At 46.6% G+C, this 288,358-nt stretch overlaps 7 protein-coding genes across 14 annotated transcripts; 4 read left to right on the forward strand and 3 right to left on the reverse strand.

Annotated features, from left to right (window-relative positions):
* Positions 1–110,435: 110,435 nt before the first annotated feature.
* Positions 110,436–122,860, forward strand: WDR73 (WD repeat domain 73). Its single transcript, XM_032971875.2, has 8 exons — positions 110,436–110,550; positions 114,674–114,741; positions 116,018–116,106; positions 116,907–116,995; positions 117,485–117,552; positions 118,969–119,139; positions 120,068–120,472; positions 121,841–122,860. Exons 1-8 carry the CDS (start codon positions 110,438–110,440, stop codon positions 122,056–122,058), a joined length of 1,221 nt encoding a protein of 406 aa, XP_032827766.2. The 5' UTR covers positions 110,436–110,437; the 3' UTR covers positions 122,059–122,860.
* LOC116952503 (sialidase-3-like) lies at positions 121,437–131,064 on the reverse strand. The gene is given in 4 exon segments (XM_076074275.1): positions 121,437–125,550; positions 125,552–125,626; positions 126,596–126,811; positions 130,703–131,064. Coding segments are annotated over 3 exon segments (1,185 nt in total). The 5' UTR covers positions 126,809–126,811; positions 130,703–131,064; the 3' UTR covers positions 121,437–124,653.
* Positions 131,065–135,532: 4,468 nt separating this feature from the next.
* Positions 135,533–155,951, reverse strand: LOC116952583 (sialidase-3). Of its 5 annotated transcripts, none has more exons than XM_076074329.1 (3): positions 155,841–155,951; positions 138,371–138,580; positions 135,533–137,126 (listed from the first exon to the last, which is right to left on the reverse strand). In XM_076074329.1, the coding sequence occupies exons 2-3, from the start codon at positions 138,578–138,580 to the stop codon at positions 136,131–136,133; spliced, it is 1,206 nt and encodes a 401-aa protein (XP_075930444.1). In that variant the 5' UTR covers positions 155,841–155,951; the 3' UTR covers positions 135,533–136,130. The 5 variants fall into 5 exon arrangements, with proteins under 5 accessions (XP_075930444.1, XP_032827957.1, XP_032827958.1 ...); XM_032972066.2 differs by lacking the exon at positions 155,841–155,951 and adding an exon at positions 141,642–141,959 and having other exon boundaries at positions 138,371–138,609; XM_032972067.2 differs by lacking the exon at positions 155,841–155,951 and adding an exon at positions 141,637–141,958.
* LOC116952502 (arf-GAP domain and FG repeat-containing protein 1-like) lies at positions 145,266–186,686 on the reverse strand. 3 transcript variants are annotated; one of them, XM_076074327.1, is made up of 12 exons: positions 186,458–186,686; positions 183,269–183,362; positions 176,453–176,568; positions 173,959–174,127; positions 170,675–170,855; positions 168,225–168,338; positions 164,408–164,596; positions 162,659–162,802; positions 161,057–161,119; positions 159,727–160,086; positions 159,429–159,529; positions 145,266–156,433 (listed from the first exon to the last, which is right to left on the reverse strand). In XM_076074327.1, the coding sequence occupies exons 1-12, from the start codon at positions 186,622–186,624 to the stop codon at positions 156,374–156,376; spliced, it is 1,758 nt and encodes a 585-aa protein (XP_075930442.1). In that variant the 5' UTR covers positions 186,625–186,686; the 3' UTR covers positions 145,266–156,373. The 3 variants fall into 3 exon arrangements, with proteins under 3 accessions (XP_075930442.1, XP_075930441.1, XP_075930443.1); XM_076074326.1 differs by having other exon boundaries at positions 186,336–186,593; XM_076074328.1 differs by lacking the exon at positions 183,269–183,362 and having other exon boundaries at positions 186,336–186,471.
* A 244-nt stretch (positions 186,687–186,930) lies between these two features.
* Positions 186,931–203,372, forward strand: GPR161 (G protein-coupled receptor 161). Of its 2 annotated transcripts, none has more exons than XM_032972134.2 (8): positions 186,931–187,500; positions 190,031–190,154; positions 191,064–191,368; positions 192,083–192,287; positions 192,682–193,261; positions 195,787–195,891; positions 196,330–196,434; positions 198,756–203,372. In XM_032972134.2, exons 2-8 carry the CDS (start codon positions 190,092–190,094, stop codon positions 199,262–199,264), a joined length of 1,872 nt encoding a protein of 623 aa, XP_032828025.1. In that variant the 5' UTR covers positions 186,931–187,500; positions 190,031–190,091; the 3' UTR covers positions 199,265–203,372. The 2 variants fall into 2 exon arrangements, with proteins under 2 accessions (XP_032828025.1, XP_032828026.1); XM_032972135.2 differs by lacking the exon at positions 186,931–187,500 and adding an exon at positions 187,518–187,712.
* A 3,871-nt stretch (positions 203,373–207,243) lies between these two features.
* LOC116952588 (nucleotide-binding oligomerization domain-containing protein 2-like) lies at positions 207,244–235,023 on the forward strand. The gene is made up of 13 exons (XM_076074324.1): positions 207,244–207,518; positions 209,573–209,813; positions 210,441–210,843; positions 211,151–211,262; positions 213,090–214,971; positions 215,449–215,532; positions 217,621–217,704; positions 220,418–220,501; positions 228,772–228,855; positions 230,202–230,285; positions 230,910–230,993; positions 233,413–233,496; positions 234,441–235,023. The coding sequence occupies exons 2-13, from the start codon at positions 209,644–209,646 to the stop codon at positions 234,508–234,510; spliced, it is 3,225 nt and encodes a 1,074-aa protein (XP_075930439.1). The 5' UTR covers positions 207,244–207,518; positions 209,573–209,643; the 3' UTR covers positions 234,511–235,023.
* Positions 235,024–239,157: 4,134 nt separating this feature from the next.
* On the forward strand, positions 239,158–272,992 carry IPO5 (importin 5). The gene is made up of 26 exons (XM_032972062.2): positions 239,158–239,393; positions 246,878–246,958; positions 249,193–249,388; positions 249,866–249,968; positions 250,649–250,745; positions 252,967–253,068; positions 253,832–253,957; positions 254,693–254,813; positions 255,281–255,368; positions 256,442–256,548; positions 257,726–257,850; positions 258,491–258,580; positions 259,325–259,498; positions 259,694–259,912; positions 260,547–260,630; positions 261,585–261,717; positions 263,213–263,331; positions 264,827–264,923; positions 265,502–265,674; positions 266,136–266,247; positions 266,606–266,661; positions 267,864–267,986; positions 268,479–268,698; positions 270,222–270,450; positions 271,432–271,573; positions 271,934–272,992. Exons 1-26 carry the CDS (start codon positions 239,313–239,315, stop codon positions 272,018–272,020), a joined length of 3,285 nt encoding a protein of 1,094 aa, XP_032827953.1. The 5' UTR covers positions 239,158–239,312; the 3' UTR covers positions 272,021–272,992.
* The last annotated feature ends 15,366 nt before the right edge of the window (positions 272,993–288,358 follow it).

The following is a 288,358-nucleotide window of genomic DNA, read 5'->3' on the forward strand; positions in this document are numbered from 1 at the left end:
CCACTGCCGACGGCCTTGGGCTGAGGTCTGAGTCTCCATGTAACTCTATGGATCTCTATGTAACTCTATGGGTCTCTGTGTAACTCTATGGGTCTCTGTGTAACTTTATGTATCTCTATGTAACACTATGGATCTCCATGTAACTCTATGTATCTCTGTGTAAATCTATGTATCTCTATGTAACTCTATGGATCTCTATGTAACTCTATGTATCTCTATGTAACTCTATGGATCTCTGTGTAACTCTATGTATCTCTATGTAACTCTATGGATCTCTATGTAACTATGTATCGCTATGTAAATCTATGGATCTCTGTGTAACTCTATGTATATCTATGTAACTCTATGGATCTCTATGTAACTCCATGTATCTCTATGTAACTCTATGGATCTCTGTGTAACTCTATGGATTTCTATGTAACTCTATGGATCTCTATGTAACTCTATGTATCTCTATGTAACTCTATGGATCTCTGTGTAACTCTATGTATCTCTATGTAACTCTATGGATCTCTATGTAACTCTATGTATCTCTATGTAACTCTATGGATCTCTTTGTATCTCTATGTATCTCTATGTAACTCTATGTATCTCTATGTAAATCTATGGATCTCTATGTAACTCTATGTATCTCTATGTAACTCTATGGATCTATATGTAACTTTATGTATTTCTATGTAACTCTATGGATCTCTGTGTAACTCTATGTATCTCTATGTAACTCTATGGATCTCTATGTAACTCCATGTATCTCTATGTAACTCTATGGATCTCTGTTTAACTCTATGGATTTATACGTAACTCTATGTGATCTCTATGGTACTCTATGGATCTCTATGTAACTCTATGGATCTCTGTGTCACTCTATGTATCTCTATGTAACTCTATGGATCTCTATGTAACTCTATGGATCTCTATGTAACTCTATGAGTCTCTATGTAACTCTATGGATCTCTATGTAACTCTATGGATCTCAATGTAACTCTATGGATCTCTATGTAACTCTATGGATCTCTATGTAACTCTATGGATCTCTATGTCACTCTATGTAACTCTATGGATCTCTATGTAACTCTATGGATCTCTATGTAACTCTATGAGTCTCTATGTAACTCTATGGATCTCTATGTAACTCTATGGATCTCAATGTAACTCTATGTATCTCTATGTAACACTATGGATCTCCATGTAACTCTATGTATCTCTGTGTAACTCTATGTATCTCTATGTATCTCTATGGATCTCTGTGTAACTCTATGTATCTCTATGTAACTCTATGGATCTCTATGTAACTCTATGTATCTCTATGTAACTCTATGGATCTCTATGTAACTCTATGTATCTCTATGTAACTCTATGGATCTCTATGTAACTCTATGTATCTCTATGTAACTCTATGGATATCTTTGTATCTCTATGTATCTCTATGTAACTCTATGTATCTCTATGTAACTCTATGGATCTCTATGTAACTCAATGTATCTCTGTGTAACTCTATGGATCTCTATGTAACTTTATGTATCTCTATGTAACTCTATGGATATCTGTGTAACTCTATGTATCTCTATGTAACTCTATGGATCTCTATGTAACTCCATGTATCTCTATGTAACTCTATGGATCTCTGTTTAACTCTATGGATTTCTACGTAACTCTATGTGATCTCTATGGTACTCTATGGATCTCTATGTAACTCTATGGATCTCTGTGTCACTCTATGTATCTCTATGTAACTCTATGGATCTATATGTAACTCTATGGATCTCTATGTAACTCTATGAGTCTGTATGTAACTCTATGGATCTCTATGTAACTCTATGGATCTCAATGTAACTCTATGGATCTCTATGTCACTCTGTGTAACTCTATGGATCTCTGTGTCACTCTGTGCAACTCTATGGGTCTCTATGTAACTCTATGAATCTCTGTGTCACTCTATGTAACTCTATGGATCTCTATGTCACTCTATGGATCTCTATGTCACTCTATGGATCTCTGTGTCACTCTATGTAACTCTATTGATCTCTGTAACTCTATGGATGTCTATGTCACTCTATGGATCTCTGTGTCACTCTATGAGTCTCTATGTAACTCTATGGATCTCTATGTAACCCTATGGATGTCAATGCAACTCTATGTATCTCTTTGTAACTCTATGTCACTCTAAGGATCTCTGTGTCACTCTATGTAATTCTATGGATCTCTATGTAACTCTATGGATCTCTATGTAACTCTATGAGTCTCTATGTAACTCTATGGATCTCTATGTAACCCTATGGATGTCAATGCAACTCTATGGATCTCTATGTCACTCTATGGATCTCTGTGTCACTCTTTGTAACTCAATGGATCTCTATATCACTCTATGTAAATCTATGGGTCTCTATGTAACTCTATGGATCTCTGTGTCACTCTAAATGTAACTCTATGGATCTCTATGTCACTCTATGGATCTCTATGTAACTCGATGGCTATCTATATAACTCTATGGATCTCTATGTAACTATGGATATCTATGTAACTCTATGGGTCTCTATGTAACTCTATGGGTCTCTATGTCACTCGATAGCTATGTAACTCTATGGATCTCTATGTAACTCTATGGATCTCTGTGTCACTCTATGTAACTCTATGGATCTCCATGTCACTCTATGGGTCTCTATGCAACTCTATGTAACTCTATGGATCTCTATGTCACTCTATGGGTCTCTATGAAACTCTATGGATCTCTGTCTCACTCTATGTAACTCTATGGATCTCTTTGTAACTCGATGGCTATCTATGTAACTCTATGGATCTCTATGTAACTCTATGGGTCTCAATGTCACTCTATGGATCTCTATGTAACCCTATGGATGTCAATGCAACTCTATGGATCTCTATGTCACTCTATGGATCTCTGTGTCACTCTTTGTAACTCTATGGATCTCTATATCACTCTATGTAAATCTATGGGTCTCTATGTAACTCTATGGATCTCTGTGTCACTCTAAATGTAACTCTATGGATCTCTATGTCACTCTATGGATCTCTATGTAACTCGATGGCTATCTATTTAACTCTATGGATCTCTATGTAACTATGGATATCTATGTAACTCTATGGGTCTCTATGTAACTCTATGGGTCTCTATGTCACTCGATAGCTATGTAACTCTATGGATCTCTATGTAACTCTATGGATCTCTGTGTAACTCTATGAATCTCTATGTAACTCTATGGATCTCTATGTAACTCCATGTATCTCTATGTAACTCTATGGATCTCTGTTTAACTCTATGGATTTCTACAAAACTCTATGTGATCTCTATGTAACTCTATGGATCTCTATGTAACACTATGGATCTCTGTGTCACTCTATGTATCTCTATGTAACTCTATGGATCTCTGTGTCACTCTATGTAACTCTATGGATCTCTATGTCACTCTATGCAACTCTATGGGTCTCTATGTAACGCTATGAATCTCTGTGTCACTCTATGTAACTCTATGGATCTCTATGTCACTCTATGGATCTCTGTGTCACTCTATGTAACTATTGATCTCTGTAACTCTATGGATCTCTATGTCACTCTATGGATCTCTATGTCACTCTATGCATCTCTATGTAACTCGATGGCTATCTATGTAACTCTATGGATCTCTATGGATCTCTGTGTCACTCTATGTGTCTCCATGTAACTCTATGGATCTCTATGTAACTCCATGGATCTCTATGTAACTCTATGAGTCTCTATGTAACTCTATGGATCTCTATGTAACCCTATGGATCTCAATGTAACTCTATGGATCACTATGTCACTCTATGGATCTCTGTGTCACTCTGTGTAACTCTATGGATCTCTGTATCACTCTATGTAACTCTATGGGTCTCTATGTAACTCTATGGATCTCTGTATCACTCTATGTAACTCTGTGGATCTCTATTCCACTCTATGGATCTCTATGTCATTCTATGGATCTCTGTGTCACTCTATGTAACTCTATGGATCTCTATGTCATTCTATGGATCTCTATGTAACTCGATGGCTATCTATGTAACTCTATGGAACTCTATGTAACTCTATGGATCTCTATGTAACTCTATGGGTCTCTATGTAACTCTATGGATCTCTATGTCACTCGATAGCTATGTAACTCTATGGATCTCTATGTAACTCTGTGGATCTGTGTCACTCTATGTAACTCTATGGATCTCTATGTCACTCTATGGGTCTGTATGCAACTCTATGGATCTCTATGTCACTCTATGTAACTCTATGGATCTCTATGTCACTCTAAGGGTCTCTATGTAACTCTATGGATCTCTATGTAACTCTATGGATCTCTGTTTAACTCTATGGATTTCTACGTAACTCTATGTGATCTCTATGTAACTCTATGGATCTCTATGTAACTCTATGGATCTCTGTGTCACTCTATGTATCTCTATGTAACTCTATGGATCTCTATGTAACTCTATGGATCTCTTTGTAACTCTTTGTCACTCTAAGGATGTCTGTGTCACTCTATGTAACTCTATGGATCTCAATGTAACTCTATGGATCTCTATGTCACTCTGTGTAAATCTATGGATATCTGTGTCACTCTATGCAACTCTATGGGTCTCTATGTAAGTCTATGGATCTCTGTGTCACTCTATGTAACTCTATGGGTCTCTATGTAACTCTATGGATCTCTATGTAACTCGATGGCTATCTATGTAACTCTATTCATCTCTATGTAACTCGATGGCTATCTATGTAACTCTATGGATCTCTATGTAACTCTATGGATCTCTATGTAACTCTATGGATCTCTATGTCACTCGATTGCTATCTACGTAACTCTATAGATTTCTATGTAACGCGATGGCTATCTATGTCACTCTATGGATCTCTATGTAACTCTATGGATCTCTGTGTCACTCTATGTAACTCTATGGATCTCTTTGTCACTCCATGTAACTCTATGTAACTCTATGGATCTCTGTGTCACTCTATGTAACTCTATGGATCTCTGTGTCACTCTATATAACTCTATGGATCTCTGTGTAACTCTATAAATCTCTGAGTCACTCTATGTAACTCTGTGGATCTCTATGTCACTCGATAGCTATGTAACTCTATGGATCTCTATGTAACTCTGTGGATCTGTGTCACTCTATGTAACTCTATGGATCTCTATGTCACTCTATGGGTCTGTATGCAACTCTATGGATCTCTATGTCACTCTATGTAACTCTATGGATCTCTATGTCACTCTAAGGGTCTCTATGTAACTCTATGGATCTCTATGTAACTCTATGGCTCTCTGTTTAACTCTATGGATTTCTACGTAACTCTATGTGATCTCTATGCAACTCTATGGATCTCTATGTAACTCTATGGATCTCTGTGTCACTCTATGTATCTCTATGTAACTCTATGGATCTCTATGTAACTCTATGGATCTCTTTGTAACTCTATGTCACTCTAAGGATGTCTGTGTCACTCTATGTAACTCTATGGATCTCAATGTAACTCTATGGATCTCTATGTCACTCTGTGTAAATCTATGGATATCTGTGTCACTCTATGCAACTCTATGGATCTCTATGTAAGTCTATGGATCTCTGTGTCACTCTATGTAACTCTATGGGTCTCTATGTAACTCTATGGATCTCTATGTAACTCGATGGCTATCTATGTAACTCTATTCATCTCTATGTAACTCGATGGCTATCTATGTAACTCTATGGATCTCTATGTAACTCTATGGATCTCTATGTAACTCTATGGATCTCTATGTCACTCGATTGCTATCTACGTAACTCTATAGATTTCTATGTAACGCGATGGCTATCTATGTCACTCTATGGATCTCTATGTAACTCTATGGATCTCTGTGTCACTCTATGTAACTCTATGGATCTCTTTGTCACTCCATGTAACTCTATGTAACTCTATGGATCTCTGTGTCACTCTATGTAACTCTATGGATCTCTGTGTCACTCTATATAACTCTATGGATCTCTGTGTAACTCTATAAATCTCTGAGTCACTCTATGTAACTCTGTGGATCTCTATGTAACTCTATTGGTCTCTATGTAACTCTGTGGATCTCTATGTAACTCGATGGCTATCTATGTAACTCTGTGGATCACTATGTAACTCTATGGATCTCTGGGTCACTCTATGTAATTCTATGGATCTCTGTGTCACTCTATATAACTCTATGGATCTCTGTGTAACTCTATGGATCTCTGTGTCACTCTATGTAACTCTGTGGATCTCTATGTAACTCTATGGGTCTCTATGTAACTCTGTGGATCTCTATGTAACTCGATGGCTATCTATGTAACTCTGTGGATCACTATGTAACTCTATGGATCTCTGTGTCACTCTATGGATCTCTGTGTCACTCTATGTATCTCTATGTAACTCTATGGATCTCTATGTAACTCTATGGATCTCTTTGTAACTCTATGTCACTCTAAGGATGTCTGTGTCACTCTATGTAACTCTATGGATCTCAATGTAACTCTATGGATCTCTATGTCACTCTGTGTAAATCTATGGATATCTGTGTCACTCTATGCAACTCTATGGGTCTCTATGTAAGTCTATGGATCTCTGTGTCACTCTATGTAACTCTATGGGTCTCTATGTAACTCTATGGATCTCTATGTAACTCGATGGCTATCTATGTAACTCTATTCATCTCTATGTAACTCGATGGCTATCTATGTAACTCTATGGATCTCTATGTAACTCTATGGATCTCTATGTAACTCTATGGATCTCTATGTCACTCGATTGCTATCTACGTAACTCTATAGATTTCTATGTAACGCGATGGCTATCTATGTCACTCTATGGATCTCTATGTAACTCTATGGATCTCTGTGTCACTCTATGTAACTCTATGGATCTCTTTGTCACTCCATGTAACTCTATGTAACTCTATGGATCTCTGTGTCACTCTATGTAACTCTATGGATCTCTGTGTCACTCTATATAACTCTATGGATCTCTGTGTAACTCTATAAATCTCTGAGTCACTCTATGTAACTCTGTGGATCTCTATGTCACTCGATAGCTATGTAACTCTATGGATCTCTATGTAACTCTGTGGATCTGTGTCACTCTATGTAACTCTATGGATCTCTATGTCACTCTATGGGTCTGTATGCAACTCTATGGATCTCTATGTCACTCTATGTAACTCTATGGATCTCTATGTCACTCTAAGGGTCTCTATGTAACTCTATGGATCTCTATGTAACTCTATGGCTCTCTGTTTAACTCTATGGATTTCTACGTAACTCTATGTGATCTCTATGCAACTCTATGGATCTCTATGTAACTCTATGGATCTCTGTGTCACTCTATGTATCTCTATGTAACTCTATGGATCTCTATGTAACTCTATGGATCTCTTTGTAACTCTATGTCACTCTAAGGATGTCTGTGTCACTCTATGTAACTCTATGGATCTCAATGTAACTCTATGGATCTCTATGTCACTCTGTGTAAATCTATGGATATCTGTGTCACTCTATGCAACTCTATGGATCTCTATGTAAGTCTATGGATCTCTGTGTCACTCTATGTAACTCTATGGGTCTCTATGTAACTCTATGGATCTCTATGTAACTCGATGGCTATCTATGTAACTCTATTCATCTCTATGTAACTCGATGGCTATCTATGTAACTCTATGGATCTCTATGTAACTCTATGGATCTCTATGTAACTCTATGGATCTCTATGTCACTCGATTGCTATCTACGTAACTCTATAGATTTCTATGTAACGCGATGGCTATCTATATCACTCTATGGATCTCTATGTAACTCTATGGATCTCTGTGTCACTCTATGTAACTCTATGGATCTCTTTGTCACTCCATGTAACTCTATGTAACTCTATGGATCTCTGTGTCACTCTATGTAACTCTATGGATCTCTGTGTCACTCTATATAACTCTATGGATCTCTGTGTAACTCTATAAATCTCTGAGTCACTCTATGTAACTCTGTGGATCTCTATGTAACTCTATTGGTCTCTATGTAACTCTGTGGATCTCTATGTAACTCTGTGGCTATCTATGTAACTCTGTGGATCACTATGTAACTCTATGGATCTCTGGGTCACTCTATGTAATTCTATGGATCTCTGTGTCACTCTAAATAACTCTATGGATCTCTGTGTAACTCTATCGATCTCTGTGTCACTCTATGTAACTCTGTGGATCTCTATGTAACTCTATGGGTCTCTATGTAACTCTGTGGATCTCTATGTAACTCGATGGCTATCTATGTAACTCTGTGGATCACTATGTAACTCTATGGATCTCTGTGTCACTCTATGTAACTCTATGGATCTCTGTGTCACTCCATGTAACTCTATGTAACTCTATGGATCTCTGTGTCACTGTATGTAACTCTATGGATCTCTGTGTCACTCTATACAACTCTATGGATCTCTGTGTAACTCTATGGATCTCTGTGTCACTCTATGTAACTCTGTGGATCTCTATGTAACTCTATGGGTCTCTATGTAACTCTGTGGATCTCTATGTAACTCGATGGCTATCTAAGTAACTCTGTGGATCACTATGTAACTCTATGGATCTCTGGTTCACTCTATGTAATTCTATGGATCTCTGTGTCACTCTATATAACTCTATGGATCTCTGTGTAACTCTATGGATCTCTGTGTCACTCTATGTAACTCTGTGGATCTCTATGTAACTCTATGGATCTCTGTTTAACTCTATGGATTTCTACAAAACCCTATGTGATCTCTATGTAACTCTATGGATCTCTATGTAACTCTATGGATCTCTGTGTCACTCTATGTATCTCTATGTAACTCTATGGATCTCTATGTAACTCTATGGATCTCTATGTAACTCTATGTCACTCTATGGATCTCTGTGTCACTCTATGTAACTCTTTGGATCTCAATGTAACTCAATGGATCTCTGTGTCACTCTATGTAACTCTATGGATCTCTATGTCACTCTATGCAACTCTATGGGTCTCTATGTAACGCTATGAATCTCTGTGTCCCTCTATGTAACTCTATGGATCTCTATGTCACTCTATGGATCTCTATGTCACTCTATGGATCTCTATGTCACTCTATGCATCTCTATGTAACTCGATGGCTATCTTTGTAACTCTATGGATCTCTATGGATCTCTGTGTCACTCTATGTGTCTCCATGTAACTCTATGGATCTCTATGTAACTCCATGGATCTCTATGTAACTCTATGAGTCTCTATGTAACTCTATGGATCTCTATGTAACCCTATGGATCTCAATGTAACTCTATGGATCACTATGTCACTCTATGGATCTCTGTGTCACTCTGTGTAACTCTATGGATCTCTGTATCACTCCATGTAACTCTATGGGTCTCTATGTAACTCTATGGATCTCTGTATCACTCTATGTAACTCTGTGGATCTCTATGCCACTCTATGGATCTCTATGTCACTCTATGGATCTCTGTGTCACTCTATGTAACTCTATGGATCTCTATTTCACTCTATGGATCTCTATGTAACTCGATGGCTATCTATGTAACTCTATGGAACTCTATGTAACTCTATGGATCTCTATGTAACTCTATGGGTCTCTATGTAACTCTATGGATCTCTATGTCACTCGATAGCTATGTAACTCTATGGATCTCTATGTAACTCTGTGGATCTGTGTCACTCTATGTAACTCTATGGATCTCTATGTCACTCTATGGGTCTGTATGCAACTCTATGGATCTCTATGTCACTCTATGTAACTCTATGGATCTCTATGTCACTCTAAGGGTCTCTATGTAACTCTATGGATCTCTATGTCACTCTATGGATCTCTGTTTAACTCTATGGATTTCTACGTAACTCTATGTGATCTCTATGTAACTCTATGGATCTCTATGTAACTCTATGGATCTCTGTGTCACTCTATGTATCTCTATGTAACTCTATGGATCTCTATGTAACTCTATGGATCTCTTTGTAACTCTATGTCACTCTAAGGATGTCTGTGTCACTCTATGTAACTCTATGGATCTCAATGTAACTCTATGGATCTCTATGTCACAGTGTAAATCTATGGATATCTGTGTCACTCTATGCAACTCTATGGGTCTCTATGCAAGTCTATGGATCTCTGTGTCACTCTATGTAACTCTATGGGTCTCTATGTAACTCTATCGATCTCTGCGTCACTCTATGTAACTCTATGGATCTCTATGTCACTCTATGAATCTCTATGTCACTCTATGGATCTCTGTGTCACTCTATGTAATATTGATCTCTGTAACTCTAAGGATCTCTATGTCACTCTATGGATCTCTATGTCACTCTATGAATCTCTGTTTCACTGTATGTAACTCTATGGACCTCTATGCAACTCTATGGAGCTCCGTGTCACTCTATGTAACTCTATGAATCTCTGTCACTCTATGGATCTCTATGTCACTCTATGGATCTCTATGTAACTCGATGGCTATCTATGTAACTCTATGGATCTCTATGTAACTCTATGGATCTCTATGTAACTCTATGGATCTCTATGTCACTCGATTGCTACCTACGTAACTCTATAGATTTCTATGTAACTCGATGGCTATCTATGTCACTCTATGGATCTCTATGTAACTCTATGGATCTCTGTGTCACTCCATGTAACTCTATGCAACTCTATGGATCTCTGTGTCACTCTATGTAACTCTATGGATCTCTGTGTCACTGTATATAACTCTATGGATCTCTGTGTAACTCTATAAATCTCTGAGTCCCTCTATGTAACTCTGTGGATCTCTATGAAACTCTATGGGTCTCTATGTAACTCTGTGGATCTCTATGTAACTCGATGGCTATCTATGTAACTCTGTGGATCACTATGTAACTCTATGGATCTCTGGGTCACTCTATGTAATTCTATGGATCTCTGTGTCACTCTATACAACTCTATGGATCTCTGTGTAACTCTATGGATCTCTGTGTCACTCTATGTAACTCTGTGGATCTCTATGTAACTCTATGGGTCTCTATGTAACTCTGTGGATCTCTATGTAACTCGATGGCTATCTATGTAACTCTGTGGATCACTATGTAACTCTATGGATCTCTGTGTCACTCTATGTAACTCTATGTATCTCTATGTCACTCTATGGATCTCTGTGTAACTCTATGAATCTCTATGTAACTCTATGGATCTCTATGTAACTCCATGTATCTCTATGTATCTCTATGGATCTCTGTTTAACTCTATGGATTTCAACATAACTCTATGTGATCTCTATGTAACTCTATGGATCTCTATGTAACTCTATGGATCGCTGTGTCACTTTATGTATCTCTATGTAACTCTATGGATCTCTATGTAACTCTATGGATCTCTATGTAACTCTGTGTAACTCTATGGATCTCTGTGTCACTCTATGTAACTCTGTGGATCTCTATGTAACTCTATGGATCTCTGTTTAACTCTATGGATTTCTACAAAACCCTATGTGATCTCTATGTAACTCTATGGATCTCTATGTAACTCTATGGATCTCTGTGTCACTCTATGTATCTCTATGCAACTCTATGGATCTCTATGTAACTCTATGGATCTCTATGTAACTCTATGTCACTCTATGGATCTCTGTATCACTCTATGTAACTCTTTGGATCTCAATGTAACTCAATGGATCTCTGTGTCACTCTATGTAACTCTATGGATCTCTATGTCACTCTATGCAACTCTATGGGTCTCTATGTAACGCTATGAATCTCTGTGTCCCTCTATGTAACTCTATGGATCTCTATGTCACTCTATGGATCTCTATGTCACTCTATGGATCTCTGTGTCACTCTATGTAACTATTGATCTCTGTAACTCTATGGATCTCTATGTCACTCTATGGATCTCTATGTCACTCTATGCATCTCTATGTAACTCGATGGCTATCTTTGTAACTCTATGGATCTCTATGGATCTCTGTGTCACTCTATGTGTCTCCATGTAACTCTATGGATCTCTATGTAACTCCATGGATCTCTATGTAACTCTATGAGTCTCTATGTAACTCTATGGATCTCTATGTAACCCTATGGATCTCAATGTAACTCTATGGATCACTATGTCACTCTATGGATCTCTGTGTCACTCTGTGTAACTCTATGGATCTCTGTATCACTCCATGTAACTCTATGGGTCTCTATGTAACTCTATGGATCTCTGTATCACTCTATGTAACTCTGTGGATCTCTATGCCACTCTATGGATCTCTATGTCACTCTATGGATCTCTGTGTCACTCTATGTAACTCTATGGATCTCTATTTCACTCTATGGATCTCTATGTAACTCGATGGCTATCTATGTAACTCTATGGAACTCTATGTAACTCTATGGATCTTTATGTAACTCTATGGGTCTCTATGTAACTCTATGGATCTCTATGTCACTCGATAGCTATGTAACTCTATGGATCTCTATGTAACTCTGTGGATCTGTGTCACTCTATGTAACTCTATGGATCTCTATGTCACTCTATGGGTCTGTATGCAACTCTATGGATCTCTATGTCACTCTATGTAACTCTATGGATCTCTATGTCACTCTAAGGGTCTCTATGTAACTCTATGGATCTCTATGTCAATCTATGGATCTCTGTTTAACTCTATGGATTTCTACGTAACTCTATGTGATCTCTATGTAACTCTATGGATCTCTATGTAACTCTATGGATCTCTGTGTCACTCTATGTATCTCTATGTAACTCTATGGATCTCTATGTAACTCTATGGATCTCTTTGTAACTCTATGTCACTCTAAGGATGTCTGTGTCACTCTATGTAACTCTATGGATCTCAATGTAACTCTATGGATCTCTACGTCACTGTGTAAATCTATGGATATCTGTGTCACTCTATGCAACTCTATGGGTCTCTATGCAAGTCTATGGATCTCTGTGTCACTCTATGTAACTCTATGGGTCTCTATGTAACTCTATGGATCTCTATGTCACTCTATGGATCTCTATGGATCTCTATGTCACTCTATGAATCTCTATGTCACTCTATGGATCTCTGTGTCACTCTATGTAACTATTGATCTCGGTAACTCTAAGGATCTCTATGTCACTCTATGGATCTCTATGTCACTCTATGAATCTCTGTTTCACTGTATGTAACTCTATGGACCTCTATGCAACTCTATGGAGCTCCGTGTCACTCTATGTAACTCTATGAATCTCTGTCACTCTATGGATCTCTATGTCACTCTATGGATCTCTATGTAACTCTATGGATCTCTATGTCACTCGATTGCTACCTACGTAACTCTATAGATTTCTATGTAACTCGATGGCTATCTATGTCACTCTATGGATCTCTATGTAACTCTATGGATCTCTGTGTCATTCTATGTAACTCTATGGATCTCTGTGTCACTCCATGTAACTCTATGCAACTCTATGGATCTCTGTGTCACTCTATGCAACTCTATGGATCTCTGTGTCACTCTATATAACTCTATGGATCTCTGTGTAACTCTATAAATCTCTGAGTCCCTCTATGTAACTCTGTGGATCTCTATGAAACTCTATGGGTCTCTATGTAACTCTGTGGATCTCTATGTAACTCGATGGCTATCTATGTAACTCTGTGGATCACTATGTAACTCTATGGATCTCTGGGTCACTCTATGTAATTCTATGGATCTCTGTGTCACTCTATACAACTCTATGGATCTCTGTGTAACTCTATGGATCTCTGTGTCACTCTATGTAACTCTGTGGATCTCTATGTAACTCTATGGGTCTCTATGTAACTCTGTGGATCTCTATGTAACTCGATGGCTATCTATGTAACTCTGTGGATCACTATGTAACTCTATGGATCTCTGTGTCACTCTATGTAACTCTATGTATCTCTATGTCACTCTATGGATCTCTGTGTAACTCTATGAATCTCTATGTAACTCTATGGATCTCTATGTAACTCCATGTATCTCTATGTAACTCTATGGATCTCTGTTTAACTCTATGGATTTCAACATAACTCTATGTGATCTCTATGTAACTCTATGGATCTCTATGTAACTCTATGGATCGCTGTGTCACTCTATGTATCTCTATGTAACTCTATGGATCTCTATGTAACTCTATGGATCTCTATGTAACTCTATGTCACTCTATGGATCTCTGTGTCACTCTATGTAACTCTATGGATCTCAATGTAACCCTATGGATCTCTGTGTCACTCTATGTAACTCTATGGATCTCTATGTCACTCTATGCAACTCTATGGGTCTCTATGTAACGCTATGAATCTCTGTGTCATTCTAGGTAACTCTATGGATCTCTATGTCACTCTATGGATCTCTATGTCACTCTATGGATCTCTGTGTCACTCTATGTAACTATTGATCTCTGTAACTCTATGGATCTCTATGTCACTCTATGGATCTCTATGTCACTCTATGCATCTCTATGTAACTCGATGGCTGTCTATGTAACTCTATGGATCTCTATGGATCTCTGTGTCACTCTATGTGTCTCCATGTAACTCTATGGATCTCTATGTAACTCCATGGATCTCTATGTAACTCTATGACTCTCTATGTAACTCTATGGATCTCTATGTAACCCTAAGGATCTCAATGTAACTCTATGGATCACTATGTCACTCTATGGATCTCTGTGTCACTCTGTGTAACTCTATGGATCTCTGTATCACTCTATGTAACTCTATGGGTCTCTATGTAACTCTATGGATCTCTGTATCACTCTATGTAACTCTATGGATCTCTATGCCACTCTATGGATCTCTATGTCACTCTATGGATCTCTGTGTCACTCTATGTAACTCTATGGATCTCTATGTCACTCTATGGATCTCTATGTAACTCGATGGCTATCTATGTAACTCTATGGATCTCTATGTAACTCTGTGGATCTGTGTCACTCTATGTAACTCTATGGATCTCTATGTAACTCTATGGGTCTGTATGCAACATAATGGATCTCTATGTCACTCTATGTAACTCTATGGATCTCTATGTCACTCTAAGGGTCTCTATGTAACTCTATGGATCTCTATGTCACTCTATGGATCTCTGTTTAACTCTATGGATTTCTACGTAACTCTATGTGATCTCTATGTAACTCTATGGGTCTCTATGTAACTCTATGGATGTCTGTGTCACTCTATGTATCTCTATGTAACTCTATGGATCTCTATGTAACTCTATGGATCTCTTTGTAACTCTATGTCACTCTAAGGATCTCTGTGTCACTCTATGTAACTCTATGGGTCTCTATGTAAGTCTATGGATCTCTGTGTCACTCTATGTAACTCTATGGGTCTCTATGTAACTCTATGGATCTCTGTGTCACTCAATGTAACTCTATGGATCTCTATGTCACTCTATGGATCTCTATGTCACTCTATGGATTTCTATGTCACTCTATGGATCTCTATGTAACTCGATGGCTATCTATGTAACTCTATGGATCTCTATGTAACTCCATGGATTTCTGTGTCACTCTATGTATCTCTATGTAACTCTATGGATCTCTATGTAACTCTGTGGATCTCTATATAACTCTATGAGTCTCTATGTAACTCTATGGGTCTCTATGTAACCATATGGATCTCAATGTAACTCGATGGATCTCTATGTCACTCTATGGATCTCTGTCACTCTATGTATCTCTATGTAACTCTATGGATCTCTATGTAACTCTATGGATCTCTATGTAACTCTATGAGTCTCTATGTAACTCTATGGATCTATATGTAACCCTATGGATCTCAATGTAACTCTGTGGATCTCTATGTCACTCTATGGATCTCTATGTCACTCTATGGATCTCTGTGTCACTCTATGTAACTCTATGGATCTCTATGTCACTCTATGGATCTCTATGTAACTCGATGGCTATCTATGTAACTCTATTCATCTCTATGTAACTCTATGGATCTCTATGTAACTCTATGGGTCTCTATGTAACTCTATGAATCTCTATGTCACTCGATAACTATGTAACTCTATGGATCTCTATGTATCTCTATGGATCTTTGTGCCACTCTATGTAACTCTATGGATCTCTATCTCACTCTGGGCCTCTATGCAACTCTATGGATCGCTATGTCACTGTATGTAACTCTATGGATCTCTATGCCACTTTATGGGTCTCTATGAAACTCTATGGATCTCTGTGTCACTCTATGTAACTCTATGGATCTCTTTGTAACTCGATGGCTATCTATGTAACTCTATGGATCTCTATGTAACTCTATGGATCTCTATGTCACTCTATGGATCTCTGTGTCACTCTATGGAACTCTATGGGTCTCTATGTAACTCTATGGTTCTCTATGTCACTCTATGGATCTCTGTGTCACTCTATGTAACTCTATAGATCTCTATGTAACTCTATGGATCTCTGTGTCACTCTATGTAACTCTATGAATCTCTGTCACTCTATGGATCTCTATGTCACTCTCTGGATCTCTATGTAACTCGATGGCTATCTATGTAACTCTATGGATCTCTATGTAACTCTATGGATCTCTATGTAACTCTATGGATCTCTATGTCACTCTATGTATCTCTATGTATCTCTATGGATCTCTGTGTCACTCTATGTAACTCTATGGATCTCTGTGTCACTCCATGTAACTCTATGGATCTCTATGTCACTCTATGGATCTCTATGTAACTCTATGGATCTCTGTGTCACTCTATGTAACTCTAAGGATCTCTGTGTTACTCCATGTAACTCTATGGATCTCTATGTAACTCTATGGAACTCTGTGTAACTCTATGGATCTCTGTGTAACGCTATGTAACTATGGATTTCTATGTAACTCAATGGATCTCTATGTAACTCTATGGGTCTCTGTGTCACTCTATGTAACTCTATGGATCTCTGTGTCATTCTATGTAACTCTATGGATCTCTGTGTCACTCTATGTAACTCTTTGGATCTCTATGTAACTCTATGGGCCTCTATGTAACTCTATCGATCTCTATTTAACTCGATGGCTATCTATGTAACTCTGTGGATCTCTATGTAACTCTATGGATCTCTGTGTCACTCTATGGATCTCTGTGTAGCTCTATGAATCTCTATGTAACTCTATGGGTCTCTATGTAACTCCATGTATCTCTATGTAATTCTATGGATCTCTGTTTAACTCTATGGATTTCTACTTAACTCTATGTGATCTCTATATAACTCTATGGATTTCTATGTAACTCTATGGATCTCTGTGTCACTCTGTGTATCTCTATGTAACTCTATGGATCTCTATGTAACTCTATGGATCTCTATGTAACTCCATGTCACTCTATGGATCTCTGTGTCACTCTATGCAACTCTATGGATCTCAATGTAACTCTATGGATCTCTATGTCACTCTGTGTAAATCTATGGATCTCTGTGTCACTCTTTGCAACTCTATGGGTCTCTATGTAAGTCTATGGATCTCTGTGTCACTCTATGTAACTCTATGGATCTCTATGTCAATCTATGGATCTCTATGTCACTCTATGGATCTCTCTGTCACTCTATGTAACTCTATTGATCTCTGTAACTCTATGGATCTCTATGTCACTCTATGGATCTGTATGTAACTCGATGGCTATCTATGTAACTCTATGGCTCTCTATGTAACTCTATGGATCTCTGTGTCACTCTATGTATCTCTATGTAACTCTATGGATCTCTATGTAACTCTAAGGATCTCTGCGTAAGTCTGTGGATGTCTATGTAACTCTATGAGTCTCTATGTAACTCTATGGATCTCTATGTCACTCTATGGATCTCTGTTTCACTCTGTGTAACTCTATGGATCTCTATGTAACTCTATGGATCTCTGTGTCACTCTATGTTACTCTATGGATCTCTATGTCACTCTATGGATCTCGATGTCACTCTATGGATCTCTGTGTCACACTATGTAACTCTATGTATCTCTATGTCACTCTATGGATCTCTATTTAACTCGATGGCTATCTATGTAACTCTATGGATCTCTATGTAACTCTATGAATCTCTATGTAACTCTATGGGTCTCTATGTTTTTCTATGGATCTCTATGTCACTCGATAGCTATGTAACTCTATGGATCTCTATGTAACTCTATGGATCTCTGTGTCACTCTATGTACCTCTATGGGTCTCTATGTAACTCTATGGATCTCTATGTCACTCTTTGGATCTCTGTGTCACTCTATGTAACTCTATGGATCTCTATGTAACTCTATGGATCTCTGTGTCACTCTACGTAACTCTATGAATCTCTGTCACTCTATGGATCTCTATGTAACTCTATGGATCTCTATGTAACTATATGGATCTCTATGTAACTCTATGGATCTCTATGTCACTCGAATGCTATCTACGTAACTCTATGGATTTCTATGTAACTCTATGTATCTCTCTGTCACTCCATGTAACTCTATGGATCTCTATGTAACGCTATGGATATCTGTGTCACTCCATGTAACTCTATGGATCTTTATGTAACTCTATGGATCCTATGTAACTCTATGGATCTCTATGTAACTCTATGGATCTCTATGTCACTCTATGGATCTCTATGTAACTTTATGGATCTCTGTGTCACTCTATGTAACTCTATGGAACTCTGTGTCACTCCATGTAACTCTATGGATCTCTATGTCACTCTATGGATCTCTATGTAACTCTATGGATCTCTGTGTCACTCTATGTAACTCTATGGATCTCTGTGTTACTCCATGTAACTCTATGGATCTCTATGTAACTCTATGGAACTCTGTGTAACTCTATGGATCTCTGTGTAACGCTATGTAACTATGGATCTCTATGTAACTCAATGGATCTCTATGTAACTCTATGGGTCTCTGTGTCACTCTATGTAACTCTATGGATCTCTGTGTCACTCTATGTAACTCTAAGGATCTCTGTGTCACTCTATTTAACTCTTTGGATCTCTATGTAACTCTATGGGCCTCTATGTAACTCTATCGATCTCTATTTAACTCGATGGCTATCTATGTAACTCTGTGGATCTCTATGTAACTCTATGGATCTCTGTGTCACTCTATGGATCTCTGTGTAGCTCTATGAATCTCTATGTAACTCTATGGGTCTCTATGCAACTCCATGTATCTCTATGTAACTCTATGGATCTCTGTTTAACTCTATGGATTTCTACGTAACTCTATGTGATCTCTATGTAACTCTATGGATCTCTATGTAACTCTATGGATCTCTGTGTCACTCTGTGTATCTCTATGTAACTCTATGGATCTCTATGTAACTCTATGGATCTCTAGGTAACTCCATGTCACTCTATGGATCTCTGTGTCACTCTATGTAACTCTATGGATCTCAATGTAACTCTATGGATCTCTATGTCACTCTGTGTAAATCTATGGATCTCTATGTCACTCTATGCAACTCTATGGGTCTCTATGTAAGTCTATGGATCTCTGTGTCACTCTTTCTAACTCTATGGATCTCTATGTCAATCTATGGATCTCTATGTCACTCTATGGATCTCTCTGTCACTCTATGTAACTCTATTGATCGCTGTAACTCTATGGATCTCTCTGTCACTCTATGGATCTCTATGTCACTCTATGGATCTGAATGTAACTCGATGGCTATGTATGTAACTCTATGGCTCTCTATGTAACTCTATGGATCTCTATGTAACTCTATGGATCTCTGTGTAACTCTGTGGATCTCTATGTAACTCTATGAGTCTCTATGTAACTCTATGGATCTCTATGTCACTCTATGGATCTCTGTTTCACTCTGTGTAACTCTATGGATCTCTATGTAACTCTATGGATCTCTGTGTCACTCTATGTTACTCTATGGATCTCTATGTCACTCTATGGATCTCTATGTCACTCTATGGATCTCTGTGTCACACTATGTTACTCTATGTATCTCTATGTCACTCTATGGATCTCTATGTAACTCGATGGCTATCTATGTAACTCTATGGATCTCTATGTAACTCTATGGATCTCTGTGTCACTCTATGGATCTCTGTGTAGCTCTATGAATCTCTATGTAACTCTATGGGTCTCTATGTAACTCCATGTATCTCTATGTAACTCTATGGATCTCTGTTTAACTCTATGGATTTCTACGTAACTCTATGTGATCTCTATGTAACTCTATGGATCTCTATGTAACTCTATGGATCTCTGTGTCACTCTGTGTATCTCTATGTAACTCTATGGATCTCTATGTAACTCTATGGATCTCTATGTAACTCCATGTCACTCTATGGATCTCTGTGTCACACTATGTAACTCTATGGATCTCAATGTAACTCTATGGATCTCTATGTCACTCTGTGTAAATCTATGGATCTCTGTGTCACTCTATGCAACTCTATGGGTCTCTATGTAAGTCTATGGATCTCTGTGTCACTCTATGCAACTCTATGGATCTCTATGTCACTCTATGGATCTCTGTGTCACACTATGTAACTCTATGTATCTCTATGTCACTCTATGGATCTCTATGTAACTCGATGGCTATCTATGTAACTCTATGGATCTCTATGTAACTCTATGAATCTCTATGTAACTCTATGGGTCTCTATGTAATTCTATGGATCTCTATGTCACTCGATAGCTATGTAACTCTATGGATCTCTATGTAACTCTATGGATCTCTGTGTCACTCTATGTACCTCTATGGGTCTCTATGTAACTCTATGGATCTCTATGTCACTCTATGGATCTCTGTGTCACTCTATGTAACTCTATGGATCTCTATGTAACTCTATGGATCTCTGTGTCACTCTTTGTAACTCTATGAATCTCTGTCACTCTATGGATCTCTATGTAACTCTATGGATCTCTATGTAACTCTATGGATCTCTATGTAACTCTATGGATCTCTATGTCACTCGAATGCTATCTACGTAACTCTATGGATTTCTATGTAACTCTATGTATCTCTGTGTCACTCCATGTAACTCTATGGATCTCTATGTAACTCTATGGATCTCTGTGTCACTCCATGTAACTCTATGGATCTTTATGTAACTCTATGGATCTCTGTGTAACTCTATGGATCTCTGTATAACTCTATGGATCTCTGTATCACTCTATGTAACTCAATGGATCTCTATGTAACTCTATGGATCTCTGTGTCACTCTATGTAACTCTATGGATCTCTGTGTCACTCTATATAACTCTATGGATCTCTGTGTCACTCTATGTAACTCTATGGATCTCTGTATCACTCTATGTAACTCTATGGATCTCTATGTAACTCTATGGGTCTCTATGTAAATCTGTGGATCTCTATGTAACTCGATGGCTATCTATGTAACTCTGTGGATCTATATGTAACTCTATGGATCTCTGTGTCACTCTATGTAACTCTATGGATCTCTATGTAACCCTATGGATCTCAATGTAACTCTATGGATCTCTATGTCACTCTATGGATCTCTGTGTCACTCTGTGTAACTCTATGGATCTCTGTATCACTCTATTTAGCACTATGGGTCTCTATGTAACTCTATGGATCTGTGTCACTCTATGTAACTCTATGTCACTCTATGGATATCTATGTCTCTCTATGGATCTCTGTGTCACTCTATGTAGCTCTATGGGTCTCTATGCAACTCTATGGATCTCTATGTCACTCGATAGCTAAGTAAATCTATGGATCTCTATATCACTCTATGCAACTCTATGGATCTCTATGCCACTCTATGGGTCTCTATGCAACTCTATGGATCTCTGTGTCACTCTATGTAACTCGATGGATCTCTATGTCACTCTATGGGTCTCTATGAAACTCTATAGATCTCTGTGTCACTCTATGTAACTCTATGGATCTCTTTGTAACTCGATGGCTATCTATGTAACTCTATGGATCTCTATATAACTCTATGGATCTCTATGTCAATCTATGGATCTCAATGTCACTCTATGGATCTGTGTCACTCTATGTAACTCTATAGATCTCTATGTAACTCTATGGATTTCTATGTCACTCTATGTAACTCTATGAATCTCTGTCACTCTATGGATCTCTATGTCACTCTATGGATCTCTATGTAACTTGATGGCTATCTATGTAACTCTATGGATCTCTATGTAAATCTATGGATCTCTATGTAACTCTATGGATTTCTATGTAACTCGATGGCTATCTATGTCACTCTATGTATCTCTATGTAACTCTATGGATCTCTGCTTCACTATATGTAACTCTATGGATCTCTATGTCACTCTATGGATCTCTGTGTCACTCTATGTAACTCTATGGATCTCTGTGTCACTCTATATAACTCTATGGATATCTGTGTCACTCTATGTAACTCTATGGATCTCTGTGTCACTCTATGTAACTCTATTGATCTCAATGTAACTCTATGGGTCTCTATGTAACTCTGTGGATCTCTATGTAACTCGATGGCTATCTATGTAACTCTGTGGATCTCTATGTAACTCTATGGATCTCTGTGCCACTCTATGTAACTCTATGGATCTCTATGTCACTCTATGGATCTCTGTGTAACTCTATGGATCTCTGTGTCACTCTATGTAACTCGATGGATCTCTATGTAACTCTATGGATCTCTATGTACCTCTATCGATCTCTGTGTCACTCTATGTAACTCTATGGATCTCTATGTAACTCTATGGATCTCTATGTAACTCTATGGATCTCTGTGTCACTCTATGTAACTCTATGGATCTCTATGTCACTCTATGGATCTCTATGTCACTCTATGGATCTTTGTGTCACTCTATGGATCTCTATGTCACTCTATGTTACTCTATGGATCTCTATGTCACTCTATAGATCTCTGTGTCACTCTATGTAACTCTATGGATCTCTATGTAACTCTATGGATCTCTATGTAACTCTACGGATCTCTGTGTAACTCTATGGATCTCTGTTTCACGCGATGTAACTCTATGGATCTCTATGTAACTCTATGGATCTCTGTGTTACTCTATGTAACTCTATGGATCTCTATGTCACTCTATATAACTCTATGGATCTCTGTGTCACTCTATGTAACTCAATGGATCTCTGTGTCACTCTATGTAACTCTTTGGATCTCTATGTAACTCGATGGCTATCTATGTAACTCTGTGGATCTCTATGTAACTCTATGGATCTCTGTGCCACTCTATGTAACTCTACGGATCTCTATGTCAGTCTATGGATCTCTGTGTAACTCTATGGATCTCTGTGTCACTCTATGTAACTCTATGGATCTCTTTGTAACTCTATGGATCTCTATGTACCTCTATGGATCTCTGTGTCACTCTATGTAACTCTATGGATCTCTATATAACTCTATGGATCTCTATGTAACTCTATGGATCTCTATGTCACTCTATGCAACTATATGGATCTCTTTGTCACTCTATGGATCTCTATGTCACTCTATGGATCTTTGTGTCACTCTATGGATCTCTATGTCACTCTATGTTACTGTATGGATCTCTGTGTCACTCTATGTAACTCTATGGATCTCTATGTCACTCTATGTAACTCTATGGATCTCTGTGTCACTCTATGTAACTCTATGGATCTCTGTGTCAATCTATGTAACTCTATGGATCTCTGTGTCACACTATGTAACTCTATGGATCTCTGTGTCACTCTATGTAACTATATGTAACTCTATGTAACTCTGTCACTCTATGTAACTCTTTGGAACTCTATGTAACTCTATTGATCTCTGTGTCACTCTATGGATCTCTGTGTCACTCTATGTTACTCTATGGATCTCTGTGTCACTCTATGGATCTCTGTGTCACTCTATGTAACTCTATGGATCTCTGTGTCACTCTATGTAACTCTATGTAACTCTATGTCACTCTATGTAACTCTATGGATCTCTATAATAATCTATGGATCTCTGTGTCACTCTTTGTAACTCTATGGATCTCTGTGTCACTCTATGTAACTCTATGGATCTCTATGTAACTCTATGGATCTCTATGTAACTCTATGGATCTCTATGTAACTCTATGTAACTCTGTGTCACTCTATGTAACTCTATGGATCTCTATGTAACTCTATGGATCTCTATGTAACTCTATGTAACTCTGTGTCACTCTATGTAACGCTATGGATCTCTATGTAACTCTATGGATCTCTATGTAACTCTATGTAACTCTGTGTCACTCTATGTAACTTCATGGATATGTATGTAACTCTATGGATCTCTATGTAACTCTATGGATCTCTGTGTCACTCTATGTAACTCTGTCACTCTATGTAACTCTATAAATCTCTATGTAACTCTATGGATATCTATGTAACTCTATGGATCTCTGTGTCACTTTATGTAACTCTATGGATCTCTATGTCACTCTATGGATCTCTATGTAACTCTATGGATCTCTATGTAACTCTATGGATCTCTAGGGATCTCTGTGTCACTCTATGTAACTCTATGGATCTCTATGTAACTCTATGGATCTCTATGTAACTCTGTGGATCTCTGTGTCACTCTATGTAACTCTATGGATCTCTATGTAACTCTGTCACTCTATATAACTCTATGGATCTCTATGTAACTCTATATCACTCTATGTAACTCTATGCATCTCTATGTAACTCTATGATTCTCTATGTAACTCTATGGATCTCTATGTAACTCTATGGATCTCTGTGTCACTCTATGTAACTATACGGTTCTCTATGTAACTCTATGGATCTCTATGTCACTCTATGGATCTGTGTGTCACTCTGTGTAACTCTATGGATCTCTATGTAACTCTATGGATCTCTTTGTAACTCTATGGATCTCTATGTAACTCTGTGGATCTCTGTGTCACTCTATGTAACTCTATGGATCTCTATGTAACTCTGTCACTCTATATAACTCTATGGATCTCTATGTAACTCTATATCACTCTATGTAACTCTATGCATCTCTATGTAACTCTATGGATCTCTATGTAACTCTATGTCACTCTATGTAACTCTATGGATCTCTATGTCACTCTATGTAACTCTATGAATCTCTATGTAACTCTATGTCACTCTATGTAACTCTATGGATCTCTATGTCACTCTATGGATCTCTATGTAACTCTATGGATCTCTATGTAACTCTATGGATCTCTATGTAACTCTATGGATCTCTATGTAACTCTATGGATCTCTATGTAACTCTGTGGATATCTGTGTCACTCTATGTAACTCTATGGATCTCTATGTAACTCTGTCACTCTATATAACTCTATGAATCTCTATGTAACTCTATATCACTCTATGTAACTCTATGCATCTTTATGTAACTCTATGGATCTCTATGCAACTCTATGGATCTCTATGTAACTCTATGGATCTCTGTGTCACTCTATGTAACTCTATGGATCTCTATGTAACTCTATGGATCTCTATGTCACTCTATGGATCTCTGTGTCACTCTGTGTAACTCTATGGATCTCTATGTAACTCTATGGATGTCTATGTCACTCTATGGGACTCTGTGTCACTCTGTGTAACTCTATGGATCTCTATGTAACTCTATGTAACTCTATGGATCTCTATGTAACTCTATGGATCTCTGTGTCACTCTATGTAACTATACGGTTCTCTATGTAACTCTATGGATCTCTATGTCACTCTATGGATCTGTGTGTCACTCTGTGTAACTCTATGGATCTCTATGTAACTCTATGGATATCTATGTCACTCTATGGATCTCTATTTAACTCTATGGATCTCTATGTAACTCTATGGATCTCTATGCAACTCTATGGATCTCTATGTAACTCTGTGGATCTCTGTGTTACTCTATGTAACTCTATGGATCTCTATGCAACTCTGTCACTCTATATAACTCTATGGATCTCTATGTAACTCTATATCACTCTATGTAACTCTATGCATCTCTATGTAACTCTATGGATCTCTATGTAACTCTATGGATCTCTATGTCACTCTATGGATCTTTGTGTCACTCTGGGTAACTCTATGGATCTCTATGTAACTCTATGTCACTCTATGTAACTCTATGGATCTCTATGTCACTCTATGTAACTCTATGGATCTCTATGTAACTCTATGTCACTCTATGTAACTCTATGGATCTCTATGTCACTCTATGGATCTCTATGTAACTCTATGGATCTCTATGTAACTCTATGGATCTCTATGTAACTCTATGGATCTCTATGTAACTCTATGGATCTCTATGTAACTCTGTGGATATCTGTATCACTCTATGTAACTCTATGGATCTCTATGTAACTCTGTCACTCTATATAACTCTATGAATCTCTATGTAACTCTATATCACTCTATGTAACTCTATGCATCTTTATGTAACTCTATGGATCTCTATGTAACTCTATGGATCTCTATGTAACTCTATGGATCTCTGTGTCACTCTATGTAACTCTATGGATCTCTATGTAACTCTATGAATCTCTATGTCACTCTATGGATCTCTGTGTCACTCTGTGTAACTCTATGGATCTCTATGTAACTCTATGGATGTATATGTCACTCTATGGGACTCTGTGTCACTCTGTGTAACTCTATGGATCTCTATGTAACTCTATGTAACTCTATGGATCTCTATGTAACTCTATGGATCTCTATGTAACTCTATGGATCTCTATGTAACTCTATGGATCTCTATGTAACTCTGTGGATCTCTGTGTCACTCTATGTAACTCTATGGATCTCTATGTAACTCTGTCACTCTATATAACTCTATGGATCTCTATGCAACTCTATAACACTCTATGTAACTCTATGCATCTCTATGTAACTCTATGGATCTCTATGTAACTCTATGGATCTCTATGTAACTCTGTGGATCTCTGTGTCAATCTATGTAACTCTATGGATCTCTATGTAACTCTATGGATCTCTATGTCACTCTATGGATCTCTGTGTCACTCTGTGGATCTCTATGTAACTCTATGGATCTCTATGTAACTCTATGTAACTCTATGTAACTCTATGTAACTGTGTCACTCTATGTAACTCTATGGATCTCTGTGTCAGTCTATGTAACGCTATGGATCTCTATGTAACTCTATGGATCTCTGTGTCACTTTATGTAACTCTATGGATCTCTATGTCACTCTATGGATCTCTATGTAACTCTATGGATCTCTATGTAACTCTATGGATCTCTATGTAACTCTATGGATCTCTATGTAACTCTATGGATCTCTATGTAACTCTGTGGATCTCTGTGTCACTCTATGTAACTCTATGGATCTCTGTGTAACTCTGTCACTCTATATAACTCTATGGTTCTCTATGTAACTCTATGGATCTCTATGTCACTCTATGGATCTCTGTGTCACTCTGTGTAACTCTATGGATCTCTATGTAACTCTATGGATATCTATGTCACTCTATGGATCTCTATGTCACTCTATGGATCTCTATGTAACTCTATGGATCTCTATGTAACTCTTTCACTCTATATAACTCTATGGATCTCTATGTAACTCTATATCCCTCTATGTAACTCTATGCATCTCTATGTAACTCTATGGATCTCTATGTAACTCTATGGATCTCTATGTCACTCTATGGATCTCTGTGTCACTCTGTGTAACTCTATGGATCTATATGTAACTCTATGTCACTCTATGTAACTCTATGGATCTCTATGTCACTCTATGTCACTCTATGTAACTCTATGGATCTCTATGTAACTCTATGTCACTCTATGTAACTCTATGGATCTCTATGTCACTCTATGGATCTCTATGTAACTCTATGGATCTCTATGTAACTCTATCACTCTATATAACTCTATGGATCTCTATGTAACTCTGTCACTCTATATAACTCTATGGATCTCTATGCAACTCTATATCACTCTATGTAACTCTATGCATCTCTATGTAACTCTATGGATCTCTATGTAACTCTATGGATCTCTATGTAACTCTATGGATCTCTGTGTCACTCTATGTAACTCTATGGATCTCTATGTAACTCTATGGATCTCTATGTCACTCTATGGATCTCTGTGTAACTCTATGTAACTCTATGTAACTCTATGGATCTCTATGTCACTCTATGGATCTTTGTGTCACTCTGTGTAACTCTATGTAACTCTATGCATCTTTATGTAACTCTATGGATCTCTATGTAACTCTATGGATCTCTATGTAACTCTATGAATCTCTGTGTCACTCTATGTAACACTATGGATCTCTATGTAACTCTATGGATCTCTATGCCACTCTATGGATCTCTGTGTCACTCTGTCTAACTCTATGGATCTCTATGTAACTCTATGTCACTCTATGTAACTCTATGGATCTCTATGTAACTCTATGGATCTCTATGTAACTCTATGGATCTCTATGTAACTCTATGGATCTCTATTTAACTCTGTGGATCTCTGTGTCACTCTATGTAACTCTATGGATCTCTATGTAACTCTGTCACTCTATATAACTCTATGGATCTCTATGGAACTCTATAACACTCTATGTAACTCTATGCATCTCTATGTAACTCTATGGATCTCTATGTAACTCTATGGATCTCTATGTAACTCTATGGATCTCTGTGTCACTCTATGTAACTCTATGGATCTCTATGTAACTCTATGGATCTCTATCTCACTCTATGGATCTCTGTGTCACTCTGTGGATCTCTATGTAACTCTATGGATCTCTATGTAACTCTATGTAACTCTATGTAACTCTATGTAACTGTGTCACTCTATGTAACTCTATGGATCTCTGTGTCAGTCTATGTAACGCTATGGATCTCTATGTAACTCTATGGATCTCTATGTAACTCTATGTAACTCTGTGTCACTCTATGTAACTTTATGGATCTCTATGTAACTCTATAGATCTCTATGTAACGCTATAAATCTCTATGTAACTCTATGGATCTCTATGTAACTCTATGGATCTCTGTGTCACTTTATGTAACTCTATGAATCTCTATGTCACTCTATGGATCTCTATGTAACTCTATGGATCTCTATGTAACTCTATGGATCTCTATGTAACTCTATGGATCTCTATGTAACTCTATGGATCTCTATGTAACTCTGTCACTCTATATAACTCTATGGATCTCTATGTAACTCTAGATCACTCTATGTAAATCTATGCATCTCTATGTAACTCTATGGATCTCTATGTAACTCTATGGATCTCTATGTCACTCTATGGATCTCTGTGTCACTCTGTGTAACTCTATGGATCTATATGTAACTCTATGTCACTCTATATAACTCTATGGATCTCTATGTCACTCTATGTCACTCTATGTAACTCTATGGATCTCTATGTAACTCTGTCACTCTATGTAACTCTATCGATCTCTATGTCACTCTATGGATCTCTATGTAACTCTATGGATCTCTATGTAACTCTATGGATCTCTATGTAACTCTATGGATCTCTATGTAACTATATGGATCTCTATGTAACTCTGTGGATATCTGTGTCACTCTATGTAACTCTATGGATCTCTATGTAACTCTGTCACTCTATATAACTCTATGGATCTCTATGTAACTCTATATCACTCTATGTAACTCTATGCATCTTTATGTAACTCTATGGATCTCTATGTAACTCTATGTATCTCTATGTAACTCTATGGATCTCTGTGTCACTCTATGTAACTCTATGGATCTCTATGTAACTCTATGGAGCTCTATGTCACTCTATGGATCTCTGTGTCACTCTGTGTAACTCTATGGATCTCTATGTAACTCTGTCACTCTATATAACTCTATGGATCTCTATGGAACTCTATAACACTCTATGTAACTCTATGCATCTCTATGTAACTCTATGGATCTCTATGTAACTCTATGGATCTCTATGTAACTCTATGGATCTCTGTGTCACTCTATGTAACTCTATGGATCTCTATGTAACTCTATGGATCTCTATGTCACTCTATGGATCTCTGTGTCACTCTGTGGATCTCTATGTAACTCTATGGATCTCTATGTAACTCTATGTAACTCTATGTAACTCTATGTAACTGTGTCACTCTATGTAACTCTATGGATCTCTGTGTCAGTCTATGTAACGCTATGGATCTCTATGTAACTCTATGGATCTCTATGTAACTCTATGTAACTCTGTGTCACTCTATGTAACTTTATGGATCTCTATGTAACTCTATGGATCTCTATGTAACGCTATAAATCTCTATGTAACTCTATGGATCTCTATGTAACTCTATGGATCTCTGTGTCACTTTATGTAACTCTATGGATCTCTATGTCACTCTATGGATCTCTATGTAACTATATGGATCTCTATGTAACTCTATGGATCTCTATGTAACTCTATGGATCTCTATGTAACTCTATGGATCTCTATGTAACTCTGTCACTCTATATAACTCTATGGATCTCTATGTAACTCTAGATCACTCTATGTAAATCTATGCATCTCTATGTAACTCTATGGATCTCTATGTAACTCTATGGATCTCTATGTCACTCTATGGATCTCTGTGTCACTCTGTGTAACTCTATGGATCTATATGTAACTCTATGTCACTCTATATAACTCTATGGATCTCTATGTCACTCTATGTCACTCTATGTAACTCTATGGATCTCTATGTAACTCTGTCACTCTATGTAACTCTATCGATCTCTATGTCACTCTATGGATCTCTATGTAACTCTATGGATCTCTATGTAACTCTATGGATCTCTATGTAACTCTATGGATCTCTATGTAACTATATGGATCTCTATGTAACTCTGTGGATATCTGTGTCACTCTATGTAACTCTATGGATCTCTATGTAACTCTGTCACTCTATATAACTCTATGGATCTCTATGTAGCTCTATATCACTCTATGTAACTCTATGCATCTTTATGTAACTCTATGGATCTCTATGTAACTCTATGTATCTCTATGTAACTCTATGGATCTCTGTGTCACTCTATGTAACTCTATGGATCTCTATGTAACTCTATGGAGCCCTACGTCACTCTATGGATCTCTGTGTCACTCTGTGTAACTCTATGGATCTCTATGTAACTCTATGGATCTCTATGCCACTCTATGGATCTCTGTGTCACTCTGTGTAACTCTATGGATCTCTATGTAACTCTATGTCACTCTATGTAACTCTATGGATCTCTATGTAACTCTATGGATCTCTATGTAACTCTATATCACTCTATGTAACTCTATGCATCTCTATGTAACTCTATGGATCTCTATGTAACTCTATGGATCTCTATGTAACTCTGTGGATCTCTGTGTCACTCTATGTAACTCTATGGATCTCTATGTAACTCTGTCACTCTATATAACTCTATGGATCTCTATGCAACTCTATATCACTCTATGTAACTCTATGCATCTCTATGTAACTCTATGGATCTCTATGTAACTCTATGGATCTCTATGTAACTCTATGGATCTCTGTGTCACTCTATGTAACTCTATGGATCTCTATGTAACTCTATGGATCTCTATGTCACTCTATGGATCTCTGTGTAACTCTATGTAACTCTATGTAACTCTATGGATCTCTATGTCACTCTATGGATCTTTGTGTCACTCTGTGTAACTCTATGGATCTCTATGTAACTCTATGTAACTCTATGGATCTCTATGTCACTCTGTGTAACTCTATGGCTCTCTATGTAACTCTATGTAACTCTATGTAACTCTATGGATCTCCATGTCACTCTATGTAATTGCGATGCCTTGGTAGCTGCCATCACTGCCGAGGGATCTGGACTGTGACCGCCCTCCTGACAGAGTTGCTGAGCTCTATGGGGAGTCAAATTCGAGTCTGACGTCTCTTTATTTCTCACAGGAATCGTATGCTATCCCGAATGTTACGTCACTCTTATCATCATCATCATCATAATAAATAATGTTTTAGTTTCAGTCGTACGTGCAAAGATTGCATCTCACAGCGGGCCAGGCGGCCAGCCGGCACTGCCAAAACATCGCCCAAGCTCTGCAATCCTCAATATATTAAGGTGGTGCTGGCCAATGAATGAGTGTTCATACACGTGGTAGGAAATCGCAACACCCGGAGCAAACCCACGCGCGCAAGGGGGCAACGCTCGATCCCCGTGCAGATGGAAACTGATGGCGATGAGTCCACAACTCTTCCGTTGTTGGCGAGTCAGGGTCTGGCACCTCTTCGACGGCCACGGGAAGGGAGCCTACCAACATTCGTGCGGTGATTCACCAACCCTCCGTAGAGAATCAAGCATGTGTATCTGTAGATCACGGTAGTGGTGAATGTCCCGACTTGTAGTTCCTTTGGAATCGCTCGCTGTTGTAATTCCGCCGCTTCAATGACATGACGTGCTGTGATTTCTGACGGCGTTGTTTCCCCTAAAACTCCTCCTTTCAAGTGTGGACGATAAGAATATGTTCACAATAAACGTTTTTTTTGGGTTAGATCGCGTTATTTATAAATGTGTCGTAAGCATCCACCACCCGACACGGCCAATCAGTAAAAAAAAATCAGTGTCACGTTGACAAAAGACAAATGGTTCACTACTTTAGAATATATGCTTACCCGTTCTGGCATTGAAACAGGGGTTGTGTTAAGATGTTCAAACGCCGAATAGAAACATTTAGCAAGGAATCAAGTACTGCATTAACTACGCACATTACTTGTGGCGAACATGCATACACAAAATGCACTGAATATATTTTTATTGCTAGAAAGGATAAAACCTATTCTTAGTTTCCATCCATCCTCCTTTCTACTCTGCCCTCCCACCTCTTATCCTCCTTATACCCCCCCGCCCCCCTTTGCCAGAGGTCACCATAATATAAATAACTCGTGAACAAATATAAACAATAAGAGGGGTTTTTTTTGGGGTTCGATCGCGTAAACTGAATATAAATGATGTTCATAATCAATGTTTTTTTGGGTTAGATCGCGTTTATTTATAAATGTGTCGTAACCCTCCACCACCCGACACGGCCAATCAGCAAAAAAAGGTGTCACGTTGACAAAAGACAAATAGTTCACTACTTTAGCCCACCGGTGTGTTGAAGAGTGAATCCACAACATTTACAGTTTGTGTAGTTCGACGTTTCGCTGGTAAATACATCCAGCATCATCGGGAAATTCGCCAGAATGGTAAAGCCCTCGCTTGCTCCCGGTTTTTATATAGAGCAGCAGGGTGACGTCATCACTTAACTCATATCAGGTGCAGTGATAAGAGGCGGAGGGGGGGTATTGTAATTATATAATCGATTAGTAATCAGTCATTGGTCGCGAAAGCCTACGTGTTAAACTGAATATAAATGATGTGTCCTTCAACCCGCAACGGCCGACACGGTATTCGATATGGTGGACGTCGTGGATTCACTCTCCCACACACCGATGTGCTGTGCCAGGAACGAATTGGCACCACGTTTTGTTTACGTGACGAACTTTAACTAATTGGCTGTGTCGGATGGTGGCGGCTTTAACGGACACGTTTACATATTTAGGCGATCTAACTCAAAACGCCTCTATTACGGACCGAGACCCCCCCCCCCCCCCTCGCCGTGTATAGCCTCAACAGAGTGTAGGGGCAAGTGCCGTTAGCGAGCACCTATGAAGGCCGGGAACGGCACACGAGGGGGTGGGTGACCAACACGGCGATTTTTACACACTACACTAGGTACTCATTTGAGGCTGAGTCGACCTAGGGGAAGGCTCTGGACCGGTTCAAACAATCATCACTGGTGTTGGCCGTGAGCGGGACTCGAACTCGGGTTGCCGGGTTCGCAGCCCAGCGCGTTAACCACTACACCACCGCTCCCCCACGATGCATACAAACGCGCACGCAAATCCCTCGCGCGACTTGATAGACACGCGTGTTACAAAGGCCGTTACGATTCCACCTCGAGGAACAAAGGAGGCCCTCAGGTGCGAACACAATCTGTACCCCCCCCCTGCCCCCCACGGAGCACACGATAGAGGAAACACAAGGCAGCACACGTGTCAATATGTTTAGCCCACGTGTCATAAGCGCGTCGACGTGTCGTAATGACGCCACGTGACAAGCGCGCCAACGCGTCGTAATGATGTCACGTGTCATAAGCGAGCCAACGCGTCGAAATGACGTCACGTGTCATAAGCGAGCCAACGCGTCGTAATGACGTCACGTGTCATAAGCGAGCCAACGCGTCGTAATGACGTCACGTGTCATAAGCGAGCCAACGTGTCGTAATGACGCCACGTGTCATGAGCGCGCCAACGTGTCGTAATGACGTCACGTGTCAAAAGCGCGTCAACGTGTCGTAATGACGTCACGTGTCATGAGCGCATCAACGTGTCGAAATGACGCCACGTGACATAAGCGCGCCAACGTGTCGAAATGACGCCACGTGTCATGAGCGCGCCAACGTTTCGTAATGACGCCACGTGTCATAAGCGCGTCAACGTGTCGTAATGACGTCACGTGTCATGAGCGCATCAACGTGTCGTAATGACGCCACGTGACATAAGCGCATCAACGTGTCATAATGATGCCACGTGACATAAGCGCATCAACGTGTCATAATGTCACGTGTCATAAGCGCTTCAACGTGTCGTAATGACGCCACGTGACATAAGCGCTTTAACGTGTCGTAATGACGTCACGTCTCATAAGCGCTTCAACGTGTCATAATGACGCCACGTGACATAAGCGCATCAACGTGTCGTAATGACGCCACGTGACATAGGCGCTTCCACGTGTCGTAATGACGTCACGTCTCATAAGCGCTTCAACGTGTCGTAATGACGCCACGTGTCATGAGCGCGTCAACGTGTCGTAATGACGTCACGTGTCATGAACGCGTCAGCATGTCGTAATGACGTCACGTGTCATGAGCGCATCAACGTGTCGTAATGACGCCACGTGTCATAAGCGCATCAACGTGTCGTAATAACGTCACGTGACATAAGCGCATCAACGTGTCGTAATAACGTCACGTGACATAAGCGCGTCAACGTGTCGTAATGACGCCACGTGTCATTAACGCGCCAGCATGTCGTAATGACGCCACGTGACATGAGCGCGTCAACGTGTCGTAATAACGTCACGTGTCATGAGCACCGTGGGCTCCGCGTGAGCACGAGGCCAGTGCCGGGACAGACAGCTGACCTGACCGACTCGGTCGTGCCGTTAGGATGAGCAAGAAAGAAGGTGGGTTTAGAGGAAGGGGGAACAAGAATGCAACTTAAAATAATTCTGGAGACAAAAAAAAAACCCGCCACAGAGGCGGAAATTTGAGTTAGCAGCAGCAGCAGCGGCGTCGGCGTCGGCGGCGGCGTAGTCAAAACAAGGTAACTCGAAAAGCTTCAAGCGTTTGCGGATTATCGTAATCGCTTGTGTTCTCTCGACCGATAGCCACGCGGTGGGGGAGGGAGGGAGGCGGGGTGGTGAGCCCGGACCAAGAGTCGCTTTCAAGCCGGCAAGGACGGCCTCGTTCGCGCCACGTCTCCGCGACCTTCGGCTCGGCGAAAAGTCTGCAAGAGCGGCGCTCGCGAGGACACGCGGCAGCTAACCTTGGACATGAAGGGCTCGGGAAATGGAAGCACCACCCCCCCACCACCACCCCCTTCCTTTCCTTTGAAGTTTAATTGTTTTACGATAAAATAAACAATTCGTGTAGCAGCAGCAGCCACGGCAAAAAATAAATAAATAAAATCTTACGTGGCTCGCGACAAATAATTACACGGAGCAAGCAGACCTCACAAGGGGGTTGTTATCATTATTATTTGTATTTATTCCAACGGATTAATAAGTAGAACTATAACGGATTGCCAAGAAACGCATTTATATTTAGCACCAGCAGAAAATGAAACGCGACAACAACAAAAACATCGTTAAAAGGGCTTCCCAAACCTTGCTAACGAGCGCGTTAATTGGCGCTCGGCGAGCCTCGTGAACGAATCAAAGTCGCAACGGGCTTCCTGCTCAAATGAGCATCGGGGCACTCTGCTGCTGGTTTGCTCACAGCTCCGAGGCAGTGGTGTTAAAGCTCCACGTTGCCGTGGCGGGGGAGAGTTCATCCCCCGCGAAGTGGTTGGAGACTTTATCGACCCCCGATGAATAGTGGGCCCGCGTCAACCACCTCCATCCACCCTTCCCCCTGCAGCCACCCTAACCGGGAGTTGGAACTCGCGAACCTACTGGGTGCAAGCCGCCACGCTCAGCCGCTGACCCACGTGACCGATCTAACAATGGGGATGCGTATTCTTAGTTTTTTTTCGGTAAAGTCACCACGTTGAAGGGAAACAACAAAATAATAAAATATATATAAAACAATACAAAAAATTCTCACGACGTTTCGACCATAACTCAAACGGTCGTCTTCAGGTGTGTTGGTTTGCACGACGTTTCGACCATACACACCTGAAGATGACCGTTTGAGTTATGGTCGAAACGTCGTGAGAAATGTTTTTTATTGTTTTATATATTTTATTATTTTGTTGTTTCCCTTCAACGTGACTTTACCGAAAAAACTAAGCATATGAATTACTGCAGTCACGAAAGCTTTAAATCAAAATTTAATGTGGATGCGGTGAAGGGCGGGTCGGGTATTGTAGGGGGAGGTGGTGATTATTTGACTCGATCTCTCTGCATTCGTGTGTACGGAACGTAAGCAACTTGTTGACTTTTTGCGCGCGCGTGCGTGTGGTGTGGTGCTTTTTTTTTTGATAAAAAAAATAAATATAAAACGATTAAATATATAAAATGATAAACGCACTCAGCGACATGAATTTATGCCGCGTGACACGGGGGTCATCTCTCCAGGCTTGCATTAACATACTCATTAATCCACCTCCACCTGACACAGATGGTACGGGGGGGGGGGAGTGGGAGGGAGGGCTGCCACACGGCTCTGGGAGGCATTAGCACGTAATTGATTTCCTAATGTAATTAATTTAACCTTCTAGCAGCCCGCTTCGCCGAGACACGAACGCAAGCGCACAGGGCCAAGCCCTACCCGTGCCGCGGCGTCTTGCCCAGACGAACACGTTGCACTCCAGCGCCGTGCAGGAGTTTCGCTCGCTCTGCGGTAGATGCGTTCCACAAAAAAATGGGAGGAGGAGGAGGAGGGGGGGGGAGATGAGATTTTCTTCTATTCCTTTCATTCATGGGTCTATCGGTATCTGTGTGAGTCTGTGGGGCTTTGTGTGAGTCTGTGGGGCTTTGTGTGAGTCTGTGGGTATCTGTGTGAGTCTGTGGGGCTTTGTGTGAGTCTGTGGGGCTTTGTGTGAGTCTGTGGGGCTTTGTGTGAGTCTGTGGGGCTTTGTGTGAGTCTGTGGGGCTTTGTGTGAGTCTGTGGGGCTTTGTGTGAGTCTGTGGGGCTTTGTGTGAGTCTGTGGATTCTCTGTGTGAGTCTGTGGGTCTCCGTGTGAGGCCGTGGGTATGTGTGAGTCTGTGGGTTTTCTGTGTGAGTCTGTGGGTATCTGTGTGAGGCCGTGGGTCTCCGTGTGAGTCTGTGGGGCTTTGTGTGAGGCCGTGGGTCTCCGTGTGAGTCTGTGGGGCTTTGTGTGAGTCTGGGTTCTCCGTGTGAGTCTGTGGGTTCTCCGTGTGAGTCTGTGGGGCTTTGTGTGAGTCTGTGGGTTCTCCGTGTGAGTCTGTGGGGCTTTGTGTGAGGCCGTGGGTATCTGTGTTGAGTCTGTGGGTTCTCTGTGTGAGTCTGTGGGTCTCCGTGTGAGTCTGTGGGGCTTTGTGTGAGTCTGTGGGTCTCCGTGTGAGTCTGTGGGTCTCCGTGTGAGTCTGTGGGTTCTCTGTGTGAGTCTGTGGGGCTTTGTGTGAGTCTGTGGGTCTTTGTGTGAGTCTGTGGGTTCTCCGTGTGAGTCTGTGGGTTCTCCGTGTGAGTCTGTGGGTCTCCGTGTGAGTCGGTGGGTATCTGTGTGAGTCTGTGGGTCTCCGTGTGAGTCTGTGGGGCTTTGTGTGAGTCTGTGGGTATGTGTGAGTCTGTGGGTTCTCCGTGTGAGTCTGTGGGTCTTTGTGTGAGTCTGTGGGTATGTGTGAGTCTGTGGGTCTCCGTGTGAGTCTGTGGGTTCTCCGTGTGAGTCGGTGGGTTCTCCGTGTGAGGCCGTGGGTATCTGTGTGAGTCTGTGGGTTCTCCGTGTGAGTCTGTGGGGCTTTGTGTGAGTCTGTGGGGCTTTGTGTGAGTCTGTGGGTTCTCTGTGTGAGTCTGTGGGGCTTTGTGTGAGTCTGTGGGTCTTTGTGTGAGTCTGTGGGTCTTTGTGTGAGTCTGTGGGTTCTCCGTGTGAGTCTGTGGGTCTTTGTGTGAGTCTGTGGGTATGTGTGAGTCTGTGGGTCTCCGTGTGAGTCTGTGGGTTCTCCGTGTGAGTCGGTGGGTTCTCCGTGTGAGGCCGTGGGTATCTGTGTGAGTCTGTGGGTTCTCCGTGTGAGTCTGTGGGGCTTTGTGTGAGTCTGTGGGGCTTTGTGTGAGTCTGTGGGTTCTCTGTGTGAGTCTGTGGGGCTTTGTGTGAGTCTGTGGGTCTTTGTGTGAGTCTGTGGGTCTTTGTGTGAGTCTGTGGGTTCTCCGTGTGAGTCTGTGGGTTCTCCGTGTGAGTCTGTGGGTCTCCGTGTGAGTCTGTGAGTCTTTGTGTGAGTCTGTGGGTTCTCCGTGTGAGTCTGTGGGTCTCCGTGTGAGTCTGTGGGGCTTTGTGTGAGTCTGTGGGTCTCCGTGTGAGTCTGTGGGGCTTTGTGTGAGGCCGTGGGTATCTGTGTGAGTCTGTGGGTTCTCTGTGTGAGTCTGTGGGTCTTTGTGTGAGTCTGTGGGTTCTCTGTGTGAGGCCGTGGGTATCTGTGTGAGTCTGTGGGTTCTCTGTGTGAGTCTGTGGGTCTCCGTGTGAGTCTGTGGGGCTTTGTGTGAGGCCGTGGGTATCTGTGTGAGTCTGTGGGTTCTCTGTGTGAGTCTGTGGGTTCTCTGTGTGAGTCTGTGGGTCTTTGTGTGAGTCTGTGGGTTCTCTGTGTGAGGCCGTGGGTATCTGTGTGAGTCTGTGGGTTCTCTGTGTGAGTCTGTGGGTTCTCTGTGTGAGTCTGTGGGTCTTTGTGTGAGTCTGTGGGTTCTCTGTGTGAGGCCGTGGGTATCTGTGTGAGTCTGTGGGTTCTCTGTGTGAGTCTGTGGGTCTCCGTGTGAGTCTGTGGGTCTTTGTGTGAGTCTGTGGGTTCTCTGTGTGAGTCTGTGGGTCTCTGTGTGAGGCCGTGGGTATCTGTGTGAGTCTGTGGGTTCTCTGTGTGAGTCTGTGGGTCTCCGTGTGAGTCTGTGGGTTCTTTGTGTGAGGCCGTGGGTATCTGTGTGAGTCTGTGGGCTCTCTGTGTGAGTCTGTGGGTCTCCGTGTGAGTCTGTGGGTCTTTGTGTGAGTCTGTGGGTTCTTTGTGTGAGGCCGTGGGTATCTGTGTGAGTCTGTGGGTTCTCTGTGTGAGTCTGTGGGTCTCCCTGTGAGTCTGTGGGCCTCCGTGTGAGTCTGTGGGTCAGCAGCCAGCCAGAAAGACTCCAACCGTAGATAAGTTATAATAATATGAGTCTTATCATGATGCACTATTCATGTTGAACTTATTCTGCACTGTACGCAGCTCATCACAGGGCGAGGGAGGAAGGTCAACAAACGGCACAACACAACACAAGCAGTTCTGAGGACATTCGTTTTAAATCTCTACGCTGTAAAGGTGCACAACTTCAGCGGCGTCCTAATACCGGGAGGAAGATGCGTTCCAGACGGCCGCAGAAGCGCGGTAATTATTCACAGTAATAATTATTCACAAGAATAAGCATTCACGGTAATAGGTATTAAAAGTAATAAGTATTCACAGTAACAAGTATTCACAGCAATAAGTATTTACAGTAACACATTCACAATAACAAGTATCTACAGTAACAAGTATTCACAATAACAAGTATCTACAGTAACAAGTATTCACAATAACAAGTATTCACAATAACAAGTATTCACAATAACAAATATCTACAGTAACACATAGTCACAGTAACAAGTAATAACAATAACAAGTATTCACAATAACAAGTATTCACAATAACAAGTATTCACAATAACAAGTATTCACAATAACAAGTATCTACAATAACACATTCACAATAACAAGTATCTACAATAACACATTCACAGTAACAAGTATTCACAATAACAAGTATCTACAATAACAAGTATCTACAATAACACATTCACAATAACACGTATCTACAATAACACATTCACAATAACAAGTATCTACAATAACACATTCACAATAACAAGTATTCACAATAACAAGTATTCACAATAACAAGTATTCACAATAACACATTCACAATAACAAGTATCTACAATAACACATTCACAATAACAAGTATCTACAATAACACATTCACAATAACAAGTATCTACAATAACAAGTATCTACAATAACACGTATTCACAATAACAAGTATCTACAATAACACATTCACAATAACAACTATCTACAATAACACATTCACAATAACAAGTATCTACAATAACACATTCACAATAACAAGTATCTACAATAACACATTCACAATAACAAGTATCTACAATAACACATTCACAATAACAACTATCTACAATAACACATTCACAATAACAACTATCTACAATAACACATTCACAATAACAAGTATCTACAATAACACATTCACAATAACAAGTATCTACAATAACACATTCACAATAACAAGTATTCACAATAACAAGTATTCACAATAACAAGTATTCACAATAACACATTCACAATAACAAGTATCTACAATAACACATTCACAATAACAAGTATCTACAATAACACATTCACAATAACAAGTATCTACAATAACAAGTATCTACAATAACACGTATTCACAATAACAAGTATCTACAATAACACATTCACAATAACAACTATCTACAATAACACATTCACAATAACAAGTATCTACAATAACACATTCACAATAACAAGTATCTACAATAACACATTCACAATAACAAGTATCTACAATAACACATTCACAATAACAAGTATCTACAATAACACATTCACAATAACAAGTATCTACAATAACACATTCACAATAACAAGTATCTACAATAACACATTCACAATAACAAGTATCTACAATAACACATTCACAATAACAAGTATCTACAATAACACATTCACAATAACAAGTATCTACAATAACACATTCACAATAACAAGTATCTACAATAACACATTCACAATAACAACTATCTACAATAACACATTCACAATAACAACTATCTACAATAACACATTCACAATAACAAGTATCTACAATAACACATTCACAATAACAAGTATCTACAATAACACATTCACAATAACAAGTATTCACAATAACAAGTATTCACAATAACAAGTATTCACAATAACACATTCACAATAACAAGTATCTACAATAACACATTCACAATAACAAGTATCTACAATAACACATTCACAATAACAAGTATCTACAATAACAAGTATCTACAATAACACGTATTCACAATAACAAGTATCTACAATAACACATTCACAATAACAACTATCTACAATAACACATTCACAATAACAAGTATCTACAATAACACATTCACAATAACAAGTATCTACAATAACACATTCACAAGAACAAGTATCTACAATAACACATTCACAATAACAAGTATCTACAATAACACATTCACAATAACAACTATCTACAATAACACATTCACAATAACAACTATCTACAATAACACATTCACAATAACAAGTATCTACAATAACACATTCACAATAACAAGTATCTACAATAACACATTCACAATAACAAGTATCTACAATAACACATTCACAATAACAAGTTTCTACAATAACACATTCACAATAACAAGTATCTACAATAACACATTCACAATAACAAGTATCTACAATAACACATTCACAATAACAAGTATCTACAATAACACATTCACAATAACAAGTATTCACAATAACAAGTATCTACAATAACACATTCACAATAACAAGTATCTACAATAACACATTCACAATAACAAGTATCTACAATAACAAGTATCTACAATAACACATTCACAATAACAAGTATCTACAATAACACATTCACAATAACAAGTATCTACAATAACAAGTATCTACAATAACACATTCACAATAACACATTCACAATAACAAGTATCTACAATAACACATTCACAATAACAAGTATCTACAATAACAAGTATCTACAATAACACATTCACAATAACAAGTATCTACAATAACACATTCACAATAACAAGTATCTACAATAACAAGTATCTACAATAACACATTCACAATAACAAGTATCTACAATAACAAGTATCTACAATAACACATTCACAATAACAAGTATCTACAATAACACATTCACAATAACAAGTATCTACAATAACACATTCACAATAACAAGTATCTACAATAACACATTCACAATAACAAGTATCTACAATAACAAGTATCTACAATAACACATTCACAATAACACATTCACAATAACAAGTATTCACTGCTGTACGAATGCCTCCCAGCTGTGAGTTTGTCTTGAGTTCCCCCCCCCCCCCCCACTACTACTGAGGATTTTTCTGTTTCCACAAAGTCACTTTAAGATGTTTTTCCTGCTCATGTTTTTGGTTTGTTTGCGGTTGCACCCGATTCAAGAGCCGCACGGCTCACAGGGGGTCCGTACCAACAACAAATGAAACCGGAATGTAACTGTAAAGCACTTCAGCAGACACCGCTTCGCATTCGTCTGGCGGCGTGGCGAGACGGCGATGCAGCCATCGTTGAGCAAGCGGTGCGCCCCGGACTGCCGTGCTGAGCGCGCGTCTCTCGCGACGGGCCAGTCTGGGTTAAGACAAACGCCTTTGTGTTGCCGCTGCCGCTGCTGCTGCGGCAGAGGCAGCAGAGGCGGCGGAGGCGGCGGAGGCGGCGGAGGCGGCGGAGGCGGCGGCGGCGGCGGCGGCTGCTCTGCCCGGCGGCGTGATTAAGTGGCAGGGGCACGCAGCCGCTATTGTTTGGCCTACCGAGTCCACAGGGGGGGGGGGGGGGGGGGAGAGTTGGTGAGGAAGAGTCTCCTAGCAGATGCCAACCTTAACCCCTTGCCAGCCAGCACGCCAGCCCGTACGATCTCGCTGGCGGCGACGCCGATTTCCCGCTGCCGCTTTTTTTGCGCCACGGGTGGAGAAGAAGGCGAACGCGCTAGGGGGGGGGGGGTCAGGCTCGTGGTTTTTTTTTTTCGGGGGGCAGGGGGAGTGGGGGGGGGCTTCAATGAACACATATGGGGAGCGCTTAGAGTGGATGTGACGGTAGATGTCGCTCGCTCGCTCGCCCGCTCGCCGCTGCGGTAGTGCGCCTACGTCCTAACGTGACGTCTCACGGTGTTTTATGATCTCGAAGGGGACCCCCCACCCCCCCTTAACGGCAGCTGTCCCTGTGTGGCACGAGGTTAACGCAGCACCGGCTTGCACGTGAACATTAGTCCGCCAGTGGCGGGGGTTGAATAATTTGCGGATATTTTTGGCTGATTAGTGACTTGGGCACACGATGGCCTACTCTTTTCAGCTGACGCCACGCGGATTTTTAAAAAATCCCATTGTGAAGCGGACGGTCGGCCGTAGCTTGCGCCTGTCGCTGCCGTCGCTATTCAAGCTCACCCGGCAGTATTTACCGGGGAGGCCGCTGCAAGCGCGAGCCGCGGACTTCCTCGACGAGCGGCGACAGGCGCTGCCCGCTGGGCCCCCGGCGGCGGTCCGCCTGGGTCAAGGGCAAAAGAGGCCTACCTGGGCCATTGCCGCCACCACCGCTGCCACCACCGCTACCACCACCGCCACCACCACCGCCGCTCATCGCTGTTGCTTCACAGCGTTCCGCACCGAGCCACCGCTCGTGCGAGTGGCACCAAACCGACGATCCGCCATGCGTGCGACCTGTTACGCTCGCGTATGATTTAGGGCGAAGAGCCGAAGTGATTCCCGGCCCAAAAATTGAGCTTCGGTGCATGCATTGCCGCTCATGTTTTGTAATTCGCAGTTCTGAGCCGGTGGTGGAGAGTGTCACCTTCCTCTGGACGGGAGCGACGTCGCCCAAAGAACGACGACCCTGGGCTTACACCACAAAGTGTTGCCGATTTCGTCAACCCCCGGAGGGATGACGGGCTGAGTCAACGCACCGGGGCCAGGATGTGAACCTCCAAATCCTTCGGATTGCGTGCCGCTCGCTCGAACGCTGAGCCCTCTGGCCGAATGGTTTCGCGCGAATGGAGACAGCGACCATGGGAAATGACACAAACAACACAAAAAATGAGATGGGGAAAAATGAGCCCATGGCCTAGCAATGGGCCCACACCTGATATTGTACTTGTTGGTCCCACCTGATGGGACAAACTGCGGTGACATCAATGGTCTTCATATGACCGATACGTTCATTATATTCAAGGGACGGGTGGAGCGGTGGTACAGTGGTTAGCGCACTGCGCTATGAACCCTGCCACCCAAGTTCGATTCGGGGCCATGGCTGGCAAAGATTGGTAAAGTACACCCAGAGACGCTCACACCACCACACGGACACTCACTCGAATATACACTCATAGACAGATACAAACATATACACGCCGATGTTTACACACGGAATCAAGTACTCATTTAAGGCTGAGTCGACCTAGGGGAGGCCACAGGACCGATTTACACATTCGCGCAGCGCACTAAACGCTCACACACACCAATACTCACAAATAGACATTCACACACCAACACTCACAAATAGACATTCACACTCCGACACTCACAAATAGACATTCACACACCAACACTCACAAATAGACATTCACACACCAACACTCACAAATAGACATTCACACTCACCAACACTCACAAATAGACATTCACACACCAACACTCACAAATAGACATTCACACTCCGACACTCACAAATAGACATTCACACACCAACACTCACAAATAGACATTCACACACCAATACTCACAAATAGACATTCACACACCAACACTCACAAATAGACATTCACACTCCGACACTCACAAATAGACATTCACACACCAACACTCACAAATAGACATTCACACACCAACACTCACAAATAGACATTCACACTCACCAACACTCACAAATAGACATTCACACACCAACACTCACAAATAGACATTCACACTCCGACACTCACAAATAGACATTCACACACCAACACTCACAAATAGACATTCACACACCAATACTCACAAATAGACATTAACACACCAATACTCACAAATAGACATTCACACACCAACACTCACACATAGACATTCACACACCAACATTCACAAATAGACATTCACACACCAACACTCACACATAGACATTCACACTCACCAAAACTCACAAATAGACATTCACACACCAACACTCACAAATAGACATTCACACACCAACACTCACAAATAGACATTCACACACCAATACTCACAAATAGACATTCACACAACAACACTCACAAATCGACATTCACACCAACACTCACAAATAGACATTCACACACCAACACTCACAAATAGACATTCACACTCCAACACTCACAAATCGACATTCACACCAACACTCACACATAGACATTCACACTCCAACACTCACCAATAGACATTCACACACCAACACTCACAAATAGACATTCACACACCAACACTCACAAATAGACATTCACACACCAACACTCACACATAGACATTCACACTCACCAACACTCACAAATAGACATTCACACACCAACACTCGCACATAGACATTCACACACCAATACTCACAAATAGACATTCACACACCAATACTCACAAATAGACATTCACACACCAACACTCGCACATAGACATTCACACACCAACACTCACACATAGACATTCACACACCAACACTCACAAATAGACATTCACACACCAACACTCACAAATAGACATTCACACACCAACACTCACAAATAGACATTCACACACCAACACTCGCACATAGACATTCACACACCAATACTCACAAATAGACATTCACACTCACCAACACTCACAAATAGACATTCACACACCAACACTCACAAATAGACATTCACACACCAACACTCACAAATAGACATTCACACTCACCAACACTCACAAATAGACATTCACACACCAATACTCACAAATAGACATTCATACACCAACACTCACAAATAGACATTCACACACCAATACTCACAAATAGACATTCACACACCAACACTCACAAATAGACATTCACACACCAACACTCACAAATAGACATTCACACTCCAACACTCACAAATAGACATTCACACACCAATACTCACAAATAGACATTCACACACCAATACTCACAAATAGACATTCACACACCAACACTCACAAATAGACATTCACACTCCAACACTCACAAATAGACATTCACACAACACTCACAAATAGACATTCACACACAAACACTCACAAATAGACATTCACACACCAATACTCACAAGTAGACATTCACACACCAACACTCACAAATAGACATTCACACACAAACACTCACAAATAGACATTCACACACCAACACTCACAAATAGACATTCACACACCAATACTCACAAGTAGACATTCACACACCAACACTCACAAATAGACATTCACACACCAACACTCACACATAGACATTCACACACCAACACTCACAAATAGACATTCACACCAACACTCACAAATAGACATTCACACACCAACACTCACAAATAGACATTCACACACCAATACTCACAAATAGACATTCACACACTAACACTCACAAATAGACATTCACACACCAATACTCACAAATAGACATTCACACACCAACACTCACAAATAGACATTCACACTCACCAACACTCACAAGTAGACATTCACACACCAATACTCACAAGTAGACATTCACACACCAACACTCACAAATAGACATTCACACTCACCAACACTCACACATAGACATTCACACCAACATTCACAAATAGACATTCACACTCCAACACTCACAAATAGACATTCACACTCCAACACTCACAAATAGACATTCACACACCAATACTCACAAATAGACATTCACACACCAACACTCACAAATAGACATTCACACACCAACACTCACAAATAGACATTCACACACAACACTCACAAATAGACATTCACACTCCAACACTCACAAATAGACATTCACACTCACCAACACTCACAAATAGACATTCACACTCCAACACTCACAAATAGACATTCACACACCAACACTCACACATAGACATTCACACTCACCAACACTCACAAATAGACATTCACACACCAACACTCCCAAATAGACATTCACACACACCAACACTCACAAATAGACATTCACACACTAACACTCACAAATAGACATTCACACACCAACACTCACAAATAGACATTCACACTCACCAACACTCACAAATAGACATTCACACACTAACACTCACAAATAGACATTCACACACCAACATTCACAAATAGACATTCACACTCCAAGACTCACAAATAGACATTCACACACCAACACTCACAAATAGACATTCACACACCAACACTCACAAATAGACATTCACACTCCAACACTCACAAATAGACATTCACTCACCAACACTCACAAATAGACATTCACACACCAACACTCACAAATAGACATTCACACTCCGACACTCACAAATAGACATTCACACACCAACACTCACAAATAGACATTCACACACCAATACTCACAAATAGACATTCACACACCAATACTCACAAATAGACATTCACACACCAACACTCACACATAGACATTCACACACCAACATTCACAAATAGACATTCACACACCAACACTCACACATAGACATTCACACTCACCAAAACTCACAAATAGACATTCACACACCAACACTCACAAATAGACATTCACACACCAACACTCACAAATAGACATTCACACACCAATACTCACAAATAGACATTCACACAACAACACTCACAAATCGACATTCACACCAACACTCACAAATAGACATTCACACACCAACACTCACAAATAGACATTCACACTCCAACACTCACAAATCGACATTCACACCAACACTCGCACATAGACATTCACACTCCAACACTCACCAATAGACATTCACACACCAACACTCACAAATAGACATTCACACACCAACACTCACAAATAGACATTCACACACCAACACTCACACATAGACATTCACACTCACCAACACTCACAAATAGACATTCACACACCAACACTCGCACATAGACATTCACACACCAATACTCACAAATAGACATTCACACACCAATACTCACAAATAGACATTCACACACCAACACTCGCACATAGACATTCACACACCAACACTCACACATAGACATTCACACACCAACACTCACAAATAGACATTCACACACCAACACTCACAAATAGACATTCACACACCAACACTCACAAATAGACATTCACACACCAACACTCGCACATAGACATTCACACACCAATACTCACAAATAGACATTCACACTAACCAACACTCACAAATAGACATTCACACACCAACACTCACAAATAGACATTCACACACCAACACTCACAAATAGACATTCACACTCACCAACACTCACAAATAGACATTCACACACCAATACTCACAAATAGACATTCATACACCAACACTCACAAATAGACATTCACACACCAATACTCACAAATAGACATTCACACACCAACACTCACAAATAGACATTCACACACCAACACTCACAAATAGACATTCACACTCCAACACTCACAAATAGACATTCACACACCAATACTCACAAATAGACATTCACACACCAACACTCACAAATAGACATTCACACTCCAACACTCACAAATAGACATTCACACAACACTCACAAATAGACATTCACACACAAACACTCACAAATAGACATTCACACACCAATACTCACAAGTAGACATTCACACACCAACACTCACAAATAGACATTCACACACAAACACTCACAAATAGACATTCACACACCAACACTCACAAATAGACATTCACACACCAATACTCACAAGTAGACATTCACACACCAACACTCACAAATAGACATTCACACACCAACACTCACACATAGACATTCACACACCAACACTCACAAATAGACATTCACACCAACACTCACAAATAGACATTCACACACCAACACTCACAAATAGACATTCACACACCAATACTCACAAATAGACATTCACACACCAATACTCACAAATAGACATTCACACACCAACACTCACACATAGACATTCACACACCAACATTCACAAATAGACATTCACACACCAACACTCACACATAGACATTCACACTCACCAAAACTCACAAATAGACATTCACACACCAACACTCACAAATAGACATTCACACACCAACACTCACAAATAGACATTCACACACCAATACTCACAAGTAGACATTCACACAACAACACTCACAAATCGACATTCACACCAACACTCACAAATAGACATTCACACACCAACACTCACAAATAGACATTCACACTCCAACACTCACAAATCGACATTCACACCAACACTCACACATAGACATTCACACTCCAACACTCACCAATAGACATTCACACACCAACACTCACAAATAGACATTCACACACCAACACTCACAAATAGACATTCACACACCAACACTCACACATAGACATTCACACTCACCAACACTCACAAATAGACATTCACACACCAACACTCGCACATAGACATTCACACACCAATACTCACAAATAGACATTCACACACCAATACTCACAAATAGACATTCACACACCAACACTCGCACATAGACATTCACACACCAACACTCACACATAGACATTCACACACCAACACTCACAAATAGACATTCACACACCAACACTCACAAATAGACATTCACACACCAACACTCACAAATAGACATTCACACACCAACACTCGCACATAGACATTCACACACCAATACTCACAAATAGACATTCACACTCACCAACACTCACAAATAGACATTCACACACCAACACTCACAAATAGACATTCACACACCAACACTCACAAATAGACATTCACACTCACCAACACTCACAAATAGACATTCACACACCAATACTCACAAATAGACATTCATACACCAACACTCACAAATAGACATTCACACACCAATACTCACAAATAGACATTCACACACCAACACTCACAAATAGACATTCACACACCAACACTCACAAATAGACATTCACACTCCAACACTCACAAATAGACATTCACACACCAATACTCACAAATAGACATTCACACACCAATACTCACAAATAGACATTCACACACCAACACTCACAAATAGACATTCACACTCCAACACTCACAAATAGACATTCACACAACACTCACAAATAGACATTCACACACAAACACTCACAAATAGACATTCACACACCAATACTCACAAGTAGACATTCACACTCCAACACTCACAAGTAGACATTCACACTCCAACACTCACCAATAGACATTCACACACCAACACTCACAAATAGACATTCACACACCAACACTCACAAATAGACATTCACACACCAACACTCACACATAGACATTCACACTCACCAACACTCACAAATAGACATTCACACACCAACACTCGCACATAGACATTCACACACCAATACTCACAAATAGACATTCACACACCAATACTCACAAATAGACATTCACACACCAACACTCGCACATAGACATTCACACACCAACACTCACACATAGACATTCACACACCAACACTCACAAATAGACATTCACACACCAACACTCACAAATAGACATTCACACACCAACACTCACAAATAGACATTCACACACCAACACTCGCACATAGACATTCACACACCAATACTCACAAATAGACATTCACACTCACCAACACTCACAAATAGACATTCACACACCAACACTCACAAATAGACATTCACACACCAACACTCACACATAGACATTCACACACCTACACTCACAAATAGACATTCACACCAACACTCACAAATAGACATTCACACACCAACACTCACAAATAGACATTCACACACCAATACTCACAAATAGACATTCACACACTAACACTCACAAATAGACATTCACACACCAATACTCACAAATAGACATTCACACACCAACACTCACAAATAGACATTCACACTCACCAACACTCACACATAGACATTCACACCAACATTCACAAATAGACATTCACACTCCAACACTCACAAATAGACATTCACACTCCAACACTCACAAATAGACATTCACACACCAATACTCACAAATAGACATTCACACACCAACACTCGCACATAGACATTCACACACCAATACTCACAAATAGACATTCACACACCAATACTCACAAATAGACATTCACACACCAACACTCGCACATAGACATTCACACACCAACACTCACACATAGACATTCACACACCAACACTCACAAATAGACATTCACACACCAACACTCACACATAGACATTCACACACCAACACTCACAAATAGACATTCACACCAACACTCACAAATAGACATTCACACACCAACACTCACAAATAGACATTCACACACCAATACTCACAAATAGACATTCACACACTAACACTCACAAATAGACATTCACACACCAATACTCACAAATAGACATTCACACACCAACACTCACAAATAGACATTCACACTCACCAACACTCACAAGTAGACATTCACACACCAATACTCACAAGTAGACATTCACACACCAACACTCACAAATAGACATTCACACTCACCAACACTCACACATAGACATTCACACCAACATTCACAAATAGACATTCACACTCCAACACTCACAAATAGACATTCACACTCCAACACTCACAAATAGACATTCACACACCAATACTCACAAATAGACATTCACACACCAACACTCACAAATAGACATTCACACACCAACACTCACAAATAGACATTCACACACAACACTCACAAATAGACATTCACACTCCAACACTCACAAATAGACATTCACACTCACCAACACTCACAAATAGACATTCACACTCCAACACTCACAAATAGACATTCACACACCAACACTCACACATAGACATTCACACTCACCAACACTCACAAATAGACATTCACACACCAACACTCCCAAATAGACATTCACACACACCAACACTCACAAATAGACATTCACACACTAACACTCACAAATAGACATTCACACACCAACACTCACAAATAGACATTCACACTCACCAACACTCACAAGTAGACATTCACACACCAATACTCACAAGTAGACATTCACACACCAACACTCACAAATAGACATTCACACTCACCAACACTCACACATAGACATTCACACCAACATTCACAAATAGACATTCACACTCCAACACTCACAAATAGACATTCACACTCCAACACTCACAAATAGACATTCACACACCAATACTCACAAATAGACATTCACACACCAACACTCACAAATAGACATTCACACACCAACACTCACAAATAGACATTCACACACAACACTCACAAATAGACATTCACACTCCAACACTCACAAATAGACATTCACACTCACCAACACTCACAAATAGACATTCACACTCCAACACTCACAAATAGACATTCACACACCAACACTCACACATAGACATTCACACTCACCAACACTCACAAATAGACATTCACACACCAACACTCCCAAATAGACATTCACACACACCAACACTCACAAATAGACATTCACACACTAACACTCACAAATAGACATTCACACACCAACACTCACAAATAGACATTCACACTCACCAACACTCACAAATAGACATTCACACACCAACACTCACAAATAGACATTCACACACTAACACTCACAAATAGACATTCACACACCAACATTCACAAATAGACATTCACACTCCAAGACTCACAAATAGACATTCACACACCAACACTCACAAATAGACATTCACACACCAACACTCACAAATAGACATTCACACTCCAACACTCAGTCAGTGGCAGGCTAAGCTAGTGCGGGCCTCTAAATTAACAAAAACATAAATATTAAAACACATTTTTGTTATTTGCACAATAAAGTAATTGTATTTTTTCACTTGCTATACAGCCTGATAATACTACAAATCGCTAAGATTAAACACCCAGTCGTTCATAAAAGTTGAAGGCGGTATAGTACTATAGTAATAGAGCAAAGTGCAGTCACTGAACCGGAATTGATAACTTGAAAGCATTTAGCGCGGGGCCCTTGAAAGTGCGGGGCCCGTAGCTACTACACATGTAGTAGATGCACATGTAGTAGCTACTATACATGTAGTAGCTACTACATGTATAGTAGCTACTACATATGTAGCAGCTACAACACATGTAGCTACAACACATGTAGTAGTAGCTATTACATGTGTTGCAGCTACTATACATGTTGTAGCTACTACACGTGCAGTAGCTACTACATATGTAGTAGCTACAACATGTGTAGTAGATGCACATGTAGTTGCTACTACACATGTAGTACATATGTAGTAGCTACTACACGTGCAGTAGCTACTACATTTGTAGTAGCTACTACACATGTAGTAGATGCACATGTAGTAGCTACTACACATGTTGTAGCTACAACATGTGTAGTAGATGCACATGTAGTTGCTACTACACATGTAGTACATATGTAGTAGCTACTACACGTGCAGTAGCTACTACATTTGTAGTAGCTACTACACATGTAGTAGATGCACATGTAGTAGCTACTACACATGTTGTAGCTACAACATGTGTAGTAGATGCACATGTAGTTGCTACTACACATGTAGTACATATGTAGTAGCTACTACACGTGCAGTAGCTACTACATTTGTAGTAGCTACTACACATGTAGTAGATGCACATGTAGTAGCTACTACACATGTTGTAGCTACAACATGTGTAGTAGATGCACATGTAGTTGCTACTACACATGTAGTACATATGTAGTAGCTACTACACGTGCAGTAGCTACTACATTTGTAGTAGCTACTGCACGTGTAGTAGCTACTACACATGTAGTAGATGCACATGTAGTAGCTACTACACATGTAGTAGCTACTACACATGTAGTAGATGCACATGTAGTAGTAGATGCACATGTAGTAGCTACTACACGTGTAGCTACTTTTGCTCCGACGGTAATCCGGCACTGCACTCGGGCTCACAGACTCACAGCCTGCAGACGAACCCTCGCCTAGACGCTCAGGCAGCCTCACACGCAGAGCGAGGCGCGGCCGGCAAGGGCAGTCGTGCAAGGCATGGAACTGAATCTCCCTCCTCTTCAATTCGCTCCCTCCTATTAGTCCCCCGGCACCTGCCAGCCCCCACCCCCGCCCCTATAGGCCGGGGTGGGGCCCCCGGCGCAGCTGCATCGCCTGCGCGCCTCGAAGGCTCCCGCCACTGGGTCGCATCCTGCCGGCGGACAGCGCTCACTCGGACGCGCCAGATGCCGCGACTCGTGCTCGGGAGCAAGGATTTGTTTGGTCCGGTTTCTCCATAGCACGACCTATGACCTCCCCACCACCACACCCCTCCACCCCCTCCACCCCTCCACCCCCTCCACCCCCACACCCCCTCCACCCCCCACCCCTCCACCCCCATACCCCCCACCCCCTCCACCCCCCACCCCTCCACCCCCATACCCCCCACCCCCTCCACCCCCCACCCCTCCACCCCCATACCTCCCCACCACCACACCCCTCCATCCCCCCACACCCCCCACACCGCCCCACCACCACACCCCTTCCACCCGCACACCCCCCCACACCGCCCACCCACTACCCCCCCCCCCACCCACCAGCCCCCCCCACCCCCCCTCACACCCCCCCCACCCCCGGGACCGGAAGTGACGTGAGAGTGGAGTGAGTGAGTCGCCCGTAAATAAATAAACAAAGGAGGTGCCACGCGCACCTTCGAATTGATGTCCTGAGACGCGTGCGGTTGTGGAGCGGAATAATGGGAAGGAGGCGATTCCACGGCGCGCGAGCAACCAAGATCATTACAATAGCTCCATATGTAATGGGGTTAACGCCGTGATTGCCAAGACTGTAAATATTCCTGTTGGGTGGGAGGGTGCTCATTAAATTGTCTATTTTTTTCTGAGCCACATTTGCATAATTTCCCAAAGCCCGTTTCTGCTTAAAAGGCACCGGGTCCTTCTCTTGCTGGTCCAGAGATCATAATTTGGCCAGCGATTCTTGTTTCAAGAAGAAAAAATAAAATCAAAACACAAATCCCCTACAAACTGCACGGAATTTACGGAGAGTCTCTTAACAGCACAAAACAACAACAACAACAACAAACAACAACAAACCCACGACAATCCGCTGCAGGATGGTGCCATGCGATGTCGCTAACCATCCCCCCCCCCCCCTTGCTCGCCTCCCGTGCGCAGCGTCGAGCTCAAGCGACGCGGTGCTCAAGCAAAGGGCGAGCCAAGTGCGCCAACTAAAAGTGAATGGAAAAACGAAAATCAGCGAACCGAGCCACGGCGGCGCGGCTCTGGCTGGCCATGCAAACCCAAAAAAAAACTACGGACCGCGCAGTGAACCCGCTGTGGTGGTCCGCGCTCCTCCATCAACGGAGGAGGGAGGAGGGAGATGGGAGGGGGAGAGAGGAGGGAGGAGGAGGGAAGGGGAGGGAGGGAGGAGGAGGGGAGAGTGAGGGAGGGAGGAGGAGGGAGGGACGCGAACTCTCCCTCCCTCCCCCTCTCTCTCTCTGCTGACGCCCTCTCGTCGTGGCGAGCTGCAGTGCCCAACAATCGCATCGAGCTCCTGAACATCACGCCCGTCAGCGTTGTGCCTCTGAAGAATATGTATAAGATGGGCGACGATTCGGGCAATGGCCCTTTCTTCAGGGCACCTGTTCTATGACCATACACAGCAGGCGATGTTCAGGGTGGTATCCCTTATGCGTGCTTATGCGTCCTATATAAAGAAACGTCGCGTATTTTAAGGCAGTGTTGTTGGCGAATGTGTGGAGGTGTTGAGTTTGTAAGACCGGAGCAGGAGGATTTCTCCACAACTCTGGCTGTCGCCTGATATTGCTGGTTGTAATTACCGGGCGAAACGTCACGGCACTTGAATTGTAAATGCTGCAGTGGGTTTACTCTCCAACACACAGCCGGTTAGTGCTGGACTAGTAACGAACTGGCACGTTCTGTTTACGTGACAACCCCGTATTAATTGGCCGTGTCGGGTGGTGGCGGGTTTAACGACTCACTTCTATTTACGCGATCTAACCCGAGCACCTCTACTGTGGGTGTTGATTTTGTTGCTCTTTGTACTTTGTGAACCACTGTCAAAGCAGCAGCAGCATCAGACAATTCGCCAGCCAAGCGATTACTTTAAGAAGCAATACAACATATAAAAGCAGCAGCATCAGACAATTCGCCAGCAAAGCGATTACTTTAAGAAGCAATACAACATATAACACACGCTCTACCGATCACAAATATTCCACGTTAGTTCAATACACCCGTGTTTGCAAAGTGATGTAGATGGTTTTATAAATAAATTATTTTCGTGTTATCCGCGTCACCCTTGCCCCCACCCCCTCAAATCGCCCAGATGATGCCCGAGATTTTACTCGAGTTGAATTTCCATCGCGGAGCTAAATATATAGATATTATAAATTGTCTTCACATTTCGGAGTTTTGTGTGGTACCTCGCCTCCGTGCTTGCACATCAGCAGCACACGCAGGGCGACGCGGATGAGTTTAATAATAATAATAACAACATATTCTTGGTTCTTTCGGTAAAGTTGTGGTTTTCACACCTGATGATGATTGCTTGTGTTGCAGTCGAAACGTCGTGAGAATTGTATTGTATTTTATATTTTTATTATTGTATTGTTTCCCTTCTACGTGGTGACTTTGCCGAAAGAACCAAGAATATGAATCCCTGCAGTCACGAAAGCTTTAAATCAAAATAATAATAATAACGTTAATAATAATAACAACACGTAAACGCGACCCATCATCACGAGCGAACTGACACGACAAGCGGCGTGTTACTTGACCGGACGCAAATGCCGGGTTTACCAGACGTACGCGTACGTCTGCACGTTGAACTTCTTTCGCGCCGTACGTGGCCAACCGTGCTGATCGGAGCCACGCTAAGGAAGGGGCAACAACCGAACGCCGCTCTAAACAAACGAGCGTTGTCAACCTATGCATGGTGTTCGAGCGCATAGCCCTCGGTGGGCCTCCTAGCGTCGAGCGGAAAGATCGTTCCAGACGGCCGCAAGTAAGCGCACCTGTTTGTTCGGTGGCTCGCACAGACGGCGTTCGATGCTCCCCGTTCGAGACCGCCAGCGAAGCTGTCCGTGGCGAGCGCATTCGTGCGCGACCGAGCGCCACCTCCGACACCGATTGGTTCGGCAGCCCGGGAAGCCGGCGCTGTCTCGGCGAGCACCGGGCGGACGTCGCCCGCGAAGAACGGTGGCCGGAGGCTGGGCTGAGCGCTTGCACCAGGAAGGGGTCGGCGTGGACCCGAACGCTGGAGCGGTTACGCAACGGCGACGCGGCGCGCGTGGCCTCGTGCTGCCCGCGCAACTCGAGGGGCTCCCTGAAGCCTCGGCGCCACCGAGAGGGTGACAACGGCGAGCGGACGCCAGAGGTCACGCCGACAAATCTCACAATTGGCGGCGTGTAATCATTATCGCTGATTTATAGGGGTTGTTCCTTCCCACCCCCCCCCCCCCCGGTGTCAAGCGTTTAATGGGTAGTTATTTTTTTTTGGGGGGGGGGGGGTCCTTTACATTTATATCATTTTATTGTTGTTGCGTTTGTGTGCGTGCGGTTTTTTTCCTCTCTCTCTCTTAATCTTCGCATAATAATGTAAATCTGGTGCGTAACAGATTGCGGAAATTAATAATAGCCTTGGATAAGACACGAGGGTAGCGGAGCCAGCAAATTAATTGTGCCGGTCAGTGCGTACCTCCACACACACACACACACAATAAAGAGACAAAGATGCCCCGTATAGCCTCCCCAGACGTTTGGGCAAGTGCTGTTGGGGAGCAGCGCTTGTGAGGTCGAGGGAGCGTGTGGCCAGCACCACCCACCCACCCCCCGACCGCCTTTGTCTCCCCGGTGCCAATGTTCACGCACCGCACCAGGGTACTCATTTGAAGGCTGAGTCGACCCGGCTTTGGCCTTGAAGCAGCTCGCCACATTTGCCAGAATCGAAGCAAGCGTTGGGCAGCCTGTGGCTCCAAATTTGTTGTTGGGGCCATACCGTCGTCACAGCAGCAGCGGTGGGAATGATTGTGGTGGGATGCGGCGATGGGGGCACCTCGCCCCCCCTCTGGGTCCAGCAATGTCCGTGTTAAAAAATAAAATAGCTTCATAGCTCATCGGATTCCTGCGGTAAAAAAATGAATAAATAACTCTGATTCCGATTCTGTCTGGCGGCTGTGTTCACAATCACAAAGGGCTATTTTCTCGCGCGCGGGAATTGAATCTCTGGAATTGAATCTCTGGAATTGGATCTCTGGCTCAATGAAACTTCGAGGAGGGGGTTAAGGGGCGGGGGCGGGGGCGAGGTGACGCCTCTGGGCTTCCGGCTGTTCCCGTACGAGCCACTCGGCGATGGCGGCGGGGAGGATGAGAGTCCCGTTGGGCGGTCAACAACGGAGGACGAGTTCACGAAATGCCGTGATGATGATTTGTGTGTTTGGTGAGCGTCTCTCGAATCACATGTCTCCCCCCCCCCTCCCCTCCCTCCTATCAAACCCCAAAAGCGAGTGAACAAAAATTGTAGCGCTATGATTTGTCTCTAGTCTCGCGCCTAACAAGAGCTCTTCCGTTCTCAAATGATCTCATTCCTTTTTTTTTAGTTTTGCAAATAAGTAAAATAATCATTTATAAATAAATCAAGCCACAAAAGACCGACGCTTTTAATGAGCTCTCCCGTTGCAGCGGAGCATGCATTTGACGTGCAGCTGTTAACGTGGCTACACTTGTAGCATCCTTCGTTGCCCCATTTTCCACTGCACGACCGAGCCGAGCCATCAAGGGAACGCAGTTCGGGAGGCGGCCGAGTTGTTCTCCCTAACGTGGCCCTGCCTGGCTCCCGAGCCGGATTTCAGAGGTCCTGTGGGGCCAGCGTTACGCGGTTTTGGTTCTGGCTCGGCTCGGGAAATAGTGGAAAAATAAATCACCGACTGGCTCGGCTCGGATGTGCCAGCGATACAAATGGTTATAGGATGTGGAAAGCTCCGACCAACGCGTTTAATACGTGGTCGGATTTCGCGACCAAATATTATCCATTAATAAAGGGGGTTTGTTTTGGGTGTTAAACCGCGTAAATATATCTGCGTTTTTAAAACCCGCCACCACCTGACACAGCCAATCGGTTAAGGGTTTTTCACGTTAACAAAACATTGCCAATTCGTTGCTAATTGAGCACAGTGGCGGAGAGTGAAGCCACAACATTTACAATTCGAGTGTGATCGCTTCGCCCGTGATCACAACCAGCATCAGGCTAATCACCTGATGAAGCCGGTTGCCACGTTTTGTTTACGTGACAAACCTTACCAATTGCCTGTGTCGGATTTAACCAAACTATTTTATTTGCGCGATCCAACCCCGCCCCCCGCCCCCCCCCCCAAAAAAAACCCACCCCTATTGTGGAACCTACCAACTAGTCTCTGCCGCTCACAGAACCAATAACCTGCGTCTGTGTGTCCGTTAATGCTGCCCATTATTGGCCAAAACCATCCGGTAACCCACAAATATTTGTTTAGCAAGCCCGACGAGACGCTGCTACACAGTTCCCCAAACTCCAGTACTTAACAAGTTACTCCCCCAAACAAAGACAAATTCACCGGTTACACACCGCCCGCGCCCGTTGATTGTTAAGCACGTCCAACGTGACGCGCACTGAGCAACTCCGATCAGCACGATTGGCTACGTGCAGTGCAAACGAAGTTCAACATGCACACTCACGTGCCATTTAACGCCGTCTGCGTCAGTAGAGCCGAATCACATTGAGACTGAGATCTCAGTGTGCGCGTGTGGGGAGCGGTGGTGCAGCGGTTAGCGCTACGCTGCGCCATGAACCTGGCCACCCGAGTTCGATTCCCGCTCACGGCCAACACCGGTGACGATTATTTGAACCGGTCCTGGGCCTCCCCTAGGTCGACTCGGCCTCAAATGAGTACCTGGTGCGATGCGTAAACATCGCCACGAGGGAGACAAAGGCGGTCGGGCGTGATGCTGTGCCACCCACCCCCCTCGTGTACCGTTACCGTGCTTCATAGGTGCTCGCTGACAGCACTTGCCCCTACAGTCTGTTACAGGCTACACGGGGGATCTTTTGTGCGTACACGTGTTCTTGGTGTTCCGCGCGCGTGTACACCACATCGCGTAACGCGAGCAGCGTTAAACGAGGACTTACCGCATGTACTGCATCGTCGGTTGCTGTGTCGGGTCTGTGAGGCTTCTGCAGGTGCCAAGTTCAAACGCTGGGCTGTAACGCCTCCTAGTGGCGCCGGCGACCAACCCGCGTGGTGGATGGATTGAAATAAAAATGAAATGTCTTCAACGACCCCCACTTCGCCCCCCCACATACCCCCCCCCCCCAAAAAAAAAAAGTGGCCAACTAAGACGATGGGGTGGGGTGTTGGGGGTGGGGGGGGGGAAATATGAAAGGGCTGTCTGCGATTCATTATTGGCAGTCGCGGATGCAGAGTCTTTGATCAGCGCAAATCTGTCTTTATGTTTGACTGCATGCATTTGAATCAAGTGTGGAAACCTCCCTTCTGAGTTGCGCTCCAATTAATGTTCGAGCGTTAATGGACTCACATTAACATTTCGTTGATACGCGTGTGTGTTTATTTGCGCGGTTATTTTGAGGCAGCTAAGGGTCTTCTTCTAACATAAAAAGTAACGATTTTTCTCTCTCTCTCGAAACTTCAAGCCCTTGTAGTCTTTGTTTTTTTTTCGGTAAAGTCGAGTGGGGAGAAAAACAAAAATAATAGAACACGACGTTTCGATCACGACCGTCATCAGGCGATGACGATTGCTTGCGTTGCGATCGAAACGCTGTGACCTATTATTTTATTTCTACCCACGTAGTGACTTGACCGAAAGAACCACAAAGAGTGTGGATTCCTGCAGTCACGAAAGCTTCAAATCACTTGTTTGTCTGTACATTAGTTATGGATGTGTGGATGTGCAGCGGTTAGCGCTACAAACCCGGCGACCCGAGTTCGATTCCCGCTCACCACCAACACCAGTGACGATTATCTGAGCCGGTCTTGGACCATCCGCTATAGGTCGACTCGGCCTCAAATGAGTACCTGGCGTGGTGTGTAAACTTCGCCACTCGGGAGACAAAGGCGGCCGTGCGTGGTGCTGGTTATCCACACCCTCGTGTGCCGTGCCGGTCTTCAGAGATGCTACCCGCCAACAGCACTTGCCCCAAAAGTGCGTGTTCAAGGCTACACTGAGGATCTTTGTCTTTGTGGTAATGTTCATGTATTATTGGTGGGCACCCTGCACACCTTACCAAGTCGTTATAATATAATTATAATAAAATATCGTTATAATAAGATCATCATTTTAATAATACAATAATTGAATATCATCGTTATAATAACAACATGTAATCGTTATAATATAACAATAAATCATCGTTATAATAATATAATAATAAAATATCATCGTTATAATAATATTATTGTCATGTGCCGTGTATAAATATCAGCACGGTGGAGACAAAGGCGGCGAGGCGTTGGTTGCTGGTGGTCGCACCACCGCCCACTCGGGCCTCGTCCACAACTAAAATTAAAAACAATTATTTTGATTTGACCAGGCAAAGCCCCCACCGAGCTGTACAGCTCCTTTTCAGAAGCGCCCTGGCCACAAATGGTAGCTCATCGAAGGGGCTTATCATGCGGAAATGTCTCGCGGCCAAATACTCGAAACGAATGTTTCTAAATGTGGAGGGGGAAAACCGGAGGACTCGGGAGAAAAATTCACGCGACCACGGGGAGAGAGAGAGACACGCAAACTCCAAATACACAGCAGCAGGCGTCAGGGTCAGGATCGAACCTACGACCCTGCACACCAGGCGAGGTAGTTAACATCTCTTAGCCACCGCGATGATGATGATGATGAGAGAGAGAGAGAGAGACACGCAAACTTCGAAAGATACAGCAGGCGTCAGGGTCGGGATAGAACCCACAACCTCCTGCACACCAGGCGAGGCAGTTAACATCTCACCAAACATGCGGCCCCTCTAAACCTCATGGCGTGTACCCTGAAGGCCACCGGGAGCTCATCCGCTCACCTGAAACAGTTGTGCAGTACAGCAAGGAGGCTCCACAACTATTTTCGCGAATTTGTGTTTTTTATTGTGTCGTCCCCTCGTCCGCGCGTGAGACCTCCCCCGGCACTCGAACCCATGACCAAAGTCACCGCCCCTTGGATGTCGTCAGATCTTCACAGATCTCGGATGTCGCCAGATCTTGACTGATCTCGGATGTCGCCAGATCTCTACAGATCTCGGATGTCGCCAGATCTTCACAGATCTCGGATGTCGTCAGATCTTCACAGATCTAGGATGCCACCAGATCTTAACAGATCTCGGATGTCGCCAGATCTCAACAGATCTCGGATGTTGTCAGATCTTCACAGATCTCGGAAGTCGTCAGATCTTGACAGATCTCGGATGTCGCCAGATCTCAACAGATCTCGGATGTCGCCAAATCTTCACAGATCTCGGATGTCGCCAGATCTTAACAGATCTCGGATGTCGCCAGATCTCAACAGATCTCAGGATGTTGTCAGATCTTCACAGATCTCGGAAGTCGCCAGATCTCGACAGATCTCAGATGTTGTCAGATCTTGACAGATCTCGGATGTCGCCAGATCTTGACAGATCTCGGATGTCGTCAGATCTCAACAGATCTCGGATGTCGTCAGATCTCGACAGATCTCGGATGTCGTCAGATCTTCACAGATCTCGGATGTCGCCAGATCTCAACAGATCTCGGAAGTCGCCAGATATTCACAGATCTCGGAAGTTGCCAGATCTTGACAGATCTCGGATGTCGCCAGATCTCGACAGATCTCAGATATCGCCAGATTGCAACAGATCTCGGATGTCGCCAGATCTTGACAGATCTCGGATGTCGCCAGATCTTGACAGATCTCAGATGTTGCCAGATGTCAACAGATCTCGGATGTCGCCAGATCTCAACAGATCTCGGATGTCGCAAGGTCTTAATAGATCTCGGATGTCGCCAAATCTTCACAGATCTCGGATGTCGCCAGATCTCGACAGATCTCGAATGCCGCCAGATCTCGACAGATCTCGGATGTCGTCAGATCTTGACATATCTCGGATGGCGTCAGATCTTAACAGATCTCGGATGTCGCCAGATCTCGACAGATCTCAGATGTCTTCAGATCTTAACAGATCTCAGATGTTGTCAGATCTCGACAGATCTCGGATGTCGTCAAATTTCAACAGATCTCGGATGTCGCCAGATCTGAACAGATCTCGGATGCCGCCAGATCTCGACAGATCACGGATGTCATCAGATCTTGACAGATCTCGATGTCATCAGATCTTAACAGATCTTGGATGTCGTCATATCTCGAAAGATCTCGGATGTCGTCAGATCTTAACAGATCTCGGATGTCACCAGATCTCAACAGATCTCGGAAGTCGCCAGATCTTGACAGATCTTGGATGTCACCAAATCTCGACAGATCTCGGATTTTGCCAGATCTCAACAGATCTCGGATGTTACCAGATCTCAACAGATCTCGGATGTCGCCAGATCTCAACAGATCTCAGATGTCGCCAGATCTTGACAGATCTCGGATGTCGCCAGATCTCAACAGATCTCGGATGACGCCAGATCTCGACAGATCTCGGATGCCGCCAGATCTCGACAGATCTCGGATGTCGCCAGATCTGGACTGGTCTCGGATGTCACCAGATCTTAACAGATCTCGGATGTTGTCAGATCTTGACAGATCTCGGATGTCGCCAGATCTTAACAGATCTCGGATGTCACCAGATCTCGACAGATCTCAATGTTGCCAGATCTTAACAGATCTCGGATATCGCCAGATCTTGACAGATCTCGGATGTCGTCAGATCTCAACAGATCTCGGATGATCGTCAGATCTTAACAGATCTCGGATGTCGCCAGATCTCGCCAGATCTCGGATGTCGCCAGATCTCAACAGATCTCGGAAGTCGGCAGATCTCGACAGATCTCGGATGTCGCCAGATCTCTACAGATCTCGGATGTTGTCAGATCTTCACAGATCTCGGATGATGTCAGATCTTCAGAAATCTCGGATGTCGCCAAATCTTGAGAGATCTCGGAAGTCATCAGATCTCAACAGATCTCGGATGTCGTCAGATCTTGACAGATCTCGATGTCGCCAGATCTTAACAGATCTCGGATATCGCCAGATCTTGACAGATCTCGGATGTTGTCAGATCTTGACAGATCTCGGATGTCACAAGATCTTCACATATCTCGGATGATGTCACATCTCAACAGATCTCGGAAGTCATCAGATCTCAACAGATCTCGGATGTCGCCAGATCTCGACAGATCTCGGATGTTGCCAGATCTCAACAGATCTCGGATGTTACCAGATCTCAACAGATCTCGGATGTCGCCAGATCTCAACAGATCTCGGATGTCGCCAGATCTTGACAGATCTCGGATGTCGCCAGATCTCAACAGACCTCGGATGCCGCCAGATCTCGACAGATCTCGGATGCCGCCAGATCTCGACAGATCTCAAATGTCGTCAGATCTTAACAGATCTCGGATGTCGTCAGATCTCGACAGATCTCGGATGTCGTCAAATTTCAACAGATCTCGGATGTCGCCAGATCTCAAAAGATCTCAGATGCTGCCAGATCTCGACAGATCTCGGATGTCGTCAGATTTTGACAGATCTCGATGTCGCCAGATCTTAACAGATCTCGGATATCGCCAGATCTTGACAGATCTCGGATGTCATCAGATCTTAACAGATCTCGGATGATCGTCAGATCTTAACAGGTCTCGGATGTCGCCAGATCTCGCCAGATCTCGGATGTCGCCAGATCTCAACAGATCTCGGAAGTCGGCAGATCTCGACAGATCTCGGATGTCGCCAGATCTCTACAGATCTCGGATGTTGTCAGATCTTCACAGATCTCGGATGATGTCAGATCTTCAGAAATCTCGGATGTCGCCAAATCTTGACAGATCTCGGAAGTCATCAGATCTTAACAGATCTCGGATGTCGCCAGATCTTGACAGATCTCGGATGTTGTCAGATCTTGACAGATCTCGGAAGTCGCCAGATCTCGACAGATCTCGGATGTCGCCAGATCTCAACAGATCTCGGAAGTCGTCAGATCTCGACATATCTCGGATGTCGCCAGATCTCAACAGATCTCGGAAGTCGCCAGATCTTCACAGATCTCGGATGTCACAAGATCTTCACAGATCTCGGATGATGTCACATCTCAACAGGTCTCGGAAGTCATCAGATCTCAACAGATCTCAGATGTCGCCAGATCTCGACAGATCTCGAATGTCGCCAGATCTCAAAAGATCTCAGATGCTGCCAGATCTCGACAGATCTCGGATGTCGTCAGATTTTGACAGATCTCGATGTCACCAGATCTTAACAGATCTCGGATATCGCCAGATCTTGACAGATCTCGGATGTCGTCAGATCTCAACAGATCTCGGATGATCGTCAGATCTTAACAGATCTCGGATGTCGCCAGATCTCGCCAGATCTCGGATGTCTCCAGATCTCAACAGATCTCGGAAGTCGGCAGATCTCGACAGATCTCGGATGTCGCCAGATCTCTACAGATCTCGGATGTTGTCAGATCTTCACAGATCTCGGATGATGTCAGATCTTCAGAAATCTCGGATGTCGCCAAATCTTGACAGATCTCGGAAGTCATCAGATCTCAACAGATCTCGGATGTCGTCAGATCTTGACAGATCTCGATGTCGCCAGATCTTAACAGATCTCAGATGTCGCCAGATCTTGACAGATCTCGGATGTTGTCAGATCTTGACAGATCTCGGATGTCGCCAGATCTCGACAGATCTCGGATGTCGCCAGATCTCAACAGATCTCGGAAGTCGTCAGATCTCGACAGATCTCGGATGTCGCCAGATCTCAACAGATCTCGGAAGTCGCCAGATCTTCACAGATCTCGGATGTCACAAGATCTTCACAGATCTCGGATGATGTCACATCTCAACAGATCTCGGAAGTCAACAGATCTCAACAGATCTCGGATTTCGCCAGATCTCGACAGATCTCGGATGTTGCCAGATCTCAACAGATCTCGGATGTTACCAGATCTCAACAGATTTCGAATGTTGCCAGATCTCAACAGATCTCGGATGTCGCCAGACCTTGACAGATCTCGGATGCCGCCAGATCTCGACAGATCTCGGATGCCGCCAGATCTCGACAGATCTCGGATGTTGCCAGATCTGGACTGGTCTCGGATGTCGCCAGATCTTAACATATCTCGGATGTCGTCAGATTTTGACAGATCTCGGATGTCGCCAGATCTCGACAGATCTCGGATGCCGCCAGATCTCGACAGATCTCGGATGTCGTCAGATCTTGACATATCTCGGATGTCGCCAGATCTTAAAAGAACTCGGATGTCACCAGATCTCGACAGATCTCGGATGTCAACAGATCTCAACAGATCTCGAATGTCGCCAGATCTCGACAGATCTCGGATGTCATCAGATCTCAACAGATCTCGAATGTCGCCAGATCTCAACAGATCTCGGATGTTGCCAGATCTCAACAGATCTCGGATGTTACCAGATCTCAACAGATCTCGGATGCCGCCAGATCTCGACAGATCTCGGATGCCGCCAGATCTCGACAGATCTCGGATGTTGCCAGATATGGACTGGTCTCGGATGTCGCCAGATCTTAACAGATCTCGGATGTCATCAGATCTTGACAGATCTCGGATGTCGCCAGATCTCGACAGATCTCGGATGCCGCCAGATCTCGACAGATCTCGGATGTCGTCAGATCTTGACATATCTCGGATGTCGCCAGATCTTAACAGATCTCGGATGTCGCCAGATCTCAAAAGATCTTGGATGCCGCCAGATCTCGACAGATCTCGGATGTCGTCAGATCATGATAGATCTCGATGTCGCCAGATCTTAACAGATCTCGGATATCGCCAGATCTTGACAGATCTCGGATGTCGTCAGATCTCAACAGATCTCGGAAGTCGGTAGATCTCGACAGATCTCGGATGTCGCCAGATCTCTACAGATCTCGGATGTTGTCAGATCTTCACAGATCTCGGATGATGTCAGATCTTCAGAAATCTCGGATGTCGCCAAATCTTGACAGATCTCGGAAGTCATCAGATCTTAACAGATCTCGGATGTCGCCAGATCTTGACAGATCTCGGATGTTGTCAGATCTCGACAGATCTCGGATGTCGCCAGATCTTGACAGATCTCGGATGTCGCCAGATCTCGACAGATCTCGGATGTCGCCAGATCTCAACAGATCTCGGATGTTGTCAGATCTTGACAGATCTCGGATGTCGTCAGATCTTGACAGATATCGGAAGTCGTCAGATCTCGACAGATCTCGGATGTCGCCAGATCTCAACAGATCTCGGAAGTCGCCAGATCTTCACAGATCTCGGATGTCACAAGATCTTCACAGATATCGGATGATGTCACATCTCAACAGATCTCGGAAGTCATCAGATCTCAACAGATCTCGGATGTCACCAGATCTCGACAGATCTCGGATGTTGCCAGATCTCAAAATATCTCAGATGCTGCCAGATCTCGACAGATCTCGGATGTCGTCAGATTTTGACAGATCTCGACGTCGCCAGATCTTAACAGATCTCGGATATCGCCAGATCTTGACAGATCTCGGATGTTGTCAGATCTCAACAGATCTCGGATGATCGTCAGATCTTAACAGATCTCGGATGTCGCCAGATCTCGCCAGATCTCGGATGTCGCCAGATCTCAACAGATCTCGGAAGTCGGCAGATTTCGACAGATCTCGGATGTTGCTAGATCTCTACAGATCTCGGATGTTGTCAGATCTTCACAGATCTCGGATGATGTCAGATCTTCAGAAATCTCGGATGTCGCCAAATTTTGACAGATCTCGGAAGTGATCAGATCTCAACAGATCTCGGATGTCGTCAGATCTTGACAGATCTCGATGTCGCCAGATCTTAACAGATCTCGGATGTCGCCAGATCTTGACAGATCTCGGATGTTGTCAGATCTTGACAGATCTCGGATGTCACCAGATCTCGACAGATCTCGGAAGTCGCCAGATCTCAACAGATCTCGGAAGTCGTCAGATCTCGACAGATCTCGGATGTCGCCAGATCTCAACAGATCTCGGAAGTCGTCAGATCTCGACAGATCTCGGATGTCGCCAGATCTCAACAGATCTCGGAAGTCGCCAGATCTTCACAGATCTCGGATGTCACAAGATCTTCACAGATCTCGGATGATGTCACATCTCAACAGATCTCGGAAGTCAACAGATCTCAACAGATCTCGGATTTCGCCAGATCTCGACAGATCTCGGAAGTTGCCAGATCTCAACAGATCTCGGATGTTACCAGATCTCAACAGATTTCGGATGTTGCCAGATCTCAACAGATCTCGGATGTCGCCAGACCTTGACAGATCTCGAATGTCGCCAGATCTCAACAGATCTCGGATGCCGCCAGATCTCGACAGATCTCAGATGCCGCCAGATCTCGACAGATCTCGGATGTTGCCAGATCTGGACTGGTCTCGGATGTCGCCAGATCTTAACAGATCTCGGATGTCATCAGATCTTGACAGATCTCAGATGTCGCCAGACCTCGACAGATCTCGGATGCCGCCAGATCTCGACAGATCTCGGATGTCGTCAGATCTTGACATATCTCGGATGTCGCCAGATCTTAACTATTCTCGGATGATGTCACATCTCAACAGATCTCGGAAGTCATCAGATCTCAACAGATCTCGGATGTCGCCAGATCTCGACAGATCTCGGATGTCGTCAGATCATGATAGATCTCGATGTCGCCAGATCTTAACAGATCTCGGATATCGCCAGATCTTGATAGATCTCGGATGTCGTCAGATCTCAACAGATCTCGGAAGTCGGCAGATCTCGACAGATCTCGGATGTCGCCAGATCTCTACAGATCTCGGATGTTGTCAGATCTTCACAGATCTCGGATGATGTCAGATCTTCAGAAATCTCGGATGTCGCCAGATCTTGACAGATCTCGGATGTTGTCAGATCTTTACAGATCTCGGAAGTCACCAGATCTTGACAGATCTCAGATGTCGCCAGATCTCGACAGATCTCGGATGTCGCCAGATCTCAACAGATCTCGGAAGTCGTCAGATCTCGACAGATCTCGGATGTCGCCAGATCTCAACAGATCTCGGAAGTCGCCAGATCTTCACAGATCTCGGATGTCACAAGATCTTCACAGATCTCGGATGATGTCACATCTCAACAGATCTCGGAAGTCATCAGATCTCAACAGATCTCGGATGTCGCCAGATCTCGACAGATCTCGGATGTCGCCAGATCTCAAAAGATCTCAGATGCTGCCAGATCTCGACAGATCTCGGATGTCGTCAGATTTTGACAGATCTCGATGTCGCCAGATCTTAACAGATCTCGGATATCGCCAGATCTTGACAGATCTCGGATGTCGTCAGATCTCAACAGATCTCGGATGATCGTCAGATCTTAACAGATCTCGGATGTCGCCAGATTTCGCCAGATCTCGGATGTCGCCAGATCTCAACAGATCTCGGAAGTCGGCAGATCTCGACAGATCTCGGATGTCGCCAGATCTCTACAGATCTCGGATGTTGTCAGATCTTCACAGATCTCGGATGATGTCAGATCTTCAGAAATCTCGGATGTCACCAAATCTTGACAGATCTCGGAAGTCATCAGATCTCAACAGATCTCGGATGTCGTCAGATCTTGACAGATCTCGATGTCGCCAGATCTTAACAGATCTCGGATGTCGCCAGATCTTGACAGATCTCGGATGTTGTCAGATCTTGACAGATCTCGGATGTCGCCAGATCTCGACAGATCTCGGATGTCGCCAGATCTCAACAGATCTCGGAAGTCGTCAGATCTCGACAGATCTCGGATGTCGCCAGATCTCAACAGATCTCGGAAGTTGTCAGATCTCGACAGATCTCGGATGTCGCCAGATCTCAACAGATCTCAGAAGTCGCCAGATCTTCACAGATCTCGGATGTCACAAGATCTTCACAGATCTCGGATGATGTCACATCTCACCAGATCTCGGAAGTCAACAGATCTCAACAGATCTCGGATTTCGCCAGATCTCGACAGATCTTGGATGTTGCCAGATCTCAACAGATCTCGGATGTTACCTGATCTCAACAGATTTCGGATGTTGCCAGATCTCAACAGATCTCGGATGTCGCCAGACCTTGACAGATCTCGGATGCCGCCAGATCTCGACAGATCTCGGATGCCGCCAGATCTCGACAGATCTCGGATGTTGCCAGATCTGGACTGGTCTCGGATGTCGCCAGATCTTAACATATCTCGGATGTCGTCAGATTTTGACAGATCTCGGATGTCGCCAGATCTCGACAGATCTCGGATGCCGCCAGATCTCGACAGATCTCGGATGTCGTCAGATCTTGACATATCTCGGATGTCGCCAGATCTTAACAGAACTCGGATGTCACCAGATCTCGACAGATCTCGGATGTCAACAGATCTCAACAGATCTCGAATGTCGCCAGATCTCGACAGATCTCGGATGTCATCAGATCTCAACAGATCTCGAATGTCGCCAGATCTCGACAGATCTCGGATGTTGCCAGATCTCAACAGATCTCGGATGTTACCAGATCTCAACAGATCTCGGATGCCGCCAGATCTCGACAGATCTCGGATGCCGCCAGATCTCGACAGATCTCGGATGTTGCCAGATCTGGACTGGTCTCGGATGTCGCCAGATCTTAACAGATCTCGGATGTCATCAGATCTTGACAGATCTCGGATGTCGCCAGATCTCGACAGATCTCGGATGCCGCCAGATCTCGACAGATCTCGGATGTCATCAGATCTTGACATATCTCGGATGTCGCCAGATCTTAACAGATCTCGGATGTCGCCAGATCTCAAAAGATCTTGGATGCCGCCAGATCTCGACAGATCTCGGATGTCGTCAGATCATGATAGATCTCGATGTCGCCAGATCTTAACAGATCTCGGATATCGCCAGATCTTGACAGATCTCGGATGTCGCCAGATCTCAACAGATCTCGGAAGTCGTCAGATCTCGACAGATCTCGGATGTCGCCAGATCTCAACAGATCTCGGAAGTCGCCAGATCTTCACAGATCTCGGATGTCACAAGATCTTCACAGATCTCGGATGATGTCACATCTCAACAGATCTCGGAAGTCAACAGATCTCAACAGATCTCGGATTTCGCCAGATCTCGACAGATCTCGGAAGTTGCCAGATCTCAACAGATCTCGGATGTTACCAGATCTCAACAGATTTCGGATGTTGCCAGATCTCAACAGATCTCGGATGTCGCCAGACCTTGACAGATCTCGAATGTCGCCAGATCTCAACAGATCTCGGATGCCGCCAGATCTCGACAGTTCTCAGATGCCGCCAGATCTCGACAGATCTCGGATGTTGCCAGATCTGGACTGATCTCGGATGTCGCCAGATCTTAACAGATCTCGGATGTCATCAGATCTTGACAGATCTCAGATGTCGCCAGACCTCGACAGATCTCGGATGCCGCCAGATCTCGACAGATCTCGGATGTCGTCAGATCTTGACATATCTCGGATGTCGCCAGATCTTAACAGATCTCGGATGATGTCACATCTCAACAGATCTCGGAAGTCATCAGATCTCAACAGATCTCGGATGTCGCCAGATCTCGACAGATCTCGGATGTCGTCAGATCATGATAGATCTCGATGTCGCCAGATCTTAACAGATCTCGGATATCGCCAGATCTTGATAGATCTCGGATGTCGTCAGATCTCAACAGATCTCGGAAGTCGGCAGATCTCGACAGATCTCGGATGTCGCCAGATCTCTACAGATCTCGGATGTTGTCAGATCTTCACAGATCTCGGATGATGTCAGATCTTCAGAAATCTCGGATGTCGCCAAATCTTGACAGATCTCGGAAGTCATCAGATCTTAACAGATCTCGGATGTCGCCAGATCTTGACAGATCTCGGATGTTGTCAGATCTTTACAGATCTCGGAAGTCACCAGATCTTGACAGATCTCAGATGTCGCCAGATCTCGACAGATCTCGGATGTCGCCAGATCTCAACAGATCTCGGAAGTCGTCAGATCTCGACAGATCTCGGATGTCGCCAGATCTCAACAGATCTCGGAAGTCGCCAGATCTTCACAGATCTCGGATGTCACAAGATCTTCACAGATCTCGGATGATGTCACATCTCAACAGATCTCGGAAGTCATCAGATCTCAACAGATCTCGGATGTCGCCAGATCTCGACAGATCTCGGATGTCGCCAGATCTCAAAAGATCTCAGATGCTGCCAGATCTCCACAGATCTCGGATGTCGTCAGATTTTGACAGATCTCGATGTCGCCAGATCTTAACAGATCTCGGATATCGCCAGATCTTGACAGATCTCGGATGTCGTCAGATCTCAACAGATCTCGGATGATCGTCAGATCTTAACAGATCTCGGATGTCGCCAGATTTCGCCAGATCTCGGATGTCGCCAGATCTCAACAGATCTCGGAAGTCGGCAGATCTCGACAGATCTCGGATGTCGCCAGATCTCTACAGATCTCGGATGTTGTCAGATCTTCACAGATCTCGGATGATGTCAGATCTTCAGAAATCTCGGATGTCACCAAATCTTGACAGATCTCGGAAGTCATCAGATCTCAACAGATCTCGGATGTCGTCAGATCTTGACAGATCTCGATGTCGCCAGATCTTAACAGATCTCGGATGTCGCCAGATCTTGACAGATCTCGGATGTTGTCAGATCTTGACAGATCTCGGATGTCGCCAGATCTCGACAGATCTCGGATGTCGCCAGATCTCAACAGATCTCGGAAGTCGTCAGATCTCGACAGATCTCGGATGTCGCCAGATCTCAACAGATCTCGGAAGTTGTCAGATCTCGACAGATCTCGGATGTCGCCAGATCTCAACAGATCTCAGAAGTCGCCAGATCTTCACAGATCTCGGATGTCACAAGATCTTCACAGATCTCGGATGATGTCACATCTCACCAGATCTCGGAAGTCAACAGATCTCAACAGATCTCGGATTTCGCCAGATCTCGACAGATCTTGGATGTTGCCAGATCTCAACAGATCTCGGATGTTACCTGATCTCAACAGATTTCGGATGTTGCCAGATCTCAACAGATCTCGGATGTCGCCAGACCTTGACAGATCTCGGATGCCGCCAGATCTCGACAGATCTCGGATGCCGCCAGATCTCGACAGATCTCGGATGTTGCCAGATCTGGACTGGTCTCGGATGTCGCCAGATCTTAACATATCTCGGATGTCGTCAGATTTTGACAGATCTCGGATGTCGCCAGATCTCGACAGATCTCGGATGCCGCCAGATCTCGACAGATCTCGGATGTCGTCAGATCTTGACATATCTCGGATGTCGCCAGATCTTAACAGAACTCGGATGTCACCAGATCTCGACAGATCTCGGATGTCAACAGATCTCAACAGATCTCGAATGTCGCCAGATCTCGACAGATCTCGGATGTCATCAGATCTCAACAGATCTCGAATGTCGCCAGATCTCGACAGATCTCGGATGTTGCCAGATCTCAACAGATCTCGGATGTTACCAGATCTCAACAGATCTCGGATGCCGCCAGATCTCGACAGATCTCGGATGCCGCCAGATCTCGACAGATCTCGGATGTTGCCAGATCTGGACTGGTCTCGGATGTCGCCAGATCTTAACAGATCTCGGATGTCATCAGATCTTGACAGATCTCGGATGTCGCCAGATCTCGACAGATCTCGGATGCCGCCAGATCTCGACAGATCTCGGATGTCGTCAGATCTTGACATATCTCGGATGTCGCCAGATCTTAACAGATCTCGGATGTCGCCAGATCTCAAAAGATCTTGGATGCCGCCAGATCTCGACAGATCTCGGATGTCGTCAGATCATGATAGATCTCGATGTCGCCAGATCTTAACAGATCTCGGATATCGCCAGATCTTGACAGATCTCGGATGTCGTCAGATCTCAACAGATCTCGGAAGTCGGTAGATCTCGACAGATCTCGGATGTCGCCAGATCTCTACAGATCTCGGATGTTGTCAGATCTTCACAGATCTCGGATGATGTCAGATCTTCAGAAATCTCGGATGTCGCCAAATCTTGACAGATCTCGGAAGTCATCAGATCTTAACAGATCTCGGATGTCGCCAGATCTTGACAGATCTCGGATGTTGTCAGATCTCGACAGATCTCGGATGTCGCCAGATCTTGACAGATCTCGGATGTCGCCAGATCTCGACAGATCTCGGATGTCGCCAGATCTCAACAGATCTCGGATGTTGTCAGATCTTGACAGATCTCGAATGTCGCCAGATCTCGACAGATCTCGGATGTCATCAGATCTCAACAGATCTCGAATGTCGCCAGATCTCGACAGATCTCGGATGTTGCCAGATCTCAACAGATCTCGGATGTTACCAGATCTCAACAGATCTCGGATGCCGCCAGATCTCGACAGATCTCGGATGCCGCCAGATCTCGACAGATCTCGGATGTTGCCAGATCTGGACTAGTCTCGGATGTCGCCAGATCTTAACAGTTCTCGGATGTCATCAGATCTTGACAGATCTCGGATGTCGCCAGATCTCGACAGATCTCGGATGCCGCCAGATCTCGACAGATCTCGGATGTCGTCAGATCTTGACATATCTCGGATGTCGCCAGATCTTAACAGATCTCGGATGTCGCCAGATCTCAAAAGATCTTGGATGCCGCCAGATCTCGACAGATCTCGGATGTCGTCAGATCATGATAGATCTCGATGTCGCCAGATCTTAACAGATCTCGGATATCGCCAGATCTTGACAGATCTCGGATGTCGTCAGATCTCAACAGATCTCGGAAGTCGGTAGATCTCGACAGATCTCGGATGTCGCCAGATCTCTACAGATCTCGGATGTTGTCAGATCTTCACAGATCTCGGATGATGTCAGATCTTCAGAAATCTCGGATGTCGCCAAATCTTGACAGATCTCGGAAGTCATCAGATCTTAACAGATCTCGGATGTCGCCAGATCTTGACAGATCTCGGATGTTGTCAGATCTCGACAGATCTCGGATGTCGCCAGATCTTGACAGATCTCGGATGTCGCCAGATCTCGACAGATCTCGGATGTCGCCAGATCTCAACAGATCTCGGATGTTGTCAGATCTTGACAGATCTCGGATGTCGTCAGATCTTGACAGATATCGGAAGTCGTCAGATCTCGACAGATCTCGGATGTCGCCAGATCTCAACAGATCTCGGAAGTCGCCAGATCTTCACAGATCTCGGATGTCACAAGATCTTCACAGATATCGGATGATGTCACATCTCAACAGATCTCGGAAGTCATCAGATCTCAACAGATCTCGGATGTCACCAGATCTCGACAGATCTCGGATGTTGCCAGATCTCAAAAGATCTCAGATGCTGCCAGATCTCGACAGATCTCGGATGTCGTCAGATTTTGACAGATCTCGACGTCGCCAGATCTTAACAGATCTCGGATATCGCCAGATCTTGACAGATCTCGGATGTTGTCAGATCTCAACAGATCTCGGATGATCGTCAGATCTTAACAGATCTCGGATGTCGCCAGATCTCGCCAGATCTCGGATGTCGCCAGATCTCAACAGATCTCGGAAGTCGGCAGATTTCGACAGATCTCGGATGTTGCCAGATCTCTACAGATCTCGGATGTTGTCAGATCTTCACAGATCTCGGATGATGTCAGATCTTCAGAAATCTCGGATGTCGCCAAATTTTGACAGATCTCGGAAGTGATCAGATCTCAACAGATCTCGGATGTCGTCAGATCTTGACAGATCTCGATGTCGCCAGATCTTAACAGATCTCGGATGTCGCCAGATCTTGACAGATCTCGGATGTTGTCAGATCTTGACAGATCTCGGATGTCGCCAGATCTTGACAGATCTCGGATGTTGTCAGATCTTGACAGATCTCGGAAGTCGCCAGATCTTGACAGATCTCAGATGTCGCCAGATCTCGACAGATCTCGGATGTCGCCAGATCTCAACAGATCTCGGAAGTCGTCAGATCTCGACAGATCTCGGATGTCGCCAGATCTCAACAGATCTCGGAAGTCGCCAGATCTTCACAGATCTCGGATGTCACAAGATCTTCACAGATCTCGGATGATGTCACATCTCAACAGATCTCGGAAGTCATCAGATCTCAACAGATCTCGGATGTCGCCAGATCTCGACAGATCTCGGATGTCGCCAGATCTCAAAAGATCTCAGATGCTGCCAGATCTCGACAGATCTCGGATGTCGTCAGATTTTGACAGATCTCGATGTCGCCAGATCTTAACAGATCTCGGATATCGCCAGATCTTGACAGATCTCGGATGTCGTCAGATCTCAACAGATCTCGGATGATCGTCAGATCTTAACAGATCTCGGATGTCGCCAGATTTCGCCAGATCTCGGATGTCGCCAGATCTCAACAGATCTCGGAAGTCGGCAGATCTCGACAGATCTCGGATGTCGCCAGATCTCTACAGATCTCGGATGTTGTCAGATCTTCACAGATCTCGGATGATGTCAGATCTTCAGAAATCTCGGATGTCACCAAATCTTGACAGATCTCGGAAGTCATCAGATCTCAACAGATCTCGGATGTCGTCAGATCTTGACAGATCTCGATGTCGCCAGATCTTAACAGATCTCGGATGTCGCCAGATCTTGACAGATCTCGGATGTTGTCAGATCTTGACAGATCTCGGATGTCGCCAGATCTCGACAGATCTCGGATGTCGCCAGATCTCAACAGATCTCGGAAGTCGTCAGATCTCGACAGATCTCGGATGTCGCCAGATCTCAACAGATCTCGGAAGTCGTCAGATCTCGACAGATCTCGGATGTCGCCAGATCTCAACAGATCTCAGAAGTCGCCAGATCTTCACAGATCTCGGATGTCACAAGATCTTCACAGATCTCGGATGAAGTCACATCTCACCAGATCTCGGAAGTCAACAGATCTCAACAGATCTCGGATTTCGCCAGATCTCGACAGATCTTGGATGTTGCCAGATCTCAACAGATCTCGGATGTTACCTGATCTCAACAGATTTCGGATGTTGCCAGATCTCAACAGATCTCGGATGTCGCCAGACCTTGACAGATCTCGGATGCCGCCAGATCTCGACAGATCTCGGATGCCGCCAGATCTCGACAGATCTCGGATGTTGCCAGATCTGGACTGGTCTCGGATGTCGCCAGATCTTAACATATCTCGGATGTCGTCAGATTTTGACAGATCTCGGATGTCGCCAGATCTCGACAGATCTCGGATGCCGCCAGATCTCGACAGATCTCGGATGTCGTCAGATCTTGACATATCTCGGATGTCGCCAGATCTTAACAGAACTCGGATGTCACCAGATCTCGACAGATCTCGGATGTCAACAGATCTCAACAGATCTCGAATGTCGCCAGATCTCGACAGATCTCGGATGTCATCAGATCTCAACAGATCTCGAATGTCGCCAGATCTCGACAGATCTCGGATGTTGCCAGATCTCAACAGATCTCGGATGTTACCAGATCTCAACAGATCTCGGATGCCGCCAGATCTCGACAGATCTCGGATGCCGCCAGATCTCGACAGATCTCGGATGTTGCCAGATCTGGACTGGTCTCGGATGTCGCCAGATCTTAACAGATCTCGGATGTCATCAGATCTTGACAGATCTCGGATGTCGCCAGATCTCGACAGATCTCGGATGCCGCCAGATCTCGACAGATCTCGGATGTCGTCAGATCTTGACATATCTCGGATGTCGCCAGATCTTAACAGATCTCGGATGTCGCCAGATCTCAAAAGATCTTGGATGCCGCCAGATCTCGACAGATCTCGGATGTCGTCAGATCATGATAGATCTCGATGTCGCCAGATCTTAACAGATCTCGGATATCGCCAGATCTTGACAGATCTCGGATGTCGTCAGATCTCAACAGATCTCGGAAGTCGGTAGATCTCGACAGATCTCGGATGTCGCCAGATCTCTACAGATCTCGGATGTTGTCAGATCTTCACAGATCTCGGATGATGTCAGATCTTCAGAAATCTCGGATGTCGCCAAATCTTGACAGATCTCGGAAGTCATCAGATCTTAACAGATCTCGGATGTCGCCAGATCTTGACAGATCTCGGATGTTGTCAGATCTCGACAGATCTCGGATGTCGCCAGATCTTGACAGATCTCGGATGTCGCCAGATCTCGACAGATCTCGGATGTCGCCAGATCTCAACAGATCTCGGATGTTGTCAGATCTTGACAGATCTCGGATGTCGTCAGATCTTGACAGATATCGGAAGTCGTCAGATCTCGACAGATCTCGGATGTCGCCAGATCTCAACAGATCTCGGAAGTCGCCAGATCTTCACAGATCTCGGATGTCACAAGATCTTCACAGATATCAGATGATGTCACATCTCAACAGATCTCGGAAGTCATCAGATCTCAACAGATCTCGGATGTCACCAGATCTCGACAGATCTCGGATGTTGCCAGATCTCAAAAGATCTCAGATGCTGCCAGATCTCGACAGATCTCGGATGTCGTCAGATTTTGACAGATCTCGACGTCGCCAGATCTTAACAGATCTCGGATATCGCCAGATCTTGACAGATCTCGGATGTTGTCAGATCTCAACAGATCTCGGATGATCGTCAGATCTTAACAGATCTCGGATGTCGCCAGATCTCGCCAGATCTCGGATGTCGCCAGATCTCAACAGATCTCGGAAGTCGGCAGATTTCGACAGATCTCGGATGTTGCCAGATCTCTACAGATCTCGGATGTTGTCAGATCTTCACAGATCTCGGATGATGTCAGATCTTCAGAAATCTCGGATGTCGCCAAATTTTGACAGATCTCGGAAGTGATCAGATCTCAACAGATCTCGGATGTCGTCAGATCTTGACAGATCTCGATGTCGCCAGATCTTAACAGATCTCGGATGTCGCCAGATCTTGACAGATCTCGGATGTTGTCAGATCTTGACAGATCTCGGATGTCACCAGATCTCGACAGATCTCGGAAGTCGCCAGATCTCAACAGATCTCGGAAGTCGTCAGATCTCGACAGATCTCGGATGTCGCCAGATCTCAACAGATCTCGGAAGTCGTCAGATCTCGACAGATCTCGGATGTCGCCAGATCTCAACAGATCTCGGAAGTCGCCAGATCTTCACAGATCTCGGATGTCACAAGATCTTCACAGATCTCGGATGATGTCACATCTCAACAGATCTCGGAAGTCAACAGATCTCAACAGATCTCGGATTTCGCCAGATCTCGACAGATCTCGGAAGTTGCCAGATCTCAACAGATCTCGGATGTTACCAGATCTCAACAGATTTCGCATGTTGCCAGATCTCAACAGATCTCGGATGTCGCCAGACCTTGACAGATCTCGAATGTCGCCAGATCTCAACAGATCTCGGATTCCGCCAGATCTCGACAGATCTCAGATGCCGCCAGATCTCGACAGATCTCGGATGTTGCCAGATCTGGACTGGTCTCGGATGTCGCCAGATCTTAACAGATCTCGGATGATGTCACATCTCAACAGATCTCGGAAGTCATCAGATCTCAACAGATCTCGGATGTCGCCAGATCTCGACAGATCTCGGATGTCGTCAGATCATGATAGATCTCGATGTCGCCAGATCTTAACAGATCTCGGATATCACCAGATCTTGATAGATCTCGGATGTCGTCAGATCTCAACAGATCTCGGAAGTCGGCAGATCTCGACAGATCTCGGATGTCGCCAGATCTCTACAGATCTCGGATGTTGTCAGATCTTCACAGATCTCGGATGATGTCAGATCTTCAGAAATCTCGGATGTCGCCAAATCTTGACAGATCTCGGAAGTCATCAGATCTTAACAGATCTCGGATGTCGCCAGATCTTGACAGATCTCGGATGTTGTCAGATCTTGACAGATCTCGGAAGTCGCCAGATCTTGACAGATCTCAGATGTCGCCAGATCTCGACAGATCTCGGATGTCGCCAGATCTCAACAGATCTCGGAAGTCGTCAGATCTCGACAGATCTCGGATGTCGCCAGATCTCAACAGATCTCGGAAGTCGCCAGATCTTCACAGATCTCGGATGTCACAAGATCTTCACAGATCTCGGATGATGTCACATCTCAACAGATCTCGGAAGTCATCAGATCTCAACAGATCTCGGATGTCGCCAGATCTCGACAGATCTCGGATGTCGCCAGATCTCAAAAGATCTCAGATGCTGCCAGATCTCGACAGATCTCGGATGTCGTCAGATTTTGACAGATCTCGATGTCGCCAGATCTTAACAGATCTCGGATATCGCCAGATCTTGACAGATCTCGGATGTCGTCAGATCTCAACAGATCTCGGATGATCGTCAGATCTTAACAGATCTCGGATGTCGCCAGATTTCGCCAGATCTCGGATGTCGCCAGATCTCAACAGATCTCGGAAGTCGGCAGATCTCGACAGATCTCGGATGTCGCCAGATCTCTACAGATCTCGGATGTTGTCAGATCTTCACAGATCTCGGATGATGTCAGATCTTCAGAAATCTCGGATGTCACCAAATCTTGACAGATCTCGGAAGTCATCAGATCTCAACAGATCTCGGATGTCGTCAGATCTTGACAGATCTCGATGTCGCCAGATCTTAACAGATCTCGGATGTCGCCAGATCTTGACAGATCTCGGATGTTGTCAGATCTTGACAGATCTCGGATGTCGCCAGATCTCGACAGATCTCGGATGTCGCCAGATCTCAACAGATCTCGGAATTCGTCAGATCTCGACAGATCTCGGATGTCGCCAGATCTCAACAGATCTCGGAAGTCGTCAGATCTCGACAGATCTCGGATGTCGCCAGATCTCAACAGATCTCAGAAGTCGCCAGATCTTCACAGATCTCGGATGTCACAAGATCTTCACAGATCTCGGATGATGTCACATCTCACCAGATCTCGGAAGTCAACAGATCTCAACAGATCTCGGATTTCGCCAGATCTCGACAGATCTTGGATGTTGCCAGATCTCAACAGATCTCGGATGTTACCAGATCTCAACAGATTTCGGATGTTGCCAGATCTCAACAGATCTCGGATGTCGCCAGACCTTGACAGATCTCGAATGTCGCCAGATCTCAACAGATCTCGGATGCCGCCAGATCTCGACAGATCTCAGATGCCGCCAGATCTCGACAGATCTCGGATGTTGCCAGATCTGGACTGGTCTCGGATGTCGCCAGATCTTAACATATCTTGGATGTCGCCAGATCTCGACAGATCTCGGATGCCGCCAGATCTCGACAGATCTCGAATGTCGTCAGATCTTGACATATCTCGGATGTCGCCAGATCTTAACAGAACTCGGATGTCACCAGATCTCGACAGATCTCGGATGTCATCAGATCTCAACAGATCTCGAATGTCGCCAGATCTCGACAGATCTCGGATGTCATCAGATCTCAACAGATCTCGAATGTCGCCAGATCTCGACAGATCTCGGATGTCGCCAGATCTCAACAGATCTCGGATGCCGCCAGATCTCGACAGATCTTGGATGCCGCCAGATCTCGACAGATCTCGGATGTTGCCAGATCTGGACTGGTCTCGGATGTCGCCAGATCTTAACAGATCTCGGATGTCATCAGATCTTGACAGATCTCGGATGTCGCCAGATCTCGACAGATCTCGGATGCCGCCAGATCTCGACAGATCTCGGATGTCGTCAGATCTTGACAGATCTCGGATGATCGTCAGATCTTAACAGATCTCGGATGTCGCCAGATCTCGACAGATCTCGGATGTCGCCAGATCTCAACAGATCTCAGAAGTCGGCAGATCTCGACAGATCTCGGATGTCGCCAGATCTCTACAGATCTCGGATGTTGTCAGATATTCACAGATCTCGGATGATGTAAGATCTTCAGAAATCTCGGATGTCGCCAAATCTTGACAGATCTCGGAAGTCATCAGATCTCAACAGATCTCGGATGTCGCCAGATCTCGACAGATCTCGGATGTTGCCAGATCTCAACAGATCTCGGATGTCGCCAGATCTCAACAGATCTCGGATGTCGCCAGATCTCAACAGATCTCGGATGTTGCCAGATCTTCACAGATCTCGGATGATGTCAGATCTTCAGAAATCTCGGATGTCGCCAAATCTTGACAGATCTCGGAAGTCATCAGATCTCAACAGATCTCAGATGTCGCCAGATCTCGACAGATCTCGGATGTTTCCAGATCTCAACAAATCTCGGATGTTACCAGATCTCAACAGATCTCGGATGTCGCCAGGTCTCAACAGATCTCGGATGTCGCCAGATCTTCACATATCTCGGATGATGTCAGATCTTCAGAAATCTCGGATGTTGCCAAATCTTGACAGATCTGGGAAGTCATCAGATCTCAACAGATCTCGGATGTCGCCAGATCTCGACAGATCTCGGATGTTGCCAGATCTCAACAGATCTCGGATGTCGCCAGATCTCAACAGATCTCGGATGATGTCAGATCTTCAGAAATCGCAGATGTCGCCAAATCTTGACAGATCTTGGAAGTCAGCAGATGTTCACAGATCTCGGATGTCGCCAGATCTCGACAGATCTCGGATGTCGCCATATCTCAACAGATCTCAGATGTCGCCAGATCTTAATAGATCTCGGATGTCGCCAGATCTTCACAGATCTCGGATGTCGCCAAATCTCGACAGATCTCGGATTCCGCCAGATCTCAACGGATCTCGGATGTCGCCAGATCTTGGCAGATCTCGGGTGTCGCCAGATCTTGACAGATCTTGGATGTCGCCAGATCTCAACAGATCTCGGATGTCGCCAGATCTTGACAGATCTCGGATGTCGCCAGATCTCGACAGATCTCGGATGTCTTCAGATCTTCACAGATCTCGGATGTCGCCAGATCTCAACAGATCTCGGATGTCGCCAGATCTTGACAGATCTCGGATGTCGTCAGATCTCGACAGTTCTCGGATGTCGCCAGATCTCGACAAATCTCGGATGTCATCAGATCTCGACAGATCTCGGATGTCGCCAGATCTTGACAGATCACAGATGTTGTCAGATCTCGACAAATCTCGGATGTCGTCAGATCTCGACAAATCTCGGATGTCATCAGATCTCGACAGCTCTCGGATGTCGTCAGATCTCGACAGATCTCGGATGTCGTCAGATCTTCACAGATCTCGGATATTGTCAGATCTCGACAGATTTCGGATGTTGTCAGATCTCGCAAGCTAAGCTGGGTTTTGTGCCTGGCTCGCATTTGAATGGGAGAAAGTCGAGAGAAAGAGAAAAAATAAACAGGCGTTGTAGGATTGGACTGTGAGGCTGCGAGAAGATAGCAGGGACGCAGCAGGCTATTGGATCCATCTGTGCGGACATTTTTAGTTGAGTTCACTGCGCGGCCGTGCCTTTGCTCGTAGTCAGTACTCCACCACTGGAGATGGCAGCGAGGGTTTGGTTAATCACGCGCAGATGCTGCGTGAAACTCCCTTCCCCGTGGGTGTCGAGGAGGAGCCGTGACCATGGACCGCCAGAAGAAGGCAGTACAGCAAGTTTAACCAGGTGAGTACTCATCAACATCTGTGCCCATCTGTACGGGGATTGAGTGTTGCCCCCTCGTGCAACGCGTGGGTTTTCTCCCCGACGTGCACGATGAACACAACTCATCATTAATTGGGCTGGTGACATCTTAAAATAACATCCGGCAATGCAGAGGTATTTGTTTAATAGGCTTGTCTCTGCTGATGAGACCCAGAAGATCGATACTGGTCCAGAGGTTTTCTGTTTAAACAAATGCTGCTGCTGCTGCTGCTGTTGACTAATGTTATTCGGGAAAGCCCCACGAGAGAGAGAGAATGGATATTGGCGCTCGTGTTGACTTAAAGCACTTGGCAGTGTTTCCGCGGTCTGCGCCGTCCCCAATTGTTGTTTAGGCACGACGTCCGACGTTTCGGGCATGTCCGACGTTTCGCTTTGCATGCTGGGATCTCCTTCGAGATTCGGGTGTCAGTTCGCGAAGAGGAGGAGGAAGAAGAAGAAGAAGAAGAAGAAGAAGAAGAAGAAGAAGAAGAAGAAGAAGAAGAAGAAGAAGAAGAAGAAGAAGAAGAAGAAGAAGAAGAAGAAGAAGAAGAAGAAGAAGAAGAAGAAGAAGAAGAAGAAGAAGAAGAAGAAGAAGAAGAAGAAGAAGAAGAAGAAGAAGAAGAAGAAGAAGAAGAAGAAGAAGAAGAAGAAGAAGAAGAAGAAGAAGAAGAAGAAGAAGAAGAAGAAGAAGAAGAGGAAGAAGGAGAAGCTGCCAGCACGCGGAACGAAACGTCGGGCAGCGTTCCGGAACAAAAACTAAACTACTCACTGAGCTATGTAGTTATTTCTCAGAAACGACCTGGCCACAAATTGATAGCTCAACGAAAGTGGGCTTATCACGTTGACATTTATATCAGTCAAATACTCGAAACGCACGTTTCTAAATGAGGAGAGGAAACACCAGAGGACGCGGAGAAAATCCACACAGCCACGGGGGGAGAGGGATGGGGAGAGAGAGAGAGAGAGAAAACACACAAACGCAAAGTACACAACAGGCGTCACGGCTCGGGTTCGAAACCACGAGCTCGTGTATAGCGGGCGAGGTTGTTAACGTGTTGCAACAGTGCGCGGTGCGACCCGACAGCAGGACACGCCAACCGCGCGCCCAGCACGGGCAAAGTGGCCCAATTGAGCCGGAGGTGCTTACCCGGTTAATTGTTACGTTACGTTAATTACCGTAACGGGCGTCTCCTGACGAATGGGGCACTCGGTTTGACGTTTCCGCTTGCGGGCGTGCGTGAGTGAGTGCGTGCGTGCGCTCACCCCCATTCATCCCCTTCTCGAATTCAATCGCACCCCGGCACACCGCCACCAGTGATGATGTCTCCCTCCTACCCCCCCCCCGCCTCCCGCCACCGTCATCTACTCATGGAGCTCCCCCCCCCCCACCTACCTCTCCTCACTTTAGCAGCCGGGACCCGGAGAAAAATCGATTTTGTGAGCACTGTGGCTGAAAGCAAACGTACACCATCTCCCCCCACCAACCAACCAACCCACCCACCCACCCACCCCCACTGAGCCCCCCCCTCCCCACCACCAACCCCCACCCCCGCCTCCTCCCCCCACCACTCCTCCCACCCCCACACCTCGCCTTAACACAGAGATATCAGACGCGGAGTTGCGGTCACTTGGCCGTCAGGCATCGGGCGGGACATTTTAAACCTCTCCCGCGAGCCGGGGAAGATGCACCCTCCCTCCACAGCCACTCGCCGCTTATCGTCCTGCTGTCACCCCCCGCCCCTCCACCCACCCCATTCATTTGTAGCCCTCGATCTATCCACTGCTGGATGAAGCCAAGCCCACTCCCCCCCACCACGCCGTGACAGTAGTCATGGGGAGGGGGGTGGGGGTGTTTGATCGTACACACGTCGCCGGCGTTAATGTCCGTGACACATTGTGCGCGTTATGAATTGTATAATTACGTAAATAATTGTTATTGTTGTTGTTGTTGCTGCTGCTCTGCAATGGAGAAAAAGAGTCAGCGGTCATTCCCACGATACTCCTGTACTCGGAGCGCGAAAAGTAATCAGGTTTTTTTTTTTAATAATAAAACGCCAGGATAATGTGTTTTGTGAATTTTTTTAAATATATATTATTCTCCATGATTTAAAGAATATCCTGGAAAAGGAATCACGTAAATAGGAGCCCAAATTGAAAAGTTAGAGCGAATTTAAATTAGGGGAATTCAGTCTTTTGCATAGTTTCATTCCACCTTTTATTTGGCGCTATATCTATTAATAGTTTTATTAAAAGTCTTCCTAACTTCTTTTTCCTCCGCCGTTTCAATTCAACTCAACGTTTATGTGTTACACGGCAAATCCCCCCGTGTAGCCAGTCACCAAGCTAGTAACGACCCTGCAGCAGCCAGTAACAAGAGAGTTCGCGTCTGGGTGCAGAGGAGCCCAGCCAGCAGCCAGGCAGAAAACTCGAGACGGCTGATTTTTTTTGTTATAGTAAGTACGATCGGGCCGAGCGTATAGTGTAAAACATCACCACCGGGGAGACAAAGGTGGCCCTGGCGTGGTGGTACTGCCCTCTCGTGCACGGTGCTGGTTTTCATCGATTAAATGTGCTTGCTCACAGTACTTGCCCCAACAGCCAGTGTAGGCTTTAAGGGGGATCTTTGTATGTGTTTTTTTTATACGATACAGTGCTAAGCCTTAAAGAGCCAGATTAAAAATGTTTATGAAGTGGATAAAAGTCATCGCGGTTCACAGAGATGTTGGCGATGGAGATGTCTTGGGTATTTATTTACCTATTTAAATAGTTCACCCGGATAATCACCCCTTGACGTCTCGTTTGCAAGGCTGTTCCAGGGTGCCAATTAAAGCGTACACACAGGAAACACGTGATGACACGTGCACAAAAGACAAATGCAAAGACCCCCCGTAAAGCTTTCACAGACTTTGGGGGCAAGTGCTGTTAGCGAGCAACTATGAAGACCGGCACGGCACACGAGGGGGTGGGTGGACAGCACCTCGCCCGGCCGCCTTTGTCTCCCGAGTGGCGATATTTACACACCGCTTCAGGTACTCATTTGAGGCCGAGTCGATCTAGGGGAGGCCCAGGACAGGTTCAGATAATCGTCACTGTTGTCGGCCAGGAGTGGGAATTCAACTCGGGCAGCCGGGTTCCTTTCGCAGCGTGCTAACCACTGCGCCACCGCTCCCACTTATCATCTCACCCAGTCGTTTTTACGTCGCCGATTTTTTTTCTTGCCAAAAATAATCTAATTGAAGAGGTAACCAACACCACGTGCCTCCATGCTCATACTTACGTAGAGTACTGTTGGAAATTCCCCATTTCCATGGCGGGACTCAGTTTGTGTATGGACACAAGCCGAACTAGGGTTTGAACCCACGACCTTGAAAACATTGGGCACGTGTGTCCGCTCTGAGTTATATTTCGTTCGTTCGTTATTTGTTTTGCTGTTGTACTTTTCGGTGACCCAGGTTACGGCTTGCAAATTAAACTCCCGTCCTGGCCTCTTGAGTGCTCGCCCTGGTTGCACAAAATCAACTCGATCTTGACATTTGAACTCGTCAACGTGGTCCGGGGGCTCTGCCGAACGTACTGGGAGATGCCGGTGGTTACATTCCACGGTTTGAGTCACAACCTCCTCCCCCCAAATACTCGATTGGTGCGTCGCACATAAGCCCGGACGCAACTTGACGAACGCATAATAATAGAATCTTGATTTGAAGCTTTCGTGACTGCAGGAATCCATACTCTTTGATTCTTTCGGTAAAGTCACGTAGGTGGAAAAATAAAACATCTATAAATAATATTTATTTATATATATTCCCAGCTGTCAATTCATACCATTAGAGGACAGGAAACAGACTTTTGACATTCCACAAAAACCCCAATTAAATTAGCGTGGTGGAAATCTTTGGTTCGTGGGTGGTTTTTTTTTTAAAACCAAGGTCAAAGGTCGTATGTCCTAACATAGCTCACTCATACGTTCACGCAACGGCTCTCGCGGCTCCTGCTGGTCACAATGAGCCGTTGCGACAAAGCACCGCCGCGTGACAAACGACCGTCTCCGATCGTGCCCATCATTATCGGGATGCTGCTGACCGGAAGCGAATCTCTTCGCACGCTGGAATTGTACAACCCCACCCCCGCCACCGCGCCGATTCCAGCGGTAAAAATGAGTAGACGTAATTGGTAGGCGATGTTCTCCACGTGGTCGTGTTTCTCCAGGACCGTCCCCGCCACTCCCCCGGTTTTTTTCTCGCCACATTTAGATTCAACATCACGCGTATGAAATTATTTGGCTATAAATAAGCCGCTTCGTTGTGCTATCATCTGTGGCCAGGTCGCTTCTGAAAAAAAAGCTACATAGCTCAATTGGGTCTTACCTGGTAAAATAAAAAAAATATATATAGGTTAGTTTGTAATTAAAATTGGCAGGCCACTTGTGGTGGGCTAAAGTGTGGGTACTTCCACTTATTTATTTTTTTACCAGACGTCTGGCCCAGCGCGGAAGAGTAGGCCCAATGCCCTCTGGAGGGGCTCGTCTGAGCTCCCTCAAGGAGTGGAGGCCCCTTCTGCCAGCAGCGGCCTGAGCGAGCACATGAACGGCTGCGCCCGTCCAATGCTCTTTTAATATAAAACGATTGCAATGTTACGAACACCACGTTTACGCGACACGGATTATTACAGTCGTTCTTTTTCGGAGTATTTGTTGTTATTGTTCCCCTTCGCCACGCTTTTATTTTGGCTTCGTTACTGGAAAGTGACGACATTCCCCGTCTTGAGTTCGCTGCCCATTGATTCCAGTTTTCCCGTAATGGCGCAAATCAATTAGATTCAGCTCAGAAAATATAACACCGGCTCATTTTCCACCATTGACCTGCATCCCCCACTCCCCCCTCTCCATCTCTTCCCCGCCGGCCTAATATTCTCCGTGGGTGTTGGGTTTGGCATTGCTTACCGTTCTGACGCAATCCCCTATATATATACACACACACACGCGCGTGTGTGTGTGTGTGTATATACATACGTGGTGTTATTGTACGATGTAAATACACATGGAAGGAAACGCGCGGTTCGTGTCAGCGTGCCCGCTCGTTTTACAGAAGTCACGCTCCAAGGTCTGTCCAGAGGCTCTGCTCCATTCGCGGAATTTGAAGCTAAAACATTTCAATAAAAATATGTATCTATATTTGAGAGGGGACGAGGGTTGGCTATTGTTTTATCAAATGTATTTCGGTGAATTAGATGACACCACAGGCCCAAATTGTCACCCCCGCCCCGTCCAAGCGACCAGCAACACGCAGCACGAATTGAAGTTGTAATTGATGAGAATTCATCCGTTTCTTGAATTTAGAATTTAAAAATAGATATATTTTTAAGAACTTGGGGAAAAGAGGCGATGATGATAACGACGACGATGATGATGATGGGAGAAGGAGTTCCAATTTCAGCAGTGACGAGGGAAGGAGCAGGAAGAGAAGTGAGATGACTTGCAGTGTGGTGGGTGGGTGACTGGGTGGGTAAGTGAGTGGATACGTGCGGTGTTTTGGCCTACAGTATGGTAGATGAGTGAGCGAGTAGGTCGACTCAGTCTTAAGTGAGTACCTGCTGCTATATGTAAAACATCATCCCTGGGGAGACAAATGCGGCCGGGCGTGGAGCTGGCCACCCACCATCTCGTGTGCCGTTCAGGGCCTTCATAGGTGCTCGCTAACAGCACTTGCCCCCAACAGTCTGTTAATGCCACACGGGTGAATCTTTGGCACGTGTGAGTAGATGAGCGAGTGAGCGAGTGAGTGACTCGCCGAGACAATTGAGCTGGTTGAACACCGTGTGGCTGAGATGCAGCGGTCAGTTTGGTGGTAGGGGGTGAAGACGATCGACGAGTGACGTTCACGCGAACCACGGTGAGTAGCGATAGAAGAAAGAGATGGTGGTGGGGGGGGGAGGTGTATCATCAGAGAGTCGTCAGCGGGAGATGTCGACGACTCTGCACGGGCAAGTGGAAAGGAAGGGGTGAGATGAAGATGAAACATCGGCGGGAGACAGTCGGTGCGTTGTCTCGACTCCGATCTCGATTTGCTTCTTTCGGTTTTGAATTCTATTCGCTCCGTTGCGGCCAGGGTACTTTTGTACGTTTTTTGATGATGTTGTTGTTGTTGTGGTGTTACACCGTAGGTCACTCCTGCAAGTGCGACTATGTCACGCCGTTACGCAACAAAAATGCGCTGAACAACGCGACACTTATTTAATGTTCGGGTTAAATAAAGGATTCTCACTGACACCGCACACACACACACACATAAAGATAAAGGTCCCCAGTGTAGCCTTTGCAGACTGTTGGGGCAAGTGCTGTTAGCACCTATGAAGGCCGGCACGGCGCACGAGGGGGTGGGTGGCCAACAACACGCCCGGCCGCCTTTGTCTCCCCAGCGGCTATGTTTACACACCGAACCAGGGACTCGTTTGAGGCTGAGTCGACCTAGGAGAGGCCCGGTTCAGATAATCGTCACTGGTGTTGGCCGTGAGCAGGAATTGAACTCGGGTCGCGAACCGCTACACCGCTTCTCCCCACCACACCGCCTCTCCCCACCACCACACCGCCTCTCCCCACTACACCGCCTCTCCCCACCACACCGCCTCTCCCCACCACACCGCCTCTCCCCACCACACCGCCTCTCCCCACCACACCGCCTTGGTCCTCCAACGACGATGGGGCTAGAGGCGGAGCCCCCTCCCCCCCCCCCCCCCCGGGGAAACGGGGGACCGGGCAACACGGAAATAAATAAATAGAAACATTTTCAGCGAGAAGGATTTAATTACCGCTGCAAGACCTTTCCACTGCTCGGCCACCCCCACCGCTGCACGACCTCCTCCTCCTCCTCCTCCTGGCCGCTGCCTTCCTCCCCGTAGCCTGAAAAATGACGCTCGGTGGGGGCAAAGCTGTTCGGACAGCCGCCCTGGCCGCCTGATTTGTCCGCCGCTCGCTAACAGAGCCCCGTGATCCACTTGCCATCGATCGCTCATCACGGCCGCTCTGCGGGGCCATCTTTTACCGCGGCCGCTACCGTCCACGGCTGCTGTTGGCCTCCTCATTCTCCTGCTCCAGCCGCTTTAACCACCACCCCCCCCCCCCCCCGCTGCCTCTCGTCTTCTCCCACGTCCAAATGTCTTGCCCCCCACCCCCCCCCCCCCCGTTACCCCCGCGCCACTCTTAGCCCGCGACGAGGGCAGATTGCTCGTCGCTGCACGGTACCACCCAGCCGGTTTCGGCATAACCTCCTCGCGAGGGTTGGTTCAAGTATTTCGCCCGGGTCGTGCCCCTGAGATGGGCGCATCTCGTTGGCAGGGCTGCCCCCATTAGTCAGGTGACGCACACCCATGGCGTACTCATCGGCACGCGCACACGCGCGTTTAAAACTTTTCAAACTTTCGTCGGTGATTTAGCATTTTGGAATGAGTGGTGTTATCACGAAATCCATTCCTGTTGACCGTATGAATGTATCGGTACGAGCTAAGGTGTCGCTACTTTGGCTGGTCACAATTATTTTGTAGGCCGTGGGCAATCGTCTCGCTGCAACTCGTGACACGAGAGGGAGGAAGAGTTTGGGTGGGTGGGCGGGGGGGGGGGAAATCGGTCCGTGGGTCCAGACCAAATCTTGCACAGATCGGCGGCCCCGTTGAAGGCGTGAGACGATTAATTGACAGCGGGTTATCCAAGTCTTTCATAAATGTGGGAGTCATTAATTACATCAGCTAATAAGAAACAACCCGCACACACCCACACACACAGTGTCACTGATATTGGCGAAACAGCATCAAGGATAAAGACGTTTCCTGCGAATGACTCAATCGCTAATAGACGCAGCGCACACAACATCGTCCATACCTGCCGCGTAAACGTGAATAAATAAGCGTAATGAAATGTATTATTATTCTATTATATAGCTCTTATTATTTAAATTTTAAAATATATTTCTCGCAGAATTTGGTGCCAACTAAAGCTGCGTTAAAGTGAGTTAAAACGATGTTGGCTTTGCTGTTGCTTATTTGTTGACCGATGACCACAGCGATGGTCACATGCAGTCTCTTCATCCCACCTCTCCATCGCTCCGTCCATACCTCTCCATTCTGATATCCATCAATCTCTCACCCCTCCTCGCCATCTCTCATCCACATCCCCATCACTCGCCCAATTCCTCCCCTCCACGTCTACATCCCTCCTTCCATCTCCCCATCACTCCGTACCTCCATCTCTCTTTCTCTTTCCATGCTATCCTCCAACCATCCGTCTCCCCATCACTCTCTCCATCCTTCTCCTCCCCTTTCACCTGTCCATCCCTCTCTCTCCCCCCTCCCCGCCCAACAATCCTCCGCCCCCCCTCCCCCCCCCGTAATGTGTGAGCTCAGCGTAAGGCAATAGTGCAATTACCATTAAATATTGATACTAACGGCCCGCTTTAAGAGGCAAACAAGGTTAATGTGAACGTCTGTATTTATTTCTTGTCACTTACGGCGTGGGGAGTGATGAATGGGGCAATTTCCGACGTTGAGAAGAAGGGGGGGGGGGGGGGGGGGGAATAATAATGTAATAAATGTATATAAATAATAATGTAATCAATTTGTATAAATAATGTAATATATATAAATAATGTGATAAATGTATATAAATAATGTAATCAATTTGCATAAATAATGTAATAAATATATACAAATGATGTGATAAATATATATAAATAATAATGTAATAAATGTATATAAATAATAATGTAATCAATTTGTATAAATAATGTAATAAATATATAGATTATGTAATAAATGTATATACATAATAATGTAATAAATGTATATAAATAAGAATGTAACAAATGTATATAAATAATAATTTAATACATATAAATAAATAATGTTGCAGATCTATATAAATAATAATGTAATACATGTATATACATAATAATGCAATAAATGTATATAAATAATAATGTTACAGATGTATATAAATAATAATGCAATAAATATAAATAAATAATAATGCTACTGATGTATATAAATAATAATGTAATAAATGTAAATAAATAATGTACTATGTAAATAATAATGCAATAAATGTTTCTAAATAATAATGTTACATATGTATATAAATAATAATGTAATAAATGTATATAAATAATAATGTTATAAATGTATACAAATAATAATGTAATACATGTATATACTTAATAATGTAATAAATGTATATAAATAATAATTCAATCAATGTATATAAATAATAATGTAATAAATATGTATATAATGTTATAAATCTATATACATAATAATGTAATAAATTTATATAAATAATAATTAATGTTATACGAGGCGTGAAAGAGAAGCTGAGTGAAGATTCACTCACTCCACTCTCTCTCTCTCCCCTCCATCCCTCCCGCGCTCACACACACATGCACACACACACACACACAGACACACACATGCACACACACACACAGACACACACATGCACACACACACGAACACAACAACCGCCATTCGCCACTAAGTGGCCGTGACGTCACCACGACGCTTGTGCCAGGCCATGTGCACCTTGAGGCCACGTGAAGTGTCGAACGCCCGCGGGCAGGAGGTCACGGGGCAGACCCAGGTGCCACGGGTCGACTGACCGAGATGACTGGCTGATGCACCACTTGTGCCCCCTACTGTGCCAACCTGCTGTGCTTTAGCCACCCGGCGCTCCGCTCGTTGTTGTGAGCGTCGCTCCTCCGCCCTCCGTTGTTGTTGGAGGGCGACTGCCTCCAACTGCCCAGTAGCGTCCTTCACGAGCCTCCTCCACAGAGGCCGATCTTGACACAGCTGGTACCAGTCATCGGCAAGTCCACTCAGCTCCACGTCCTCCTGTACCACATCACTCCATCTCTTCTCTAGCCCGTGCCGCGCCCGTTTAGCCCCCTCGATCCGGCCGAACAAAAGCTGTTTCGGCATGCGGTGGCTCGGCATGCGGGCTACATGACCCAGCTACGCACACACGCACAAACACGCACACACACGAACGCACGCACGCACTCTGATACACACACACACGCACGCACACACACACGCACGCACTCTGACACACGCACGCGCGCGCCCTCTCGCCCTCGTGAGAGATGTCCAATGGAGATGTTCCGATTGCACGACGCGAGATCGCATCTCGATTAACGCGCCGTAACGGGATCCACCTCCTAGGCAGGAAGGGAAAAGAAGAGAGAGAGAGAACACATTTACCTAGCACGGACGTTCTGACAACGCTGAGTTGTAATCACCGCGATGGGGACGCTCCGTTGCGGCGGGAGCTGTCCAGGGCTGAGCTGCAGAAAATATTCCCCGCCACCCCCCCCCCCCCCCGTGTCTATCAGCATATATTAACAACAAGAACAACAATCCTCACATTCGTCAATAGCACCGCTTCGTGTGGTCTTAACGGGTAAACCAAATGTATGAGGCGACGTTTCAGGCAATGCGCCTTCTTTATACGACATGAGTGGAGAGGCCAGAAGAGAGACACGGTGGACTATAAGAATTGGCGGCTGCACTTGATCACGGGACCTCCTGATGAGAGTTAACTCTTCTTTTAAAGGATTTCTGATGACGTCGTTTTAAATAGGCATGTGAATAGTTACGCAAATATTGGTTTTCAGGCAAACCCTTTAATAATATAAAGGGGGTTTTTGTGTTGTTATTTCAACAAGCCATAATTCTACGTACTGAAAATACTTAAATATTTGGATAATATCTATGGGACTTTTTTTTGCCAACGTATTATTATTTAATAATTTTAATAATAACTGCGTATGTATGACATTGCAATGTGTCATAACATATTAACTATAATTATTACTATACCCCATGATCACGTGCATCCGTGCTGAAATGTTTAACTCACCGAAACCGTGAATCTTCATCATCTAGAGCCACGTTTCAGTTTTCAAAAGTATTATGTATTTATTTTCTTACCGCCCCCCGATAACCCTAAACGGATCGATATTGCATTCAGACAAGCAGTCCCGTAATCGTCGTACGGTAGCTACCATTAGCTAACAATTCCTTCGACAATTTAAATATGTGGTGATTGGAAAAAAATGTTTCAAGTGCAATTCCCATCCTGGTGCAGGCAAATGCAGTTGCCATCTCATACGAATCCACTCCTGTCCAGTCTCAGTATGCGCCATGAAGGAGGGCCATTGCCCGAAACGTCTCCTCGTATATACTGTTGTTATTGACAGGGGACGCGTTGAGCTGTTGTTGTTGTTATTGTCTGTATCTTGTGCACCAGTGCTACACACAGCAGCAGCAGAAAATGATTGAATCAAAAACGAAAATAATCAATCAAATAATGAAATAATTGGGTAATCAGACATAATTACCACACACCATTCCACGCGTGTTTGTACAGCCCAATCGTATATCGTAATCACCCAGTTGATTATGACATCAAATGATTGTGAAATGTAAAATAATCATAATATATTATAACTGCTTAATAGCGAGCCGTTTGTTATACCACTGCTGGATGATATAGGCCCTTCCTCCCCCTACATTGGCACCATTGCTCACGATTCCGCGATGTTTGTATGGACAGAATGTTGAACTTCTTTCGCACCGTACGTAGCTAACCGTGCAAATCGGATGTGCGGTGTGGGGGGGGGGGGGTGTGAAACGACGACAATCCGTCCAGCACTGAGAAATCCACGCGAGCCGATTTCCGCGCTCCATCTCCGCAGTTTGACTTCCGGTGAAAAAGAGCTTCATAGCTCATCGGATTCCTCCAGTATAGTCTTATATAAGCGCACAACTTCATCTGTGATGAACGCTGCACACTTTCCGTCGTTTTCATGCAGGGGGCGCTGCAAACCTACACGCACCCCCTGCATGAACGACAGGGACAGACGTTCGGTTACGTTGGAATCGATCTGCAGACGGCGGTCTTCTCGCACGGCCAGCAGCTCTGTGTCGCCTTATCTCGATCCCGCGATCCCAACCAGGTGAAAGTCCGCATCGAACCGAACCCCCCAGCAAGGCCATCATCTTACTTAACGACGAGAGAAAATTCACACGAAATGTCCTTTTCAACGAAGTCTTCCAGATGTAAAATGGCATAAGCTTTTAATGAAGAAATAAAATGATCTCATTCAAAACACAATACAATTCAAAGATGTTTCATTTTAAAGCTTCAAAACGGAGCATCGGTTGCTCGCGTGAATGCGTCGTCCGTGTGCAATTTTTTTTTCGTGATTTTCCTGGCCGCATGCCGAACAACCCCGAAGTGAATAAAGATTCGGATTCTGTTGGACGCTCTCTGTGGGCGCCTTCTCTCATGTATTTGCCCCTCCGTCATTCACTCTCCACCACCGCCAATCATCATCATCATCATCGTAGTCATCTTCCCTTAATACGTATCGCGCGATTAAAATGATTTTTCACATTTTCAAAAGGAAATGTTAAACATTTAATCAGAGGGGAATGGCTCCTACGTTTCAGCGACGTTCTAATTTGTGGGAGTTAATGGCGAAGTTTAGCATCGGATATGGCTTTAATTGCACCGAGCGAGCTGACACCCCGCGCTATCAGCTGTGAAATCTCTAAATGAGCATCAGACCGCGTGTAATTGTTCACTTAATACGTCCAGAAAGACAACTCTTTTTTTTGTCATATGTGAAACAAAATAAGAGTACCCACGTTTTACACCACCGCACGCGGCTTGCCAATCGTCTCCCTGTGGTGGACCCATTGATAAATTATCATTCTAACCCATTGATAAATTATCAATCATTGTAACCCATCGATATATCCTCATTATAACCCATTGATATATTATTCTAACCCATTGATATACAATCATTCTACTCCATCGATGTATTATCATCATAACCCATTGATATCCCATCACCCTCCTACTGCTGCATGGACCGGAGGCTGCAAGGGACAGGCGGACATTCAAAAGACAAACTTGCGCCCATTCACATGTTACAGCTCGCCGTGCCGGGAGATCGGATCGAACAGGCGACACGTGGACCGCAAGCGAGGTGCGCGGATCAGTAACGCCGACTGAGGCTGCAGGAGATGCGTAGATACCTTCCCCATAGTACAGGGTGGTGGTCCAGATGACCTGTGACCCCCCCCCACCCCACCCTCCAGCGCTGTCCTCGAGATAGTCTGGTAACCCTTCACCTGATGAAGGCCGCTTGTGTTGTGGTCGAAACGTCGTGATTTTGTTGTTGACTTTTACCGAATAGAACCAAAGAGTATGCACCCCTAATTATTTCCCCCTTCCCCTTGTACATCCATTTCTGTTTCGAGCAAGCCTTACTATTAAAACAAAAAAAAAACACGTGACGTTTTAGCGAAGACAGAAGAAGAAAAAACTGAAACAAGGGGTCACCAGACATCTGGACCACGCTGTCACCTGAGCCCGAGTGGGCGTGCGCCAGCTGCATGCATCCGAGGCGCGTGAGCCTCCCGATGCCGTGAGCCCGAGCTCACCGCTCCCTGCGTCGCTCGCTCGCTCGCACGACAAAACCACAGACACACGACGCTCCCACGTCTTCACCTCATAGCGCGTTTAGCCGCGGTGCCGTTAAACGCACCACAAAGACAAAGATTCCCCCGTGTCAGCCTGTAACAGAATGTTGTGGCAAGTGCCGTTAGCGAGCACCTATTAAGGCCGGAATGGCACACGAAGGAGTTGGGTGGCCAGCAACCACGCCCGGCCGCCTTCGTCTCCCCAGTGGCGATGTTTACTGCACACCGCATCCAGGTACTCATTTGAGGCTGGGTCGACCTAGGGGAGGCCCAGGACCGGTACAGATAATCGTCACCGGTGTTGGCCATGAGCGGGTATCGAACCCGGATCGCCGGGTTTGCGCACACACACAAACAACAACATTCGGCGCATTGGTCAACAACACTGCGCCGATATGTAAGAAACAGGGACCATTGCCCGAAACGTCTTCCGTCATAGTTTTCTTTCCATTTAGGGCCACGCGCTGTATATTAGACAAAAGTATAGATCCGACCTCACCCCGACCCCCCGTATAGTCTTAGCAGACTGCTCTGGCAAGTGCTGTTAGCGAGCACCTCCAGAACAACCGAAAGTCTGGAAGGGCCGTTGTACGTCGCAGGGCAGATTGTGTGTGTTAATGTACAATTAACTGGAAAAGGGGCCCTCTTGAACCAAGACACCGGGAGGAAAACGCACGAGCGCGTGCACCGAATCCTTCTGCACCTGCTTCTCATCCACGCGGTTTGCCTCCAGGAGGATTTTATTCGCCGAGTCGCGAATGAAATCCTCCTCTCTGTCTGTTAAGTACTTTATTTATTTTTCTTCTAAATGATTTTCCCTCCACGGCGAGACCCCTCGCCGTATCGTCTGCACGCGCGCGAGTCGGAGTGACCCCGCGTCGCGGACGCACGGAGCGAGCGAGAGACGCAGCACCAATGCGATTGGCGCGGTTCGCAAAGCGTTAACAAGACATCGGCACACGTGTTATTATTACTCAGCGCCTCTCTCTCTCTCTATCCCCTGCGTTAATATCGTGATGTGCTAATACTTCAATTAGTGCCTCGCAAATTCCCATCTAGGGGGGGGGGGGGGGGAGGGAGGGAGAGGCGGGGGTGGTAAGCAGGGGAGGGAGGTTAGACGGGGGAAGAGACAGGGGGAAGAGAATGGGGGGTATGAAATGAGTGTAATTCTTCCATCTTATTAAAACGTTACATTAAGAGAAAAGAGCGATTCCCTCCCCTCGATATGCCTACCCCCAGACACATACACGCGCACAACGACAAAGGTGCCCCGTATAGCCTCAATAGACTTTTGGGGCAAGTGCTCTTAGCGAGTAGCGCCTATCAAGGCCGGCACGGGTGGGTGGCCAGCACCACGCCCGGCCGCCTTTGTCTCCCTAAGTGGCGATGTTTACACCCGGCACCAGGTACTCATTTGAGGCTGAGTCGACCTAGGGTGGGGGGGGGCCCGGCGCCGGTTCAGATAATTGTCACCGGTGTTGTTGGCCAGGATCGGTAATCGAACTTGGGTTGACGGGTTCGTTGCGCAGCGTGCTAACCACCGCACACACAGCCACACAGATAGATAGATACACACGCAGGTACGCACACACTTAGATACACACGCAGGAATCCGCTACACAGCCTTGATCAATGTCCGCGAGTCGGCTGACATATTTAGTCATCCAATTAGCATGTGAAAAAAAATCATTAGTTAATGCCTATTTGAAATTTTAATGCATTCTCGGGCGGCTCTTCTGCAGCTGACACCCATAAAAATTTTCATTTAATCGGCAAGCGTGCAATTTACGCTTTGACCTTGAGGCCGCGTGCTGCATTCGATTATGGGTCCCGTAGAGGCTAGGGGGTCTGGGTGAGGTGTGTGTGTGTGTGTATGTTTGTGTGTGTACGTGTGTCTTCGGGTTGGAGAGCGGTGGCGCAGTGGTTAGCGCGCTGCGCTAAGAACCCGGCGACTCGAGTTCGATTCCCGCTCACGGTCAACACCCAGTGACGATTATCTGAACCGGTTCTGGGCCTCTCCTAGGTCGACTCAGCCTTAAATCACTACTGTAGCGTGTGCTGTGCTTAGTAATGTGTGCATCGTGCCGGATTTCATAGGTGCTCGCTAACACCACTTGCCCCAAAAATGTGTGAAGGCTATACGGGGGTTATTTGCCTTTGTGTGTGAGGGTGGGTCGCGTGGGGGTGGGTGGGAGGGGCAGGTAAAGCCTCGGCCCATCATGGTAGACTTCACCCAGCCTAAGCACTGCCCAAAAGCGGAAGGGCTTAATATATCAACGCTGGGACGCGCTGGGGCTGATACAACATACATGGGTGATGTGGGGGGGGGGCTGATACAACATACATGGGTGATGTGGTGGGGGGGGGGATGGGGCTTTATGCAAAAAATGTATTAAAAAAAGTCGGAGGGCGAACAGTAAAAAAAAAATAGGTGCGAGATGAAAAGAAAAAAAACCTTAAAATTCCACAATTTTATATTAAACCCATTTGTAACGATAAGTTCATTTCAGGAAAGAAAAGCGAAATAGTGATGAGGCCACGGTAATTGCTGTCCGCGTGAGTGATGGCACGGGCGGCGTCATTACTCTAAGTCATTACACACCAACTTTCAATTTCGGCTGAAGCCGTTCCGTAGGCCGGGAGGAGGAAAAAATATATATTGTACCATTTCAAATTCCTCCATCCTGGGTCATCAAAGGTTCCCAAACCTAAATGTTTTACATTCACCGGCAAGAATTACTTGGGAAACCAAATATCCGTTTGTTGTGGAAACTTGGGCCGAAATTGAATTAAAAAGTCTCTTGGCTATAGATCATTTGCGACGATAAAAAGCTTTTTTTTATCAATTGTTGGTTGTAGAAAAGTTAAGTTATAATTGGTAATAACTTTCCAGAAAGCGGGATAGATTTCGTGTTTTCTACAGACACCAATGTCTGAAATCTTATGTTTGTTGTTGTTCCCGCTACAGAACCTTTTGCAGGTAATGTGTGTAAGGAAATCAATGTTTGCTAGATCCAGATAGTTGAATGTGATCTATTAGCATGGCCAAGAATTAAAATTCGGTTGCTGCAAATCTTCTACTCATCAAACAAAAAATCTTTTTGCACTAAATTCCCAGTTCTAAAAATGCGCTGCTGCTGCTGACGATGAAACTAAGTAATTTAAAATGATGTAGAGTGTGGGCACAATTTTAATCCGGTTTTATCAGATGTTAAGAGATTTACATGTCTTTGTTGGCTAATGAATATTTTATGCTTAACAAACCAGAAGTACTTTCGGGGTCCTTGTGCGCCATTTATCATCCGTAAAGAAGGTGGGGTGGGGTGGGTGAGTTGAATATGACTGAGAATATTTTAATGATTCCGGAGCGGCAATTGAGTAAGGGTTTTTTTTTTCTTTTTTACAAAGGTCTTATTGACTATTGTTACGCGGAACGCCATCGCGTATAACTACACGCACAGCCCGCTAATCACCCCACCCCCCCCTGTGTAATTCACCTTTGTCGCAATACGGTTAGGTGATACCCGCGTTGGCAGTGGTGAAAAGCAACAGCAACAAACAAACTCAAGCAATAATTATTATTATGAGTATGAGTAGTACAGAATAGGCGACGTTTTGGCCAATGGTCCTTCCCGGATCCTCATTCATAACTCTTTGCGTGCCTTAATTGATCGTGGGATGCAACCGAGGTTGATTGGTTCATTTGGGGCCATTAATAACGCTGGCATGTGTGTGGGTTTTATGGGATATTTTTCTCTCTCTCTTTCCCAAAACAGACATCATGGATTATCTTAATCTGGGGAAGATGAACAGAAATCTGATACGACACCCGCTCATGATGATGAGAGAGTCTCGACATCCGAGCGGAATAATATTGTCGGCTAAAGAGAACAAAAACTATAACACACGGAGCTTAAAACAATCACAACACGTGAATGTGTGAAAGAGCGCACGGCCTCTGTGCTTCGTGCTGAAACTATTAACAGCTCCCGGGGAAGTGGCATTGTGGCCTTGTCTAAGATCACCATCGGAATAAGTTTGAGCAAATGCGACCGACTGGCAGTAGCAGCCGCAGCAGTGATGCCCGGTGTCGTGTTTGTCCTGTTGCCGATGAGTCCCAACGAAGACGAGACCGGTGCACAGTTGTCCTTCACTGCCATCGCTGTCAGCTACCCACGTTCTCTCTCTCTTTTGGACCACAGTGCACTTCAGGAAGCTTCGTGGTGATATTTGCACGACTCGCAGAGGCTGTGTGCAACTTTAAACAAGAATATAATTGAGGCTGCTCGTGGCCGGCTCATTCCTGCAGAGGGCTTCTCGGCACCTCGCCTGTCGCCCCCAATGATGTCCCCCCCCCCCCTCCATGTGTGCAGACTCTATTGTATGTAGGTTGTGTAGGCATGTATGCCTACAAAAAGCATATTTACCGACAAAAGGCATATATACCTACAAAATTAATTTCATTTTTTTTGGTGGGGGGGGGGGTGTAGTGAAAATATTTTTGGGGTCGACAATTTTTGGAATCCTGTTGGATTAACTTTTTACCCCCACATCTGGGGGGCGGAGCGGGGGGGGGGGGGAGATCCACTTGCTATAGCTTCATGAAAAGCTCTTATAATTTAATTGATGGACAAACGGAACGCCGGGCTTTTATAATAGACTAGCCTTTTGCCCGTCCAAGGACGGGTGTATTGTAGTAAATCTGAAACTTGCAAGCGAAAAGCAGAGCGAGACGTGATATTCATTGCATCAATTCGTGTGCAATTTGTAAGGCCGCGGTGGCACAGACTGGTTTCATTTTAAGGTTATAATCCCTTGTTCATCATTACGTCCTTTTTACTTTGATGTCTCAACAGCGTTACGGAGACCACGTGATGACGTGAGGGTTCTGCCTTTGTAGTGAGGGTTGTCAGTTGACGCCGAAGAGAGGGGAGGAGGCGCCTCGCCCCCCCCCCCCCATGTGGAGTGACGTCACCCGTACATGATTATTAATGAGGGGGGGTCTATTTGGAGGACTTCACCTGGTCACGATTATTAATGACGGGGGCTGGTCGACGTGGAGTGACGTCACACGCGTTACACACAGACAGACATTCTTGGCTCATTATCGTAGTAATTTCCGTGCGTTGTTTTTAAATGTACGACGCCCATCCACATTATCAGGCCGGGTCCACGCGTGAGCGAATGAATTCAACGGTGCAGGCAAATTGCCGAGTGGATGCACATTCCTGTCACCCTCGTCTGTTTATATTCCAGCCCGTGTTCGTTTAATGTCTTCCTTAACTTGATTTTGTAATTGTGCTATGATCGGTATTTATTTATATACATTTGTATAAATACTCTGCCCGAGGCGACTTGCACTGCAGGGGATTTATTATTTCACTATAATTCCCGTCTGTGCGCCGCAGAACATTCGATTCCTCGAATCACGTGGCGCAGTTGTTTTTGTAACGATTTCTTTTGCCAGTTTCAAATGTACCTTAATGAAAACGAACGTAAGTTTCATTAAAATTGTGACACACTTGAAAACTCGCGCTTGAGATCGCCTGAAAGCACGCAGCGTCTCGCGAAATGCAATCCGGTTTGCTCAACTTCTCGCGGCTGGTTGCGGAGACGTCCGCGCGTACGCGATCCAGTTGCACGCAACCGGGGTTGGCCAACTGCGACAGGGTAGACAATTGTCACCCCCGAAAAAAAATAAAAAATCGAAAATCTGAAACATTCTGCGTGTAAGTGTACGACACTCGGTCTGGCGGACTGCGTGCAACTGCATTGTCAGAGTGTGTCGCCAACCGATGGCGTCTACTAGTTCAACAGCCCGACTCTCTAAATCATTCTTGAAATTAACATTTGTTGAATGTCACCCCGGGCTGAAGATCCTGGCTCCGCCCCTGAGTGTGCCTGAACACCGCAGGGGATTTGTTTGTTTTATCTCTCGGGGCACAAACATCGGACCACGTGGCAAGGCCTTTTGTGCCTTCAACCGCCACCTCGTGGAGGGAGTTCGCCTCTTTGTGACCACTTTCTTCGCATTGTAAGATACGTTTTAAAAAAAAACACACACAGCACGCTCGTCAATACAATTTACATCCTTTAAAGGGGAAACAACATATATAATCGACGTTTCTGGCAATAGCCCTTCTTCATAGCACATAGAGAGCATTCTGCTCTACATGTTTTGCATCCCTATGTGTCCTGTGAATAAGGGCCATTGCCCGAAACGTCTACTATTGTCCATTTAAGGTCGCGGTGTTGTTGACGAATGTGATGAGTTGCTGTTGTTGTTATTTGTGTGTGCATCGCTGTCAACGCAGCAGCATCACTAATAAACAAATTGAATTATAAGACACACCTCCATCATCAGGTATAAGACGCACCTCCATCATCAGGTATAAGATGTACCTCCATCATCAGGTATAAGACGCACCTCCATCATCAGGTATAAGACGCACCTCCATCATCAGGTATAAGACACACCTCCATCATCAGGTATTCGCATCTGGTGCTGCCATTGCTTGTGCAGCCTGTGCAGAATAGTGGGGAAAAGACTATGCAGGGTGTCCCGTAAGTCTGGAATCATAGGGGGAAAATGACGAATTCATATTTCCCCGGTCATTGGATAGGACGTCGAGGGCCTGTGGGATGGCCACCGAGAAGCCCCGATCTCACACCGCTGGGTTTTTATCTCCGGCGTCACCTGAAGGCTCTGGTCAACGCAGAGAAAATTCAGAGCGTTGAACATTTGCGGCGGCGCATTATTGACGCATGTAACACCATTACCCCCGATACCATTTACCGTGTGCTCGCTGACCGGGTATCTCGTCTGGAGTTGCGTGTCGGGAACAATGGTGGACACGTTGAGCACGTTCCGTGAATAAAAACATTACTATTTCGCTTTTTGTAATTAATTTTTTCTATGATTCCAGACTTACGGGACACCCTGTGGCGGTTGGAGAGGGGATACGATGAAGATTGTGCGGATGCGGTTTAGGGTTGTGATGGGGTAAATTGTGGGTGCTCCCCGCCCCAGCTAAGACGTCTAGGGACGGCGTTGAAGAGTTGGCCAAAATACACTGTCGAGATCATTCTAATGAACGAGGAAGCCCATTTTCGTCTTTCGTAGGGCTGATGTTGATGCAGAGCAACGACTACGATTTTACTTTCAGGTGGCCAAGCCCAGATAACCGCGTCAGGAGCAGCGGAGTAGCGTATCGCTGATGGATGTCTCCTTTGTATTTGTGGATCGGGCGTGGCGTTGTTATACGCTTGTAAGGACAGTACGGGGCGATGTAGGGACAGTATGGCTCCCCGTGGCCATGGTTACTAATTAACGTGACGGGAACAGACAGGATCACGTTAGGGTAATGTGGGACCCAAGCGGTCGCTAATAATGATCGATGCGAGAAGCTTTGACGGGGTTGCGTGAGCGGAAGCGCGTGACCTAACGGTAGTAAATTGTAATAAGGGCAGAGACAGACAGGGCCCAGGTGCGGTGAGAGAGGGTTCTGGAATAGGGGCGTGGCCGGGTCGTGAGGGGGATAAGAGCCGGCGCGAACCGGGGCTCTGGGCTGCTGTAGTGGGGGAACTACTGTCGCCCTCGTCACCTGTGAGCGGGTCGTCTTCATCATCTTGCAGTGGGCACTTTGTAGTCTTGGAAGGCTTAGGGTTATGTTGTCTCAGAATAGAGTTATCTAAGTTACCCAAGTGGATATAGTCACTCGCGGTTACTCATTAAGTTATCAGTGAGTCGGCGGACTTTATTCATAGTACATGTACATATAGCCGAACAAGACGGTGTCTCTGAGAGCTACATTACACGTTTATCGGTCTGTTCTGGATGACCACAGTCGCACACTACGGGAGAGTTTTAATTTTCAAATTGTGCATAAAGTTTCAGCATCTAAAACAAATGATTTGTATTTTACCAGGTAAGGCCCACTGAGCTATATAGCTCTTTTTAAGAAGCGACCTGGCCACAAATGATAGCCCAATGAAGTGGCTTATCACGTGGATATTTCGAGCAGCAAAATACTTTAACGCATGTTTATAAATGAGGAGGGAAAACGAGATTACGGGAAGAACATGCAAACTCCAAATGTACGAGCATCAGGGTTGGGATCGAACTCACGACCTCCTGTATACCAGGCGAGGTAGTTCACATCTCGCCACCGTGGCGCCCCAGCTGCACACCAGGCAGCCAGCAAAACTCTTTTGCTCATATCGTGTGACACTGCCAGCGAAGATTGCCCTAACTTTAGAAAATCCACGCGATCACGGGGAGAATAAGCAAACTCCAAATATACAGCAGCAGGCGTCAGGGTCGGGATCGAACCCACGACCTCCTGTATACCGCGCGAGGTAGCTAACATTTGTGCGGATGCGGTTAAGGGTGGACCATGAGCTTCGTGGAAGCTAAAAAAAAAACCCGGGAATCTTCCGCGTTGGGTCTTTCACAAGCCCATGGGCCACTACAAAGGACTGGAGCCAAAGGGTCGTGCTGCTGAGGTCCTGTGTGAAGCACACCTCTGTGCCACGCGAACTCACCTCTCGATGTGAAGCTTGAGAACTACCCTGGAGTGCAGGCTCTTCCGTTAGCAGTTGCACGAGCTAGAACATTACCTTTTTTTACGACGCATATGCGCAACCTCACGGACGATTTTGGCACAATCTCAACTCGTAGAAGCAATTCGGAGATAAATACCAGGTAAGGCCCCAACTGAGCTACGACATGGCCACAAATGGTAGCTCAACGATGTGGCTTATAATCATCACGTGGGCAATTCATTGCAGCTAAATGCACGGAATGCATGTTTCTAAATGTGGAGGGAAGATCCGGTGAAAAGTCCACGCGAGCAAGTGGGAAAAACTCGCAAACTGCACATATACAGGCGTTAGGGTTCAGGACCGAATCCCACGACCTCATGTACAACAGGCGAGGGAAATAACATCTCGCCACACAGCCACTGTAATTCTGGCGCCGTCTGTTTACAATATAAAGGGCTCAATTGACCCACGCAAGTAGCTTCTCTAAAGATTTCCACTAGTTTTAAAATATATATCGTCACGGCCACGTCGTGTGAACTCGTTCGCGTTACAGGCCCAAAAAGCCACGCGCGTAATTATTGCTCGATCCATTCCCCACGTGGAATTACGAGGGGGCGAGTCGGTGCATTTAACATTCAATACAATGGGCTAATTCGCATTAGCAAAGTGTAAACAAATTGTTCATCCTCCCAAACACATCAGTAATCATGATTTGGGGCCATAATCACGCGGAGAGGCTTAGCCTGCGGGGCGCCGACGCTTGTTAATTATTATGGATTTTTCTCGGCGTTAACTGCCTTTCGGCAGAGTGCATTTCGGAATAATCCGATTTCTTCAAATTGTGTTTAGCAAATGTGCAATCAATATGGAAGATTTGATTTCGCGAGCACTTTAATACGTTGCGAAAAGGCTAATGTACAAATAGAATCTCATTGGTCATGTCTGATTGTGTTTGAGTAGTTGATAGATTAACCCGGGCCAGGGATGTGCTTAATGTAATGAACGGGCTATTGGGCTCGGCGCGCCTTGCTGGAATATGAAGAAGAAAAAAACGAATTAAACAATAAAATAAAAACAATTTATAATGATTTTGCCACGAGTGTTTGTGCTGCGGATGGGAAAGTCAATTAAACGTTAATGTACCTTTCCCCCCCCACACACACCACCACACACGAACGGCTAAGCCCCCCCCCCCAATTGTTAATGTCGTCATAACCCACCCCCCCCACCCCCAATTGTATCCTCATTGTGAGGGATTGAAACGTCACGAGAGGATGAATCCATTCGGAAATCCTGCAGAGCGGCGCGACTCACGTGCTCGACAACGAGACGTCGCTTTCTCCTAAATATAATATATACAGCACGTGCATCGTGTGCGGGGCGGTCCAGATGTCCTGTTACCCCGAATTAATTGACCCCTGACATTTTTTTTCCTCTGCTTATTAATTTCTTGACTTAAAGATTTCGTGGCTGCAGGAATTCATATTCTTTCGGTCTTTCAAGTAAAGTTATGTAGATTGGTTCAAATAACCTATCTGCATGAGATTATTAATTTCTGTTTTAACTAAACCTTACTTTAAAAGTGTTAGAATTAAATGGGGGGGGGGGATCACAAGACATCTGGACCATCCTGTTGCGCCTCCACACGATCCGATTTCGTCGCTCCATCTCCGCGGTGGTCGTCACCCCTTTCTCAGTCGTATTCTCTCCTTTCGCTGCGACTCCATTGATAGTCTCGAAAATTAAACAAATTGTTTGGTGCTGATGAAACCTTTACAGAACAGAGGCAGTGGTGAAAATTCCACATTTCTATAGTCAGGGCGAGTGTATATATAGGACAAAACCACCGTTGACTTCCTTACAAAGTGGTACTAATTTTATCGGACCAGAAGTGATGGGCTGAGCGAACTCCCCCCCTCCACCTCCCCAAATCAGGATTTTAACTCAACATTCCAATGAACCATCTGTCTGGCTGGTGGGACGATACGGGGTTCGAACCTTACTACGTTGTACTCAAAGGCCAACAGCATTGAAATTAGTTGGTGCAACCAAACTGGAGTTCTCCAACTCGAATTTTAAAAATAAAAAAAACACAATAACCCCAACACAACTCCCTTCATCCTCCCGGTGTTAATTTCGGGAGCAGCAAGGCGCACCGCAAAGACAGGTGCGGGCAATTAGTGGCGCTATTATTAATCATCTCGTACGATTGGCAATAACCTTCCGACTCATCTGAAATAATGAGACGGCCGAGTTGTTCGCGAGCCCTGTACAACAGACACGTGCAAACATCAATCCCGTTTTTTTATATTGGTTTTTCATGTTTTATCAGTGAATTCTCGTGTTATGGAGCAGACACGATATCGATTTAGCAAGGGCGCTCGAGCACACAGAAGAGGCATTCATACAATAACGATAAGGCGCACGATTTGTATGAATGGACGCCGCGTGCGGAGACGTAGGGGGGACATCACCGGCTCATGTGTAGGAAGCCACGCTGGGTGGAATGCACTGTGGCATCGCGAGAACGCGACGGACGGCAACGGATTGCGTGGCAAGGGCTCCCTCCAGCAGTGGATATATCACAGCTGCTGCTGCTGGTGGTGATAATAAATGTCTTTAACATTTTAAATATGGAATTAATGTAATGGCGTAAATCACATACTGCTATAGCACACTGCAAGTTATGAACGTCGCATTCATAATTACCAAATTGAATAAAGCATTAATGTCGCCATGAGGTATACAGATGACATTTTAAACCAGATAATTGCCCATTGGGCCAATGATGAAATCACCCGGAATGCGAACTTATCTCGTCAGATCTCGGAAGCTAAGCTGAGTTCAGCCTGGCCAATGCGCAGATTGGCAACCACCACACGCATGTCATAGGTACTATAGGCTGCTGCGGGATTATGTGGTGGGAGGCAGAGTGAAGTGTAGTAAAGTTAATTCCCTTGTGCTTCTATGCCTCCCAAGGCTCTACTGTCAGGCCTTTACCAACCCGCACTGACTGCCGGTGTTTGAATCGAAAAATCACACGAACTATTTTTTTTTAAAAATGACAACACAAAAAAGAGTATAGATATGAATATAATTACACATTGTGTAGCATAACAATACACATGTAATATAGAGAGTACATAGGATTGTGATCATACATATGGATGTGATCAACAATCAGATATTACAGCGTTCTAAACATTGTAAGTCACTGAATATCCAATTGCGACACAGGCAGAAACTGAACTTTCGAACGTCTAGTTTTTGGAAACAAACAATAATCATTTTCACCGGTACGGTATTATAGGGATCGTTCACACATTCTGCATAAGCCATTGCATCCCACTGGGATTTTTGCACACAGCGTTGAAATGCGGTGTTTTTTTCTGGAATATTTTGCTGTTTTTTTTTAATAGGATTTTTCTGTTGCGTGTAGGCACTTTAAGATGTTTTCTTGTTCGTGTTTTTTTGTTTTGTTTGCGGTTGCACCCGAGTCAAGAGTCGCATGGCTCACAGGGTTATATCTAATAAATTAAACTAATAATAAAATGAAACTAATCCATCCCACGTGACATGCAGATTTCCATAGCATTCGGACTCATCAGAAGCGCACTGCTGCAACACTGCCATTGAAGTCTACCAGACACTCCCTTCTCTATACAGCCGCTATGTACGGTGAGATAAGGGGCCGCCCATAAATGACGTCATGCGATTTTGGACGAATTTTGACCCCCCCCTCTCCTCGTCACACGGCGTCACAAAAAGTCAGACCCCCCCTCAAATATGACGTCACAAAGCTCTGCCCCCCCCCCCCAAAAAAAAATATATAAAACATGCTTCAAATCGCTTTAAACTATTGTCATTGTAGTGCGTTATTTAATGTGGCGCTGCACTCTGATGTTGTAGGAGAACACATTTATTAAAAAGTCTATTTAATTAAGTAGAACGTGTTGTCTATATTTATTTAAAGTTGCGCATATTGATGTGACTTCACATTTCTCAAACCCCCCCCTCCTCGTCACACATCGTCACAAATGTCTGACCCCCCCCCCCCCCCCCAAATCTATGTGCGTGACGTCATTTTTACTTTAGCAAAAATATAGAGCAATAAAAGTCTACATTTAAAATGCGATTACCGTATCCGAATCCTTGTTTAAAACAAAGGGCATTGAAAGTAAGCACAGTGACGTCATGGGTAAGCCCCCCCCCGCCCACGTGTTCCGGTGTCAAGCCGGAAGCAGGAAGTGGAGGCGCCCACGTGTAGCCATGGAGGCGGACGCGTGGCTGCTGGAGTCCATCCTCGCGTAAGGAAAACCGCGACATTGTCATCATCAGCGGCAGCAGCATCATCATCATCATCAGCGGCAACATCAGCATCATCATCAGCGGCAGCAGCGTCATCATCGGCAGCAGCATCATCATCAGCGGCAACATCAGCATCATCATCAGCGGCAGCAGCAGCATCATCATCAGCGGCATTGTCAGCGTCATCATCATCAGCGGCAGCAGCATCATCAGCGGCAACATCAGCATTATCATCAGCGGCATTGTCAGCGTCATCATTAGCAGCATTATCATCAGCGGCATTGTCAGCATCATCATCAGCGGCAGCAGCATCATCATCATCAGCAGCATTATCATCAGCAGCAAACAGCATCAACAACATCAGCAGCAGTATCGGCAGCAACAATATAATCAGCAGCAACAACAGCAGTATCAGCAGCAGCAATATAATCATCAGCAGCAACATTGCCCTCTCCATCAGCAAGCACCAGCAGTCGCAGCGACAGCTGTCTTAGTTCCCACTGTTATAATCGTAGTGTGAGTAACGCCATCGTCATTGTCATCAGCAGTGTCGTCTTCTTAGTTAACACCCTCGTTGCCTTACCTGTCATCACCACATCATCTCAATTCAAACATTCATACTCAGCATCATCACCATTCATCTTGGTCACATTAATTGTGAATCATTTTACCGACAGCCACTTCTGGATAAAACATTATTTGGTGATGCTGCTGCTGCGTTGGCAGTAGTGCACTATGATAACACTGTGTAGCAATTATTATTTTTGTTCCTGGGTAGTAAGTGTTATATCCTAATTGCTTATGCCTCAAAAGTACAGAAAATGGCTATCATTCCCCACAAACTCTGCTTTAGTGACCAGGACAGTGATATTTTGAAATGTACCCATTTTCAATGAGAAAACGGGCGAATGCGTGTCTTTTCGTTCACATAAAGGCAGAAAAAACAACGTTCATCAAAATTAACATGTATTTATGCTAAAGTAATACAAAAATTACTACAAAAGATTTAGACATTAAGGCGCACTACCACAGGCGGGACTGGCCACAGCGGACCGAGTTCTCTGTGGGGAGGAACAACGTCAAGTGGGAGCCACTGGTGGACCCGCGGAAGGTGCTGATGCCACCACTGCACATCAAATTGGGCCTCGTGAAACAATTTGTCAGAGCTGTAGATAGATAATGAGTCGGCAGCCTTCAAGTACCTTCAAGACTTCTACCCTAAGCTGTCTGAGGCAAAGGTCAAAGCCGGTGTCTTTGTCGGACCACAGACAATGAAGATCCTGGAGTGCAATGAATTCCCCAAGAAGCTCACTAGTAAGGAGAAAGCGGCTTGGAACAGCTTTGTCGCGGTGGTTCGTGGCTTCCTGGGCAATCACAATGTCTAAAACTATGTGGAGCTGATTGAGACTCTGAAGAACTATGGCGCAATGGGCTGTAGGATGTCCCTCAAAGTCCATATCCTTGATGCTCATCTTGATAAATTCAAGAAAAACATGGGAGCGTACTCGGAGGAAGAAGTCGAGCGCTTCCACCAGGATATACCAGACTTTGATCGCAGCTACGAAGGACAGTATAACGAGAACATGATGGGAGACTACATTTGGGGGCTGATTCATGAAAGTCGTTTACAGTATAATCATAAATGTTGAAAAACTACTCACTTCTAAATCTTTTGTAGTAATTTTTTATTACTTTAGTATAAATTCATGTTAATTTTGATTAATGTTTTTTTCTGACTATATGTGAACGAAAAGACACAAATTCGCCCGTTTTCTCATTGAAAATAGGTAAATTGCAAAATATCACTGTCCTGGTCACAAATCAAAGTTTGTGGGGAATAATAGCCACTTTCTATACTTTTTAGGCATTAACAATTACGAAATAAAACTTACCAACCAGGAACAAAAATTGTGTTACAGAGTGTAAGTAACTAAACACGTTTCGTGCGATGGCCTTTCACAGCACAGAGGCCAGAGAGGTAGAGGCAGATTTGCCTGCGTGCTATGAAGGAGAGGGCTCGTTTCCTGAAACGTCTCCCATCGTTTCCTTTTGATGTCGCGTTATTGACGAAAGCGTTGATGTCTGGATATAGATTTCTCCCCGGAACTGTTGCCACCGGCTCTCGCAATCCTGCTATGTAACAGACCGCCTGGCGGCTAGCACGCGAGCTGATTCCATCTCTCCACCCCAACGCTGGATGTGTCTCGCGTGCCACGGTCATGCCCCCTTGCGGCTCTCTCTCGCCAGAGGGCGCCACCCGATGTCGCTTGATGTGCCCCACTGCTCAACAAAAGTCGGGACCCACCGTAGCCCTTGCACGGTGGGCGGGAAAGTCCCTATATCCGCACTGTCTGAAAACCTGGTACGGGTTCAAGCTGTGTGGGTACTTACCGCTCAAACCTGTGTTGTATATTGTATTTGTGAAGAGTCGCGATGCAGTGTTTGAATGACCGGATGAATATCGTATTGTCTGGATGGCAAGACGCATCTTTTACCGCTGCGTGTTTACAGAAAATGTTGCGGGTGCGTCTAATAATCCGGTTGGTGTGTGTGTGTGTCCAGATGTGTATAACTTTGTTCACAGCGAGTACAAGTTTGGCGGTGCGTCTCATTTTTATTTAGTGAACTTTGACAAATCCTTTTCCTTATTAGGGAGCTATACTATGCAATTATTTTTATACTAGGGGTTGTTTCGGGGGCACCTATGGCGCCCCTCACAACCATTTACGATATTCGACGAAGAAAATCACGAAAAAAATTGCACACGAACGACGCATTCACGCGAGCACCCGATGCTCCGTTTTGACGTTTTAAAATGAAACATCTTTGAATTGTATTATGTTTTGAATTAGATAATTGTGTTTCTTCATTAAAATCTTATGCCATTTTACATCTGGAAGACTTCATTGAAAACGACATTTCGTGTGAATATTCTCTCGTCGTTAAGTAAGATGATGGCCTTGCTAGGGGTTCGGTTCGATGCGGACTTTCACCTGGTTGGGATCGCGGGATCGAGATAAGGCGACACAGAGCTGCTGGCCGTTGCGAGAAGACCGCCGTCTGCAGATCGATTCCAACGTAACCGAACGTCTGTTCCTGCGCCTCCGTCGTTCATGCAGGGGGTGCGTGTAGGTTTACAGCGCCCCCTGCAGGAAAACTACGGAAAGTGTGCAGCGTTCATCACAGATGAAGTTGTGCGCTTATATAAGAGTATACTATTGAACTTACCGTGATTGTGTATGGACACAGCTGGGCGTATATAATTAAATTGTGTGTCGACATTGTTATCCCAACGGAATCTCGCTGCAGATTAGTCCTGTTGTCCAAGGTTTCATTGCAGCCGGAGCTGTCCAGGGCTGAACTCCGGAAAAAGTTATTTTGTCGTTTGGTGGAGAGTGGGGGGTTATATGGGTCCGGGGGAGTTGGAGGTTGGTGCTTTGGAAGCCCCGTAAAATGTTCCATGAGAAATTAAACCCCGGTCCTATCTCTATGAAATTATACTTCATGTCAACCATTCGCCTCTCAGTGACATTATTGCACGTTCAGAACCACACCTCTGCGAACTCCCATTGCATGTTAATCATATCCCTATACAGCCCCACTGCGTGTTAGCAATAATAATCAGCCACGATTACTCCGCCGCTGGATGATCTCCTCAAGCCGTCGCCGTCTCTCCCGATGCTGCGATGTTAACGATCCACCCGGCACCTGCACACGTGCAGACCCAACTGAGAATGGCTTGATGACGACACGAGATTGGTGCCAGGATGATGTTGCACTACTTAAGCATGTTGTGCACAAGACAGAGGAAAGTAGAAACACATTACAAAATGTGCAGTTGACACCTACGAGCTATCTGCCCATGGACCGTGGTGATGATGATGATGCTGCTCCTCCTACTCGCGTTTAGTTAAATGTCCGGTGCCATCCGCGCACCCCCGTCTTGAGCCCTTCGCTGAACATCCGAAACTTCGGATCGACCGAGTCTGTGGATTTCACGACGAGCATCGTGACGGGTGGAGAGCGAGCCGTGCAAAGGGCTACGACTGCAACGCAATCGCTCGCGACCTCTCGCGCCGGCCGTGACCTCTGCATTTGCGCCGCGTGCCCATGTCCCCACAGCTACAAGGAGCTGCACATGTTCGATCTGCAGGAGCCCACGAGGACCATTGAGTGGGTGGACGACAACAGTGAGTCCGACTGCGACGACGGGGGACCGCGCACGCGCGTGTGCGTGCGTGTGCTAAACTTATTTCGCATCATATACAGCCAACCGTGCTAATGATGTGAAGGAGAGTGTGCGACGACATTTCTCCCCGTTAATTCACGCTCCCTCTAGTTGTTTTTGTTTAGTCTTCCCCCGCACCTCTGATTAGCACGGTTGGCTACGTATGGTGCGAAAGAAGTTCAACATACATATTCGTCCTCTGCTCAGTCGCAGGTCTCTGGCCCAGTCTCCCTCCACCCTGTCCGATCTTGAGCTCCCTTCTTCGTCTCACTGTGTGGTCCCACTTCAATCGTCGAGCCGACATCCTTATCTTAGATTCATAAAGCGCCTTTGTCCAAGGCGCTTTGTAATAATTATCCAAATTGTAAATTCGATGGTAGTGGTAAACGTCAAGAGTGGGGTTATTACAAGTGGTGGTGGAGCTATGGTGACAGTAAGGAGGACAGGTGGGAGTGTTTGGGAAGGAGTAGTGATAGGGGTAGTGACAGGGGTTGGGGTGGTGATAGGGGTAGTGATAGGGGTTGGGGTGGTGATAGGGGTTGGGGTAAGCCTGCTCATAGCTGGGAAGCCGGGGCAGGGAGTAGCCGTAGGATAGGCGAGGGAGAAGAGATAGGGGTTGTTTTAAGGGGGGAACGGAAGATGATGAGAGTTAAGATGATCGCTCTGTGTGCCGCAGTGGGAGTTGGTTCCAGTGAAGGGGAGCAAGACGGGAACAGGATCGAGAGCGCGAGACCGGGCGCAGGGCGAGGGAGGCACAGAGAGGGAGGGTAAAGACTGGGAGCTTAGAGGACGGGATGCGCCTGTTGGCTGCTTTACCCACATCCTTACAGAAAACTTCCTTTATAACCTCTGAGAATGTGCCCAATGAACACCTGTCACCTTGCCTCGATCGTTCCAGTCAGTCTTCTCTTCTCCTGAACGGGCTCTCGAACTTCATCGCTTCTCCGTCGCTCCGTCCACCTGACCTCCATACGACGCCACAACCTTCGTCTGTGCTGTCAACGTGACGGTCCAAACTTGCCATGTTTGGGAAACGTATTGCGGTAGTCAACACTTAGCAGGAGCCTCTTGAAAAAGCGTGGAGACTCAGTGAGTCTTGCCTGCGTGCAGAAAGTGTTCTTAATAATGACATTAGAACTAAAGAATGAATCCGCGTGCTTTCCACGCGTGGGGGGGGGGGGGGGAATGGCCCCTCTGTGTGTTTGAGGAGGCCAAGACATGTCTTGCCCGTCCGCCAGGCGTGTGCGTCGCCGGATTCAACTCGGAGAAGAAAAACGAGATCCTTGAGCTGGGGCTGCCACAGAAACTCCTGCCCAAGGAGAAGCAGGTATGACCAGACAACAACCAGACAACAACCATCACAACGAGTTGCATTCATCTTGCACCCGTAACAAACATCTCAAAGCGCAGTAGGGGGGGTTTTTTTGTCCTGCCCCCCTCCCGGGATGGCAGCTGTCCCTGCGTGGTACAATGTGTTACACAGAGCCGGCCTGCGGATTTGGCATTTTTCTGGCAGTAGGGGGAGATGATGTTGCTGTTGGGTGCCACGGTGGCGAGATGTTAACGACCTTGCCTGGTGTACAGGATATCGTGGGTTCGATCCCGACCCTGAGGCCTGCTGTATATTTAAAGTTTGCACGTGATCCCCCTGGTCGCGTGGTCCTCCAGTTGTCGCTTGAAGAAATCTGAGAAGTAGCTCTGCAATATCCGCTTCCGCGGGCCGTTTTCCCCGCGCGAAAGGGTCGCACTGCTCTGCGGGAGCTTGCAGGGGATTCCCCGTCTGGCGACGTGGCGCAGATCGCACGGTCGCGATAAAACCGTGGGGAAAATATCGCGGAGAGCAACGACTCTTTCATCACGTTCAACGACGCGCCTGTGACAAAATCGCCCGTTGTGCCGCATTGCCCTCTGCTGACCGCCGCCTTGCCCCGCGGCCTCCTAATGAGCCGTTGTGTACCGGTGGTCGCCCGTGCAAGCACTACGCAGGCTCAAGCCCGCTCGGCTTCCAAGATCTGATGAGATGGGGGTGGAGGAGGCGGTCGGGCAGGGAGGGAGGGGTTGTTGGGGCGTTGCGGGCGAAATCAAATTCACCGTTTCTCTCCGGACATTTTCTCCGTCGCTCGGCAGGGCATGTGTCCGGAGCGCGACTTCAAGGTGGTGCACGGAGGCTTCTCGAACCGGCCGGTGTACCGTTTGGAGAGCGTTCGGGGTACCAGGTGAGGCAAAGCAGCTGATTCCCCAGCAGCAGCACCAGCAGCTGCTGCTATTGCTGCTGCTGCTGCTGCTGCTACCGCGACTGTTGCGCTTGACAGGCGAGCGGTGGCGAGATGTTAACTACCCCGCCCGGTATACAGGAGGTTGCTGGTTCGATCCCCACCCCGACGCCTGCTGCTGTATATTTTTAAGTTTGCGTGTTCTGTGTCGTGCACCTGACCCTTGTTACGTGGTATATAACGTGCGTTTTAAATGCTCAAGAATTCTGTTCACGTCTTATTTTGTACGCATGTATGTCCTTCCCCACGGAGGTATTGGGGGGGGGGGGGGAGTGAAGGACAATAAACTAAACACAAACAGCAGTTCTAAAGAAAATCTTTGCATCCCGGAAGATTTATTTATTTCAATAATGCTTAAAGATACCGGCGTCACCACGTTCCCGCACCAATATGACTAGCGGAGCTGACCGCTGTTCCCTCGCTCCACTCTAGCTTGCTGCTGAGCAGCGGCCCTTCGGACAACTCCGTACAACTCTGGCAAAGGGGAGGAGACGACACGGGTGAGTGAACGCGCGCCTCCGTTTATGTTTATAACTTTCGGGGAGAGAGAGGTGGAGGGGACGCGAGAACTGTCATAAACACACGGACGTAAGCTATCGGTTAGCGCGGAATGTCAGCGGAGGGGTTGGCACACCACAAGATGAATCGGTCGACCATGCGTTCGAATCCCGACACACGGCTGACATCGGTGACGAGTGATATCCAAACGGGGGGATGGGGGGTGGTTGGGTTTTTATTCCGCATCACCAACCTCTGCTGAGCAGCGTGGTAAAGTATGGTCAAACAACCCCCTTGACTGAAGCAGAGTAGGGAGGCCTTCAGCTTTGTAATTGACAAAGGGCAATAAATCATGAATATTATCATAGTTGTTTGGCATGTCATGATAGCGTTTTGTCAAGCCAATGGAAACAAGGGTTTGATGAAAAGTGTGTTGGATGATGATTGGTTTACAGAGCACACAAGCTGGGGTTGTCATGTTAAATCTCTGTCATCTGATTGGATGTTGCCATTGCAGATGTCCACTGGGGAGAGTAGGGGTTGTCATGTAAATCTCTGTCATCTGATTGGATGGTGCCATTGCAGATGTCCACTGGGGAGAGTAGTGATCAAATTCGTCCAGACTTGGACCCCATGTTCTACATATAAAATCACACTGCAGAGTAACTCTCAGTGACAAACTAGCACTGCTCACGCGTTTTCGCCAGATCCATGGCCTAGGTGGAGGGTGGAGGGGGGGGAGGCATAGATGCCAGCATGACGCACGGACCTGACCCAACGCGGTGGGATGGCGGGCGCTGTTATAGCCCACTTAAACTAAATAATTTTTATTTTACCAGGTAAAGCCCACTGAGCTATGTAGCTCTGTTTCAGAAGCGACCTGGCCACAGATGATAGCTCAACGAAGTGGCTTATAATCGCGTGGAAATTTATAGCAGCCAAATGCTCTGAACGCGTGCTTCTCAATGTGGAGGGAAAAACCGGAGGAGGGGAGAACATGCAAACCCCAAATGTAGGAGCATCAGGGTTTGGATCGAACCCACGAACCTCCTGTACAGCAGGCGAGGTAGTTAACATCTCCTAGCCACTGTGGCGACACACCTGCGCACCAGGCAGCCAGCAAAACTCTTTTGCTCATATCGTATCACGACATGGCCAGCGAAGATTGCCCTAACTTTATCCGCCGGCTTACCATGGCCTCCACGAGAGTAGGTTCTAGAGAGGACCGCTCAGAGGGCGTATGGCCTACTTTTCGACGCTGGCCAAACATCTTTGAAGGGCTGTAAGTACCCACACATGATGCTCATGAATCTTTTGTAAAAAATCTGCCGCTCATCAGTGCGCGGCGAGGGTGGAGGGGAGGGGGCAGTCACCGGGACTGCACGTGTGTGTGTGTGTGTTTGTGCTGCACGCGCCAGATGTCGTGAGGAATGTGGGCGAGATCCACAACAGCCGGAGAGAGCAGGAGTGGAGTCACATGTGCTGCTCATCGGACCAGCTCCTCCTGCATGGGTCCAGCATCGGCACCGTCCAGACCACGGACCTGCACACGCGACAAGCCACCTTCTGTCTCGGCGACGCCGTCATCGGTAGCGGTCTTTGATTGTAAAGAAAAATGTTAAGTTGTGTGTTGTAAGTAAAAAAAAAAATATCTAAATTATAGTATCAGTTGTGCAGACGGGATGATATCACTGTTGTGACTCTTTGAGTGTCGCGCTTTTTAAAATGGTGCTGGAAAGTTTGACACTTGTACCATAACTATCGTTATTTAGAACAATTCACCATGTCAAAATTAAGACGGGAACTTCCGTGACATCACAACCCACCCGCACTTTCGGATCGTTTCACGCGATTGTAATATGACGTGAATAATACGGGCAGCTGAAAAACTAACAAAAAAATCAAAATCCCAAACTGTCACCTGAAATGTTTCAATCCCAATCTCATCCCTAATTAGCATCACCAATCTTCTTTCGTACGGATCATGAAAGATGCAGAGCGACGGCTACAAATTCACATTCAGGTGGTCAAGCCGGATAGCCGCGTCAGGCGCAGTATCTCTCATTTGAATTTGTGGATCGGGCATTGCGTTGTTATACGTTGTACGGTCAGTTCTGGATGACCACAGTTTTTAACTTCGCGCATCAGGTATCTGCTTTTGGTTTGTGAACGTGAGCGGCACTGACCTGGGTGCCACGGTGGCGAGATGTTAACTCCCTCGCCCGGTATACAGGACGTCTTGGGTTCGATCCCAACCCTGACGCCTGTATATTTGGAGTTTGCATGTCCCTCCGGTTTTTCCCTCCACATTTGGAGGCAACATCACGCATTTAAGGGTGTTTGGCTGCTCATAAATTTCCAACACCATGATCGGCCCACTTCGTCGAGCTATCATTTTGTTGGCCAAGGCCGCTTCCGAGAAGTAGCCACATAGCTCGGTGGGCCTCACCCCGGTAGATAAAAACTAGCTTCACGAGTCTGGTTTCAAGCCGCTGAAGCGTTTGAACGCCGACACAGACGGCGGCGCCGGCGGTGGCCTCCTGTGCGCGCTGGCGTTCGTGGACGGCGGCCGCACACTGCTGGCCTGCGGCGACGTCGGCGACCTCTGGCTGCTGGACGCCCGCTCCGGCCGTGTGGCCGCGCACGCTGCACCCTCCCCGGGCCCCCGTTGCGCCTGCGCGGCCGCCTCGGACGGCGGCCCCTCCGGCGGGCAGGCCGGGCGGCCGGGGATCCGAGTGGCGAGGTTTTGGGCAAGCGGGCGCCTGGCCGTGTCCGACGCGAGGAACCTGGATCGAGTGGTGGCCGCCACCGCCGCTTTGGAGAGCCCTCGCCGGAAGAGCACGACGGCGCCGCAGGAGGCGGAGGAGCCGCTGCTCTGCGTCAGCTGGTCACCGACTGCCCCGGAGCACATCGCCCTGTCCGGTTCGTTGGTTAATTTGGTTTGGTTTTGATTGAAAGCTTTCGTGACTGCAGTAGTTCGTATTCTTAGCTCTTTCGGTAAAGTCACGTTGAAGGGAAACAATAAAATAATAAAATGTATATATATATAAAACAATAACATTTCGCACGACGTTTCGACCATAACGCAAACGACCGTGACTTTACCGAAAGAGCTAAGGATATAATTTTGGTTTGGGTTTCCACTCGTCTCGCGCCGCCATCTTTCCAGAGGGTTGGCGGCCTGCAGGCAAGCAGATCTCGCCCGCCGGTCCACCGGCCTTGCTTGCGCTGCTCTTCCACGTTACATTACGACGACCGGTTCGTTTCTTAAGTCGTCCGTCACCATCGCATGCTTTTTTCCGGTCTTCCTCGTGATCTCTTTCCATTTGTACACCGTCGTGCGAAAACCTTTTCCAAACAACCTCAACGCAATGTGATTTTTTGTTGTTGTTGTTGTTGGCCGCGTAAACGCAGTGGTTGTGTCGCATTTGGAGAAAACATTTTTTCCTCGATTAATATCTGTTAACGAAGGATACGCCCCCACAGGACAGCGGTATAACATTATTTCACTTGATCAGTTGGGAGAAATGTAGAAAGTAGGGTTTCAATAATGCATTTCGGTGAAGTAGGTGGAAGTAACACACTGCGATGAAAGAATGTGCGAAATACAAATTGGCTTACAGCGGCTTGGCAATCGTGACACGTTCGGTTGGGCTTTCATCTTTTGTGGTTTTATCTCAAGGTCAATTGAAAGGCATTTAAATGCCTCCAGCAAAAAGGCAACAAGATATTAAAATTTAAACGCGAAGACGTATCACGTGGGTTGAAAGGTTTTGGCGGATAGCCGAATTCGATTTTCTAACTTGCTATGTTGATAAAGTAGCACAAGGGTCATGTAAAAAAATACATTTTGGTTGATTCAACAAATTGGTTAATAAAGCGCACATAGACTGATAGAACAAAAGTTTATTTTTACACGGTGAAACAGGCCAATGTCTATAAATATATTTTTAACCCATAATCCACCACGATGGTATACGGTTTAAAATATATAGACATGAATTACCATTAAATGTCAGTTTGACGATGTTTTACATATTAACCATTAGGCCGAAATAGATCTAATTTGAAGCTTTGTTACCTACGTTCTCCACGATGTTCTTGATTATTTTGTGTTATGTATTTTATACCTAGTTTTGTATCGAACTAGGAGCCATATCTGACCTTGCCTATAAAACATCTGCGTGGGGAGGCAGACGTGGAAAAGAGGCGTATTGACTATTTATCAGACATTAGGGGCATTATTTTTCACAATTTAATAATCTTACCCCGTGCCTTCCCGGGGACCAGGATTTGGCGGAATGGTGCATATTTATGACACGACATCCTGGACGCCGGACCTCGCCCCCGCTCGACCGTCATTCATCCACAAAGGTCACACGGTGGTCGAGGGCGATACCCGCGACGCGCAGGTGACCCAGCACGCCTGGCACCCGTGGCGGGCCCGGACCCTCCTCTCCGCGGGAAACGATGGCTCCCTGCACGCCTGGGAGTGGGCCCTGCCGTGACCACGCCTCGCGCACGGCATTCCATTTCGCTCATAAATAAAGGGGAAGGGCTACAGTTTCGCGGACCAAAAGCAGACATTGGAACCGGCTAAAGTTTAAAAATGTCATGGGTACCTGCTTTACTTGCGTGGTTGAATGAGAGTGGTTTACAGGGGCTCCTCTACTTACGAACATTATACTTACGAACTTTCAGAGACGCGAACAAACCTGGTCCGTATGTCCAGTTGCCTGTTTGGACCGAGAGTCGTAAGTTCAACCGCCGCGCAATAGATGGCGGTGGTGGCATCTACATCTGCAGAACGTGAAGAACCAGTGGCATCTACATCAACAGGAGATTATACAACTTTGAATGCCATTCCCCGTGTTGAGTGTACATGCCAATGTAGGACATGTTTAGAATCGACAGGAGTAAAGTTGAACTTAAGAAGAGACCTCTGGAACCTAACTCGTTCGTAAGTAGAGGAGTCCCCTGTATATCATGACCCCACTAATTTCAAGTGGTTATCACATAATTCACTAATGTTGGCCGCACGCAGGAATTGGACTCTGCTAAAGTTGTGGCTCTCAGGTGGCACTGCACAAGTTAAATATCAAGTTTGGCTCAGTCTAGGGGGGAGCAGATGCTGCGATGGCAGTGTGGGCAGATCTTGGGGAGGTCGCTGCGTTGTCTCCTGTGTGGCAGCTGTGCGAGCTGGCGGAGGGACAGCAGGAACACGTTTGGCAGCGAGGTGTGGTGTAGCAACAACCCCCTTTTTGCCGCAATGATGTCTCGATCCTGTACATAAAGCTCGTTTTGTAGTAATTTTGTTTTGCCTTGCTGTGAATTTTATTAAAGTGTGATTTTTTTTTTAATGAATTACATTCTGCAATGCTTCGGGACTTGGTGATTCGGTTTCTGGCATGTCACCCAAGCTTAAGTGAGAAACAAAAGGGTGCATGCAGGGGTGGAGCCACAGGGGGGGCTGGGGGGGGCTCAGCCCCCCCTGAAATTTTGAGAAAGTCGGTAATCGGGATAACCGGATATCTGGCTGCTGCAAATTGCTGCAGGCTGCCACCTTGTGTGCTGCCCTGCAGGCTGCCCCTTTGTGCTGCCCTGCAGGCTGCCACCTTGTGCTGCCCTGCAGGCTGCCACCTTGTGTGCTGCCCTGCAGGCTGCCACCTTGTGCTGCCCTGCAGGCTGCCACCTTGTGCTGCCCTGCAGGCTGCTTGAGCGGCAGCCTTTCGAACTTATCGAACTTATTAGCCACATCAGCGGCTCCGACCTATTAATAAACTCCGCGATCAAATCCAATAAAAATTGTTTTATACATTTGTGGCGCCCATTGGAAAACATAAACAGTGGATATCTCAGAATATTGAAGTCAGCACCCCCAAAGTCAAAATCCTGGCTCCGCCCCTGGGTGCATGTGTATTATTGAAGAGGCAGTCTCTCAACTGTTGAATGAAGCCCCATGCACTACACCTAACTCTACCACTAGTTATTCAAGCGTTGTATTTTTTTTTCTTTTTCAAAAGTACCGTCCAACATGCTATTGGCGTGTTATCATGGGACGGGGATATTTCCATTCGGAACGTTCACGGCTCGAGGTGTGTCGCAGACGGCTCTGGAGGATGCCAAAACTGCTCATGAAATAATTTCGATACCTTTTTATTTTTCGATTTAAAGCTTTCGTGACTGCAATGATTCATCTTCTTTGGTTCTTTCGGTAAAGTCACGTAGAATGAGAATAAAATAATAAATTGATAAAATAACACAATAATATTCTCACGACGTTTCGGCCACAACACAAGCGGCCTTCATCATGTGAAGGGACGAGACTGTCTGGTAGGACAGCGCTGGAGTGAAAGAGCCACGTTCAGATCACGACCTTTAAGCTGTGTGAGAGGAAACAAAGCGCCTTGACAAAGGAATTAGCATATAATTTAGCATTGAAATGGCTGAGTGATTAGCTTGTGACTGGTCACAGTAATAGCTATGTTAAAAGTTAAAGCATACACATCCGCAGAGGCACCCCTTGATAAAGGAATTAGCATAGAATTTAGCATTGAAATAGCTAAGTTAAAGCATACACATCCGCAGAGGCACCCCTTGACAAAGGAATTAGCATAGAATTTAGCATTGAAATAGCTGAGTGATTAGCTTGTAACTGGTCACAGAAATAGCTACGTTAAAGTCAGAGCATACACATTCACCGAGGCACTTAGTACAAATCAAACAGGAGAATTTAGCATTGAAATAACTAGGCGAATTTAGCATTGAAATAACTGAGTGATTAGCTAGTGACTGGTCACAGAAATTACTATGTTGAAGTTTCACGCGAGGGGCACAATCTGTCATTTCCTGCCAATATTGTTCATTTGTCACTTCGAAAGCTTCACTAAACCACATTCACAACGGTGATCAGCCAAATTTTAAACAGTGCGGTCATTTGTAACTGGGTTTGATACTAGCATCTCTCTCTCCGATTGAGAACGCGGATACAGCATAGGTCGCGCTGTCACGAATGGAACACGGTCTCAACGTTGCTAGTTCACAGGGATGACTCCTGAGCCAACCAGCCACCCCTCTCCACTACCACTCACATCTTTTACGACTTAAGTATGTCTTTCAACGTGGGATAGCGGGAACATGGCGAGGTTGATTTTATCCCAGGAATATTTCTCACCGCACTCGTAAAGGCACCCGAACCACAGGCCTCCCCCCTCCGTCTTGCCGAGAACGGCCAGGTCCGAGTACCCGCTGGGGCCTCTGAAAATCACCCAAGGATCGCTCCAATTTTCGGGGGACAAGGGCGACCTGTTGAGGTAGACGCCCAGATCCAGACGCTTCTTGGGTTTGGACGGGTGGGAATAGAGGAGCCAGTGCTTGGGCGTCGTGTCGCCCTGCAGCTCGGGCAAGAAGCCGATGATGCTTCCGTGGCAGCCGTTGCAATCTTCGACCAGCCTGGGCACAACCGTGCCCTCTCTGAAGGACCTCCCCAGGTCGTCGCTGACGGCCTGAGCACGGAACTCGTGGCCCAGCGTGCGGCTGTTGCAGATCACGACGGGTTGTCCGGCCTCGTCGGAAACCTTCGCCACCTGACATTCGCACGTGTGGAGGGCCCCCCCCACCGCATCACCGACCTTCCACGTGACCCCCGCGTCATCGCTATAGATGGAGAACGAGCGCGACTGCGAGTCATTCTTGTGGACATCCCTTTTGAAGTAGGCGTAGGCGGGGATTAAGATCCGCCCGAGCTTGGTGCGGCTGCCCGAGCTGGCCGGCAGGTGGAGGCCGTGGCCGGGGCCCAGTGCGAACGTGGCCCAGCGGCCCACGCGCGGCCCCAGAACCGCGTCGGTCGGATCGACCGCGGCGCCCCAGGTGACGCCGCGGTCGGTGCTGCAGACGTAGGCCAGCCTCGCCGCGTTCTCTCCGGACGTCAGCTGTTCTCCCTCCGACAGGCCGGTCGGTACGGTTATGAAGAAGAGGAAAAGCTTTTCCTCCACGAGCACGTGGGCATGGGTTCATGGTGCGATGCCCAGGCATCGTTGCCAAAGTCAGCTCTTGTATCTTTCCTGCATTTTCGATCTGCATCATCAGAATAGTGAACAAAAATTTAATCGATTTTTGTGTTTTACAACAGGTGCAATTGAAACCTGAATCAAAGTAAAGGTGTGATTAATTGCCAGTTTTTGATTAACCAATACTACGATCTCTCCACTGGCTCCCAATCAAATCCCAAATCAATTTAAAGATCACACCATCTTCAAGATCTTCCCTGGAATCGCCCCTGCTTACCTCTCCCTTCTGTTAAGATCAGGAACCACATTCTGGGATTGCAACCCGAGTTCCACCACCAGAAACTAAAAAAACATTCTGCTGTCAACCAAATGGGCCTTCTGAACCAATGTTTCTGCCAGCGTTTGTTGAAACCAGCAGAGACTGGACTGGTTTCAACTTCTATTAAACTAAAAAGTATTTTTATTCCACCAGGTAAGGCCCACCGAGCTATATAGCTCTTTTTCAGAAGCGACCTGGCCACAAATGAAAGCTCAACGAAGTGGCTTATCGCGTGGATATTTAAAGTGGCTAAATACTCTAAAATGCGTGTTGATTCCAAATGTGGAGGGAAAACCGAAGGACCCGGAAGAGAGAACAAGCAAACTCCAAATGTGCAGGCGTCAGCGGTGTGATCAAACCCACAACCTCCTGTATACCAGGCGGGGTAGTTAACATCTTGCACATCGTGGCACCCCTTGTCCGAGTGTCATCATGATAGGACGACCCCAAGGGAAACCCAGGGCAAGCGACAATCCCACACGAATCTTCTCGTATCCATCGCCTCTCAGCCTTTGCCTCCACCTACCCTGTAAATTGCTTTGATTTACGTTTAGATATTGGTCGTACCCCCGATGTAAACCGGGGTGTTACCGTATTGCATGACGCTACTCACCACCGATTTTAGCCATTCATCCGCCAAAGGGATATCTGTTGAGAAAAAGGCGAAGTGAAGGGCCCCCCCCTCCCTCCCTAACCTTCCGCTCGCGGTTCACGAACCTTGAGGACTCCGGATTCGTCCTCCGCCAGCTTGACCCTGCGCACCACCAGGTGCTCGGCGTGCTCGTCCAAGGGGGAGGAGCGTCTCTCGGCGAAGGCCAGTGCGGCGCGGTCTTCGGGCAGGTACAGGAGGGCGGGGATGCGGTACGTGAGCCCCCCCTCTCCCCGCTCGTACAGGGTGAGCGTCTGTGGGGGGTCCTGGCTGCTCGCCATGCCCTGCTTGGCCGTGGCGGGGTGGCGGGGGGAAGAGACGGTGTCGCGTCAAGCTTAAGGCCGTGCTCCTCCATGCATTCATGACCTCCTTCAGGCCATACATTCCATCAAGATCATTAAGATCCTCAGATTGTGCATTGCTCACTATCCCACGGTCTAGGCTTCACACTTGGGGGTGATTGTGCCTTTGTAATTGCGGCACCTAATCGATGGAAGTCCTCACCCCTTGGAGGTCAGGACTTCTGAGACACTAAAAATCTTCAAATCTGACTAAATATGTAAATGTTTAAAATGGCTTTCTCTTGTTAGTTATTTGCAAACGTCTTTCTCACTTCTTCTTTCGTTGGTTGATGTTTAACTATTGTCACCCTGACAACAATTGTTTAAGGGGCGCTTTACACATCTAAATTATTATTAAAGGGGAATAAAATTGGCACAACATTGATATCGTGATTTTTCTAACGCTTGCAAACAGTGGGGGGTGGGGGAGGGGGATGTAATAAGGAAAAATATTTCAACTTGTAACACGCTGCACAGTACTCACTCACTCTCGAAAGGTTGAGAATGGCTCAGAGGAGCGAGGAACCAACCACAGACAAGCGGAGAAGGCAGTGGGCCAGGTGGTGAGCCATTTGAGCGTCTACAATGTTGGAGGAACCCCACGCGTGCGAGGGGGCAACACTCAATCCCGTACAGACGGAACAGGTGGAGTCCACGTTTGCTCTAGCGCCATTCTCCTGGCGAGCCAGGGTACGGCACCTCCCCGTCGCGCACAGGGAAAGGAGTTTTGCGAGATCCGTGTGTGACCCAACCCACCCTCGCTGCCTCCACAGTGCTGGATCGACAGGCCACAGCGCATAGCCGCCACCGCCGCCCGGTCCAATGCAATTATCACTGACAAAGTTAAAGCCGCGATCAAAGCAAATAAAAGCGACAGTGCAGAGGATACAATAAAAATGAGACGTACGGCATAAGCAAATACAAAGATCCCCCGTATAGCCTGAACAGACTGTTGGGGGCAAGTGCTGTTAGCGAGCACCTATGGTGACCGCTGCAAAGTATGATCTTGTGTTTTGATTATAGTGTGCTGATCTTTAAAGGTGCATTGAAAATTTTTGATACTCCTACTGATGCTCCTGCTGTTATGGAGTGACTCATGCAGCCAGCTATGGCTACAGGGTTTGGTGGTACATGTTGTTTATGTCGTTTATTGTTAAATTTCGGTCATAGTTCCTATGATCACTGTTACGTTGCTTTTACGGCTTTATTTTGGTGATTTCGAAAACGTCTTTTGGTTTGGCCATGTTTGTTTGTTGTAGTACTGAGTTAGACTGATGGCTTTAATGTAAGTTGTCTTGTGGTTGTTGTTGTTGTTGTTTGACTTGCATCCCACTGGGATTTTGCACAGAGCGTTGGTGTACGGTGCTTTTTTCTGGAAGATTTTGCTGTTTTTTCCTGGATTTTTCTGTTTGCGCATAGTCACTTTAAGATGTTTTCTTGATCATGTTTTTGTTTTGTTTGTTTGTTGCGGTTGCACCCGATTCAAGAGCCGAATGGCTCACAGGGCTATACCAAAATAAATGAAACTGAATGAAGGCCGCCACTGTGGGACACAAAGGGGTGGGTGGCCAGCACCACACCCGACCGCCTTTGTCTCCCCAGTGGCGATGTTTACACACCGCACCAGGTACTCATTTGAGGCTGCGTCGACCTGTGGTGTACGACCAGTACACACACACACAGTGGAACATACCTGTCAACCCCTTATTAGTGCCCTACCTTATTACAGACAAATTCAGACCTTATTGTTCACCCCGTGCCCCTTATACATTTCAACGTTCATCCTACAAAGTCCCATCACAAAGGCGAGAAACCATAGACAAATAGGCACGTTTTTCTTGACTCAATTTCTCTATACAATAATACGGGGTAAACCGTATGGGTTTACAGGAGTGGAAACAACAATCATGTTTTTTTTGGGTTGGGGGGGGTTTAGATTTCAGTTTGGTGTTTCAACATCTCAACACAGCTGTTTTGTTACCAGGAAAAAGGGAGAAAATCCTATTATCATATTTTGGTACTGGCAAAGGAGGTCCCATGATGTAGATGCTCAACCCGAGCCCTCATTACTCTGATAGTGGCATTGTCTTTGTGCTGTGTACGCCTTTTGGCGTCCTCTGGTCTAACACCGTTTTGAGACGAGGCTCAAAAGAAAGCTGTCTCTGGTGTGGACCAATCAGTTTCAAAGACGATGCCAATATATTATCAAAGTATGTTTTTTGTGTGCATTCTGACCACAAGCATTGTGCTTAATGCAGACATGATTCCTTGTCAAATGTTTCAGTTTGGTGTTTTAACATCTTAACACCCATACTCTTTGTTTTCTTTCGGTAAAGTCACGTAGGTACACAAATAAAATAGATCACGACGTTTCGGGCGAAACGCAAGCGATCGTCATGAGGTGGGACAACCACAGCAAGAAAAAAAAACTGCTGTGGTTGTCACACCCGATGACGATCGCTTGCGTTGCGCCCGAAACGTCGTTATTTATTTTATTTTTATACCCACGTGACTTTACCGAAATAACCAAAGAGGGTGGATCCCTGCAAGTCGCGAAAGCTTCAAATCAAGATCTTTACACAGCTGTTTTGTTGCCGGAAAAAAGGGGGTAAAACCCCCGATTATCTTCTTTGATGAAGGCCGCTTGTGTTGTGGCCGAAACGTCGTGAGAATTTTATTGTGTTATTTTATTATTTTATTCTCATTCTACGTGGTGACTTTACCGAAAGAACCAAAGAAGATGAATCCTTGCAGTCACGAAAGCTTTAAATCGAAATTTAACCCCCTATGATCATTTTTAAAAATGTGTCGTTAGAACCCGCCACCACCCGACGCAGCCAGTAAGGTTTGTCACGTAAACAGAACGTGACAAGTTCGTTACGAGCACAGCAACACCGCCCTGTGCTTGGCAGAGCAAAGCCACCAGCCACGACAACATTCACAATCCGGGTGTCGTCGGGTGGTGGCGGGTTTAACGACACATTCACATATTTGCGGTCGTGCACCCGATTCAGGAGCCGAATGGCTCACAGGGCTCTATACCTAATCACTGAAACTGAACAACACAGATGTCTTCTTTGGTTCTTTCGGTAAAGTCACGTAGAATGAGAAGAAAATAATAAATTAATAAAACAACACGATAAAATTCTCACGACGTTTCGGCCACAACACAAGTGGCCTTCTTCAAGGCCACTTGAAGCTCTGTCGTCCCGACAGGTTTGTTCCTTTCACCTGAAGAAGGCCACTTGTGTTGTGGCCGAAACGTCGTGAGAATTTTGTGTTGTTTTTTTTATTTTTTTCATTCTACGTGGTGACTTTCCCGAAAGAACCAAAGAAGATGAATCCCTGCAGTCACGAAAGCTTTAAATCGGAACACAGATGTCGTACACCTGTGTTATGGGTGACGACAATTGGTCGCGAAAGCGTTGACTTGCGTCGAGATGAGAAACCCAAACGCGTGAACACGAAGCGGTGACCACACTGCATTCAAGCTGCTCGCGAAGGGGAGAGGGAGGCCTTCATCCAGCAGTGGAGTGACCACGCTCGGCGGCTTTGGGCAAAAACGAGGCAGTTGCGGAGGACGGGGGAGGAGGAGGGGGGGTCCGCGAATCGTCTACAGTAGTCGCGTGCATACTGAACCGCGACTACCGTAGCGCCGTCACACGGAGCGATGGCGCGTAACGCATCGAAGGAGCAAACAAAATAATGTCACGTCAATCAAAAAAAAACCCGACAGCGCATTTGTTAAAAGTTAGTTTTGAGGGAAGAGGGTGGTTTTTTTAAAAAAAATAAAAAAAATTATGCTCGCAAAAGTTTTAAACAAAAACAATAAACCTCGCTGTGGTGTCCAGGGCAGCCGCTCCGCTGGGCCCTCTACAGCAACAGCAGCGGCAGCGGCGAAGACGAAGACGACGACGAAGCGAGGCTTAATTTATTAAACGCTTACGAAATCTTTACAACGTGGGAGCCAACGACGCTCGTGGCAAAAAAAACAACGAGAACTTTAGCAACAGCAATCGTGTACTCTTTAAAAAAACAAGACACACACAAATGTATTTAGTTTAACCTGACGCGTCGCTAAATGGGTGGTGGGTGGGGGGGGTTGGTATCGTAAAGCATGCGACGAAACGAAACTTTGTGGGGTTTTTGTTGTTGTTATGGAGTCGAGATTAAGGGGACGTCCATAAATGACGTCACGCACCGGGGGGGGTGGGGTGTGGGGGTCAGACATTTGTGACGATGCGTGACGAGGAGGGGGGGGGGTGAGAAATGTGACGTCACATCAAAATGCGCAACTTTAAATAAGTATAGACAACACTTCATTAAATAGACTTTTTAATACATGTGTTGAGGCGTAACTGATGACTCGGAGGCAGATCTTCGTGTTAAGGGGCTTGCGCCACGTTTATTAAGGGCTCACGCCAGTTGTTTTATTGAACGCCTCTCTTCGCACACGACTCCGTGTACTGCACACTCACTGCCGACACTCCACACCCCGGGGGTAGGGTACTGGGGAGGTCCCTAGCACACCCGCAGGCTACGCTAGCCTGGTGCCAATTCCCCCCTACCCCGGGGTCCCATCGCTCCCCCAGGGGTAGGGTACTGGGGAGGTCCCTAGCACACCCGCAGGCTACCCTAGCCTGGTGCCAATTCCCCCCTACCCCGGGGTCCCATCGCTCCCCCAGGGGTAGGGTACTGGGGAGGTCCCTAGCACACCCGCAGGCTACGCTAGCCTGGTGACAATTCCCCCCTACCCCTGGGTTCCGACTTCCACCCTTCACGTTCCCGGACCCTCCAGACGACCCTGAACCCGTGACGGGTTCCAGCTTAAATCCCCCAGGGGGGACATGACGTCACCGGCCCGCCCCTGTGCATGACGTCAGCATTCGTGACGTCATCGTACCAGAGGGCGAGCGTGACATGACGTCACTAACTCCTACTCTACACATGTTTTCTCCTACAACATCAGAGTGCAGCGCCACATTACATACGCACTACAATGACAATAGTTTAAAGCGATTTGAAGCATGTTTTATATATTTTGGGGGGGGGGGGCAGAGCTTTGTGACGTCATATTTGAGGGGGGGGGGCTGACTTTTTGTGACGCCGTGTGACGAGGGGGAGGGGTCAAAAATCGTCCAAAATCGCGTGACGTCATTTATGGACGGCCCCTTAAACCAAGTCAAGTGGTTCTTCTTATTCTTCACCTGGGGGTGCGAGATGCCCTTTCTGGGGGCTGTGCGAGACGTGACCAAATCAATATTTTCTTCGAAGGTCAATAATCAAAAACACAAATTAAGCACGGGAGCGCGTTAAGTACAAGTCAATTTGTTTAATCAAACCCAAAATGTATTTGTTAACATTCTACATTGTTTTTTGTCACGAATGAGAACCAATCGGGGTGCAAGGCTGCAGTGGAAGTTTAAGGACCGTGGCATCAAGCACCTGCGTTAACCGCGCACACTTGCTTGTGGCGAACGTGGCAATAAAACATGCTCTGGTAGTTATACAGAGGGTGCTTCAAAAAATTGTTCGCACTTCCGAGAATTTGCAACAATAACCACGAGAAATGTGCCGCCGCCTCAGGGCTCTGGAGACCAGCAGGAGAACATTCCAGGCCACGCGTTGACGACGATGGCGAACAAGTGGGAGACTCTTTGACTTTTTTTAAGCTTTCGTCACTGCAGAAATCCATACTCTTTGGTCCTTTCGGTAAAGTCACGTAGGACGCTTGTGTTGCGTCCGAAACGTCGCGATTTATTTTACGCTTGCGCGACTTTACCCAAAGAATCAATGAGTAAGTGGAGACTCTTTGACTTTTTGAAACTATTCACATACATTTTTTTTTATCATGTATCCGTTATTTTTCCATTAAAAACGATAGTCCCATGTAAGTGTCAAAAAAATTTTTGAAGCAACCTGTATATGCATTGTCCAGAGAGACAGCAAACAGCCTCTCTATGGCCTAGTCGTCACCAGTGTCAAACCAGAGAACGCCAAAAGGCGAACAGGACAAAGACAAAGTAATAGGTTTTTACCCTTTTAGCTGGCACAAAAAACTGACACCTTTATACAAGGGATCATGTTTGCAATAACCACAACACAAGCAGTCAAAATGCAAACAAAAAGAAACAACTCTGATAATAATATTGGCACTGTCCTTGAAATTGATTGGTCCACACCCGAGAGGGCTTTTCTTAGAGCCTAGTCTCCATTGGTGTTGGACCAGATGACGCCAAAAGGCGTACAACTCAAAAACAGCGCACTATCAGAGTATTGAGGGCTCGGGGTGAGCATTTACATTATGAGACCTCCTTTGCCAGTAACAAGATATAGTAATAGGTTTTTACTCTTTTAGCTGGCACAAAAACTGTGGACCAATCAAATTCAAGGACAGTGCATATCATTATCAGAGTTGCTTCTTTTTGTTTGCATTTTTGACTGCTTGTGTTGTGGTTATTGCAGTTTTTGTGCCAGCTAAAAGGGTAAAAACCTATTACTATATCTTGTTACTGGCAAAGGGGGTCTCATAATGTAAAGGACAAAGACAATGCGCGTGGTAGTGACACAGCGCCGACTGCTGTCCAGCAGCGGCAACTGCGGTGGACAGCGCACGCGCCAGTGAGCATACACACGGCGTGTGTGCCGGCAGGGTGGAGGAACTGGGGCAAGGGTCACGGAAGACCTCACCGGAAGGCTCCCGGAACCCTCTAGTGCAGCGTTCCCCAACCTTTTTGGCACCAGGGACCGGTGCGGGAAAGAGGCGCGGACGGAAGTGGTAAATAATAAAATAATGGGGGGGGGGCGCGGCCCACGCACGGACTCACCGCTCTCACCTCCTGCTGTGCGGCCTGGTTCCTAACAGGCCACGGGCCGGTACCGGTACCGGTACCGGCCCTCGGCCCGGGGGGTTGGGGACCCCTGCTCTAGTGGGTTCGACAAGCGAGGCGTGGCCAGGACGGAGCCAGGACGTGCTGAGTAGAATAAAAGCAACGGAGAGCGAGAGCTTCGGGCTCTCAGTGCGCAAAACTCCTGCGGCAACATTGCGCTCACTTCAGTTGGCCGGCCGGTCGACGTTCGAAGTGAGGACTGCGGCCCCCCCCCCACCCCCCCCCCCCCTCCCCCTCAAAGGAGCGGTGCCGGTCCCTTGGTCGCATCCCCATCCCCGTGATCCGTGGGATCAAACAAATCGCTCGAGACACCGAAAGCAGTTTACTCGAATGCTAGTCCCAAGAAGTCACACGTTTGGCGCAACGGTCCTTCGCTGGACGATGCAAGTAATTAATAAAATGAATGACATTTCTACATTCATAATAAAGGTTTTTGGGTTAGATCGATCTAACCCAAAAACCTTTATTATGAATAATATTGGTCGCGAAAGCCTACATGTTAAAATGACATTTCTGTCAATACGTTATTAAAGCTAATCGGTGGTCAACTCAAATGGCAGAGTGGCAGTCAAAGAGGGGGGGGGGGAACTCGCCATCGGGTGCGTCCACCGTAGAGATAGGGCTATAAAATGAGCTTGTGTGCAGGTGGTAGACGGAATATTGAGAGATAATGATGATGGCTTGGGGAGGCCTTCACACAGCAGTGGATAGATCACTGTCGCTGTGTATTTTACAACGTTTTCCAGGCAGGGTCGCCCAGAGGTTCTTGGGAGTCCAAGTGCAGAATGTCCCGCAAAAGGGGTGGTGGCATCACTGGCTTTGGCCTTGAAGGCATTTAGACTGTAGACTTCATGGAGACAGGTAAGGCCAATTGAGCTTAACAGCTCTTTTTCTAAGATTATTTGATCTTGTTCAAGTCTAACCTCAAGACCTTATTTCCCCTCTATGACCGACTGCCTCTCTCTGTAAACCAAATAATTACACGGTTTCTGTACAGCGTCTTGAGATGTGGCCGCGTTGAGAGGCTATGCAAGTATGAACACTTGTTTTGGCCCACCCGTATGAGTCCAGTCCATCGTGAATGCATGCTGATCACACAAGAGTAAGCTCTTTGGAATAACACCACTGTTTTAAGTCCGCTGCAAAACTGGCTCGAGACTCGAGGATGATTCCCACACATCCATGGGTAACTGGGTCCAGCTGTTCGGGCCGGAGACCCCGAAACTGCGTTTTCTGTGTTGCTGCACGAGGTTTGCGTGCTGGTACAGCAGCAGATAGGGGTACCATGGGGGCGAGGTGTTAACTACCTCGCCTAGTGTGCAGGAGGGCGTGGGTTCGATCGTGACCCTGACGCCTGCTTTATATTTGAAGTTTGCATGTTCTCCCCGTGATGACGTGGATTTTTCTCCGGGTCCTCCAGTTTTCCCCCTCCACATTTAGAAACACGCGTTTAGAGTATTTGGCTGCGGTAAGCTTCCACGTGATAAGCCACTTCGTTGAGCTATCAATTGTGGCCAAGTCGCTTCTGAAAATGAGCCGTATAGCTCAGTGGACCTTACCTGGTAAAATTAAAATTAGTTTATAGTTTAGATCACCAAGGGCTGTGGACGATAGACGCCGTTGATTTGCGTCCATTTAGGCTGGTACACACAGCCCACATTTCATTGTATAGTACGGTGATGGTGAAGGTATGGTGACAGTGATGGACATGGTGTGGCAACAAATATTTTCAAACCATCAATGGTATCGCTCCAAAACTAAAGTCCAGGCCAGGAAGGTTTAAAAGAAGTTTAATGAACAAATATCAAGCAGGACGTGCTATACCAACGCAACACTTTCAGATGGAATCTCGTCATATATGCGGATACGGTATAGTTTACATGCAACTAAAATATTGAAAAAATGTTTTTTTTTAAGCAAAGGTTAACATAGCAAGGGGGAGAGGGGCTAAAACTAAGCAACAGCACTGCGCTGTGACCACCGAGGTCCTGGGTTTGAATCCAAGCTTCAGCCATCGGTGGTTTAAACCAGGTTCTCAAGGGTTGATGGTCTCACGATTACACAAAACAATAATGGCAAGAATAATTTTGCTCACATTGGCATACTCCAACTATGAGGATTATTAAGGATTAAAATAAATTTTGTTGTTACTGACATTGCTATTGCACAGCATGTGAGGAGGTGACACTTGTTGGTGTGGATAAGAGGCGACCTCAGAAGTAGTTACGTGACATCCACTTCCAGAGGACGTTCTCTAACACGGCTTGGGGAAATTGTAAAGTATTGATATTGTTTATTAATTTTCAACTGTACAAATATGATTGAAGGTGGCCCGAAATGCCAATGCCTTAAACCTTGCCAGGAATGCATATTTATTTAGGTTTCACTCCTGTGTACTTCTCAACGTCAGCCAATGAGAAGATACAAAAGTTAATTTTGTCTCGAGAATCTTTTTCCCCACCCTCGTAAAGGCACCCGAACCACAGGCCCCCCCCCTCCGTCTTGCCAAAACCGGCCAGGTCCGAGTACCCGCTGGGGCCTTTGAAAATCACCCAAGGATCGCTCCAATTTTCCAAGGCCATGGGCGCCTTGTTGAGGTAGACGCCCAAATCCAGACGCTTCTTGGGTTTGGACGGGTGGGAATAGAGGAGCCAGTGCTTGGGCGTCGTGTCGCCCTTCAGCTCGGGCAAGAAGCTGAAAATGCTTCCGTGGCAGCCGTTCCAATCTTGAGCGGCTTCCACCAGCCTGGGCACAACCGTGCCCTCTCTGAAGGACTTCCCCAGGTCGTCGCTAATGGCCTGGACACGGAACTCGTGCCCCAGCGTGCGGCTGTTGCAAATCACGACGGGCCGTCCATCCTCGCCGGAAACCATCGCAACCTGACACTCCCCGGTGTTAACACGCCCCCTTACCGCATCCCCGACTTTCCAAGTGCTACCCGCATCATCGCTGTAAATGGTGAATGAATGAGGACAGGAGTCACTCTTGGGCAACTCATCTTTGAAGTAGGCATGAGCGGGGATGAGAATCCGCCCGAAGTTGGTGCAGCTGCCCGTTCTGGCCGGCAGGTGGAGGCCGTGGCCGGGGCCCAGTGCGAACGTGGCCCAGCGGCCCACGTGCGGCCCCAGAACCGCGTCGGTCAGATCGACGGCGGCGCCCCAGGTGACGCCGCGGTCGGTGCTGCAGACGTAGGCCAGCCTCGCCGCGTTCCGCCCTGTCTTTAGCTGCTCTCCCTCCGACAGACCGGTTGGCACCGCAATGAAAAATAGAAACAATTTCTTCTCCACGAGCACGGGGCATGGGTTCATGGAACGGTGGCCGGGAATCGAGGCCGCAGCCAGCTCCTGTATCTTCCCCACGTCGGCAACCTGCAACATGAGACACGGCGATAGAATCAGGAAGGCAAATGCATTGTACGATTCGCATCATTGGTTCTCAACCTGGGGTCAGTGGACCACTAGTGATCTGCAGATCAGTGGTCCCCTCCAGACACTCTCAGACATCTCTCCTACCTCTCCCCTCATTCTACTCTCCTCCATCAACTGACCGCTCCAGCAATCAAGGCTTTTGTCAAAACCTTCAGTCAATATTCACTGTGTGAGTTCGCTCATTCTTGTCAGCTGCCCCTATTGTCTGGAACTCCTTTTCCCCAGCCATCCGTGCTGTCAATTCCCCGCCTCTGTTCAAGTCCAGACTAGGGATCTTCATAAAGTCCTCTGCCTATGACTGACTGCCCCTTCCCATAGACTTGGGGAGTCATAGATTCACAGAGAGACATATGCCGGCTGCCTCTATCCCTATGTATAATATATATATGCCCACTGTTTCCTGATTGTATCCATTGTTACATTGCTCGAAGAGGGATGTCGTCCATCGTGAAGCTGCCTCTCCTACTTTTCCCAACCACAACTACCCACTACTCACCCCCTTCCACAACCCCCACCACTGCTAATCAAGGCCAACCCTGGATCCAGAGGAAGGGGTGGGGCCTAAATGGGATAGAGGTGGAGTCTCAACAGAAAGAGGTGGACCCAAAGAGGAAAGGGCAGGGGCCGAAACAGAAGCAGGTCCTGATAGCGAAGGGGTGGGGCCCAAAGAGGAAGGGGTGGGGCTTAAAGAGGAAGGTGCGGGGCCTACAGAGGCTGAACTTCCCTGTTAAGGTATTAAAAGCATAGATGAATCAAATATGTGCAGCAGGCACAGCAGCAGCATGGCTTTAGTGCTGCATATGCAGCCGTAGGCCAACTAGTTGTCTCACCCTTTAATATTGTTTCACAAATATGTCGGCACCTTATTAATACCGCTACCTGATTTGCGCTGCCTCAAATAGCACATCACTGGCAGCATAGTTCGTCCTTTCTCGTATCCATCGCCTCTCAGCCTTCACCTCCCATCTACCCTGTAACTTTCTTTGATTTACGTCGTTTCGATCTTCGTCGTCTTACCTCTCCGGAACGCATCCCCGACGCAAACGGGGGGTATAATACCGTTTTGCATTATGCTATTCTACGCCAATTTTAGCCATTCATCCGTCAAAGCGGTCTCCTTTGAGAAAAATGCGAGTGAGGGCCCCCCCCCCCCCCCCATAACCTTCAGCAAGCGGTTCACGAACCTTGAGGACTCCGGCTTCGTCCGCCAGCTTGACCCTGCGCACCACCAGGTGCTTGGCGTGCTCGTCCTTGAGCGAGGAGCGTTTCTCGGCGAAGGCCAGCGCGGCGCGGTCTTGGGGCAGGTAGAGGAGGGCGGGGATGCGGTACGTGAGCTCCCCCTCTCCCCGCTCGTACAGCGCCAGCATCTTCGGGGCTGTGTCGGCAACGGCCATCTGCAAAGGGAGGGGGGCGGTCACACACACTGCCGGGGAGACTCAAGAGGTCAAAAAACCGCTCCAGGCTTTAAACCCGTTTGAACACACGTCGCTGGGAAATATTGGAGGTCCAACCCGGGTGGCAAGGCCAGAGTGTGGCCACATACCTTTACAAATCTCACAGAAGCTAAGCAGGTTTAAGCCTGGATTGGGGTTGTCACCTGTCCTGTTTTTTTTTTGTTTCAAGGATTGCCCTCTTGTTCAGGCAGCTGCCGTCCTGAGACATCTGTCAGCCTTCTCAAGTCAATGTGCGTGTACTTGTAGTCTTCCCTTCCTCCGATACTGTGACATTCTTTTTTCACGTGATACGTAGCCGGGGGTGTTTTTAACACGATTCGAGGGCAGTAAGAATAGAAAGAGAATCGTGATGCTAAAGCACTGCAAAACACTTTCTCTTTGCATTTAGCCACCTTCACCAGAAAAGGAAGCAGATGGGAACATTAGCCACACGTTGGCAACTGCGGGGGGTTGGCCAAGCAATTGTGATATAATCATTGACGAAAAATGTTCCCAGGATGCAACAACTGTAGCGACCTTGGCCACGCTACAGGAAAGAGGTTTGCACAAACCGATTCCAACACAATCCCGTAAACAGGTCAAAATCAGAATATTTATTTATATTGCAAGGAGGAATGCGATGGACCGTGAGAGCTCTTTTTCACAGATGCCCAGCATGGGCGGGTCGGCAAACGATGCGAACCGCAGTGGACAGAAGTGTGTTGCGTGCACCCGCACCTCTGATCAGCACGGTCGGCCACGTGCTGGCGGCGGAAGAAGTTCAACATACACATTGTGATGAACGGTGATGAGTGATGAGCGGTGACGTATTCACCTCTTAAATTTTTTTTTAGATGAAACCGAAGTGGATTAATTACACTCGGTGGCAACCGATGCAGTCGTAGAAGCGCTCAGAAACCATGTCCTTGATACAGCAACAGAAAACCATGACACGTGAACAAATACAGGAGAGATTTGTGATGGGAGGTCGCAATATGCAAATGTGAAGAGGAGACAAGCAGACGTTCTCACCGAGGTGACTCAAGGCCACATGTATACTGTACAGAAGACATACCTGTCAACCCTTTATCAGTGCCCGACCTTATTACAGACCAATTCAGATGTTATTGGTCACCCCGTGCCCCTTATAAATGTCAACGTTCATCCTACAAAGTCCAATCATAAGAGAGAAACACAAACCAAAAACATGTTTTTGCCCGTATTGAAACGGCTGAACCTGAAAATTCAATTTCCCTGCCACAAGAATATGGGTACACCGTATGGTGGGGTTGACAGGTATGAGAAGATCTTTTCGAAACCTTGGATTGGGCAAATAAAGGGATAAATGTGAATGGACAACGGGTTACCTGTGGACAAAGCATCCATGTATGTGCTGTGAAGATTAGCACGGGCGGCTACGTACTGTGCGAAAGAAGCTCTACATACAGAGCCCGAAACGTCGTCTATTATACAGGGTGCTTTAAAATGTTTTAACACTTCTAAGAGTATGCGACGATACCACAAGAAATGTGGTGCTGCCTCCGGGCTCTGGAGACCACCTGGAGAAGATTCCAGGCCACGTGTTGACAACGATGGCGAACAAGTGGAGAGACTCTGACTTTTCGAAGCTATTAACAAACATTTCATATTCTTTGGGTCTTTCGGTAAAGTGACGTAGATAATACACCTTTTTTCTTATTTTATTGTATTATCTACGTGACTTTACCAAAAGACCCAAAGAATATGAATTCCTGCAGTCACGAAAGCTTTAATTCAAGATTTAACATACATTTGTTATCATGTTACGGTATAGTATTATCTGGGTTTTTTTCCAATTAAAAACGATAGTCCCATGTAATTGTTAACATTTTTTGAAGCACCCTGTATATTTTTCCTCCTTCAAGGCCACATGTACACACACATACATACACGTGGCGTTATAGACGAACATGTTAAGTTGTTGTCTGTGCACTACTGCCAACACACAGAAGCATCATCGGATAATGTGTTACAGCAGAGTGCTGTGTACCGTTGGCAGTTATTGAAGGTGGACCTGGATCACAATGATGGGAGCAAGAGGCGAACACGAGCAAGTTGGAGTGCTTATGGAATATTAAACAAATTTAATCTGATCATAAACAGCAGACGTATGAGCCTACTGGTAAAACCAAAATATGAATTATACTTTTTTTATTTTACCAGGTATAAGGGCCACTGAGCTGTATAGCTCTTTTCTCAGAAGCGACTTGTCCACGAATGACATCGCAACGAAGTGGGTTATCGTGTGGACATTTATAGCAGTAATTCTAGATTTGAAGCTTTCGTGACTGCAATGATTCATACTCTTTGGTTTTTTCGGTAAAGTCACGTAAAATAAAATAAAATTATTTTATTTTACGTGACTTTACATATAGCAGTAGCCAAATACCCTAAACGCATGATGTTGATTATATATGTGAAGGGGAAAAACTAGGAGGACCTGGAGAAAAATCCACGCCAACCACGGGGAGAGAGAGAGAGACACCGCAAACTCCAAAGCAAGCGTCAGGGTCGGAATTCAAACCCACGACCTCCTGCGTACCAGGCGAGGTATTTAACATCTCGCCTGCCATGGCGTGAATTGTAAACTTAGCGACAGACAGAGAAGTTGGAACAAAAACATCTGAAAGGGCCCAACTAATCTTGACGCGCGCTTAGAATTGGACTGAGAAAACCGAACGAGAAGCTAAAGTTTGCATCAGAGAGAGTGAACACCCCACCCCCCGTCCCCACAATTTAGAGACATTCCACAGGCTTCGGAAAAGTCACCTGCAACAGAACACGGTAGACAAGACTCGTGACGGCAGTCGCAGGCAAAGTCCAGGGAACAGAGCCGGGGAGGACGACGCCGGAGAATGATCGACCACCCCCGTCTCGTCACGCGGTACGACAGAGGGCGAAGATAATTCCACCGATGTCTTTCTCAGTCGGTCGGCCGGTCGGTCGGCGTGAGTGCACAAGAATAACCCCAGCATTACCTTACCTTCTTCCCCCAAGAAGGCACGTTTCTTTTTTTTTGTTTGCACGGAGAGAGTGGCGTTTCCACTGTGGTCAGACCGCTCCTGCTGTCGCTTCGCGTAGAGACTTGTGACCCAACCCAACAGTGATGGCCTGCAATGCCCCTACGGGTATGAAAGCAGAGATAGCATCTGGGGGGGGGGAGGGGGGTCAGGGAAAGATTCGTGTCTTTTTGTTAGCCGCCAGGCTGACTTTGGGTGCGGCCCGCACGGGGCACTCACCAATCCGTTTCGAAGAGGAGGGCGTGGAATGCGCTTTGCGGTAAATATTGTTGACAACGGTAAAACGTTCCCAAACGCGTATGCTGCACACGTGCTACAGTGACAAAGATTGCTTTCACACGCAATCGGGCACGGTACACGCGCATGCCCCCTTTTTTTTGTGCCAATTTACTGCTGGATGAGGAACACCTCGATTGCCGTGCGGGTTTTTGTGGGGGTGGGGGGGGTGACCGCACTTCATCAGACTGGTCAGTGAGGGTTTGCGGAAGGGAGGGTGGTTTGCATTCCAGTGATTCATGGGACAATCAAACCACCACCCCCAGACGTGTTATTACTCCGGCTAGTTGCCCAGGTGTGTCTCACGGAGTCTCACGATTGTTGCCAGGAGGTTCCTACCACGCTGGCTAGCACTCATTGTGGCTAGCACTCAGTCATTCCTCCATTCACTCAATCCGTTCATTCATCATTTAGCGCCATCAATTTCGCGTTCAGCAAAATTCACGGCACCACAGACTCGTCACCCCCCACTGCTTCCTCTCATCAATTTCATTCACCATTTACATTCGCATGTGTACCGTTCTTAATTCTATGTAAAGCGCCTTGGTTAAGGCGCTCTACAATTTAAGAAGCGATCGAAGGGAGGGGGGAGGGCAACGATCATCGCCTTTTTTAAGTCCATTTTTCTTGTTAAAGTTGGACAACTTTGGACCTTGACGGCGGCACGCAAACGGCCTCGGTCTTTGCGCGACTGACGTCACGGGATCTTTAACGTCCGCTGTGAAGCAAGACGGCGCGTGGGTAATGTTGAAGACACCCGGCAGTGTTAACCGGGGCAGTCCGCCCGTTTCAAACCGCGGATTTTCAAGTAAACAAACATACAAAAAAAATCGGTCGAAGCGGTACGACTGGGCGCGCGTCACCGATCCCTTGAAATATGCGTTTAGACTATTTTGCTGCTAAGTCCAAATGAAAAGCCACTTTCATCTTCTTTGGTTCTTTCGGTAAAGTCACGCAGAATGAGAATAAAATAATGATAAAATAACACAATAAAATTCTCACGACGTTTCGGCCACAACACAAGTGGCCTTCTTCAAGGCCACTTGAAGCTCTGTCGTCCCGACAGGTTTGTTCCTTTCACCTGAAGGCCGCTTGTGTTGTGGCCGAAACGTCGTGAGAATTTTATTGTGTTATTCTATTTTATTAATTTATTATTTTATTCTCATTCTACGTGACTTTACCGAAAGAACCAAAGAAGATGAATCCTTGCAGTCACGAAAGCTTTAAATCGAAAAAAGCCACTTTGTTGAGCTATCATTTGCGGTCAGGTCGCTTTTTGAAAGTCAATAGCTTGTTAGGGTCGCCGGCCCCCGGGATCTCTCCTGCCTGCGACCCTGTCCGCGAAGTACCGACGCTCCCAGACTCTCCACTAGTGTGGGAGCTGCCGCCGCCGCACCCCTCCCCGGGCGGGGAAAGGTCGTCGGGCTCCTGTTCCCCCCCCCTGTGCTGTTCCCCCCCGAGTCCGGGTTTCCTGCCGGTGAGGCATCACACTCGACCGCCCTGGGGCCCGCTAGCGCTTCGCCGGCACCCAAACGCGACGCTCCCCGCCCGCGCAGTCCCACGCACCAATCACACGCGGGTAACAGGGGGGTTAAAGGTCGGAGGGTAAGCGACGTCGTTCGTGCTAACTCCGACGCTTGGGGGGATTGGATTAAACGGGTTTAAAGGGCTATGCGATGGGCATGCGTGCGAGACGGGTATCCGCTCGCAACGCGGGAGTCCGCAGCCGACGGTTTGTAGCGCACACAATCCACGCGGCGCCGCTCTACCCACGCGGCGACCACCGAGAACAGCAAGCGCACCCACGCTTCCACTCTCTTTCCACACCCTCGCAAAAACCACACCAGTCTGTTATGTAACGACCACCGCGACAGCAAGCGCACCTACGCTTCCGCAAAAACCACACCAGTCCGTTATGTAACCGCCGACGATTTATTCCACCGCGTCGGCGAGCCCTTATTTAACCGAGTCAGTCGGGATCAGCGGGGCAGGACCAATCTATCTCTCGATAGTCGGCACTACACTCTACCTGTCCTTCTCCCCTTTACCCTCTCCGGTTTTGCTCTTAAGCTAAGTCCCAACTCCCTCTTTCTCTCTCTCTCTCTTACTCACGGTTCGTCGTCACTGCCAGCTGGTCCTCGCGGCGCGTCGATACGTCCCACGGACGTTCGCGCGGCTGGTCTCGGGAGTTGACGGGCCTGGGGTTGACTCGAGTAGCCAGAGCACCTTTTCCCTTCGCCCTGACCCGCTTTATTCTTTCTACATCAAAGGGGCTACCTAGTGCCGACTCGCGGGCCAATCAGCTCGCTGGGATCACCCGCCAATCGGTAGGCCCATCTGTATCCCAGCATCCCCCGGGCCGTTGCTTTCAGCGACGTCCGCATCTAAATCTACCTGCTCAGCGACCCTCCAGCCAGAGGGCGACCCTGCTTTCCCGCCGCTCGTGGCTCTGCCCTCCTACCTGCCTGCTGACCCGTGTGTGTTGTGTGTGCTTTCTACCCGCGGTGGCTCGGCAGCCCCGTCGTGACCATGTAATTACAACCAAAGTCACGGCGCCGCGGTGTGTGTTAGCGTCGGAGGAGACCGTCCAATTCCCTGGCCGCAGGAAACCGTGAAGATTATCCCTTTACGAGGGCTTCTGGGTGAAAACTTGTCGGCCAGGGTGTCTCCCCACGCGCTCTAATGGTGGGGGGGGAGTGCGTGCGTGTGTGTTCCGGTGGGGGGGGGGGGTGGGGAGGTGGTGGGGTGGAGCAATGTCGGCCTCGCCGCTCGGGGCGGCGAGATCGCAGGTGGGCCACCCGCCGATCGGCTCCGTGGCAGCGGCATCACAAGCTCAGTGGGCTTTACCTTGTAGGATGATATGTTTGGGTGATTTTATTTGACCTTTCTTGTACTTTGCACTTCTGTCATGTTTCTGTATTGTTTATTGTAACCTCCTTACACACCGCCCAAATGGACGTTTATGAAAAAAAAGAGTTAATTCTTCCCGGAGCAAGGAGACGGTTTGGGTGAGATTTGTGAGATTCGAGAATGTTCCATGTTGCACCACGCCCACAGATACGAACTATGTGCATACGTATGATCAACTTCTCTCGCACCGTACGTGGCCAACCGCGCTAATCGGAGGTGCGTTAGGGAAGGACAAACTAAACCCAGAAAGCAGCTCTAAAAGAAATGAGTTTTCAATCTCGAACTCCGATTAATTCCAACGTCAACACACGCAGACGCACCGCACTGAACGCTCCTGAAAATTCAAAACAGACTTCAACAAAACGACGTGGTGCAGGAAGCAGTTGACAAAGGCGGCGATATTAATTACACAGTTTATTGTTAAATATGTTCATGGTTAATAAAGCACTTTCCATAATATACGACCGACACGGTGATAAAATAGCTCGGCAAAGGCAATACATTATGGGAACATTGTAAAAAAAAAAATTCCAGCTTGAGAGACATGGAGTTAAAAAGTAAATAAACAATGTAGTCAGTTTAAAGCCACATTAATGGTTGTTTTTTTTATATTTTTGTAATTTTTATTTAAACGTGCAATATCAACCGATACGACCGGGCGGTGGGGGGGGTGTAAAGGCTGTCTCGGGGTAAAGGCTGTAGCGGGAACACGGCAACAACAACGACAACAACAACAACAGATGTCCCCCGCTATATTTATTTAAGACACAAACACGGTATGACAGACGCGTGTGCACGACGCAGCTTTCCTTTTAAATGCAATAACATCGTCGGCATCTTGAGAAGGCGTGTAAAATAATCTTCAGAATTGCACTGCAGTGTGTATGTAGCAAACGTGTCATTGGTTACCATTGGTGTTTTAACATGTGTGTTTGTGTGTGGGTTTTTAAAGCTACGTAACAGCTTACGATATTCAGCGGGCTATGTATGTGTCACAAGCTACGTTGCGCACCGTAATAAGTAAAATGCTTACTGCCGAGTATTTATTTCACGTTATATTGGTGAAAGATATAAAAAAATCCAGACTTTGCATGAAAATTAGATGGATGTGAGAAATCAAACAAGGTAATAGTTTAGGCACGTATATACGCACAAGCATCATGCCCTCTCGTTGATAAATGCTTGAAAGGTTTTGGGTCAAAATTGCCCCCAATTAATATTAAGTAGTTTTTTTTTAATTCGAAAATGTGCATAAGCGCGGTGTAACTGACATTTTAATTGCCGGTTTTATTTTGATCTACTTCAAAAGTCAACAATTCCTGGGGTTCTTTTCCCCATTTGCAGAAATGTTACTTCTGTAACGATATGGCCCAGTTATTGTTTGACATGATGCATAAGCTAAGTTTTGTTAAAACATCCCAAACGGGTTTCCAAAGGACCCACTTAAGGTTTAATTGACAAAGGTAATGCGAATTGCACGTAGAAAATAAAACTATAAATAACTTATGGGCCCACACGTTGTCTTGCCACAGCGGTATTTAACAGCAAAAATAAACGATAGAATTTAACGAGGCCAACAAAAAGCTACGTTTCAGCATGCAAATCATCAACAACTCCCCCTTAAAATAAAAACGTTCATTAATGTAAGCTCACTGTTCACTATAGAGCACTTAGGCCTGCCTCCATGTTTACCAACTTGTTAATTACATAGTTTGACAATACCTTAGGTAAGCTCTTTGGAAAACACAGGGACATTTTGCCCCATAAGACTGTCCCCCCCCCTCTACGTAAGGTGGATGCACACGTTTAACAGAAAGCAAAACTTTGAATAATATCAATACTAAAAACTCGGCCAGCTTAGTTAATGCAGCAGCTTTCACAATAAATATTCCCTCTTTTTTAATGTGAATAAAATACGATTCCTGTTGGTTATGCCGACCGGAGTCCAAATCACTTGTTAATTTAGTTTGACTTCTTCAAAAGAAGAATTCAATGGCCAAACAATGGAGGATTCATTCCGCTCGGGATTTAGTGAGCTCTACTGGCTAAATATAACGAGATTAGTGTTGTTTATAACACGCAAGAGGCGTTCTCAGGAGAGAGCTGTTTCTGGGCAGCAACTACAGTTTGCCATCAATGACCAAAGATGCTGTTTCACTTAAAAGACATCTGCTAGTTGCATGGACACCACAAGGACAGTGCATATAACATCTAGTGGAGTGGTTTCCAACCTGTGGCACCGTAAGGCCGTGTGAAATGGTCCGCAGAACATTTGGAGACACTACTGTTGCTACACTATAATTTCTGAACATTTGTATTGTTTAGAGTTGATGGTGATGTTACGGGTCCACAAATGTTGGGAACCACTGATCTAAATGCAAAGCCGCTGACAGTTTGTTAAAAGTGGCCAGGAAAACGGTTCATTTTTCTTTAGTATTTCACTGCCAGGCCAAGCGCCTCACACTTTCTTAGATTGTTGTAGGTGACAATAATTACAGAACACTACAATTTTGATTTGTAACAAAAAAATCAGCATTAACATTTGAGGTTTATTTTCAAGCATATCGGCAAAATGTTAGTGAAATATTGTAGTGTTTCATATATATATACGATTCTGATCCATTCAGAACGCGAATTAACTACTGCCAACGACCTAATTACTTTTGATATGACCACGTGAACGAAGCATATATCTTGATCACGTAAAAAAACCCCACGTTGTTGCACATTTTGCAAACAGATGCCAACATTGATCCAATTTAGTGACGGCCGTCTTGCTGTGGAACGGCAGTCAACGCAACATTCCTCCATTCAACACAGGCACATTTTTTGTTCCGTTAGCTATAAATCAAGCCTCGAGCCAGTCCACCCGCAGCACAAAATCAGGCGTGTTTTTGTAAAACTCAGGACTGAGGGTAAAGTTGTTGAGCTAATCACCCGAAGACAAATAATAAACTGTCTTCCCCCCAAATCCTTCCAAGGCCCACAAACCCACAGCATATACCTGGAGGCAAATTCCACAACTTTCATGCAAAGGTTCAGCCATTTTGTGAATCCACCGTTGGATTGAGGCCTTCCTCACGGCGGGCGGGTCGTGATGATCATTTGAATATACTTCATTATGCTGGTCAGTGCCAGTTGTTGAAGGCATGGAGCATAGATACGGGTGTAAAGAAGTACAGTGCAACAATAGAGTTTGCTGCACTGCCCTCGGCTGCCCACCACGTTGCCCGTTATGCATGGTGGCCACCTGTCATAGCACCAACCAGGTTGAATCCAGCTTAGCGACAGAGATCTTGACGAGATCGGGCGCATTCTGAGTGATATGGTCATCGGCCTCCCGCATCTCAACTTGACGTCACTTTCCCCCGCGTTTATTTACACACACACACAGCAATAACGTTTGTTAGACTAGGCGAGGGGTTGTTAAACTTCCTGACCTTTTGTGGTGTGTTTCTTGTCCTACTCCCGCACCTCCGACGAGCACGGTTGGCTACGTACGTTGCGAAAAGAAGTTCAACGAAGATAGGTACTTACGAGGACCTGAATACCAAAACGTCCACATTGCAGGGCGCCACACGACACACAACGTGCCACAATGGGGTGGTCACGTAGGGGAGTCACGCAGCCAGTTCCGCTCGCGCTGGTCAGCTGCAGAGTTTTTTTTTTATAACGAAAAGAAGTCCGCACGAACTCCCCGGGACTACTCGCATCTGATTCGGCAGCCAAGCGGCGGGCACCCCGGGGCTGTTTTGACAAAGGCAGACTTTTTTTCCACCGTGTCAAGCAAAGGTACGCAGAATATTTAGTCACTGTGGCCGGTAAGCTACGCTTTTGATCGCCCCTGGTCTAGACGCCAGTGACACATGGGCCAAACTTCCCTCATTGCTAGCATCCGGTCCATCACACCTATGGGGATGCCGGCCAATATGAGGGGGAAAGGGGTGGGGGAAAAAAAAAATATAACAGGTAAATATTTTCATGAACCAGCTTGAGGCTGGATGTAACAACAGCATAGATAGCTACGTTGCGTGCAAATTGTCTATATCCACACACACAGCAGCTATCCATTTAATCGTGTACACGTACGAGTCCTTCGTCAATCGAGGCCCTTTCCCCGCTCCGTGCGGGTCGTGGTATTTGAACGCCACAACACCGATCGGTGCGGGTTGACGGCGGCGGGGAGCAAGAGATGCGGGCGCACAGAAGTACAGTACAACAATGGGGATTTCCTGCACTACCTCCTGCTGGCCACCACGTAAGCGCGGCTTCGCAGCCGCCAGGTGACAACCTGGCGTGCATGGTGGCCACCCCCGTCCAAGCGCTAGCCTGGCCCAACCCCCACTCAGCTTCTGAGATCCGCGGGAGACGTCGGTCACGGGCAAGGGTCTGCGACCTGCGGCTCTCTAAGGACCGCTTCGTGACGGTTATTTATTCAGGACCACTGTCTTGTATTCGCCACGTGCATTGCGCGGCTCTTGCAATTTTACGGGGTTTTTTTAAAATTATTGTCTTAACCGAATTTGAACAAAAATGGCTCTTCTTGTTATTTTGGTTGCCGACCCCTGGTCATTAGGCGTCCGTATAATTGCGCACGTATCGGGTTTATTAAAACCACAGCGACGTTTTCGGAAGCGTGGCGTTGCCTCGCACCATTCTGCTACTGCTGCTGCTGGTGGCGGTCACGTAGATGCCGGGCGGGGTGAGGCGCCCGCGCACATCAGCGGTTCTGGGTTTTTCACAAGTTTCTCCTTTTTTCTCTTTTTTTAAAACGAGACGATTGCAAGAAGGCACCAGCGGCTGTGAATCGAGAGCACGCACCAACACTTTGTGCACACGCACCTGCTTGCGATCTAGACTAAGACGAGCGGACGTAAGGCAGCAGGCGGGGCAGCGGCCAGAGCACCGGCACGAGGAGCAACGTGCCGGCGGGGGGTCTACTCACCCACGCCACGGCGGTGCTACCTTCACGTAAACCAAGCGGTCGAGATAAACCCGGCACGCACATTTTTGTTTTTTTTAGCGCAAACAAAGAAGTACACGTTAACCAAAGCGAAAAAAGGAAAAAAGGCCTCTGGGGGAAAAAAAATATATATATAGCGTATACTACATACAATGAAAAATCTGCTGCTTAAAGCCCCAGTCTATACCGTTTATTCTTGTAAAACTTTTACCATTTTATATACAGGTAGTTTGTCAAATGTACTTGCGTATTTGATGCGGTAAGACTTATTATGATGATGAGAGTTTCCCTTTGAGAGACTTTTCAGAAGGTCATTTTATCAGTCCACTCCGAGCCGTCCGAGTCACGCCCATTGAAAGTTTGAAAGCGCAAAGTCTGGCCCCACTGCACTTATTAACGGTGCGTGCGGTTAATGGGGAAAAGAGGGCTTTGAAATAACCCAAAGATCAAGAGCTGCGGAGACAAAGTTGATATAAGGGACATGTATTTGAGCCTTCAGAGTTGCACCATGACCCAATTGCTTTGATTTCTTATTTAAACTTTTCCAAGATAACCTTCTTACAATGAACTATCCAGTGGGTCAATTGAACATCTCATTAAACGCAGCCACTCTCCCCTCCTCAGACGACACTGTTAATAGGTTAAACAATTGGACAACTTCAGCTCACAGGTACTAATACACCAGAAATAAAAAAAAGCAGTTGCACTTTTACAGAAATCCATTGTCACCGTTATGATCTAGCGGCCATTAGTGGCTGCAGGGGTCCTGTGAAATCCATCAAACGCGATACCAATTATAATTTACAGCACCATGTAAATCCACCGTTGGACGATGGCCCCCCCACATCGTGTCAATTGTGGGGGGTTGCTTGACCATACTTCACCATGCTTACAAGTGCAGGTTTGTAAAAGACCCAGGGCCGATTTATATAATCGCCTCGCCACTCTGATGCGAGTCATCGCTGGGAACTGAACTCGGGTTGCCGGGTTCAAAGAGCAGCGTGTGAACCCACTGTACCACCGCTCCACCAAGCAAATATCGTGAGCTTTGGAAGTGACCTTAATTATATGCATCGTTAAACTTCTAATCCCTCCCCCATGCGAGTTACAAATTCTAGAAAGTTAAATTACGAGAGGACGGCTCAAGGGCACTGTAAACTGCGGAATAAGCGCTCCGTGCATCTCAACACAGATGCGAGATCACAGCCGAAGAGATGTGCAAAGTACAAACGAGGATGCTACATGCCAGCTCAATGCAGGAACTGGACTATCAGATATGTCTGTCTGGGTAAAATCGATTATTACTCCATCGATTGCTATCCGTGCGATTGCTCGACCAAATTGGGCAACGCGTTGGCACCGGATGGGGAGGTGACGGACAGATGGGGGTTGAGCGGGGGGCGCTTCGTGATGCCTTCAGCATCATCGAGCCCACGTCACGCTGGGTGTGGCTTGCGGGGTTTCCTGCATTCGGAAGGCGGTGGTATGTAGGCGGAGGGGGGGGGGGTCAGAATCTTTAAAAGCACTCCGAGTAACGGGAGCACACAAGCCGGTGAATAGACCGAAATCGTCCTGGCTTTACCCATCTTCGCGATCTATAAACTGGGGCTTTGAGGACACCTTCATAAATACTGCTAGAAAAAAAACACACACAAGGTCGCAAAATAAACCGCCTGTAAAAGTGAACGCCAGAGACGCTTGAAGCCCACAAATTCCTTAATTAAATAAAATCCAGTGTGAGGATTAACTGGTCAAATGTCCAAGACGCCAGCTCTTCCAGCGCAAACTGTATTCCCTAACCTAAAATGTGTGTAGCGACGCACTTGGATTAATCCAGGCTATATGAAAACGAAATACAATCCCCCAACATAAACCTCGTGATTTTTCCACAAGCAGATACATTTTTACACATGTATAACGTACGTGGTAGCAAAGATGATATTGGCAATAGCCCAGCACGTTCGCCATTTGTTGCAGAGTTTCACGGTTCAAATCTGGTACTCCGCCCTGGTTAATACTGCAGTTGTGTGTTTAAACCATAAATACGTGGCACCTGATTCACAGTGGGGAAGTTAAAGATCCCGTGACATCATTCGAAAACGAGTAGAGCATTGTGTGCCAGCATCAAAGTTTGCCAAAAATGTACATGAAAAATAATAAACTGGGATTACACAAAGCAACGTCGCCCCCGAACACAAAACTTAAGCGGCCAAACATCTCTAAAACGTGCAAATACCACATGCGCAAATGATTTGATATTGGGTGGCGCACTCCGTGTGAAACTTTACAGGTTTTACCAAATGCAAAAAAGCTGTACGGGGAGCACAGAAAACGAAAGGTTGGTTTACTTTAAAAGCCGTTCAGCTTTCTTTCTTTAGAACTGCTTATTGTGTTTAAGTTTTTTTTGTCTGATTGGCACGGTTGGCTACGTGCGGCACGAAAGAAGTTCAACAAATACATACAGCTTTCCAGTGGCGCTAAAACGTACGTTAACTTGAAATTGGGACCAAGTGATCATTGGTTCCATGCGAGGTCAAGCTAGAACAACGACATCATTATGGATGGTCTCAGCCCGGTCACCAACGACGGCACCAAAAAAGACCCATCACATGTAAGTTTAGTTCTGCATTTAACCTTTGCAAAATTTCAGCTCCAAGAATTAAAATAAAAACTGTATCATATCGGGTTGACACTCCGTGTGGCTGGGAGGGTGGGAAAGTGCTGCCATCTACTGTGCAAAGGGATCTCAAGATGTAGTTCTGTGAAATCTGCTTCTGTGGAATGGTTGCTATGCTCTGCGAGAGATCCGAATTTATACTTTGTCCCATGACTAGCCACCGATAGCACAATCGGGATAAGTTGGGGGGGGGGGGGAATTTACCCAACAAGTGAACTTAGAAATACTCTAACCATCTCAAAAGGGTAGCCGCAGGACAGGGCTCAGTAAAGAATTGCCGTGGACGGCACAGCTTGAGCTTTGAGTGACATTTCACTTCCTCAATGAGAGGCTGCCCCCACTCCATAGGTTACAAAGAGGTCGTTGTGGAAATGACTCCTATATTTTAAAACTTATTTAACGTTTCACATTTTTTTTAGATTACGGTCATGACTAACATTTAACTCAAATTCATGCGTTAAACTACTCAACTGATTTAAACCACACTTGGACGAAGTGTTTTTTTTTAAGTTTACATCTCTAAAACGAGACAACTAGATTACTGCAATCTGCTGTGTACACTTCCTTAGAATGTGTGAAAATGAGCCTCGAGTATTTATAAAGGAGTCTGACGTGCCCACGTGTGCACAAAACAAAAACACGGCCGACCGTAACCGCGTGGACGACACACTGCTGGCACTGCACGGCTGCGGATTCAACACCCAAGTGGGTTTCACCGGCGGTCAAGTGAATCATAGTTCGCAAACGAGAGCCCATATGGGTATTCAAAATATTTTTTTTGTTTCACCAGAGGCACCCCCCCCCACCCCAGCTCCCCATAATTGCTGTTGTTGTTTTTCTTTGGAGGTGAAAAATGTCCACATGATGATAAGCCACTTCGTTGAGCAATTAATTGTGGCCAGGTCGCTTCTGAAGAACAAGCTAATATAGCTCAGTGGGCTTACCTGGTAAAATTTAAAAAAAGTTTAGTTTGATTTGTATTTTTTTCGAAGATTTTTTTTTTACCTTTCCTATACTGTCGTGTTTTTGTATTGTTTGTTGTCATAACATTCTGACCTGCCCCTACTGGACATCTGTGTGAAAAAGAGATTTATAGCTCATCGGATTGCTCCAGTCTCAATAAATATTCGGATTAGAAGTCACATAGGCATGCACCTACAATTCCCCCCAACACAGCCCCAACCCCTTGCACACTGTGATGAACTTTGAACCCCCAGACAGAGATTAATTGAAGGGGAAGAAAAATAATAACAAGGCAGCGGCCGAGGTGACAGCTAAATCCAAACTCGGTGTCATCTCAAACAAGAGTGTAGGTTTGCGAATGACAAAAGTTCACTTTGTCTATTGACTACTCTTCTCTGCGATTGGTAAAAACAAAAAAATGAATATACGCAATTAAATAAAACTACACTGCGAGCCACAATTACACCAATGCACACTCTTGTTAAAGGCAAGCGTACTTGGGGGACCTTTGATTCCAGTAAAAAACGCAAGTTCGTAAGAAATCTTGCTCAATCCACAGCAGAACTATCGTACACAACATCTGAGAGTTGGGCCAACATTCATCATTACACAACCAGTGGGGGAAGCGGGGGGGGGGGGGGGGGGGGGGAGGGAAGCCAGGAGGCCACGCAGAGATAAGGTGCTTTGTGTTAGGCAACTTTTGATTCGTTGTTGAAGCGACCGCGGGGAATCGCATCAAGCGAACGCGCGCGTGCATCTAAGAAATTAAAACATTGCATTGCAAAGCGCGCCTCGTAGGCAAGTTGCTCGTCAGCCCGATAGAGGGCAGCTGCAGAGCACCGAACCCGGCTGCAGAAACTAAGAGACGGCCCCCCTTTGTTTTGAGATGTGGGAGGCCAATGTAAGAAAGTTGAGAGTTTTGGGCAAAAAAAATCCGCGAAATGTCCTGCAGGCTCAACCCATTTTCAACTGCCGAGGCTGCACCTTTTCCTCCGATAGTCAAGTGAAGCTTCACTTCTTCTGTCGTTACCCGAGCTGTGGTATTGCGTGGGAATTAATTTATATTGGAATTTCCACCGAGTCAGCACGACTTATTCTTAGCTCTTTCGGTGAAGGCACGTTGAAGGGAAACAATAAAAGAATAAAATATATATATATAAAACAATAAAAAAAATTCTCACGACGTTTCGACCGTAACGCAAACGGTCGTCATCAGGTGTTCAACGTGACTTTACCGAAAGAGCTAAGAATATGAATTACTGCAGTCACGAAAGCTTTAAATAAAAAATTCAGCACGACTTGTTTGAACAATGAGGCACTGGTGCTCATCTCCTGTTTACAGCCGTTAGCCGGTGGTGGAAATTCCACATTCCTATGGAGGGGGCGAGTCTCTCTATACATTACGTTAACACAGTGCTGTTGTGTAAAGCATGAGCATCAATTGGATTGCGTCTCCATTTGTTTGCTATGATGTTTAGCTTGTTACAGAAATTTAACACGAATTGCTTTAGTTTTCTAGAGTTTAACACTTAGGCTTACGCGACCAAAATCCATAAGAGTTTTTTTTTAGGGCAGATCGTGTAAATATATAAATGTGTCGTTAAACCCGCCACCAACCAACAGATCTCGCTAGTAAGGGTAGTCACGTAAACAGAACATGTAAATGTTGTGGCTTGCCTCTCCAACACACCGGTGTGCTGTACTAGTGACGAATTGGCATGTTTTGTTTACGTGGCAACCCTTACTAGTCGGCTGTGTCGGGTGGTGACGGGTTTAACAACACATTTATATATCAACGCGATCTAACCCCAAAAAAAAAAACTCTATTATGGATAGTTTTCTCGAGTTGAACAGGGCAACGGTCTGTAGTTACTGGCTGCACTAATATAATCTGACTTCAACACGAGTGACACAGTGAAACACGAGAGCTATTCTTGATCCGACGCTTTTAAAGGCGTAACAGGTAACGTTACGCTAGGCGCCAGAATATAGAAACAAATACATGCTGCGTACAAGAAAATTAGATTGAAGAAATGAAGACAGCTGAAAGTTCAGACTTAAAAGGCATTTTCAGATCCATTCATGATTCGTCGTAAGTCATCATTCTCATCATCCGTGTCACCAGCCAATGGTTAATGGCTGGTAGACATTGTTAAAAGAATTACATATTAAACATAATTATTGGCTGGAAATGTGTAATTCTATATTACCAGCGAAGCAAATAAAATATCAAAAAGGGTTAACATAAACCAAGACACAAAAGTGCCCCCCCCACGCCCCCCCCCCCACACTACTGATAATGAATCAAAATGCACTCTTAAAATAAAAGCAGTCTGGAACAACGGTTGCCGCCTCAGTTTTCCCCCCCCAAACCTTTTACGAAACTTGGGTGCTTCCGAGATGAAGAAGCCTTGGTGATCCAGATGACCGGGGGGCGCAAGAAGGGACAGCTGTCTGCCGCCATGTGGTCAGAAGCACGGAGGGGCGGCTGTCTGCTGCTGTGTGGTTAGCAGCACGGAGAGGCGGCTGTCTGCTGCCGTGTGGTCAGAAGCACGGAGGGGCGGCTGTCTGCTGCTTGTGTGGTTAGCAGCACGGAGAGGCGGCTGTCTGCCGCCATGTGGTCAGAAACACGGAGGGGCGCCTGTCTGCTGCTGTGTGGTTAGCAGCACGGAGAGGCGGCTGTCTGCTGCCGTGTGGTCAGAAGCACGGAGGGGCGGCTGTCTGCTGCTTGTGTGGTTAGCAGCACGGAGAGGCGGCTGTCTGCCGTCGTGTGGTCAGAAGCACGGAGGGGGCGTGCTTTTGTTTCCTTACGTTCCCGGGAGTTGCCGCGAATGTTGCTCTGGAGTCAGTGTGCGGGAGGACTGCGGTGCCGTTGCTCTCTGACGCCCACACACCGGATGTCCCGACTACAGGAAGGGGTTGGTGGATGCGGCGCTGCCGGGAAACTGCCCGCCGTTTGTTCCGCCCTGGTTCGAGAAACAAACAGAAAATAAAAACACGTGTTAATATAACTCAACGTGCCGTAAGTCTACCGCTGTATAACAGCACGTATATATGTAAATAATAAAAAATAGACTAAAGGTGCTGGACTGCGATTTATTTGCTTCGTGCCACTGCCCGTGGAATGGCTTCCACTCGAGTGAGCTCAAGAGGCTCCTATAGTGGGTATTCATGGCCTCCTCATCCACGCCGGTCAAACGCCTTGGAAGAGGTGGCACTACCCATACTTTACCCCAACTACACGTGACCTGCTGTAGTGGGGGAAAGTTTTACTAGGTGAATTAGAGGGGGCCAGTGGCGGGGGGAGCATTAAGAGACGTGCTAATTGTTTCAACTGCAAAGCCAGGAGAACAAATCAAACCGACGAAGTCGGGTACTGTTGCAAGTCCAGTGAGCGCCCATCCTTCATTGCACGATCCATCTTCATGCAATAAATAATAAATGCCCCTTTAATTACCCGGGAAAAGCCTCACCGAGCATCAAGGCTTATGTTTCGGGATAGTCCTGCATTGAGATATTTGGTCAATTACATTTTCAGGAGCATTTGATGTGTGGAGGAAGACTGGAGTACCTGGGGAAATGCAATGTATAGGAGTGAATTCCATTTAAAACTCTGCATAGGTAGATTGAATCCACAGCTGTTCTGCCTTCTCTTAGCCATCTCCTTTAGGTATTTGGTATTAAGCCAGAAATCAGCATCTTAATTTAGTCAGGAGGAATATGATGAGCTATATAAAGCTATTTATCACGGATGTCCAGTAGGGGCGGGTCAGCAAGCCGAGCTATATAACCCTGCCCCAGGTTACTCTTTCTCAGATGTGTGCACTCCAAAAACAACTAACATGGTCTTTTTATATACAAAACAAAGATACAGATCCCCCGTGTAGCCTGAACAGACTGTTGGGGCAAGTACTGTCAGCATGCGCCTATGGAGGCCGGAACGGTACGTGAGGGGGTGGGTGGCAAGCACTATGCCCTACCGCCTTTTTAAAAACGCACACAAACACATGTCAACAAATGGGCATTGATTTGAAGGAGAAACTACGAATGGAAGTAAAGAGTTTTGCAGCTGGCAAAAAAGGCGTTTAGTGATGAGGTTACTTTTCGTTCCACAATTAAACAAATTATTTGGTCAGACTCCATTGTGGTAATGGTGCACAAGCACCACACTCACATTCATGAACAACATTGTGGCCTTAAAAGGAAAAGTATATAATAGGCAAGCGTTGCCCGTGACATACTTAAAAGTCATATCGACGCGACCTCTCTGGCCTCTATATTTACGTGTTATGAAGAGGGCCCACTTGCCTGGGACGTTGCATATTACCTTTCCTTTCACGGCCACAGTGTTATTGACAAATGCTTTGTCCCATAGTAAACACGAATTGGATCTATGAACCCTCTGCAATTGTGCAAATTATATGCAAACGTGATAAAAAGTGAGTCTCTCCAGACGAATAAACAAGCCAGACGGTAAACACAACAGATCATAATAATGATAAAAGACAATGCATATATTATAAGAGCATTTTTTCATAATAAAGGTTTTTGGGTTAGATCGCGTTATTTATAAATGTGTCGTAACCCTCCACTACCCAACACGGCCAATCAGCAAAAAAGTGTCACGTTGACAAAAGACAAATAATTCACTACTTCAGCCCACCGGTGTGTTGAAGAGTGAATCCACGTGACACTTTTTTGCTGATTGGCCGTGTCGGGTGATGGAGGGTTACGACACATTTATAAATAACGCGATCTAACCCAAAAACATTTATTATGAATATTGGTCGCGAAAGCCTACGTGTTAAAGAGCATGTTTGTTTGCATGTTTTACCACAAGTATGTGTGGTTAATACAGACTTGATGCCTTGACAAAAGGCTCTTTATTTGGTGATTGAACATCTTAACACCTGATTTAAAGCTTTCGTGACTGCAGTAATTCATATTCTTAGTTTTTTCGGTAAAGTCACGTTGAAGAGAAACAACAAAATAATAAAATATATATAAAAACCAAAAACATATTTTATTATTTTGTTGTTTCTCTTCAACGTGACTTTACCGAAAAAACTAAGAATATGAATATCTAAACACCTGTTTTATTGCCGTAAATGGTAAAACTATTCTTATTTTTCATCATATTGGATACTGGCAAAAAAAAGGTCCCATATATAATGATAATGGATTCCTAAATTTAACCGTGAATCTGAATTGTAACGATTCCTCGAATCATGGGGGAGATGGCGTGGTGGACTGTGGATTGCCAGCTAGATGGCCGCTGAAAGTGCCGAAGCCGCTCATCTTTCACGGGCACGGCAACAGGTGAGATGTACAGTAAAACCTCGGAGATCGAACGCACCAGAACTCGAACAAATCGGTGTTCGAACGATACTTCCGAACATTTTTTTGCCCCGGAAACCGAACGAAATTCGGAGGTCGAACGGCCAATCGCGACTTGAAAGAACCTGTACACGGCTGAGACGCGTATGGCCAGCAGCGTGCATGACGCTTGCCCAGACAAACAGGACTCCCCTTCCAAACAATGACATCACCACCTCCTCCTCCTCCTCACCACCTTCCACTCAAGCCATCAACTCTCCTTACTACAGGTAAAATGAAGTAAAATGTTCATGTATTTCATTTATTCCATGTATTTATTCATTTATTCCATTTATTTATTGTGTTTCTTGTTTTTTTTGTATGATTTTATGCATGCAATTACTGTAAACTTCGTGCAAAAATGCTTTATAACGAGAGATTTCTTGTGTCTGGAACCAATTAATGTCATTTACATTCATTCTTATGGGGGAAATTAATTCGGTGTTTGAACAAATCGGTGTTCGAATGGCCTTCTGTAACGAATTAAGATCGATCTCCGGGGTACCACTGTATATGAAAGGTGCCGCGGTGGATTTGATCTTTGCGCTGGTCGTGCGAGTGCGCGTGACGAAGACGAGAGCTAACCATGAAGGGGTTGTTGACCATCGCAGAGATGGGCTGCGCAAACGGGATCGCAGCAGCAGCAGCAGCTGCCTTGGGCTGCACGAATGCTCCAAAGGGAGTGCCTAGAGGAGACAAACACAACAATGACGACAATTGCAAATGATCTACAAAAAATTTCTCCCCGTTGCCTTTAACAGACCGTTTGGGGCAAATGCCGTTTAGCGAGCAGCTATTATTATGGCAGGTAGGGGCCCGTGGGGGTGGGTGGGTGGCCAGCACCATGCATACACTATACACACAGCAGCATTTGTACACTTACCGTTGTGCTGTGCAGGGTAGGCAGGCGGCTGCATGTACAGCGCCTGCTGTTGCAGGGTAGCCTGCTGATGCTGCTGTTGCAGAGTAGCCTGCTGATGCTGCTGTTGCAGGGTTGCCTGCTGATGCTGCTGTTGCAGGGTAGCCTGCTGATGCTGATGCTGCTGCTGGTGATGCTGCTGGTGATGCTGCTGCTGCTGCTGTTGGAAAACAGCCGCTGCCGCTGCCGCTGCTGCCGCCAGTGCGGGCGGCGGCTGCTGCGTGAAGGTGCTGGGTGCCGGCTGGAAGCTCGGCACGAACGCCGAGACCGGGGCCGCAGTGCCAAACCCGGACTGCGCTCCTGCCGAACTGAACGCGGCAAATCCTGGAGCGCGGCAGAGAGGGGGAGGGCACGGCATGCGAGGCAGGCGTAAGGGCAGGTAGCACTCAAATCGAGTGGGACGGCCGAATTTTCGATGCTCTGCAACCAATGTCTGTTTTTTTTTCCACTGGTACAACCCGAGCCGAGCCAACACGGCGCTCTCGCGACACAGGCGGTTTTCCATTGCCGATTTGACGAACTGAGCCGGAACCAAACCGTGGCACATCCGGGCCAGGTTGCATGAAACAACTTAAGGGAGAGTGTCCCTTAATTTATATGTATTTAGATAGGAAACTGGCATTTCTGTATGTGGCTTGACCCAAAGCAGGGCCAGAAGTGGCGTTATAATTTTCATCGTTGCCATGCCACGTCAGTCATTACGTTGCATTACTACCGCGTCATCAACGCACATCTCGATTAGTTTATGGTGCGCGCCCGTCAGCGGCACGGCTCGGCTTGCGCAGTCGAAAAACCTGGCACCTCCTGAGCTGCCCTAGGCTGACTCGGCCAGGCCCCAGCATGAAAAGCGATGATGGGATGGCATTCCAAAGTCAGGTGATGCGAGGAAAGGAGAGAGAAATGGTTTGACCTCCAATACGGCGGTGGCCAAACAGTGTGATTGAGTCGAACAGTGTGAATCACAAACAGTTTGTCAGATTTGTGTACTCAACATTGGTGGAATCATCAAAGGAGTAAAGTTCATGGAACAATAACCATTGTGGTAGCAATAAAAGAGTGATAAGGAGGTGACTGACCGCCGGTGAGCGAGTGACAAAATGTGAATCAGTGAGTGCTTGGTGATGAAATCTAACAAGCTTTCAGATAATTAACTTATTTAGAATTATAGTTTATAAAAAAAAATCTTGCTGTCTGTAAGATGGGTAGGCTGGGCTGTACAGGTAGACTCAAGGTAGACAAACAAAAGTGTATTTCGAAAGCTCTGCATATCTCTCCATGTGCATTGTGACCTCACCATTTGTCTGGAAAGGATTTGGAGAACCAGACACTCCCACTCCTACAAACGGGTTGGTTGCACCTACAAAGAAACAAAACCGATGTCATTCAATTGGTGTTCAGCGAGTCGATAAGGCCATACCCGATCCGCCACTGTAATAGCAAGGCTCGTACTTGCAATTAACTTGTGGGTATGCTAAACTCCCGACTTGTACATGGACACCTTATCTATCTTACTCTACTCCGCTTCAAGTACTCTTTTACCTCTTGTGTCCCTGTATATGTATTTCTGCTATCTTATACCTCGTATTTGTTCACTCTGTCTATGCTGGTTTGTTCAACCCAGAGGATGAACACGAAATTTAGCACTCTTCTGAAATTCGTGGTCTGCCAGGCAAGTGTCTAACTGTGTCGTTGGCCGACTGGTTTTGCATCACGTAAATTTTTCTTAGGTTTGTTGAATTCTCGTCTCTCATCTTCTTGTTGTATTTACCTCCGTGCAGTTTACCGCTCTCTATGTGTTGCGTTGATGTCACCCTATGTGCTATTTGTTTTTTTACACCTGATGAAGATCGCTTGTGTTGCGGTCGAAACATCGTGATTGATTTATTTTAATAGAATTTTATGGTATTTCTACATACGTGACTTTACTCTCATCTCACTCTACTCCCCTCCACGCACTCTCCTACCTGAAACCAATGAGTACTCTCCCCCTCTCATCTCACTCTACTCCCCTCCACGCACTCTCCTACCTCTCCCCTCTCATCTCTTCACACACAATCTCCACTCAAGCAAACAAACCTTTCTGTCGAATCCTCCAGTCAAGCTTCGTTTTAGGAGGTCACTCATTCTCGTCTGCTGCCATCATGGTTTGCAACTCGATTCCCCCAGCCATCCCTGCTGTAATTTCCCTGCCACTGTTCCAGTCCATGTTCCAAATCCTTCCTTTTCCCACTGCATAAGACTGTCTGCCTCTTTTTCTACAACAAACACGCACACCGTTTCCCATTTCCGTACAGCGTATGAATGTTGAACTTCTTTCGCATTGTACATAGCCAACCGTGCTCATCAGATGTGCGGGGAAGGTTAACAAACAAAAAACAGTTCTAAATAAATGAGTATTCAATCTAGATTAAAAATTGCATAGCTCCAGTGGCTTCCTAATACCCGAAGAGCATTCCAGACGGCCACAGCAGGGCATCTGAAAGCGCATGATGCAGTCTTCATTAGCCAAAAGCTGCCGCGAGGATGACCGGAGTTTGCGTGAAGGTTTATGCCCCTTGACGAAATCAGCAAGGTATTGTGGTTCATTTGTGGCAAGCACTTTATGTGTAATGAGTGCGACCTTGAAATGCATTCGTTTGGCAAACGGAAGTCAATGCAGCTCGACGAGCACTGGACGGACACGGTCGGATCTTGAAGTACCCGTCATGGCACGTGCCAAAAAAAATTCGACACGCTGCAGCTTGATGTTTTTTTGCCAGACTCCTGTAGAGTAGCGAGTTGCAATAATCGAGCCCTGTCGAGACTATGCTACACGCCTTGAGACGTGGTCACATCTGAACGTCAACCAAAACCGCCACTTTGTCCCCTGGTGGCTCGGTGTCGCGGGGCACGGTACCTGGGAAGGGAGGTACTGGCACGCTGGCCGAGTGGTGCACGGCCGCCGAGGCCGTCGGTTGGGGGCATCCGACCCCGTACGCGCCGTCCAGGACAGCCAAACCCGCGTACTTGTCACCGGGAGGTCCGGACGTTGGCAAGCCGACTGATGGGCAGGAACACCAAATAAGGGAATCAAAGCGAGTGTAAAAATAAAATTTGGTTTATTACGTAATAATAGTAATATCTGATACTAAAGATGTATTACCGAAACTTATCAACAGAAGGTGTGTACCGAATTAATTGCAATTGCAAATGCTATATTGGGCAGACAGGACGAATGATCGGCACGATACTAAAAGAACACCAAAGAAATGTAATACTCCCAAAGACAACTGTCGGTGGTGGCAGAACAAGGACACTCAATTGATTTTGATAATGTTGAAGTTCTGTGCAAAACTAGCGACGACTGGCCAAGATTAATTAGAGAATCTATCGAAATTGAGAGCAATAAAAAATGTAACCGTTCGGATAGCTACAGGTTTAAGTGCTGCTTGGAGGCGAATCATCAAATCACGCATTGTTTAAATGCGTGCCTACACAGGTCACCATACATCAATGGGGATTACCCGTACACAGACAATAACAGGTACTGTAAAATCTTGGATTGCGAGCAAAATTCGTTCCGGAAACGTGTTTGTAATCCAAAGCACTCGTATATCAAAGCACTCGTCATATATCAGTTGTGATCACGTGACGCTCTGCAGTACAAAGCGTATTCCAAGACATTGCTCGTTCATCAAATTAATATTTAATTACAAATTTTGTTCGTCTTGCAAATCACTCGCAGACCAAGTAACTCGCAATCCAAGGTTTTACTGTACTGCTATTTTTATTGCATGCAAACGACAGGAGGTTACAAGAACAATGTGCATGCATCATGAACGTTCATTACCGTATAAATAACCCAAATGCGAATGGATACCAATTGTAATTTATATGCCTTCATTAATCCCCCCCACCCCGCACGCGAAGGGCTCACAAGTTACATCATCACATCTATCCCTCTATTTAAGGAACGAAACGGGAGGATTTATTCTCAGATCTGGCTGTCGCCTGATGAAGCTAGTTGTAATTACTGGCGAAACGTCGTACTCGGATTGTAAATGTTGTGGATTTGCTCTACAACACACCGGTGGTGCTGTACTTGTAACGAATTGGCATGTTCTGTTTACGTGACAAACCTTACTAATTGGCTGTGTCATGTGGTGGCAAGTTTAACGACAAATTTATATTTACGCGATCCAACCCAAAAATGTTGGTCGCGAAAGCCTACGTGTTAAACAGTAAGGTCATTTGTTAACGCTGATAATACAACAGCATTTGTACACCCAGGAAAGGCTGCAGAAAAGCCGTACCGGCAACTTCTGGATTGCAAGTTCAGTGTGCTCACCACTACACCACCACAGCATTCGTCTTCATGCCATAATGGCCCTCATTTACCCAGGAAAGCCTCACTGATTGTCAAGAGTTGTTTTTGGTCGCAGGACGGTCCTGCTGAGTTTTTTGAAAAACGGGGGGGAGGCGACGACAGCGATGGCAATGTACGATCCCCAACAGAGTAATTTTGGGGGTACTTTTCTCTTGAAATTATTAGTCGACAAACTTGGACCACCGACGCCTGCACACACTCTGGCCCCCTCTCGTTCAGATTGTCTCGGTGTATGGCAGCACCGTGAGGGGCGTGCGGGGCGACCCAACGTCCTCTCACCTTCTTGCGGTTTGGTCACCGTGCTGAACAAGCTGTCGAGGTCGGCCAGGGCCGCGTACTTGTCGGCCGGGGGGACGCTGCCCTTCGGGGCAGCCGACGCGGCGGACACGGCGCCCAGGTCGGCGCTCGAGGACTTGGGGAAGTTGTCGAAGTCGGCGAAGCTTGGGAACGCCGAGCTGGACGTGCCCCCTGAGAGCAGCGGAAGCAAGCGCGGCGGCGGTACCTCGTAAACGCGGCGGTCTCTTGCACAACCGCCACCACCACAACCATCGCCACCACAACCATGACAACCACCGCCACCACAACCGCCACCACCACCACAACCATTACAACCACCACAACAACCCCCACAACCATTACAACCACCACAACAACCCCCACCACCACCACCACAACCATTACAACTGTAGTGACATCGCGGATGTCACTGTGTAATGCCGGCTCTCGAGAGGCACGGCGTGCGATGTATTGACATCGCGGCCACCACTCACATGTGGGTGCAGTACCGGCCCTGGAGGGGCTTGGTGAGCTCTGACCGACAGCGCTGGATGGCACCACGCTCTGCGTGCAGTGCCGACCCCTACAGGATGGGGTGTCAGTGTGCCGGCCAAGGGAATCGGGTCACTATAGGCCATGGCACTCTGGTTGACCCTAGAGGACACGTGCCCGGTAAAGTCTACACAGGGGCCCCAGGTGGGGGCTAGGGGTGGTCACATGACAGGGTCGAGATCCTGCTCGAGGATTCGAGAAGGTGGTCGTGGCTAAGGGCAGAGCCAGCCACGCCACAGAGGATATAAGCCGGGTCCCCGAGAGGGTCCGGCTGCTGTTGTTTATCCTGAAGAATCTACGTTCTACATCCTACAAGAGTCACCAACACGTGTACCTGGACCCCAAGCTGGGGCCCGGTCAGTCGTAGCTAGTTCCAGTGTAGTTAGAGTAGTTAGCCTGGTGGTCCACCACAATAAGGTTGTTATCTTGTTCAGGGGTAGTACCCCATGTGTTGGTTTTAATAAATGTGTTGCCTCCAATAAGAGCGTCTGCGACTCAGTTGAACTCACTACACAACCACCACAACAACTGCCACCACCACCATTGATACCACCACCACAACCATCACCACAACTATTTGTCATCAACGCTGTCTCCTACGTACTACGAAGGAGGGACATTGCGTGAAAAAAGTCTCCCCCATCATATGACCAGAAAAGTCACCGATTGTATGGGTTTGCTTTCAGGGGATTGTTTATTGATGTGTAGATTTTTTTTATTCGCGAGCAGGCACCACTACCAACGGAGTATAAACACGAATTTGTTTCAATTCATCGTGAAGCTGGCCGCCACATTATTGGTAAGGTCTGTGTGGTGGGATTGACACAGTAAGATATAGCCAGTAGGTTAGACATATGTGCATGGATATGTGAAGCCCTTTTGTTAATCAACTGCTGGATGCGGACCTATTCATGCCCTTACAGGCTTGTGAGGACTGTTTGACCATACTTCACCATGCTGATCTTTGTGGATTGGTGAAGGTGGAGAGCATAACAATGGGAGCATAGAAAGTACGGTATAACAATACATTTTCCTGAAATACTCTCTGCATCGCACCATATAGTGGAGAACTGGAACAAGTTTTGTGAAACGAAAAAAATCATAATCAGAGGACCAAGCAAAGGTTAAATGGAGGCCTACTATCACCACACATCCATGGGGATATTGAAGGTAGCAGGGTAATAGAGATGTAAAGACGGATGTGGTGGGAGTATGGCATCACGCAATGGATCTCGTTAAACATGGGGAACATTGCTCGGCTTTGTGCCAAGAGTAAGTCCTGGCATACACTGACCATTGACCTCTGAATCCTGAGTTGACACCAATATATTAATGGATAGGAATCTATTTAGATGTTATGGTCATTTTATAGTTTTTTTTTACTTTTACCGCAGACATTGCTAGGGTGCCAGGATGTGTCCTGCTGACAATGAGCCGACAAGGGAGATGTTATAATACGCCTCTTGCTAAAGTAATGACCGCTGAGAAAAACAGGCAAAAACCAGCGTTGAAAAAATAATAATCACACGCCGTGGAAAATGGACGGAAGCAGAACTGGACGGAACACGTTAAGGAAATCTGCTGCTTAAGAATACCGGGAATTCTTAGCTGTCAAGTGTCCACAGCACTAACATGTGACTGTGACCCCCTTGACGGCAGAGCGCGACAATGTTTGATGACTGGCACGGTAGCTCCACATGTCAATAGCACGGGGGGGGGGGGTTCAGGAGGGAAATGGCCGTGTTCGGGGAATGATAAACAGAGTCGCCATTGTGTTGGCACGAGTGTACTCGGGGCAAATATGGACGGAACAAGTGGCGACTGCTCTTCTCAGCAATCTGCGTTTGACAAATTCCGCCATAACAACCCGCCTCCCTGGGGTGAACAACCACTCAATGTCTGTCTGCATTCCTCGATGTACCGATCAATTTTTTTGTGGATTTTCGGTCATTTTGACCACTTTTTCAGGTTCAGCAACAGAGATGAGCAACGCACCCCACTACCCTTTGCTTGGGCCAGATTCTGATCATGATTAAACGGCCGAAAAGCACCGCACCTTGGCTATTTGCCACGCAGTTGGTAACGGAGACATTTCACGCGCTTTAACCAAAAGAATCCGACAAACGTTCGCGAAGTTGCGAATCTAAACTCTTCGATTTCGTGAGGGTTATGAAAGCCCAAAATAAACCTTCAAACTGTGGGAGGTCGCTCCCTCTCCTTTGCAGGCCCCACTTTATGGATGTCTCTCCCCTAGTTTTCACCAAATGTGGACTCCCTCTAACATCTTTAAGTTCAGACTTAAGTCCTTGCCCGCGCTTCTTGCTCATCTGCCCCATTGCTCAGTTATTTCCCTATTGTTCCCAATGTCCTTACACATGCGATTGCACCTACATCCAAATGATTACCTCTCCCCTTTCCCCCAGTTGCAGCTTCAATGTATTAATACACATTACAACGAGTTTATCAAGAGGGTGGGGGGGGGGGGTGGAGGTGCTTGAGATGGCTTGTGCATAGTGTGTCATCACGCTGTGGCTCAATCTGTCAAACACTTGTTTTCATTTGGGGTTTTTTTTTATATAGAAAAGTTTTGTTACCCTTATCTTAATTCTTGTTATTGTTTGTAAGTACAACGTACGTTTATGCAGTTTGTCTTGGACACCTTCTGGAGATACGCTTGTATTAAAACGCTTCATAGTTTAAAACTGGTGGAGAAAGTGGCGCAGGTGTTGACAGCCTGTGCTCTGAACCCGGCAAGCATCGGTATCGAGCGATAACTCAACCGGATTCTCGGCCCACCCCTTCACCAACCAGCACCGACTTGTGTGGAGAAGTAGGGTCAAACAACCCTCATGATCGCCGCGGAGTGGGGGGAAGCCCTCATTCAACAGTGAATCAGGGCGCTGCGGTGGCAAGATATTAACTACCTCGCCTGCTATGGAGGAGTTTCCATGTGCTCTCCGTGGTCGCGTGTATGCTACTCCAGGTCCTCCGGCTTTTCCCTCCACATTTATAAATGTACGTTTAGAGTAGTTGGCCACTATACATTTCCACGTAATAAGCCACTTCGTTGAGCTATCGTTCGTGGCCAGGTCGCTTCTGAAAAAACAGCTATAAAGGTCAGTGGACCTTACCTGTTAAAATAAAATAAATGTTTAGTTTTTTTAAGGGCTGCACATTCTCATTATCGTCAACATATCACATATTGCAATTATAATGAACACTGGCAGGGTAGAGGGGTGACTGAGGTAAGATGATTGAGATGCGGTACCTGTGCTCTGTGCCCTCACGGGTTGGTTTGCCTTGGGGAAATTGGCAAAGCCAGTGGGCGCACCAGGTGCCCCAAACGCCTCAAACGAGGCGAAGTTAGTGCCTCCACTCGACGCTGAAATTGGAAAACACGCACCCCTTCCGCTCAGCTGCCAACACAATCTTACCAACCACACACTGAGACGATGTCAATCATACCAAGGCAATCTGACCAACCACGCACGAGAGACAATCTGACCAAGCACGCACCGAGACAATCTGACCAACCAGACACCGAGACAATCTGACCGACCAGCCAGACACCGAGGCAATCTGACCGACCAGCTAGACACTGAGACAATCTGACCAGCCAGACACCGAAACAATCTGACAAGCCAGCCAGACACCCAGACAATCTGACCGACCAGCCAGACACCCAGACAATCTGACTGACCAGACACTGAGACAATCTGACCGACCAGACACCCAGACAATCTGACCAACCAGCCAGACACCGAGACAATCTGACCAACCAGCCAGACACCGAGACAATCTGACCAACCAGCCAGACACCGAGACAATCTGACCAGCCAGACACTGAGACAATCTGACCAACCAGCCAGACACCGAGACAATCTGACCAGCCAGACACCGAGACAATCTGACCAGCCAGCCAGACACCGAGACAATCTGACCGACCAGGCAGACACCGAGACAATCTGACCAGCCAGACACCGAGACAATCTGACCAGCCAGCCAGACACAGAGACAATCTGACCAACCAGCCAGACACAGAGACAATCTGACCAACCACACATTGAGACAAGCATAATTCCAAACAATGACTGGGCAAATTGGAGCCATTGGGTTTCCTTATCAAGAAAATAATTAGAAGTTGCACCATAGCTTAAATCACATATTGCAGGGTTACTTCTGAACATGTCGGTAACCTACATGTTTATTTATTATAATATTTCACCTGGATAATCCCTTGGAGATGGAGAACCTGGTTTTTCAAGGGTGTCCAGGGTGTGTCAAGTGACACAAAGCAAACACGTATTGACACGTATACACACACACACATTTTAAGACGTACAACTTACACAGAAATACGCTGACAGGGCCCCACATGCATCTACACAGCACCAATAACAGGAACGAAACGGCCAGGGAATCGCGCCTGAACATAGCACCCGCTGTCAAGCATATGAGTAAGTGTTGCACACCGCCGGTTAATAGAGATTTTCCTCTGGCTTTAACAGTTGCAAACGTTAAATAAGCCGAGACGTTAAGACGTTAGTCTCGGCTTTTTTAGCTTCGTGCTCAAGATGATAGTCGAGTGTGAGCTGTAGGAAATGCTGATTAAAATTCAGGAGAAACTGAGTATGAGCTGTTCCAAAAAAGTGATGCTAATCACCACCGTTACTGCGTGATTGCACAAAATTATTCAAAAAGTTCTTATAACCATGGAAAAAAAATGGATTAAGGCGCAACTTCGCAGTTGCTTGCTCACGCCACTGCTGGCAGAAGAGCCTTCACTAGAGCGATCTCGAGAGGGTATTTGGTCTACTCTTCCACGTTGAACAGACGTGTTGGAAGAGATAGTCGTACCCACACTTTACGCCACCACAAGTGACCTGCCGATCGACTAACTGGTGAATCCATTTATGCTGCTGGGTAGATAGAGGTGGAGGTGAGAAACTCACCCCGTTGTTTTAACTGCTGTGCCAGGAGATGGAATCAAACTGGCAACCTCTATATTGCAAGTCCAGTGCGCTGACCATGTCAGCGTCTCCATAAGATGTACTTGAAAGACAATTATCAGGGGTAGGATTGTTTGAATATTTGCATTAAGATGATTACCAACGTCTCGTTTGCCCTGGAGGTATGAGAACAATCCAACTTAACATTCCAATGAAAACATTTCAAATGTAAAATGTATTTGTATGTGGCCAGACGCTACCCACAAGAAAAGCCAAAAGGCATCTAAGTCATCAAGTCAGGCATGCAGGAAAATAGAAATACTTAACATTAAGTATGCATGCAAGACACAAAAGCATCACAACTCAAAAACAAAACGTATGCTTTTCTAAATGTCACATTTGGGGTATGCGAATGTTTAAATCTGACATACCAATGTAAAAATAACAAAACAAAAATGGAATGTTCCTGCCGCGGCTGGGCTGCACAACTGGCGCTCACTTGCCGGCATGTCCATACGTAACCAAAACAAATAATCAAACGCACACCGTGAAAAACACCACGCACAGTGGGCACTAACCACTGGAGCCAGCCCAGTGCCATGTGCATATATATTCTAATTTTATATATATACTTATTATTCAGACACGTGTGAACCATCTGTGAACACACCGCTTCAGTTCCCATGTTCTTTGCCTGCTACTGAAATAACATCCCCAAACCACCATCGTTATGTGACCGCGGGCAAAAAAAAAATGCGCCCAAACGCACCGGCCTTTGCCGAGCCGAAGCCCAAGTCTCCCGCGCTGGCACTGAAGTTGGCGAAGTTGGCGGAGGCGACAGAGGGAGCGGCGAAGGGGTCTCCGCCCAGCTCCCCCAGCAGGTCCACGTGGGATGCCTTTTTGTTCGTCTGCAGCTGAGGGTGGGACTGTGGCCTGCCCACAGCTGGGGACTGGAGTGGACCCGCAGCACCGACACAACCCCCAGGCAAAGCACGTTAACAAAACAACAAAAAACACACCACCGTTGTTATTGTTACTATCTGTAGATTACAATGAAAGTGCGAAATTTGTTCATTTACTGCAGTATTCGAAGGCGGTCTATGGCAAAATATCCCGGAATGCACCCAATCTCGTCAGATCTCGGAAGCCAAGCAGGTTTGCGACCGGACAGCACTTGGTTGGGTGACCACGGTACATGGCAGGATGTTATAGGCTGCTTCAAGTACCCACACTAAGCAGAAAGAAGAGGCATGGTCTAACAACCCCCATGATCGACACGGTGTACAGATGCTTCAATCCAGTATCGGATTTTTTAAAGAGCTGCACATTATTTACGTAATTATATCTCTCGTGGACACTTTTGCTCCTCGGATTTTGTGCAATGTGTTCGCCGATATTCCGCCGTATTATCATACTGCTGTGAGGCTGCACGCTGCAGGAAGACTGATTCCACTGGGGGGGGGGGGGAGGGGGAAACGCATGCAAAAGTTCACAATTATTCGCGATATCCATGCACCGCCTCCCGTGCCTGTATTTTGCGACTCGCGTGTGAAATAGTTACATTTCTCTTCCCCAGTATCCTGAGCCCACCCGGCCTGCAAACAAGCGACGCGCGTCAGTCATGCCTGTCGCAAACGCCTTTCGTCGCTCGGCGATCGTGCGCCAAATTACGCCCACGAAGCATGGCATCCCGCCCACCCGCATTTCTGGGCAACACCTCGAGCAAACATGCCGCCTATCCACATAGCTCTGGACCGGCCTGGGTACACTGTCATTTCACAAGGCCACGTCTCTTGTGCTGTCCAACCAGAGATGGTTTGGTGGGTGGGATGGGCGAGTGGTTGGTACAAGGTACACAGCCTTGCCAGGTGGCTTAGTGGCTGGATGGTTGGGAGGGCGATTGCTTGGGTGGCTGGGTAGCTGGGTGGCTGGGTAGCTGGGTGGCTGGGTAGCTGCTTGGGTGGATTTCTGGGATTATGGGTGGGTAGCTGGGAGGGTGGGTGGGTTGCTGGGTGGATAGGTGATTTGGTGGATGGGTCGGTGGATGGCCGAATGGCAAGCTGGTTAGTTGGGTAGCTGGATGGGTGGTTGGGCGAGGGGCTGTCGGGCTGGGAAGGTGGCTGGTATTGCTCAGTGGTTGGACGGGTGGGGGTGCACACAAAGGCGGATCATTGGAGTTTATTAGTAACAAATCGGCATTTTGCGACCCCCACTGCCACTGTGTAGCATATTATTAAGTGCCAGGGACTCTATCAGATGATAGGACAATAGTCCGAGTCCATAATTGGCAATAAGTAACGGCAAAGCAGTTATAAGTGACTCACAGAATTGTGCGCAGTTGCGTATACAGTACACGACTTCCCCGAAGGCATCAGCACCTTCAGCGAGCGCGATGCCGATCACACAACGCGGTTCGAATTCGACCCTCGATCGATGGCTGCGTCATCGCCAAACACGCATCTAGTAAAAAGCAAGGGACAAGTCCCTACTTACTAATAAGTCCTTACTTACTAACACGTCCTTACTTACTAACAACTCCTATCATTTTTCATAGCTCGAGGAGTTGCCCCCCCCCCCCCCACCTGAAAATCCTGGCTCCGTCATTGGGTGCTCAGGCGGCATGGCGTGGAAGGAGAGACGAGAATGCTCACGAGTCATTTGAATCCGACCTCCGCTTTGATGAACCAATTAGTTGAGCTTCCCAGAGTGTGCGCGTCCGGTGTGGCGAGGCGCTTTTATGCAACCTCCATGGGAACGCATCAATTATTGAGGCAACTGTGTAGGGTTTTATAGGCCAGCGTGGGCATCCCGAGGAAGTCTTTTGCTGGTTTTGAAAGTGCAGTCTTTGGCCGCTCCCTCCCTCCCTTCGCACACAAGTGGGCTACGGTTTCGCAACACTGCACTGTTGAGTACCTGCTTTATAACACACATATGCGTCAGATTTGAAAGTGCCCACGATACTAGGACGACATTTCAAACCTATTAGTCACGCATAACTTTCCCAAGGCTATGCAATTTCCCAATGTGCTGTGAGCATGAATGTATGGTCAGACCGGGCACGTTTATGCAGAAACTGTTAACAGCACATGCTTGAGATAGTGAACTATTTACACAGGATTTCAGTAATGGTTAGGGTTGAGTGAGGGGCAGTGTTTGTTTATGATCATAGTTGGGTTGTTCTGTTAGCTCTATTCAGGTAAATGATCGTGACTTTGTAGGGATTTTTTTTTATCAACAGATGGCTGAAGGTCATAATTGCAAAGTGGCCAGTGACCAAGAACACGACTAAGAGTAGAGCAGATAAGAGCACACTTCTTGAACCGAGCACAGTTACACAGCCTTGGGAAGAGACATGACGGGATGGAGCGCCCAGGTCTGAGCAGTGCGTGGATGGAAATGAGCAGAGACAATTGTGTTCTGCACGATGGAGGTTGAACACAGGACAACTGAAAAAGCAGTTAATCTGGTAGAACGAGTCCTTGAAACGGATGGAGGCACCAAAGCATGAAGTTCATGGGAACAATGACTGCGATAGTAACAATAAAACAATTTGACAAGGAATCGCCTGATAAAACGAAAACTGCTGCTGAATTACCAGACGTTATTGGCAAGGGCACTGCATATAAACTATGGGAAGGGGGAAACTGGTCCGGAGTTCGCTTGCTTAAACAGATGCTGCTTAAAAATACAGGTCTGCAAAGCTAATAATAGGCCGATGGACCAAGTAATTTTTTTGTTTACATGTGGAGACACACGAGGAGTTCTGCTTACATACCATTCTACCAATGACCAAGGAGTGGAATGCGTCCTACGGGACATCCACCGAGGAGATGGGAGCAATATGAAATCAGATCGGGTGCAGTCGCTGGATATACTGTCGCATCGCCGAATAGTAAGAGGCGGTGGGTAGCTTGACGAGGCCTTCACCCAGCAGCGGATCGGTCGCAGCCGACGCTTCCCCGAACGTGCCGCAGCCAAGGCGCGAGTTCGCGCATGGGAGAAGAGATGGGCTCGGCTAGTGCCACTGCTGCACGCGTGACAGCAGGCCTTCACCTGCGTCGGGGTGTGCTTGAGGCTGTCCGGCGTCGGCGTGAGGCGGCCGGCGATGGCCCGGAGGGGCCGCACCTCCGGCGTGCTGCTGCCACTGCTAGCCGACGAGCCCGACAGTGATGTGTGGGCGGCCGCCACTGCCGTCGCTCGGGCCTGCTCCGGTGGAACGAACCTGTCGGCGACGCAAGAGCCGCCCCCCCCCCCCACCACCACCACCGTCAGAAATGCACGGTTCACGGAGCCCGGAAAACTGAGAGGGCGATGGTCCCGGGTGTGCTGCCACATCAACCATTAATTACCCATGCATCTGGGTTCATCTCACAGCCGTATTGTTTTGCTGAACGGGCCTGCACTGCACAAATGGCCAGTTCCTTAATGCGTGGTTGCCAACCACTTGTGGTTTGTGGACCACTAGCGCTCCATATGGCTGTGAAAAGTGGACCGCGCAATTCTTGCAGGCTAAATGCAGCGGTCCGTAAAAAAGGTTTTTAAGGGTTCACAGGAATCTGTGGATCCAGAAAGTTGGGGAATTACCAAGTTAGTTTTTTTTGCATGTTGAAGGAAAACTGAAGGGCCACAAAAACAAACCCACACACAAAACCGTTTTCCTCTCGCACGACTCAATTCAGGTTTCTAGAGATAACGGATGATTAGAGTAAAATGATCTCCATATATAAAAGGCAAAGTTGTGAATGTGTGTCTGTTGAAAATGTTTAGCGTACTTCCCGACATGCAAACTTGAAATTTGCCATGTGGGTACTTTCCAGACTGGACACCATGCAACAATTATAAAAATACACATTTTATTTTGGGGGGGGGGGAGCTCAATAATGCATATATTTTTTGCACGGTAAGTGAGCTGTGACGTCAGATCTGTCACGTGACCCGCGCATGTGGAAGCGTTACACATTGTAGTGTAGCGGTTAGCGCGCTGCGCTACGAACCCGGCGACCCGAGTTCAATTCCCACTCACGGCCACCACCGGTGCCGATTATTTCAACCGGTCCTGAGCCTCCCCTAGGTCGACTCAGCCTCAAACGAGTAACTGGTGTGGTGTGTGAACATCGCCACTGGGGAGACAAAGGCGACCAGGCGTGGTGCTGGCCACCCACCCCCTCGTTCATAATAAAGGTTTTTGGGTTAGATCGCCTAAGTATCATAGTCGTAATCCTCCACCACCCGACACAGCCAGTAAGGTTTGTCACGTAAACAACGCGCCAATTAGTTACTACTTCAGCCCACCAGTGTGTTGGAGAGTAAATCCCCAACATTTAAAATTTGAATACGACATTTCACTGGTAATTACATCCAGCATCATCGGGCGATATTCCAGAAACGACACATTTATACTTAAGCGATCTAACCAAAAAAAACCTTAATTATGAATAATAAAGCCTACGAGTTAAACCGAGGATAAAATTAGTTCCACTTTGTGGGAAATTCAACAATGGTTCACCAATGGATAGGCTCGCCCCTGCCACGGCAATTTCCATAACTGGCTCGGCTGTAAATGGGCACTGCCTCAATGCTCATTTGAGCAGGAATTCACCAAAGTCTCAAAAAGAGTCCATGGGCCAGAGCAAAAAAAAGGTACCACCGAGGAGCATCTGAAATTAAACTGTAATGTATTTACACGGCTAATAATAAAGAGTTAATTATTTGATAACCCACCTCATTTAGAATGGTTATCACATAATTCACTATATAACACAATTGTTGTTCCTGGGTAGTAAGTGTTATTTCCTAATTGCAGAAAATGGCTATTATTCCCCACAAACTTTGCTTTTGTGACCAGGACTTTATGTGAACAAAAGACACAAATGCACATACTCGAATAGAACCAAAGAGCATGGATCCTTGCAGTCACGAAAGCTTCAAATCTAGAAAACAAATGCACATGTTTTCTCATTGAAAATAGGTAAATTTCAAAATATCACTGTCCTGGTCACAAAAGCAAAGTTTGTGGGGAATAATAGCCATTTTCTGTACTTTTGAGGCATAAGCAATTAGGAAATAACATTTACTACGCAGGAACAAATGTTTTTTTGTTACACAGTGTAATTCATTGTTGTTGACCACGTGATAAAATTGGAACCCGCTAAAGTTACACCACCTCGGGTGGTACCGACAAGTGACAAATATCTGGTCTGGGTACATCGACTCGAAGCAAGTCACAGGCTGGCTCTGGGCATGAATCAGCGCTGTATGTATGTTGAACTTCTTTCGCACCTTATGTAGCCAACCATACTTTTTGGAGGTGCGGGGAAAGGACAACTAAATAAATTAAAAACGCAGTTCAAAATAAATTATTTTCAATCTGGATTTAAAAGTGCAAAGCTCCAGTGGCTTCCTAATATCGGAAGGAAGAGCGTTCCAGATGGCCGCAGAAGTGCAACTGAAAACACACGATGCAGTGATCGTCTTTGTTCGACGGTGAGCCAAAAGCCGCCGCTGCGATGACCGGAGAGAATCAACACTGAGTGGCAGCAGTGCATACCATTTTCGCTTCTCATATTTGTCCTGTAGGAACTCCTTGGCCTTCTGGGGGTCCTTGAAGTCGGGCATAAGAGCAGAGCGCTCATTGTACAGTCCCATCCACATGTGCCGGCACACCTAGCACGACGAGACAACAAAAAACCGTTTAGGGCACGACGACACACAAGAGTGAACACGAACACATCATGCGACCAATTCTCAACTTTCCTGGATGCTCTTCTCAAAACCGTTTAAGTGCAGGCTTTTTTTCTTTTCATCTCTCACAGTCCTGTGATGTAACAATCTATCAAGCACCCACACACGAGCTGATTTCATTGCTCCACCCCCCCCCCCCCCCACGGATGTCTTCAGTGTGCCGTGGTTATGACTGACAGTTACATCGAAGTGTTTGATCCTGTGCTTAAAGCACATGCTGAGCCAAGTGGGCGGATGTTCATTTATTTATCTGTGCAAATTGTATGCGATTTTTATGCAATAATCAAATACATATTTTACATATTAATTATTTAGAAAGTTAATAGTGATTTACAGCTCTTTGTTAATTGACTGCAAGATGAAGGCCTCCCGATGCCGTTGGTCATGGGGGATCTTTGACCACACTTCACTATTCTGGTCAGTGCAGGTTAGTGAAGGGCAGACCTAAGAGCGGTGCAGGTATCGCTTGCTCAGAATCCACTTGCAACTGGTGTTATAGCCAGTCAGGAATGGATCTAAGGGCACTGGCTTCAGTGCATCGTGTGCTAACCACTGCACCACTGCTGTACCCAATATTGAAGATAAATTATATAAATTGTAGATTGTGCGACACAGCGGTGACCAAAGCTTCACTTTCACACTTCAGCCAAACAATTCATGTCGGATGAACTTGTCTAACTCGAATCCAAATTAAACTGCTATCTGAATTTGGCATGTGGGTGAGCGATAAAAAAAAAGTTAATTTTGTTTTGACAGATATGCCATTCAATACCCCTGATTAAAAGCTATCAGGTAAAACACACAAATTTTCGATAAATTAAAATTATCTTGCCCACGTCACTTCAATTCCGCGTAGGCCTGCCGAACATTTAGGAAGTGCTGACGTAGCAAACCGAGAGCAATGTTGTCGGAACCAGCTCGGTGTCCAAAGCCGTGGCTTGTCCTGGAACGATCGGACGTGTTTACAAAGTCATCACCGACGACCGCTAACCCCACAAGTTTCGTGGTAAGTTTACTATACAAGCTTTGCTTACCATCAGGGGAATACTGGAATGTACTTATTTACCAGCTGCTGAAGAAGTCATCATCTCGGTACCAAGCACTTCATATTGTTAAGGGAATACTGGAATGTTTTGTTTGACCACTGCTTAAGAGTGCACCGCAATAGCCAGCGTGTTCTATCTACGCAGGCAGCCACCATGGGATTTTAACAAGACACCGCTTCTCCTTGCCCGGCCTGTGGGGACTGGCTTCTGAATCCTTACACTCGTGCTTGTCAGCGAAACCATATCACAGCATTGTTGGTATAAAGGCGGACACGTGGCCCTTGGCAAATAATAGCAGAATAGATTCTCCCAAGTGGCCAAGGTCAGCCGCTGAGCTCCTGAAATCCAAAACTTGTTTCTTTAGTACATTTTAATTATTTGTTCTTTTGTCTTTGGTGAAGTTCAAAAGTAAAACAATACATATTTTTAATTAAGTTTGTCTGAAGAAAAACATTTGCTTGGTTATTTTCGAGCGATTTTGGCCAAAGTTACCTTGAAATTATATTTCAACATGGTGCCTCTTTCTACAAGGCATGCACTTCTTTTGAAGATGTATTGTTTATTTATGTGGCAGGGATGATATTAAGTAGTCAAAAGGAAAGTGTTCAATATTGATTTCATGATGCGCACACAATGATAACTGCACTTAATTTCATTTCATCGAGCGCTGATTAAACAAAATGCATGGATTAGGTAATTCTATCAGAGCAGTCTCTCCACCGCTTTATTAAACTCTTGTCTAAAGTACTGCCACGTTCGGATCGTAGTGTAAATGGTAGCAATCTTGTTTTGTAAATTACTTAAAATGTATTCTCTGCCAAGTTACTTGTATTATTATTCTTGTACTTCATAATTAACGTTTTTGGGTTAGATCACGTTATTTATAAATGTGTTGTACCCCTCCACCACCCGACACGGCCAAACAGCAAAAAATGTGTCACGTTTACAAAAGACAAATAGCTCAATACTTTAGCCCACCGGTGTGTTGAAGAGTGATTTAACATCATTTTCAATTTTTGAGAACGACGTTTGGCTGGTAATTCCATCCAGCATAAATCGGCCAATTTGCCAATTGCCCACACACTTTTTTGCTGCTTGGCCGTGTCGGGTGGTGGAGGGTTATGACACATTTATAAATAACGCGATCTAACCCAAAAACGTTTATTATTAATAATATTGGTCGCGAAAGCCTACGTGGTAAATTGTTCTACTTGTTAACCCAAGAAATCCTCACCAAGTCTCAATACTCTTTTTTCTGCCAGGTTTTCACAGTAAGAGGCCACGATCGCTATACTATTTCCAATTAAGTAATTTATGAGTGTATTTTTTTTATTTGGACCATGCCAGTGCCCAATAAGCCTATTCTTATTCTTTTCATATGACGACACGGGATATTTAACATCCACTGTGAAGCAGACTCTGAATATTTTCTGTTTAATATACTCGTGGTATTAATCGTGGCCTGAAGTGATAAACAGGCTACATGTCGTGTATTTTAATATTTCAAAACTTGGCAGAGAACAACACGAACTGGGACTATCGCGCAGAATTAGGCACAAGTGCCACATTCCTAGTGAGAAAATAAATAGAAATAAAAAATGTGCCCGTGTCTTTGAAATGACGCTCAGCACGTAAGTAACAGGAAAATAATAATAAAGCATCTTGCCACAGAGCAATTACTGGGTTGTAAATGTAGTCATACAAACATACCGAGGCCTGCTTAGTCATCGCACAAAAATTTCACCCAGGACGTCATTTGCTAACGCACGACTAACTCACGATGTGGTTCTCAATAACCTTTTTAATAACAATGACTTCATTTTAAGAGGTGGAACAGTGGCGCAGTGGTTAACAGCATTGTCCTATGAACCTGGCCACCCGAGTTCGACTCCGGGCCAAAGCCATAAACATTTCCTGGCCCACCCACTTCAGCAACCCTCACCACCCAGGGTGGTGAAGTATGGTTAAACAATCCCCAACGATTGACAGGGTAGGGGGAGGCCTTCATCCAGCGGCAGAATGACAAAACTTTGTACATGGAATCAGGACAAACATCCAATGTAGACACATTCAGTAGAACAGCCTGGGTGTGAGATGCATCCGGATGTAAGGGAGAATGTGGCAGCATCCCTGGGACCATAGCCCTCTTGGTTTTCCGGGGCCTCCGGCAATCGCGAGTTTCTCACGGGAACGGTCGCGTCGCGAGTTGGTACATTTTATTTAATTCATTTTAAAATAGTAGGTGGATGGGACAATTTTTTTTTTAAACCAAACCTCAAAAGCAACAGGATACAGAGGCAATCGTGGTGGTATTTTTGTCATCGAGATTTGCATAAGCAGCACATTTTTAATTCACGTCCGCTTTTCGAGAAAAAAAGGCACACGGCAGGGCTTTAGGATTGAACAGGAAGAGCCGCAGACAGCGAATTTCATACTGGAGGTCTGTGGCTGATCGACCCTTTCAACTAATGCCCCGGCGTTTTCTTATCTTTATGAGCAGAGCCAAAATTCAAGGTTTTTCTTTTTTTACCTGACCGATTACAATTCTCAATATAATGATTAACATTTTTTTTAAGTATCACAGTTAAACTTATCACACACATCATGCCCATGTGAATTTTAATGGTAATATGAGCAAACTCTAAACTGGTGTTTAGACATTCAGTGTCTCATCAGTTAAGAGAAAGGGCTTGTCTCGGACCCAGCTTTTTTAGAGGCACATCCACACCTGAGCGATCAGTTGCGTAACTTAATTACAGAGGCGTCCACATGTAAACAGGCCATTAAGTTGCACAATGTCGACAGTGATTTAAATTTGCAACAGATCACTCAGGTGTGGACCTGCCTTGAGAAATGTGTCCGAGTTCAACACAAAACTGCGTGCGCAAATTGCCCAGCTGCCCACGAATTTGTCATTCCAGTTGTATCGAACTAGGACCAATTTTTTATACAAAAAAGGTACATTTCTAAGAAACAGCTGGCAGTTAATCGGCATTGTATCAAGCAAGCCTGACTGCAAATGAGGCAATGAAGGTCAAAACCAGTCCAGAGTTTTGAACCAGAAGACCGTGTAGCCATTGGGATGTATAAAAAAAAATAAACTTTTCTGTGGAGAAAAAAATATTAGTTATTTATTTTGTTTTTAACATTCTCCAGAATTACACTGAATAAATATTTTGTATTTTATGGACAAGAGGCCACTGATATCTACCTCTGTAAGCAACTCATTGCCAAACACAAAGCGTTGCACTGCTCTGCGAGAATGGATACTTAAGGACATTACGCCGTTAGCATAACTGTGGTAAACTATCTTCTTTGGTTCTTTCGGTAAAGTCACGTAGAATGAGAATAAAATAATAAATTAATAAAATAGAATAACACAATGAAATTATCACGACGTTTCGGCCACAACACAAGCGGCCTTCATCAGGTGAAGGGACTGTCCTCCAGACCTGATGAAGGCCACTTGTGTTGTGGCCGAAACGTCGTGATAATTTTATTGTGTTATTCTATTTTATTAATTTATTATTTTATTCTCATTCTACGTGACTTTACCGAAAGAACCAAAGAAGATGAATCCTTGTGGTAAACTAGGTTGGGTGGCGGGGGGTTGGGCAAAAATTACAAACACGTTTTGAAATGTCCCAATGTTTTATACTGGGTTCTGAAATTACATAAATGATATTGTACTCAGAAAGGGTTAAAGACAATTTGTGCATGTTCCATTATGCTGGCTCCGTGAACCAGTTGTCATGGATTTACGAGCTCCACTTACAAAGCTTAGCCGAGCAAAGAGACTACTCTAGCGACACGCAAGCACTGAGTGTAAATGTCCAGCCGCCCATAGCTTTTAAACGAGCAGAGCTTGCAAGGCTGCTTTGTCAAACTCCAATTGTGTCCGTTCCAAGTGAATTGATTGATACAATTAGAAACCAGGCCGATGTCAGAGGAAGTGGGAGTAATGAATCAATGCAGCTTACACCGTGCACAAAATTGTTACAACAATCTTGTTTGGATCGCTGATAAACACACAGACGTGGGATGCTATGCCCGCGGCTGCGAAGCGTCGCTTCAGAGAACTTGCATCTCAATGTCCTCATTATAAAGCAATGTTTTGATGAATAACAATCAATGGTAGTCAGTGTTCGTTGAAAGACAAACTTTCAGGCTTCACATGTTATTGGTGGAAAATGATTTGCTCAGACATTGACATGAAGAGCTTCTGCCTTCAGCACACATTACTGCAATAACAAATCTGCAGAAGCCCCCTGAAGACTTCCTACTGTTGGCCAAAAACAACAGGGCTTCGCACACATCAATGCTTCGTTATATTTCACACTGTGACAGCACATGTTTGTGATGTAAACACACAGACATCCACCGCGTGTCTTGATCATTTGTTCTGGATAAGAATGCTTAACTGCTGCAGCTAATTCTTACCCACAAAACTGTGCTTGAAGATTCAAGTTTCCAACAGTGATGGGGGGGAAAAGCAATTAAATGTGAAACTGTGGACAGTCCTTTGATAGCAATGCTGGCAGCAAGTTATGGAGGTCAGAATTCACAACATTGATCGCACAACAAAGCTTAAGATCGTGTCCTCCGAACAATGGAAAATTCTGAGTGGCATCTGTAGCCTCCACCCAGTCTGCTTTCTTACCCACACTGTGACCTTTGATGAAATCGGCTTTGTCCTCCAACATAAACATTTTAAAATTATTATTTCACTTTGACTTTTTCCATTTTAATCCAAATGTGATATCGGCATCAAAGTATCCATTCGGAACGCGTCACAGAGCACTGTACCAACAACTGTAAAGATAACGTCCCGTGAAGGAGATACAACAGAACCACTTGTGAGATCGCCTCAATCGCCCTTTTTATCCACATACACCGGTACAAAACAGGTCCCTGCAGGGTGGGCTGGTAGAAGTTCGCAAATGAGATAATGTGACTTCCAAATGTTGGGTGCAATAAGACATATCAAGTCTCTGCGCTGTCTATTGCTGATTTTACACCCAACAGCACGAGATTTCACTTCGTTAAAGTATTGAAAGGGGACGGACAGACACATTAATCTATTGCAGGCTGGTACACTCAGTTTACAACTTCGTTCCTACCAGCATAAATGTTCATTGCATGGCAGTCAGAAACTTTTACATTTTCAGAGCTAGAATTTAACCAAATTAAGTGAAAAAAGCTATTGCAGGGCTGCACATTTGCCTACTCCTGTTTTCAAGGATGAGACCTTGAACTCAATAGGCTTGAGAATCCTCAATTAATCATGGGTGAATGAAACCCTGATTCAAACCATGGCCCCTCAAGTGTTGCCAGCTCAATGCTGACCCCTAAGACACCCATCCACCATCTAGTCCAGACATTTCAAATATAAGGGTGTTCAACCACTTTCCATGTCGAGTAAAAAAAAATGATATGCTGATGCAAGAAAGAACACACGTACCAGTTAGTCTCACTTGTGACATTAGCTTGCCATCTCTCACCTGGGTTTATACAAAGCAGTGCCTTTTAATATATTAGAACTGCGGTTGCAGTATGCCAAAGCATGCATCCCTTACCTCATTACCATTTTTTTGTAAAAATTCCACCTCCTGGTCAGTGAAGGTGGTCATGGAGATGGATTTAATCCTGTGCGGAGGGTTCAGACCCCGTCTGAAATAATAAACACGATCAACGAACCGACATTAGTGCAGTAAACATTTCCACGTCGCCAATACTCAATTGCCCATTACGTAATTGTCTGGACTGCGCCATTCATGTAACTTGAGCTTGCTGTTGTTGAAATATACTTGCCTCTCACGAGTGTGATAACAAAGCAAGTCAGTGACACCTTGTCATGCTTAGGGATATACAAAAATAATACAATTCTGCTTTTTAACTGACAATTTGTAAAGGTGGATCGTTAGACTGGCACCAAGGCAAGCACTGAATGTGCAACAATATTTACTTTAGTAGAAAGTTCAAATTTCTGCAACAAATTTCTAAGCAAACACACCCTGGGACTTTTCCCACGTAACTTTTACCGTACCTGCCAGTAGGCTTGAGATGTAAGGATGTGGTTAATTGGTTTCACTTCACGTTGTAAAACAACTGTACAGTTTCCGTGACACATTTCCATTATCGCACGCAACAATCCCAGACGCACAGTTATGTTTTGTTGCTTAATAAAAAAAAATCCTTTCTTTGGGCCTGGATATGGTTATGTCGTATAGAATGGCTATGACAGGACAATAGTAACAAATGCACCGCAATTGTAAACATTCAATTCCATCAACTCTCAGTATCATAAGCGGGTACAACATCTTCAACCGAGCATCCTTCCCATGAGAAATGATTGTGCATACTGTACGCACAACTATGCTCAAGGGCACAAAGAGGAGGACACAACCAAGGCAAACAGCTATGACACTGCATAAGATGGCCATGGGGACACAGCACCACGTATATTTAGAACCGGTAAGACAAAACTATTGGTTACCAGAGTCCCTGGGATTGCGCCACCATTCCATGTCAATATCTCCCCGTATCTGAATGGATCTTAAAAATGCTGTCTCAAAATAAGGAAAAGCAGCTTCCTCTACTTTGAATGCGTTGTGCTGCGTGTCCTGTTTAGTATATATTTATAAAAAAAAACATTGCTTATTTTTCTAGTTATATTCCTTTTGTTGTATGGGCGTCATGCCATGAAGACATTTCCATTCAGAAACTATTGCACCACACTGTGTCAAGAGGATGGCACTAGAGTGACGTCACTACAGCAAAGGCCTGTTTATCCACATTCGGCGCTCACCTTTCATTTGCCATACAAAGCCTGTTCAGCGCATGCCATTCAAACCGAATATTTAATCATCTGCGGCAGAATGAATTGAATTATGATTTTTTTTTGTTTAAGCCTGCAGTCGGCCGTTGGTGATCGGGGTTCCGAGTGAGGGCGAACTCGCTCGGTTTTTTAGAACCCCCCCCACCCATCACGGGTGACTGCGATCTGGATTCAAAGCGGGAGGATGTTCGGACATTGCCAGCTCAGCGTTTTGACCCACCCACCCCCATGAGCCACCCGGCGGCCACCCCTGAAGATCCAGCGTGTGCCGTTTAAAAAAAAAATAGAGTCGCATTTCCTGTCTCAGCGTGAGCTCGTGTCGTGCCCCGAGCTTGGTAATCTTGGTTGGGGTGGAGGGGGGGTTTCTCGCCTCCCTCCCCTCCCACAAATGCTGCATTCTAAAGAATGCCGCACGAATTCTGGAGCTGCTTTAGCCTCAGTGGTCATTGCGAAAGGGGGCATAAAAACAGAAAGCCAAGTCACCCGCACCCCCCCATGGCCCAAGCCACTCGAGCGTGCACAGTGCAGCAGCAGCATCATCAAGCCCATTAATAAATGGGCCTTTTGTGCCCCTATTGACAAATGTTCGGTTGTCCAGCCCTTGAGCAACGTAACATATAACATTTTATAAGGGCTGGGTCGCAAACGCTTGGGTGCGTTGTCCGTGTGCATATTTTCCAAAAGTGCGCGCGCGCACACAACACACGCGAACTTAAATGCAAACTGTTCCTCTCGCAGCAAATGAACGACAGTCCTTGTGGAATTGGAACACTCTGACCTCATGCACTGTACTGCGATCAACGCATTACCACAACAGAGTTCCACCACCATCGTCCATGCTCTAATCCACTGTTGGACGATGCCGTCCAAGAGCCGTCGTTACACTCCTTCACAATTCTGCGACGCTGTTAATCCACCTAGCCACCTACACATGAGCTATTTGCATGTTTCCAGCGGAAGTCCACTTGGGACGCATTCCATTCCTTGCTGGCCACTGCCGTAAATATTCTTGACCATGGGTCATCGCCACCCCCCTTTTCGAGCCGTGAGGTGTCCGAACCAAGCCCGTTTTTAACATTCTTCCGACGTTCGAATGGTGTCATTAAACCTCTCCCATCCGTGTGTGTTCATCACCATCATTAATGCGAAATTCAACGCCACAAAAAGCGTGTTCACACATCGACAAACGCTTATTTTCCCATCACCGTCATCAACCATCACCAAAACCACTCAAACACCAACACAACCACGACTAACCAACCAAAGATCCCCCGTATAGCCAACACGGACTGTTGGGACAAGTCATGTTAGCGAGCACCTATTAATGCCACGAGAATATTGTGGCCAGAAATCACGCCCGACCACCTTTGTCTCCCTATAGCATATTTACACCGAACCCGCTACTCACCTAGGAGTCGCATGACTGATGTTGGCCGGGAATAGAACTCCTGTCACCGGATTCGTAGCGTAGTGCGCGAACCACAACACTACCGCACACCACTTACCACCGCCACAATTAAAATCATCACCATCAGCTTAGCCACTTACCACCACCGCATCACCACAAACACAATCACCGCAACCACCCACTCCACTACCGACACTTAGCACCACAGCCACACGCAACACCATCACCACCCACTATGATCATCATCTTCAGCACCAACACCACCAATATTGCCAACACCACCAAAGCCATCACCACCAAAACCACCGTCACCGAAATTACCACAACCAAAACTACTATCTTCAACTATCACCACACAACCCTCACCAACATCACCACCACCACCACAAGCACTCACAAAATGCCGCTGCAAGTCGTGCACACGAAGCTGCCGATGGTCGTGTTGACGTAGGTGGGCCCCCGCTGGTCACACTCGAAGCATCGCCGGTTGTGTGTCAGGCTCGAGATCTCTCTCAGCACCTTGAGCTGCTTGTCCTCCTCCCCTCTCCTCCTCGCTGCCGCCGCTGCCGCCGCCATCGTGAGTGACTCTGCTGCTCGGCTTTGCCGCCGCCGCCACAGCCGCCGCCACCGGGGGGGGAAGGGCCCTGGGCAACCACCTCTTTACATCTCCTAGCTCGAACGCGCATCGCGACCAATGCGCGAGCGCGTATAGGGCGTCACGTGCAACGGCGTTCGCCAATCGCAACGCGAGTTTGGCTTATAAGGACTTGAAAATATAAATGTGCCCGAACACCGCCCACCAGCCCACCCTCCGGCCTCCAGACGTTGTAGGCGTCATCTCACGAGAATAATATTTAACAATTAACATAATTTATGTGACACCTTCGGTTACGCCCACCCTTGGGGGGGAGGGGCGTGGCTTCATCCACAGCATGAACGCGTACGTTACAATTAACATAATTAATGCCGTTTATGAAGTCGCGCCCCAGAGGTATAATATTAATATATAGTTTTTTCAAAATTAACATAAACGGCCGTAGAGGCCAATGCAAAATTAGGGGTAATTTATGCGACTACGGCAAACGTGGTCACGTGACCCTCCCCGGCGTCGGCGCGGGAACCGTTTGATCGCCGTTGGTGGTCCCCGCGCGCTGGGCGTCGGGGAGAGCGCGAGGTGATTCGGTCGCAAATTGAAACGGCAAACTAAAAATGCGGAGGGGAAAAAAAATGAAATTACACAAACGCGCATCGCTCCCCCACCCCCCCCCCCCCCAATTTTTTTGTTTACGGAAGAAGAAGAAAAAAACTTCCACACACTCAAAGAATTCTTAAAGTATAGGGAACGAAAAAAATAATAATGAATGCCGCCGGGGTGGCCACCCACATAGCGGGCTGAGGGGGAACGACGCCATTTCCCATTGTCCCGTCCGCGAAAGGCCGCGCTCCGTGAAGTTGTATTCCTCCTCTTCCCACCTTTTAAAACTTGTGAATCGATAAACTACCAACCTCTACGTATGTCCTGATCGACTACTCTCTGTATCGACGAGGGGTCCGGGAGCTGGGTAAGGAATGGTGCCCGCTGGCTTTGCCCGTGAGGGTCGGCTTTGTGGTGGTGGTGGCGGTGGCGGCGTTGTTGTTGTCGAGGTAGAGTCTTGGTGGAAGTAGAAGTCGTGGTGGTGGTGGTGGGAGATCTCTGGACAATATAAAAAGCGTTGCCACACTTTGTAAGGGCCGTACCCACCGCCGCTCCCCTTTGCACATTTTAAACTTTTCGGTAAGAGTTTGCAAGCGGTGGTTCTCGTTGCGGTTTCTCGTGGGTTTTGATTGGGGCTTATCAAGACTTTGTGGAGTGTGTGGCTAAAGTTGTATTACGCCTTGTTCTTTCCACGTATTGGTCACACTTAATTTGTGGATGCACATTCTCTTGGTTTAGATGTTTGCTTCTAGTGTTGCTACGTTTATTATTCTGTATCCCACGTGTTGATTTCCAATGCAGGTCCTCCCGGACCTGGTAATGATTTTGTTCGCAAATTTATATATTTTTTGCAAATCTTTACACAGTTTGACCGTATTCTCGGGATTCAAAAGGTGTTTGTGCGTCTTATTTGTCGTTACGAATACGGTATCGGTCGAATGTGACAATCGTATATTGACAACATCCAAATTGTGGTATTTCAAGGTTCATGCCAGACCAAGATATTTGTGATTTTGTCGGTAACCACCGAAAAGATTCGTAAATTTAGCGGTTCCAATTTATTGACGTGGCCAATAACAGTGAATGATGTGATATAATCATTTGAAATGTGTGGCGTTATCGAGTTAACTATTGTAAGCCACTTAAATAATTCGATACTACAGTTTTGGCATATTAACCCTAATTTCTGATCTGGCCCATTGGCTAGCCCAACATTTTTGTAATAATCGATTCGCAATGTAAATAGGTCCTTATTCGCTTAAGTTTCGTCAAAATTGCGGTAAAGTTTTTTTTTGTTAACTAACTAATCAAATTGTAAATGCTTTGAACTGCTTATTCACAATTTGTTACTGTAATGGAATTAGCCGTTGGCCTCTGCTTACAAGTCCACAATCACTTAATGTAAATGTAATTTATTATTTTATTTTGGATTCGTTGTTTACTGTCAGAGGAACGCGTCACACAAATGTTGTGCAAAAAAGGCCTGAGGTTAATGAAGATAATGCAAATTTGAGATACCAGCTATGCGAATTAAAGCAATTTGGCTCAAAGATGTATTAATAATTTCATTGATCACCAAACACGTTGATACATTCTATATTTGAAGTTTTCGTGACTGCAAGGATTCGTTTTTTTTCGGTAAAGAACACATAGGAAAAAAATTAAATAAATTAAATCACGACGTTTCGGGCGCAACACGGCTTAAGTGTGTCTCAGAGCCACCTATGAGACACACTTAAGCGGTGTGCTTTCGCTAAGTTGTCCGCACCTGAAGAAGGACGCTTGTGCTGCGCCCGAAACGTCGTGATTTAATTTATTTTAATTTTTTTACCTACGTGACTTCACGTTAATGCAGTTGGATTAGTGTGGTCCACATGAGCAAGAAATGCAATGGGGGGGGGGGGGGGCCCTCTTCTTAGCCCAGAGCCTGTGGCACTCTGGCTTGTAGGCTGCAGTGCAGTTGCACCACCGGCACCCTCGATAGATATGCCTCTGTCTTAGTAAGCGTGTCACCAACCCTCCAGAAATTCAATGAATTGTCATTCAGGGGTCTCGTTTCAATTAAAGAATCAATAATTTTATTAACACATTTTTAATCTTGTTCGTATTTCTTTTTTTTTCGATCAGGTTTGCACAGTATCGTGAAACCAAAATCGAACATGAACGTTTAATTTTAATTTGCATACATTCTGAATCATTTATTTTCACATGCTCGGCTGATTGAATCTATTTTAAACTATTATTAAACTCAAGGAATGATCGGAGAGGTTGACGAAGTATATTTTAAGCTCATGATGGCTTTTTATCACTTAAAGTTCTTATATTCATATTTCTAAAGCTTAAATTTATGCTTTCGTGATGCTCAAGATTAATGCAATCGTTTTGTGTAGTCTTTTGTCTTGAAATACCAAAAATGCTTCGTTACACTCATAATTTACTTGTTTTACCAAAAAAGCTTTCATGAGTTTCAATATTGTTGACATCTCCACAATGCGGTACCTATTTTATCATCCCAGACGAATGATGGGCTGAGTCAACCTCCAACCAAGATTTTAACTGGCAACCTACGCTGCTGAGCCACGTGACTTTCCAGTGGTCACATTGATATTATCTTCCAGCAAACTACTCATTCACTCCACAAAGCCTTGCTCGGTCGCATTGTAACCAGACTGTTGTCTGGGAAGAAAGGCAGGCAGTCATAGGCAAAGGACATGAACCAGACCGATGTCTGGTGCTGTCCCAGTTCCCACTACATTGGATGAGCAATTTGAACAGCTGCCTGCACGGTAAGCGTTTAGGAGTTTGACGAGCGGCTAACTTTGGAACAGCAGTTGTCGCCTTGCCCCCACTTTGCTGCTCTGTGAAAAGGGTGGATTGTGTTTGTTTTTGGCGCACAGTGGAGAAGACGAGGTAGGGTCGAGCTGTGAGCTGTCACAGGACTCGGCCGGCCAAAGCAGCATGAACAGCAGCAGCGATGGCAACACCAGCGTGGCCGGGAACATCACTCTGGATGTGGAGGAGGTAAGCACTTGGTCCTCTCTTAACATTGCTGTGTTTGCTACTCCTGCTATTTACTATTTCTCCTCTGCTGCCTTATGGTCTAGAAATCACTTCCCTCAGCCCTCAGTGTTGTCTGCTCCATGCCGCTAATCAAATACAGTTTCAAGACCTTCCTTTTGTCTTTGCCTATAACCGATTGCGTTTTCTCTCCATATAAAATAAATACTCCCCATTGTTTCTATACTGGGACTTGAGATGTGGTGGCATTTAGACACTGTAAATCCAGATTTTATTTTACTTGTTATGGTATGATTCATATTTAGTTGGTAAGCTGTGGCCTTTCCTAACTCTGATAACTTATCATGAAATTGTTTGACCATTTTATTTTTGTTCCTGTCCTTATCATTTTAACATGTTTTTAAAAAATATTTTTTTCCCTTAAGAGAAGCATTTATTTTAGTTTAAGTAGGTGAGAACTCAAGGGACCAGGATAGTATAATTTGCAAGTTTGCAAAAGTTGATTTAAAAACTATATAGTAGGAGTATGACAAGGTATCAGTACAATAGAACATAGATTTATATAGCATATAAACTTCATTTCAAAGCGCTGCACAGAAAGATGATCTTGGCACATGCATCGAATCGCATGTGCATGAATCGTATGTATTTTATGTAATTGGTTCACATTTCCCCTCTAGCCACTAGAGGCCACTACATTCACTTATTTTACAGAAGGTGCCCACTTGGAGATGAAGCAATGAATTCAGATTGTGCAGGTGATAGATGGATTATTATTTTGCAGGATCATGAGAAGTGGCAGTGACTTGAAGAACCCTTACTCCAGCAGTCGATTAACCATAGCTGATGATGATGATAGTGAGAAGCACTGTCTAGAGCCCACTGACGGTGATGATTCTGGGCACCGTGCAGGGCTGGCTGGTGGTGCTGGAGACGTCCTCTCTGGCGGCGCTCGCCACGCTGGTGTGCGTGGGAAACCTGCTGGTCACCGTCACGCTCTACCGCAAGCCGTACCTCATGACACCAAGCAACCGGCTCGTTATGAGCCTCGCCGCCTCCAACCTGCTGCTGTCGCTGCTGGTGCTGCCAATGGCGGCGGTGTGCGCTGCGCGCCGCGCCTGGGTCTTCGGCGTAGTGTGGTGCCACCTGACGGCACTGCTGCACATGCTTGTCAGCTCGGCCAGTGCACTCACGCTCGGAGCTATCGCCCTCGACAGGTGAGCCGCCACTCCCCCCCCCCACCCCCATGTTATTAATTTCCCCTGGTTTTATTGTGATGGTGCTGCGGCCGTCTGGAAGGCTGTTCCTTGTGATATTAGGAAGCCACTCGAGCTATGCACCTTCAAATCTAGATTGAAAACAATTCTCTAGAACTGCTTTTTTGTGTTTAGTTTGTTGTCCTTTCCCCACACCTCCGACTAGCACGGTTAGTTACATATAATGCGAAAGAAGTTGAACATACAGAGAATACATTTGGGTCTCTCACAGAGCCGTTTGCGTTAAAGTCTGTGATACACATGGAAGCGGATATCACAGAACTACTTCTTGAGATTCCTTCGAGTGAGCTCTGGTCCCGACAGCAGAGCGTAGCACTTTCCCACCTACCCTGTCACTGAGAGTAATGTTAGTTGCATGACAGCCAAACCAGTCAATATTCTATTTTAATTCTCAGAGCTGGAATTTATCCAGAATACTCATCACCAATGGCTTAGAAATACCAATGATGATAACCACCCCACGCTCATATGAGCACGGAGATAACCTAGACATTGAACTAAACTATGCAGTGCAGTGCTTATACAAATCACAGGAATATACAAAACATTGACAAGTGTTGAAACTGGTGGGGACCAAATAAGCTGGGAAAAGCGATCGAGCTTGCTTTGGCCTGAACCGTGCGTGTCTGTGCGCATGTGTTGGCGCGCGTACAGGTACTATGCAGTGCTGTACCCGATGCTCTACCCAATGAAGATAACGGGGAACCGCGTGGCGTTTCTCATCGCGTACATGTGGCTGCATGCACTGATCGGCTCGGCACCTCCACTCTTCGGCTGGCCGGGATTCGAGTTCTCCATCCACAAGCGCATGTGCACTCCGGCATGGTACCGGGGTCTTGGTTACGCCATCTTCTGGCAGGTCAGGAAAATAACATACTGTAGATTCAAAAGTCAGAGGTCAAAAGTGATTTTCTGCTCAAATTAGCATTGAGGCATTGCTCATCTCCTGTTTACAGTCATGATGCAGTGGTGGAAATTCCTCATTCCTATAGCTGGAACGAGTATATCTTGATGACAGCCAGTGTTGACAAGTTTATGGCTGCAGGGGTCACATGAGCATGGTACATACACCAAATACAAGTTCTAAATAGTTTTGTACTCGCTTATTGTCTATATGGCTGACGTAATTTCATAAATACTACATAAAAAAAATATTACCACACAAGTAGCATATGACTTGGTGAAAGTTGATCGATCTGAAGGTAGTTTGGCCGACCGAGTCAGTAAAAATGTCCAAACCTGTTTTCCGGCAGCTGTGGTGCATGGTGCCACCCTTTGCCACCATGCTCATCTGCTACGGCATCATCTTCCGCGTCGCCCGGCGCAAGGCCCGCAGGGTCAGCTGTGGGGTAATCGCAGTAGAGACGGAGCAGCTTTCTCCGGACACGAACCAGGACTCGAACCTGGAAGCGGTGGAGGCGGTGCAGAATGGCACCGTCGCGGCCGCCACCGCGATCAATAAACGGAGACGCAACACGACGGTCAGCCTGCCTTACTCGGGGAACCCCTGCAAGGCGCTGACGACGATTGTGATGGTGGTGGGCTCCTACGCACTGACCTGGCTGCCCTACCTTGTGGTGGTGATGATGGAGGCGGCAGGCGGCTCGGGCGCTGTGTCCGCCCGGGCGGAAGCGTTGGCGATGTGGCTGGCGCTGAGTAGCGCGCTGTGCCACCCGCTTATCTATGGGCTGTGGAATAAGACGGTGCGCAAGGAGCTGATCGCCATGATCTGCTGTGGCTGCTACTGCTGCGGTGGGGAGCGCTACCGCAGGGACTCATTCTTTCAGCGTCGGAGAACATCGCGCCTCTTCAGCATTTCCAACCGCATCACAGGTACGCATGCGCGACGATGGGTCAATGCAAGATGTCACCCCGGGCCAAAGCTAGCTACGACACCGCGCCTCGCCAACGCAATCTACCCTCCGTCAGATCACGCAGTTGCTGCACGGTAGACCACACATCAACCTCCATGATCTACCCTTGCAGTCTCCCACCATCTGCTCTTTGGTCAACAGACTCATGGAGACCGCTCCAATGCCTGTCTCGGTAATGGGCTCTCCCCTATCCTACATACAGAAACTTATTTCTCTAGAACTGCTTTTTGTGTTTATTTTGTCGTCCTTTCCCGCGCAAATGTTATGCTGATGTTCTATTTAAGTTAGTGTGGAGGTGTGTGCGATGATGCGTTAATTTATTCTCTATGAAAATGCATTATTACACTTGTGATACACGTAGAATTATATACTTTTGAATTTATTCATGACGATTTATACAAATGATTGGCAAATTATACTATTTTTTTTTATAAATTATGGTTGTGTCTAGACATTTCAAAATGCATTGATATCTCGATTACAATCAGTTATTCTTGTGCTTGTAATTAATACATCAAATCGTAGACGTTTGATAATTAATAGATTGACTTATGCACATTATAGATAAGTAATATACCATTGTTACAGTTAGGCTGATGGAACAAACACAATTGTGCAAATGAAACAAAACAATTGGAAAACAATACAAACAGAATGGTAAAAATTGAAACAAAAATAATTGATACATTAAACAAATTGTCTAATCACAGGTAAGGTTTCTGCCATCATCAAATTGGTGACTGTCAACCTGAGAAACGATTAAAATACCAATAGTGTATCAGGTTAGCTGTGTGGGGATAGATTCAAAATTGGTTAATAAGCCCAGCCCTCCACTCTGTACAAACAATACCACTTGCGTAACTGAAGCCAATTGTTGATCAGGAGTGGACTTGATCCTTCTGCCACTCATCATTTTGGGTCTGAATAGGTTGTAAATAGCATTTGCAAATATCATATTTCTTAGAAATGTTAAAGGAAACTATGAATAAAACCTCACTCATGCTGCCAGTAAAAACTTTATATAACTTACGAAAATTTTGAGCTTTATATAATGTACGAAAATGTAAATAGATTAGTGAGTGTTATACGTTCGTGAACATACCACTTTTGTTTTACACTGGACTTCATGTAGGCAAGTTGTACTAAATGCAGTATATATTACGTGTCTAGTCATTGAATACCTGTTTTTTTTTATTTAAAACGTAGCTAAAAGTGAAATGATGCACTTATAAACAAACCAGCACAGAGCATTGTGTGGAATTATTGCCCATAGCGGCCGGAGGAGAGAATGGACATATAAACAAGCACGGTAAAAAGCAAATTTAGTAAAATTAGGAAGTGTAATGCAATGCAACACAGAAAGTCGGTTAGTACACAGTTAACGCATCGCCTAGTTGATTACGTTCATCCAAAGATTGCTAAATTAGAAGTTAAGTGTGAAACAAACAAGCACGGCAAACCCTCCCCGTGGAAGTGGTTCAAACTAGATTCGAAGCTTTCGTGACTGCAGGAATTACTCTTTGGTTCTTTCGGTAAAGTCACGTAGAAAGAAATTAAATAACCCAACCACGGCAGCAGCAGTGGAGACACGGGATACAGCTTTTCACAGGACTCTGGTGGGTCATCTCGCTGCACACTTGTATGCATAAAGACAAATGTTCCCCGTATAGCCATACAGGCTTTTGGGAAAAATTCGGATAGCGAGCACCTGTGAAGGCCGGAATTGCGCACGAGGACGTGGTGTGGCTAGAACCAAGCCCCTATGCATTTTTCCCCCCAATAGCGATGTTTTCACACTGCACCAGATACTAATGTATGGCTGAGGCAGTAATTCCATACAACGCTCCGTGCTTGCTTGTTTGTTTAGAAGTTCAGTGTCCAGCTCGTCCATCCCCTATGGGCAGGAATTCCACACAACTCCCCTTCTGCCCCAACCCCACCCCTCTCTCTCTATTGAAGGCCTCGACACAGACTTTGTCTTTCTGTGTGCCTATGTGTGTGTCTCTCTGTTTGTCTCTGTGTGAGTCTCTCTCTGCTTGTGTGTCTGTGTGTCTCCTTGTCTATGTTTTGTCTCTCTCTCAAATTTAGCTCTTTGGAAGAACGTAATCAACCAGGTGGGGTGTTGACTGTTTAGTTGGCCGACTCTCTGTGTTGTATTGCATTATATTTCCAAGTGTACTATGTTTGTTTTTTCATTTATTTGTACCTGATGACGGTTGCTTGTGTTGTAATCGAAACGTCGTATTCTATTATTATTTAATTTAATTTCTTCTAAGTGACTTTACCGAAAGAACCAAAGAGTTATTCCTGCAGTCACAAAAGCTTCGAATCTAGTTTGATGCACTCATGTTTTAAAATGATAAACAGCAATCAATGCAGCACTTTAGTAATGCCTTCTCTGCCAAATGCGATTGTACTAAAGTGGGTCTCGTTTCTAATGTAAGCTAATATCCATACGTTCTTGTTTCTCTCCCCGACACCCAGACCTTGGCCTGTCGCCACACCTCACGTCTCTACTGGCAGGCGGGCGGCTTCCCAACCACGGCAGCAGCAGTGGAGACACGGGATACAGCTTTTCACAGGACTCTGGTGGGTCATCTCGCTGCACATTTGTGTGCATAAAGACAAATGTTCCCCGTATAGCTAGGCTTTTGGGAAAAATTCCGATAGCGAGCACCTGTGAAGGCGGGAATTGCGCACGAGGACGTGGTGTGGCTAGAACCAAGCCCCTATGCCTTTTTCCCCCTAATAGAGATGTTGTCACACTGCACCAGATACTAATGTATGGCTGAGTCGACCTCGGGAGGCTCAGGACCAGTTCAGATATCCTTCACTGATGGATTGCCGTCTTAATAGCGCAGTGCGCTCACGACTGCACAACCACTCCCCCCGCTAGTATATATATACACACACAAAGATCGCCAATGTGCATGGGCTTTCACGACCAATGTTATGGTCATACTTAGCACATATATAATCTGTTGATGTGTGTTTGTTTTGTCGTGTGTGTGTGTGCGGGGGAGGCAGGCACGGACGTGATGCTGCTAGAGGAGTCTGAGAGTTTGCAGAGCGGCCGCTTCTACGGTCGGCGCCACAGCTCCGTGCCAATGGATGAGCTCCCGCTGATCTCCAGTGAGTTCCAGCGCCGAACTTGCGTTCAAACGGCGAAGACAAATCATACAAATGCGTAGATGTTGTCATGCTTTCCAACATACTTTTGCTCTTGGAAGTAGTTAATTTGCGACAACAGTGTTACCTTCCCATGAGACAATGTCACGCGGAGCATGACGTGTGATCTCACTTACTAGAGTTACGTGACATTACCTTGGTCGACAGCTTATCCTTTGCTGGTTTGGTCACCAGGTTTTGGACATAAACCCTTAGAATAATATAGACAGTTTTCTAAAGTGTTAAGTCCCCAACAGCAACATTACTTTTTTTTACTTAAGCTTTGTTAATATTGTATATTCTTCCCCAGAGTTACCATGACCCCCGTTACAGGCAAATGTACGGAGGGATGGCCATTCAGTTCAAAGATCATGCATTAACACTATCAGCCTTACTTGGGAAATGTAGAACATCATTAATCTTTTAGAGCGAAACGTATATTTATGATGATAATGATAATAACAATCACATTAGCTAGTGCTAATTTAACACGTAAGCTTTCGCGAGCAATATCATCCATAATATAGGTGTTTTTGGTTAGATCGCGTAAATAAAATAACCACTGACGCTATAGTAGTATATAGTGAATCTACAATAGTATCTACTGATTGTAGTAGTACCTACCGACTCAGTATCTACCGACTCTATAGCAGTATCCACTAACGCTACAGTAGTATCTACCAACTCTACAGTAGTATCTACTAACGCTACAGTAGTATCTACCAACTCTACAGTAGTACCTACTAACTCTACAGTAGTATCTACCAACTCTACAGTAGTATATACTAACTCTACAGTAGTATCTACCGACTCTACAGTAGTATCTACTAACTATACAGTAGTATCTACCGACTCTACAGTAGTATCTACCAACTCTACAGTAGTATCTACTGACTATACAGTAGTATCAACCAACTCTACAGTAGTATCTTCTGACTCTACAGTAGTATCTACTAACGCTACAGTAGTATCTACTAACTCTACAGTAGCATCTACTGACTCTACAGTAGTATCTACTGACTACAGTGGTATCTACTGGCTCTATAGTAGGATCTACCGACTCTACAGTAGTATCTACCGACTCTACAGTAGTATCTGCTGACTCTACAGTAGTATCTACCGACTCTACAGTAGTAACTACTGACTCTACAGTAGTATCTACTGACTCTACAGTAGTATCTACTCACTCTACAGTAGTATCTACTGACTACAGTGGTATCTACTGGCTCTATAGTAGGATCTACCGACTCTACAGTAGTATCTACTGACACTACAGTAGTATCTACCGACTCTACAGTAGTAACTACTGACTCTACAGTAGTATCTACTGACTCTATAGTAGTATCTACTGACTCTACAGTAGTATCAACCAACTCTACAGTAGTATCTTCTGACTCTACAGTAGTATCTACTGACTCTACAGTAGTATCAACCAACTCTACAGTAGTATCTTCTGACTCTACAGTAGTATCTACTAACGCTACAGTAGTATCTACTGACACTACAGTAGTATCTACTGACTCTACAGAAGTATCTACTAACGCTGCAGTAGTATCTACTAACTCTACAGTAGTATCTACCACTCTACAGTAGTATCTACCGACTCTACAGTAGTATCTACTAACTCTATAGTAGTATCTACTGACTCTACAGTAGTATCTACCGACTCTACATTAGTATCTACTGACTCTACAGTAGTATCTACTAACTCTACAGTAGTATCTACCAACTCTACAGTAGTATCTACTGACTCTACAGTAGTATCTACTAACGCTACAGTAGTATCTACTAACTCTACAGTAGGTTGCTAGGGGCAACCGCGAGTCAGCGTTTCCGTGCATGGGCAGATTCGTGCTTTGGCACCACGATCAGCGTAATAATATAAATAGTTTCAAGTCTGATTTAATTAGTTTACATTTGACGGAGGGGAAAAATAAATAGCGTTTTTTTTTGCCCGGGGGCTTAGTGTGTTGTATCTGTGTACTTTGTTGAAACGTAAACCCAACAGTTTCTCAGTTAAAAACGTTGCTAGGCGTGTGCAGATAGATAGAGAGACAGACAGAGAGAGAGACAGACAAAAAATGACTTTTATAGGTAAGATTGTAAATCTTTTAGGATGTTTGCAATTAGATCTATGTCATCTGTAAACCACAGATTGTTTATTGTTTATCCACATAGTGATGTCAATGTTGTCTGGTGACTGTGTGGATGATATGCTGCGCTTCTGGGAGACCGCCTATCACAAACGATGTCGCGCCCTCGTGACCTTGCTTTGCCACCGGCAGCTCTGCGGGAGCAGTCCCGGCACGAGCCCGTGGAGGTGCGAGCCGAAGTCCACAGCACCCTGGACTCCTTCGCCTCCAGCCTGGCGCAGGCCATCGCCGCCGATGCGAAGTTCAGCATTTTCGGCGACGCCTCCCGTCTCGACGGCGTCACCGACCCCGGCGTAGCAACGCTCGGCAGCCTCCTGTCAGATCTGTGTCCAAGCGCGAGCGGGCGGCAGGGAGACGACGACGACGACGACGACGACGACGCCATCGACGACAGCGGCAGCGGCGGCGGCAGCGGCGGCGTCGGCGGCAGTGGAGCGGAGTGTCCGTTTCTACCGCGCTGTTCCACCCCGGCACTGCTCGTGCCCGAGTACCCGCACCTGCCAGGCAGCGTGATCGCGGTGGGGCCCGGCTCCGTGCACGGGTGCCGGCGCGGCAGTCGGACTTCGGTGGGGCAGAGGCCGCGTCTCGAAAGCATCGACGAGGGCATTGTGAACGACGGATGCAACGAGGAAGAGTTCTAGGGCTCGGTGGTTTATCGCCGTCGTTATTTTCTGACGTGCGGAGGGCACCGGTAGGGCAACCGGTCTGCCAAATGGCGAGTGAAATTAAGGAGAGGTAAAAATACTGGAGGAGTTGCCCGTGAAGTCGAGGTTTCCATTCCATTGCCTAGAGAATAACGGGGGATTGGAACATGTCGCAGGAAGAGAATTGGTGTAAAGAAAATGTATTTGAACTGAAAGATGGGGCATTGTACAGCTTTTGAGAAGATGACAGAAGCAAGCAATGACCTCAAATGCCTTTACTGTTTAAAGTGACCTGGCACATTACCCCCACGGCAACTGGCAGTCTATGCTTTGTTGCGCAAACTTTCCACATCAGATTATAGGGTCGGTTACAGTCCATCAGATGGGCTGGGCTGCCCAAGACTGGATTTGTTGAAATTTTGGGGGAACATTTTACTTGAACACAAAAGTGCCCTTAAAGTTAACCTTGCAGCCTGCCGACATTTAATAGCAACCTACCATGGCTTTGCATTCAGCACTTAATGCCAGTCGGAACAGTCCAGAACGCTGCTCCGGGAATTCTTGTGGCACGCCACATCTACCTCGTCCTTGATTGTCCTCACGATGCCACGGTGATGTGCGTGATATGTGTGAAAAGTGCTTCGGGTTGCCAAATGTCCTCAAGGGATCAGTACTTAAATGTCATTTCCTTGTTTTTAAGATAAAGAATCTTCAACAAGGACACACATTTGTCAGTGACGTCAAATGTGACGTCGATTCCCGTGACACGTGTGATGTCAGTAAAGTCTCGTTCCGAAGAATTTAGAATGAGAAATTAAGCCGTGGCTATATGCAAATCCATTAGATTTGCAATCTGTATCGGAGTCGCCATGATTGTAACGTGACAGCCTATCGTGTCATCAAAACAATACTGACCCACTTCCGTGTACTAAAGCTGGACTCTTTTAGGAATTCCAGTGTAAAGTTCGAGGCGCTCCAACCAAACCTCGTGTACTTTGAGCCTTGGAAAGGTTTATGTTTATAAACCATTCGTTTTTCTCAGCAGTAGGACACTCAACAGAAGTAAGTCATATTTCGGTAGATACTACAGAAAATGTCAAGTAGAATGCTTGCGTTTTGAGTAAATTTAAAGTTATCGTGCCCATTTTTAATGCACCAGTGTCGGGACAGCAGAGATAATGTGCTCTGAAGTGTCTCCATATAAAACATGTTCATGCCAATTCAACACGACACTTAACTAAAAATACATTTCATGTAAACAGTGCGGATGTTTATGTAAACTGTTGATAGTTTTACTGAAATAGTTTTTGCACAACGAAATGTTGGTGTATAAACATTCTCAGACAGAATAGAAGTGTACGGGCAAGTTTTCTCTTTCATACGTGTGATTTGACACGTTTTTTTAAAAGCGCAAAGGACGGTATGAGGATAAAAGTATTGTTATAATATTGGTTTCTGAAAACTGGGTTTGGTCAACGATTGATCTCCACATGTTTTCAGCAGTCTAGTTCACAACAAACCAGCAAAACATTATCTCGTGCCTGGTGCTAACGTCAGTGTTTATGGGCCGAACTCGCGGGATGTATTGAAAATATTTATGATAAAAAGTCGCACAGTTTCCGTTTTCACATTGAAAACATTTGTCAACTCCCGTGCACTGTTGTTGAGTCTATGTTTTGTTTAGACGGCAGTGCAAACATAGTTTGGGTGATTGAAACTATTGCAGGTACAGTACCGTTTAAGTAAAAAGTTCAGTCACGTGCTCATTGTTAAGCAACCATTTCATATATTTATTTTCTCCATATAGAAGTGCAGTACATTACGGTGGTTGCGTATTTAGTTCGTTTTTTTATATAATTCCATTGACAACAGTGTTGGCAGTGTCTGCAAACGTTTTGTAATATAACTGCATCAGTGAAAACTGTATTTTAAGCATTTTAAAGATTGTTGTGTTTTGGAAGATCAAATTCCTTTTTCTTTTCAGTATTTAAAAATTCTTAAGATACCTTAAGATGCTCAAACAATTATAACGTTGCTCAGAATCATAATCGTTATTTATGCTGGAGAAATCCAATGAGCTATGAGACTCTTTTTCACAGACATCCAGTGGGGGCGGGTAAAAAAGTTACAAAAACAAACAAAATAAAAAAACACAATCGGATGCCAAATAGAAAGCAGAATAGTTCGAGACCTATCTCTGGCTGCCATTAAGAGTGTCATCAAGCAAACCAACTTATGCCTTTTATTCCCTTCTCTGTTGCCATTGCCCTTTGCCAATGAAATTTGCTTAGCCGCCTGTACAACTTGTTGCCTCCGCCAGTCAACCTTTATCCAAGGCGTGGTCACCACGAATTCTCCTATGCTGTGCTCGGCGTCTGGAACCACCTTTCCCTCCTCTGCCCCTTTTGGCATCACTCAACCCCATGTTCCAGACCTTCATCTGCATACGACTAACTGCCCTCGCTTTTCACGTCTTTCGAAGCCATCCTCTTACTGTGCTGCAGCCTTCATCTCACCATTGTCTCTTATCTCCCTACCAATGCTTTCTCTCACCTTTATCTAGAATGTGTCCTCTCGAGGGCATCTCGAGAGCTCCCTCTCGTTGTGGCCCTTCTGCCTGCAGCGGCATGAGCAAGACATTGCAGGGCTACAGCTTCACCGGTGTTTTTTACTTCTTTACATTCTTTGACCGGATCATCTTGGAAGCTAAGCTGGCCTTGGCCTGTATAATGGTCGAATGTGCGACTACTTTGTATTACAAGTGTCATAGGATGCCAGGGTTGTGCTGCGTTGAGGGAAATGCGGCAAAATCCAATGTACAGTATTGTACATCCATGCTCCCACGTCTATGCACAATATGGCCAAAACACTCCCATGACTCCCGTTGTATGGGGTGGCCCTCATCCAGAAGTGTATTGACAAAGGGCTGTGCGTGTACTCCTTTACGGAAACATGACTTGTTGCATTATGTAACTGTGTAAATTAACTGTTGTTTTCCTTCCCTGGCTGGTAGCAGAAGAGTGAAGGCATTGAAAGGTTGAAGGCAGTTTCTTGAGTGCCCAACATTGTCAGCTGCAACCTCCAAACAGTTTATTTTGAAGCCCGGCATCTGTGTGGGCTGAAGGTACTAAACGTGCATTGTGTTACCGGAAGTCGAGTAGCAACACCTTGCCAACATAATTATGGTGAACATCGCATATCAGACTCACGAAATGTTGGTTCAGTACGAATAGGTAAAACCAGACAAAAATAAAGCGAAGACTGCACTCAGCGTGGGGAAATGCTTCGGCTGTGCTTCATACGTCAGCAAATGTACGCGAGGTTTAAGGACACATCACTGCATGCAAATGGTCGGATTTGTGAACATCTGTGGAAAATGACAGTCGCAACCTTGCACAAATACCTGCACTGGGTGTGGGTGATTAAGTGGTCGGTGTGGATGTGACATACTGTAATCAGAAAACCGGTGCAGTGTTTTAAATGTCATTGTTTTGACTCATCCTTGGTATTTGTAATACTGGCTGTTGTTGTGACAAGTGTAGATGGTCCAACAATGTTTGGTTGCCTCTTTTAAAAAATGCGGTTTACTTTGGCGATTGGATTATGCCATGGTTCACAGCATCGTGGTCTTAAAGAAATGTTATCAATTGCAGTACCGTGCTGTTGTATGGCATGCCATATGTTATCTTCAGACACCACTACACTATAATCATGGGTGGCCCAAATATATAAATGTGCTGTTTACGTATTCCTTCCATTCACAGTCATTATATTCAAGCACCGTATATATTTGAGTTGGTAATTGTTTTGTATGCACTTGAGGGAAAAGTGTTATTGGCAGCTACTGAGAGAGTATTTTGAAAACCCACTACCAGGAAAACGATTTTATCAAGGTTAGGATTTATATCAGTGTATCAGCAATAGCGTGTAGGATTAAAAAAAATATTATTTTATCCATGGCTGCGTTTATATATTCCAGACTTGTTAACGTTATTTCAAAACCTCCTGCTGTACATACTTGTTGTCATGTAATGTTTTGTCCTGTATATTGTTTGAGTTTTATAGCCTTTTTACTATGTTTTGCTTAATAAACGGACAAGAGTCATCAAGAGTCATACTTGCTTTTTGGCACTATCAGTCACGAGCACTTGCCCGTGTTATCGACAATGGGGTTATTGACTCACCGTTTTACTCGAATAAGCGTCGTCGTTTACACAAATAGATTCACAACACACAGACCTTTATTTAACCCACTGTTGAACGAAGGCCTCCCCAAACCTTTTAGTCTTTGAGGTCGTGTCGACCATTCTCTTTGGGTCTTTCGGTAAAGTCACGTAGATAGAAAAATAATAAATAAAAATCACGAACGTTTCTATCGCAACACAAGCAATCGTCTTCAGGTGAAAAAAACAGCAGGCGGACTGCTGAGGCAGGACGAAATCTATGTATTCCGTGCGGGTCATTGATAAATTAGAGTATCGACCATTCTTCACCAAACTAGTCAGTAATGGTTAGAAAATGTTAATTCAATTAGACGTACAAGAATCACATATATCTCATTAATAACATTGTGCAGGCCAGGCCAAATATGTGAAGTTATTTACCCTAACTTCTCAGTGAAAGTTGCGCACAATGGTGAGAATTGCACACAACCACTTACAGATGCGTACATTGCGTTCCCAATTAAGAGTGAGAAGATTCGTGGATATATGAATGGAGAACATTGGCACATTGTGGTTTTCACACCTGATGATGATTGCTTGTGTTGCAATCGAAACGTGATAATTTTATTGGTTTATTTTTATTATTTTATTATTTCCCTTCTACGTTACCTTACCGAAAGAACCAAGAATATTGGCACAATGGTTTAGTGCACTCTGCCATGAAGCTTGGGGCTCGAGTTCTATTCCCCACCACGGTGAACCAGTCCTGAGGTCCCTCCATTACAACCCCCACTTCACCAATCCGCACTGACTAGCGTTTTGAAATATGTAGTGGTTTGACAAATGCAAATACAGCTTTCAATGTTCTATTTTATAATTGTACTTATACAAACAAAAATTTAGTGAGATTATTTCTGCTGAGTTTGAGTGCAGGACTTGTATCTGTATCTTATAATCAAACATTTTTAAACCAGTCCGCCATCTTCACTCAGCCCTCCTCGAAGAAACCCAATTTAAATGTCTACATGGCTATTACTTAACCAAATTCGACAAAACATCCTCCCTCAACTGCCCAGGATACCCCCGGACACCCCTCAAACATACAGACATTGCCTTTTGGCAATTTGTTTGCCTTTTGGCAATGTCCAGACATTAACAAGTTTTTTTCAAATGATCACATTTGATACTTTAACCACATTCACAAAACAAGCCACTCATCCTCCGCAGAAACGTCCATGTTGGGGTTGAAGCTTCAAGGGCTTTCTATGGAGGCAGATACATTATTACACAATTTCTATGTTACGGCAAAACGCACCATTATAGCCATCTGGAAAGAGCACGCTCCACCAACACTGCAGGAATCGGCCGATAAATTATAAAAAATTGCCGCTCTCGAGGATCTAAGTGCAAAGCTAAGGGGTAGGGAGGAAGCTTCCTGCGAAACATGGAACCCCTTCACTACCTCTCCTCCAGTGGTCATTTATTCTTAGGAGCATTCATGAGGGCATTTATGCACTCCACCCCCCCGCCTCCTATTTTTCTTCTCCTACAGGACCATCAGAGCTTAGGAAGCCATGCGGTTTAGACATGTTTCCATTGCACTGTAAACCGTAATGTATGTATGGCAGTGTCAACCTCCTTTCATATCCTGTGTGAGTATTTGAATAGTCTCGTAAACCAAACAAACTTTTGAGAAACAAACAACCGGTCCGACACAAGATAAAGGTGCAAATCTGAAACTGCTTTCTCACGCCACGGTCGTTGACAGGGGCTTTTCCACCCAGAGGGATCTCTTGAGAATCCCTCCAGGGACTTGAACAAAATAGTGAATTAAGGAACTCCATAATCGCACGCACGTATCACCCCTCCGGGGTCCAACACAATTCATGGGGAAATGTATCAACTTTATGGGGAATATCGAGTGGTTGTCCCAGTGGAGAGACTCGCCCCCGACATAGGAATGTGGAATGTCCCACGACTGGCTGTAAGCAGGAGTTGAGCAACACGTCAATTTAAGATAAATACATTTTAACTCAGTAGAATAAGGTTTAACACGCGAACAATATCCACAACAGAGGTTTTATTTGGGTTAGATTGCTTAAATATAATAAATGTGTCGTTGAACCCAATACCACCCGACGCAGCCAATTAGTAAGGTGTGTCACGTAAACAAAGCATGGCAATTCGTTACTAGTTCAGCACACCGCTGTGTTGGAGTGTAAAATCCACAACATTTACAATTCGTGTACGACGTTTTGCCAGTAATTACAACGAGCATGATCAGGCGGACAGAGTTGTGGAGAAATCCCTCCTATTTCGGTCTGAACTCGAATAATTCACCCTCTTCCCAAGTTTGTCTCTCCGCATAAAAACGTAAACTATTTTTTTCGTTTTTGGGACTTTTAACATCTTAACGCCTGTTTTATTGGCAGAAAGGGTAAATTCTAGATTTGAAGCTTTCGTCACTGCAAGGATTCATACTCTTTGGTTCTTTCGGTAAAGTCACGTAGGTAACATAAAATGAAAACAACTAAATGAAATCACGACGTTTCGGAGGTAACACAAGCTTCCGTCTTCAGGTGGAACAGTCACAGCAAAATAGCTGTATCAAGTGAAGAGCTCTGAGACACCCGAGATTATATACAGGTTAAGGGGGGGGGGGGGAGAGGGCTATGTTATACCGCCTTTTGTTATGCTGCAGGGGGTTCGGGGGGAGCGGTGGTGCACTGCACGAGAGCGAGTACACCCCACTGGAGGAAATGGCTGTACAATTATAAGGCAGCTAAAGTTTGACTTGGTTGATAACATCTTTCCAATGGTTGCTATTCTTATATTGTGATACTGGCAAGGAAGGTCCAATGATGTAGCTGCTAACCCCGAGCTATGAATGCCCTCATAGTGGCATTGTCTTTGTGCTGTCCGCCTTTTGGCGTCCTCTGGTGTCACACTCTTTGAGACGAGGCTCTAAAGAAGACTTTCTCTGGTGGGGACCGATCAGCTTCAAAGACAATGCATACATTACCAGCGTATCTTTTTGTTTGCATGTTCACCACAAGTACTGTGTGTGGTTAATGCAGACATGATTCCTTGCAAAATGATTCTGTTTGGTGTTTTAACATGTTAACACAGCTGTTATCAAAACGAGTACAATGTATTGTTATATCGTTGTTTTGCTTGTTTACACATCACACTGGCCACACGGACTCTTTTTTTGTTCTTTCTGGGAGTGATTTTTGTTGTTTTTGAGCAGCTTTGCGTTTATCGCAACAAACCCCTGGCCCAGTTTCGACGTTCAATGTCTAATCAGTTTCAAGTATTCATTTATTTGATATAGCTCTGTGAGCCATGCGGCTCTTGAGTCGCCTAGAAAAAACGGCATGATCCGCTTAACAAACAAAATAAACTTCCAGATGTTTTTATCCATAATAAATCTATTTGTTTTTATGGGTTAGATCGCGTAGAATGTGTCGTTCAACCCGCCACCATTTAGTTACTGCTCAAGCACACTGGCGTGTTGTTGGAGAGTTAGACCCACACAGCCTTTACAATCCGAGTACGACGTTTCGCTGGTGATTACCACCCACCGGGATGGTGGCGGCCTTGAACGACGCATTTACATTCATGCGATCTAACCCAAAATAATAATACAACAATAAAACAAAACTATTTAATTATGGATAACATTGGTCGCGGTAGCCCACTACGACTACTAAACACTTTGCGTTTAACCGATCCCTGTGTGTATTTTTTCGCCGTCTTCTCTCCAACTTCTCAGTGTTTGTCGCCACCACGCGGCCAATCTTGAACGGAGACGATCCGTCAAAAGTTTGCACTGCGCGGACAAACAACGGGAAAATTGCGGGGCCGGCCAGCCCGGCCAGGTTTGTCTCAAACAGGAACCCGGAGAACAAGCAGGAAGTTGTCTCTCTCTCTCCCCCCCCCCCGTCTCAAGGAGCCACCGCCGTCTTTATCTCTCTGGACAGCGCGGGCATCAGACCCCGAGACGTCTCTCTTGGCTCGCTCTCCACCGATTGAGACGGCTTCTTCCCCTAACGAGCGGGAGACGCGCTTGCAGTCCCCGCAAATCGGTTAGTAAAGCTGACCCGGCGATTGCTCACTGTTGGTTTGCTGATAACGCTGTTGCTGCTGAGGATGCTGACAATAACGATCGAGTATCTCCACCACCTCCTCCCCCCCCCACACCGAATATCAGGCGCTAGGCTTTAAACGTGGCGAGTACGTTTTGCGATAGCGACTCGTGGGTGGATGGTGAAAGAACGGTGGTGGTGGTGGTGGGTCAATCATTAACCGGACGTCGCCCGCTCAGCCAGAGACAACCTCCTCCCACCCCCTCCCACGCCGCCGTCGCGATAACTCTCGCAGACAGCGGCCGTGGGTTTCGACGTCCGGCGCGGAGATGGAGCGACGAATTCGGCGCGTGGGAATAGTGGCCTCGTGTCGCTTCGGCGGATGAAGTTTGGTGAACCGAGGGGCGGGCGGGCGGGCGGGGCGGGCAAGCAGCTGAACTTCTGAACTTCTTTCGCACCGCACGTAGCCAAGCGTGCAGTGCCGACCGGAGGTGCGGGTGGAAACGCAGTGGGGGGGGGTGGGGGGGGCGGCGGAGTGGCGGCCAAGGGATGGGACGCGTTCCGGGCGCGGAGATGGAGCGACGAATTCGGCTCGTGCGTAGAGCGGCATTTCCTGGTGGATTGCATGAATACGTTACATTATACGGACGTATCTACCGCCTTAATTCAAGGGGCTTTACAACAGTTATACACGAGATGGCAGTGGTGGAAATAAAGGGCCCGAGGTTATGAAGAGTGAGAGGAGGCCTTCATCCAGCGGTGGATTGATCATGGCTGATGCCGGTGACGGGGTTAAGCAACCCCCCCCCCCACCCCGAGAGTCGCGTGTTTCATGAATATTCGTGGTGTCTCTGTCAAACGCTTGTCTGGCCGTGATTGAATGAATGCCGTTACAAATCTGACATTTCCATCTGTTACTCTTTGGTTCTTTCGGTAAAGTCACGTAGGTATGAAATAAAATAAATCACGACGTTTCGGGCGCAACACAAGCGTCCGTCATCAGGTGGGAAAGCATGACCTGCTGCTGAGGCAGACTGTTTTAAAAGGCTTGAAATTTGGTGTAGCAAGTCGATTTTTGGGTGGAACAGGTCGTATTCTTATTTATTCTTTTGCCAAAATGCCTGGCTGCCTGGGATGTCAATGGAATAATATCCGAGGCTCAGCGAGCCAAACCCCAAGGCACCCTGACAGCACGTCTTGCATGGACGCTCACAGTAAACGACACCACATCCGTACATGGTGGCATAAGCAAGAATTCTGCCGTGTCGAACCTGGTCATCTCCCTGGACAGCGACCCAGGGGGTGGCCCGATCCATGTCCCGTCGCGGCGGTCGAAACAGTTGGGAGGCAAAATCTTGACTCAGACCTTTCGTGACTGCAGGAATTCATATTTTTGGGGGTCTTTCGGAAAAGTCACGTAGATAGGTTCAAAGAAAATAACACAAGCGGTCGTCTTCAGGAGCAAAAAAAAACGAAGACGACCGCTTGTGTTGCGATCGAAACGTCGTAGTTTTTGTTTTTTTTTGCTATTTTCTTTGAACATGTCTACGTGACTTTACCGAGAGACCCAAGAATATAGTTAGAGGCAAGTTTCTCTGAACGTTGCTGTCACATCAACTGTGTGGGCGTATGCGTGTCTCTATCTCCGCGTGTGTATTCATGTCCGTGCGTCTCTACGTGTCTCCGTGTTTGTGTTGCTGCGTGTCTCCGGGGTTTGTCCCAACTGGGCACCCGCGACCGAGGGAGTTGAGAGGGCCTTGGTCTCCACCCAAGGCCCTCTCAATTTTCTGCAGCCGTCAGCCCAATGGCGAGGGGGGAATGGTGGGAGGTGGGCGGAGGGTTCTTGAGGTTCTTTCCTGATTCCTGAAATACCGCGGCACACTTCGGGCTTCTGGGTATGCCATTGCACACCAATAACCTAGCACTGCTATAGTACAGAGCTCCCTCTAAAGTAAATATCATTTTGTTTTCGCTATTGATTACGATTTGAATTCGAGCTGATTTTTTAGTTTGTTGCGCTGCTATTTTTGTTCCCTGCCTCTCTTTAAATCCAGGGGTGCTCCCGCCCCCACCTTGATCCGCTTCGGGCCCTGAGCTATTTGCTCGATTTGCCCGGTGGCCGGTGATGGCGGAGGGCGGAGCGGCGCAGGACCGGCCGAAGGCCTCATCCCTGCTCCTCCACCGCAGGGAGCGGCTTGTCCTGGCCATGGGCCCGCAGGTGGAGGGCCTCCTGGACGTCCTGTTCGCTCGCGACATGGTCTCCCTGGAGGAGAGAGAGAGCATCGTGTTCGGCAGGTAACCCGTATGCCCTACGGATTGTTAGATGCACTCTGGGGGGAGCTGTAGACCAAGGGAACGAGGGCACAGGGGCACGCGGTGGCGATGGAGCGACGATGTAAAGTCATGTGGAGGTGGATTTTGAGTGTCACAGCGACGGCGTGGCGAGGCCTTCATCCAGCAGTGGCTAGACCGCGTCCGTTGATGGCCGTGGTGACAATGATTACTTGAGATTGTGTAGGTCTATGGCTTGCAGTTCGAATGTTAGTAGGCCGCCCTGGTTAATACTGTCGTACAGGTGTATTTACCATAAAATGCGTGCCCTCTGCTTCACGGTCAAAAAAAACCGTGGCGTCATTCAGAGAAGAGTAGTCGGTCATTGTGCTTCAACATCTTGGTCCATATTTTAAAAAAAAATTACTCGCAATTAACTTAATTGTGGAACACGGTAATCGTCGCCCCTGCGAAAACTGCGAAAACCTTTGCGGGACCTTCTTGGAAACAAAAGATTGTCGAGGCTCAGCGAGGCTTAACAATGATAGCGGCGGAGGCCGCACCGCAGGCCGCACCGCAGGCCGCACCGCAGGCCGCACCGCAGGCCGCACCGCAGGCCGCCTTTGTGAGCGTCCCATCGCGTTCTCCCAGGACGCCGTACGACGCGGCGCGCCAGCTGCTCTGCATCGTCGGCAGCAAGGGCGAGGAGGCCGCCGCGGAGCTGGTGGGAGCGCTCGCGAGGGCGGCGCTCATCCAGGTGCCCCCGGGGTTCGAGCTCCGCACGGACCAAGCCGACGCCGACGCCGCCGCCGGCACCGGCATCGCCGACTCCGCCGACTCCGCCGACGCCGACGCCGACGCCGCCGCCGCGACGCTCATCGCGGCGCCGTCGCCCCCCGACGGCGCCCTGGCTGCGATGCGGCTCCACCACCTGGCACTGGTGGACAAGCTGGACGATGTGGACGTGCTGGCCGAGCAGCTGGTGCTGGATGGCGTCTTGAGTCACGAGGACCGGGACAGAGTGACGCTTCCGCAGCAGACGCGCCAGCAAAACGTGATTAGCGGCCTTGAAGCGCGCCGGCAGGCCGCGTCCAGGCCTGATTCTCCAAACGTTTGCACGTTAATAATCCGAAAATCGGGACCACGTACCTGGTGGCAACGTTTATAATAATTTACTTGTTTTATCAGCTACACTGAGTCGCAGGACTCTCTTTCAGGAGGGTCCTGTTACATTTTACCGCGCCTCTTATTCGCCCCGCACCGCCCGATTAGCGCAGTTGGCTAGGTGCGGTGCGATCGTAGGTCCTTCGAGTTGACCCGTCGATGCGTGAGTAGTGGCGCTGTGGTCTCTGTTCCCGCAGGTGAGGAAGCTGCTCAATCTGATTCACACGAAAGGGGAAGCCGCGGCGGCCGCGTTTCTCCGCTGCGTCGACGCGAAAGCGGTGGCCGAGAAGGATTACTTCCCTTCGCCCGGTGGGAAAACGACGCTCGATCGTCATGCGATCTACTCGCCCAATCGCAGCATCTGTATAATTGGAGTTTGCGGTGTCTCCCTGCCCGTGGCCACGTGGAATTTTCTCCGGTTCCTCCGGTTTTGCCCTCCACATTTATAATCAACATGATGTGTTTAGAGTATTTAGCTGTTCTAGATGTCGACGTGATAAGCCACTATGTTGGGCTATCATTTGTGGCCAGGTCGCTCCTGAAAAAAGAGCTATCAAGCTCAGTGGGCTTTACCTGGGAAAATAAAAAAATAGTTTTAGTTGTTAGAGATTCCACACCAGCGACGCCTGTCACTTCGGCTCATCACGAGCTGCAGACCGGCGGCCGATCGTGGCCACCGCAGATTTACGACGCCGTTCAGGTGAAAGTAAAAAGGCACGGGTAAGTTGCTGCGGGCAATCTTATTTTTTAACTGCTGCCGTTTTACGAGGGACGTCTCGGCGAGGCGGTAAAGTTGCGGCGAGCGGCTGCTGTAAAGGAGTAATTGTGCGAAGCGGCAGAGCTGTAAGAATCGAATTGTGTTTGTTGTTTGTCTTGGGGACACGGCCCGTCAGTTTGCGCGTTCAACGCTTGTTGCAGAGGTCCACGGTTCCATTTTCGGCATGCCGCCCTGGTTAATCTTTCTTTCTTGTGGCATTTGAAAAAAAAAGCAGCTGGCAAAATAATGTAATCGTGTGTAGAGGAGTCTGGCTATTCGTCCGATGGCATCAGGAGCCACTCGATCGATGGTGTCCGTACCTCCTGTGTAACCGAATGCTGGGCAGTGCATGTATGTATGTTGAACTTCTTTCTCACGGTGCGAAAGAAGTTCAACATACATGCATGCACCGTACGCAGCCAACCATGGTAATCGGAGGTGTGGGGGAAGGACAACAGACTGAACACAAAAAAAACTTGATTCAAAAGTGCATAACTCCAGTGCCTTCCTCATATCGGAAAGAAGAGCATTCCAGATGGCCACAGAAGCGCATTTGAAAGCGCGCGATGCAGTGACCATCTTTGTTAGACGGCGAGCCAAAAGCCGCTGCTGCGAGGATGACTGGAGTTCGTGTGATGGTTTTTTTGTTCCTTCACGAGGTCATCAAAGGTGCTGTGGTTCATTTGTGGCAAGCAGTTTGTGTGTAATGGGCGGTCGGTTATACGGTGAGATCTCCCTTCATCACATTCGCAATCGCGATGCCCTTCCTTTCTCTTTGCATTCATGATGGAATTGGCAGCCCCTTCCGCGCGTTGTTCCGTTGTGGTCAATGTCCGCTGTGGCTGTTTTTCATTTATGTTGGAATCCACCGCTTGCACCTTTGGGATCGCGGGATCAAGTATTGGCCGGAAACTTTCCATAACAGAGCCGTTCCATGTGAGCGTCTAGCCGCAACTGAGGAGTGATCTTGTCCAGGAAGTTTTTGGGTCGCAGGCTTTTGTCTTTCTGGCTTAAGAAGTTCAAGGTTATGACCTTCGCCAGGCGTTACATGATCTAGGAGTCGCGAGGTTATGACCTAGAGCTTCCCCTTCCATTTTCTCTGGACTTTGCCGGCAGTGTGTTGCGTTGGTCACTAATTCTGCCGGCCATTTGCGTCCGACAGGTCCCTGCGATGTGTTACACTTTGCACTCCTATCGTGTTTTTTTTGTTGTTGTAACGTTCTGACCTGCCCCTACTGGACGTGAAAAATAGCTTCATAGCTCATCGGATTCCTCCGGTATAAATTCTGATGAATTGCATGAACGACTCTGCATTATAATAAGCATGTTTACCATTCGGTCAACTACGTGCTAACGCATAAACGTGTTGCGGCGGGCAGTGGAGGCGTACAAGAGCAAGCTGCGTCGGCACCACGAGGACGGCTCGCAGTCGCTGCAGATGTACAGCCACCTTGGCCACCTCGCCCTCGACGACATCTACACCGAGACGCAGCTGCACGCGCTGCCCACCGCGGCCGACGAGCAGCCCCTCGTGCTCACGCTGGACACGCTCCTGCAGCCGCCCCCGGCCGCGGCCGGCATCGGCGCCGACGTCGGCCGCCGCCCCGGGCCGCCCGGCAAGGACGTGGTCCTGCTGTCGGGCGACGCGGGCAGCGGCAAGAGCGTGCTGGTGCAGAAGCTGCGGCGGGAGTGGGCGAAGGGCGCGGCGTACGCCGAGTTCGAGTTCCTCTTCTCGTTCTCCTGCAGGCACCTGAACCACGTGAGGAAGGAGATCTGCCTGAGGGACCTGCTCTTCAACAACTGCTGCTGCCCGGACACGTGCCCCGACAAGGTGTTCGAGTACGTGCTGAGACGTCCGGACAGGACGCTGCTCGTGTTCGACGCCATGGACGAGTTCCGCGGAGACATGGCGTGCGGCGGCGGCGGCGGCGGCGACGTGGCGATGTGCGCGTCGCCGGAGGGCGCCGCCCCCGCCTTCGTGCTCGTCGCCAACGTCTTGCGGGGGAACCTGCTCAGGGGCGCGAAGAAGATCGTGACGTCGAGAACCAACTCGGACGTGAAGGTCATGCTGGAGACGCACGTCGGGCGGAACGTCGTCGCCTCGGGCTTCTCCAAGGATGCCGTCATGGCGTACCTGTCGAAGCGGCGCGAGGGCGAGGGCGTCGCCAGCCGGGCCACGGAGCAGCTGCTCCAGTCCGACCCGAACATCTACAGCCTCTGCCAAATCCCGCTCTACTGCTGGATCGTGTCGCAGTGCCACGGTCTGCTCCGGCAGCCGCAGCCGCCGCAGCACCGGTCGGCGCCGGCGGGATCCCCGGACTCGTCGCTGACGATCACCGAGATTTACCTGAGCATGCTCGAGGTGTGCTTGAGTCACAGCCAGCCGCAGCAGGGCCAAGAGGCCCTCTTCGGCGCCTCCCTGCCGCTGCTGCGCAGGCTCGGCAGCCTTGCCCAGAAGGCGCTGCTGGAGTCGGAGACCTCGTTCTCGTCGTCGCGCCTCAAGGAGCACGGCCTCACGGAGGAGGACCTCGCGTACGGCTTCCTCATCAAGTCGCAGAGCTACCGCGGCTTCGGCACGGAGGACGTGTTCGTGTTCATGCACGTCACCTTCCAGGCATTCTTCGCCGCGCTCCTCCTGGTGCTGAGCGCCGACCGCAGCGCACGCGACGTGCTCGGGCACTTCCCCAACTTCTCGCGAGCGACTCCGTGGCGGAGGCTGGCGCCGGCCTGCGTGGTCGGGTGGCAGCGGCGGAAACAGTGCCGCAAGCTCACCGACTCGGAGAAGAGCAACCTGCAGTTGGTGTCGCAGTTCCTCAGCGGCCTCCTGTCCCAGCGGCACTCCGCGACGCTGTTGAAGATGGCGGGCCGCCGCAGCGACGGCGCCCTCCGGCGGAAGCGCGGGGCGCTGCGCGCCCACCTGCGCCGGTGCCTGCGCGTTCACCTGGAGGATCTGGCGGCGAGCGTCCGGCTGACGCGCCGCGACATGGCCGGCTACCGCGGCCACCTGACGTGCGACTTCCTGTGGGTGGTGTGCTGCGCCCACGAGTTTGGCGAAGAGGCGGTGGCGCGGCGGCTGGCGCGCGACGTGCCGAGCTTCGTGAAGCTGAACTACGCGTTGGTGGGGCCGGCGCACTGCACGCACCTGGCCTTCGTGCTGCAGCACGCCACGTCGGCCGTGTCGGCCGAGCTCGACAACAACCACATCGAGGACCTGGGCGTGCGGCAGCTGCTGCCGTGCCTGCACAAGCTGGACCAGCTGCGGTGGGCGCGCGGTGTACACGCTCGTGGGAAATATTGTTGTTTCGTTTTTTATCCCCCGCCCCCCCCCCCCCCTCCCAAATTCTTCAAATGTAAAACTCTGTTTATTTAGAACTGCTTTTTTGTGTTTAATTTATCCCACCCCCAAACCTCCGGTTAGCACGGTTGTCTACGTACCGTTCAAAGTGCATGCAAATGGTTTTCTGACCTGTTTAGAATAGTAGGCCAGTGTGTGCTGGCATCCTGGTCCAAATTGGAAGAAATTACTCAAAACCTCATTGGGAAACACACAGGAATCGTTGCCCCCCCACTCCCCACTGCGACGTTTCGGCCACACCACAAGTGGCCTTCATCAGGTGAAGGGACCGGACTGTCCCGAGGACAGCGTTGGAGTGCCGAGTCTCTGGACTCTCCTGGCTATTCAAGTTCCATGCTTACCACCGCCCGCCTCTTTCCGTCCCTTCTTGATTTGTATTCTAGAGTGAGCAGTAACCGGATAACGGACGACGGCATCCGCGTGCTGGTGCCGGAGTTGATAAAGCACAACACCTTGAAGTACCTTGGGTAAGCGGCCCACCACCACACCGCCCGCCGTGCAAACGAGGGGGACTGTCCGGATTTCAGCCGCCGCCGTGTTTCGCTGTGTTAAACAACAACAACAACAACAAGGACAAAAAGGTGCAGCCCTGCGATTGCTTGCTCACGCCACTGCTGGCTGAAAGGGGCCACTGCCAGTATTGGTCACGGTATCAGACACAACGAAAGAACGGCAGTGTTTAAGCCTGCCTCGGCACACACCGATTTCCTCTTGCTTTACTTCGCTGCATTCGCTTATCTCACTTGTCTTCTTAGTAATATCCTCCGCTTGGCCTGTGATGTACGGAGCCTCGAGTACTTTGTCACTGAAAGGGGCTTTATAAATGCAGCTTATTACCGTTGTCATTACTTGACCTAAGAATCCATTCTGGGTATATGTCTTGGAAGAAGTGGGAGGAATCACAATTGACCTCACCACGCGCGAATTGGCGATCAACTGTGGTCAACGGTGGCGAGATGTTAACTACCTCACCTGGTATACAGGAGGTCGTATTCTCCGCATGATCGTGTGGATTTGTATCAGAGTCCTCCGGCTTTTTCCTCCACATTAAGTTACATGCGTTCAGAGTATTTGGCTGCTATAAATTTCTACAAGTTTATAAGCCGCTTCGTTGAGTTAGCATTTGTGGCCAGGTCGCTTCTAAAAAAAGAACTATACAGCTCAGTGGGCCTTACCTGGTACAATAAAAAATAATTTATAGTTTTAGTTTAACTCATCACCCTCAGGCAGCGACAGCACCGCCACTACAGGGACATGAAAGCAACTGAAGGGCAATTATCACCGGCAACGGATTTACTGTGAGTGGCTAAGGCAACTTTGTATTACTGTGGCATGCGGGAGGTGTGTCTAATCAATGAAAGCGAGAGTTTTTTCTAAAGTGATGATCAATTATATGGTCTACAGACCACACAACCAAGTCATGTGGTGTCTATCCGCCATCTGATTGGAAGTCACCAACCGATTCATCCACTGGGGCAACTGCGATGAGATTCGTCCAGATTTAAGCAACAGGATTATGGTGCGGTGACTGTTGCCGGTGATTGTTGCTGTTGCCGGCAACGGTCGCCCTCCTATTGATGCAGCGTCTCGTGCTCGCACAGACCAAGTGCACGGGGTGGAAATCTTGCGGATGCTGAACGCCATCTCGGAAGTGACCCGGGAGGATTGAAATTGCGAGCCAGCGGAGGGATTGAGGCGTCAGTCGACTCAAGGGGGATTGAAATTGCGAGCCAGCAGAGGGATTGAGGCGTCAATTGACTCAAGGGGGATTGAAATTGCGAGCCAGCGGAGGGATTGAGGCATCAGTTGACTCAAGGGGGATTGAAATTGCGAGCCAGCAGAGGGATTGAGGCGTCAGTCGACTCAAGGGGGATTGAAATTGCGAGCCAGCGGAGGGATTGAGGCGTCAATTGACTCAAGGGGGATTGAAATTGCGAGCCAGCGGAGGGATTGAGGCATCAGTTGACTCAAGGGGGATTGAAATTGCGAGCCAGCGGAGGGATTGAGGCGTCAGTCGACTCAAGGGGGATTGAAATTGCGAGCTAGCGGAGGGATTGAGGCGTCAGTTGACTCAAGGGGGATTGAAATTGCGAGCCAGCGGAGAGGGATTGAGGCGTCAATTGACTCAAGGGGGATTGAAATTGCGAGCCAGCGGAGGGATTGAGGCGTCAATCGACTCAAGGGGGATTGAAATTGCGAGCCAGTGGAGGGATTGAGGCGTCAATGAGCTTAAAACGCCATGCGAACTCCGGTCATCCTCGCCGCAGCAGCAGCAGCAGCTTTTGCGTGGCCATCTAACAAAGACAGTGGTCACCGCATCGCGCGCTTTTGGATGCGTTTCTGCGGCCGTCTGGAATGCTCTTCCTTCTGATATTAGGAGCTATGCACTTTTAAATGTACATTGGAAAACTAATTTTTTCACAGCTGCTTTTTGTGTTTAGCTCGTTGGCTACGTACGGTGCGAAAGAAGTTCAACGTACGTATGTCTAGCCTCGGGCGTTTTGCGTTGACGTCTCGCCTCGAAGTGAGTGTAACTTTATTTTTCCCACCGGCAGGCTCTTTAAGAACAGCTTGACGGACGTCATCGCGCCCGACCTGGCGAAGTTCATCGAGAGGAGCAGCACCATTGAACAACTCAAGTGAGAGACCCTCGGTGGATACGGTTGGCACGTGACGGGAACTCTCCGCTGAACACCCTGGGGGCTCCGTCGCAGCAATCGTTTTAATGGTTCATGTGGGAGATTTGGTCTCCTTTCGTCAACTCGTTCCTGACCTTACCCGACCCTCTCGCCCCATCGTACACCTCACGTAGATTCGCAGACTCAACATAAAGACTCAGCGACTGAGAAGGACATCTTTACTCACGTGGAGACCCACTGAATTACACAGAACCAAAGAATCAACATAAAAACATGGAATCGGAATATTTATTTTACTGGAGAAATGCAATCAGCTATAAAGCTTTTTTTCACAGATATCTAGTAGGGGCGAGTCAGAACGTTACAACAATACAAAAACACGATTGGATTGCAAAGTATAGAGATTAAATGACTGACACACAGATCTCTATGTATGTATGTTGACCTTTCGCACCCTGCGAAGCCAACTGCGCTCATCACTTGAGACTTGCAAAGAGCCCCATAGTCTTACATACAGTACAGATCCATAGGATCAACATAGAAACGCAGACTTGTTATAGAGAACCAATAGCCAACAAAGAGATCTATAGAAGAGATCTATAAATAAACCCACCGAGTGATTTAGATGCGTCGGCAGTGGCTTTGCGAGCTGCGCTTACACTCCAGCGGAACAATGCACGCGCCCCACGCAGCTTCCCAACAGAACTGGTGTGGTGAAGTCCAGCTTTCCCGGTTCTTTGGTTGTCATCATCAGCCAACGGCGTGATCATTTTTCGATTTAAAGCTTTCGTGACTGCAAGGATTCATCTTCTTTGCTCCTTTCGGTAAAGTCACGTAGAATGAGAATAAAATAATAAAATAAAACAATAAAATTCTCACGACGTTTCGGCCACAACAAAAGTGGCCTTCTTCAGGTGAAAGGAACAGACCTGTCGGGACGACAGAGCTACAATGAACGCTGCTAAGATTCGCAGCGTCTTTTAAGCTGGTTGAGAGAAGTGAGGCACCTTGAGTACATTTATTATATTGATGTAATTTAGACTTAGGTTTTTTTCACATCGGTTTACTGTATGATAGTTGAGTTGTTGCATCCCCTTTGGCGTCCATGTACGAGGTGCCTCTGTGGATGTGTAGGCTTTGACTTTAACATAGCTATTTCTGTGACCAGTCACAAGCTAATCACTCAACTGTTTCAATGCTAAATTCTCCCGTTTGATATGTAAACCCCTTTGTCAAGGTGCCTCACTTCTCTCAACCAGCTTAAAAGACGCTGCGAATCTTAGCAGCATTCATTGTAGCTCTGTCGTCCCGACAGGTTTGTTCCTTTCACCTGAAGAAGGCCACTTGTGTTGTGGCCGAAACGTCGTGAGAATTGTATTGTTTTATTTTATTATTTTATTCTCATTCTACGTGACTTTACCGAAAGAACCAAAGAAGATGAATCCTTGCAGTCACGAAAGCTTTAAATCGAAAAATGATCACACCGTTGGCTGATGATGACAACCAAAGAACCGGGAAGGCTGGACTTCACCACACCAGTTCTGTTGGGAAGCTGCGTGGGACGCGTGCATTGTTCCGCTGGAGTGTAAGCGCAGCTCGCAAAGCCACTGCCAACGCATCTAAATCACTCGGTGGGTTTATTTATAGATCTCTTCTATAGATCTCTTTGTTGGCAATTGGTTCTCTGTAACAAGTCTGCGTTTCTATGTTGATCCTACGGCTCTCTAATATCGGGTATCTCCCCGCCTCTCCCCTGAACGTTGTGATCCTCTGAGCCATCTCAGCCTCCCTAAGCCGCTAACCTAACCTGTGACCCCACACCCCTAACACCTCCCCCGACCCTTATAACCTATTCTCCTTTCCTCTAAATCTTACATCTTGCGTCGGCAGGTTCCTCCGGAGAATTGCGTTCTCTCCGGCTGCTATCTCCTCGCGCGTTTTTGTTGAATGTACATCATATACAGTGTGTGTGTGTGTGTATACAGTGTGTGTGTGTGTATACACACACACACACACACGCGCGCGCATATTTGCACACTGCATCTTGAAGAGCTACCGGGAGTGGTGAAAAGCAGTGGTTTAAATTTGTATTTAAAGCTTTCGTGACTGCAGTAATTCATATTCTTAGTTCTTTCGGTAAAGTCACGTTGAAGGGAAACAATAAAATAATAAAATATATAAAACAATAAAAATTCTCACGACGTGTGATGATGACGACCGTTTGTGTTATGGTCGAAACGTCGTGAGAATTTTTATTGTTTTATATATTTTTTTATTTTATTGTTTCCCTTCAACGTGACTTTACCGAAAGAACTAAGAACAAGCAGTGGTTTGTTTGGTAGACTCAGCGACTGCGTTGACCGCGACGCCTCTCTCTGTTTGTGTGTCCCCTAGCGCAAAGCCGTCCCCTAGGGTATGGAGAATCGGGGAGACTGCCCCGGACCCCGCGCATTGGGGGGGGGGGGGTGCTTTTGGTGGCGGGAGGGAACCTTTGGGTGCGGGGGGGGGGGCACCTTTTGGGTGGAGAGGGTGCCGCGCTTCGACCTCACGGTGTCAGATGTAATAATTTTTTTAGTTTTAAGGGGTTGGGGGGGGGAGGGCACGTGGTGTGATTTTCCCCCATGCCTCGCTCCCCCTCTCGCCCCCCCCCCCTATCGACGGCCCTGGCTCGCTGTTTGCCGCCTGTGACCCCCCTCCGCCCCCCCCCCCCCAGGCTCGGCGGGAATGAGTTCACGGGAGGGGGCGCCGTGGTGCTGGCAGATGCGCTGAAGCGCAACCGCTCTGTCAAGATCGTCGGGTAAACTTTGTTTCCTCGGTTAGATCTCTCTCGCCCCGCGGTCTCACAAGGAAAAGGCCGCCAACTAACCAGTGAACCAGTTGCTCGTGTCTGTGTGTGTGAGTGTGTGTGTCGGAGGGTGCGTGTGTGTGTCAGAGTGTGTGTGTGTCAGAGTGTGTGTGTGTGTGTGTCAGAGTGTGTGAGAGTGTGTGTGTGTGTGTGAGGTGTGTGTGTGTGTGTGTCGGAGTGTGTGTGTCAGAGTGTGTGTGTGTCAGAGTGTGTGTGTGTCAGAGTGTGTGTGTGTGTGTGTGTCAGAGTGTGTGAGAAGGTGTGTGTGTGTGTCAGAGTGTGTGAGAAGGTGTGTGTGAGGTGTGTGTGTCAGAGTGTGTGTGTGTGTGAGGTGTGTGTGTGTGAGTGTGTGTGTGTGTGAGGTGTGTGTGTGAGGTGTGTGTGAGGTGTGTGTGTGAGTGTGTGTGTGTGTGTGAGGTGTGAGAGGTGTGCGTGTGTCAGAGTGTGTGTGTGAGGTGTGTGAGAGGTGTGCGTGTCAGAGTGTGTGTGTGTGAGGTGTGTGTGTGAGTGTGTCCGGCAAAACAACCCCCTACCTCCTCGCGGTGCCGGACGGGCAACTCTGTCGTGGACAGCGCTGTGGGGGGAGATCCAATTTTGATTGGCTCCTCCCCTCATGGCATATGTGTCCACCACAGGGGCTAAACGGGGGCTCTGGACGGGTGCGAGGGGCTGGTAACCCCTCCACCTTCAATTAATTACCACGAAACTACGAATTAAACTGAAATATGTAACAACTAAGCTTGTGCCGGAGGCCCCGGGGGGCCAGGCGTCTATGACGTCTCCTGGCCAAACCCCAATTGGCGGAGCCAGGAGATTGAATACCTACCCTCGGGGCTACTCCAGAAACAACGAAAAGCCACTACGGTTGGCCACGTGGAATGTTCGAACGCTCACTGCAGAGGAGAGGCTGCCACTCCTCTGTCGGGAGCTGGACCGGTACCGCCTGGATCTATGCGGCATTCAGGAGGTCCGGTGGACCGGCTCTGGCTCCTGCCACCATGAGGGGTGGACAGTCCTCTACTCGGGGCAGCAGACTGCCAAACAACAGGGTGTGGGTCTTCTTTTGAACAAAAGAATGAAGGGGGCGTGGGAGCGTGGCGGTGAGGTGTGGGAAGCTGTAAGCCCCAGGCTACTTTGGGCTCGCCTTCCCATCAACCGGAGGCGAGGAATGGTGGTCGTGGTTACTTATGCCCCCACCGAAGATGAACATCCGTGGAGGGATGCAGGCAAAGCCGATGAGTCAGATGCCTTCTATGACCTCCTGTCACAGGTGCTGGCTAAAGTGGCCCCTCGGGATAGAGTCATCATGTTGGGTGACTTCAATGCCCGAGTTGGTCATGATACTGGCACCTGGTCTGGAGTGATTGGAGGGCATGGGCCAGATCAGCTCAATAACAACGGTAGGAGGCTGCTAGATTTTCGTGCAGCCCATGGGCTTGTAATTACCAACACGCTGTTCCGGCATCGGCGCATCCACACAACATCATGGATGCATGCCGGGTCCAAGCAAGAACATCTGCTGGACTACATAGTGACGGACCAGCGAATGCGAGCCCATGTCCTTGACACCAGGACCTACCGTGGAGCTGATCTGCCCTCTGACCATCGACTAGTCATCTGTAAGATGCGCCTGCCATTCTTCCACTCCGGTGGTGGGTGTACACCCAGGACCCCATTCCAACCTAAAGTGGCCTGGTCTCAGTTATCTGATGAAAGTTGCAAGCGAGAATTTCATCATCGCTTGCGGCTGGGATTGGCATCGTCCCCGACTCCTCCTGATGTCGAGGGTAAATGGGCGAGGTTTAGGACTGTGATTCATGCAGCTGCAATGGCTGCTTTGGGTACGCGGTCCAGACCTCCCCAGACACCCTGGATGACAGAGGAGTTGTTCACGATGGTTGAGAAAAAGCGACAGGCCCACTGTCATCGGCTACAGAATCCCACGTCAGAGAATGAGGAGGCTTACCGCAGCCTTCGCTCGGAGGTTCGGAGAGCCGTGAGGCGCTGCAAGGATGGGTGGTGGTCGCGGGTTGCTGAGGAGATCGAGTCTGCCTCAGTGGCCCGTGATCACAAATCTCTATTTAACTCCATCAAAAAAGTAACCTGCAGCGCCACACCTATTACCATCATTAGGGGAAAAAACGGTGATCCAATTTCCGACCCCCAGGAACAGGTTCGCAGATTTGCTGAGCATTTCTGTGAGGTCCTGGGGGAGGGAAAATCCCTCAGCCAGGAAAACATCGTGGCACAAAGTGAGGATGACCCTGCTGAGGCTGCGGTGCCTCAAATATTGGATGAAGTCACCCCCTGTGAGTGGCTGGCTGAGGTGCCAGCTGCTGATGAAGTATTGAAGGCGATCCGGAGTCTGAGACCAGGAAAGGCAGCGGGCAGAGATGATCTCCCAAGCGAAATGCTGAGGGAGGGTGGCGTTTGTGCACAGACTGCCCTATATGACATCATAACAACAGTCTGGACCACTGGACGGGTTCCGCAGGATTGGAAGGATGCCCTGGTGGTCCCCCTTTTTAAGAAGGGGGACCGCACAGACTGTAACAACTACAGGGGCATCTCACTCCTCAGTGTGCCGGGAAAGGTCCTGGCAAGGATTATTCAGCATCGCCTTGCCAGGCACGCTGAGGAGAGGCTTGCGGAGCCCCAATGCGGTTTCAGGAAAGGGCGGTCCTGCACAGATGCCATATTTTCTGTCCGTCTGCTACAGCAGAGGTGTAGGGAATTCCAACAAGACCTACATCTCTGCTTTATTGACCTGGTCAAGGCCTATGATACCATCAGTAGGCCTGGGCTCTGGGTCGTTCTTCGTGCTTTTGGAGTACCTGACCCTCTGCTCACGATCATTAAGGACCTTCATGATGGTGAGCGGGCCCGGGTAAAACTACGTGGCCGGGAGTCAGAGCCATTCCCTGTACACCTTGGGGTGCGACAGGGATGTCCTCTGGCTCCCACATTATTTAACATCTATTTTGACCACGTAGTTCGTGAAGCCTTCAATAGCTGTACCGGGGGAATCTCCATATGGTACAGATATAATGGGAGGCTAATCGATGCCCGGGTGCGGTCAAGGGATGGCTCCCTATTGCTCAACCACGTTATGTATGCTGATGACTTGGTAATAGCTGCTCAGTCAGAGGAGGAGTTGGAGACGCTGCTGCTGAGACTGGAGCGTGCCACTAAGAGGTGGGGCCTTACCATCAGCCCCACCAAAACTAAGCACCTGCCTGGGTATTTTGTACCATCGGACACTCCACCTCCACAACTCCCAATCGGTGATGGGGCAGTTGTGGAGAGAGTGGAGAGTTTCCCATACCTGGGCAGTGTGCTTATGACTGGCTCCAGTTTAACAGCAGAGGTCTCACTCCGAATCAGTCGAGCGGCAATATCTTTTCATCGGTTGCGTAACGCTGTGTGGAAGCTACCTGGTCTGTCGCTCCGCACTAAGCTTCAGGTCTTCTCGGCCACGGTCATTCCCTCCCTTCTCTACGCTTGCGAAACGTGGACCCCCCTAATGGAACATCTTCGCCGGTTAGAAACATTTAGGCTGGCCTGCCTACGATCCATCCTGGGTTTAACCAGACTGGATTGTGTGAGGAGCTCACAAATCCTTGAAAGATCTGGGCAGGGTCCCATCGGTGAGCTCCTCCGGCAGGCAAGGCTGCGATGGCTGGGTCATGTAGCCCGCATGCCCAGCCACCGCATGCCGAAACAGCTTTTGTTTGGCCGGATTGAGGGGGCTAAGCGGGCGCGGCACGGGCTAGAGAAGAGATGGAGTGATGTGGTACAGGAGGACGTGGAGCTGAGTGGACTTGCCGATGACTGGTACCAGCGGTGTCAAGATCGGCCTCTGTGGAGGAGGCTCGTGAAGGATGCTACTGGGCAGTTGGAGGCAGTCGCCCTCCAACAACAACGGAGGGCGGAGGAGCGACGCTCACAACAGCGAGCGGAGCGCCGGGTGGCTAAAGCACAGCAGGTTGGCACAGTAGGGGGCACAGGTGGTGCATCAGCCAGTCATCTCAGTCAGTCGACCCGTGGCACCTGGGTCTGCCCCGTGACCTCCTGCCAGCGGGCGTTCGACACTTCACGTGGCCTCAGGGTGCACATAGCCTGGCACAAGCGTCGTGGTGACGTCACCGCCACTTAGTGGCGAATGGCGGTTGTTGTTGTTGTTGTGTGAGTGTGTGTGAGGTGTGTGTGTGAGGTGTGTGTGAGGTGTGTGTGAGTGTGTGTGTGTGTGAGGTGTGTGAGAGGTGTGCATGTGTCAGAGTGTGTGTGTCAGAGTGTGTGTGTGTGAGGTGTGTGTGAGAGTGTGTGAGGTGTGTGAGAGGTGTGTGTGTGTGAGTGTGTGTGTCAGAGTGAGTGTGTGAGTGAGTGTGTGTGTGAGGTGTGTGTGTGTGAGGTGTGTGAGTGTGTGTGTGTGAGTGTGTGTGTGTGAGGTGGGTGTGAGGTGTGTGTGTGAGTGTGTGTCTGAGGTGTGTGAGAGGTGTGTGTGTGTGTGTGTTAGAGTGAGTGTGTGAGTATGTGTGTGTCAGAGTGTGTGTGAGGTGTGTGTGTGAGAGGTGTGTGTGAGAGTGAGGTGTGTGTGCGGTGTGTGTGAAAGTGTGTTTGTGTCAAAGTGTGTGTGTGAGAGTGTGTGTGTGTCAGAGTGTGTAAGGTGTGTGTGAGAGTGTGTGTGAGGTGTGTGTGAGGTGTGTGTGAGAGTGTGTGTGTGTGAGGTGTGTGTCAGAGTGTGTGTGTGTGAGGTGTGTGTCAGAGTGTGTGTGTGTGTCGGAGTGTGTGTGTGTCAGAGTGTGCGTGTGTGTGTCAGAGTGTGTGTGTCAGAGTGTGCGTGTGTGTGTCAGAGTGTGTGTGTGTCAGAGTGTGTGTGTGTGTGTCAGAGTGTGTGAGAAGGTGTGTGTGTGTGTGAGGTGTGTGTCAGAGTGTGTGTGTGTGTCAGAGTGTGTGAGAAGGTGTGTGTGAGGTGTGTGTGTCAGAGTGTGTGTGTGTGAGGTGTGTGTGTGAGTGTGTGTGTGTGAGGTGTGTGTGTGAGGTGTGTGTGAGGTGTGTGTGTGTGAGTGTGTGTGAGGTGTGTGAGAGGTGTGCGTGTGTCAGAGTGTGTGTGTGAGGTGTGTGTGTGTGAGGTGTGTGAGAGGTGTGCGTGTGTAAGTGTGCGTGTCAGAGTGTGTGTGTGTGAGGTGTGTGTGAGAGTGTGTGAGGTGTGTGAGAGGTGTGTGTGTGAGTGTGTGTGTCAGAGTGAGTGTGTGAGTGAGTGTGTGTGTGAGGTGTGTGTGTGTGAGGTGTGTGAGTGTGTGAGTGTGTGTGTGTGAGGTGTGTGTGAGGTGGGTGTGAGGTGTGTGTGTGAGTGTGTGTGTGAGGTGTGTGAGAGGTGTGTGTGTGTGTTAGAGTGAGTGTGTGAGTATGTGTGTGTCAGAGTGTGTGTGAGGTGTGTGTGTGAGAGGTGTGTGTGAGGTGTGTGAGAGGTGTGTGTGTGTCAGAGTGTGTGAGAGTGTGTGTGTGAGGTGTGTGTGTCAGAGTGTGTGTGAGGTGTGTGTGTGTGTGAGGTGTGTGTGTGTGAGGTGTGTGTGTGAGTGTGTGTGTGAGGTGTGTGAGAGGTGTGTGTGTGTGTGTCAGAGTGAGTGTGTGAGTATGTGTGTGTCAGAGTGTGTGTGAGGTGTGTGTGTGTGAGAGGTGTGTGTGAGAGTGAGGTGTGTGTGCGGTGTGTGTGAAAGTGTGTTTGTGTGTGTGTCTGTCAAAGTGTGTGTGTGTGAGAGTGTGTGTGTGTGAGAGTGTGTGAGAGGTGTGTGTGAGGTGTGTGTGTGAGTGGTCCTGGGCCTCCTCCTAGGTCGACTCAGCCTCAAATGAGTACCTGGTGCGGTGCGTAAGAACATCGCCACTGGGGATACAAAGGCGGCCGGGCGTGGTTCTGGCCACGTACCCCCTCGTGTGCCCGTGCCGGCCTTCATAGGTGCTCGCTAACAGCACTTGCCCTAACAGAGAGGCTATACGGGGGATCTTTGTCTTTGTGTCGTGCTGGTGAGGTGAGGACAGGCGGGAGGGGGGCGGGAGACACCGCCTAAAATAATTAAATAAAGGAGGCGGAAACGAGGCCTGGGATTGGCGGACGACTGAAGGAGTGATTTGATAAGTGTGGGATAGGGGGGGGGTATGAGGGGGGGTTTAAGGGGGGGGTTATGAGAGAGGGGGGTTATGGTGTATAAGTGTGGGATGTGGAGTATGAGTGGAAGAGAGGGTTTCCTGCGCGTGCGGATGTTTGGCAATGTCTTGTGAGGAATTTCAACAAAGTCCTGAGTGGAAGATCGCCTCGTGGGCCACTCCGGCACACTTGTGTGTTGTGTTCTGTCATCGGAGAACTGCCATACAGAATCAGAATATGTATTTATACTGGAGGAATCCGATGAGCTATAAAGCTCTTTTTTCACAGATGTCTGGTATGGGGCACGGGGTCATAACTTTACAACTGACAATACAAAATAGCCAGGACACGTTTTATTCTTTTACAAACAGCTGCTGAGCACACGGGGCCCGAAGGTCCAAAACGTCAAGCGGACAGCAGACAAACGACACCGTTAGAGGTGTAACAGAGTGATCTTACACGGTTTAACACATTAGGCTTTCGCGACCAATATTATCTTTTTACTCTCCAACACAGCGGTGTGCTGCACTCGTTAACGAATTGTCACGTTCTGTTTACGTGACAAGCCTTACCAATTGACTATGTCGGGTGGTGGCGGAGTTGAACGACACATTTATATTTACGCGATCTAACCCCCAAAACAAAACCTCTCATGGAGTTATTAACACGTTTCTTGAATTGACAGCTTCCATTGAGATCGCGGGCAGACATCGTCACGGTTCTTCCCGACGTTGTGTGCTCTTCTTTGGTTCTTTCGGTAAAGTCACGTAGAATGAGAATAAAATAATAAATTGATAAAATAAAATAACACAATAATATTCTCAATTTATTATTTTATTCTCATTCTACGTGACTTTACCGAAAGAACCAAAGAAGGTTTAAAATAGCTTCAGCAGAGGTCCATATATGTGTATATGTAGTATTCGCAGAGCTCAACAACAATACCTAATGAGTTTAAATTTCGATTTAAAGTTTTCGTGACTGCAATGATTCATCTTCTTTGGTTCTTTCGGTAAAGTCACGTAGAATGAGAATAAAATAATAAATTGATAAAATAAAATAACACAATAATATTCTCACGACGTTTCGGCCACAACACAAGCGGCCTTCATCCGGTGAAGGGGACGAGACTGTCTGGAGGACCTATCGCCAACGTCAAAGTTCAACAAACTCTGCGTTCATTGACCAGACACAACTCAGTCGCTCTTCTGCCGCCATCTTACCAGGTTGCCATAGTTGCTCACAGTAAATGCGTTGCCGGTGACATCGCCCTAAAGTTTCCCCGAATGCATCTTGGCCTTGGGGTAGGGCTGCGGGTGGAGTGGTTGGCGCACTGAACTAAGAAATCTTGAGTTAAATTCCCGGCCATGGCGAACATTGTTGGCGAGCGATATCCGAATCGGACGTGTGTCTCTCTCCCCCCTTCGCCAAAGCCGCACCGACCGGCGTGGTGAAGCATGGTCAAACAACCTCCATTACTGACAAAAGCAGTGGCTTGATAACGAACTGCGAGTGTCATTTTGTGTCATCGCAGCTTTAACGGCCACCGGTGGTACTTCCACTTGGGAGTTTGTGTCTTCATGATCGCCTATTGTCAATCTACTGCTGGATGAGGGCCACCCCAAGGCAATTTCCACCCGTCTCTATTGCGCAATCTAAATCACCCAGCAACCTGCATGTCAAGCGATTTCTTTGTGATATATAAAAACAAAAAAAAATCATGTTTTAACATTATGAGACCTCCTTTGCCAGAAACAAGATATAAGAACAGGTTTAACCCTTTTAACTGGCACAAAAACTGACACCTTTATTCAAGGCATCATGTTTGCAATAACCACAACACAAGCAGTCAAAATGCAAAAAAAAGGACAGTGCATAATATTATCAGAGTTGTCTTTTTTGTTTGCATTTTGACTGCTTGTGTTGTGGTTATTGCAAACATGATGCCTTGAATAAAGGTGTCAGTTTTTTTGTGCCAGTTAAAAGGGTTAAACCTGTTCTTATAAAAAAAAAAATCATGTTTTAGCGAGCTGCGCGTAACCACCGCGGTTCTGTGCGTCGCTCCTCTCTCCCCCAGTTTGTGGGGCAACGCGATCGGCGACCGGGGGGCCGTGGCGTTCGCAGAGGTGCTGGAGCAAAACACGCCGCTGACCTGGCTCAGGTACCCGCGCCGTCCACCTCTGTTCCCACCGCGTCATTGTCACCCCGTACGTAGTTAATGACGACGTCCTGTTTTGTCCGTTCTTCGTTTGTTTTAGCCGCGAGTCTCGGTCCCGTGGACTTAACCCCTCCTTTTCCCGTTCCGATGACGTACGTGGACGTATGTGTACGTCATCGGCGTAAAGATCGCTTGTGTTGCGGTCGAAACGTCGTGATTGATTTGTTTTAATATAATGTTATGGTATTCCTACATACGTGACTTTACCAAAAAAAACAATGAGTAATTTATGCAGTCACGAAAGCTTTAATTCTTTAGTAATGGATTTGTCGCGTAAACAAAACGACAAATAGTTTCTACTTCAGCCCACCGGTGTGTTGGAGAGTAAATCCACAACATTTACAGTTTGAATAGTACGATGTTTCCCTGGCAATTACATCATCCAGCATCATCGGGCGATTTGCCAGAATAGTTAAGCCGTCCACCTGCTTCCGGTCTTAAATAGTGCAGGACGACGTCATATACATAAACAGACTAACAGACTCATAGACCCACGTATAAACCCATAGGTGAATAATTATAATTGGGCAGTGACGTTACACTGCAGTCTACGGTTTGAGATATTGACCCGTGGTAATTCATAGCCTTACACAAAGATCCGCTGTGTAGTCTGAACAGACTATTGGGGCAAGTGCTGTTAGCGCGTATCACTTATAAAGGCCGGCATGGCACACGAGGGGGGTGGGTGGCCAGTACCACGCTCAGCCGCCTTTGTCTCCCCAGTGGCGATGTTTACACGCTGCACCAGGTACTCATTTGAGACTGAGTAGACCTAGGGGAGGCCCAACACCGGTTCAGATATTCGTCACCGATGATGGTCGTGAGCAGGCATGGAACTCGGGTCGCTGGGTTTTCATAGCGCAGCACGCGAACCGCTACACCATGCACACAGACTCGCACACACCTAGTGAATGTCTGAAAATCTTCGAGCAAATTATTGAAGGGGGCGATGGTGTTACTATGTGGCCCATGGGCTGAGAATGGTGGCCGCAGTCACACTGGGAGCTACTCTTAGACCATTCTTAGACCATTCTTTTCTATTTCATTAACAGTCGCTGCTCCTGCTGCTCAGAGCGCAGGTTCAGCAGCGGTTGGAGAACTCTGGTGACACCTGGGGTGGAGCTGCAAGTTCCTCCAAGTTGATTTTGTTCAACCTAAGTGAGAACTCAAACGACCAGGATGAGTCTCACCAGCAGCAGTTGCAACGGCCACTCACCCGGTTGAACAAATTGAACGTGAACCTTGAATCTCTGCTGTTAATGTGTCTGTGTGTGTCCCCTGTGCAACAGCCTGGTGGGCAATGGCATTGGCAAAGAAGGCGTCAGACGACTGTCCGAGGCTCTCCTCAAGAACTCCACCCTGCAGGATCTCTGGTTGTTGTGCAGATGTTGCCGTATTTTACCTGGGATACCTGTGACGGCTCTTATCTGAATAAGCATCTTTGCCAGGATGAGAATTGTTTTCACTTTCGAGTATAGCGAGTGTTGAGGGGTAGTTCAGTAATTAGCACGTTGTGATTTTCCATATTTGTAACGCACATTGTACTAACCACTGCGTTAAACCACTCCCGAACATATTCGAATTGAGCAAAACGAATTCTCACGGACACAATATGAAGCGCGTGTCATGACCGTACGAACGATGCTGAACGGATCCATCGACGGCGCGTCCATACAATTCACGTCTATCCCATTGACAGGTCTATCCAATTGACACGTCTATCCCATTGACACGTCTACCCAATTAACCAATTCTCACAGGCACGATATGAAGCACGTGTCGTGACCGTACGAACGATGTTGAACTGATGCATAATTGACGAGCCTATCCAATTGACCATTTCTCACAGGCACGATTTGAAGCGCCCTAAGAACGACGTTGAACTGATGCACCGTTGACACCGTCTGTCCACCGCCAAATCCTGGTGGCCTTTCCCCAGTGAGCGGCGTTCCAGAGTTCCGTGACGAGCAATTTCATTTTGTGTCCGGTCGAGGCAGGCTCGGGGAGAACTCCCTGACGGACGAGGAGGCCCTCATCCTCGCCGACGCCATCCGTGGAAAAATGCACCTCGAGCAGCTGTGGTGAGAATGCTGCCCCTGCGTGTGAATCCCTCGTAAACATTTCATCGAGAGCAGAACGACGTAAGGTGCCTAAGCCCTTTCCCGTTCCAATGACATGTGTACGTCGTAACATTTTATTTCGATTCCATTCCAATGACGTACGTGTGCGTCATCGGAATAGTGCACGTCATCGGAACGGCACAAGTGGAAAAATCAAATAGCGTTTTTGGTTACCGAGGCTCCCACAAGGCCATGCGGGAGGGCGTGCGGCACAGTTTGGCGCCAGCTATCGTTTCGGTTATTTGCGGTGAGTGCAATGTATTGAAAAACAACGGCGCTCTGCTTCTCTAAATAAAATGAGCGCTTAAGCGGCTTGCACGTTCCGAGATTCAGCGGTAAATTGGACACCTACCCTGCAACCTGCAGAAGTCTCGGAACGGGAAAGGGTTAAGAATGTCGCAAAGTTAATTTAACATCGGCCGTTACTCCCAAGTAATAGAGAGTTGCGATGTCGGGCGTCGAAAGATGACGACTGCCCTCTTGCCAGTGCCGCGGCTCAATGGGATCGCGTTCGCCGCTTTTTGCAGGTGCTCACGGTTCGAATGAAGCAGCCGCCCCGGTTATTATTTCAAGCGTAAGAACCTTGATAGTAACTGTGTGCCGTCTGCTTCACAGTGAACGTTAGAGATCCAGTGACGTCGTTTGTAAGAGTGGGCCACAAAGATGACACGGCAAAATACTTAACTGAGATTATACAAAGCAATCATCGCCATCTACTGGCAGACTAATGAGACTGTATCCCGGTTCTTTGAGCTATCAGCTGCTTAAACAAAATCTTATAGATAAAGGAAGACCTTAATCTGTATGTTTCAAAACCTCGAGGGTACTTCCCGACAAGGTAGAAAGATGACATTTGGTATAGGTAGCTTTTAGGACCCAAACAATAAGAAATATCTGAACATCCTAGATCTTTTATTTTAAGGCCCCCAAATCTCGATTTTAAAGTGCCCCATAAACATGTTTGTGCGTGTCATTTAGAAACCGTTCAAAATATAAGATTGCGTTTTTTTGTTTGACAGTGTTAAACAGCAAAAAAGATTAAAGCGAGAACCATTGCTCTATCTTTTATTGTTTTTGAGATATTTTGGATTCAAGCAGTTTTGAATGAAAAAATACAGATTTTATGATGTTCAAATCTGAATAATTGGAAAACGGTAAAATATGGGAGCTTCCCCTCAGAGTATTAGGGCCATTCTTTCTTGTTCTTTCTAATAGAAAAATAACATAATCAAGTGGTCAACAATTTAAGGTTAATTATATTTATTGAAAACTTTTGCCTGGCGAAGACAGGCTTCATGAACAAGTAAACCTTAAACTTGAACTGCAACTGTTCACAACGTAACACAGCCCGGGAAGACGCCTATCATGGCCCGGCGTGTGTGGTGGTCACCCATCCAAGCACTATACAGACTCAAAATCCTGCTTAGCTTGTGATATCTGTCGAGATTGGGTGCATTATGGGTGATTTGGTAAAAAGGACTAAAATGCATATTGCTCCGTATGTGAATACAGTTGTCCTTCGGTTCACGGTTTTTAGGTTGACGTTTCATATGACCCCACGGTTTCCGACTGCCGTTAACATTTTGATAGCGGCCTGTTTACGTTATGCGCGCGGGCACCAATTTCGGCCAATCCGAGCGCTCGTAAGTGGACTTGAGCCATGCCCTCAGCAACGTCCATTTATGAGTGCTTAGACGTTGACTTGCTTTGTTTACATTACGTTTGCTGTTTTGGCAGCGGAAACAACTCCCTTGCAGACTCGGTGATTTTGTAATCAAAGTTTTTGGGTTAGATCGCGTTATTATAAATGTGTCGCAACCCTCCACCACCCGACACAGCCAATCAGTCAAAAATGTATCACGTTACCAAAACGTCAATTAGTTACTTCTTCAGCCCACCGGTGTGTTTGAAGAGTGAATCCACAACTTTTCGAATTTGAGTACGACGTTTCGCTGGTAATTACATCCAGCATCTTCGGGCGATTTGCCAGACTAGTGAAGCCGGAAGCTTCCGGAAGCAGGTGGATGGCTTCACTATTCTGGCAAATCGTCCGAAGATGCTGGACGTAATTACCAGCGAAACGTCGTACTCAAGTTCGAAATGTTGTGGATTCACTCTTCAAACACACCGGTGGACTGAAGAAGTAACTAATTGGCGTTTTCTTAACGTGACACATTTTTTTACTGATCGGCCGTGTCGGGTGGTGGAGGATTGCGGCACATTTATAATAACGCGATCTAACCCAAAAACCGTTGTTATGAATAATACTGATCGGTGATTTCGATTAACAGTTATTTCGGCTAACAGTAGTTTTCGTGGAACGGATTAAAAAGAACATTAACCGAAGAACGACTGTGATGTATTCATCTCCACCGTTTAGGTTGAACAAAAATAAATTTACCGTGCTCGGCGCCGAGGCCATCGCTGCTGCCCTCAAAGACAACACCTGCTTGAAGTGTGTCGTGTGAGTAGACATTTAAATATGGTCATCATCGCCAACGTGCAACTCCTTGATTTTCAACTATGTCTCTGTCAATCATACAATTAAAAAAACTAAAACGCTATATGAAACATTTTCTTTTACCAGGTAAGACCTACTGAGCTATATACTGTGGCTCTTTTTCAGATACGATCTGGGCCACAAATGATATCTCATAAGTGGCTTATCATGTGGGAATTTATCACAGCCAAATACATCTAAACGTGTGTTTGTAAATGTTGAGGGAAAAACCTGGAAGACCCAGAGAAAAATCAACGCGACCACGGGAATAACGTGCAAACTCAAAATATACAGGTGTCAGGGTCGGGATCAAACCCACGACCTCCTCCTGTATACCTAGCGAGGCAGTTAACATTTGGCCACATTGGCACCCCATCACCATCTGACAGGACCCCCAATACGAAGGAAGTTACTCACGACTCTGTGCTTGGCCCTATTCAGCTTTCTCTGTACGCCCTTAAAGAACCTGCACTCGCTCTGTGCAATATTGGCCTTCACATGTCTTTGTCTTGTTGTTGCTGCTGCTGCTGTGTTCGTACGCCGCGGGTATCCATTGTAAAATAGCCGGACATCTGGCTAAAAGGGATCATCCGTGTAATAAATGATATAAACAAACAAATTATCAGTCATGTTCAATCGACTGCTGGGTGAAGGCCCCCCCCCTCCCACCCTAAACCGCCACCACCTCTCGCGAAACTTCGATGTCATAATAATGATAAATTAACTATAGGGCATTCCCATGTCATGGTACATATCTGCGTGAATGTCCAAGGTTATACATTTGCTGTTTGCATACAATAATGCTGCGGTATTATCGAAGACGTGTGCGTATTCTTACGAAACATTTATTTCCGTACGTCTGCTCGCGCATGTTAAAGCAACCTGTAACGTTTTGCCTCTCGTTACAGGCTGAGGGATAATGACATCCCTTACGACGAATACGTGAAGATACAAGATAAAGACAGCAGAATAGAGTAGTAACACAGACCGCTTGTAGGCATTTTGTTACATCGAAATTAAAATTGAGACAAACGCCGGCGGCAGCTGTTTACGAGTTTTGCCGGACGTCAGTGTCATCTGTTGACAGCCAAGCGGGTGGTGAATGCACTTCTTGGTTTTTACACTAACTCAACTTGCACTAAAAAGACGTACAAGACCAAAGCGACAGCCCACTCGTTTGTGCCAAACGGACTCCTAAATCGGTGCTTTACCTGTGGCTTTTTTGTTGTTGTTACGTACGCGTGACAGAACGTGTTTTTAATGGGAACGTTTTAAAAATGAATTTGCGTGAACTCACGGCGACGACGGAGGAGGAGAGTGGCGCGAGCAGGAGACGTGGCGTTTGTAATGTCCAGCCCGAGACTTGTTACACAGACACAGCGGGGAAAAGTTTCTTACATCTCCCCTCCATTCCTCTCTCCACCCAGCGGTATAAGGGGCCGTCCATAAATGACGTCACGCACCTGGAGGGGGGGGGGGGGGGGTCAGACATTTGTGACGATGTGTGACGAGGGGGGGGGGGTGTTTGAGAAATGTGACGTCACATCAAAATGCGCAACTTTAAATAAATATAGACAACACGTTCTACTTAATTAAATAGACTCTTTAAACACATTCCTGCGGAGGGAGCTGGTAGCAACGTTGGGTTGCTCGGTCAACGGCCAGGGTCAACAACGGCGGCACCACGTGGTGGATTCCGCACAATATGCCCGACTGTGAGGGCGGGCACAAGTCGGCGTGAGTAGGTTAAACATTGAGTTTTATAAGGGCACCACGGGGTGACCATCCCCTCCCCACCCAGCCCCACCCCTCCCACCCCCCCACCCCACCCCCCACCCAGCCCCACCCCTCCCACCCAGCCCCTCCCACCCCTCCCCACCCAGCTCCTCCCCACCCTCTCCTCTCCACCCAGCCCCACCCCTCCCATTTTATCCGGGTGTCCGGATACACGTGGACAGACATCCACAGACATACACAATTAATCCCCTGCCTCCTGTGAATTAATCCCGGTTTGGCTTCCAGTCCACTACGTTTCCTACCAGTATAAATGTTTTCTCCTACAACATAAGAGTGCAGCGCCACATTAAATACGCACTACAATGACAATAGTTTAAAGCGATTTGAAGCATGTTTTATATATTTTGGGGGGGGGGGGGGGCAGAGCTTTGTGACGTCATATTTGCGGGTGGGGGGTGTCTGACTTTTTGTGACGCCGTGTGACGAGGGGGGGGGGTCAAAAAATCGTCCAAATCTTGTGACGTCATTTATGGACGGCCCCTAAGTCGATAACAATAGTCGTATGGTTCAGGTATAACCAAAGTGTTGGTTATTATAGGTGAGGTAAAGTGTTGCTTATTCCACCTTCATTCAAGACGTTACCCAGTGAGGAAGAGTAGGCCAAACACACACTCTAGATGGGCTGTTTGGTGGCGGCTCTTCGGCCAGCAGTGACACGAGCAATTAATTGCAGGGCTGCACCTTTTCCTTTTACAGGTGCACCCCGATATGAGTTACTTCGATTAACGATGGTTCGTTATTAGGTTTGCCATAAATTATGTTTCGGTGGGAAAAAAACTACAAACTTATAGTAAATGCACGTTATGTGCGTGCGTGCCTTCTTGATACTGTTCCAGGCCATGTGTGACTGCCGCCGCGTTTCGTAGCCTCGCTCCTTGACGGCTGTGGAAAAGAGCTTCATAGCTCATCGGATTCCTGCAGTATAAACACAGATTCTGTTCACCCACTTCCCAATGTGGTATCGGCTGCAAACTTGGTATACTTATGTCATACTGATGACAATACTATATTCTATCATAAAAAAATATATATTTTTTAAACAATCATTTTTATATGTTATGTTTCGGCTTGGGTCTGATTGTCCACGCTCAACTGACGTTGGCTGTAAATCACCATAGTCTCTTACGTTATGGCAAGCTTCGGGGCCACTTCCTGGAGTCTTGGAGTTCTGCCATTACTTGTACGGTACATTTAATTAAAGCGTGTTTTTTTTAAAAATATTACTTATTTTAAAATACTCGACTCGTTATACTTTCTCCATATATTGTCTTGGAAAGTGTTACTTTGGTAGTTTCTGGGTTCGATATTTCCTCATGAACGCATCTTGCGTTATATAATGGGGACCTTATGGAAACATATGTTTCGATATAGAGTAGAATCTTTCACTTTAAGTTCGGGTTTTCAAGAACGCAACCCAAATGTGTGTCGAGGGGTACGTCCGTACCTCTAAAAGCCTCTTGGCAGAACTGTTTAATGACGCCTCTCTGATATAACCCCCTTTAACAATTACTTAACAGGTGAATTCGACGATTGTGTAATTGTCACCGATAGTTACAGCTTCCTCTTGAAAAACGGCGCGTAACTCTGAATTCCGCAAATATTCAACGCAAACTTCCCACGAGATATAAAGGAAATGGTTGGGGTTAGGGAGATTATGCTTTCGACCCTCATTCTTACGTCTACACATTTCACTGGTTACAGTACATATATGTACAATACTACCCATGCATGTGTGAAAAATAGCAACGGCCTATTTAAGTTAAGAAAGATAATAAAGTGACGCAAAAGTATTGTTTTCACGCGTAGTGAAGTGCTTGAGTGTGGCGTAACTGGGGGGGGAGGGGGGGGCTGAAACACATAAAGTCACGTGGACAAGATATTCAGAATGTTGTGCGAGAATGAGATGCTGCTGTTGTTGTTCGTACTTGCACCTCACACATCGCTACCGAACTTTGTTGCCGGACGACGATGTGTGACGAGGAGGGGGGGGGAGGTGAGAAATGTGACGTCACATCAATATGCGCAACTTTAAATAAATATAGACAACACGTTCTACTTAATTAAATAGACTTTTTAATAAATGTTTTCTCCTACAACATCAGAGTGCAGCGCCACATTAAATACGCACTACAATGACAATAGTTTAAAGCGATTTTAAGCATTTTTGGGGGGGGGGAGAAAGCTTTGTGACGTCATTTTTGATGGGGGGGTAAAAAATCGTCCAAAATCTCGTGACGTCATTTATGGACGGCCCCTAAACAAAAATGCGTCAATCGAACGCGCTACAGTATTTCGAAATCGCTTCATGTACACGCGCATGCAAGGCGCGAGGTGGCTGTACCAACGTTGTGGCTAACTGACCTTAGCGAAATATGGTTTATTACAGAATGAGTCTTAACGGTAACAGCAAACGGAGGTGGTGTAAGCCTGTAAGGCATTGTTTCGTGTTGTGCACGCACGTGTTTCGTCGCTGCAATGTGGCATTGGCATTTCCTCGAGCGCATTCCAAATTTCTCCTGCACGGTACCCACGCTGCATCCTGAGCCCCCGGCGTGAGAGGCGCGGCATTTTTATTTATACATCTAAATCAGCTCAAGCTTCCCGTGAGTCACGTGGCTTCAGTGTGGCCATCCCCACTGTGAATCTCTTCCGCTGTCTCCGCCCCCTCTGAAAACAGACGCTGCTCCATGCAGCTCACCGCTGCTTGCTCCCAATAGACTCGCACACGTGCAGCGGTCCGGGTGCAGTGGAAACTCTTGGCCCAGCCATTCCTTCTCCCCCCCCCCCCCAAGCCGACTTCCTGCGGCTGTGATCTTTGCGCATCGGGATCCTAAGGATGGAATGCGCATTATAAATTTGAATTATTATCTGGAGCCCTGCCCGACGCTTTGCCTTCGGCTCTGCTCGTTTGCCACGGTGAAGACTAGATATACCGGAAATTCGCATTGTAATATAATATACACCATGAGCTTCATATTCTTGGTTCTTTCGGTAAAGTCACGTGGATGGGAAACAATAAAATAATAAAATTATGAAACAATAAAATTCTCACGACGTTTCGACTGCAACACAAGCAATCATCATCATCAGGTGTGAAAACCACAGCAAGAAAATTTGAAAGTGGCGTTTTTTAACGTTAACACCACGGAGAGCGATTTGGCAGTTATATTGTTTCCCTTCTACGTGGTGACTTTACCGAAAGAACCAAGAATATTAATCCATGCAGTCACGAAAACCATGAGCTTCGTTACATAACATATACACGTGTATAAATGTCGCTTAAAATTAACATGTTTTTTTACTATAACGTAGGTTTTCGTATTTGTTTCGGGGCTAGACCACGTAATAGTTTAACGCCAAAAACACATTTTTTTTTATTTCCCGCGCTTTTTCCACCACGTGCTCGGTGACCAAAACGCGCACGTGCGACACAGCCCAAACGCCACCCCCCCCCCCGCCGCTTCCAACCGCTGTTGACGCGTGCGCAGTCGCAGCTCGGCTCTACGCGCGAGTCCATTCGCTGACGCCTTCGGCCAATCGGATGGCGCGCAAATCGAGCGGGAGTCGAGCGAGCGAGCACGCGCGCGCGCCGTCAAAAGCCGGTGAGGTCATCGAACGGGCGGGTCCGTTATACTCGGCGGCCATCTTAGTTAGGTTGAATCGGCTTCGTCGCTTCACGAGCGAAGCCCGGAGAGCCACACCCCCCAACCCCCTCCAACACCCCCCCCCCCCACAACACACCAATACCCCCAACACCCACACCAACCCCCAACCCCCCCGCCACCCCACTCGGTCGATGACGCGCGCGGCCCCATTCGCAATCCCCCTTCGCCGCTCAATGAATGATTCTCAACCCTTACGTAACATGGCCGCCCGGGTGACTTCACCGTAAACCGGCGGCGCGGTTTTTATTGCTCGCGCGGGCTGAGCGGGCGGGCGGCGCTTTTTGGAGGAGGAGGGGAGTCGGGGAGGAGCGCGGAGCCATGGCGGAGCAGGAGGCCTTCTTCCAGCAGCTGCTCACCAACCTCATGAGCCCCGACAATGGCGTTCGCAAGCAAGCCGAGGTGAGAAGGCGGCGGCGTGTGGGGGAATCGGGAGTTTTTTTTCCTTCCCCCCCCCCACGAGTGGGAGAAGTCTTTGGCGCGCGTCTCTCGCCTCGTCCTCCTCTACTCGAAAGGCCGCGGCCTGGTTCACGTGTGAATTCCTATTAGCAGTTGCCTCGGCGGTGGACAATTAACGTAATTTCGAGTGCGTGTCCTTACGCGGAGTTTTTTTTGTTTTGTTTGGGAGGTCGTTGCGTAGAGGCCGTTGTTCGCTCGGTACAATTTTGGGTGAAGTATGGCCCGCGACTCCGCGCGCCGACAAAACGCGCGAGGGCCTTGTTCGGTCGCCGGCGAGGCGCACTTTGCATTCCCCACCGTCGATAAGCGCCGCCGCCCCCGATTGGCCGCGGCGGAGGCCTCTCGGCCAATGGGGCGAGCGCTTATTGAGATCGCGCCGCTGCAGCCAACGGGTGAAGCGGGAAAGCTCGCGGCCGCGCTTATGTGGACTATGAAATGTGGCGGCTTGACAGCAGTGACTTGAGGTGGGTGAGTGTGCGTGTGGGGATTTTAAATTGTTTTTTTTTAATAAAAAAAATGTAATCACGCTTTCTGAGCAAAGGACAGAAACGCCAAGCGGTCCGCAACAAACATCACCATCCTTAAAAGTTGTCACCTCTCCAACGCACCGGTGTGCTTAGCTGGCAACGAATTGGCATGTTCGTGTCGGGTGGTGGCGGGTTTGACGACACATTTACGCGCTCTAACCCGAAAAGAAACCTGTATCATGGATATTGGTCGCGAAAGCCTTCGTGTTAAACCTAGAGAAGAAGAGTTCACAACGATGGCGAGCGGGGATCGCACGGAGGTGGTGGTGGGGGGTGGGTGGGTGACGACTTGGATGGGGCCTTGGTTTGACTAAACCCAGCAGGGAGAGGGGCCACAGGGGCCGGCGTCACCCCCTCAAGTGTGTGGGGGGACGTGTGGGGAGCGGTGGTGCAGCGATTAGCGCGCTGAGCTACGAACCCGGCGACACCGGGTTAGATCCCCGCTCGCGGCCAACACCGGTGACGATTATCTGAACCGGTCCTGGGCCTCCCCTAGGTCGACTCAGCCTCAAAGGAGTACCTGGTGCGGTGTGTAAAAACATCGCCACTGGGGAGACAAAGGCGGCCGGGCGTGGTGTTGGCCACCCACCCCCTCGTGTGCCGTGCCGGCTTTCATAAGGTGCTCGCTAACAGCACTTGCCCCAACATTCTGCTGCGGCTATACGGGGAATCTTTGTATTTGTGGTGGACGTGCCTTAGTCCGCTCCTGATTCATCTTTAAGTTCGAGTATTACTCATTTCTTTAGAACTGCTTTTTGTGTAATGTGTTTAGTTTTGTTTGCCCCCCCCCCCACGCACGGTTGGCTACGAACGGGGTGACAGGATAGATGGATAGCATGGGTGACATCGTAGAGGGGGTGACAGCGTGGAGGACGTGAAGCACATTGAACGAGGTGGCCACATGGAGGGAGTAACGGGAGGAATTACGCCAGAGATGATTTACATCGGGGGGGGGAGGGGGGGGGGTTACAGCATGGAAGTGGAGGCTGCGTGGTTGTTGACAAGATATACTACGTAAATAGTGGCATGTTGTGCTACATCGACATGGAGGGGAGCGACGGTGTGGGTGGCATCACGGTGGAGGGCACCGTGGAGCGGCGGGTAATGGCATGGAGAGGATCGCACAGTATGCAGACGATGACACACACACTGCATAAAGGGGTCAACAGAACTGGCGACAGTGTCGAGAAAGTTGAGAGCGTGCAGAGCTTGACGGCTCGTACGAGTGAGAAGCTCATCGGAGTTGCATTGAAGTTGACAGCCAAACCGGAGGGATCTGCGTGCGGTGGTGACATCAACTGTTGGGTTTTTGTGGCTGGAGTACATCAACCATGTTGGAGCAAAAGGAGGGAACAACGTAATGTTGAGCTACTGTAGATGTGGAACGGCTTGCAGAGGACACAGCGTTCGGAGGGGAGATGGCATGGAGTGTTCGTAGAGAGGATCTCCATGCGGGATGTGGGCAGCGCTTATGACCGAGGGATGGCGTTGGGCGGTGCAGGATATTGTGCGAGTTGGAGGTAGGGCTTTCAGAGTGCGCTCTGATTAATTGGAGTCATTACTCGAGAAAGGGACAACAGAGCAGGGAACAGAATGTGTTTGGAGATGCAGCAAACAGTTGGGGCTTTAGAACTTACCGCACGAAATACCAGTGCATGAGACATGATGTTGCTGTGACATATCAGTCATTGTAATGGATCAAGTCCTGTGTTTATGACCAAGTGAGAGTCCATTGAGATAACTGTTGGATGAAGCTCTCCACAATGTCTTTATCCCTTGCGACTCCACGATACAACATTCCATTTATCTCCTGCACATGATCTGATTTGATCACTCTTTGCTTCGTGGAATTTCAATCAGGCGCTTTTCCTCTTTTGGCTACTGTAAATAGCAATATATATTCGGATACACAACAAAAACATTGTATAAAATGACCAAAATTAAAATTTTCAACTTGGGATTTATTATGCAGTCAAGCTTAAAAAAAATCTGAACAAATAGGCCTCTGGAAACCAGAGTATTTAAATTTTTTTTTACATTTATACTCTATAATGTCACATTTTTTTACATTCCTGGTACTGTAGTTTATGAAATTAATTATAATGTACAGCCGTTGGGCAATCGACTACTGGATGAAGTCCTTGCTACTCTTTGGCAGTCGTTGGGTGGTTTGACCATACATTAATATAATCTGGTTAGTGCGGGTTGTTAGATGTGAATGGGCCCAGGACCAGTTCAGATAACATTCATCACCGAGGTATTAGATGCTATACTACCTCGTATAAGATACATGTTTGTGGTTGCATTGTTGCTGTTGCCATGACTTCAAATGCCCTTTTTCTCCCTACACCTTTAGTTTTTCCAGTCTTAAGAATGAAATCACACAGGCGTCATAGTACGGTTGAGGGGAAATTGTAAATAATTATTGACTTGAAGCTTTCGTGACTGCAGGAATTAATATTCTATGGGTCTTTCGGTAAAGTCACGTAGATAGGTTCAAAGAAAATAGCAAAAAACTACGACGTTTCGATCCCAACGCCGGCGGTCGTCATCAGGAGGAAAAAAGAGAGAAAAGCTGCTGAGGCAGTCTGTTTTTAATTAAAGGTTTGAAATGGGCGTAGCCCAAGGGTCATAAACGAAGTGGGCGGGGCTATTGATATTAATGTGAGAAATTAGCACGTTAATGTGACATTGGAGGACGACCTCCATGACGAGTGCGCGGAGGTGGCTATGTTAATGTGAGAGAAATTAGCATGCCGATGGGAGATCCGAGGACTACCTCCACGACGAGTGCGCGGAGGTGGCTATGTTAATGTGAGGGAAATTAGCATGTCAATGTAAGATCGCAGAGCCGCAGCCACTTCGGCGCACGAGGTGGCTGAGACATTTAACCTGTTAATGTAAAACCAGAGAGCCGCAAATGTTGGTTGTTATTTGCTGCCCTTTGCCTTCCACTGCTAGATGAAGGTCTTCCCGCGTAACGTTGGTCATGGGGGCTTGTTTGACCATACTTCATGCTGATCAGTGTGGGTCAGTGAAGAATGGGGGAGGAGGGTGGGTGCGTGTGCTTGGTACCTGTTCCGATGTCACTCGTCGCGACCTTAGCTATAGCGCGGATTCAAACTCCGGTTGCTGGCTTTTTCTGGCGCAGTGCGTTGACTACTACGCCAACTTGCCCCTCATTCCTAGATGCATATACTGTGCATGTATTAATTATATCAGACCAAGTTTGTTTTCATGTTTTGCCGCAATAATGTGTGGCTAATGCGGACTTGATGTCTTTTTCGTAGGTATCTATTTGGTGTTTGAACATTTTAACGCCTGTTTTATTGCCAAAAGGGTAAAGCTTATTACTTTGTTCATACTTGATGCAGTTTGTAAAACGAACGTTATAAATTTGGATTGTAGACACCATTCATTACAGTACATACAGTGTTCCTTTGGGTTGGCTGCCCATTGGGACTGGGTTTGGCTTCGTACAGTTGTGTATTAAGTTAAGTTGTGTACACGTGGTGCTGTATCGTTACTGGAAGTACATTGTGCTTTGTACGGTTGGCTTCTGTTGGCCAAGTGTCACAGAAAATTTAGTGTGGGTAGGGAGAGAAATGGCTTGCTTGGTCAGACCTTAATTTAAATGACTGTGTAGGTGATACGTCTTATGGGTGTTATTCAATATGTTGTCTGCTGAATCATGCCTGCTTGTCTGTGTCGTGTAATGTTTGATTTGGCATTAAAGCGGCACATGATCCTGCGTCCATTCTACAGCACCATAGACATACAAGATCATTTGCTTGCCTCGAGCTATTTGAATAAACTGCAGAGTAACGGATGCGGAATTAGTTTCGTCAGTTATATTCATGATTTGTAATTTCCTCTGCAGCTCTTTTTACGGTGAAAAGGCCTTTCAAAATGTTGAACAAATAAATCCAAAATCGATGACTTGGGATTTATTTTTTCTACTTGCACTTTCCATGTTATTGACAAATGGACACGTTATTGTGTGCACTTGAGCTGTTTGTCACGTGATGTATTTTTCTACAGTTATTCACGAATGCATATCACAGTGCTTGTGTGGAGCACTAAATTGGCAATGGACTCGCTTGACCACGGTTCAGTTTGGTTTTCAAGGATAATTTCCCATGGAACGATCGGATGTATTGAATCACCCAAGGGTGCCTTTTGTTAAGATTGTGTTATTACTATAGTTGAGTTGATAATCATCCGTATTCCTGCATCCAAGGTATGATACATACACTTACAACACGAGTTGAAAATCATCAATTCCATTTGAAAATTTCGTTTAACGTTTAAGTATGTTTGTTTATTGTGGTCGATATGGGTAAGGGTGGAGCGGTGGCACAGTGGGGTTAGTGCATTGTGCTATGAACCCTGACCCGCGTTTGATTTCAGGCCATGTCTAATATCAGTGGCGAGTGATGTTTGGACCAGCCATCCCTAACCTTTTCAATTTGTTTACTTGGTGCCGGATAACATTCGTCTGGAAAGCCAAAGGCCGATGACTAAAAACATTATTTTATTTGTATGTGGAGACACAATGTGGTGAAGCATGGTGAATCAACCCCCATGACCAACACGGCATAGAGAGGCTTCCATCCAGTCGAGGATTGAGTGAAAAAGAGCCATCAATTCATTATGAAATGTTCTGTTTATCTCAAAAAGCTATTGACATCGCAAAAAACGCACTTTTTTTTGGTAACAAACACAAATCCAAAACTGGTTCTGTGAATTTAAAGATTACCAAAGCAAGGAGTTTGGTCACAAACGTGATGACAAAGCCAAAGGCTGTCTTCTCCATTTAGCAAAATGGTCACAAATATCTCGTGGTATAAGCATCGGCAAACCCCCAGCACATGGGGAACTGCCTCTTGTCATCAAAACTTCAAAGCCGGAATGAGCTTTTATCACTGTTTAGGAACTTGGCATTGTTATTTAAATGTGTGCAGGCGCCCATGGCGGGGGGGGGGGGGGGGTTATTGTGCACAGCTATTCAACCAGTGAAAGGGATTAGGCCTCAGTCCAATTTGGTGATAAAAAAGGGGAGAGGAGAAAAATGTACCCATGGTCAGCTCTTAAGTCTGTCCAAGCCTTCATCCATTATGGGTCAAGCAGAATCTATAAAATTGTGGATTTGCTTGATGAAATGAACCCGTTGATGCTCCCAAAGCACCCACAAACATGATTTTTGCGTATTATTATTTGGCATTGACGATCATGTGTTTTATCCAGAAAAAAACTTTGCTTGGTCTCAAGACGTTTTCAGGATGATCCAACATCACGATGTTTGGCTAGTTCATATTTTTACCAAAGCTGGAGTAGAGGAAAGTAAGAGTACTTGACAGAAACCCCTTGTGTACACCATGGGAAATGCACAAACTCACGTACAGCAGTATGATCTCCTGGCCCCATCACAGGCAAGCATGCTTTTTTTGGGGGGTTTCACAAATATGTGCGTGATAAATGGTAATCATGCTGTACGCTTTAGTTTGTAATTATGGTTGACTTGACATTATTGGATGGTACCAGGTCCCTTACACCTCACAGGTTGAGCAAATTATTTTGCCATACTACACCACGTGACTGGACAATAGAAGTACATTAAAACGGCGAATTCTGCTGAACTGGCCTCTGCTGCCTACAACAGCTGTTTTGCACATGCTTGACGCCCATCCAACCACTCTCTGGGATAAACCTTCCTTTGCTTCCAGGATCTTGACAATCAAGTCCATTCGGGGTGATCCGGTCGTAGGCAGGCTATCCAACACGATTGATTTATTGGCTGGCTCATACCAATATTGTGGGGGAGGCTGATCTAAAGCAGAATTGAGTGAACTTGAATCCCCCCTCAGAGCGATATTTTTGGGTGCGTGCTTCGGCATTACTCTTGTGTCGAATGGTCGGCTCACATGCGCTGATTGATGGCTGCCCTCCTGCCTAGCGTGCTGTTCCAGAACATCATGCAGCCCAGTCATAGCCAGTCGTCAAGAGTACATCGAAGTCTTAAGATTTGCCTTCTACCAATTCACCGAATCCATCCCATCTGATCAGATTTCGGAAGCTAAGCAGAGCTGAGCATCAGTTGCTTGATTTTTTTTCTATGATTAATATTATATAGCGTCTTCCATGCAAATTGCATGTCACAATTTCAGAGGAATCATAGACAAAGCTGGAAGGTTGCCAGGTGGTGAGCCACCACCAGCAATTGCTCTGCAGTTCTTTATATTAAGATGGTTTCAGCCAAATTGTGAGTTTATACGTGTGGGAGGAAACTTCCGCATGCGATAGGGAAACGCTCTACCCCATGCAGAAGGGACATGATATCGGTCCGCACTTTGCTGTATTGAATTCTGCTGGCAAGCCAGGTGATTGTACATCGATGCCCACAGAGAAGGGAGTCTCACAACATTTTGTAATTTGCCCGATCCACTAACCCTTGTTCCCTGCACAAGTGATGTCTGAGAATATCAGGTTTTGTTGGCTAGGTTAGGTGGCAGTGCAGCAATTGGCTTCATCTACATAAATATTCCATGGATTTGGTCTGTCTTTAGAGTGAATCTATCTGTACAGAGCGTTGAGTGTTTTCCTCTCATTTGCACTTTATTTTTTATCCAATACCCTGTTTATGCATGGTGAACTTAGACTTTTCTAAAGATTTTTCACATGGCAGAATTTTTCTGTCTACCTATATAGCTCATTCCCCAGCTAGTGTAGTATGCAATGTTGTATTTCACATCACAGATGTACCCTGGAAAATAAAGGACAATGCACTGTGTATCGTAAGTCGTTTCCATATTTTTCAGCAGATGGAGCGAGCTATGACATTTAAAGTCTTAAGTCATTGACGTGTGACGTGTGTGTTTGGGACTCCTTCCTTCTCCCTAGGAAGCGTATGAAGCAATTCCTGGGCCTTCAAAGTTGTCCTTCCTCATGAGCGCCGTGAGGAATGGATCTGGTGCAGAAGAGGTAAGTGTTTTCCGTGCCCTTGTCACCTGTCTTCGTATGCTGGAGTATTGCTAGAGAACGCGACCGATGCAGTCTACTGTCAGTTGCTGTAATGCTGCCGTATGCTGCCCATTAATGTGCGGTGCAGAAGTGGTGGTGTTGTTTTATCCATTCATCCTCTACGTTCGGTTTAATGGGGTGCCACAGTGGCGAGATGTTAACTACCTCGCCTGGTATGCAGGAGGTCTTGGGTTTGATCCTGATCATGACACCTCTATGTTTGGAGTTTGCATATCTCTCTCTCTCTCCGTGATCTCCGGGTCCTCCAGTGTTTCCCCCTACATTTAGAATCAACATCACATGTTTAGAGTATTTGGCTGCTATAAATTTCCACGTGACAAGCCACTTTGTTGAACTGTCATTTGTGTCCAAGTCGCTTCTGATAAAAAAATCTATATAGCTCGGTGGGCCTTCCTTGGTAAAATAAAAATAATTTATAGTTTAATGACGAGGCCGTTGGGGCACCGTGCTCATGATCTTCCACCACCTTGCTTGGTGTTCCGACTCGTGGATCAGCTGGTTGCGGTGGAAGCCTGTCCACTCTGTGGCATTCTGAGCCCAAGTTTTCCTTGGGGGCCATGTTCCTAGTCCCCTCAATGACACCTTGGAGGATGATTTTGGCTAGTTTTCTAGATCTATTGATGTGCAAAAATAATTCTAGTTTTCATTGTGCCATAGTGCCTCGGAGTCGTTCTTTCTTTCCCGATCAAGTGGTAATTGTGCTCCATACGCGTATTCTTTTGGTCTTTCGGTAAAGTCACGTAGATCGGTTCAAAGAAAATAACAAAAAAACTGCAACGTTTCGATCGCAACACAAGCGGTTGTCATCAGGAAAAGATTTCTCCATACACGTGTTTGTTCGTAATATCTGCTGGCCATGTGTGTTTTGTAATAATCCTCAATGCGTAGTGGAGACCTTATTAAGGTCAATGAACCCCAATGAAGTTACATTATCAGCACACAATATTACGTAGCAGTGCACCGTTGCATCGATTCAAATATATTCTTCAGCTTGTGATGCGTGCGTGATATCGTGCGTGTGAGAATTGTTAACGTTCTCTTCGCATATTTTGTATGTGATTGGTTTGTGACTCCCCGCAACAACGAGAGGTGCTGCGTGTACAACAATTATTATTTAGTTAAATTATTCATTCTTGAAACAAAAGTGCAACCTGGAATCTAGATATCGTTATATGCCTATCTCATGAACACGTTTTACATTAATAATTCAAGGAACATTCTTGCCGCTTTAGTTTCAGGATTCAATACCGAAACAAACCTTTTGATGCTTTTGTGTGTTTAAACAGCGGTTGCCCAAATGTTAAGAAGCCTACGGGGGCAGCCTGAGCTGAGCCTTAGCCACCATTACTTGAATTAGTTTCCCTATCACACTCCCCCTCCCTGTGAGCACCTTGTTGGCACAGCGGTTGGATTTGCTCCTTGACCCTAAGCGTGTGGCCTTCCCTTCCAGTGTATTAGAGTAGTTGGCATGGGCACTGGTGCAAGGAATTAAATGCCCCCCCCCCATCCCGTCCAATCTACGCCACTTTTGGCAGTCAAGTACACTTGGATTCCTCTGGCACGTGGGTGCTAGTGCAGTAAACGTGCACTCGATGGCTTTGCCACCGACTCTATTCCTGCATCGCCTCTCTCCATCCCCACTTTTACCTCCCTATCCCTTGTGCCATCTATACATTCGTCTCCCCCCATATCTTCCTCCATCCTCTATCTGCCCATTCCTCCTTCCACGTAAGCAACGCAGAAGTCCGGAAGAGAACACACCGTAGGTAAGTGTTGTCGATGTGAATAGTCAAAAACGGTTGCGCTTGGTTGGGTCATGCGTGCAAGGTAGGGGAGTGCCAATGTTGGCCTCCACGGGTCCAGTGACCAAGGGGAAGAGAAGAACTAAAATAAAATAGTTTGATACAGTTCGGAGAAATGTTGGAGGCCACGTGTTTGTGGCATCTGGCAGAGGCGTTGGCGAGGTGTGGCAGCATCAACGGCTGTGGCCACGATGATGTCTTGACCTCCATCCAACTCTCCATCCCTCCCATCATCTCCCCCTATATGCATCCGTACTTCCCCCATCCCTACTTCCGACCGAGGAGTGCTGGCACGTTTTCCATCAACCGCACACGCTCACGTTTCGCCCCATCCCCCGTCGCATTGCTATGTCCGCGTGCGCCAACATGCAGACACGGCAGATGGCGGCGGTGCTCGCTCGACGGCTGCTGTCCTCGTCGTTCGAGGAGGTGCACCCGGCGCTGCCCCCCGAGCTGCAGCTCGCCCTGCGCCAGCAGCTGCTGCTGGGCGCCCAGGACGCCTCGCTAAGCCCGAACCTGCGCGCCAAGATCAGCGACATCATCGCCGAGCTTGCCCGCAACCTCATCGGTAACGATCATCGACATCCTCATCCGAATCCACTGCTGGGTCAAGGTCTCCCCAAGCCGCCGCTGCCGCCACCTTTCACGATCCGGCGATGCAACGATCCATTCGGCACCTGCACATGAACTGATTTCATAGCTGCATCTCCTCAGTGGACGTCGTCTCCTGGCACGTTCCATTCCTTGGCTGCCACTCCGTTGTTATTCTTGACTATCCTCCATCGTCCCTTCCAGTGGCGTGTCCTGCCCAAGTCCACATCAGTTTGGATAACGTCATTAACTTATGTTCTTTAATTCGTGCGTTCATTTTCCTGTCACTGTAATTCCAAGCACGGGTCTCAACTTGCTCCTTTGCACACTTTTCTGTTTTTGTTCCATCCGTAACCATACTGGTAATTGTATATTCTTTGCTCAAGAAATGAACGTTTCAGTAATTTTTGTTTCTTAGGGGTTTTTTTTTCCTCTCTCTCGTTTTGTTTCACAGACGACGATGGAAATAACCAGTGGCCAGAGGTGCTGAAGTTCCTCTTTGACTGTGTGAGCTCCCAGAATCCCCTGCTGCGAGAGGCTGCCCTTCACATTTTCTGGTAACGGGACACACTCCTGTCACTGGTGTGTCATCACCATATGTTTTATCCATTTCCCTATTTGTATTACAGTTGTGTTGTTGTTTTGTGATGAAACAAAGTATCCATTGTGAACACTCAGAGCATTGCAAACACTTGTGATGGAGAACTAAACTATTTTTATTATAGCAGGTAAGGCCCACTGATTTATATAGCTCTTTTCCAGAAACGACCTAGCCACAATTGATAACTTCATAAAGCGGCTCATCATGTGGAAATTTGTAGCAGCTAAATACTCTAAACGCACCTTGATGCTAAATGTGGAGGGAAAAACCAGAAGACCCAGAGAAAAATCCACACAACCATGGGGAAAACATGCAAATTCTAAATATACAGGCATCAGGGTTGGGATCGAACCCATAACCTCCTGTATACTAGGCGAGGTAGTTAACATCGCGCCACTTTGGCAAACCATGGAAGAAGATTTGAAACGGCCACTTCTGACATACCTTCACCTGGCCTTTTAGCCAAACAACCTCAACTGTCCTTACCAAGTTATGGATCAAGAACTCTCACGTGGAGTTTGGCAAAAGTTACATGTTTTATATTATCTGTTTTATCCGGACGACCCTTTCCCACCCCCCCATTACCTGCTGCTTTGCGCTAAACACAACATTTTTTGTTTTAATTTCCCCATGCAGGAATTTCCCCGGCATCTTTGGCAATCAGCAGCAGCACTACATTGACGTGATCAAGCAGATGCTGGTCCAGTGCATCCAGGATCAGGAAAACCCCAAGGTGTGGAACACGTGGAGCGAACTCTCTATCGGTTATGGGCGCCACGATACGGCGGTACGACGCATTGTCGTATCGTATAAGTACGACAACAAATTCATTTATCCGTTCTGAAAAATATTATTTTATTATTGGGAATTAACTTTTTTATATATGTTATTTCTTGTTTTTTTTTTCTGTTTTCAAATGAGCAAAATACAATTAACATTGTAAATTTAATAGCTATTATGGATGCTGCCATGGTTTAGGGATTAGCACACTTGACTTGCAATCCGCAGGTGCGCTCATTTGTTATCCCAGAGCAGCAGATGAAACTGTGGACGAGTTTGTATCGATGTGTACACGGCAGCTGATCAGCTGGTAGCATGTGGTGGGGTAAAGTGAGGATACTACCACATCTTCCAAGATGTCTGGCCTTCTGAGAAGAGTAGCCCAATTCCCCTCGAGAGGGTCTCTAGAGCTTCCCCTGGTGAAGGCCATTACGGCAGTCGTGGTGTGAGCAAGCAATAGCAGTGCTGCATCTTTAGAATGTTTATATTATGGCATTGTATAACGTAGTATCATGGACTCTTATCTCACGACAACCGTAGTAAACTCATCAGTTATTTATATCCAATAATAATCCAACCGCGTACACTTCCAATTGGAATACAGAGATCCTTCACAAAGAGCAATCTGCCAGCCACACTGAAATGTGCCACCAGTCTAAACTTATTTACGTCTTTAATTCAATCGCACGCAACATTTACAACTGCTACAGCTGGAGTACATTCTGCGTGCACTGGCGATGAGCACAATTTAATTATGTGTATTTATGTATAGATTGTACAAATACATACTTTATATTTTGTAGATATTTAAAAAAAAAAGTTTGTATACGTGTCATTACTTGTTTGCTATGTATGCGTCAATTGACAACCCTGGACACCCTTGCAAACGGGATGTTCCGTCTCAAGGGAGTGTACAGGTGGAATATTTTAGAAAGTGTCTTGGCCAACAATCGCACGCATTGATCCTAAAAAAAACGATTGCAGGCACAGCCAAAAATATGTTTGCAGCCCTTCTTCAGGCGTGCCTCATAAATAGCCGGCATTGCACTGGCGTGCGGTCGGCTGCATTGCGATTCACTCACTGCAGCGATTCGGAGTGAAGTGAGCCATTGCACTTGTTTGTGCCTTAACTTGCCCCGACTTTATGTAGACAAGTGCGGGGTTTGTTCGAACTGAAGTGTGCACCACAATGGCCCAAGGGGGTGAATGGCTAGTCATAAATATGACTTGCTTCATTGGCAAGCTCCAATGAAATACCAATCCTGTATCGATCAAGTAACAGTCCGGCTCTATACCTGGGTTAGCATTTACAACTGCAAGCTGCTACTGCTCACTGTGTAGCATACCAGTTTTATTTGCCAATTGATGCATAGCATTGTGACCTAAGTGTCTGCTTTGGCTGCATACTTCATTTCTGTTGTGTTGCTCATTTATGCGCAGTTGGTTGACATGCCGTTCATAATTAAATGTATTATTAACTTTTGTTGATTCTCTTGACTAGTTTTTGCAGGAGATTCATACGGTGACATTTGGCAAATTCTTTTCAGCAGTTTATTTATTTATTTTGATAGATATAGCTTTCTCATGCGCCAACATTTTGCCTTCACAGTGCTACATTACAAGGTTATTTTATCATACGGTACAACATTGCATATCTGACTTACTGGGGACTGACATGAAATGGTCAGGTTTTTGAACGTCCATAGCAAATAACAGTCACTCCATTCACAACTATGCTACCTAGAAAATAAAGTGCATACTGCTTTAAACATGTGGATAATTCATTACTGTACTTTCGAAGTTAGCAAATGTACTTGAGATAAAAAAAAAATATATCAATGTCGAATTTGTTAACGTCTGTTTTAATACTGCACTGGGCTTGGACGTTTAATTGGTTAGGGTGGGATATTGGGCTTTGTGATATGTGATGTTGTACTATAATGAGTACCACTTAGTGTGAAAGTCAACAGTGGTTGTCCTATGGGGAGACTTGCCCTTGCTGTAGGAATGTGGAATTGCCACCACTGGCTCTTCAGGGCTGTAACTAGGAGATGACCACCGATGCCTCAGAGCTCATTTGAGCAAGCAATAACTTTCACTTTTGAGTGTACTTGATGCTCAGATGTTAGTGTGCGATTGATATAAGTTTTGTTTGGACTGGGAATGCCCTGCAGGTTCGGATTCAAGCGGCCAAGGCGACTGCCTCCTTCGTGCTGTCTCAGGAGCATCTGCCGGTCCAGAAGCACTTTGCAGACCTCCTGCCCGGAATTTTGCAGGTACGTGGGCCCCTTCACAACAACGACCGCAATGACGACCTGCGTTTATAGTGCCTCTGAACGTAAAACAAACGTAAACAAATACAAATTAGGCAACGGATGGGAATGAGAGGAAGCATGCAAGGGAAGGGGAGAAAATAAGCCATTCAGGGGGTCTGAAAGCATACGGTTTAAAATTATAGATGTTCGAAGAAATGTCTTCTTCTCGTCTGTGGCATAAGTGAATATCAACTTAGAGATCTATATCCATGTTTGCAAGGGATGTGAAAGCTGCAGGGGTGAGGCTCAATGATGTGCTGCAGAAGTTCACAATGCCTTCCGTGGTTCCGTCAGGGTCCGTGCAGTCGCACTGCGGGACTTCCTATCATTTTCCACTTACGAAGGTGGTGACCAGATGTGGCACCGTGAGTCGTGTGGATTCGATTGAGAGTCGCGTGCTCCACTCTGTTCAGAGAAGGGCCGACACCAGGTGGTGGTTCAGTGGTCGCTTCCGATGTGCGACAATTTTCTTATCGTTTTGTCTAAAGCGTTTGCACTGGTTTAAAAGTCAATGTTACGTTCTTACGTTGTCAATGGGGACTGCGCCAAGACCATCAACTCGCTTCTCGCAAATGCAGTTCAATCAAAGAGGTGGCTGGAACCCGGGTTCGATCCCAGACCCTTGTCCGTGCTTGCCAACGTGACGTCTTCGACGCGGCGTTAGCGCCTCGAGCCGTCCGGCTGCCCCACGACATCGGTGCTTTCTTATCTTTTGGTGGCGTAGGCGGTGAAGGACTCCCTGCTCTTGCTCGACGACGACTCGGTGCTCAAGTCGCTCGTGGACCTCGCCGACACCTGCCCCAAGTACCTCAAGGGCCACCTGGAGGACACCCTGAAGCTCGCCCTGCAGGTCCGCGCTCCCATCACGGCACCGCCAAGCGGCGACGCGTCGGTCCGGTCGACGACAATGTGCGACGTCGCCGGCGAGCGGCTAAGTGTCGTGTTCAGTGTTGTTAGACACCAGTGAGTGGAGTCGGTTTAACCCTTTCTCGTTCTTATGACGGATTTGTACGTCATCAGTTTTTCTTCCAATTCCCTTCCGATGATGTAAGTGTACATCATTAAAACGTGACCGGAAGAAAAAAAAAATTACTTTATTGGTGCCGAGGCTCCCACAAGACCATGCGGGGAGGGCGTGTGGCACAATTGTGCGCCAGCTATCTTAGAGTGCAGTTGTGTCGCTACAGTTTCCTGCGGTGAGTAAAATTAAAAAAAAACGACGCTATGCCTTTCTAAATTAAATTAACACTGAGCCGCTTTCGCGTTCCGAGATTCAGAGGTGACAGGGACCCCCCCACCCTCCAACTTGCAGACATCTCGGAATGGGAAAGGGTTCATTGCATTTGTACATCCCGTAAATATGCGTCGTGTTCTTCATGGTAGACGTTGAAAGTTTCGTGGCATTGTTTAATAAGAAAACCAGGAAGCCATGTGTGCAGGCGTCACGGTCCGTCTTTTGCACATTTGACAAATCGCTCGTGCCATTTGGGCGCACCGATCGAGAGCATAAAAATCGACTGATCGATTTGTCGTCAATGGTTTTTTTTTTTCATTCACGGTGACCGAGCAAAAAATCCATTTGCAGATCTGCGAGGATAGCAACATGGGCAACATGAGGAGGCACCTGGGCCTGGAGGTGATTGTGACACTGGCCGAGGCCGCCCCGGCCATGTTGCGAAAGCAGAAGGAGATCATCTCGTTGGCAGGTAAAATGAGCAGAAACTAGATTTTCTCCAGAGAAGGTGTGTGTGTGTAAGGGGTGGCTGTGGTGGCGAGATGTTAACTACCTCGCCTGGTATGCAGGAGGTTGTGTCTGGTTTGTTAATGATGTGGGTATTCGGATTGCGCCCGTTTGTGTGTGTATGCGATGTGCTAGGAAACAGGCGACCCTGGTTCGTTTCCTGCTCATAGTCAACACCTGTGACGATTATCTGTATCGGTCCTGGGTCTCCCCTAGGTTGACTCGACCTCAAATGAGTACCTGGTGCAATGTGTAACATCGTCACCGGGGAGACAAAGGCGGCCAGGCGTGGTGTTGGCCACCCCTCCACCCCCTTGTGTGTCGTGCCGGCCTTCATAGGTGATCGCTAACAGCACTTGCTCCTACAGTCTGTTAAGGCTATACGGGGGATCTTTGTCTTTCTTCTTGGACATTGCTGCCCCCATGTGACAGTCATTCGGATGCTCGACCTCATGGTGGATCTGGAGGACAACGAGCTGTGGTCGACATGTGACGAGCTGGAGGACGAAGACTATGACAGGTTTGCAAGCACTTTCTCTCGACAAAGGCTGCCCCATGGTGGAGAACTATTAACTACCTTGGCTGGTATACAGGAGGTTGTGGGTTCGATTCCGACCCTCGACGCCTGTTGTTGTATATTTTGAATTTGCATGTCTCTCTCCCCGTGGCCGCGTGCATTTTTCTCCGGGTCCTCTGGTTTTTCCCTCCACATTTAGAAACGTGCGTTGAGAGTGTTTGACTGCTATAAATTTACAGGTGATAAGTTACTTCGTTGAGCTATCATTTGTGGCCAAGGTCGCTTCTGAAAAAGATCTGCATAGCTAAGTGGGCCTTCCTTACCTGGTAAAATGAAGATAGTTTGGTTCGGTCACATGACGCCTACTATATTCTTGGTTCTTTCGGTAAAGTCACCACGTAGAAGGGAAACAAAAATAATAAAAATATAAAACAATACAATTCTCACGACGTTTCGACTGCAACACAATCAATCATCATCACCACAGCAAGAACATTTTCTTGCTTTGGTTTTCACACCTGATGATGATTGCTTGTGTTGCAGTCAAAACGTCGTGAGAATTGTATTGTTTTATATTTTTATTATTGTATTGTTTCCCTTCTACGTGACTTTACCGAAAGAACCAAGAATATGAATCTCTGCCGTCACGAAAGCTTTAAATCATGATGCCTACTGTTTTCATGAGTCTAAATCAGGGGATCAGCAACCGAAATAAAAAGAAGAGCTGTTATTTTCGACTTTGGTAAAAAATATATATTTTGAAGAGCTGCAGTGCATTGTGTGGCTAATACGAGACGGTGATCCTTAATAAGTAACGTCACGAAGCGGCCCTTCAAGAGTCACAGGTTTGCCGACCCCTGGCCTAAATGTTACATCAGTTTATCATTTGCACACGATTTGTGTAAACTGTAGATAATCGATTGTTGCACGTGCGATCCCGCGCACGTATCGCGATTGTAAGAACGGCGTTAATGGGTAGCACGCGTGATAGAGGTGCACATCTCGCACTGCAGAGGTTGCGTTACTCGGGGCAGCGGTAATTCCTCCCCCTCCTTCGCTTGTTGCCCGTGCTGCAGTAATGCGGTGGCGGGGGAGAGTGCGCTGGACCGGCTGGCGTGCGGTCTCGGAGGAAAGACGGTCCTGCCTTATGTCACCCCAAGGATCGGCAGCATGTTGCCCAGCCGTGAGTCTCGGTCGACGTGGTGTTTGTTTTTGACTTTCCCCAAGTTTCCCACGCTGCCTATTACCTCTCTCTCCCCCACTGTGAATACAGACTTCGGACCTTCCTGTCGTGCTCTGCATTGATCAGTCATGGCCCCTTGAAACCAATTTTTCCACCTCTGTTGCTTGCTTTACCTGCAGCATAATCATCACCCCCCCCCCCTCCTCCCATTTAGTCCTGGTTCCTGCTTCACGCGATGAAAGCACATTGTGGTGCAAAACTTTGCCAATTAATTTCAGAAATGCGTAGCAACATCGCCCCCTACTGTGAAAACTTTGCAGGACTCTCCTGAAAGTGTCCAGACTTGACACTTTATATATTTCTCCTTTATATAATCCAATTGTGCTCTCATCCTCATGCTGTAATGAAACAAATAATTGTTGTTTGAGATATCTTATCGCGAGCAGTATAATATCACTCTGTGTCACAGAACGGCCTCAGAAGATGATGTCCCTGCATTTGAAGTTCCTTATTTAAGACCCAATACTTCTTCACAATTCTAGCTAATCACCTGATGAAGTTGGTTGTAATCACTACCGAAACATCATTCTCGAATTGTAAATGTTGTTGGTTTACACTCCAACACACCGGTGTGCTGAACTAGTAACTACTTGGCACGTTTTCTTTACGTGACAAATTTTACTCATCGACTGTGTCGGGTGGTGGAAGGTTTAACGATACATCTAAATTTACGCGATCTAACCCAAAAAAAAACCTTTATGGATAATACTGGTCGTGAAAGCCTCCTTTTTGATCTTCGTAGCCACACTAGGGTGCACGCCTTTCTACGCCCTGCAGAGAATGTTCCTGCTTGCAAGTCCAGCTCTGCCCCGAAACTGGTTGGTGCTGTTATCGCTGCCCCTGTGAGTTATTGGTGCTGCCCCTGGGGCTCCTTTGTGAATGCTCCCGGGATCTTTATCCCCTGTGCTTGGCCTCAGCGGCCCTGGGGCCATGATGTGGTATTGCTCGCTCTCTCTCTCTCCCACCCCTCTCCCGTGCGTCCCTGCCCCCACCGCCCCACACATTTCTCCCCATTCCCTCGTGTCGTTCGCTGGCATACGTGTGAAGCCTCTCAAGGTAACGGTTTGCCTCCGGACGAGACGTGACTTGAAACTGTTGTCTCTTGTCCATTGTGTAGAGGACTGGAAGCACCGGCATGCGGCCCTCATGGCTCTGTCGGCCATCGGCGAGGGCTGCCACCAGCAGATGGAATCAATGCTTCCCGAAATCCTCAACTACGTGTTGCCCTTCCTGAGTGACCCGGTGAGAGGCGGTGCTCCCACTATGTCTCCCTGTGCCGCCACTGTGGCCGTTAGCGCTGTCTAATTATAAGTAGGTGCCTGACAACTGTGTGGAGTGCAACCAGGTAGCGCTGTATATTCATGGATGTTTGAACGTCTTTCGCGCCGTGCGTAACCGACCGTGCTCGTTGGAGGTGCGATGAAATTTAGCACGCTACGCTTTGCAAGTGGAAACCTGACTTCGAATCCTGGACATGGCCAACATGACGAATGATATATATATGAAACGTCGTGAGAATTTTATTGTTTTATATATATTTTGTTGTTTCCCTTCAACGTGACTTTATCGAAAGAATCAAGAATATATATGAACCGGTTCAGATATCTTTTTTTTCTTTCCACTGCTGCATGAGGGCCTCCCCCACGCTCTGTGGATCGTGGGGGTTATTTGACTGTACTTCATGCTGAGCAGTGTGGGTTGGTTGGTGGTGGGAGGACACGCACCTCCGATTAGCACGGTTGGCTACGTACGGTGCGAAAGAAGTTCAACATGCGTACACACGCACGCACATTGCACGCAGCGGCTTTTGGCCACCGCAAGACGTGCCACCGATGCCAACGAGCGCTTTTATTCACCCGCGGACCCCCCCCCCCCCCCCCAGCATCCCAGGGTGCGCTACGCCTCGTGCAACGCTCTGGGCCAGATGGCCACCGACTTCGCGCCCACCTTCCAAAAGAAGTTCCACGACAAGGTGAGTCGTCGCCGAAATTGGAAACCTGTCTCGCCACGCTGTCCCGCGCGTGCATTGACAATAGCCGGGGCCGCAAAGTAATTGGCACATGGCGTGTGATAACTCACTGTTGTAGACGTTACTGCCCAAGTTGGGTTCGTTCGCGTAAATGTAAATGTGTCGTTAACCCGCCACCACCCGATGGCACAGCCAATTAGTAATGTTTGTCACTTAAACAAAACGTGGCAATTAGATACTACTTCAGCACACCAGTGTGTTGGAGATTAAACCTACAACATTTACAATGTGACTCCCGAAGTTCTGAGCCATCTTACGAGAACCATACTATGCTATCTTGGGATTATTTCTGATTCATTGTTTTTGATAATTCACCAAGGCTCATAGAGCCAGCCAGACTGAGGTATTTTAAGAATTCCTCAGGTTCGTTATGAATTTCGAAGGCTCACAGAAATTGTTTTTTAAGAGTGACTAAACTTTGGGATTGGAGTGCTCATGCAGGAGTGAGCACTGCAGTACGAGCTACAAACCCAGCGAGATATATTCCCGGCTGTGGCAAACATCAGTGCTATATCAACTGGTCCTGGACCTCCCCTCCATGCCTGGCTTAGCATGGGGAAGCCTTCATCCAGCAGGGGATTGACAAATGATTGTACATAGATAGGCACGGGGAATGATCTTGTCATAAGCAAAGAGTGCAAACTGTTTGGCACCATCGAAGGAGCTCCGCTACGCCTCTCGTCCCAGGTCGTGTCCGGCCTGCTCATGGCGATAAAGGACAACGACAACCCACGGGTGCAGGCCCACGCGGCGGCTGCCCTCATCAACTTCACGGAGGACTGCCCCAAGACGTACCTGCTGCCCTACCTGGACAGCCTCCTCGACCACCTGGAAGCCATCCTCAACGTCAAATTGCAGGAGGTGCCTAAGGGCCAAATATGACTTTCAGTGCCTTTGCTGGGCTGGAGATTCATCCCTCGGGGAAAGAAAAAGTTCCCCACCCCATACCTTAGTGGTCTGCAGTGATGTGATCACCTTCTCTGCCCATTCTTCCGTCCTTTCCTTTCTGTCCGTCCCATCGTTTGTTTGAACCTCCCATTTTTCTGCCCGTCGCAGATGGTGATGAACGGGAAGAAGCTGGTGCTGGAGCAGGTGGTGACGGCCGTGGCGTCTGTTGCCGACACGGTGGAGGAGCGCTTCGTGCTGCACTACGACCGCTTCATGCCCAAGCTCAAGTACATCGTTGAGCGCGCCACCGAGAAGGAGATGAGACTGCTGCGCGGCAAGACCATCGAGTGCATCAGCCTCATCGGCCTGGCCGTCGGGCAGCAGAAGGTACGGGGACGTTCACAGGCGTCTCTCTCAGTCGGGGGTGGGGACGACCAAGTGAGACGTGGTCTGCTTTAAACGGCATCTGTAAGTTGCACGGCGCCCGCAGCCATCTGTGATAACACCAGCGAAAGATGAAATGCAGCGCTGCGTTGCTTGCACGCCATGAAAACACATTTTCCAGAAATTGCCGCCTCGGGTCATTTTCTAGCAACATCTGAACTGGCTCGCAAAGCTTCACATCAAAATACGTGGCAGTTTGCACTGCCACACGAAATAATTATAAGGTGTTGGGAACCTTTTCCTATGGAAGGCTGAATAGAACTATCGAATACCTTTTGATGGGCAATAACATTAACACACACACCCCAGTCACTTCTGTCACTGCAAGGGGCTCTTGCAATATTACATTTAAAAAAATACATTTTCCCTCCAGTACTAAATTACTGCTTATAGGATGCATGACGCGACAGATAAATATTTTATGTGAGGACCGTTTCAAAGTTGTGTCGGCCTCATGTGTGACCACGGGGCAAATTAAATAAATTCATCGGTCCTGCTCGGCATCGTCACATCCTCGGTAATGAGCGAAGTAATTTTCACGTTTGGTCCGTGTTGTCTCCGTTTCGCCATCGTGCAGTTTATGGCTGACGCGGCGGCCGTGATGCAGCTGCTGCTGAACACACAGACGGAGTCGACGCAGCTGGAGGACGACGACCCACAGGTACGACCAAAGCCCCAGTTCTTACGGAGAGGGTCCTCGCCTACAAACATCGGATAGTTCACCAGCATTGGTTAAGGCAAGCCTGACTGCTGATGAGACATGGAGTGTCGACAACAATCAGAGTTTGGCTTGTTTTGAACCAAATGCTTGATGATAAGATGTATGTTTGTATGTTGAACTCCTTTTGCTGCCAAACGTTGCTCATTGAAGGTGCGGGGTGCACTCTTACAAGGCCATGCGGTTTGTTGTCCTTTCCCCACACCTCCCAATTAGCATGGCTGGCTATGTACCACTGGCGGAGCCAGTGGGGGGGGTGGGTTGGCACGTGCCCCCCCAATGATCCGATCGAAATCCCTAATTTCGATCAGATCATTGGGGTTTATTAGTAATAAATCGGCATTTTGCGATCCCCACTGCCACTGTGTAGCATATTATTATGTGCCAGGGACTCTATGAGATGATAGGATAATAGTCTGAGTCCATAATTGGCAATAAGTAGCGGCAAAGCGGTTATAAGTGACTCAGAATTGTGCGCAGTTGCGTATACAGTACACGACTTCCCTGAAGGCATCATCACCTTCAGCGAGCGCGATGCCGATCACACAACGCGGTTCGAATTCGACCCTCAATCGATGGCTCCAAGGGACAACTCCTTACTTACTAACAACTCCTCTATCATTTTTATTGCTGGAGGGGTTGCCCCCCCCCTACCTGAAAATCCTGGCTCCGCCATTGCTATGTACAATGCGAAAGAAGTTCGACATACAGAAGACTGATGATGATTCTTGCTCCAATTTGACATTGAAAACCACTGTTGACTTTCCCACAAGGTGGTGCGCATTTTTATCGACCCCGGAGATATGATTGCGAACCGCTTGCTCGAGCTCTGAGCCACCCCACCCACACGTGCAAATCCTTGCTCTGATCCTGGGGCGGTGTGGTGTCTGCCGGCAGATCTCGTACATGATCTCGGCGTGGGCGAGAATGTGCAAGATCCTGGGCAAGGACTTTCAGCAGTACCTGCCCGTGGTCATGGGGCCACTTCTGAAAACCGCCTCGATGAAGCCGGAGGTGGCCCTGTTGGATGGTGAGTGTCGCCCGCCGAGACCTCGGCCTGCCTTGGTCGTGGCCCAGCTGTGAGGCGCGTTCAACCGCTCGTTGCGTAGGTTCGCGGTTCAAATGTGGCGAGCCACCCTGGTTAATACTGCTCTTGCTGCGTGTTTATGAACCATAAAGAAAACTTACGCGCTGCCTGCTTCACAGGGGAACGTTAAATATTCCGTGACGTCATTAGAAAAAAAGAGTAAACCGTGCCGGCCTTTATAGGCGCTTGATAACAGCACTTGCCCCAACAGTCTGTTAAAGGCTATATCATAAAAATAAACTATGCGCCGCCTGCTTCACAGTGAAACATTAAACATTCCGTGACGTCATTCGAAGAAAAAAACCAGTATAAACCGTACGTGCCAGCGTCACGGGCCAAATTTGCCGAACTTATGAAAATTACCCAGAAGTTACTCAATACGGCGTGCATGCTATTGGCAGACTAGCTTCCTCTAAAACACAGCACATTTGTGATAACCCTGGACGGCAACTTGGGGAATAACAAATGTACTTAATTATTAATTTAACAATGAATTAAAATTAATTCTCATGCTCGTGGTAGTTCTTTAGAGTTGTGTGTGTGTGTGTGAGAATTGAATATTGACTTCGTGAAAATTGTTTCGTTTATTAAGTTTGTTGAATCAGTTGCCAGGATTGAGCAAAATCCTAGCCCCACTTTTCATCCAGGCAACTTGGAAAGCACAGACTAATTGTTGCGAACCTAACATTTAAACTAACAACGACATATTTAAGCATCACAATTAATAGGCCAAAAACATAGATTGTTAATCCACTTCATCCCCTATGGGACGTGAGGCCGCAACGAGTTTCCATCCACCGCTTCCTGTCCTTGGCAACATGTTGAGCCTCGCCCCAAGAGAGGTCGATCGCTGCCACCAGCTCGTACTTGACGGTCTCAAAGGGACTTTCGCTACTTACGAACATTCGACCTATGGACTTTCAGAGATACGAACAAACCTGGCCGTGTGTCCAGTTGCCTGTTCGGATTCGAGAGTCGTAAGTTCAATCACCGCGCAAGAGATGGCGGTGGTGGCATCTACATTTTCAGAGCGTGAAGAACCAGTGGCATCTACACAAGATTATACAACTTTAAAACCTTTCCCCGTGTTTGGTGTACATGCCGTACAACGTGTTTAGAATCGACAGGAGTACAGGTGTAAAGTTGGACGAACAAATCGACTTGGACAGACCGAGTGAGGCGAACATTTTAAATCGACAACGCAAATGAGATTGCAAACAATATAAAAAAAAATCTTTAATTGAATCATAAAATCACGGCGATGAATCTTCAGGTTTCTAACTTCTAGGCGGTTTGCCCGAGGCGTCTGACGATGTTGACCACAGCGAAACCCCCTTGATTTTACTCAAATTCCTGGGTTAATGATGACGTCCGTTCGCATGTGAGAGAAGAATCAGGAGGCCGGTGTGAGAACTGGTCATTTGCTTTTGTCTTTCAGCCCAGGACATGGAGGAGATGGAGGACGACAGCTGGGAGTTTGTGAGCCTCGGAGATCAGCAGAGTTTCGGGATAAAGACGGCCGGCCTCGAGGAGAAAGCCACCGCCTGCCAAATGCTGGTGCGCAAAACTAAAATGTAAAACTGTTTGAAACATTTTATTTTACCAGGTAAGGCTCACCGAGCTATACAGCTCTCTTTCAGAAGCGTCCTTGGCCACAAATGATAGCTCAACTCAGTGGCTTATTACGTGGACATTTATAGCAGCCAAATACTCTTAAACATATGTTTCTAAATGTGGAGGGGATAAACCAGAGGACCCGGAGCCAAATCCACGTGACCATGGGGAGAACCTGCAAACTCTAAATATACAGCAGGGATGTCAGGGTCGGGATCGAACCCACGACCTCCTGTATTTTATAGATACTCCTGTATAGATATTTCCAGACCCCAGTTTCCAGCCGAGCATCTCTTTCAAGTAAAAACAATGAAGATTGTTAGGTCTTCTGTTACTGCCTCGGTTTTCGTGGTCGTGCAGTGTAGCTCTCCGATGTCTTTTCGGGTCATACCGCCACGTGTTGTCCGGTGTGATGTCCGACGTTTCATTCCACATGTTCGGAGCTTCTTCAGTGACTCAATGGAGCAGGCCACGTAGATAGAAAAAATATTCAAAAAAATAACAATATCAATACGTTTCGATCGCAACACAAGCAATCGTCTTCAGGTGAAAGACGATTGCTTGTCTTGCAATCGAAATGTCGTGATATTGTTATTATTTTTATAATTTTTTCTATCTACGTGGCTTCACCGAAAGACCCAAAGAATATGAATTCCTGCAGTCACGAAAGCTTTTAGTCGAGATTCAATGGAGCAGCTCAAGTTCTCCCTCGGTTATATGTTATGATCTTTTTGTTTTTTTTATATTTAGTTACTTGCTTAGCTCTTTCTCTAATTTGCACTCCTATTGTGGTTTTTATGTTTGATTTTTTCGCTGTTGTAACTTGCTGACCCGCCCATACTTGACCATCTGTGAAACTTCATAGCTCATGAGATTCTTCCTACAGTCTAAAAATAAAGATTCTGATGTAGTATTTATCGGCTGCTGCTGGCGTCTGATGAAGGCCGGCCTACACGTGGTACAACCCGGAAACACCTCGGAGAGGTCTTCTCTTCTTTAGTCCTTTGCCCAATGGCAGGTCTTTGACTCAAACTCTCCCCCCCCATTCTTCTGGCCATTGTTGAACTATCTGCTGATTTCACGGTACGACATCCCCCTTCATTCAATTCGTCAAGCAGCGTCTTTATTTTTCTGCCTCTTGGTCTCTTTCCAACATCATTCTTAGAACTTCATGGAACTTTCACATCTGAGATTGGAAACTCATTTTTTTTAGAACTGCTTCTTGCGTGTTAGTTTTGTTGTTCTCCCTCCCCCCTCCGCACCTACGATTATCACGGTTGGCTACATACGGTGCGAAAGAAGTTCAACATACACGTACATACAATCCACGCGTTTATCTCTTTTGTCTGGATTGTCAAGTCTCGGCGATGAAATAGACCGATAGTCACCTTGTTGCGTTTTTTCTCTGTGCATCTCGTCGTGGGGGCTTGCCCGTTAGGTTTGCTACGCGCGCGAGCTGAAGGAGGGCTTTGCGGAATACACGGAGCAGGTGGTGAAGCTGATGGTCCCGCTACTCAAGTTCTACTTTCACGACGATATCCTCACAGCCGTGTTCGCGCAGCGCAGTCAATAGTTCTCGAGCAAGTGGTTCTTAACCTGGGGTGCACGCAAAACCCCCTGGAGGTGGAGGTACCCTTTTTTGAGGAGTGTGAGACATGCCAGATTTTTTTAGGAAGGTAAATCGTCGAAAGACAAATTGAGCACTCACACGTAAGTACAGCTACTTTGTTATGATCAAACTTATGTATTTAGTAACGTGATTTTTTTTTTACGATTGAGAACCAAAGGGGTGCAAGGCTGCAGGGAAGGTTAATAACCGCTGGTCTAGAAGTCAACAGTGATATCCTGCTTAGATGAGCACTAAGGCAGTACTCATCTCCTGTTTAAAGCTCTCAGCCAGTGGTTGAGATTCCAAACGAATGAACAGTTTTTACGACTCCTTCAATAGCGCTTGTTCGTTTCTGGCCACATTACAGTTTGGGCATTTGGTGGCTGTGCTCGGCAAAGCGCCATTGAAAAATACAAGCTGGTTCACCGGACACTTTCCTTGACTCTTTCATTTATTTTGGGGATTTTTTTATATCTCCGCGCGTGGATTTCTCCTCTGCGGCACGCGTGCGCATGGCTGCGGCAGAGTCTCTGCCGCTGCTGCTGGAGTGTGCGCGTATCCGCGGCCCCGAGTACCTGGCTGAGATGTGGCACTTCATGTGCGGAGACTTCATCAAGGCCATCGGCACCGAGCCGGACTCCGACGTCATCTCGCAGATCATGGAGTCCTTCGCCAGGGTGCGACGAGCCACACTTACATCCAGCCCACCCCCCTCCACCCGGTCACAATCCCATTAACCAATCTTGATTTAAATAGCGCGCTTCACGTGGTGACACAGCGCAGTGGTAGCGCGTTCGCTGCTTGTGCGTCACCGCGGATGTTGAAAGATTCCAGTGACGTCATTGAAAGAAGAGTAGGCCATTGCGTACTTGCATCATGGTCTACATTAGCCAAAATTAATTTAAATATGTATACCTGCTTGTGTGTTTGCTATGTACGTCAATTGACACTCTGGGACACCCTAGGAAAACTAAATGTTTCATCTCAAGGGATTATTATCCAGGTGAAAATTTTTTCAATCGAAATATAAATCGTTTGTTAGGTGTAGGTGGCTTCGTGCGTTTGTTTTACACGTGTGGGACCATAATGGGATCGTGCTGTGCCTGCTCGCCCTTTGACAATTGCCCTGTGCCCCCAGTGTGTGGAGCTGATGGGCGAGGGATGTCTTGACAAAGAACACTTTGTGGAGCTTGGGAACATCCTGAAGGCAAAGTTGGAGGAGCACTTTAAAAACCAGGAGCTCAGACAAGGTGAGGCATCTTGTGGGTCGACATTAACTATTACATTGACTTCTGATTACTGAACGAATACATTATAAGGTCGCACTCATTACACATGATGTGCTTGCCACAAATGAACCACAATACCTTGGTGATCTCATCAAGGAGCATAAACATACCAATATAAGACCACAGAGCATGGGCAATTATCGGCCACAGTTCTGGAGTTCTGGCTTTTCATTCTTGCTTGTCTGGCTTCCCGTGCCTCTTCGAAAAACCGCACGTTACAAATGCTGCAGGGTTTATAGATGCAATTTGCATGACTGAAGCTATAAAATAAAACAAACATGAATTATCATTTAATGATTTCGACATTTTTTTCATGCAGAAAAGAGGAAAGACGAAGATTACGACGAACAAGTGGAAGAGACATTACAAGACGAGGTAAATTCAGTTAATTATTATTGTGCCCGCACCTCCGATGAGCACAGTTAGCTACTTGCGGTGCAAAAGAAGTTCAGCATGCATACATATGGAATGACCGAGGCAGGCATACGGGCAGACGGACAGTCAGGAAGTAGGCCAAGGCCTCCTATTGGTGCAGAGAGGCCTCCAAATTGATTGGTCGGGAGGCAAGGTTCAAAAGGATTGGAGGAGAGATTCAAACTTGAAAGTCGGGAAGCGAGGGTTGACGAGAGAGGCGACGCTCGACACCCGTTGGTGGAGGACGAGGATTGGCCGAAATGAGTGGGGCGAGCAATGGTTTGAGAGAGAGGGCTCGAAGGGTATTAAAGGGGAGAGCACAAAAGGGGGGGAGGGGGACGTTCGGGGGAGAGTACGAGCTTCACGGATCAAGAGAGAAGCCCGGGCCTAGTGTTGGTACCGTGTCCAATACAAGTGTAGTGACATGACGTCACAACTACGGCGGGTCTGTATACACATGACGTCACTACCATGTTGGGTCTGTATGTGTGACATCACTGCCTGTTCGGTACGGAGGCTGTTGATGGGTGCCACGGGGGTTGTGTCAGGCCATGGCACTCCGAGTGACCCCGGCTGGACACGTGACCGGATCCAAGAGGGGGCCGAGGGCCCTGGGGGTCTCGTGGTCATGCAGGGGAGTCTTCTCGAGGGTTCAAGAAGGGGGGCGTTGGCCGGCCACGCCGGAGAGGCTTTTTGGCGGGCTCAGCGCGCAGAGCTGGGCTGTTGGTGCCTGGGATGAAGCCGTCTCACGAAGACTCTGAAGAAGCCTCCAGCCGTCGTGGCCAAGCAGAAGCCCTCCTGGCTTGGCCACGCCAAGTAGTGTCTAAGTGTCAGCGAGTGTAGGACGGTGGTCACCACCCTAAGTGTATTTGTGTTGCAGTTGTGCTACAGTTGAGTTAAATAGTGTTGCCTCCACACGAGTGTGTGCGCCTTAATCGGACCATTACACAAAGCTCTGAGTAACAACGTCTCGGCGTTTTTACACTTATATGCTACACTGGACTGTCCTTAACCGTGATGGAATTATATGTGGGGAGGTACATTTACCTCCATAAGTGGGGAATTAATTTACGTCGGTTTTTGTTTTTCACGTCCTGGAATAGTTGTGTTCCTGAAACGAGTGGGTATTAAAATGTCACCGATTTGCATGTCGCCGTGCGCAGGATAACAGCGACGTGTACACGCTCAGCAAAGTGTCCGACATCCTGCACGCCATCTTCACTTGCTACAAGGAGACGGTGCTGCCCTGGTTCGACCTCTTTCTCCCGCTCATCGTCAGCCTCATCGTACGTATGCCACCTTGGACCCCTCAATGTCAAGTGCTTCGCCTCTGCCTCCTTACCCATTGTACGACTGAGCCGTACCGTGCTGTGCCAAGCCGGCGCGGGTGGCTCAATGTTTTTCCACTGAAAGCCGAGGCTCTGCCGACAACGTCGCACGTAACAAACGTGTCATTAGCCTCCACCCCTGGCCCTGCTTGGCCCCAAGCCAGTTTCAGTTGTCTTGTGAGACCAGCATAGCACAGTTTCGTTGTTTACAGCTTGGAACTGCTTAGAGCCAGTAGAAAACCAACCGAGCCTTCGAGGCTTCGAGGCCATGTGCTGGCTCGGTTCGGATATGCCGCAATCGGTCAACAGGGCTCGCATAGCAGTTCTGCCAGGGAGATTTTGGAAACCCTGTGAATAATTTAACCATGTTTCCATAGGATAAGTCTCGATAAACAACACATCCATATTCTAAAGTTCTGTTCTTGTTGCCGCTGCTGCTGTTTCAACCAGGACCGAAACCGTCCATGGGCCGACCGCCAGTGGGGATTCTGCGTGTTCGACGACCTCATCGAGTGCTGCGGCCCGGCCTCGCTCAAGTACTCGGAGTACTTCCTGCGGCCCATGCTGGAAGGCGTATGCGAGTCGAGCGCCGAGGTGCGGCAGGCAGCCGCGTATGGTGTGGGCGTGATGGCGCAGCACGGAGGGCCCGGCTATGCCCCGGCTTGCACTGGTAACTAAAACTTTTAAAACTGTTTTAAATGTTTTTTTTTTTTAATTTATCGGGTAAATTCTCACTGAGCCATATAGCTCTTTTTTTTTTTTTTTAGAAGCAACCTGGCTATCACAAATGATAGCTCCACGAAGTGGCTTATCACGTGGGAATTTATCACGGCCCAAATTCTCTAAAACGCGTCATGTTTCGAAATACGGAGGAAAAAAAACCGGAGGGCATGGAGAAAAATCCACGTCACCACGGGAAGAACATGAAAACTCCGAATATTCAGGCGGCAGGGTTGGTATCCAACCCACGACCTGTGTACCAGGCGAGGGAGTTAACATCTCACCACCGTGGCGCCTTTATGACGTTGCCGACCTGCAGTCTCTACCGTCTGTCTTTAGCCTTTCACCTCCTGCACTCTGCTCACTGCCCCCTGTATAACATCTGCTTCCTGCCCTCGGCCATGTCCTCTGCTCTGTGTCCAGTACCTTCTTATGTCTGCTTTCCATTCTCTACCGGTCTGCGCATTCCTAAATGGCCCATCTTTGCTGGGTGGCCCGAATGTGACGATTCAGGGTCACGATTCAACTTGTCCATTGTTTATTAGTATTTTGTTCATTCTGGTTTGCACGTAGGTTATGTGGAGGCTGCAGGGTTTCCATGAGCTAACACAAATCGGAAATTATTATGAATATTGGGTGTGAATGAAAATGAGGACTGGAGGGAGTTTACAACTCAACAGGCACAAAAAAAGAATACATCCACAATTAATGTAAAATACATTTATTTATAAAATAAAAATAAAAACGCAAACTTGAGGAATATCAGTCCCTTTCTTCATTCATGTAATAAACAAAGTAAATAAAATAAACATGAAAGTATTAAACCACATTTTGGAAATGAACTTACCTTAAATGATGATGCTGCTGCACATCATCACATTCTCTGTCATCACTTTCTCTCTCATCACATTCTCTGCCATCACATTCTCTCCCATCACTTTCTTTCTCTCGATGCGGTCATGTAGAGTTCTGGATGCGCGATGCGCGGACAGCAGGTTCGTGAATAGCGACGGAATACCGCAACATACTACCACAATTCTGCTTCCCACCATCATCAACCCACGCTGACCAGTGTAGCGAAATATTTAATTATTATTATTATCATTGCGTGTTGTCTACCTGGGAAAGCCTTCCTGAGCATCGTGAATTATTTTTTTTCCGGAGAGATTGCTATGCGCTTCCCAATTTAAGTAATTTGCAAGCATTTATTCAAACTGGACAAATTTGGACCGTGACGCCAGATTGTATGTATGTTGAACTTTTTTCGCACCGTACTTTGCCAACTGTGCTATTACGCACAACTCGCATGGCATAGGGAAGCCTTACCCCAGCAGTGGATTGACAAAGCGCCGCACATGCCTGCGTTTTATCGCAACAAATACATCGTTTGTCATTGTACACCCACCACAACTAGACACGCTTGACACTCTCCAACAATCCTCCCCTCTGCTGTGCCCTTCCTTATCCATGCAGAGGCACTGGGGCTGCTAATGCAGGTGATCCAGGACTCGCAGTCTCGCGTCAAGGAGAACATCAACGCCACGGAAAACTGCATCTCGGCCGTGGGGAAGCTGCTTAAGTTCCGGCCGGACTGCGTCAACACGCAGGAGTTCCTTCCGCTTTGGCTGTCCTGGCTGCCGGTCACTGAAGACAAAGAGGAGGCCGTGTTCTGCTACAACTACCTCTGCGATCTCATCGAGAGGTGCGTATATATATGCATGTTGAACTTCTTTCGCACCACCGTAAGTAGCCAACCTTGCTGATCGGAGGTGCGGGGGAAGGACAACAAACTTTAGGTTTCTGTGTCAGTCTGTCTGTGTGAGTGTACATAATTTTGAACATCTTTTGCAACATCGTACGTAGCCAACCGTGCTAATTGGAGGTGTGGGAAAAGGCCAACAACTAAGCACAAAAAGCAGTTCTAAAGAAATGAGTTTTCAGTAGTAGTAATAGGTTTTTACCCTTTTATCTGGCACCAAACTGACACCTTTATACAAGGGATCATGTTTGCAATAACCACAATGCAAGCAGTCAAAATGCAAACAAAAAGAGACAACTCTGATAATGATATTGGCACTGTCCTTGAATTTGATTGGTCCACACCCGAGACGGCTTTTCTTAGAGCCTAGTCTCCACTGGTGTTGGACCAGATGACGCCAAAAGGCGTACAACTCAAAAACAGCGCACTATCAGAGTATTGAGAGCTCGGGGTAAGCACTTACATTATGAGGCCTCCTTTGCCAGTAGCAAGATAAAGTAATAGGTTTTTACCCTTTTATCTGGCACCAAACTGACAGTTTTGATTTAAAAGTGCATAGCTCTAGTGGCTTCCTAATATCGGAAGGAAGAGCGTTCCAGACGGCCACAGAAGCGGGGGGGTTCAGGAACTGGGGCGGCGAGTAGGGCAGGCTTGGGGTTGGGGGGGAGGTACCTTTTGAGGAATTGACAAATTATTTGGTGATACTGCATTGACAGTGGTGCGCCACCAGTGCAAATAATAATTAAAAACAATTCGCAACATTTGTCAGTAACACTGCCTTAAAAATAATTATTTTACAGGAGACATTTCAGTCAGTGGCCCTCATAGCACAATGTTTTGAGGACGAGGTCTACCAGACTGTGACCGTTTTTTGTTGTCCATACTTTGTTCAAACACACCTGTTTGCCCGCATTGCCCGCACAGTAACAACCCGCTGGTGCTGGGCCTCAACAACGCGAACCTGCCGAGCATCCTCGCCATCATCGCCCAGGGGGTGGCCAACGAGGCGACGAGCGAGGACGCTGCCTGCACGGCGCGGCTCGTCAGCGTCGTGCGCCAAGTACAGGTGCGTGCGTGCGTGCGTGCGCGCCACACCCGTGATTGTCCAATCCTCGAGCAATGCAATCCCATATCACTGTCGAGATCGCGCTCGCCATTTTCAAGATCCTCCACAGTGCAAACTTGCTCACGCGTCACACCAGGTACTCGGTCAAGAATCGGTCGACCCGAAGGGAGAGGCCCCGGACTGGTTCGGATATCAATTGCTGCCGATGTTCGCCATGGCCAGGAATCAAAAGAGATGTCGCCGGATCCGTAGCACAGTGCGCTCGCCACTCTGCCGCCGCTCCCCCCGCTTCGCCCTTTATTTTCCCATTCGTAACCTTTCTGTGGCCCTGCTAATGTTCACTTGGGTTGTCTCGCGCAGGCGTCCGGAGAGCTGTGGGCCGCCTGCCTGTCGCAGCTCGACAAGGAGCAGCAGCAGTTCCTCGACAGCCTCCTCAGTGCAGCATGAGCAGATTGGGCACGCACGCTTACGCGCACGCACGACCACAGGCACCGCATGCACGCACACAGAGGGTGTACCTTAGGCTTGGGAGGGGGGCGGGGGGGGGTGAGGGGACGCTGAACGATACGCCGCTATCACCGAGCGCCCGCCGGCGAGGCCGTGCCCCTCCTAGCTTGCGGAGTGGCGCTCAGCCCCAGGAGGGGGCGCCCGTTGCCTCTGCCCTCCTGCGGCATATTTGCACGCGTGGCGGATTGACGGCCCGGGACGCTGCTCTTGCCCCGCGAGTTAGTTGGTTGCATTGGTTGAAGTAGCGTTCATGCGGCCCAACCTCCCCCCCCGCCCGCCCACTGCCATCCAACCCAGTTGGCTTTGAAGGTTCCCTTTCGTTCGAAGGCTCTTTCAGTTGTGGGTGTACTCAAGTGGTTTGTTCGCAGCAAGTCGGCAATCAAAAAATAAAGCAGCAGCAGCAGCTCTTGGGGAAGAGAGGAAATTGTGAAAATGTTGTCCTGGCCAAAAATTGTATCTCACAGCTAAAGGGGAGGGGTGAGGGAGGTCAAGTGTTGTTCGGGCCAAAGTGGGGACTATCCCCAACACCCCTGCACTCCCAAGTGTAATGTTATTACGACTGCATCCATGACTCCCAATTAATATTTAAAGTGTGTCGTGACTGCTACCATTTATATTTTTCATTGTTGGGGAGTCAAAACCGCTATTGGAATCCTGACTTTGTCACTGCATTCCCCCCTGAGTCTCTTCCTCCCTCTGTCTAGAGCCCGCTGCTTATTCTGCTGCCGTGCGTGGTTCCAAGAGACACTTTTGTATAGTAATGTTTTGCCCTTGCTGCAATGTGAACAATGTGATTGAATCGGCCTTAGCTCGGATAACTTTACTGCGTAGTTTATTTCACTCGGTGTAATTTAGATTTTGATTTCCCGTTGCAATGTTTGTTAACTAATAAAAAAAAAATGTTTAACTAAATGGGCATTGCATTTCAACGGTTGAGTGGAGAGTGCATCACGGTTGTCCTTTCGCACCTTTCCTCAAGACCACCACCGTCTTGAAGTGAATAACCTGACCAACACTTCCATGCTGGGAGATAACATTTATTTTTACAAATTGCACCGAAAATGGCAGAACGTCGAAGCACGGGCGAATTTGATTTGTAATTACACAGCAGCATCCTTGGTTAAAATGTTACTTTCATCGGCAAGGCAGTTTTACACACGTTCCTCTTGAATCGTCCATCGGTCCATACTCAATTCAGAAGTGGAACGCACACAAAGGATGTTGTTCACTATTATTATTATGACTCCACACGTGCATGTTGTGGAGGTATGATTTGTAGCACGGAAATCGTGTAGAAGTATGTTCTGATTAAACATTTTTTTTTCGTTAAATGTGGACTGTCTGCCCAAAACAAATTTTTGTCCGGGTGTGTATTACATGGTCACAAGCACTCAAAGCACACGTGAACGTCTTCAAATTGGCTTAAATATATATTTTAAACCCAGTGCGACTCAACGTGGAATCTTGTGTAGTTTACTTTGTTTCCAAATCTCTGGTTATCAATATGGCACGGTGGTCCTGACTTCGATTCTCCACCCTTCAGTTGTCCTCCCATCTGGCAAGGCACAAGTGGTGCTGGGGGAAATTTATTTGCAAAGATGTCTTGACCCCTGAGTTTTTCACCCCCGCAGCCCGCACAACTTAATTCAACTTTTGTGGTGGTTTTCGAGAGTTTTTCACCTGCTTAAGATAAGGTATTTCTTGTGACCGTGTAAGGCATTATATTTAAGATTTGGCAGTTTATTTTGAGCAGCAAATGTACGCCTTTGCTTACAAAGGTGCACTTTGGTCATCCAAATACAGCCCTTAAATTATCCGGACTGTCGTTTAAACATCTGTGGAGCGATCCCATTTTAAAAGGAAGAACTTTATTTTTAATCACAGTACAAATAATTATAGCCTGGCCACGGCTTGTGGCAAGTACGCAAGAAAACATTTATTTTTGTTTATTCCTCTTGAGGGGAAGAGTAACGTTAAGATGGGTAGCGATGTTAAAATAGAAGGGGGGGGGGGAAAGAAATGGAATTTGAAATGGTGATCGCATTCTGAAAGTGCTAGTTGTTGTGGGTCTCTCTGCTAGATAGACGGCATGCACGGTGCCAGGAAGTGTGCAGCCAGGGGTGATTTTGTTTTGTTCTATCCTTGTTAAGGGTTTTTGGATTAAAACCCCCTCTTAGTATCTTGGGCCTCAACTTTGTGTGTATCCAGCGTCCAGTTTGTTGTTTATCCGTCTTAAACATTGACCGAGGTGTGAACTGATCAATTTTTTTTGGAGCCGGATGGTACGGCGATTGAAGGTAGCAAATAACAATGTGTATTTGTGGATGTCAGAAAAAAAAACGATACAATGTGTATTTGTGAATGTCAGAAAAAACTATCGGACAAACTTTCCACTGTTTGGGAGTTTTCCCGTCTTTGTGACTCGTAGTGACGGATGGGTCGGTGAATCCTAAAAGTGTTCTGTTTAAAGTCTTCGAGGGGCGTCTAAGCCAAATGCTTTTTAATTCGTATATATGCTACAACCAGAGGTGAAACATTAATTCCGCTGACAAAACGCTGGCCAGCGATGTGCATAGTCAATTCAGCCCTCCGGGAGGCTTTACTCCCAGACTCGGTGGCGAGAGGTTTTGAATGAATGTAATCCGGTGACTTAAAACATACACCTGCCTAATTAAAATGTTGAACGGTATACAGTCTGCTGGAAACTGTTGGGAAAATGCGCGCCCTGTTGCGTTTTTGTGTTTGTGTTCAAACGGCTCATTTGTATGATGTACATGTTAACGCGAAGCGAAATATACACACGTTTGTCAGTGTAATTTAATGGACGTTACGATTCAGTAAGATGCATGTTTTTTTTCTGAATCTTGATCCTTCAACGTGACTCCTGCATCTCCTCAAGTCCGACGAATTTGTAAGTCATCCCAATGTTTTTGGTTTAATGGCTCTCATGACCCAATTCTGACAACTTGTGTTTTGTTTATTCTTCATATAAACCTTTTTGCTAGTCCCCGTCCCGATCATTATGTTCTTGGAAATTGCATAACAGGTTGACCAGTTTTTAAAAATATATATTTTATTAAATCCGTTAAATTCCTCGGGTTATTGCTTAAAAAACTAAATCAATGCTGGCTTTCCAATCCGCGTTGAGGAGGTGGTTCATTTTAACCCATGAGTCCAGATGAGATTCCAGTTGTATGTGCTACTAGAAGTGGCATAACTTTCGGCGCTTACAATTTCTTTGCACGGCCCTCTCTGTAACAGCGAATGATTGTGATAACCGTTTGGAACGAGTGGGTCATTACATAATTCACTCTTAATTATCCATAATATTCACTGAAGTTTTTATTCGCCTAAGTTGGGTACCGGTTTACACGCTTGGCCTGTGGGCTGTGCGTGTCGGAACGACCAAGAGCTGCAAAAAGATGGATTAATTTAATATAAACATTTCTCTCCAAACAGTCGCTTAGCAAAAATGCGTATAACGTTCATCCATCCATCATCCCTCGTATGGATGGGGCGCTGAGAATCTTGAAAAACAAAGGCCAGCGAGGTTCACCGATTTCAAGTTCACGAGGCACACGCACGCACGCACATGGTCCTATTCGGCTGCGTGCAAGGCCGTTAAATCCATAACGGGAACCGGTTACAATCTTGTATCGCTTCCCTGCCCTCCTTCAGCTGACGGCATGTGTTGACAATAAATCACGTGTGCATGCTGCACTCTTCGTTGACAATAAACCACGTGTGTATGCTGCACTCTTCGTTGACAATAAACCACGTGTGTATGCTGCACTCTTTGTTGACTATAAACCACGTGTGCATGCTGCACTCTTCGTTGACAATAAACCACGTGTGTATGCTGCACTCTTCGTTGACAATAAACCACGTGTGTATGCTGCACTCTTCGTTGACAATAAACCACGTGTGTATGCTGCACTCTTCGTTGACTATAAACCACGTGTGTATGCTGCACTCTTCGTTGACAATAAACCACGTGTGTATGCTGCACTCTTCGTTGACATTAAACCACGTGTGTATGCTGCACTCTTCGTTGACTATAAACCACGTGTGTATGCTGCACTCTTCGTTGACATTAAACCACGTGTGTATGCTGCACTCTTCGTTGACATTAAACCACGTGTGCATGCTGCACTCTTCGTTGACAATAAACCACGTGTGTATGCTGCACTCTTCGTTGACAATAAACCACGTGTGTATGCTGCACTCTTCGTTGACATTAAACCACGTGTGTATGCTGCACTCTTCGTTGACTATAAACCACGTGTGTATGCTGCACTCTTCGTTGACAATAAACCACGTGTGTATGCTGCACTCTTCGTTGACAATAAACCACGTGTGTATGCTGCACTCTTCGTTGACATTAAACCACGTGTGCATGCTGCACTCTTCGTTGACAATAAACCACGTGTGTATGCTGCACTCTTCGTTGACATTAAACCACGTGTGTATGCTGCACTCTTCGTTGACAATAAACCACGTGTGTATGCTGCACTCTTCGTTGACAATAAACCACGTGTGTATGCTGCACTCTTCGTTGACAAACCACGTGTGTATGCTGCACTGTTCGTTGACTATAAACCACGTGTGCATGCTGCACCCTTCGTTGACATTAAACCACGTGTGTATGCTGCACTCTTCGTTGACTATAAACCACGTGTGTATGCTGCACTCTTCGTTGACAACAAACCACGTGTGTATGCTGCACTCCTTGTTGACAATAAACCACGTGTGTATGCTGCACTCTTCGTTGACTATAAACCACGTGTGTATGCTGCACTCTTCGTTGACTATAAACCACGTGTGTATGCTGCACTCTTCGTTGACAATAAACCACGTGTGTATGCTGCACTCTTTGTTGACAATAAACCACGTGTGTATGCTGCACTCTTCGTTGACAATAAACCACGTGTGCATGCTGCACTCTTCGTTGACAATAAACCACGTGTGCATGCTGCACTCTTCGTTGACAATAAACCACGTGTGTATGCTGCACTCTTCGTTGACAATAAACCACGTGTGTATGCTGCACTCTTCGTTGACAATAAACCACGTGTGTATGCTGCACTCTTCGTTGACAATAAACCACGTGTGCATGCTGCACTCTTCGTTGACATTAAACCACGTGTGTATGCTGCACTCTTCGTTGACTATAAACCACGTGTGCATGCTGCACTCTTCGTTGACAATAAACCACGTGTGTATGCTGCACTCTTCGTTGACAATAAACCACGTGTGTATGCTGCACTCTTCGTTGACTATAAACCACGTGTGTATGCTGCACTCTTCGTTGACATTAAACCACGTGTGTATGCTGCACTCTTCGTTGACATTAAACCACGTGTGTATGCTGCACTCTTCGTTGACTATAAACCACGTGTGTATGCTGCACTCTTCGTTGACATTAAACCACGTGTGTATGCTGCACTCTTAGTTGACAATAAACCACGTGTGTATGCTGCACTCTTTGTTGACATTAAACCACGTGTGTATGCTGCACTCTGCGTTGACAATAAACCACGTGTGTATGCTGCACTCTTCGTTGACAATAAACCACGTGTGTATGCTGCACTCTTCGTTGACTATAAACCACGTGTGTATGCTGCACTCTTAGTTGACAATAAACCACGTGTGTATGCTGCACTCTTCGTTCACAATAAACCACGTGTGTATGCTGCACTCTTCGTTGACAATAAACCACGTGTGCATGCTGCACTCTTCGTTGACTATAAACCACGTGTGTATGCTGCACTCTTCGTTGACATTATACCACGTGTGTATGCTGCACTCTTCGTTGACAAGCTACGTGTGTATGCTGCACTCTTCGTTGACAATAAACCACGTGTGTATGCTGTACTTTTCGTTGACAAGCTACGTGTGTATGCTGCACTCTTAGTTGACAATAAACCACGTGTGTATGCTGCACTTTTCGAGCTGCGGATCTGTGTCAAGTTGGTGGTTCTTTTTTTACGATTGATTTTGTGTTTTAATCCTTTCTGGAATTTATTTTTCTCCCCCCACGTGCTGCGTTCACGGGAAAGGTGACGCATGAACAGACACTAATCCTCGTGCTATGTTTGGTTTATGAGTTAAAAGTAGAATTATGCCCCCTCCCTACCCTGCCTTACTACTGTTGTGCAACTTTGCTGTTGGCACGTACCGTATTCCACGGATTACATGACGCTGTGGAAAGTTAAAACGTGCCCCAAACTTGAGCCCGCTGCCAATAAGGCTTTATATTTACATCGTACACAACCCTTGCCGGATAATGAGACCGGGTTGCAATGCAGACCAAACAAAAATGCGTCTTATAATCCGGAGAATAGGGAAAGTAAAAATCTAATATTGTTTTCCTCCTTTAAGTGATACAGTACGGTAAATAGCACGCATTGACCGGGCAAAGACAATTTTTTTGCCGCTCTGGATCGCGTTAGGGCTCTAAAAAAAAAATATTAGTTTTGGAAGTGATGCATTGCTATAATATTTTATTTGTATGTATTGCTCGTCCATATGGAAAGACATGCATTCAATAAATAAAGAAATCGATAGTATTTCGGTGTATATCACTTGTATCGGGATACGTTATGGGCAGCAGAGGTCAGAGCAGAAGAATACATTTTCGTGTAATAACCACGGAAATAAAACTTCCTACTTCGTGATATTTCTTTATTAGTGTTAGCATCCACTCACAAAATAATAAAAGAACCGGCTTACTACCTAAGTGAGAGTAGGTGTGTGCGTGTGAACGCTAAACCCAATGTACATTTATAAAACACATCTAATTACAAAGAAACAGCTTGCTACGTGACACCGCTTGTCACTCGCCTCCCTCCAAATCCAAACCCCTCCACATCCTGGTAGCGCCCCCCCCCCCCGTTCTCTACCCCCCCCCCCATTCTCTACCCCCCCCCATTCTCTACCCCCCCCCATTCTCTACCCCCCCCCATTCTCTACCCCCCCCCATTCTCTACCCCCCCCATTCTCTACCCCCCCATTCTCTACCCCCCCCATTCTCTACCCCCCCCATTCTCTACCCCCCCCATTCTCTCCCCCCCCCCCATTCTCTACCCCCCCGTTCTCTACCCCCCCCATTCTCTACCCCCCCGTTCTCTACCCCCCCCCCGTTCTCTACCCCCCCCCGTTCTCTACCCCCCCCGTTCTCTACCCCCCCCCATTCTCTACCCCCCCCGTTCTCTACCCCCCCATTCTCTACCCCCCCCATTCTCTACCCCCCCCCCGTTCTCTACCCCCCCCCGTTCTCTACCCCCCCCCTGTTCACTACCCCCCCCCCATTCTCTACCCCCCCATTCTCTACCCCCCCCGTTCTCTACCCCCCCTTCTCTACTCCCCCCGTTCTCTACCCCCCCCCCATTCTCTACCCCCCCCCCCGTTCTCTACCCCCCCATTCTCTACCCCCCCCGTTCTCTACCCCCCCATTCTCTACCCCCCCGTTCTCTACCCCCCCATTCTCTACCCCCCCCATTCTCTACCCCCCCCATTCTTTACCCCCCCCATTCTCTACCCCCCCCCCATTCTCTACCCCCCCCATTCTCTACCCCCCCCCATTCTCTACCCCCCCCCCCCCATTCTCTACCCCCCCCGTTCTCTACCCCCCCCCCGTTCTCTACCACCCCCCCCATTCTCTACCCCCCCCCGTTCTCTACCCCCCCATTCTCTACCCCCCCCCATTCTCTACCCCCCCCCCCCGTTCTCTTTCCACAGACGCCCCAGTGTGGGCGGTCCAGCCTAGCTACAACAGCGAGCAATACAGAAGAAAAAGAGCCGTAGCAATGTAAAATAGAGGGGGGGTGGGGGTGGGAGCAAGTCACTAAGTAGGAGTCGATCATACATCAATCAAGTGGCACGCCGGGAGATGGAATATGAACCGGCGTCCTCTAGGCTTGCAAGCCGAGCGTCCCGACTGTGAACCACGGTAGAAAGTGTACCTCGCATGCAACGTGAAACACCGATCGCACATTTGTTGGCGCTTCCTGTTCACGTCTCGTTCATTAAAGGGTGCTCACCTCCCCGCGAGAAAAGCCGACGTCCCGTGTTCTGCACGGTACGTCGTCTGGCGCCAGTGCGTGTGCGTGCCGCCGTATCAAAATATCAAAGCCCCCTACAATGTACGCGCGACGCGGGGCATTCGCTGGATCAAGCATTACGCATGGAAATTAAAAGAAAAGCACATCATAGGAAGAGCCATCAAACGCCCGTCCACCCTGCGCGTGCGGTTATAACCCTTTACCGGCAGGACATTAAAGGGCCGATTGATGTCTTTGTAGGCCAGGTAGAGATGCCTCTGCGCTTCGCGCCACGTTTTGAAAGGGAACGCCACCAGATGAAGCTACGCGATGTAAATAAATGACGCCGCCTTTCCTTAGGGGTGGGCCCTCCATAAATGACGTCGCGCGATTTTGGACGATTTTTGACCCCCCCCCCCTCTCATCACACAAACAGTCAGACTCCCCCCCCACCCTCAAATATGACGTCACAAAGCTTTGCCATCCCCCCCCCAAAATAAAACATGCTTCAAATCGCTTTAAGCTATTGTCATTGTAGTGCGTATTTAATGTGGCGCTGCACTCTGATGTTGTAGGAGAAAACATTTATTAAAAAGTCTATTTAATTAAGTAGAACGTGTTGTCTATGTTTATTTAAAGTTGCGCGTTTTGATGTGACGTCACATTTCTCAAACACCCCCCCACTCCCTCGTCACGCATCGTCACAAATGTCTGACCCCCCCCCCCTCCCCCTAGGTGCGTGACGTCCAAAAAAAAATCTTCCAAAATCGCGTGACGTCATTTATGGACGGCCCCTTTGCCCCCTCGCACGCTTGGGTTCACATACCGGGGCGTCCCGGACTTCTCCAACTTGTAAAGACTCATTCTCTTTGATTTAAAGCTTTCGTGACTGCAGTGATTCATATTCTTGGTTATTTCGGTAAAGTCACGTTGAAGGGAAACAATAAAATAATGAAATATATATAAAACAATAAAATTCTCACGACGTTTCGACTGCGACACAAACAGTCATCATCAGGTGTGATGACTGTTTTAAAATTCTCACGACGTTTCGACTGTAACACAAACAGTCATCATCAGGTGTGATGACTGTTTGTGTTACAGTCGAAACGTCGTGAGAATTTTATTGTTTTATATATATTTTATTGTTTCCCTTCAACGTGACTTTACCGAAAGAACCGAGAATATGACTCATTCTCTGTCCTTCGTACGGCTGATGTAGACGCAAGAGCAACGACTTCAGTTTCACAAATGTTGTTTGTTGCGGTTCCACCCGACTTAAGAGCCGCATGGCTCACAGGGCTATGCCTAATAAATGAAAACTTGAAACATTCGGGTGCTCGAGCCCAGATAACCGCGTCAGGAGCAGCGGCGTTGTATCGCTGTGATGCCCTCGTTCGCATTTGTGGATCGGGGCGTTGTGTCGTTCTATGTTGCTCGCGGTCTGTTCGGGATGACCACAGTCGCGCACTGCAGAGTTTTTTTGAACAGGCTGAAACATCAGAATATAAATAGAATTACAGAGCTCGGGCAATTTGTTGGCGCCGGTTCACCACGCGGCCGTGGCTCCTCGTGCCGCTCGAATCGTTCTCTCTCTCTCTCTCTTCGAGAGCGAGCGAGCGAGCGAATGCTGTGCGGCGTGCTGCAAGTTGAAATTATTGTAGCTGTGTCTCCATATGCAACACAAAACAAACCGGTCAAACATTTTTTTTTTTACACGATAACCCATCGATTGGCCTCTCATCCTCCGGGCAGTTGTATCTCCGATTAGCACCTCCGACTGAGCGCGGTTGGCAAACGTACGGTGTGAAAGAAGTCCAACATACGTAGGTAGATAAACACGTAATAAATCACGACGTTTCGATCGCAACACAAGCGATCGTCATCAGGTTGCAAAGATACAACAGTAGAACTGCTGAACAAGAAAGGGCTGTTGCAACGTGACTTTACCGAAAGAACCAAAGAGTATGGATTCCTGCAGTCACGAAAACTTCAAATCAAGGTTGATTTGTGTGCCCATTCCTGCTGTGGGATGGGGGGGGGGAACTCTGTCTTCGTATCGACCCTCAGTGCCTCCTCAACAGAGTCAGGTTCGCTTGAATGAGTTGTGAGCTGCCCGAGGCCAAGGAACCGTTTTCAACGATGCCCATCACGGATTGATAGTATTCATTCTTAAATGCGATCCAATGGGAAAGAAACTTTAATCAAATGTCGGATTGCTACAAGGAACCTACCTTGTTGGAAGCGAATGACGTCGATCAATGAGAGGGAGTTACAGACACAGGGGGCAGCAGAGGAGAAGGAGTTACCTCCCTCAACGAAGATTAGACTGCGGGGCCTTGGACAAAAGGCCTCCATTTTCTGGAACCGAGAGCCAAGTCAAAGGTCGTGAGAACGACCAGAAGTGTCTCCCTGCTCAAACGAAGTTGGTGGTGCTCATTTTTTGGCATCACTGTGAACAGTCGTAGAAATTCGACATTCCCACGGCGTGCACCAGGATAACCACCGTTGATGCCTTCTCACGAAGTGGCAATCATTTCCCGTTGGTCATTGCCGAGTAATGAAGCCAGCCTTAACAATCATTCAAATGTATAATGCGGCATTCCATCCTAGAATCCCAATGCGCAATGCATGAAAAGCAGGAAACAATAACGGAACCAGGGCAACCGACCAAACGAGAGAGGGAAGGCCACTTTAAAGAGCTGGCTTTTCAAAGCAGACTTGAATATATCTACCGATTCTCTCGGTGCACTTTGCCAGTATTTTCATCCCCCCTTTTTGCTGCCCCAGGCCGTCTAGAATCAAACTCCCGTGGCTATCAACGCTGATCCAATTAGCTCACGGAAGAAAATAGAATTCGTTAAATGTGAGAGAGCTGGAACGAATTGGCAGCGTCACGCCTAGTTTACAAAACGTGGACGTGGATGGGGCATTCTCCGCACAAAGCCATTTATAGACACTGCAAGACACAAATGGGACAAATGGGAGGTATTTTATAATGGTTATAAAAGCATCAGTCGTGAATAATGAAACTTTTATATCGCTTTATAGGGCGACCTTTAAGTTAAGTGGCATTATTCAAAGTGTGTGGTTTTTTTTTTCCTCTAATGTTATTGCGCCTGGATATAAATAGCTCATGGCCAGGTGGTGGCTATGCTTTTGGCCTGTGATCCAGCACGGTGGAGGCAGAAGGCGTGGGTTGGTGGATCACACACAGATGTTGTGAAGCTGCCTCCCCGTAGGCTTTGAAGAGGGTGCCCAACCCTGGTTCGCCAGTAAAAGACGGTACAGCAAAAAAATGTGGACTCTGCCTGTTCCGTCTGTATGGGATAGAGTGTTTCCCCCTCGCTGTGGGCAGTAAGAGGGTTTTCTCCAGGTGCTCCGGTTTTCCTCCCACATATAAAGCCTCATTCATCGTCCGATAACAACCTTCATATATAAACGACCGCGGAGCTTTGGGCAATTGTTGATGTCGACTCATCGCGTGGTTCATCCTCACGCCTCTGCGTCGATCTCTCTCTACGAGAGCGAGCGAATACCGCGCGGCGCTTTACAATATGGGATTATTATTGTTTATTTTTTGACGTTAAAAGGCAGTGTTAGTGATGAAACTGGTGAGTATATTTTGTCTCGTCCTTCTCACAGAGTCCCTCAACGTAAAGACATTGCCATCATGGGGCAGTGCTTCACACAATGCACTCAGAGCTCAGCAACCTGAAGTTTGGACGCCACGGTGGCGAGATGTTAACTACCTCGCCTGGTCTACAGGAGGCCGTGGGTTCGATCCCGACCCTGACGCCTGCTGCTGTATATTTGAGTTTGTGGTGTCTCTCTCGCCGTGTATGCGTGGATTTTTCTCCGGGTCCTCCGGTGTATCCCTCCACATTTATAATAAACGCCCGTATAGAGTAATTGGCTACTATAAATGTCCACATGATAATAAGCCACCTTGCTTTAACTATCATTTTTGGGCATGTCGCTTCTGAAAAAGAGATACATACTGCAGCTCAGTGGGCCTTACCTGGTAAAATAAAATAAAAAAATAGTTTATTTAGTTTAGTTTTTTATAATTTCATAGTTTATAGTTCAATTTGCCAGCCACGGCTAACATGAGTGGCGAGTGATATGGAGTGCTGTCAACCCCGATCCGAGATGCCCCACTTCACCAACCCGCACTGAGCAGCATAGCGAAGTATGGTCCAACAACTCCCATGACCAACATGGGACGAAGAGGCCTTCATGTGCTGACGATAGGGCTGTACATGATTGCCATGGACCATATATTGCTGTAAACGCACTGTAGCCTGCCCTCATTCAACGGGGGAGGAGGAACAGCAAAACGACACGAACTCTCTCTCTCTCTCTCCTGAAGCCCTCTCATCGTGGCCAGCAGCAGATCTCAGCAATGACATTTAGCTCCCAAACATATTGCCATCGTACGATACAATCTTAATCATTGCTCATACGTGATCAAGTCACGAGTCAGCACTGAGTGCGCTGAATGACCACGGAGGCATCGCGCGACCAACGCTTGACGCACCTTGCGAGTTTTCCCTTCGGCGCGAGCTTGACACTGGACGTCGGCGGGAGAGGAGGGAAGAAAAAAAAAAGCATGCAATTAAACCGTGAATGTTTTCTTTTCAGAGATGTTCTCGTTTACGTTACAGCCGTCATAACGTTCTCCTGCGGCTGCAATTCGACATGCACCTGGCGGGGGCAATTGAACGTGGAACCAGTCCAGGGGTTAGTGGACCGATCGTTCGGCAGCGCGCGCGGGCATCACGCACGGATATTACACGGGACGTGCACTTTGACCCGCACCAGCGCGCGCGCGCGCGTGTGTGTGTGTGTGTGAGTGCGCGCGCAGGTCGACTCAGCCTCACACGAATACCTGGTGCGTTGTGTAAATGTCGTCACTGGGAAGACAAAGGCGGTCGGGCGTGGTGTTGGCCATCCTCCCCCCCCACCACCCCTCGCGAGCCGTGCCGACCCTTCATAGGTCCTGTTCGCTAACAGCACTTGCCCCAATCGTCTGTTAAGGCTATACGGGGGATACTTGTGTTGGGACTGTATTCCTTGTGGGGGTTTCAGTTGCACTCGCAAAATGATTACAATCAAAGGCACATTTATGTGACACCTGCCTGCATGACTGGACATTATGTGTTTGCGCGTGCAAACAATCATCATCATCTCGTCGTCGTTGTTATCATGCGTCTGTTGGTTAATTACACTGTTCAACTTATATTGGACGATAAATGTACAGGTCGTACTTGCCGTACGCTAGAATAAGATTGAAAGATGTTGGGTTTGTACAATTTTCCTGCTCAAGTTTCCTCCGGTCGTGGCCACTTCTTGTCGGGCCTGCGTTTATTCTGGGGTTCGGTGACACGGTCCAGCTGGTGGATAGTTCTTGCAAAGCTGCTTCGCGGTTCGAATCCGAGAGGCAGCCCTGGTTAATGCTGCTGCTGCGGCGCGCGCGCGTGTGTGTGTGTAATATTAACCGTCAAATATTACGAGCCATCTGCTTCAGAGTTGACGATAGAGGTGCCCGCAACGTCCTTCGAGGGAGAGTCGCCCCGATTGTGGCCAAGTTTGATTTAAAAAAAATTACCTGCTAATTACTTATACAGAACACACAAAGAGTAAACTTAAGAGTCGAGACTCGGTTCGGCTTTCCTCCGCGATCCTTCCACGTGGCAGCGCAAGGCGACCGATGGTAACTCGACACCCTCCACTCTATTCACGCGTCCAGATTTTTTTTTTTTAAGTTCGCATCTTCTATGCGTTTTGCACAAAACGCCCAGGATGGGCAATGCTACCCATACGTCTGGGTCTCATTCTCTCCTTACCGATATGCAGAGAAGACCACGGACAGATCGCGCAATCACCAAACCCTTCTGCGATCTTGCGGGTCGCGAATGCAAATCGAGTCGATAACGGAGCGCTGTGGAACGGTGGGTGTGGACAAGGCGAGGAGAGAAAGAGTGGAGGATCGCACGCCACTCGTCATCCGGCCTTTACGGCGAACGAATGGCAACTGCAGAACACAGCCATCGCAGTCAGATAACATCAAAGGTTCGGCCGAAGCTAGTCAATGTATAATTTTACTCCAGCATTTAACATGGATTTTTTTTTAATGTGCAGTCATTAAATGTTGGTCAGTTGTATTGTCCATCCACTGCTGGATGAAGATCTCAACCATACCGTGCCACCACGGTAAGCAGTGCGGGTTTGTGAAGGCGGGGAGCATAGACGTGGGAGTATAGTACAGTACAACAATGGGTATTGCTGCGCTGCTCTCTTCTGTCTACAAAGGTGGTTTGCATAACATTTGGGGGGAACAGAACCCATCCACTGCAAGCCTAAATGTCAATTCGGGAAGGGCATATGAAATTAACCTCACTTTGTTTACACATAACGGTATATTTAAGACTATCTTCGTCGTGTGTAGGAGCTATCGAGATGCTGCTACCTGGTGGCCTCTACAAATGGCACAAGTGAAAACCAGGAGAGTAGAAACGACACGACAAATCACCTTTGATGGTTAGAGGTTTGTCGTCTCTTTCATTTGGATCTGTATATAACTGTGAGGACAATACAACAAAATGTTAGCACAGTGCTTGCAACTTTTAGTACACTACTTGTAACTGTGAGTGCAGTCTAGGGCGGAACGATTGATCGATTTCAAATCGCAAAGGCTGCGATTTTTTGCGATTTGAAAAGTCCTATTACTTTACATCATGAGACCTTCTTTGCCAGTACCAAAATGTAATAATAAGGGTTTCCCCCTTTTTACTGGCAACAAAACTGAATTTTTTTACAAGGATTCATGTCTGTATTAACCACAATACCTGCAGTCAAAATGCAAACAAAAACATCCTATGATAATATATGCATTGTCCTTGAAACTGATTGGTCCACACCAACGGACGGCTTTCTTTTGAGCCTCGACCCAATTGGTGCTCGACTAGATGACGCCATAAGGCGTCACACAGCTCAAAGACAATGCCACTATCAAAGTAATGAGGGCTCGGGGTGAGCATCTACATCATTAGACCTGCTTTGCCAGTACCAAAATATAATAATAGGACAATGCATATATTATCATAGTATGTTTTTTGTTTGCATTTTGACTGCAGGTATTGTGGTTAATGCAGTAACATGAATCCTTGTAAAAAGGTTTCAGTTTTGTTGCCAGAAAAAAATTGGAAAACCCCTATTATTATCCTATTACTTCTTATTGGAATTGCTTCATTATTTATTATTATAACTTTATTTATGTAACTTAACAATTGTTTAACACGTAGGCTTTCGCGATCAGTATTATTAATAATACAGGTTTTTGGGTTAGATCGCGTTATTTATAAATGTGTCGTAACCCTCCACCACCCGACATGAGTTAAATGATGACGTCACCCTACTGCTCTATTTAAGACCGAGAGCAAGTGAGGGCTTTACAGTGAGGGAAAAAAGTATTTGATCCCCTGCTGATTTTGTACGTTTGCCCACTGACAAAGAAATGATCAGTCTTTAATTTTAATGATAGGTTTATTTGAACAGTGAGAGACAGAATAACAACAACAAAATCCAGAAAAACGCATGTCAAAAATGTTATAAATTGATTTGCATTTTAATGAGGGAAATAAGTATTTGACCCCCTCTCAATCAGAAAGATTTCTGGCTCCGAGGTGTCTTTTATACAGCTGAGATTAGGAGCACACTTAAAGGGAGTGCTCCTAATCTCAGCTTGTTACCTGTATAAAAGACACCTGTCCACAGAAGCAATCAATCAGATTCCAAACTCTCCACCATGGCCAAGACCAAAGAGCTCCCCAAGGATGTCAGGGACAAGATTGTAGACCTACACAATGCTGGAATGGGCTACAAGACCATTGCCAAGCAGCTTGGTGAGAAGGTAACAACAGTTGGTGCGATTATTCGCAAATGGAAGAAACACAAAAGAATTGTCAATCTCCCTCGGCCTGGGGCTCCATGCAAGATCTCACCTCGTGGAGTTGCAATGATCATGAGAACGGTGAGGAATCAGCCCAGAACTACACGGGAGGATCTTGTCAATGATCTCAAGGCAGCTGGGACCATAGTCACCAAGAAAACAATTGGTAACAGACTACGCCGTGAAGGACTGAAATCCTGCAGCGCCCACAAGGTCCCTCTGCTCAAGAAAGCACATATACATGCCCGTCTGAAGTTTGCCAATGAACATCTGAATGATTCA

This window comes from Petromyzon marinus, chromosome 47, assembly GCF_048934315.1.
Source record: "Petromyzon marinus isolate PM22_M1 ecotype Great Lakes invasive population chromosome 47, UKy_Petmar_22M1.pri1.0, whole genome shotgun sequence".
Taxonomy (NCBI): domain Eukaryota; kingdom Metazoa; phylum Chordata; class Hyperoartia; order Petromyzontiformes; family Petromyzontidae; genus Petromyzon; species Petromyzon marinus.

Excerpts from the sequence above, each read along its gene's own strand:
- LOC116952583 (XM_076074329.1), bottom strand. The coding sequence starts at position 138,580 with ATGGCCGTTGCCGACACAGCCCCGAAGATGCTGGCGCTGTACGAGCGG. Across the intron at positions 137,127-138,370 it reads ACGAAGCCGGAGTCCTCAAG|GTTGCCGACGTGGGGAAGAT; the intron begins GTTCGTGAACCG and ends CTCATGTTGCAG.
- LOC116952588 (XM_076074324.1), top strand. The coding sequence starts at position 209,644 with ATGGCGGAGGGCGGAGCGGCGCAGGACCGGCCGAAGGCCTCATCCCTG. Across the intron at positions 230,286-230,909 it reads TCCACCCTGCAGGATCTCTG|GCTCGGGGAGAACTCCCTGA; the intron begins GTTGTTGTGCAG and ends CGGTCGAGGCAG. Across the intron at positions 230,994-233,412 it reads ATGCACCTCGAGCAGCTGTG|GTTGAACAAAAATAAATTTA; the intron begins GTGAGAATGCTG and ends TCCACCGTTTAG.
- GPR161 (XM_032972134.2), top strand. The coding sequence starts at position 190,092 with ATGAACAGCAGCAGCGATGGCAACACCAGCGTGGCCGGGAACATCACT. Across the intron at positions 192,288-192,681 it reads GTTACGCCATCTTCTGGCAG|CTGTGGTGCATGGTGCCACC; the intron begins GTCAGGAAAATA and ends GTTTTCCGGCAG. Across the intron at positions 195,892-196,329 it reads CAGCTTTTCACAGGACTCTG|GCACGGACGTGATGCTGCTA; the intron begins GTGGGTCATCTC and ends CGGGGGAGGCAG.
- LOC116952502 (XM_076074326.1), bottom strand. The coding sequence starts at position 186,514 with ATGGCGGCGGCAGCGGCGGCAGCGAGGAGGAGAGGGGAGGAGGACAAG. Across the intron at positions 164,597-168,224 it reads CGTGAGGGCACAGAGCACAG|GGGGCACGTCCAGCTCGGCG; the intron begins GTACCGCATCTC and ends CGCTGCTCTCAG. Across the intron at positions 160,087-161,056 it reads AAATCCTTTCCAGACAAATG|GATTTGCCGCGTTCAGTTCG; the intron begins GTGAGGTCACAA and ends GCCGCGCTCCAG.
- WDR73 (XM_032971875.2), top strand. The coding sequence starts at position 110,438 with ATGGGTAAGCCCCCCCCCGCCCACGTGTTCCGGTGTCAAGCCGGAAGC. Across the intron at positions 110,551-114,673 it reads CTGCTGGAGTCCATCCTCGC|CTACAAGGAGCTGCACATGT; the intron begins GTAAGGAAAACC and ends ATGTCCCCACAG. Across the intron at positions 119,140-120,067 it reads TCTCGGCGACGCCGTCATCG|ACGGCGGCGCCGGCGGTGGC; the intron begins GTAGCGGTCTTT and ends ACGCCGACACAG.
- IPO5 (XM_032972062.2), top strand. The coding sequence starts at position 239,313 with ATGGCGGAGCAGGAGGCCTTCTTCCAGCAGCTGCTCACCAACCTCATG. Across the intron at positions 250,746-252,966 it reads AGGATCAGGAAAACCCCAAG|GTTCGGATTCAAGCGGCCAA; the intron begins GTGTGGAACACG and ends AATGCCCTGCAG. Across the intron at positions 263,332-264,826 it reads CCACCGCCTGCCAAATGCTG|GTTTGCTACGCGCGCGAGCT; the intron begins GTGCGCAAAACT and ends CTTGCCCGTTAG.